We start from the raw sequence: 235,776 nt of genomic DNA, 5'->3' as shown, positions 1-235,776 counted from the left end.
TCGTCGTGCCAAAGAAGGACGGTTCTTTTCGGCCCATCCTCGATCTGAAGGAAGTCAACAAGTCTCTGCGAGTCAGCCGGTTCCGCATGGAGACACTTCGATCAGTGATTGCGGCGGTTCACCGGGGAGAATTTCTGGCCTCCCTGGATTTGACGGAAGCCTACCTGCACATTCCCATTCTGCCGGCACATCGTCGTTTTCTCCGCTTCAAGGTTCTGGGCCAGCACTTCCAATTCACTGCTCTCCCGTTCGGCTTGGCGACCGCACCTTGTACATTCACCAAGATCATGGTTGTCGTGGCAGCGGCCCTGAGGAAGGAAGGCATCCTGGTGCATCCCTATCTGGACGACTGGCTGATTCGGCGAAGTCCCTCGACCACGGGCAGGCCTCGGTGGCCAGGGTTGTCCAGGTCCTCCACTCCCTGGGCTGGGTGGTGAACTTCTCCAAAAGCTCCCTTGTATCCTTGCAGCGCCTGGACTTCCTGGGTGCCAGCTTCGACACGCTTCAGGGCAAGGTGTTCTTGCGCCCGGACAAGGCTCAATCATTGCGGGAACATGTCTGTCGTTTTTCTGCGTTGCCGGAACCCACCTCCTGGAATTATCTGCAGCTGTTAGGAGTGATGGCCTCCACCATCGATATGGTGCCCTGGGCATTTGCGCATCTATGTCCTCTGCAGGCGTCTCTTCTCTCCAGGTGGAAACCAGTGTCTCAGGATTATCAAGTTGTCCTGCCTCTCCCACCAATCGCCAGGGCCAGTCTGGACTGGTGGCTGGTTCCGGCGAATCTGGCGCGCGGAGTCTCTATCGAGGTACCCAATTGGGTGGTAGTCACCACCGATGCCAGCCTCGTGGTCTGGGGCGCCGTCTGCGATCAAAGTGCCACGCAGGGGACGTGGTCCCCGGTAGAAGCAACGTGGCCGATCAACCGCCTGGAAACCAGGGCGGTACGTCTGGCGCTTCAACATTTCCTTCCGCTGGTGCAGAACAGAGAAGTAAGGATTCTCTCGGACAACGCCACCACCGTGGCCTATATCAACCGGCAAGGGGGCACAAGGAGCAAGCATGTCTCCCTCGAGTCGACCCTCCTGATGGAATGGGCGGAGATGCATCTCGTCCGGATCGCGGCCTCACACATCGCCGGTGTGGACAACATTCAGGCAGACTTCTTGAGTCGTCAACAGCTGGATCCCGGCGAATGGTCTCTCTCTGACGAGGCGATGCGGCTATTGATCCGCCGATGGGGCGCACCGCACTTGGATCTGATGGCGATGTCCATCAACGCCAAGGCACCACGTTTCTTCAGTCGCAGAAGAGAACACGGCGCGGAAGGGGTGGATGCCCTAGCTCTTCCGTGGCCGACTCACCGGCTGCTCTACGTCTTCCCCCCGTGGCCCTTGGTAGGCAAGACTCTCCACAGGATAGAAAATCATCGGGGACCTGTGATTCTCGTCACCCCGGAGTGGCCGCGCCGGCCTTGGTTTGCGGACCTCCTACAGTTGGCAGTGGACGGTTCGCTACGACTAGGTCATCTTCCTCTTCTACTGCACCAGGGTCCGGTATATTTCGAGCAGGCCGAACTCTTCTGTCTTGCGGCATGGCTTTTGAACGGCGTCGTCTCCGGCGCAGAGCGGTAGTTTCAACTATGCTGCGGGCCCGCAAATCTTCTACGTCGGTTGCGTACGTCCGAGTTTGGAGAATTTTTGAAATCTGGTGCTCTACCCGAGGGATTCGGCCCACGGAGGCGTCGGTCCCTTCAATCCTGCAGTTTCTTCAAGATGGTCTGGATAAGGGGCTCGCATATAATTCCCTTCGAGTCCAGGTGGCGGCCCTGAATTCCCTTGTGCAAGGGAACGGTTCTCTCCTCCTTCAACCGGACATCGCACGCTTCCTCAAAGGGGTCAAGCACATATGACCACCAGTGCGGGATCCTTGTCCCTCCTGGAGTCTCAACCTTGTGCTTCGTGCCTTGTCAGGGGCACCTTTCGAACCGATACGTGGGGCGACCCTCAAGGATCTTACACTCAAGGCGGTCTTCCTCGTGGCCATCTGTTCAGCGCGTCGTATCTCGGAGCTACAGGCTTTGTCTTGCAGGGAACCTTACCTCAGATTCTCGGATTCGGGAGTTTCCCTGCGCACCGTGCCTTCGTTTCTCCCGAAGGTAGTCTCGTCTTTTCACTTGAATCAGACAGTGGAACTTCCGTCCTTTGGACCCAACGAGTCCCGGACCCTTCGTCTGTTGGATGTCAAGCGCACTTTGCTCCACTACTTGGAGGTGACTAATGACTTCAGGATCTCCGATCACCTCTTCGTTCTCTGGTCGGGTCCGAAGAAGGGGTGCCAGGCCTCGAAGACGATTGCGCGATGGCTAAAGGAAGCTATCTCAGCTTCTTACATTGGAGCAGGACGGACTCCTCCTCGCGGAGTTATAGCTCACTCGACTCGCTCGCAAGCTGCTTCTTGGGCGGAAGTTCGTTCTGTCTCCTCACAGGAGATTTGTCGGGCAGCAACGTGGAAGTCGTTGCACACTTTCTTGCGACATTATCGACTACACCTGGCATCGTCATCCACTGGACATTTTGGCGGCCAGGTTCTCCGAGCAGGGCTTTCAGGGGCCCACCCAGTTTAGGGAAGCTTTGGTACATCCCACCGTCTGGACTGATCCTGGTACGTACAGGGAAAAGAAAATTATTCCTTACCTGCTAATTTTCGTTCCTGTGGTACCATGGATCAGTCCAGACGCCCACCACTTTGGGATCTTTGCTTCTGCTCGGGTCTGCTTTCTGTCGATATCTTCTGTATTCCTCAGTTCATTCTTGTCACTGTTCACAGCTCCCTACAAGTTGGGCGCCGTGCCGCTAGTTGGCTGTTTATTACTATATTTGGTTGTTGCATGTTTTAATGTATGTTTAAGTAACTTGATCCAGACTTTTCCTGGTCTTCTTGGGCTTTGCTATACGTTATACTGAGCTCCAGCAGAGGGTGTACTGGCTTATGCTGGTGACGTCCCTCGAAGTCTGTTCTGACTCCATCTGCTGGACGGGGGACATAACCCACCGTCTGGACTGATCCATGGTACTACAGGAACGAAAATTAGCAGGTAAGGAATAATTTTCTTACATGTTACTAGACTGCTGAAAAGAAGGTTGTGATTGTTCCAAGATTTAGTTCTAACATAGTCAGCAATAAGGATGTGAATCGGGCTTCGGATGATATTTTCAAAATCGTCAGAAATCGGGGGCTCCCCCAAAACGAAAGGAAAACCCCACGATATTGATCGTGGGGGTTCTCTTATCGTTTTGGGGGAGGGCGGAAAAAAACGGGACACAAAAACAACCCCTAAACCCACCCGACCCTTTAAAACTAATACCTTAGCTTCCCCCACCCTCCAGACCCCCCCCCCCAAAAAACATTTTACAGGTACCTGGTGGTCCAGTGGGGATCCCTGGAGCGATCTCCTGCTCCCGGGCCGTCGGCTGCCACTAATCAAAATGGCGCCGATGGCCTTTGCCCTTACTATGTCACAGGGGCTACCGGTGCCATTGGTCAGCCCCTGTCACATGGTAGGAGCACAAGATGGCGCGGGCCATCCAGTGCTCCTACCATGTGACAGGGTCCGGCCAATGGCACGGATACCCTGTTACATGGTAAGGGCAAAGGGCCATCGGCGCCATTTTGATTAGTGGCAGCCGACGGCCCGAGAGTGGGAGATCACTCCAGGGACCCCCACTGGACCACCAGGTACCTGTAAAAAGTATTTTGGGGGGGTCGGGAGGGTGGGGGAAGCTAAGGTATTAGTTTTAAAGGGTCGGGGTGGGTGGGGGAAGCTAAGGTATTAGTTTTAAAGGGTCGGGGTGGGTTTTTTGTTTATCGGCTCGGGTGCAGCCGATAAACAAAACCGCGATTGGGCCCGATGAAAAAAAAACCCACATGTGAATCGGATCCGGAATCCGAACTGATTCTGGTTCCGATTCACATCTCTAGTCAGCAACTGGCTGAGGGTTAGTGCCATGCTGGGCATGCCCAATAGGGGGCCAGTCAAAGTTCTGGAAACTCTGACAAAAGTGTTCCGTGATTGGGCTCCATCCTGATGACGTCACCCATGTGTGAGGACTAACATCCTGCTGTCCTGTGAGAACACCTGTTACAGGTAAGCAACATTTGCTTTCCCTATTATAATGCAGCAGAGGTAGCCATGCTTGTTACCAAGACAACGGAACAGTAGCCATTCAGATTACAGGGATTTCCATATTTTCCATTTTTGAAAAGAATGTACAAGTTATTTTAAATCAGGAAGGCGAGAGAATTGCAACCTTCTTGACAGAAAGGCAACAAGAAAAGAACATTCAAGTAAACACTCACAGAAAGCTGTTCTACAAGTTTATTTTACAGAAATGCCAAAGCACTCCATCCATAACACTTTAGACCAAAGTTCAAATATTATCTGGCATAAATGTTATCAAAATGTGCATATCTTGTGTCAAAAAGTATAAATCAAGAGCATCATGAGGCAACTTAAATAAGACAAACACAGCCCTGGAGCAAGAGGGAAAAATGTGTAATAATCCTCATGAATGCCCTGGATGTTCAGAACAAAATGGTGCATGCCACCTATGTGAAGGGAGGATGCAGCTGTTATCCCATCAGACGAATGGAGGGAGGCTGCTCCCAGATGTAGCACTAGACTTTGGTTTGCATAGCTGCATATTGTGAAGACTTTGGTGAAACTGCACTTCAGATCACAATAACAATGGTCTCCAAAAGGCACATCACGGGCTTTGGTGCATGAGTCTCATACCTCTTTTCTCAACTCGTTTCAAGGAGATTGGTAATCTTGAGAAAGGATAATGGGATCATTGTCTTAGTTTGTCGTCTCCCCCCCCCCCCCCCCCCCCAAAAAAAAAGAGTTAATAAAAAGCAACGAAGTTGCTTGGTAAACACCTTTATTAGGCTGCTGAGAGTTTAATGAGGCAAACATTCAGAATCACAGACCTCCCTTACTCCATTGTAGGCTGACACTCCTTCAGCCTACAATGAACATCTCGTCAGTAATCTCCACCCCAAACCATTCTCAAAGCATTAAAAGATTCTTTCTTACAGTTGTACAATCACATCTCTAAAGACACCAGCTAACTTTACATCTCTGCTCAACCGTTGTTAGTTTTCTAATTCATTTTATGAATATTTTGTGGTAAGCAACAACCACCTTGATAAGCCAATTAACCCCTAGATTCATCATTCTGCTATATTTATAGCACAACGACAAGTCGGGAATAAAAGGGGCCCAGGGGGGTGATAGTGGGCAGCCACACTACACACTATTGCCACCATAGCGCCACGGGAAAAGTCGGTGTTATTTCCTGTGGTGCTGCCAGCGATAATGTGGAAAACATAATCGCTGGCAGCACTGCCGGGCTATAACCCTGCCCACACTCCTCCCCGTCCCCTAATTTGCATGGCATTGCTGTGATGCGGTCGTTATCGCAGAATAAAGAATGACCCTGTATATTTGTATCTGTTCAGAGCTCCAAATGCCTGAAGATGCTAAGAGTATGAATTCCTACAAGCCCTACAGTCCAAACTCAAGTGAAAGAAACTGTGCCAATACTAGACCAGGAGTTCTTCAAGAGGACAGCAGCCTCTGATAAACCTCTGTATGTACAAATACATCCTGGCCTTCCCCTTCTCTCTGCCAAAGTTTAACCACCACAATCAAAAGTCCTCACAAAAAAATCAACTCTACCACAACATGATCAGATGTCTAATCTGCCACTTCCGTACTCACAAAATAAGTCTTCCATAGCCCACAAGTCAGACCAAACCGTATTACCTTCACATAACACCCAACCGCAAATTCAGCTCTACCACTGCCATAATGTGAGGAGATGTCCTCACAGATAGGTCTACAGAGCCTTCCTACAAATTCAACCTCACGCCTGCATACTGCTTCCCTGGACTCACCTATCAACTGTGTAGCAGGGCCTTCTCACAGACTTACCTAATATTACCTCCAAAAACGTCCACGCTATCACTGCTGCAATTTCTTAAACATCAATCATGCAGATTTATCTGCACCATTACTACCTTCTTCCCACATACTTAACGCTACATAGAATCACATTTGCAGATATTCTGAAAAAGATTAAAAACCTGGCTATTCAAACAAGCTTATGGCTTCTGAAAGCCTGTAATTGACTGCATTTCATTGGCTTTTTCATAAATACCAAGAGCCTTTTGATATTTTTTAGAAGCTGCTTAATCTTTATTTAATGATCTACTGAGAATTTTAAAGTTTTCTTTTAATACGCAGTTTAATTGCATTTGCTTTTATTATTTTCTTGCTTTTTTTTTAACTGCTTAATTTTAAGTGCCTGTATGTATTTATGAATTTTTTTTGCGAGTCGCTTAGGGTCCTTTGACATAAGCGGCATAGTTAGCATCATCGTGGATTTGAATGGTGCACAGCTCTTCTCTAAGTTACACCTGGAGCTGGAACTTCATTCAGATTCAAAGTCCATAATCACATTTAGCACTCATGTTGCTTTCAGGTGCTATAAGCGTTTGAACTTTGGCATTTCTTCTGTGGCCGAGATCAGTTTGTGAAGTGCTTTCCTGACTTGCAAGCTTCCTAAATGTCAGTGATGATATCCTGCCACATGGCAGTAACTTAAGGAACAATCTCTTACTAAATTCACAAATGGGAATATAATTACCCCATGCTGGGATTCCTTGGATATATCTTTTCTAAATACGAAGCAGCAGCTGAACCTGGGAAAGCCAACGCCATCGGAGAGGTTGCTACATCTACCGTGCCTGTCGAGGCTTGCAAACTACTGCAATAGGTTCATCCCCAAACTTATTATAATAACTCTACCCCTTTGAGAGTTCACTTGAAAGGACCAGGACTGGATCTGCTCTTGGTACACCTGACCACGGATGCTGTCATGGCCTACTTTGACGCATCTTGTAGATGCTATAGCCCTGTCAGTCTAGGAGTTCTCCTCCTGCAGACTAATCACTCGGGCCACATTTATGCTGCTCCCTATGCAAGCAAAACCCTTTTATTCACGGAAATACTCTCAGAGGGAAGCTCTGGTTGTTGTCTGGAGCTGCTCCTACTTTCATCTAGATATGTATGGATGGCCTTGGCATTTGGATCCCATGTTAAACAATCCATCATTTCAAGCACCAGCTCGTACTAGGCACTGGATGCTGAAACTTTCAAACTTACAACTACAGGCAGCAATGCCATCAACCGGCAACAACTTACCTTATCACCACTGAAAGTGCCAAAGCAGAAGCGCATGTCAATTTCCTTCTCTGCACACTGTTCTTAAGGCCAGGATTCTCCCATGGATAAAAGCTTCTGCAGCACCAACCCAACTCTTTGTAAATCACTCAATCAGAAACACCTCCGTGTTCAGGCACAACATCCAACTCCTGAAGCATGTGAAACTCTTCCTTCTTGCTCACAATCCAAAAAGAGCTCATTACCCCAGAGGATGCCCTTGTCTGTGAGGCTCAACACTTGTTATGCCTTGCTCTCTCTGCATTCACACAATGGATTTAGACCATAAAGGTCCGCAAAGTATTGTGAAAACTAAACCTCAAGCCTGGCTCTCAGGAATAGATTGCCAAATAGAGCTCTGCCTCCAATCCTGTCGTTTGTGTCATGCTCTGATACCTGCAAACCCTGCTGCTCCACTGCACATGGTCCACAATCAGCATGGACAGTAACTCCTTCTCAAAATGGAGGACTACTCGTGTTTTTCTGAAGTTACCACTATGGGATCCTAAATATTGTCAAATCAGGTAATGGTCCCTCCCCATTTCAGAGTGTGCAGTTCTCAGAGACATCTGGCATCTGACAATCACCCTGCACTGGCCTCAGACCAATGGTGAATTTAAATGCTTCATAACATTCAAGAAAACACTGCAGATTCCCATTGCCACTGCAACTAAGTGTAACATTCAGCAAGAGTTGTACCGGTTCCTCTGCAACTCCAGGGCTGTGCCTCATAGCTCCACTGCTCTTTCTGGCCACCGCCTACAAACAAAACTGCCTTATTTTAAGAAGAGATTCCAGGACAACTCAGATGCATTTCTATGGCCACAGGACATCACAGCCAAACGCAAAATGAAATCTTAAGCACATCTTTTTAGGCTACCAAAGCTCCATCTCTCAAAGTTGGCAACAATATCCTGGTGAGGGATTTGATGCCACGAAACAAGCTGCCCACCCTGTATAACATTAATCCTTAAAGAGCAGCACGGGAGTCCCAGTGACCGCCTCACATGACGGGCACTACTGTACAAGCATGTGCGCCCCCCAGCTGACTCGTCCCCTAGTCTCGCCTCCTCCAAACAGCTTGGGCTACGTCCTTCCATTCTCCCACGGAAGCCAGCAGCGGTAGCTTCAGAGGGCGGGCAAACCTCTCCTTTGATTTCAGGACTAAGTTCGAATTTATCCAGTACGGTGTCTGCATTTGTTAGGCTTTTCTCACCTGTTCAGTTGTATAATTAAAGCTGTTTAAAGAAAAGGAGGGATGAGTCATTCCAGTAATCCTGAACAGGATTTGTTTGTGTTTAGTTTTGGGGATGGAAATCACTAAGCTGCCAGGGGTCACAGGTTTAGGGTCCACACACACAAAGGCAGAGTGAGGAAGCAAGAGAGCAACGTCACTGACCGTAAGCTCCATGTGTTAATGAACGCGTCTCTTCTTTGCATGAATACAGAAGGGAAAAGACTGGAAAGGTGTAAGCATGAAGCACACAAAATCCCCAGAGACATTCTTTCCCTTCAGCAATTAGTTTTAAAGGCCTCTCATCCCCGGTCCCACCCATCCAGCCCATTCTTTCAGTAGTCGGAAGGAGAGCAGTGGTGCACTGGGGGCCCACATTGTGTGTGTGTGTGTGTGTGAGTGAGTGTGTGTGTGAGTGAGTGTGTGTGAGAGTGTGTGTGAGAGTGTGTGTGAGAGTGTGAGAGTGTGTGTGAGTGTGTGTGTGAGTGTGAGTGTGTGTGTGTGAGTGAGTGTGTGAGAGTGTGTGTGTGTGTGAGTGTGGCAGGGAGGATCAGGAGAGTCTGTGTATGTTGTAAGGGATGTGGGTGTGTGCTTCTGCTGATCCTTCCATCTCCTTTTTCATGTATGCATTCAAGGCCAGGATACCTGTGTAATTTCTGACAGGCACCTGCCACATTCCTACATTAGGTCACTGTAACAGACACTGGAATCACAAAATACTTGCCACATTGCCCCGCTTTAGCACTAGATCTGGCTGAGCCAGGCTTGGATACACATGATGATCTGGCTTTTAAAGCACAGGCTCTGGCAGAACCTCAGGACGCCCATAAGATAAAGCTCAGCAACCGCCAGCGAGTCAGAATATCCTCCGATAACCTTTCAATACTGTAGCATTCTTGTAAGCTAGGATTGTTAAAATGCTGGTACTTAATAATCTCTGAGGGGTTTATCCTGTGACACCTGGGAATGAGGTTTAAAAGAGGCAATCAGTCCCTCACTTCTGCCTCAGGCAACTCCCACTGAGAATAAAGATAGCGGCTCACAGTCTAAGGAAACAGCAAAGCCTCTCAACCTGAGCCACTGGATTACGGAGGTGCAGCGACTAGCTCTGCCCGTCACAGGGAGGAGGGGTCCTTCACATGGGGGAAACTCATTCTGCTACCTGCAATATGCATTTTTACAGGACAGGAAAGCTCTGGACAACCCCAGCATTTCAGAAAGAGAGAATCAGCAATTACACAATCTCAAATCAGAAAACAGCTTTGGAGGTAAGGATTAAGACGCAACAGCATGACGAATGCCCCTCTCCCGGGTGTCCAGAGTCGCACACAATCGGGGGTTAAAAGTGAGACACAGGGAGACAGATGCAGTGATTTGTCCAGGGTCGAAGACTGAAAGGCAGCGTGGATTAGAAGCGACTTATCCAAAGCCATACGAAGTTGAGATCTGAACCAAGAAACTGGTTTTCCTTCTGACCCTAGCATCAGTCTTTCTGCAGGGCCGGTCCGGTGGCTCAATGACAGGGACCTGGGGTCGACTTTCAGTCCATCAGCATTCGCAGCCCCCAGGGGGAAGGGATCCACGATCACATGCACCCTGGAACGAGCCATGGTGAGCCCCTGGCTGAAGACTGTTCCTGCAACGGCTGAACCAAGGATGTGGGAAGTGGTGCCGCAGCACAGCCCAGGTCTAACTAAAAGTCCCTGCACGCTCGTGACATCTCTTACACTGGAGAAGTGCTCTCTGTTTAGCATTTCTGCATCTTGTCCTCCATCTACTTACTCCTGGAAATTACAGTCCAACTCAAAGGAATAAGGTGAGCATCAGCACCTAGAAATAGGTACAAACTCTTCAGAAGAAAGAGAAACAGGCATGAGGAAACAGAGAGGGTTACTGCTGACTTGTGGATTTGTCCATTACTACTGTTGCATGGAATCGGACCCTCCCGAAACTCAGGGTTTGGTCAATACTTGGATGACAGTCTTCCAAGTGAACACTGAGTGTGGGAAGTGCTGCTGGGAGCTCAGGACAGAGCCAGTGCTCACCCAGTGCCCCAGCCTGGGGTTACGAGGCACTCTCTCCTCCTCCTCCATCACGCTGCCTGAGACATTGGCTTCAGGCTCTGGACATTCAGGATCCCAGGCCGTTCTTCCTAAGCTTAAATCCCAATGCAAGCTCTGGAGTATGGTGACTCCCCAGGAAAACACAGGACTGGGCCAAGATGTTCCATTCTTGTGAAGGGAGATGCTTCAGCTCATGTGCTGGCTCTCCTGTGCTCCTGCTGTTGAAAAGATGCTGAAGGAGGAGGCATGGTCATCTGCACGCCCTTGGCAGCGTCTTCCTTTCAGATACTGAGGGCAGCACCTCCACCCAGCCTCCGGACCTCAACACGGATCCGCTCCTTCCTGCCGTCGGTGGCCTGAAGCATGACAAGGTGCTCTGTGTTCAGTTAGTGTACGGCTTGGCATGCACAGGCCCTAGAGGACTAGGCTTCAGGGCCTGGCCCAGCCCGACAAGAATCAGCTCCAAGGAAACACCAGGATTCTGCGTCTGAATCTGGTTTCGGATCCACTTCAATGTCTTCTTTGGAGCTGTCCGAGCACACTGCCGGGGCACGGCTGCCCCTGAAACGGGACTCCAACTGTTCAAAATAAAGCAGAATAGTCACTCTACCTTGTAAATAGTCTCAGAGCCACCAAAAGAGAGAAGGCCTACCCTGCACACTCGTGACATCTCCATTATCTCCTAACTCACCCATTTCTGTAGCAGCTGCATCAGTCTCTGCACTCACGCACCCCACAACTCCCCCCTCCCCCATGCCAGTCATTAACTCTTTATGCCCCTCCCCCACATCAGCTTTGCCTCTCTCCCCAGAGCGGTCACTTCACACGTCCACAGGCACTGGGGTAGGTGACTGCCCTTCTCGCCTCCCCCTGTCTCTGCATCAGCTTTGCCTCTCTCCCCAGGGCGGTCACTTCACACGTCCACAGGCACTGGGGTAGGTGACTGCCCTTCTCTCCTCCCCCTGTCTCTGCATCAGCTTTGCCTCCCTCCCCAGGGCGGTCACTTCACACGTCCACAGGCACTGGGGTAGGTGACTGCCCTTCTCTCCTCCCCCTGTCTCTGCATCAGCTTTGCCTCTCCTCCCCAGGGCGGTCACTTCACACGTCCACAGGCACTGGGGTAGGTGACTGCCCTTCTCTCCTCCCCCTGTCTCTGCATCAGCTTTGCCTCCCTCCCCAGGGCGGTCACTTCACACGTCCACAGGCACTGGGGTAGGTGACTGCCCTTCTCGCCTCCCCCTGTCTCTGCATCAGCTTTGCCTCTCTCCCCAGGGCGGTCACTTCACACGTCCACAGGCACTGGGGTAGGTGACTGCCCTTCTCTCCTCCCCCTGTCTCTGCGTCAGCTTTGCCTCTCTCCCCAGGGCGGTCACTTCACACGTCCACAGGCACTGGGGTAGGTGACTGCCCTTCTCTCCTCCCCCTGTCTCTGCATCAGCTTTGCCTCTCTCCCCAGGGCGGTCACTTCACACGTCCACAGGCACTGGGGTAGGTGACTGCCCTTCTCTCCTCCCCCTGTCTCTGCGTCAGCTTTGCCTCCCTCCCCAGGGCGGTCACTTCACACGTCCACAGGCACTGGGGTAGGTGACTGCCCTTCTTGCCTCCCCCTGTCTCTGCATCAGCTTTGCCTCTCTCCCCAGGGCGGTCACTTCACACGTCCACAGGCACTGGGGTAAGTGACTGCCCTTCTCGCCTCCCCCTGTCTCTGCATCAGCTTTGCCTCTCTCCCCAGGGCGGTCACTTCACACGTCCACAGGCACTGGGGTAGGTGACTGCCCTTCTCTCCTCCCCCTGTCTCTGCGTCAGCTTTGCCTCTCTCCCCAGGGCGGTCACTTCACACGTCCACAGGCACTGGGGTAAGTGACTGCCCTTCTCTCCTCCCCCTGTCTCTGCATCAGCTTTGCCTCTCTCCCCAGGGCGGTCACTTCAGACGTCCACAGGCACTGGGGTAGGTGACTGCCCTTCTCGCCTCCCCCTGTCTCTGCGTCAGCTTTGCCTCCCTCCCCAGGGCGGTCACTTCACACGTCCACAGGCACTGGGGTAGGTGACTGCCCTTCTCTCCTCCCCCTGTCTCTGCATCAGCTTTGCCTCTCTCCCCAGGGCGGTCACTTCAGACGTCCACAGGCACTGGGGTAGGTGACTGCCCTTCTCGCCTCCCCCTGTCTCTGCATCAGCTTTGCCTCCCTCCCCAGGGCGGTCACTTCACACGTCCACAGGCACTGGGGTAAGTGACTGCCCTTCTCTCCTCCCCCTGTCTCTGCATCAGCTTTGCCTCTCTCCCCAGGGCGGTCACTTCACACGTCCACAGGCACTGGGGTAAGTGACTGCCCTTCTCGCCTCCCCCTGTCTCTGCATCAGCTTTGCCTCTCTCCCCAGGGCGGTCACTTCAGACGTCCACAGGCACTGGGGTAAGTGACTGCCCTTCTCACCTCCCCCTGTCTCTGCATCAGCTTTGCCTCCCTCCCCAGGGCGGTCACTTCACACGTCCACAGGCACTGGGGTAGGTGACTGCCCTTCTCTCCTCCCCCTGTCTCTGCGTCAGCTTTGCCTCTCTCCCCAGGGCGGTCACTTCACACGTCCACAGGCACTGGGGTAGGTGACTGCCCTTCTCTCCTCCCCCTGTCTCTGCGTCAGCTTTGCCTCCCTCCCCAGGGCGGTCACTTCACACGTCCACAGGCACTGGGGTAGGTGACTGCCCTTCTTGTCTCCCCCTGTCTCTGCATCAGCTTTGCCTCTCTCCCCAGGGCGGTCACTTCACACGTCCACAGGCACTGGGGTAAGTGACTGCCCTTCTCGCCTCCCCCTGTCTCTGCATCAGCTTTGCCTCTCTCCCCAGGGCGGTCACTTCACACGTCCACAGGCACTGGGGTAGGTGACTGCCCTTCTCTCCTCCCCCTGTCTCTGCGTCAGCTTTGCCTCTCTCCCCAGGGCGGTCACTTCACACGTCCACAGGCACTGGGGTAAGTGACTGCCCTTCTCTCCTCCCCCTGTCTCTGCATCAGCTTTGCCTCTCTCCCCAGGGCGGTCACTTCAGACGTCCACAGGCACTGGGGTAGGTGACTGCCCTTCTCTCCTCCCCCTGTCTCTGCATCAGCTTTGCCTCTCTCCCCAGGGCGGTCACTTCAGACGTCCACAGGCACTGGGGTAGGTGACTGCCCTTCTTGCCTCCCCCTGTCTCTGCATCAGCTTTGCCTCCCTCCCCAGGGCGGTCACTTCACACGTCCACAGGCACTGGGGTAAGTGACTGCCCTTCTCTCCTCCCCCTGTCTCTGCATCAGCTTTGCCTCTCTCCCCAGGGCGGTCACTTCACACGTCCACAGGCACTGGGGTAAGTGACTGCCCTTCTCGCCTCCCCCTGTCTCTGCATCAGCTTTGCCTCTCTCCCCAGGGCGGTCACTTCAGACGTCCACAGGCACTGGGGTAAGTGACTGCCCTTCTCACCTCCCCCTGTCTCTGCATCAGCTTTGCCTCCCTCCCCAGGGCGGTCACTTCACACGTCCACAGGCACTGGGGTAGGTGACTGCCCTTCTCGCCTCCCCCTGTCTCTGCATCAGCTTTGCCTCTCTCCCCAGGGCGGTCACTTCACACGTCCACAGGCACTGGGGTAGGTGACTGCCCTTCTCGCCTCCCCCTGTCTCTGCATCAGCTTTGCCTCTCTCCCCAGGGCGGTCACTTCACACGTCCACAGGCACTGGGGTAGGTGACTGCCCTTCTCGCCTCCCCCTGTCTCTGCATCAGCTTTGCCTCTCTCCCCAGGGCGGTCACTTCACACGTCCACAGGCACTGGGGTAGGTGACTGCCCTTCTCGCCTCCCCCTGTCTCTGCATCAGCTTTGCCTCTCTCCCCAGGGCGGTCACTTCACACGTCCACAGGCACTGGGGTAAGTGACTGCCCTTCTCTCCTCCCCCTGTCTCTGCATCAGCTTTGCCTCTCTCCCCAGGGCGGTCACTTCACACGTCCACAGGCACTGGGGTAAGTGACTGCCCTTCTCGCCTCCCCCTGTCTCTGCATCAGCTTTGCCTCCCTCCCCAGGGCGGTCACTTCACACGTCCACAGGCACTGGGGTAAGTGACTGCCCTTCTCGCCTCCCCCTGTCTCTGCATCAGCTTTGCCTCTCTCCCCAGGGCGGTCACTTCACACGTCCACAGGCACTGGGGTAGGTGACTGCCCTTCTCGCCTCCCCCTGTCTCTGCATCAGCTTTGCCTCTCTCCCCAGGGCGGTCACTTCACACGTCCACAGGCACTGGGGTAAGTGACTGCCCTTCTCGCCTCCCCCTGTCTCTGCATCAGCTTTGCCTCTCTCCCCAGGGCGGTCACTTCACACGTCCACAGGCACTGGGGTAGGTGACTGCCCTTCTCTCCTCCCCCTGTCTCTGCATCAGCTTTGCCTCTCTCCCCAGGGCGGTCACTTCACACGTCCACAGGCACTGGGGTAGGTGACTGCCCTTCTCTCCTCCCCCTGTCTCTGCGTCAGCTTTGCCTCTCTCCCCAGGGCGGTCACTTCACACGTCCACAGGCACTGGGGTAGGTGACTGCCCTTCTCTCCTCCCCCTGTCTCTGCGTCAGCTTTGCCTCTCTCCCCAGGGCGGTCACTTCACACGTCCACAGGCACTGGGGTAAGTGACTGCCCTTCTCTCCTCCCCCTGTCTCTGCATCAGCTTTGCCTCTCTCCCCAGGGCGGTCACTTCACACGTCCACAGGCACTGGGGTAGGTGACTGCCCTTCTCGCCTCCCCCTGTCTCTGCATCAGCTTTGCCTCTCTCCCCAGGGCGGTCACTTCACACGTCCACAGGCACTGGGGTAGGTGACTGCCCTTCTCGCCTCCCCCTGTCTCTGCATCAGCTTTGCCTCTCTCCCCAGGGCGGTCACTTCACACGTCCACAGGCACTGGGGTAGGTGACTGCCCTTCTCGCCTCCCCCTGTCTCTGCGTCAGCTTTGCCTCTCTCCCCAGGGCGGTCACTTCACACGTCCACAGGCACTGGGGTAGGTGACTGCCCTTCTCGCCTCCCCCTGTCTCTGCATCAGCTTTGCCTCTCTCCCCAGGGCGGTCACTTCACACGTCCACAGGCACTGGGGTAGGTGACTGCCCTTCTCTCCTCCCCCTGTCTCTGCATCAGCTTTGCCTCTCTCCCCAGGGCGGTCACTTCACACGTCCACAGGCACTGGGGTAGGTGACTGCCATTCTCTCCTCCCCCTGTCTCTGCAGTCAGCTTTGCCTCTCTCCCCAGGGCGGTCACTTCACACGTCCACAGGCACTGGGGTAGGTGACTGCCCTTCTCGCCTCCCCCTGTCTCTGCGTCAGCTTTGCCTCTGTCCCCAGGGCGGTCACTTCACACGTCCACAGGCACTGGGGTAGGTGACTGCCCTTCTCGCCTCCCCCTGTCTCTGCGTCAGCTTTGCCTCCCTCCCCAGGGCGGTCACTTCACACGTCCACAGGCACTGGGGTAGGTGACTGCCCTTCTCGCCTCCCCCTGTCTCTGCATCAGCTTTGCCTCTCTCCCCAGGGCGGTCACTTCACACGTCCACAGGCACTGGGGTAGGTGACTGCCCTTCTCGCCTCCCCCTGTCTCTGCGTCAGCTTTGCCTCTCTCCCCAGGGCGGTCACTTCACACGTCCACAGGCACTGGGGTAGGTGACTGCCCTTCTCGCCTCCCCCTGTCTCTGCGTCAGCTTTGCCTCCCTCCCCAGGGCGGTCACTTCACACGTCCACAGGCACTGGGGTAGTGACTGCCCTTCTCTCCTCCCCCTGTCTCTGCATCAGCTTTGCCTCTCTCCCCAGGGCGGTCACTTCACACGTCCACAGGCACTGGGGTAGGTGACTGCCCTTCTCTCCTCCCCCTGTCTCTGCATCAGCTTTGCCTCTCTCCCCAGGGCGGTCACTTCACACGTCCACAGGCACTGGGGTAGGTGACTGCCCTTCTCGCCTCCCCCTGTCTCTGCATCAGCTTTGCCTCTCTCCCCAGGGCGGTCACTTCACACGTCCACAGGCACTGGGGTAGGTGACTGCCCTTCTCGCCTCCCCCTGTCTCTGCATCAGCTTTGCCTCTCTCCCCAGGGCGGTCACTTCACACGTCCACAGGCACTGGGGTAGGTGACTGCCCTTCTCGCCTCCCCCTGTCTCTGCATCAGCTTTGCCTCCTCCCCAGGGCCGTCACTTCACACGTCCACAGGCACTGGGGTAGGTGACTGCCCTTCTCGCCTCCCCCTGTCTCTGCATCAGCTTTGCCTCTCTCCCCAGGGCGGTCACTTCACACGTCCACAGGCACTGGGGTAGGTGACTGCCCTTCTCTCCTCCCCCTGTCTCTGCATCAGCTTTGCCTCTCTCCCCAGGGCGGTCACTTCACACGTCCACAGGCACTGGGGTAGGTGACTGCCCTTCTCGCCTCCCCCTGTCTCTGCATCAGCTTTGCCTCCCTCCCCAGGGCGGTCACTTCACACGTCCACAGGCACTGGGGTAGGTGACTGCCCTTCTCGCCTCCCCCTGTCTCTGCATCAGCTTTGCCTCTCTCCCCAGGGCGGTCACTTCACACGTCCACAGGCACTGGGGTAGGTGACTGCCCTTCTCGCCTCCCCCTGTCTCTGCAGTCAGCTTTGCCTCTCTCCCCAGGGCGGTCACTTCACACGTCCACAGGCACTGGGGTAGGTGACTGCCCTTCTCGCCTCCCCCTGTCTCTGCAGTCAGCTTTGCCTCTCTCCCCAGGGCGGTCACTTCACACGTCCACAGGCACTGGGGTAAGTGACTGCCCTTCTCTCCTCCCCCTGTCTCTGCATCAGCTTTGCCTCTCTCCCCAGGGCGGTCACTTCACACGTCCACAGGCACTGGGGTAGGTGACTGCCCTTCTCGCCTCCCCCTGTCTCTGCATCAGCTTTGCCTCTCTCCCCAGGGCGGTCACTTCACACGTCCACAGGCACTGGGGTAAGTGACTGCCCTTCTCTCCTCCCCCTGTCTCTGCGTCAGCTTTGCCTCTCTCCCCAGGGCGGTCACTTCACACGTCCACAGGCACTGGGGTAAGTGACTGCCCTTCTCGCCTCCCCCTGTCTCTGCAGTCAGCTTTGCCTCTCCTCCCCAGGGCGGTCACTTCACACGTCCACAGGCACTGGGGTAGGTGACTGCCCTTCTCTCCTCCCCCTGTCTCTGCATCAGCTTTGCCTCTCTCCCCAGGGCGGTCACTTCACACGTCCACAGGCACTGGGGGAAGGTGACTGCCCTTCTCGCCTCCCCCTGTCTCTGCATCAGCTTTGCCTCTCTCCCCAGGGCGGTCACTTCACACGTCCACAGGCACTGGGGTAAGTGACTGCCCTTCTCTCCTCCCCCTGTCTCTGCATCAGCTTTGCCTCTCTCCCCAGGGCGGTCACTTCACACGTCCACAGGCACTGGGGTAAGTGACTGCCCTTCTCTCCTCCCCCTGTCTCTGCATCAGCTTTGCCTCTCTCCCCAGGGCGGTCACTTCACACGTCCACAGGCACTGGGGTAAGTGACTGCCCTTCTCTCGCCTCCCCCTGTCTCTGCAGTCAGCTTTGCCTCCCTCCCCAGGGCGGTCACTTCACACGTCCACAGGCACTGGGGTAGGTGACTGCCCTTCTCTCCTCCCCCTGTCTCTGCATCAGCTTTGCCTCTCTCCCCAGGGCGGTCACTTCACACGTCCACAGGCACTGGGGTAGGTGACTGCCCTTCTCGCCTCCCCCTGTCTCTGCATCAGCTTTGCCTCCCTCCCCAGGGCGGTCACTTCACACGTCCACAGGCACTGGGGTAGGTGACTGCCCTTCTCTCCTCCCCCTGTCTCTGCATCAGCTTTGCCTCTCTCCCCAGGGCGGTCACTTCACACGTCCACAGGCACTGGGGTAGGTGACTGCCCTTCTCGCCTCCCCCTGTCTCTGCATCAGCTTTGCCTCTCTCCCCAGGGCGGTCACTTCACACGGCCCACAGGCACTGGGGTAAGTGACTGCCCTTCTCGCCTCCCCCTGTCTCTGCATCAGCTTTGCCTCTCTCCCCAGGGCGGTCACTTCACACGTCCACAGGCACTGGGGTAAGTGACTGCCCTTCTCTCGCCTCCCCCTGTCTCTGCATCAGCTTTGCCTCTCTCCCCAGGGCGGTCACTTCACACGTCCACAGGCACTGGGGTAGGTGACTGCCCTTCTCTCCTCCCCCTGTCTCTGCATCAGCTTTGCCTCTCTCCCCAGGGCGGTCACTTCACACGTCCACAGGCACTGGGGTAAGTGACTGCCCTTCTCTCCTCCCCCTGTCTCTGCATCAGCTTTGCCTCTCTCCCCAGGGCGGTCACTTCACACGTCCACAGGCACTGGGGTAGGTGACTGCCCTTCTCGCCTCCCCCTGTCTCTGCGTCAGCTTTGCCTCCCTCCCCAGGGCGGTCACTTCACACGTCCACAGGCACTGGGGTAGGTGACTGCCCTTCTCTCCTCCCCCTGTCTCTGCGTCAGCTTTGCCTCTCTCCCCAGGGCGGTCACTTCACACGTCCACAGGCACTGGGGTAAGTGACTGCCCTTCTCGCCTCCCCCTGTCTCTGCATCAGCTTTGCCTCTCTCCCCAGGGCGGTCACTTCACACGTCCACAGGCACTGGGGTAGGTGACTGCCCTTCTCGCCTCCCCCTGTCTCTGCATCAGCTTTGCCTCTCTCCCCAGGGCGGTCACTTCACACGTCCACAGGCACTGGGGTAGGTGACTGCCCTTCTCGCCTCCCCCTGTCTCTGCATCAGCTTTGCCTCTCTCCCCAGGGCGGTCACTTCACACGTCCACAGGCACTGGGGTAGGTGACTGCCCTTCTCTCCTCCCCCTGTCTCTGCGTCAGCTTTGCCTCTCTCCCCAGGGCGGTCACTTCACACGTCCACAGGCACTGGGGTAGGTGACTGCCCTTCTCTCCTCCCCCTGTCTCTGCATCAGCTTTGCCTCTCTCCCCAGGGCGGTCACTTCACACGTCCACAGGCACTGGGGTAGGTGACTGCCCTTCTCGCCTCCCCCTGTCTCTGCATCAGCTTTGCCTCTCTCCCCAGGGCGGTCACTTCACACGTCCACAGGCACTGGGGTAGGTGACTGCCCTTCTCTCCTCCCCCTGTCTCTGCATCAGCTTTGCCTCTCTCCCCAGGGCGGTCACTTCACACGTCCACAGGCACTGGGGTAGGTGACTGCCCTTCTCGCCTCCCCCTGTCTCTGCGTCAGCTTTGCCTCTCTCCCCAGGGCGGTCACTTCACACGTCCACAGGCACTGGGGTAGGTGACTGCCCTTCTCTCCTCACCTGCCTCTGCAGCTGCTGGATCCTTTCTGCTTGCTTATTCACCGTCTGCCTCAGCTGTGGACAAAGCACAGCACATGGATAATTTGTCTACTGAATTTGTTTGTTTTTTTTTTAATTTAAAATTTATTACATTTCCAGAATCATTTACAATGAAAAGAAATCAGGAAACTTTGGATTACATGTCAATTTTCAAAGAAAATTTAAATACAAGAAGTTCAAAGACATCATAAATCCAACTATTGAAGTCCACATTATCTGGGAAGCCTTCAAATAAAATATTAAAAAAAAAAATCAGCTAACATATCCCTTGATATTACTTAACTAAGCAGATTATATATCCGTATTATAGGCTGGTTGGGAAACCCTATCCACCTTTATCTGACAGAATATATATCTGTATTATCTGACAGAATATATTATCCGTATTATAGGCTGGTTGTGAAACCCTATCCACCTTTATCTGACAGAATATATTATCCGTATTATAGGCTGGTTGGGAAACCCTATCCACCTTTATCTGACAGAATATATATCTGTATTATCTGACAGAATATATTATCCGTATTATAGGCTGGTTGTGAAACCCTATCCACCTTTATCTGACAGAATATATTATCCGTATTATAGGCTGGTTGTGAAACCCTATCCACCTTTATCTGACAGAATATATATCTGTATTATCTGACAGAATATATTATCCGTATTATAGGCTGGTTGTGAAACCCTATCCACCTTTATCTGACAGAATATATATCTGTATTATCTGACAGAATATATTATCCGTATTATAGGCTGGTTGTGAAACCCTATCCACCTTTATCTGACAGAATATATATCTGTATTATCTGACAGAATATATTATCCGTATTATAGGCTGGTTGTGAAACCCTATCCACCTTTATCTGACAGAATATATATCTGTATTATCTGACAGAATATATTATCCGTATTATAGGCTGGTTGTGAAACCCTATCCACCTTTATCTGACAGAATATATTATCCGTATTATAGGCTGGTTGTGAAACCCTATCCACCTTTATCTGACAGAATATATATCTGTATTATCTGACAGAATATATTATCCGTATTATAGGCTGGTTGTGAAACCCTATCCACCTTTATCTGACAGAATATATATCTGTATTATCTGACAGAATATATATCTGTATTATCTGACAGAATATATATCCGTATTATAGGCTGGTTGTGAAACCCTATCCACCTTTATCTGACAGAATATATATCTGTATTATCTGACAGAATATATTATCCGTATTATAGGCTGGTTGTGAAACCCTATCCACCTTTATCTGACAGAATATATATCTGTATTATCTGACAGAATATATTATCCGTATTATAGGCTGGTTGTGATCCCCTATCCACCTTTATCTGACAGAATATATATCTGTATTATCTGACAGAATATATTATCCGTATTATAGGCTGGTTGTGAAACCCTATCCACCTTTATCTGACAGAATATATTATCCATATTATAGGCTGGTTGTGAAACCCTATCCGCCTTTATCTGACAGAATATATTATCCATATTATAGGCTGGTTGTGAAACCCTATCCACCTTTATCTGACAGAATATATATCTGTATTATCTGACAGAATATATTATCCGTATTATAAGCTGGTTGTGAAACCCTATCCACCTTTATCTGACAGAATATATATCTGTATTATCTGACAGAATATATTATCCGTATTATAGGCTGGTTGTGAAACCCTATCCACCTTTATCTGACAGAATATATATCTGTATTATCTGACAGAATATATATCCGTATTATAAGCTGGTTGTGAAACCCTATCCACCTTTATCTGACAGAATATATATCTGTATTATCTGACAGAATATATTATCCGTATTATAGGCTGGTTGTGAAACCCTATCCACCTTTATCTGACAGAATATATATCTGTATTATCTGACAGAATATATATCCGTATTATAGGCTGGTTGTGAAACCCTATCCACCTTTATCTGACAGAATATATATCTGTATTATCTGACAGAATATATATCCGTATTATAGGCTGGTTGTGAAACCCTATCCACCTTTATCTGACAGAATATATATCTGTATTATCTGACAGAATATATTATCCGTATTATAGGCTGGTTGTGATCCCCTATCCACCTTTATCTGACAGAAAAACTTGTAAATGCTCAGGTTCTTCTGATAGCTAATTAATAGGGATGTGAATCGTTTTTGAACGATTAAATTATCGTCAGATAATTTTAAAATCGTCCTAAATCGTCAGAGTGCACGATACAATACAAATGCCCCCGACTTATCATCATAAATCGTCCTAAATCGTTAAATAGGGCACGGGAATTATTTGGGGGAGGGCGGGAAAACCAGCACACCAAAACAACCCCTAAACCCACCCCGACCCTTTAAAACCAATTCCTTACCCTCCCCCACCCTCCCGAACCCCCCCAAAATGTTAAATTACCTGGTGGTCCAATGGGGGGGGTCCCGGCGTGATCTCCCGCTCTTGGGCCATCGGCGCCATTTTGGCTGCCACTAATTAAAATGGCGCCGATGGCCCGATAAAAAAAAAACCCACCCGACCCTTTAAATCGACCCCCCTTAGCCTTCCCGACCCTCCCGACCCCCCCAAAACCTTTTAAAATTACCTGGTGGTCCAGGGGGGCCTCGGGGAGCGATTTCCCGTTCCCAGGCATCAGCTGCGCTAAAAAAAATGGCGCGATGCCCCTTTGCCCTTATGTGACAGGGTATCCGTGCCATTGGCCGGCCCCTATCACATGGTAGGAGCACTGGATGGCCGGCGCCATCTTTAAAGATGGCGCCGGCCATCTTTACTCATCAGCCCCAGAATTGTACACAGTTTTCAAGGTGCGGTCTTCACCATGGAGCGATACAGAGGCATTATGACATTTTCTGTTTTATTCACCATTCCCTTTCTAATAATTCCCAACATTCTGTTTGCTTTTTTGACTGCCGCAGCACACTGTACTGACGATTTCAATGTGTTATCCACTATGACACCTAGATCTCTTTCTTGGGTTGTAGCACCTAATATGGAACCCAACATTGTGTAATTATAGCATGGGTTATTTTTCCCTATATGCATCACCTTGCACTTATCCACATTAAATTTCATCTGCCATTTGGATGCCCAATTTTCCAGTCTCACAAGGTCTTCCTGCAATTTATCACAATCTGCTTGTCCATTTAATCCTACTCTCTGTTTCCTCCCATTGCCTGGAGAGATGATAGAAGGGCTTCGCAATTGGAGGTGGGTGAAGGGGAGTCCACATGTATGTTGAAGTCTCCTAAAATGATGGCTGGGGCGTCCATATTGATGTGTTTAGCTATAGTTTCGATGAGAGGCGAAGGATCCGATTCTAGGATCCCTGGGGGGGCGTCTATTAGACAAATTTGTAATTGGTTAGATTTGAATAATCCAATTTCTAGTTTAGTCGTCGATTTAAAGGCTTGTTGGGAAAGTCTCAGCTCTTTTTTTGCGGCTAGTAGAATTCCTCCTCCTCTTTTTTTGAGTCTAGGTAAAGAGAAGAAGTCATAGAGTTGTATTGGTAATTGGTTGATTAGGGCAGTATCTGTGTTTTGCAGCCAAGTTTCGGTTAACTCATAGATATCTGGTTGGGTGTCTAAGAGGTAGTCGTTGAGCAAGTGAGATTTTTTTGAGAGGGACTGGGAGTTGAGAAGGGTAAGGGTGATTAATGAGAGGCCTAGGAATTGAGTTAGAGGAGAGATCATGATAGGAATCAGTGATCTCTTTGAGCGTTGAATATTGTGCGTGAGTGGTTTGTATCTGTTAAGGAATGGGAGTGAAATAATGGGGATAGGGTACGTTTGAGTCATGGTGATTTTTTGATTGGATATGGAAGATTTCTGGAGGAGATGGGTTGGTTGTAGGTTGAGCTTCGTAATTGCAGGTTGTGGGACAAGATGAGTGCAGGATGTTGGTTGACTCTCTGGCGAGCGGTTGACTCCGCGTTAGTTGGTGGAACGGTATAAAATAGCTTGAGTTTTTGAGTCGTTTAGGTAAATGGTGATTCCCTTCGGGGCTGCACGAAGGGGCGCACAAAGGGGCCGGCCCCTTTGCGCGCTCCTTCGGCGCGCGGTGCCGGCAGGAGCTGGGCTTTGAAGCCCTGTAGGGACAGCCCGATTGGCTGTCTGAAGAGGATCCCGATTGGCCGGCTCGGCGGAGGAGGGGGGAGCACAGCAGGAGGAAGTTTCGGCTGCGGACGTTCAGCGAAGGATACCTCGTGGTCGGCCTGGTGGACCCGCTTGGGGTGAGTGTTTCTTTGCTAGGCCTTAAAGTGGCTCTTATCATAATATCATCCCCTGAAGCCTCAAGAAAAGATGTTAAATAGGGACTGTTGTCTACCAATTCATCCATCTCACCTTCCTTTGCTTTCTCATCTCTCTTAACATTTGATATATAGTATATATTTGATATAAGCAAATAATTATTAATACCCAAAATTTCTTTTACATATTTTTTAAACAGTTCTTCCGCAGAAAGCAAACGGGTAAATGGAAAATTTAAAAATCTTAAGTTTTTACTACGCATATTGGGGTACATTTTATAAAAAAGCACGAGCGCGTACTTTTGTTCGCGCACCAGCGCTTTTGTTCGCGCACCGAGCACTGCCCGTGGCCTCGGAGGGAACTTTCCTTCCGCCTCCCCCCCGCCTTCCCCTACCTAACTCACCCCCCCTATCTACACCCCCCTACCTCTATTCCCAAAGTTACGCCTGCTCGAGGCAGGTGTAACTCGCACGAGTGGGCCGGCTGCCGGCGTGCCAGGTTCCGGTCCGGGGGCTGGTCCGGAGGCCGTGGCCACGCCCCCGGAACGGAACCACACCTGTGGCCACGCCCCCAGAACGCCCCGGATGACGCGCCGCCGTGACACGCCCCCGACACGCCCCTCCAGGAAAGCCTCGGGGTTTACGCACGTCCCGGGGCCGGTGCGCGCAGGGGGGTTTGGGGTAGGTTTTCGGGGGTTATGTGCGTAACACTTTGAAAATCTACCCCATTATTCACTAGCATTTCAAGGTTTTTATAGATTATCAATGTATCTTTTTTTTTTTTTTTTTTAATTTCAAAAATTCATCATTTTTGCAATACAGAAAATGGAACAACCAATTGTAATATTAAAAGAAAAACAAAGAAAATAAGACTAGATGAAACTAAATCCTATCACATTACTTTACCATCTATCATTATCGAAATATTTCCATTTACCCAAAAATCAATATCATTAATGGGACAACTCCATGGAATTTAAAGAGAGAATTACAGGAAATAAAATATTCAAAAAGAAAATGGCCTTTACTCGCTATGCAGCAAACAAAAAATTCATACATTTGTGGGAGTCGATGTGGCTGGCTTTCTCAAATCAATAAAGGACTTTAACTGTTCAGGAGAAAAAAGAATAAAGGTATCTGCTCCTTTCTTGAGCACACATTTACATGGAAACTTTAACATAAAAGAAAAACTTAAGGCAATCACTTCCTGACGTACGTCTTATTTGTGTAGCAGCGGCCAAGTCAGGGTAGATTTTTACATTAGCATTCATATATGAAACTGGAAAAGAACCAAAATATTTTCTCATAACCAGCTGTAAATCTGTTAAGGAAATAAAGGAGAGCAGAAGTGTTGCTCTCTCCAGTACATTAATATCTGAATTTTCTATTATTTCAGTGAGGTTCCCTTGCCAGTTCTGAGCAGTAGCTGTTACTGCAGACTTTGGGAGGAAATAACATTTATTAATAGATGGAAGTTCTTCCTGGGGTATTCCCAGTATTTCCCCCATAAATTTCCTTAAGGTGGTATATGGAGTCTCTCCAATCACTCTTGGAAAATTCAAAATGCGCAAATTCAATTGCCTTGACTTATTTTTCAGAGTCTCAATCCTCTTAGCAAGGGTAACTCTCTCTCTTACTGTGGCAGCTTTGAACTCCAAATTTCCAGACTCCTTCTCTTCCAAAGCATGAACTTTATCAGTAATTACATTTATCTGTTTTTGCATTTGAGAACTAATTGTAGTACTTTGTGATATTGAATGCTCCAGTCTTGTATTAAAACCATTAAAGGTATTCACTATGCCTGCCATCATTTCCCACAGAGCGACAAGAGTCGCCCTGAGGGCGTTCAGGGACAACCAACGGGGCAAATTCGGGTACTCCTCCCACAGGATTTTGCAGAGTTCCTCCCAAGGGTTCTTCCCCGGTTACCCCTGGTCCTAGCCCGGTACCTGATAATACTTTGCCATTTGGTGTCCCTGGATTGTTAGTAGCCGCAAGTCCCGCTTCTGTCTTTGGGTAATTGCCAGGTTCTTGTGGCCTGGATTGGCCACTGTTGGAAACAGGATGCTGGGCTTGATGGACCCTTGGTCTGACCCAGCATGGTAATTTCTTATGTTCTTATGTTCTCTCGGAGCTGCAGTTACTGCTGTTCCCTCTGCTGGCAATCCAGGAAGGTGTCCACCGATAAGCGGTCCATGCTGCAACACCATCTCAGCCCTCTGCGTCAGCCCTTGTCTTAGGTCTGGGCTCAAGGATAACTCCTCCAAAGACAGAGACGGAGCTCTCTCACCTTCAAGTCCAGCGGGATCCTTGTTCCTTGGAAAGTTTGTTGCCGGGCTAAGGAAGTTCGTGATTTCTTGTTGTCCCATTACTGAAGGTAAAGAAACAGAGGGGAAAACACGAATTTTCCCCTTTCTTTTCACAGGCATTATTTCAAGAAAAAAGGTAATTTTCAGGAGCTTCAAGAATCCTGGCTTCCCGAGCCTCTCAGCACGTCCTGATTATCATCAATGTATCTTTAATAAAGACAGTCCCACTAGCTTGAGGTGTAGTAATTTGAGAATTCGATATCATATTTGCAGATTCCAATTGCTCTAATCTTTTCCCTTGGTCATCCAGTTTTCCTTTAGTCTCAGCGGAAAATACTGTGGATTGGGTCATGGATTGGGTTAATCTCCTTTCCAATTTCATAACCGCCTTCCATATATCTGCCAGGGAGATGTTCTCAGGCATGGCTGTTTCAGCTTCTCTTTCCCTTACATTAACATCAGTCACTGACTCCAATACTTTGGGGTCACTATCTGGTGTTTTTGGCAGTTCAGTAACTTTGAAGGTATTTGAAACAGTTACCCCCACGTTACTAAGATTTTTACTGGATCTCTGGTCTTGGGCAAGATTAGCACTTTCCCCAGAAGAAAAGAAAGATTTTGTACAGTTCTCTAGAAGACTGACTCACCCTTCAAACAAGATGACTATCCATCGGATCTTTCATTTCTTTAATCGTTGGTGTCTATGTTGTAGGCTTCAGCTTCCTTTTTTTCCCCATCAGGTTTTTTAGAGAAAAACTTTTCTGCAAAATTTTACCCAGGGGCGCGCCCCTTTGGCGCGCGGCTTTTGCAGAGCGCTAGCGGCTGCGCGCCGCTGTGCAGCACTTGATATAGCACAGCTCGTCCGGTAGAACTGACGTCAAGGGTGGGAGTTACATTTAAAATACTCCCGGCAGAGTATCCCTCTCGCCCTCTCCTTGCCTTTCAGCGCGGCTCTCCAAGGAGGCTTCCCTGTCTACTGAGTTTTAAGTGTTTCTGTTCAGGACCCCAGAATATGGCAGCCACATTATATAAGACTCAGAGATTTTGAGAGCATCGTCTGCAGATGCGAAACATTTGCAAGATTAGCCGCAGACAGCACATGGGATAAGATTCCACTCTATGGTGTCAGTGTGTTTACTTCAGCATATTCTGAATGATTTATATCCAGGAGAGAAGACTGGCACAAAGAGCACTGCAATATCCTACCCTCTGGTTCACCTCTGCTAGCCTCAGTAGCCCACATGCTTCCATCAATCTGTGTTAAACACATGGAGATCCTATTACTTCCATCTAAATTCTCGAGCGGAGTAGTTGGATGGTCTTCCAGCCATCATGATTCTAACTAAAGTTACTTGTGCCATGTGTTCAGACAGGAAGTTTAGTTACAATCAGCCCAATGTTAGCAGGATGAGCTGAATTTCCCTCCATGCATTTCTTATGGGCAAACTGTGAACTTTGCCTCTTCTCCTGCACATCTCAAATAACTCGCAAACTCAGAAAGGTTCTTTACCTGATAGGCCAAAGGCAGAATCATGCAGCAGATCATTTAGGAAAAAATTAAAGCTTTTGGTGTCTCTGAAGAATAGGCACCAATCATTTGGTTGAGATCATCTGGCTTAATGATAAGGGACTAGACAAGCGCGAGGCGTCTGATGGTTAAGGGTGCGGTTTTAGTCACCATTTCAACACTAAAATGGTTGGGTTTATCAAGGTGAGTAGTCAGATTTTATATCTGAGGTTTGATTTTATGTTTTTAGTATGAATGTGGTTATGTTATCTGCCTATTAGTGCAGGGTACACATTTTCAAAATAAATAAATAAAATAAAGATCAATTAACCCAGTATGGCTATGGAGTCATTCCATCATTCTAGCGGCCCTTAAAATTTGAACCAAGGATGCCGTTTGTGTTATAACTAGATAAGGAGAAAAATCTTTACCTGTAACTTCCTTTCCATTAGTCCTGCTACACCAGTCCAGCCCTGACAAGTGGGTTATTTCCCCCAACCAGCAGATGGAGGCAGACACCAGAGGTATTGCTAGCAGCAGGAATCCAATCTCCTTCTGACAAAGCTTTGAGTCAGAATTCAAGTATCAACCAGTAACCTGAGAAGACGTTTCCCTGGACCCTTCAGCAAAGGAAAGGGTCTAGCAAAATCCAAAAGGAAAGTCTCCGAACTGCCCAAAACAGTCTGATAACATTTTCAGGCACATTTGAGGTAAAAGGCCTATGAGGGAGTCATTTGGGCCATTAGATGATCGAGGGGTAAAATGGGCACTTAGGGATGACAAAACCACAGCACACAGACTAAACAAATTCTTTAAGAACATAAGAACATGCCATGCTGGGTCAGACCAAGGGTCCATCAAGCCCAGCATCCTGTTTCCAACAGTAGCCAATCCAGGCCATAAGAACCTGGCAATTACCCAAAAACTAAGTCTATTCCATGTTACCATTGCTAATGGCAGTGGCTATTCTCTAAGGGGCGGATTTTAAAAAGCATTTACATGCGTAAATCTGGGTTTTACGCATGTAAATGCACTTTACTCGAGTAAGTGGGCTTTTGAAAATTGCTACAATATATGCCATTGAATCGTCCATAGGATTTATTCGCATAAGTGCACTTTACGTGAGTAAATGGCTTTTGAAAATTGCTACAATAGTAGTTACATTTATGCACGTAACTCCTTTGAAAATACCCCCTAAGTGAACTTAACAGCAGGTAATGGACTTCTCCTCCAAGAACCTTATCCAAACCTTTTTTAAACACAGCTATACTAACTGCACTGACCACATCCTCTGGCAACAAATTCCAGAGCTTTATTGTGCGTTGAGTGAAAAAGAATTTTCTCCGATTAGTTTTAAATGTGCTACTTACTAACTTCATGGAGTGCCCCCTAGTCCTTCTATTATTCGAAAGTGTAAATAACCGAGTCACATCTACCCGTTCAAGACCTCTCATGATCTTAAAGTCCTCTATCATATTCCTCCCTCAGCCGATTGAGAAGACTCCGTCAGCTTGGACCGAGACCGGAGAGGACACTTCGGTTTGGGGACATCCGCCCCCTCCGACTGTCTAGAACGTTTGCGTGCCGAAACCTCCCGGGGCAACTTAGAGCGTGACCTCCGCCCCGACTTGCAAGCCTTGAAGAACTTGCGCATCATGTCCACAAAATGGGAGGAGAACGAGGAAGAAGAACCATCAGACTCCGGATCCTCCTCATCTGAGGAAACCCCGGTTGGAGCCGGCACCATGCCCCCGCCAGGAGCAGCCGGCCTTGGGGAGAGCGGAGGAGGAGAAGACCCCTCACCCAGCGCATCCAGCGCTGCCTTTTCCTGGTCTTGGAAGGTCCCTAATAAAGCCTCCGAACCCGCACTCAGCTGGAATGGAACCGGGTCCTTTTCCCTCCAATTGGATCTCCAGGGCTCCCAACGCGATCTGGAGCCTTGCCCAGGCTCCTTACCAAGCAAATCCTGTGAGGAGCCCTCCCCCCCGGAGAGACAGGCCGTGCAAACCCCAGCGCGGGAAATCCACAGGCAGAGCAGGCCGCACCACGCGGCATATCCCCGGGCTCGATTTATTGTCTGCCCGAAAAAAGAACCGCGGCGTTCGGAGCGATTTCCCGGTCCCCCACGGGCCAAAAAAGCGGCGAAAACGGAGCGAACACCCGGCCGGAGGAAGCCCTAACTCCAGGCAAGTTTTGAAAGGAATTTAGAAAATTTACTTAAATTTTAATTTACCTGAAAAAAGTCAGGCAGGCCGAGACCCCCGGCATCACCCTAAGCCACAGCAGATGTATGGTCCCCAACCCTCTGCTCTGCAGCCTCGACTACCAGGGGGGATGGTCCCACAAGGACCTGACAACCCCCTGGGAGGCTAAATGCTGACTACTTGGCTTCAGCCGAAACCTTCTCTTTCCTTTTTCCTTTTTTTTTTTTTTAAATTTAAAGGAACCCTGACCAATATCCCTCACCAAACAAAAAAGCAGTACTAAGCTATGGAGACCAAAACTACCCCTAACTTAGCACCACCGAGAGACACCAGGCTTTGCACCTCCACCATCTGCTGGAGACAGAAGAATACTGGCAGCTCAGGGGTATAGGACAGAGTCCGCAAAGTCGTCTTCTGTCTCCATCTGCTGGTGGGGAGGCAAAACCCAGCTGTCCTGGACTGATCCGGGTACGTACAGGGAAAGGAGAATTTCAAAGCTCCACGCTTCATTGTGTCGTGATCTCTTTTCTGCAGGTTTCGGATTTGGGGGCGTCATTACGCATGGTGCCTTCCTTTCTAACAGAGGTGGTTTCAGCATTCCATCTCAGTCTGACTGTGGGGCTTTCAGCCTTTCCAGATTTGGATACTTCCACACCTCATGCGAGAGAATTTAAGCTCTTGGCTGTTGACATGCTTTCTTGGGGAGTATCTGAAAATCATTATTGATTTTCAAAGATCCGATCACCTTTTTCTTCTGTGGAGTGGTCCAAAGAAGGAGTGTAAGGCTTCTAATGCTTCCATTGCATGGTGGCTTAAGGAGGCAATGGGGTAGATTTATATATCTCAGGGTAGTCCTGTGCCTGAGGGCTTAAAGGCTCACTTGACGAGTTCTCAAGCAACCTCGTGGGCCAAATCACAACAGGTATCTCTGCAGGAGATTTACACGGCAGCTACTTGGAAGTCGCTACATATTTTTGCCAGACATGTTCTCTTGGATGTCGGAGCTCCGGCTTCCATGTGCTTTGGGTAGAGCATTCTGCGAGCAGAACTCTCCAAGTCCCACCCGGTTTAGGGGACCTTGGATACATCACAGGAGTCTGGATTGAACTGGGTATGAACAGGAAAGAAAAACCGATTCTTACCTGCTAATTTCATTCCTATAGAACCACAGATCGATCCAAAGCCCCACCTGTAGGAGGAGTTCGCTCGTACTGGTATGTAACTCATAATGCAGAGTTGTTGGGGGTTTTCAAAACGGTTTTCTTACATGGTTTTCTGAGTTTCCATTGGGTTGCAGCTTCACCTTCACCCTCTCCCCTGCTCATTGGGGGAGTTTGCATTTAAGATTTTTAGTGTTAAGGGTCATCTTGGCTTAGGTACAGGTCAATACTGAGGGACTGCAGGTGGCACACTGGGTTATGTACAGTGTCAGTGAGACTCTCTCTGTCTCCATCTGCTGGCGGGGAGGCAAAACCCAGGAGTCTGGCCTGATCTGGATATGAACAGGAAAGTGGCTTGTACCTTCTCTGGTATCGTTTGAACTGAATAGAGAGTTATAAAAAGATTCAATGCTATTGCTGCTCATTGGGAGCTACTGATCTGTGTCAAGGTTGGAGGCCAATTCCCATGGTGCACAGACTTCATTAAGCACAGTGCAGCACATCTCCACCTCATTGGAGGCTCTACGACTTTAGGACTCACCTGCTTTGCTTCCTCAGCCTCCTGGTTTAGCCTGCGGAGTTCCAAGGAGAGACGGACGTTCTCTTGCTGCAGTTGCTGCTGCTGTGATAAGCACTGCATCACCATCCCCTGCAGCCGCTGCACCTCTGCCTTCAGGGCACTGCAGACACATGCAGCAGCAGACGCTTTCCTCACACAAGCTGACTCCAGGTCAAAGCCGAGCTACATATGGGCACCAGGTAAAGAAGATAAAGTGAGATGGAGGAAAAGACGAGAGATCAAGGGAAGGAGGACTGAGAGAAAAGATAGGAGATGGAGGGAAGCTGAGGTGTTATACAGTAGTTGCATAGATTAAATCTCTCCGATCCCTTCAAATATGCCCCTTCCCCAATCAATCTTCATTTTCACTGTCCCCAGGCCCGATGCAACTGGGTGTGCATACCATACTATTGCAGTGGGCGGCACACCGGGGGGGGGGGGGGGGGCTGTAGATTCTGCTTCCTCCCTCCACCACCAGTCATGGAAGCCAGTATCTTTTCTTTTTTTAAGATTGGACTTCAGAGATTGCTTCCAGCTGAAACTTAGGAGACAGTGAACCTTCCTAGCAGCTTTTTTTTCAGTTCCTACGTTAGAAGGTGGGAGGTATAATTGTCTCAGGCCAGGGATGCAGGGAAGCACTTGAATTGCGCAGAGTTGCCCAAAAGAAAACGTGCAGTAGAAACAGAAGTCTCTGAGCAACACTGGAGGCTTGGTAAGTGAGAAAGAGAAGAAGTGCTGTGCTGGTGTGTCCTGTTGTCAAACACAGGGAATGTGTGAGAATGGGAGCCAGCCTGCCTACCAGCCTGGGTTTTGTGTGTGCGTGTACATGGCAGCCCGGCATTTGTGTGTATGTGAACAGGAGCTTGGCTTGTGTGTGTGCATGAACGGCAGCCTGGATTGTGTGTGTGTGAATGGCAGCCTGGATTGTGAGTGTGTGTGTGTGTGTGAATGACAGCCTGGACTGTGTGTGTGTGTGTGTGAATGTGAATAGCAGCCTGGATTTTGTGTGTGTGTGTGTGTGTGTGTGTGTGTAAATGGCAGCCTGGCTCATGTGTGTCTGCGAATGGCAGCCTGGATTTTCTGTTTGTGTTGCAAACGTGGAGGCGTGGTCGCTTGCTCAGAGAGATGTGAGCCCTTGGGCCATGGCACGGCTCAGGGAGGAGCCCCAAGACACATACCGTGGGAGGTGAGAGCGTTCAGGCACGGGCTGGAGTTGGAACAAGACTGGACCAGGATCAAGGCGTGGAACATCAGAAACTGGAACAAGGCAGGCTCAGCTCTCCACTGAACATGCACGCACCGGTAAGACCCAGCAACGCAATGCTGGTCTCAAGAGTAGCCCTCCGGCCACTTGGTAGCTCTCCGGCCACTCGGAAGCCCTTCCGGACCCGCTGCTTGGGAACGATGAGTGCGTGAGGCTAGATGGAGGCTGAGGGCAGGAACAAGACGAGACATGGAACTCAGGAACTTGGAAACTCAGGCGAGGATACGTGGAACTTGGAAGACTCGGACAAGGTTTCATGGAACTTGGAAGATTCAGACGAAGTTTCAAATTACTTGAAAGACTCGGACAAGGATCCAAGATACTTGGAAGACTCAGGCGAGGATTCAGGGTGCAGGAACAGTGCGCCCTACACAGCCGCCCATGGCTGGTTGTGGACCATGCCGAAAATGAAGCAGACTCCAGGTGAGAAACTGAAGACTTGGAACCAGAAACATGTCGAAGATTCAGGAGATGCCTGCACCAAGGCGTGCCCTATACAGCTGCCCGTTGCTGGTTGCAGACCATGGTGAAGCAGAGCAGGTTCTGGCTTGAGTCTTGGGCATGGATGGAAGCAGGCACAAGGTACTCCGAAGACCGGGAACAGGATTCAAGACTCAGGATTCAAGACTTGGAACTCGGATTCAGGAACAGACCTTGGCTTTAAAAACGAGAGTCTTCCGGAGACGTGCACTGCAGATGTGAAGATAGGCCTTGTGCTATGAAGCGCCCTACACAGCCTCCCATGGGCTGGTCAAGGACCACAACAAGAAAGGTGGACAAGCAGGGAATCAGGAAGCAGGACAAAGAGCCGGAGACGAGGACATCAGGACCAGGACTGGAACAAGGAATATCAGGAACTTCTGGTCATGGAATATCAGGACACCGAAGAGACAACGAAGGAGCTCCAACGAGGAACAGGACCAGGAACATCAGGACAAAGGAGACCAGGAACATCTAACGAAGCCATCAAAACACAAGAAGACCACAGAGGACCTTGACCAGAAGGAAGACCACAGACCTCTGTGAAGTCCGGATGAAGGCTCTGAGGAATGAAAGCTGAGGCATTGGGGCCACAGGGCTTTTCCCGCCGCTGGCCCTTTAAATATTGAACTGAGGCACATGTGCGCCCGCCTATGCAGGGCCCGGGGACAGGAGCTGGCAGTGGTGTCTCTGCCGCGACAGTGAAGCTGTCGGCGGCAGCACCTAGCCGCATGAAGCAAGGCCTCAAGTTGGCGGTGTTCCAGGCTGCAGGGAGCAACAGGAATGGTGGCTTTCCCGGCAGAAGCAGCAGCGGCAGTCCGGGGCATCATAGGCCGCAAAGAAGGAGGTGGCAAACCCGCCGCGAAGAACAAGGCCCCAGAGTTGTCGGCATCCCAGGCCTCAACGAAGGGAGAAGTTGGCGGCGGCGCCATGGAGGCGAGAAGGACATCCTTCAGCGTCGCGTGGCAGCTGGAGGTGAGAGGCTGCTCGCAGGATGGGCTCCGCGAGCAGCATCGTAACAGTTTGTGTGTATGACTGGGGAGCTTGGGATTTTTCCATCCTTACTTGTTTTAATTATTGGACATTTGTGAATTCTAATTTGAAATATTTTATTGCTGTTTGGAAAATTTAAAAACTTTTTAATGTGTTCTTAATTATTGAATGTTATTCTGTTCATCAGCTCTTTGGCAATATTCTTTTTATTAGTATGGTTTCTTATGATTGATTAATACTTCTTGATTTTATTGTTTGATTTATGAGGACTGGTGATGTTTCTGCTTTTCTGTTGCTGCATTGCATACAGAGTCTGGCTTGTTGCAGTTTCCAATTTGGTTTCTGTCTATATGTTTCTATTTATACTTTACTCTGTATTTGGTGAGGGTGTGTCTGTGTTCTGCATGTGTGACCGAGTTGCATATTCTGCTAGCATGTCATTTCAGTTAAGGGATTTATAGCAGCCTGATTTTTTTCTGCTTTCTTAATAGTGTAATATTTGCAGTGTTGCCTTTTCATAGATAGGGTTGTTCCTGTACTATTTGAGTATATGAAGTTTACTATATTGCTGTCATTCAGTTTATTCAAGGGCCAAACCCACACCTAACGTGTTACAACAGGCCTAATATATGGGTTCCAAATGTCTTTTTTTGCAGGGTTTTCTGGTGGCACCAGAGCAGTGCATGTTTTCTGTACAACTAAACGGTACTGGCTACAGGGCCCAGCCAATGCCATTTTTACGTACTGGTAGGTGGGACAAGAGCACCTGGGGTTCACTCCTGCACAAGTTAGGAATTTTGGACCTGCGGGCGGGGTAAGATATGTTCAGGGAGTGGGTCAATTTTGAAAGTTTGGATCACTGGAGGGAGTAGGACTTTTTAGGTGGGGAAAGGGGGACTGGACAGACTGATATTTTCTATTATGTGTTGGTTATTTGGAAAACAGCAAAAATTCTGTGTTAAAAAAACAGAACAGCGGTGCAGGGCAGGGGATGGAGTGGGGTGGGGGCAGCAAACATGCTAGCACCGGCCCTTTCCTATTTCGTCCATCCCATCAAGCATGCTTTCCCCAATGTCCTCAATGCCAGCACCCTCCTCTGTACCCCTAACTCCTCGATGCTCTTCCATATCCCAGGTCACAATTCCTCTTGTATCCTTCTCTCCTGTATGCATTACCGATGTCTCCTCGGAGGGCTTCTTACACTGCACTGCCATTTCAGGGGTGGCCTTCAGTGCCTGCAGCTGCTGGAAGGGAGAGGACTCCATGCTGGTCAGGGAGGGGCTGTCAGGCATAGGGATAAACTCTGCATTCTCCAGCTCCTGCACGAACAGAGGAAAACAGCTCAGCAGCAGTAGGAACCCAGCAATACCCCAACCACACCAGGGTACATGTGACAGTCTCAAACATTGTGAGCTTCATCCATACCGTTGCAACAAGTTCACACAGATTTCAATCTCACATGTATAAAATCATGAGGGGAACAGAACAGGTAAATGTAAAACGGTTATTTACTCTTTCAAAAAATGCAAAAACTAGGGGATGCTCCATGAAGGTAGTATGTAGCATTTTCACACAGACTATGCAAGTGTTATCAGCCTTGCTCTCAACGTCAAGTGTGGTAAACCAATATATAAAGCATAGCAGTAATGCAAGGATGAAGTAAGCACAGTGCGTATAGCAGGGGTCAGGAACCTATGGCTCGGAAGCCAGATATGGCTCTTTTGATGGCTGCATCTGGCTCGCAGACAAATCTTTAATGAAAAAGTAAAAATCTAACAAAACTCCCCACCCTCCTGATGCCCCCCAAGACCTCCAAAATTAATTTACTACAACCCCCACCCTCCTGACCCCCCCCCCCCAAGACCTGCCAAAAGTCCCTGGTGGTCCAGTGGGGGTCCGGGAGCGATCTCCTGGATTTGGGCTGTCGGCTGCCAGTAGTCAAAATGGCGCCGACGGCCCTTTGTCCTGACTATGTCACAGGGGCTACCGCCGCCATTGGTCGACCCCAGTGACATAGTGAGGGCAAAGAGCTGTCGGCGCCATTTTGACTACTGGCAGCCGACAGCCCAAGTCCAGGAGATCGCTCCCGGACCCCCGCTGGACCACCAGGGACTTTTGGCAGGTCTTGGGGGGGTCAGGAGGGTGGGGATTGTAGTAAATTAATTTTGGAGGTTTTGGGGGGCGTCAGGAGGGTGGGGATTGTAGTAAATTAATTTTGGAGGTCTTGGGGGGCGTCAGGAGGGTGGGGGTTTTTGTTAGATTTTTACTTTTGTATTAAAGATTTGTTGCGAGCCCTGGACCCCCGCTGGATCACCAGGGACTTTTGGCAGGTCTTGGGGGGGGGGGGTCAGGAGGGTGGGGGGTTGTAGTTAGTATGGCTCTCACGGAATTACATTTTAAAATATGTGGCGTTCTTGGCTCTCTCAGCCAAAAAGGTTCCCGACCCCTGGACTACTGCAACTCTCTACTCCTCAACTTACCTCTAAACACCATTCGACCTCTCCAGATCCTGCAGAATACAGCTGCAAGAATCCTTTCAGGTGCCAAAAAGCATCACCACATCACCCCAACCCTTATATCACTTCATTGGCTACCAATAAAATACAGAATTGAATACAAAGACCTTTCCATCCTACATAAAATGATATATGAAGAACAGAAAAATTGGCTAAGCCCCTACATACAACTGCATACCCCAAGCAGAAACCTTAGATCAGCAAATAAGGGGCTCCTAAAAACACCACCAACGCACTCAAATCAACTCACCTCAACCCAAAAAAGAGCAATCTCCCTTGGTAGCCCAAAACTTTGGAACTCCCTCCCTACTAAACTCAGAATTCAAGAAAACCTAAATACATTCAAAAAAGAATTAAAAACTTGGTTGTTCAAAAAAGCATAGCAAACCACCCAATGAACCAACACAACATCACCGCCCTCCAATCCAACCTCATGATTAAATGAAAATCATCACAACTATGCTTTTCAGAAATTAGAAAGAACTCATTTACTGATTTTAATCATGATTTATGTTACCTACTAAGCTTAATAACATGTTATGCTGTACACCCCTTTGTTAACCCCCATTATCCCTATGACCTTAGTTTGTAAACCGTTATGATGGCGTTATTTTAACGTTTCCGAATGACGGTATATGAAACTCTTTAAATAAATAAAAATATGGTTTCACTTTACTGCTTAGTATCATGTTTCAAATATAAAGTCTTTTAATTTGTATTTATGAATAGCTAACTTTGTAAGCCGCTCTGGGTAACCCTGTAAGGATCAGATTCCTAACCTGACGCAGCCAGCTGGGACAGGAGCTGTCGGTCATGCCGCTGATGTCATTACTGCGCAGGTTTTCTGTCGTATTGAAGTGACCCAGTCCCTGGTCTGCCTCCATAGTGCCCGGGAACCCTCCACTGGCTTCAGAGATTACTGATTCTTCATCACCTTCTTCCTCCTCTGCTCCTGGGCAACTCTGAGCGACTAAAAGAGAGAGAAAGCAGGACACTGTCTCAGTCCCTGAGGTACTGGGCAAGGAGAATCTGGAAGAAGGACAGGAGATCTTCCTAGCAGGTCAGGGCATCACCTGTATCTCAGAGGTACAGAACAGAGTCGGCCACTTAGGCTGGGGATCCCTGGGGCTTACGTCAGCTGGAGATGGTCAAACTGCAATCCTTAAAAGCCACAAACAAGTCAGCTTCTCACAATACCCCTAATGAATATGCATGAGGACGTGCATGCAAGAATACCGATTCCATATTCATTAGAGAGAGGGAAACTCAGCTGCCCCAAATCAGTTTCCCTACCTTTACCATGCCAGGGTGCACTGGGGGAGGAATTCCCTCCTGCGAGTCCCCTCAAAGTGCAGGGGAGCGCCTGCTTTCTCCTGTTTCAGGAGGTAGATTTATGTACTCAGTATAAACTGACCGGAACGGTGTATAACAAAGCTTTCAAATAAAACAGTTCATAAATCAATAAAGTAAGCAAAACAATACTATAAAATACATTAAAATATAAAAAAAATCTACACATCTTAAAAGAACCCTCCCGTGACCGGAGAAAAGCCAAATACCCTGCAACAGTTAGCAGCCCCCCCGCTGGCAACAACCAGGCCTTCAGGTTTCTTCTCAACGCCAACGACGTGGGCTCTAACCTAATATTCCGCCCAAGTCCAGCCCCATCTCTGAGAATACTCGTCTAACAGAGAAAACCACGGAGCCGAGCAGAGTCATGTGAAGCCACCCCTAAGGATAACGCCAGAGCAGCAGGGCTCGTTCACCACAGTGACCTGACACTGACTGGAAAGTGACTTTAAGTCAGAGACATATTTGTGCATAAGCCTTTACATGCATCTAGCGATCCGGTAAAATGATGGCTGCCGTCACATGAAACCCCACCCAGTGTTCAGAGGAATCAGGTTTATTTGTTTTGTGCTCTCCCCTTTCTTATCACATGTTCCCTCCCCCTATCTCTGGTTTGCACCCTTGTGGGCAGCTCCTTCACCCAGGGCCCCAGCCTTACCCCAAACAATACTCACCGGTGCTGATGGACAAGCCACTGCTGTTTGAACGGATGGTCTTTGAGTTCAGCACTTTCTCTAGGAAGCAGAGACAGGGAGCTGTTAAGAAGCACTGCCCTAGCACTAGCACTGCAGTAACAGCAAGCTAACAGGATGGGAAAGACAGGCATTCAACAGCCGCGGGGCATGAATAAGCACATCTCTGACGAGCACAGGGACCAGGTTTCCTTCTTATAAACCTAGCCTCTATATTCAGCAGCATCCTAAACTTAGCTGGACTCAGGAGCTTACTCAGCTCCTCCCAGTTATGCCCCCAGAACGCCTCTAACTTTTCCAGCCACAGTTCCTAAATCTTCACTTGGCTGGATAACCTCACAGTTACCTGGCTAATGCTTCTGATTATAAACCTCCTCACTTATAATAAACAAAACTATTAGTGCTTCGAGCAGAGAACTAGGAACCAGGGAAGCCAGGGCTGAAATCCCACTGCTGCTCCTCCACTGCCTCAGGTACAAACTTTGACTGTGAACCCTCTGGGGATAAGGAAATACTGTACCTGCAGTCCCTGAATGTAAAATAACTAAAATCATCACATTCTGCTAAGAGAAAAACTCTTAATGCCCATCTGCTATAATAAAGGCCCACTGCTGAAACAAATCAGAGCTACAGAAAGTGCTCCTTGGGAGACACCCAAGGAGCACTGCTGAAACAGATCAGAGCTACAGAAAATGATCCTTGGGAGACGCCCAAGGAGCACTGCTGAAACAGATCAGAGCTACAGAAAGTGCTCCTTGGGAGACACCCAAGGAGCACTGCTGAAACAGATCAGAGCTACAGAAAGTGCTCCTTGGGAGACACCCAAGGAGCACTGCTGAAACAGATCAGAGCTACAGAAAGTGATCCTTGGGAGACACCCAAGGATCACTGCTGAAACAAATCAGAGCTACAGAAAGTGATCCTTGGGAGACACCCAAGGAGCACTGCTGAAACAAATCAGAGCTACAGAAAGTGATCCTTGGGAGACACCCAAGGAGCACTGCTGAAACAAATCAGAGCTACAGAAAGTGATCCTTGGGAGACACCCAAGGAGCACTGCTGAAACAAATCAGAGCTACAGAAAATGATCCTTGGGAGACACCCAAGGAGCACTGCTGAAACAAATCAGAGCTACAGAAAATGATCCTTGGGAGACACCCAAGGAGCACTGCTGAAACAAATCAGAGCTACAGAAAATGATCCTTGGGAGACACCCAAGGATCACTGCTGAAACAAATCAGAGCTACAGAAAGTGATCCTTGGGAGACACCCAAGGAGCACTGCTGAAACAGATCAGAGCTACAGAAAGTGATCCTTGGGAGACACCCAAGGATCACTGCTGAAACAGATCAGAGCTACAGAAAGTGATCCTTGGGAGACACCCAAGGAGCACTGCTGAAACAGATCAGAGCTACAGAAAGTGATCCTTGGGAGACACCCAAGGAGCACTGCTGAAACAGATCAGAGCTACAGAAAATGATCCTTGGGAGACACCCAAGGAGCACTGCTGAAACAGATCAGAGCTACAGAAAATGATCCTTGGGAGACACCCAAGGAGCACTGCTGAAACAAATCAGAGCTACAGAAAGTGATCCTTGGGAGACACCCAAGGAGCACTGCTGAAACAAATCAGAGCTACAGAAAATGATCCTTGGGAGACACCCAAGGAGCACTGCTGAAACAGATCAGAGCTACAGAAAATGATCCTTGGGAGACACCCAAGGAGCACTGCTGAAACAGATCAGAGCTACAGAAAGTGATCCTTGGGAGACACCCAAGGAGCACTGCTGAAACAAATCAGAGCTACAGAAAGTGATCCTTGGGAGACACCCAAGGAGCACTGCTGAAACAAATCAGAGCTACAGAAAGTGATCCTTGGGAGACACCCAAGGAGCACTGCTGAAACAAATCAGAGCTAGAGAAAATGATCCTTGGGAGACACCCAAGGAGCACTGCTGAAACAGATCAGAGCTACAGAAAATGATCCTTGGGAGACACCCAAGGAGCACTGCTGAAACAAATCAGAGCTACAGAAAGTGCTCCTTGGGAGACACCCAAGGAGCACTGCTGAAACAGATCAGAGCTACAGAAAGTGATCCTTGGGAGACACCCAAGGAGCACTGCTGAAACAGATCAGAGCTACAGAAAATGATCCTTGGGAGACACCCAAGGAGCACTGCTGAAACAAATCAGAGCTACAGAAAGTGCTCCTTGGGAGACACCCAAGGAGCACTGCTGAAACAGATCAGAGCTACAGAAAGTGCTCCTTGGGAGACACCCAAGGATCACTGCTGAAACAGATCAGAGCTACAGAAAGTGCTCCTTGGGAGACACCCAAGGAGCACTGCTGAAACAGATCAGAGCTACAGAAAATGATCCTTGGGAGACACCCAAGGAGCACTGCTGAAACAGATCAGAGCTACAGAAAGTGCTCCTTGGGAGACACCCAAGGAGCACTGCTGAAACAGATCAGAGCTACAGAAAGTGCTCCTTGGGAGACACCCAAGGATCACTGCTGAAACAGATCAGAGCTACAGAAAGTGATCCTTGGGAGACACCCAAGGAGCACTGCTGAAACAAATCAGAGCTACAGAAAATGATCCTTGGGAGACACCCAAGGAGCACTGCTGAAACAGATCAGAGCTACAGAAAGTGCTCCTTGGGAGACACCCAAGGAGCACTGCTGAAACAGATCAGAGCTACAGAAAGTGATCCTTGGGAGACACCCAAGGATCACTGCTGAAACAGATCAGAGCTACAGAAAATGATCCTTGGGAGACACCCAAGGAGCACTGCTGAAACAGATCAGAGCTACAGAAAGTGATCCTTGGGAGACACCCAAGGATCACTGCTGAAACAGATCAGAGCTACAGAAAGTGATCCTTGGGAGACACCCAAGGAGCACTGCTGAAACAAATCAGAGCTACAGAAAGTGATCCTTGGGAGACACCCAAGGAGCACTGCTGAAACAAATCAGAGCTACAGAAAGTGCTCCTTGGGAGACACCCAAGGATCACTGCTGAAACAGATCAGAGCTACAGAAAGTGCTCCTTGGGAGACACCCAAGGAGCACTGCTGAAACAAATCAGAGCTACAGAAAGTGATCCTTGGGAGACACCCAAGGAGCACTGCTGAAACAGATCAGAGCTACAGAAAATGATCCTTGGGAGACACCCAAGGAGCACTGCTGAAACAAATCAGAGCTACAGAAAGTGCTCCTTGGGAGACACCCAAGGAGCACTGCTGAAACAAATCAGAGCTACAGAAAGTGCTCCTTGGGAGACACCCAAGGAGCACTGCTGAAACAAATCAGAGCTACAGAAAATGATCCTTGGGAGACACCCAAGGAGCACTGCTGAAACAAATCAGAGCTACAGAAAATGATCCTTGGGAGACACCCAAGGAGCACTGCTGAAACAAATCAGAGCTACAGAAAGTGATCCTTGGGAGACACCCAAGGAGCACTGCTGAAACAAATCAGAGCTACAGAAAATGATCCTTGGGAGACACCCAAGGAGCACTGCTGAAACAAATCAGAGCTACAGAAAGTGCTCCTTGGGAGACACCCAAGGATCACTGCTGAAACAAATCAGAGCTACAGAAAGTGCTCCTTGGGAGACACCCAAGGAGCACTGCTGAAACAGATCAGAGCTACAGAAAGTGATCCTTGGGAGACACCCAAGGAGCACTGCTGAAACAAATCAGAGCTACAGAAAATGATCCTTGGGAGACACCCAAGGAGCACTGCTGAAACAAATCAGAGCTACAGAAAATGATCCTTGGGAGACACCCAAGGAGCACTGCTGAAACAGATCAGAGCTACAGAAAATGATCCTTGGGAGACACCCAAGGAGCACTGCTGAAACAGATCAGAGCTACAGAAAATGATCCTTGGGAGACACCCAAGGAGCACTGCTGAAACAAATCAGAGCTACAGAAAGTGATCCTTGGGAGACACCCAAGGAGCACTGCTGAAACAGATCAGAGCTACAGAAAATGATCCTTGGGAGACACCCAAGGAGCACTGCTGAAACAGATCAGAGCTACAGAAAGTGATCCTTGGGAGACACCCAAGGAGCACTGCTGAAACAGATCAGAGCTACAGAAAGTGATCCTTGGGAGACACCCAAGGAGCACTGCTGAAACAGATCAGAGCTACAGAAAGTGATCCTTGGGAGACACCCAAGGAGCACTGCTGAAACAGATCAGAGCTACAGAAAGTGATCCTTGGGAGACACCCAAGGAGCACTGCTGAAACAGATCAGAGCTACAGAAAGTGATCCTTGGGAGACACCCAAGGAGCACTGCTGAAACAAATCAGAGCTACAGAAAATGATCCTTGGGAGACACCCAAGGAGCACTGCTGAAACAGATCAGAGCTACAGAAAGTGCTCCTTGGGAGACACCCAAGGAGCACTGCTGAAACAAATCAGAGCTACAGAAAGTGATCCTTGGGAGACACCCAAGGAGCACTGCTGAAACAAATCAGAGCTACAGAAAGTGCTCCTTGGGAGACACCCAAGGAGCACTGCTGAAACAAATCAGAGCTACAGAAAATGATCCTTGGGAGACACCCAAGGAGCACTGCTGAAACAGATCAGAGCTACAGAAAATGATCCTTGGGAGACACCCAAGGAGCACTGCTGAAACAGATCAGAGCTACAGAAAATGATCCTTGGGAGACACCCAAGGAGCACTGCTGAAACAGATCAGAGCTACAGAAAATGATCCTTGGGAGACACCCAAGGAGCACTGCTGAAACAAATCAGAGCTACAGAAAGTGATCCTTGGGAGACACCCAAGGAGCACTGCTGAAACAGATCAGAGCTACAGAAAATGATCCTTGGGAGACACCCAAGGAGCACTGCTGAAACAGATCAGAGCTACAGAAAGTGATCCTTGGGAGACACCCAAGGAGCACTGCTGAAACAGATCAGAGCTACAGAAAATGATCCTTGGGAGACACCCAAGGAGCACTGCTGAAACAGATCAGAGCTACAGAAAGTGCTCCTTGGGAGACACCCAAGGAGCACTGCTGAAACAAATCAGAGCTACAGAAAATGATCCTTGGGAGACACCCAAGGAGCACTGCTGAAACAGATCAGAGCTACAGAAAGTGCTCCTTGGGAGACACCCAAGGAGCACTGCTGAAACAAATCAGAGCTACAGAAAGTGATCCTTGGGAGACACCCAAGGAGCACTGCTGAAACAAATCAGAGCTACAGAAAGTGCTCCTTGGGAGACACCCAAGGAGCACTGCTGAAACAAATCAGAGCTACAGAAAATGATCCTTGGGAGACACCCAAGGAGCACTGCTGAAACAAATCAGAGCTACAGAAAATGATCCTTGGGAGACACCCAAGGAGCACTGCTGAAACAGATCAGAGCTACAGAAAATGATCCTTGGGAGACACCCAAGGAGCACTGCTGAAACAGATCAGAGCTACAGAAAGTGATCCTTGGGAGACACCCAAGGAGCACTGCTGAAACAGATCAGAGCTACAGAAAATGATCCTTGGGAGACACCCAAGGAGCACTGCTGAAACAGATCAGAGCTACAGAAAGTGATCCTTGGGAGACAGCCAAGGAGCACTGCTGAAACAGATCAGAGCTACAGAAAGTGATCCTTGGGAGACAGCCAAGGATCACTGCTGAAACAGATCAGAGCTACAGAAAATGATCCTTGGGAGACACCCAAGGAGCACTGCTGAAACAGATCAGAGCTACAGAAAGTGATCCTTGGGAGACACCCAAGGAGCACTGCTGAAACAGATCAGAGCTACAGAAAGTGCTCCTTGGGAGACACCCAAGGATCACTGCTGAAACAAATCAGAGCTACAGAAAGTGATCCTTGGGAGACACCCAAGGAGCACTGCTGAAACAGATCAGAGCTACAGAAAATGATCCTTGGGAGACACCCAAGGAGCACTGCTGAAACAGATCAGAGCTACAGAAAGTGCTCCTTGGGAGACACCAAGGATCACTGCTGAAACAGATCAGAGCTACAGAAAGTGCTCCTTGGGAGACACCCAAGGAGCACTGCTGAAACAGATCAGAGCTACAGAAAGTGATCCTTGGGAGACACCCAAGGATCACTGCTGAAACAGATCAGAGCTACAGAAAGTGCTCCTTGGGAGACACCCAAGGATCACTGCTGAAACAGATCAGAGCTACAGAAAGTGATCCTTGGGAGACACCCAAGGAGCACTGCTGAAACAGATCAGAGCTACAGAAAGTGATCCTTGGGAGACACCCAAGGAGCACTGCTGAAACAGATCAGAGCTACAGAAAATGATCCTTGGGAGACACCCAAGGAGCACTGCTGAAACAGATCAGAGCTACAGAAAGTGATCCTTGGGAGACAGCCAAGGAGCACTGCTGAAACAGATCAGAGCTACAGAAAATGATCCTTGGGAGACAGCCAAGGATCACTGCTGAAACAGATCAGAGCTACAGAAAATGATCCTTGGGAGACACCCAAGGAGCACTGCTGAAACAGATCAGAGCTACAGAAAGTGATCCTTGGGAGACACCCAAGGAGCACTGCTGAAACAGATCAGAGCTACAGAAAGTGCTCCTTGGGAGACACCCAAGGAGCACTGCTGAAACAAATCAGAGCTACAGAAAGTGATCCTTGGGAGACACCCAAGGAGCACTGCTGAAACAGATCAGAGCTACAGAAAATGATCCTTGGGAGACACCCAAGGAGCACTGCTGAAACAGATCAGAGCTACAGAAAGTGCTCCTTGGGAGACACCCAAGGATCACTGCTGAAACAGATCAGAGCTACAGAAAGTGCTCCTTGGGAGACACCCAAGGAGCACTGCTGAAACAGATCAGAGCTACAGAAAGTGATCCTTGGGAGACACCCAAGGATCACTGCTGAAACAGATCAGAGCTACAGAAAGTGCTCCTTGGGAGACACCCAAGGAGCACTGCTGAAACAAATCAGAGCTACAGAAAATGATCCTTGGGAGACACCCAAGGAGCACTGCTGAAACAGATCAGAGCTACAGAAAATGATCCTTGGGAGACACCCAAGGAGCACTGCTGAAACAGATCAGAGCTACAGAAAGTGCTCCTTGGGAGACACCCAAGGATCACTGCTGAAACAGATCAGAGCTACAGAAAATGATCCTTGGGAGACACCCAAGGAGCACTGCTGAAACAGATCAGAGCTACAGAAAGTGCTCCTTGGGAGACACCCAAGGATCACTGCTGAAACAGATCAGAGCTACAGAAAGTGCTCCTTGGGAGACACCCAAGGAGCACTGCTGAAACAGATCAGAGCTACAGAAAGTGCTCCTTGGGAGACACCCAAGGAGCACTGCTGAAACAGATCAGAGCTACAGAAAATGATCCTTGGGAGACACCCAAGGAGCACTGCTGAAACAGATCAGAGCTACAGAAAGTGCTCCTTGGGAGACACCCAAGGAGCACTGCTGAAACAGATCAGAGCTACAGAAAATGATCCTTGGGAGACACCCAAGGATCACTGCTGAAACAGATCAGAGCTACAGAAAGTGATCCTTGGGAGACACCCAAGGATCACTGCTGAAACAGATCAGAGCTACAGAAAGTGCTCCTTGGGAGACACCCAAGGATCACTGCTGAAACAAATCAGAGCTACAGAAAGTGATCCTTGGGAGACACCCAAGGAGCACTGCTGAAACAGATCAGAGCTACAGAAAGTGATCCTTGGGAGACACCCAAGGAGCACTGCTGAAACAGATCAGAGCTACAGAAAATGATCCTTGGGAGACACCCAAGGAGCACTGCTGAAACAGATCAGAGCTACAGAAAGTGATCCTTGGGAGACACCCAAGGATCACTGCTGAAACAGATCAGAGCTACAGAAAGTGCTCCTTGGGAGACACCCAAGGAGCACTGCTGAAACAGATCAGAGCTACAGAAAGTGATCCTTGGGAGACACCCAAGGATCACTGCTGAAACAGATCAGAGCTACAGAAAGTGCTCCTTGGGAGACACCCAAGGATCACTGCTGAAACAGATCAGAGCTACAGAAAGTGCTCCTTGGGAGACACCCAAGGATCACTGCTGAAACAGATCAGAGCTACAGAAAGTGCTCCTTGGGAGACACCCAAGGAGCACTGCTGAAACAGATCAGAGCTACAGAAAATGATCCTTGGGAGACACCCAAGGAGCACTGCTGAAACAAATCAGAGCTACAGAAAGTGCTCCTTGGGAGACACCCAAGGATCACTGCTGAAACAGATCAGAGCTACAGAAAATGATCCTTGGGAGACACCCAAGGAGCACTGCTGAAACAGATCAGAGCTACAGAAAGTGATCCTTGGGAGACACCCAAGGAGCACTGCTGAAACAGATCAGAGCTACAGAAAATGATCCTTGGGAGACACCTAAGGAGCACTGCTGAAACAGATCAGAGCTACAGAAAGTGCTCCTTGGGAGACACCCAAGGAGCACTGCTGAAACAGATCAGAGCTACAGAAAGTGCTCCTTGGGAGACGCCCAAGGAGCACTGCTGAAACAGATCAGAGCTACAGAAAGTGATCCTTGGGAGACACCCAAGGAGCACTGCTGAAACAGATCAGAGCTACAGAAAGTGCTCCTTGGGAGACGCCCAAGGAGCACTGCTGAAACAGATCAGAGCTACAGAAAGTGCTCCTTGGGAGACGCCCAAGGAGCACTGCTGAAACAGATCAGAGCTACAGAAAATGATCCTTGGGAGACACCCAAGGATCACTGCTGAAACAGATCAGAGCTACAGAAAGTGATCCTTGGGAGACACCCAAGGATCACTGCTGAAACAAATCAGAGCTACAGAAAGTGATCCTTGGGAGACACCCAAGGATCACTGCTGAAACAGATCAGAGCTACAGAAAGTGCTCCTTGGGAGACACCCAAGGATCACTGCTGAAACAAATCAGAGCTACAGAAAGTGATCCTTGGGAGACACCCAAGGATCACTGCTGAAACAGATCAGAGCTACAGAAAGTGCTCCTTGGGAGACACCCAAGGAGCACTGCTGAAACAAATCAGAGCTACAGAAAATGATCCTTGGGAGACACCCAAGGATCACTGCTGAAACAGATCAGAGCTACAGAAAGTGATCCTTGGGAGACACCCAAGGATCACTGCTGAAACAGATCAGAGCTACAGAAAGTGCTCCTTGGGAGACGCCCAAGGAGCACTGCTGAAACAGATCAGAGCTACAGAAAGTGATCCTTGGGAGACACCCAAGGAGCACTGCTGAAACAGATCAGAGCTACAGAAAATGATCCTTGGGAGACGCCCAAGGATCACTGCTGAAACAAATCAGAGCTACAGAAAGTGCTCCTTGGGAGACACCCAAGGAGCACTGCTGAAACAGATCAGAGCTACAGAAAATGATCCTTGGGAGACACCCAAGGATCACTGCTGAAACAGATCAGAGCTACAGAAAGTGCTCCTTGGGAGACGCCCAAGGAGCACTGCTGAAACAGATCAGAGCTACAGAAAGTGATCCTTGGGAGACACCCAAGGAGCACTGCTGAAACAGATCAGAGCTACAGAAAATGATCCTTGGGAGACGCCCAAGGAGCACTGCTGAAACAGATCAGAGCTACAGAAAATGATCCTTGGGAGACGCCCAAGGATCACTGCTGAAACAAATCAGAGCTACAGAAAGTGCTCCTTGGGAGACACCCAAGGAGCACTGCTGAAACAGATCAGAGCTACAGAAAGTGATCCTTGGGAGACACCCAAGGAGCACTGCTGAAACAGATCAGAGGTACAGAAAGTGCTCCTTGGGAGACACCCAAGGAGCACTGCTGAAACAGATCAGAGCTACAGAAAGTGATCCTTGGGAGACACCCAAGGAGCACTGCTGAAACAGATCAGAGCTACAGAAAATGATCCTTGGGAGACACCCAAGGAGCACTGCTGAAACAGATCAGAGCTACAGAAAGTGCTCCTTGGGAGACACCCAAGGATCACTGCTGAAACAGATCAGAGCTACAGAAAGTGATCCTTGGGAGACACCCAAGGATCACTGCTGAAACAGATCAGAGCTACAGAAAATGATCCTTGGGAGACACCCAAGGAGCACTGCTGAAACAGATCAGAGCTACAGAAAGTGCTCCTTGGGAGACACCCAAGGATCACTGCTGAAACAGATCAGAGCTACAGAAAGTGATCCTTGGGAGACACCCAAGGATCACTGCTGAAACAGATCAGAGCTACAGAAAGTGATCCTTGGGAGACACCCAAGGAGCACTGCTGAAACAGATCAGAGCTACAGAAAATGATCCTTGGGAGACACCCAAGGAGCACTGCTGAAACAGATCAGAGCTACAGAAAGTGATCCTTGGGAGACAGCCAAGGAGCACTGCTGAAACAGATCAGAGCTACAGAAAATGATCCTTGGGAGACAGCCAAGGATCACTGCTGAAACAGATCAGAGCTACAGAAAGTGATCCTTGGGAGACACCCAAGGAGCACTGCTGAAACAGATCAGAGCTACAGAAAATGATCCTTGGGTGTCTCCCAAGGAGCACTGCTGAAACAGATCAGAGCTACAGAAAGTGCTCCTTGGGAGACACCCAAGGAGCACTGCTGAAACAAATCAGAGCTACAGAAAGTGATCCTTGGGAGACACCCAAGGAGCACTGCTGAAACAGATCAGAGCTACAGAAAGTGATCCTTGGGAGACACCCAAGGAGCACTGCTGAAACAGATCAGAGCTACAGAAAGTGATCCTTGGGAGACACCCAAGGAGCACTGCTGAAACAAATCAGAGCTACAGAAAGTGATCCTTGGGAGACACCCAAGGAGCACTGCTGAAACAGATCAGAGCTACAGAAAATGATCCTTGGGTGTCTCCCAAGGAGCACTGCATGCAGTGCTCCTTGGGAGACACCCAAGGATCACTGCTGAAACAGATCAGAGCTACAGAAAGTGATCCTTGGGAGACACCCAAGGAGCACTGCTGAAACAGATCAGAGCTACAGAAAATGATCCTTGGGAGACACCCAAGGATCACTGCTGAAACAGATCAGAGCTACAGAAAGTGATCCTTGGGAGACACCCAAGGAGCACTGCTGAAACAGATCAGAGCTACAGAAAATGATCCTTGGGTGTCTCCCAAGGAGCACTGCATGCAGTGCTCCTTGGGAGACACCCAAGGATCACTGCTGAAACAGATCAGAGCTACAGAAAGTGATCCTTGGGAGACACCCAAGGAGCACTGCTGAAACAGATCAGAGCTACAGAAAGTGCTCCTTGGGAGACACCCAAGGAGCACTGCTGAAACAGATCAGAGCTACAGAAAGTGCTCCTTGGGAGACACCCAAGGATCACTGCTGAAACAGATCAGAGCTACAGAAAATGATCCTTGGGAGACACCCAAGGAGCACTGCTGAAACAGATCAGAGCTACAGAAAGTGCTCCTTGGGAGACACCCAAGGAGCACTGCTGAAACAGATCAGAGCTACAGAAAGTGCTCCTTGGGAGACACCCAAGGAGCACTGCTGAAACAGATCAGAGCTACAGAAAATGATCCTTGGGAGACACCCAAGGAGCACTGCTGAAACAGATCAGAGCTACAGAAAGTGCTCCTTGGGAGACACCCAAGGAGCACTGCTGAAACAGATCAGAGCTACAGAAAGTGCTCCTTGGGAGACACCCAAGGAGCACTGCTGAAACAGATCAGAGCTACAGAAAATGATCCTTGGGAGACACCCAAGGAGCACTGCTGAAACAGATCAGAGCTACAGAAAATGATCCTTGGGAGACACCCAAGGAGCACTGCTGAAACAGATCAGAGCTACAGAAAGTGATCCTTGGGAGACACCCAAGGAGCACTGCTGAAACAGATCAGAGCTACAGAAAATGATCCTTGGGTGTCTCCCAAGGAGCACTGCATGCAGTGCTCCTTGGGAGACACCCAAGGATCACTGCTGAAACAGATCAGAGCTACAGAAAGTGATCCTTGGGAGACACCCAAGGAGCACTGCTGAAACAGATCAGAGCTACAGAAAGTGCTCCTTGGGAGACACCCAAGGAGCACTGCTGAAACAGATCAGAGCTACAGAAAGTGCTCCTTGGGAGACACCCAAGGATCACTGCTGAAACAGATCAGAGCTACAGAAAATGATCCTTGGGAGACACCCAAGGAGCACTGCTGAAACAGATCAGAGCTACAGAAAGTGCTCCTTGGGAGACACCCAAGGAGCACTGCTGAAACAGATCAGAGCTACAGAAAGTGCTCCTTGGGAGACACCCAAGGAGCACTGCTGAAACAGATCAGAGCTACAGAAAATGCTCCTTGGGAGACACCCAAGGAGCACTGCTGAAACAGATCAGAGCTACAGAAAGTGCTCCTTGGGAGACACCCAAGGAGCACTGCTGAAACAGATCAGAGCTACAGAAAGTGCTCCTTGGGAGACACCCAAGGAGCACTGCTGAAACAGATCAGAGCTACAGAAAATGATCCTTGGGAGACACCCAAGGAGCACTGCTGAAACAGATCAGAGCTACAGAAAATGATCCTTGGGAGACACCCAAGGAGCACTGCTGAAACAGATCAGAGCTACAGAAAGTGCTCCTTGGGAGACACCCAAGGAGCACTGCTGAAACAGATCAGAGCTACAGAAAGTGCTCCTTGGGAGACACCCAAGGAGCACTGCTGAAACAGATCAGAGCTACAGAAAATGATCCTTGGGAGACACCCAAGGAGCACTGCTGAAACAGATCAGAGCTACAGAAAATGATCCTTGGGAGACACCCAAGGAGCACTGCTGAAACAGATCAGAGCTACAGAAAGTGCTCCTTGGGAGACACCCAAGGAGCACTGCATGCTGCATGCAAGCAGCGGTGCCAGGAAACCAAAGCCTCACACCATTTGGAAGCAGCAAAATAGGAAAGGGATGAAATGAATTTCCTATGCCAGACTCCGCCGGTGACCTTTTCAATGCTTCCTTAGAGTCTGGAGTAGTCCCAGAGGACTGGAGAAGGGTGGATGTGGTTCCTATTCATAAAAGCAGAAGTAAGGAGGAGGCTGGGAACTGCAGGCCAGTTAGTCTGAGCTCTGTGGTGAGCAAACTAATGGAATCGCTGCTAAATCAGAGGGGAGTGCAGCTTCTGAGATCCAATGGATTGCAAGATCCCAGGCAGCCTGGTTTTACCAGAGGGAAATCTTGTCACACGAATCTGATCCATTTCTTCCATCAGGTGATGAGAGTTGGATTCAGGGAGAGCGCTAGACGTCCTGCACTTGGATTTCAGCGAGGCCTTTGACACGGTTCTAGAGACTTATAAATAAATTGTGCGCCCTTGGTATGGATCCTAGAGTGAGTGACTGGGTTAGAAACTGGCGGAGTGGGAGGGGACAAAGGGTGGTGGTAAATGGAGGTTTCTCTGAGGACGGGGGCATTACTAGCGCTGTGCCTCAGGGTTCGGACCTTGGACCGGTTCTTTTCAACATTTTTGTGAGTGACATTGTGGAAGGACTGTCAGGAAAGGTTTGGCTTTGTGCCGATGACAAAAAAATGTGCAACAGGGCAGTAGAAAACATGAGGATGGGTCTAGTGAAGCTCGAGGAATGGTCTAGGATCTTGCAGCTAAAATTTAATACTAAAAAATGCAGAGAAAGGCATTTAGGAGGCAAAACGCAAGGGAGCGGTACAATATACAGGGAGTGAAATTCTTCTAAGCACTAAAGAAGAGCGGAATCTGGGGGTGATTGTATCTGATGATCTTAAGGTGGCAAAACAGGTGGATAAAGGGATGGCAAAAGCATAGGGAGAGGAATGGTCAGCAGGAAAAGGGAGGCCATACTGTCCCTGTAGAGGTCCCTGGTGAGACCGCACCTTCATAAGGATATAAACAGGATGGAGTCGCTCCAGAGGGAGGCTACTAAAATGGTCAGTGGTCCTCATTCTAAAGGATATAAACAGGATGGAGTCGCTCCAGAGAGAGGCTACTAAAATGGTCAGTGGTCCTCATTCTAAAGGATATAAACAGGATGGAGCCGGTCCAGAGGGAGGCTACTAAAATGGGCAGTGGTCCTCATTCTAAAGGATATAAACAGGATGGAGTCAGGCCAGAGGGAGGCTACTAAAATGGTCAGAGGTCCTCATTCTAAAGGATATAAACAGGATGGAGTCGCTCCAGAGGGAGGCTACTAAAATGGGCAGTGGTCCTTGTTCTAAAGGATATAAACAGGATGGAGTCGCTCCAGAGAGAGGCTACTAAAATGGTCAGTGGTCCTCATTCTAAAGGATATAAACAGGATGGAGCCGGTCCAGAGGGAGGCTACTAAAATGGGCAGTGGTCCTCATTCTAAAGGATATAAACAGGATGGAGTCAGGCCAGAGGGAGGCTACTAAAATGGTCAGAGGTCCTCATTCTAAAGGATATAAACAGGATGGAGTCGCTCCAGAGGGAGGCTACTAAAATGGGCAGTGGTCCTTGTTCTAAAGGATATAAACAGGATGGAGTCGCTCCAGAGGGAGGCTGCTAAAATGGGCAGTGGTCTTCATTATAAAGCACATGGGGATAGGTGAGAGAAGGGAGATATGATAGAGACATTCAAATACATCCAAGGTTTCCTTGCACAGCAGCTGAGCCTCTCTCAATGGAAAGGAGGCTCCGGAACGAGGGCTCATGGGATGAGGGTGAAAGGGGGTAGACTCGGGCGTAATCTTAGGAAACATTTCTTTACAGAGAGGGTGGATGCATGGAACGGCCTCCTCGTATCTGAACTATAAAAAATATGGGATAAATACAGGGGATCTCTGAGGGAGTAATGGGAATTATAAAGCTAAATCAGTTGGAGAGATGGGCAGACTAGACAGGCCATATGGTCTTTTCTGCCATCACTTTTCTATGTCTCTATGGCAGTGGGCACTATTAAATGATTTGACAGGGGAGCTCACATCATATTGTGATTACAGAAACAAACTAGTAGCCGGGTCTGCCTGGCAGGCTGCAAGCTCTGTAATTAGCTGAAGTCTTAGCGGAATTGCAGGTGCTCACAGAGCCAGGCTATGCAGGGGCCCTAAGAGATCCCAGGACAAGGCAATGGCCATGCTAGTATTGCTGGCTATTTGGGATTTTTACGGAGCTCTGTGCTTAGGCACAGAAAAGGTGGGTTCTGGAAGCAATTAAGTGGGGATCTTGCATGCTCTTTGACTCAAGATGATGGAGTACAAAGGAAGACGACAAAAACTCGACTTGGATAAGGAGGAATCTTGCAGATGGTCACTTCCTGTGGCTAGCAGGTGGCACAAATCTTTCTTTAAAAGCATTTGTTACCCTTTCATTCAATGTTCGAGGTGGGATACAATAAGACATGCATAATAAAAATAACAACAATAAACAACTAACAAAACATACTAAAATGATATTACAAACATCTGCAAGGTAGAATAAAGCTGGTGCAAAAAAGACTATTGAAAGGCTTCTTTACATAAATGAGTCTTTAGTTCTTCTTTAAATGTCTTTCTATCCTGTGTAAGGCGCAATGAAAGGGGGCCTGAAGACTGAAAAGGAGCGTTCGCGTGTGGAACATCCATAAGAGCCTAAGCTTTCACGTGGGAGCGTGAATTCATGGAGACTACAAATTACATAAAAGGCTGTGAATGGATATGACAATTTTGTATTTAATTGTAAATCTCTTAAGACCGGGGTAATGTGGTGACGAATCGGGATATGAATAATTAGAAGTACAGCTGCATTCTGAGTAATTTGTACAGCACGGACAGAATTTTGTGGGAAAGCAGCGTAAAGGGAACTGCAGTAATCAAGGGAGGGAAAAAGAAGGGCTTGAATAACAATACGGAAATTCTTTGGCAGGAAATTAGGCTTCAAGTGTCGTAACATCCGTAACGTGTATTTCTAATGTGAGGTAGCATGGAAAGAGTGGGGTCGAGAATGAAGCCAAAATTACTAGCCTCTCCAAAACGGGCTCGCGGTGGAAAGGACCCTTCCTGTCTTTAGGCAACTTATTGCCTTTCGACTCTCCCAACTGCTTCACGAGCTTCTCCACATCCTCCCTGAAGAGAAGCTTCCCCCTGAAAGAGAGGCTCGACAGCTGGGCCTTAGACCACACATCCGCCGAGCAATCTCTCAGCCACAAGAGCCTGCGGGCCACCATCCTGGCAGAAGTCCGGACCACGTCGCACGGAGCATCAGTCGCGTAGGCCACTCCCGCCTCTGAACGGGCTGCCTGCACTGCCTCAGATGCCGTTCCTGCACACTTGTCATGCACCTTCTGCACCCAGGACAACTTCCACAGACCTTTGCTCAAAGGGCAAAGCTGAGACTTCAAAAAGCCGCTTGAGCAGAATCTCCAGCTTCCTATCCTGGAGATCTTTGAGAGCTGACGCTCCCATCACCAGGATGGTCGTCTTCTTTGTAACCGCTGAAACGGCTGCATCCACCTTGGGAATTCTCCATAACTCCAAGGTCTGTTCCGGCAAGGGATATAATTTCCCGATAGCTCTTGTGACCTTCAGTCCTTAAACAGGAGATTCCAGTTCCCTATCCACCAATTTCATCACCTGCTTCGGTAATGGAAAAGTGGTAGGGGGTCCCTGCAATCCCTCCAGGAGCGGATTTACTCCTTCCTTGTACAAGTCTTCCTGGACATCTTTGATGCTGAGCTCCTCCAGTACCTGGGGAATCAATGGGCTCAGTCCCTCTCTCCAGAGCAGCCGGATCACATGCAGGTCATCTCCTTCTGCAACCAGAATCGCCTCCAGGTCCTGAGCGTCCGGATCCTGCACGGGATCTCCCAAGACCCTCAATGGATCTCTCCCAGGGCACTAATAGGGACCTTGTCCGGTGCCCCCAGACCCCCTTGGAGTTGCTCAGGATCATCCAGGCTATCCAAAGAATCACCCTCCTCTGGGGCTCACCTGAGACTCAGCATCCGCAGGATCCCTCCTGACTCCACAGGCCCTCTAGGCCTCTTGGCTGTCCAGGACTTCCTAGGCAAAGGCCTCTTTGCCCCTAACTCCTTCCGGGCTAAATAAGCCTTATGAAGGAGAAGCACAAAACCCGTGGAAAAGGTCTCTAGGTCCAAGGAGGAAGAGTCCTGATCAACTCCCTCCGGAGCCCCACCTCGTCCCCTGCCACCAGCAGGGTCCTTTCCCACAGGAAAAAGCATGGGAGGGGAATCATGGGGCTCAGAAATGGCAGCCTGCACTTCTGCATGTGCTCCCAAAATGGCCGCCGGCTCCTCTGACCCCTGCAGAGCCTCAGGAGCCTACCCAGCCACCTGCACTTTTTCACCACTCCCCGGGGGTCCTATCGAGGTCCCTATTGAGATCCCGGCCCTCCCCCGAAGCACAATCGCGGCAAAACAAGGCTGCATCGAGGTGAGAATGCTTCAGCCTGCAGCTGTGGCAAAGTCTGCTGCGCTGCACGGGAGCCAGCATGTCGGGGTGGTCGGGCCTGCACACACGGTCAGGCCTATAAATAAATGTAGCAGCAGCGATTGCATGACCGCTGTCCAGGTGCTGAAATACAGCTGTACTCATCCTCTATAAAGGCAGACAATTCGGCCCGCTCCCTCCTGCCTGCCTCCCGGCACAGAAAAAAACAAAACTTACCTGCTCCTCAGGCCTGCACACAAACGCTGCTGCAGCCTTCTGGTACCTGTTTCTTCTTTTCTTTTTTTAAGAAACAGGGACTAAAGGAAAAAACAGGAGGGAAAGTCTACTCCCCTGCTTCTGGAGACTACCTGGTGAGGAACCAGGCACAGCGAGGGAGCGAAGGGCCCAGAGGGGGAGAGGGAACCACGGCCGAGTCCTGACAGAGTTTGCCATCCCCCCACTCGCCTTACTCTACCCGAGGGATGGCCCACGAAGGAACCTAACACCTCGGGGAGCCGAAACTCATTACTCTTTTTTTTTAAAGACCTCTAAATTGCAGGAGTGCAACTCTACCATCTGCTATTGGTTATGTAGCAGTGCCACAAAGTTTTGTTCTCTGGCTCCATCTGCTGGTAGGGATGCATAAACCCACTCATCTGGACTGATCCGGGGTACGAACAGGAATGATATTTTCAAGAGGTTTTGAAGATTCCTCAGGATAAATCTCCATCAATTAATACAATTCCTTTCTTCTTTTTCACCTCGCTTTCTTGGCCAGGGCAATGGAGGTTTATCATATCTGACTGAATTCCTGGAGATCATTGAGCGGGTCACTCGCCGATGCTGACATTCGTTCTGTGATGTCCTGTTATTTTCGGAATCTGGACTCATTATTTCATGGTCAAAGAATGAGAATCTTTCCAGATATTGGCAGGGTTACCCAAGAGAGAAGGATGGGGCTCCTGGCTTTAAGGAAAGAAAGCTTGGAAGTAGGGGAAACCTTTACTTTTCGTTAGCCTTGCAGATGGTTTGTTAAATATTGCTCTGATTCTCTCCTGAATTCCAGAAAGGTTTTGTCATCATCTCCTGTCCCTTCAATCCTGTGTGCATATTAGCAGGCATGTTCACCTCTAGCTATTGTTTTTCTTCTTTGTAATTTTCCTTTTCTCTCCCTACTATTCTCTCTGCCTCTTTTGTTTGTTTTTCTTTAAAATGTATTTATTTATTTTATTTAAAAATGTTTCTATACCGCTTTTACAAGACAAGTTGATCAAAACGGTTTATAGGATATAAAAGTACATAATAAGGTGAACATTAAAACATAACAAATAAGGATAAAATAAAGCAACATGGACAAAACAATAAGTCAAAAACAGTAAAAAGTAGCCTAAAGTGAGGGAGAGGCTCGATGGTAATTTCGGTACAGAGGAGTGTCTGCCGTAGAGAAAAGTTTAGGACACCTGGGCATTATTAAAGGCAATCAAGAAGAGGAAGGTTTTAAGATTCTTTTTAAATTCTTTGTAATTGGTGATCTGTCTTAAATTGTCTGGGATGGAATTCCAGATTAGTGGGCCGGCTACCGAAAAATCACGTCTTCTGGTGATATGAATGAATGGGGACTCTCTAACAGTAATTTTTGTTTTTCCTTTTGCCTTTTCTTAGATATTTGAAAAATGGATCTCAGTTTTTCCCAGTGTTTTTAGGTCCTCACTGTTTAAGTTTTGTACTTTGTTCATTGAAATGTGATAAATAAGTTAAAAAAAAGATCAAATCGGACAGTAAAGATTAAGGGCTGCATTAAAATTTGGCAGGGCATTCCCACTGATGCCCTTAAAAGCTAACAAAATCGTTTTGATCATCACCCTCCAAATAACTGGTAACCAATGATGCTTAACAAGTGTAGGGGGTAATAGGCTGCTAGAGAGAAACCCCTGAGTTTTGAATACACTGTAATGCCCTCATCGTATAACAGGGCAGTCCCAGATAGAAGGTAATCCATAGATGACATCACTAATGAATGAACAAGTCTTCAGATTTTGTTCATTAAGAAAAGGCTGAAATCTTCAAAGCAGCTGAAGCAGGAATTCTTGACCACTTGTTTTATATGTGGTTGCAATGTAAGCTATGCATCCATCAAAATGCCCAAATTTTGGGCTTGTCTCAAAATAGGAATGGAAACACCATCCACGGTTAACTTTCTGGGAAAATTGTCAACAGGGTTTCTGGCCAAGTACAAAATTTTAGTTTTGTTCACATTTAGGGTCAGTTTGTTTTTGAATAACAAGGCCTTCGGTCTAGCAATGCAATTGGCTATATTATTCAAGGCCTTGGCCAATGATCCTCTAATCGGGATGAAAAATTGGATGTCATCAGCGAAAACTCAGTACCCCACATCTAGGTCAGCTGAAATCTTACATATCTGTGTAATGTGTACATTAAAAACTGATGCCAAAAGCGCAGACCCCTGCAGTACCCCTATCTTAATATTGAACAGAGCAGACTTGCTCCCATCAATAACTATTCGCTGGGTCCTTTCTTGCAGGAAAGACTCAAACCATTTATAAATGATGCCACCTATCCCAATATCACTCAGTCTTTGCAAAAAATGCCATGAATGTCAATGTCAAAGGCAGCGATTAAATCCAACAAAACTAGCAGAAATTCAGTCCTATTGTCCAATCCTCTTCTGTAGATAACAAAAATGGACAACAGTCTATTTCCAAGAGCTGAGGGGCAGCTGCTCTATGCAGGAGGCCAAGCTGCTGCACTAGTGAGAAAGCAAAGGGTGACTCCTCTCTGCAGAAATGTATGGACTGGAAGTAAGAATCTTTCAAGGTCACTTACACTAGACGATGGATGACACAATGGATAAAAGTAGTGATTGTGAAACAATGATTAGGCCTTACAAAAATCATAGATTTTTATTTTGCAAAACTCCAAGTCCAACATTGCCATCTTCTGCACCAGCATAGGGGGTTGTTCAGTTTTTAGACCAATCCAAGACCCAAGGAAACCAGTATACTGTCAGGCCGATGCTTTATCTGTGCAGGGATAACGGACACTCATGATTGCGTGCCTGCTTTCCTAACGTGCACCAATGCACCTCTCCGGGGCACCCAATGTAATATCTAAATGGGCTGCCGCGGTAAAAAGGAGGCGCTGGGGGAAATTGTGAGCCCCTAGCACCTTCTCGGCAGCGAGTGCCCAGGAGAGGTGGCTGTCAGCGGGTTAGGAGCATCCGTTTTCCTAACCTGTCTGCTGGTACACTGTTTTTTTTCCTTTTTTTTAGGGAGATTCTTTTTTGGTTCCTCCGACTTAATATCGCCACGATATTAAGTCAGAGAATCTACAGAAAACCAGTATTTTCTGCTTCTCTGTAATCTTTTTGGGCTCCACCCTATGTCTTAGCTATCAGTAGCATGAGAAAATCAGCACTGCTGACAGCCTAGAGCCTTACAAAACAGAAAGCTTTAAGTCCTACAGATGATTTCATGGGGCCATTCCAGACTTTGATTTGAATTTTAGAACTGCAGAATATCACTAAACTCAGATGGCCGCAGAATGCTACTATGACTATTTCTGACTCACCCACAATGAGGATGGTGTGCCAGCCATGGCAGGACAGGTCTGGCACATGATGTAAAGAACCAAAGATGGGTCGAGGCCATGAGGTGCAGATATCTGAGCTGTGAGGTCTTTCTGACGGAGTCATCGCAAGACGCCCATTGCCACCATTTCCCCAGGCAAAGATGTGATTATCTGGGATGAGAAAAGGTTGGATGAGACATTGGGTGGCATACAAGAATTTCTCCTCTCTACTTTTCAACAGTCTTTGACAGTTCTCTCCTCTGCAGCCTGTACTTCCGAACCTGCCGATTCACCTGGTCTTACTCCTGCTCTTTCTCCTTGCTTTGATCTCCCCCAGTTTGCTTTCTTCCATTCCAACTATTATCTCTTCCATTTGTCAGACACAGCACCACTACCAGGCAAGATGGGATCTCTCTCATATCCCTTTCTCCCTCCCTCGTGGAATTAGTGGTTCTGAACCTCTTCCTCTCTAAAGATGGATCCCACCTCCCAGCTTGTTTCTCATCCCTACTTGATTACTCATACCCCAGCCATTTCTAATCATGAAGGAAAGACAGGAGGAGAAGTCCATTAACGGCTATCAAGTTTACTTAGGGAATAGCCACTGCTATTAATTGCATCAGTAGCATGGGATCTTCTTAGTTTTTGGGTACTTGCCAGGTTCTTATGGCCTGGTTTGGCCTCTGTTGGAAACAGGATGCTGGGCTTGATGGACCCTTGCTCTGACCCAGTATGGCATGTTCTTATGTTCATCTCGTTCTCATGTTACTTTCTCTCCCCAAACCCACTTCCTTTATATTCCATTATTCCCCCTCTTCACCCTTCCCGCCCAGATATTACTAATGGTTATCTATCTACCAAACCCTACTCAATCCTGATATTCTCCTGTTCTCTCTCGGATCTGTCCATTCCCACTCTTACTCTTGGAGATTTTAACTCTACTCCTGCACATTCTCTTCTCTCCCTCTTCTCATCCTGTTCCTTATCGACCCTTCTGCCTTCTTCCACCATTCAGATTGCTGGACATCACCTTGACCTTCTGTTCTTCAGACATTTATCCCATGTCCTCTCTCTGACCACACTACTTATATTTTCATCTCAATCCCTCACTCTCCTGATCCCATTCTCCATGTTTTTCTATTAGTCTCTATGCTTTCTCCTTACACTGCACTTTCCCAGTCCTTTAATAATACTACCTTAGCTGCTCTCTCCTTTAATTCTGTCATTCAGTTTTCTTCCGACAGCAAAGTTACTTATCTGTAATGCCTGATCTTTAAAGACAGAAGCTCACCAGTCACATAGATGGTTGATGTCATCTGATGACACAGCCACACACAACACTTTTTTCAGATTTTTCTAGCAAAGACTGGAAGAACTCTCTGGGTATGTGTAGCAGTTCCTACACTCCCAGTGTTATGCAGCGTGCCTCTTTTTTATAATGAGTTCATCTCTAGAAAGGGAGGAGAGAAGGAATGCATGACTGGTGAACTGCTGTCTTCGGAAAACACTCATTACAAGCAGGCAAATTTGTTTTCTCCAAAAATAAGCAGTTCCTCTTTGTTACACAAATGGGACTCCCATCCCAAGGGTGATCCTGAAAGAAAAATGGAAAAACCCAGCATCATCTCAATCTGCCAGGCCGTCATAGTGGCTCCATGACAGTGCTATGCATGTTCGATTCCCAGATTGGGCCTTCTGCACCTCAACATCTGGTGGCCAGACAGAGTCAATGATCCAAGATTCCAGGAGCAGCCAATGAGCAGACTCGAAAGAGTGGGAAGGGGGGTCTGCCAAACTAGGGAGAAAAATTGCTGGCTCATGGAAAAAAGAAAAAGAGGAGCTTCCCTTGCAGACAGGGCAAAACAAATACTTTTTGTAGGAAGCCAATCTGAAATAATCAAATAGGGTCTAGTGGGGATGGAGTTGGGCTTTAACCTTTAAAGAAATCCTGGAGAGTAAAGTGCTGTCATGTTGGGAGTCTGCTTGTAAGCAATGTGATGATCTCAGATTGGCCACTGAGGCTGCCACAGCCCCACAAACCCTTCCAGGGTCAAATTAGCTTACTCAGAAGGGAAGAATATGCAGTCTTCTATCCAATAAGACTCTTTGAAGCAACAACTCCAGGTTTGTTGGATGGGGGGGGGGGGGGGAGAGAGAAAAGAAAATTAGGTCTTACCTTCGATAATTTTCGTTCCTGTAGAACCAAGGATCAGTCCAGACTCCTGGGTTTTGCCTCCACACCAGCAGGTGGAGACAGAGCAAGATTTGACAGGCTCTGCCATATATACCAGGGTGCCACCCACAGCCTGTCAGTATTACGTAATGTCAAAGCAGAATAATTCCCAGATGTAAACTAACTATATACATGAAGCTCAACCGGGGGACTCTAGGGTCACTCCTCCCAACAAGAATCTGACCCAAGCAAACGGAAGAAGACAGAGTTAAGGATCCTTCCAGGTCCCATAAATTTGAGCAGATTTAGTAACAGCGGACTCTCCGAACTCAGTGCAGCAGTGGGAGGGATTCTGGACTGATCCTTGGTACTACAGGAACGAAAATTATTGAAGGTAAGACCTAATTTTCTTTTCTCTGTATGTACCGGATCAGTCCAGACTCCTGGGATGTACCAGAGCTCAACTACCTGCTCCGAAATTGCCCTCCCTGGAGTCCTGTACATCCAGACGATAATGACATGCGAACATGTGCAACGATTTCCAAGTCGCTGCCCTACAGATCTCTAGCGGGGAGATCTGCTGACACTCTGCCCAGGAAGCCGCCTGGAAGCGAATGGAGTGCGCCTTCAGTCCCAGAGATAAGGATCAGCCACCCAAAAGATACGTAGAATTTATGGTTTCCTTCAACCACCGCGAAATGGTGGTCTTAGATGCCATATTACCCTTTTTGGGACTGTTCCAAAGGATGAAAAGGTGATCCGATACCCAAAAACCATTAGTAACTTCCAGATAACGTAAGAGGACCCTTCACACATCCAGCTTTTTCAAATCCTTGGAAAGATTATCCGATCTGTCGAGATGAGAAAACGCTGGAAGCTCCACCGACTGATTCAGATGAAAAGAAGAAACTACTTTGGGTAGGAAAGAAGGGACCCTCCAGAGACTATCTCCGGACTCAGAGATCCGCAAGAAGGGTTCCCTGCAGGACAATGCCTGGAGTTTGGAAACCCGCCTAGCCGAGGTGATTGCCACCAAGAATACGACTTTCAACGTAAGATCCTTCAGAGTCGCTCTCTTCAGTGGTTCAAACGGGGGTGCACACAAGGCTTTGAGCACCACATTTAAGTTCCAGGAAGGACAGGATGCAAGTAGTGGTGGACGTAAATGCTTTGCCCCCTTCAGGAATCGAACAATATCAGGATGAGATGCCAAAGTCCCCCCTTTTACTGAACCACGTAAGCAACTGAGGGCAGCCACCTGTACTCGTAACGAACTTCAAGATAGGCCCTTGGCCAAACCATCCTGAAGAAAGGCCAAAATATCTGAAACGGCTGCCCGAGTAGCCCGAATCGCCCGAGAAACGCACCATGACTCGAATACCTTCCAAACACGAACATAAGACCATGAAGTCGAGGCCTTGAATGACCGCAGAAGAGTGGACACCACCGCGTCCGAATGACCTTTACCTCTTAAATGGCGCCTCTCAAAAGCCATGCCGCTAGACAAAAGCGATCTACCTGATCGAAACAGACAGGTCCCTGATGAAGAAGATTTGGTAGTGCCGGAAGACGGAGTGGTTCTTCTAATGCCAGGTTGACGAGATCTGCAAACCACGGATGCCGAGGCCACAAGTATGACCTCCGCCGGGTGACTCTCTATGTGACGAAGGACTTTGCTTATTAGAGGCCAGGGGGAAAGACATACATACGGATTGACGTCGGCCAGGGCAGCGCCAAGGCGTCCACCCCCTCTGCCCCCGGTTCCCTGTGCTGGGCGAAGAAGCGTGGAACCTTGGCATTCTGAAAGGTCGCCATCAGATCCATGGCTGGCTGTCTCCATCTGTCGCAGATGAGCTGGAAGGCTCTGTCTGCCAGCTCCCATTCTCCGGGATCGAGTTGATGACGGCTCAGAAAATCTGCGTGAATGTTGTCTACCCCTGCGATGTGAGATGTGGCGATGCTGAGAAGGTGTCACTCCGCCCAGTGTATTAGGAGCCGAGCTTCTAGTGCCACCGAGCGACTCCGGGTCCCCGCCTGACGATTGATGTGGGCCACCGTCGTCGCATTGTCGGACAGAACCCTGACCGACTTTCCCCGGAACAGGGGTAGGAATGCCCAAGTGCCAGGCGCACCGCTCTGGTCTCCAAGCGACTGATCAACCAGCAAGACTTGGTCGTAGACCAACGACCCTGTACTGACTGCCGCAAACATACTGCTCCCCAGCCGGAGAGGCTCGCATCTGTAATGACCACTGTCCAATCCGGAGCCACAATCGAAACCCCCTTGAGAAGATTGTCCGAGTGCAACCACCATACCAGACTGGAACGTGTCATGGCCGTTAGAGGTAATGGAAGATGGAACTGCTCGCACACCGGACTCCAGCGGGAAAGCATCGCCGATTGTAAAGGACGCATGTGCGCGAAAGCCCACGGAACCAGTTCCAGTGTTGATGCCATGGAACCAATCAACTGCAGATAGTCCCAAACCGTTGGTGTCTGCATCTGCAGCAGGGCCGTGACCTGCCTTTGCAATTTGTGACTGCGGTCGACTGAGAGGAAGACCTTGCCTTGCGTCGAATAAAGCTCCCAAAAATTCCAGTGACTGAGAGGGATTTATTTATTTATGTGTTTTTATATACCGGGATACGTTGGGAACATCATCTCGGTTCACAGATAACTAAAACTGCAACAGGATTGAGGTGACTCTTGGCTGTATTGACCACCCAGCCGAGGGAGTGCAACAGTTGTAGAACTCGCAGAATTGCTGACCGACAAAGTTCCTCGGATTTTGCTCGGATCAACCAATCGTCCAGATATGGATGGACTAACAGCCCCTCTCGGCGCAACTGCGCTGCCACCACCACCATTATCTTGGTGAAAGTTCTGGAGGCTGTCGCGAGCCCGAACGGTAACGCTTGAAATTGGTAATGTTTCCCCAACACATAGAACCTGAGGTATTTCTGATGATCCTTCCGGATCCCAATATGCAGGTATGCCTCTGTGAGATCCAGAGAGGCCAGGAACTCTCCCGGTCACACTGAAGCAATCACGGACCTCAGGGTCTCCATGCAAATGGGCCGGAAGGAGCCTTCTTTCTTTGGAACGACGAAATATATGGAGTAGTGTCCTCTTCATTGTTCCAAGGCGGGAACTGGAACAATAGCCCCGAGATCTACCAACCGGACCAAAGTCTGATGAACCGCTGACCACTTGTCTGCGGGCCCGCACGGGGATGGAAAAAATCTCGGATTGGGAAGGCGAGCAAAATCTAAAGCGTAGCCGTGTTTTATCACAGAGAGTACCCACTGGTCTGTCGTGATTGTGATCTATGCCTCGTAAAAGAGGAACAGCCTGCCCCCTTCCTTCGGCACTAAGGGATGGACCAGCAGGACATCACTGTGCCGACTTACCGCCAGGGGCTGAAGAGGTAGAAGTCGGCCTACCAAAATGTCTTCCTCGAAATGATTGAGGCTGTTGTCTACCCCCTCCCGACCGAAAGGAGGATGAAGGGGTACTAGGACGAGGGGTTCGAGACTTACGATTACCCCAAAATCTAGAACTGGACGAAAAAGACCCCTTGGAACGCGACCTGTCCTCCAGCAGATGGTAACCTTTATTCTCGCCGAGCAACTGTATCATATCATCCAGTTCTTTACCGAAAATCAGATTGCCCTTAAAGGGCAAGGAACCCAGGCGAGACCTGGAGGCTCCGTCCGCTGACCAGTTCCTTAGCCACAAGAGACGTCTGGCCGAGACGGCGGACACCATAGAGCGTGCCGAAGTTCTAAGAAGGTTGTACAGAGCGTCCACACTGTAAACTGCGACCGCCTCGAGACGACCGGCCTGTCTGGCTTCTTCCTCTGACAGGCCCTCGTTGGCGAGTAGCTGCTGCACCCAACTCAGGCCGGCTCATAAAGCAAAGTTAATACAGATCGCTGCTCGGGTCCTCAGAGCAGAAACTTCAAAAATCTTCTTCAACTGGATTTCCAACTTGCGATCCTGGAGGTCCTTCAACGCCGTGGTACCCGTGACCAGAATGGTCGTCCTCTTTGTCACCGCTGAGATTGCGGCATCCACCTTCGGCACACGTAGGACTTCCAGAGCCTCCTCTGGCAAGGGATAAAGTTTATCCATGGCCTTCGTGACCTCCAGGCCGAGGTCTGGGGTATCTCATTCCCAAAAGAGAAGATTCATCGCCGAGAAGTGAAAAGGGAAAGTTGTAGGGGGACCACTCAGGCCCAACAACACTGGATCCATTGAGCCAAGCCGAGACTCCTCTGGGGGTGTGGTGATCCCTGACTCCCCCAAAATGGCAGGAATAAGCGGGGCCAGCTCCTCCCGTCAGAAGAGGCGTATGACCCTCGGGTCATCCCCCTCAGAAGTCTGGCTTTGCCTCGCCGTCCCCTGTGCCGGGGTGCCATCTCCCTCTACCCCCCTCGGGGGTGGGGAGGGGTCCTCATGCTCGTCAGGGTCCACCGAGTCTTTGGAGGACTCCGTGTCCTCCCTGGGGGGGAAGGACCCGCAATGGGCGCTTGGATTTGGAGGCTCCCTCCTTTTCCTCTGGACGCGGCCGAGACACGCCTGCCGTAAGTGTGACCCCTTGGGGCTCCAAATGGGGCGAACACCTATTGTAGGCTTTGCTGGCTTTAAAGGCCCTGTGCATCGCGACAATAAATCCCGAGGAAAAAGAGGAGCAGGAGTCCTCTGTATCCGTGTTGTCTGTATCCGGCCCTTCCCTCCCCCTGCTGCCGCTGCAGGGGAAGCTGAATGCGAAACCGGCCGCTGAGGCGAAAGGGGGGGGCAGGGAATTCCTGGCCCCCCCCCCGGTGGGCGGCGTGTCAATTTGGGCCGCGGCAAAATGGCGAGATTTCCCGCGTTTCGCGAGAATGGCTTGGTAGGGAACGAGGAGCGCTCCCCGATCGCGACCGCGAACGTCCGCCGAACGACCCCCCCCCCCCCGACATCCCCTCGCCTCCGGGGATGCAGGCTGAGCACAGCCCATCCTGCGAGAGGCGCGTGCTTCCAGAGCCGCAGGCCGTGCCTCGTGGCATACCAGCTCCGACTGAAACTGAAAGAAAAAACTGCGAAAGAAAAACAAGCCGACAACGCGGGAGGGTCTGGGGGGGGGGGGGAAGAAATCGCCGCCACGGTGAGGCCGGAGAATCGCCGAAACAAACTCTGTTTATTTATTTAGTGCCTCAAGAGCTGTCCCTCGACGAGTTCTGAATCGGTCCGGCTGGGGTGAGTGAGCTGGGCTCCCCGGTATCACCCCGGCTGGGCTTGAAGAAAGCAGGGTCCTCGACCCCTAGCCCCAGCAACCTGCTCGACTAGGGGGGATGGTCCCCTCAGGACCTGGCAACCCCCTGGGAGACACGGACCGTTCTTCCTCCTAACTATGCCAAGAGTCCTTTTTTTTTTTTTCTAAAACTGAATTGGGGGAAGGAAACATACAATAACAATAGACACTGACTGACTAGCCTCCTTAAATCCCCCTGTCTTTTTTTTTTTTTCAGGCTGTGGGCTCTGCACCCGGACCAGCTGCTGGAGACAGAAATACTGGCAGGCTGTGGGTGGCACCCTGGTATATATGGCAGAGCCTGTCAAATCTTGCTCTGTCTCCACCTGCTGGTGCGGAGGCAAAACCCAGGAGTCTGGACTGATCCGGTACGTACAGGGAAAAAGAAAATAAAAGCTAGGTGGGCTTCTGAAGGTCTTTAGCTCAATCCAGATAAGAGTGCAGCTGCTCTCTTCCAATCTAAAGTGCAGAAGGGTTTGTTTCTCTTTGTTGGCATGTTGAAAGTTCTCCCACCAAGAAAAGATGCTGCTCCCTAGGGAGCTCTCACGAGACTATAACTGGTGACTCAGTTTGCCTGCCCAGCTCCACGACACAGGAAGAGAGATCCTCCTCCTCCCTGATTTTGTATGTACAACCTTCAGAGCTCAACTCCAGGTGCTTCATGAGCAGCTTTTTCACGTGGAGAAAGCAAGAACTCGAGTTGGTTAGATTGAAATAGGAAAGCTACCAAGGCAATGAGTCAGAACGTATCCAATATTCCTGCAGCATCTGAGTGGCTTAATTCTACTGAGCCTTTAAGGTCCCACTGGGCATGTCTCAGAAGGAAATGTGCCATGATATCACATGGACTGTCGAAACCATAAGGCCCAGCATCCTCAGCATTGTCCAGGCTGATGTCTACTGATTCCACCTCACTTCCTCCACTCAAGACACTAAGACTGTGATTCCGTAGGCTGGAGTCATGTCTGAAAAATGCCTGGAAATTCCAACTATCAGGCTGGTTTTGGATTTGGGGTAATTGATGATGAATCCTAGCAATTCCAAAACCTAGAGGACACGATGAATAATCTTTTAAATCCATAAACAACACTGCGCATGGATTTGTTTGTCTCTGCATGACAAGTACTCTTGACTAATTATCCAAACAGACCCCCCCTCAGTCTGTACAAATGACAACAGACAAATATTTTATAAATATCTATCAAGCTGATACTAGGCAAAAAAGGCAATATGTGATATTGGAGGTGATGCATTCTGCAACTAATCTAACACTTCCTGTGGCTTGGTTGCATCTCTATATAGATGTATACACATCCTTCAGATCCAGAGAATATTGCCAGTCTCCTTCATTTAGAAGGGGTAACAAAGTGATCAGAGTAAGCATCTTGAACTTCTCATTGATAATATTAATTATCAATACTTATTGCTTGCTAAGTGAGATACAACACATAAAAATACAAGTAATATGCAAGGCACAGGGCCGGTGCTGATTTTTTTGCTGCCCTGTGTGAAAAATTACTGTACCCGCCCCCACATCATTCAGACTCTGGCCCACGCCCATCAAAAAAAGCCCAGCTTCCTCCAGCAATCTATATTTTTAAAAACTGACACTCCACTCCCCTTCGGGAACCCATGGTCAAGGGAAGGGTATTAGGTACCCTAAGCAAACCTTACAGCCTTGCGCGCCCGCACACACACACACACACAATTCAATTATGCATTTAAAACAGATTTTACATGAAAAAGATAATTCAGAAGTACAGTCTTCTAAGGTAAACTATCCCTTCTAATATGCATATTATATTTACATGCACTGCTGTGGTGCCAACCAGAAAATCCTGCAAAAAAGACACTTGGAGCTCCTATGGAATTAGACTTTTTGTAATGCGTGCTGTGTGTGGGCTTGGCCCTCAGAAAGCCATGAACAAACAGAATTACCATTACAATATAGTAATCCTCCCACACCTAAACAACCCTAACTGCCAGCACTCAAACAGTAACATCTTATCTATGAAAAAGTAACACTGCACATATTACACCAAGCCCTAGAACACCAATACACTTCCTATTAGGAAAAGGGAACAAATCAGACTGCTATAGATCACTACAGATAAATTATATGGAGCAGAATATCTCACCTCAGTCACACACGGAGAACACAGACAGACCCTGACCAAATACAGAATAAAGAGACCAGAAAGTATAAATAGAAACGTGCTAAGAAGAACTGAACTGGAACCCACAATGAGCCAGCCTCTATATACAGAGCAACAATGGAAAAACAGAAATGTTACCATTCTTCATAAAACATTAAAAAATAAAATCAAGAAATATAAAACATCAATCATAATAGTAAAATCATAAGTCATAAAAAGAATAAACATTTCAAACCAGTTACATGGAGCCCAAGAGCTGTAGAAACTCCCAGGACATGGGCGCTGGTAACACAGTAAAGCGCTGCATCTGCTCCCGGAGGGACTGGGCCTTGTCCGGGTGTAGGAAGACCTTGCCCTGAAGCGTATCGAAACGTGCTCCCAAGAAGTCCAAGTACTCCGAAGGGGTGAGGGAGCTCTTGGTGAAGTTCACCACCCAGCCCAGGGACCGGAGGAGTCGGACGACCCTGGTGACCGCCGACTGTCCCTGCGCAAAGGACTTCGCCCGAATAAGCCAGTCGTCCAGGTAGGGGTGAACTAGGATCCCCTCGTGTCTCAGGGCTGCCGCCACTACCACCATGATCTTTGTGAATGTCCGCGGGGCAGTCGCCAACCCAAAGGGGAGAGCCTGGAACTGAAAGTGCTGATTCAGAATTTTGAAGCGAAGGAACCTCTGATGGGCCTTGAGGATGGGGATATGGCGATAGGCCTCTGTCAGATCGAGAGAGGCGAAGAATTCCCCCTGATGTACTGCAGCAATCACGGAGTGCAGCGTCTCCATGCGGAAATGGAGGGCCCTTAGGGACTTGTTGACCTCCTTGAGATCCAGGATTGGGCGAAAGGACCCGTCCTTTTTGGGTACGACGAAGTAAATTGAATAATGGCCCAAGCCCACCTCTCTGAAGGGGACGGGAGAGATGGCCCTGAGGCTCTGAAGTCTGTCAGGGTCTGTCATACCGCCAGTCTCTTGTGGCTCGAACCGCAGGGTGAGAAGAAAAACCTGTCCCTTGGGAGGCAGGCAAACTCCAATGCGTAACTGTTCCTTAAGATGTCTAGGACCCACTGGTCCGAGGTGATGTGGACCCACTCCTCGTAAAAGCGAGAGATTCGTCCTGCGATCCGTGGGGTTGAGGAGTGGGTGAGCTCGGCATCATTGAGTGGATTTGGACGAGGTCCCCTGACTCGTCCCATCCTGAGTGGGCCTGCGACCACGAAAGGAACGGGGCCAGGACTGGGATCTGGAAGAAGGCGTCCGGGGCCCAGCCTATCTGTAACCACGGTAGCGACGCTGCGCCCAGGACCGAGTTCTGGAGGGAGTAAACGACCTGAAGTTCCGCTGGCGATCCTCGGGCAACCGGTGGACCACGTTCTCCCCCAGAGACTTGATGATCTGGTCGACATCCTCACCGAAAAGGAACTTGCCCCTGAAAGGGAGAGATCCCAGGCTGGACTTAGAAGAAGAATCTGCCGACCAGTTGCGAAGCCATAGGAGACGCCTCGCCGACACCACCGAGACCATGGATTTCGCCAGGACGCGGAACAAATCATACAAAGCGTCCGCTCCGTATGCTATGGCGGACTCTAGGCGGTCAGCCATGTCGCTTCCTCAGGTGGCAAGACTTGCGAGGTGAGTAGCTGTTGGACCCAGCAGAGACTCGCCCTCTGCGTGAGGGAGCTACAGATGGCAGCGCGTATCCCCAGGGCCGAGACCTCAAAGACTCTCTTGAGGTAAACTTCCAGTTTTCTATCCTGGAGGTCCCGCAGAACTGTGCCACCAGTAACCGGAATAGTTGTCCTCTTGGTAACCGCCAAGTCCACTTTTGGGACCTTGAGCAACTCCAGGAAGTCCTCTGGGAGGGGATAAAGCTTCTCCATGGCTCTTTCGACCTTAAGAGAGGACTCGGGAGTATCCCATTCCCTGGCCAATAGTTGAAGAAAGGTGGGATGGGTGGGAAAGGCCCGGGACAGGGGGTGCAAGTCGGCTAGGACAGGGTCCCCCTTCTTCGCGGCTGAAGCAACGACTGGAGCAGAGGGTCCCAGTGGGTCGGGTGGGGGATCAAGGTCCAACTTCTGAAGTATCTGAGGGATGAGATCCTTGAGCTCCTCTCTTCTAAAGATGCGGAGGACCCGCAGGTCAGCTCCATCTAGCTGTGCCTCTGAGACAGTATCATCCGGATGAGCCGGGGGATCCCCCCCCCGGATCTGGGAAAGAGCCCACCCCTCCCACCAAGGGTGGTGTAAAGTGGACCCTGGGAGCCCCATGGGAGGTCCCTGGTGCCCCCCCCCCCCCGCTGTGTCCTGGGTCCCCTGCGGGGCATCCGCTAACCGGGGGGAGTCTTGGCGGGAGGTGGTTCCGGAATGGGCGCCCTTGGAGCCTCCAGGCGCTGCAGGTAGGCATTGTGCATGAGCACAATGAACTCTGGGGAGAAAAGTGGGGGACCCGGGGGGGGCGATCGAGGAGTCATCCGGGGGTCCCTGGGCACCGAAGGGAGTAACCGGCATCAGGATCAGTGGAGGACTATCGCAGGGATCCTGTTCTTCCTCCCCTGATGGCTGCAGAACACGATCTGGAGGATTCAAAATGGTCGCTGTTCCTGCTGAAAGCGGCGAAGGGGCCGGCCCACGCTGCCCGAGTCGCGCTGAAGCGTGGGAAGAAATGCTGTCTAGCGGCCTGGAGGTGCCCTCCCCATCAGGGAGGCACCTAGAACAAATGCCCTCTCTCGAAAGCCTCGACCCCGGCTTGCCACAGGCCGAGCAGCGGGACGACCGCAGCATGCTTGCAGACGGCCGGGGGAGGGAGGGGGGCCGACCGAGGGGAGAATCGCCGCGGGGGAGCAGGAAAGCACACCTCCGCTACCCCCGAGTGCCCCGGATAGGCAGCAGAGGAATCTCACCTCCCTGCTGCAGCGGCCCCAGGGAATGAGCGTCTCGGGGCCGCGGGGCGATGGGCGGCAAAGTGGGGAGAGGCTGGCACCAGCAGCTTCCACCACCCCAAACACAGCTCCTAAGCTGAAAGGGAAAGATTTCACAAACAAAATCAAGAGGCCCACTTACCCCAAAGAGGAGGAAGGGGGGGGAGTAGGAGGGGAGAAGTGACTGGAGCAGCCCTGCCTGCAAGCCACACAAACTTTCCAACCTTTCCAAATATTTATTCATTTGATTACCTATGTACCATTTTATAGTCTTATTTTTGTCACTTGCTATTCTAATGTATCAATAGGCTGAAATGTAAATATTGTGCTGTTCAATTTCTCCCCTTCCATCCCAAGTTTATTTTCCTTGTTTTTTGTAACTTTCCCTCTCCCTTTTTCTGATTCACTGTATTTAAAGTTCAAGGTTCTTATTGAAAATATTGTTTTTTACGTTACGTTATGCTTTACACTCCTTGTTATTTGTAAACCGGGTTGATGTGATGCCTATCATGAAACTCGGTATAACAAAAACAATAAATAAATAATAAATAATAAATAAATAAACCTCCCTTTACCTTTTTTTTTAATAAACTAACTTCATCCAACCTTAACAGAAAACACTTAGAGAGAGAAACAATTAAAGGAACTCGTCTTCATGCAGGGGAAGCTCCAGGTTCCCCAACTCCTATCTGCTGGAGTCAGAAAGATACAGAGCTCTTACAGAGGTGCACTGGTTAATATGACAGCACCCTCCCAAGCCTTGTCTGACTCCATCTGCTGGACGGGGGACATAACCCACCATCTGGACTGATCCTGGTACGTACAGGGAATGAACTTTTCCTGTTTGCTCAGCTTCCCCTTAGCACAGCCAGAGCTCCAGCCTCTCATCTCAGCAATCCACTGGTTCAAGGCCAGCCAGGGCTTTTTAGCTCCCCCAAGGATAACTCCTTGATTATTCTAGGTGGACAAAGAATAATGGACACTGCAGCACAGGAACCTCAGCTCTGGAAATCTGTTCCATCAGGGCTACACAGACTCACATGATCCATGTATGATTGGCTGATCTGTTTTCAGAAACTAAGTTATCCTCAGATGCCCAAGCACACTACTTCTCTCCTTTCAGGTCTAAAGTTAAAACGGCCTAGCCAAACACGTAACATTTCCAACTTGGTTTATCTCCTGTCTCCCATGTAACTCTGTGCTTTCTCTATATACTGTGAAAGTACTACTGGAAGGCAGCCTGAAATAATTCCCTTTGCTCTTGACATACACAGGCACCCCTGTTCTGTACAGAGCTCCAGCTTCATATGCATGTCATGCATCAGTTCCCAGGCACAATCTTCCACCTTGATCCTCCTCTGCTTCATATCACACAATGTGCAAGGCTGAAATGGCATCAGCTGGTGAATGCGAGGCTGGGAGGTGGTACCTAGGGACTGGTCATGGGGAATGCAAGAGGAAGGCTGAGAGAGAGGGAGGGCATGAGAGAGAGTCTGGGAGCACACGTTCCTTGGCCAGCGAGAGAAACAATGGTTGCACAGAGTCTGCCCTCACCATCAGTCGCTATCATGAACTCATCCCGCAGGATACACGAGAGGGTGGGAGGTGGTACCTAGGGACTGGTCATGGGGAATGCAAGAGGAAGGCTGAGAGAGAGGGAGGGCATGAGAGAGAGTCTGGGAGCACACGTTCCTTGGCCAGCGAGAGAAACAATGGTTGCACAGAGTCTGCCCTCACCATCAGTCGCTATCATGAACTCATCCCGCAGGATACACGAGAGGGTGGGAGGTGGTACCTAGGGACTGGTCATGGGGAATGCAAGAGGAAGGCTGAGAGAGAGGGAGGGCATGAGAGAGAGTCTGGGAGCACACGTTCCTTGGCCAGCGAGAGAAACAATGGTTGCACAGAGTCTGCCCTCACCATCAGTCGCTGCTATCGTGAACTCATCCCGCAGGATACACGAGAGGCTGGGAGGTGGTACCTAGGGACTGGTCATGGGGAATGCAAGAGGAAGGCTGAGAGAGAGGGAGGGCATGAGAGAGAGTCTGGGAGCACACGTTCCTTGGCCAGCGAGAGAAACAATGGTTGCACAGAGTCTGCCCTCACCATCAGTCGCTGCTATCGTGAACTCATCCCCGCAGGATACACGAGAGGGTGGGAGGTGGTACCTAGGGACTGGTCATGGGGAATGCAAGAGGAAGGCTGAGAGAGAGGGAGGGCATGAGAGAGAGTCTGGGAGCACACGTTCCTTGGCCAGCGAGAGAAACAATGGTTGCACAGAGTCTGCCCTCACCATCAGTCGCTGCTATCGTGAACTCATCCCCGCAGGATACACGAGAGGGTGGGAGGTGGTACCTAGGGACTGGTCATGGGGAATGCAAGAGGAAGGCTGAGAGAGAGGGAGGGCATGAGAGAGAGTCTGGGAGCACACGTTCCTTGGCCAGCGAGAGAAACAATGGTTGCACAGAGTCTGCCCTCACCATCAGTCGCTGCTATCGTGAACTCATCCCCGCAGGATACACGAGTGACTTGCTTCCCACCAAGTGGACCCCCGAGCAGGTTAATTCCAAGCCGCTTCTTGTAATCGCCAATTCCCAGTTGCCCGCACTTGTTGGAGCCAAAAGTAAGCAAACGGCCACGCTCTGAAAGCAGAAGAAGCAGAGGAGAGAAAAGCAGAGAATGAGAGAGGACAGTGTCTGCTATCACCTTGAAAGGGAGGGAAATCAAGCACCTTCCAGCCAGCTTACAACAACTTGGGCAACAGTAGGAAAGCAGCCAAATGCTTTCCCACTGCAGAAAGGCAAAGTGCGAACACATTCTTAAACCACTAAGATGGACCGAAAGCATAAACTGAAAATGTGAAACTTGATTCAGCTCCATTTTTCCAGAATAATAATTGTCATAAAAAGGGATAAAGGTGATCTGCAGCATGGCCACAAAGACATTCATCACAATTCAAAAGATATTTGGGGCTAGCAAGAGAAGCCACTAGAAACCAGCCCACAAGTGGTTATTCACCCCCCACACGGGTCATTTATTTACCTCCTGGACCCCTCAGATCAGGCTGGAGCGCTGCTGAAGCCATGCCACTCCCATTTCCTCTCATGCCTAAAACAACTCAAGCCAAATTACTCTATGGTGCCTTGAAAAACCTCCCTGGCTGCAGCTTATCTCAGGAGACTGTAGCACTCACCTTTCTCATGACCTTCATGCCTACAATTCCTTCCGTAGTTTGATCAGTTCACCCGCAGTAATCACAGCTGTCTGCAGAGTGCTGCTGTTCAGAGGCTGCCAGTCTAAGCAGCTAGAAAAATCTGTTGCCTGAGGTCTGAGTCTGAAGAGGAGGAGGAGCAAGAGAGCGGACTGGCTCTGAAAGTCTCCCATTGACTATTTTCTTGCTAGAATTTAACTCTAATGGGAAAGAGGAAGGGAAGACCCAGGTCTTTCCTTCTAACACCAAGTAAGTCCCTGTTCTGAAGGATGGGAGTCATCGTCATCTAAATCCTCGGAGGTGCAGCCACTGTAAACTGCTGCAAAATCAAGTGATCCGTGGGCTCCCCAGGCTGACGCTGTATCTTTCAGCCCCGAAGTATGAAGGGCCCCACAGAATCCAGCTACAGCTGCGGGCAGAGCCCCACAGGGCATCTCTGAAGTTTTCTTCCATCCCAATGAGGAATACAATTGAGGCAGGAGCACTGGCTTATCCGGAGATGGAGAAGGAGAAGTTTCTAATTGTCTTTGAAGAAGGCAAAAACTGTTCTTTGGAGTCAATATGGATGGCTAGAGAAGGTCTGGGTAAGACGCTGACTGAACAAATGCTATCTTTGACTTTCATCCTAGGAATCCTTTATATCAGCTCAAGAAAATTGAGGAGCTGAAATCTAAAGTTGGACAATTACAAGAAGAAAAGTTTTCTCTTCTTAAACATAATAAATATTTAGGTAATAAGTTGGAGAGTTCTATGAATGTTATTTAATATAAAAATGTCAGAATAATTATTTTTCCAACATCAACAAAGATTTTAGGAAATAAATGTTTAAGTAATATTTGTTTGATATTTTAAAGTTAGGTTAGAAGTTAGACTATTTTTTCTGCCTTTGGCAAAAAAAAAAAAGCCACTCCTGGAAAACCTGTGGACCCTTTATCAGATGTGACTAATACGGATCTTTCAGCTGTTTTGCATAATTTTTTTCTGTCTCTTCTGTTACCTCGGCAACCTTAATAGCTTTTTGCTCAAACTGGATCATGACGGGATTTTGGTCTCTTTTTTTAAAGACAGATAGGAGTCACTTTAGAATTGTAAAGTGAAGATTTTTCCTAATGTGGTCAAAGACACACAAAAGCATAGAAGGAGATTTTGTTATTTCATCCTAAAGTTCTGCATATAGGGGAACTGGTTGTTTTTTTTTTTTATTTCCATGCAAGTGTGTTGTAAAATATCAAATAATAAGTACATCTTTACAATCCCTCTCAGTGATAATATGTTCCCAGCCCTTTGGCTCCTCACCAGGGGAATCATCAGATTTAACGCTCTCATAGGTAGCTGCCTTCTTTCTAATCCTTCACTGAATTTAAGACTATACAATTTCAGGCCTATCCTGCTGGATAAGATATCTTATGTATTTCTCATCCCTTAATCGGGAGGACTTTTCTATGAAGAACAGAAATGGTAATTGGGATTTTTCATTATTGTAACTTTTAGAATATGTTTCTTTTGCAAGTGTATACTTATAATTATTGGATTTAAAAGTCAAAAAGAATTTTTAAAAATGCATTGCCTCCATAACATGCTTGTCCCCCTCCACAGACCTTGAAGCTATCCCTGGGAGCTTTCCAAGGTTGACTCAGCTTTGCCAGGTTTTCACCTCAGCTTGCACCATGTCCAAAGCTTAACAGGAGAGAAGAGACCTCACTCCTCCCCCATCCTTCCTGGGTCTCTCAGGTGTACGGAGTGTGTGTGAAGCTGAACAGGAAGGAAAGAAAGAGGCAGTGCTGTCCTCCTCTTCTCACTCAATCTCGGAAGTTTAGGCCTTGCTCCTGTACCTTTTTTATTATCAATGCACTTCTCCCTCCTCATGCGGACACTCTGTAGTGCCAGCAGTGCTTGTAGGAAAGAGAGGTCTTCCTTCCTGCAGACCTCCTGTGCTGCTGTTCCACCATGGCTCTCATTTGGTGTTTGGAGAAGAACAGAAGGGAGAGAGAGGCACTCATGAGAAAGAGATGTATCAGGAAGAAGGGTAGAGGATCAGAGGGCATAGGAAAGGGAAGAGAGGAGGACAGAGAAAAAGGAAGGAAAAATAATTACCAGCATGGTTAAAAGGTGAGGTGAAAGAGGCTATTTTAGCAAAAAACATCCTTCAAAAATTGGAAGAAGGATCCATCTGAAGAAAATAGGATAAAACATAAGCATTATCAAGTGACATGTAAAACATTGATAAGGCTGGCGAAGAGAGAATTTGAAATGAAGGTGGCCATAGAGGCAAAAACCCATAATAAAAACTTTAAAAAATATATCCAAAGCAAGAAACCTATGAGGGAGTTGGTTGGACCGTTAGATAAGGCCATTGCGGAAAGACTAAATGAATTCTTTGCTTCTGTGTTTACTAATGAGGTTGATGGGGAGATACCAGTTCCGGAGGTGGTTTTCAGGGGTGATGAGTCAGATGAACTGAACGAAATCACTGAGAACCTGGAAGATGTAGTAGGCCAGACTGACAAACTAAAGAGCAACAAATCACCTGCACCGGATGGTATGCATCCTAGGGTACTGAAGGAACTCAAAAATGAAATTTCAGATCTATTAGTTAAAATTTGTAACCTATCATTAAAATCATCCATTGTACCTGAAGACTGGAGGGTGGCCAATGTAACCCCAATATTTGAAAAGGGTTCCGGGGCGATCTGGGTAACTATAAACCAGTGAGCCTGACTTCACTGCCGGGAAAAATAGTGGAAACTATTCTAAAGATCAAAATCAAACAGCAAATAGAAAGACATGATTTAATGTAACACAGTCCACATGGCTTTACCCAAGGGAAGTCTTGCCTCACAAAATTGCTTCATTTTTTTGAAGGGGTTAATAAACATGTGGATAAAGGTGAACCGGTAGATGTAGTGTATTTGGATTTTCAGAAGGCGTTTGACAGTCCCTCATGAGAGGCTTCTAAGAAAAACTAACAAGTCATGGCATAGGAGGTAATGACCTTTCATGGATTACAAACTGGTTAAAAGACAGGAAACAGACAATAGGATTAAATGGTCAGTTTTCACAGTGGAAAAGGGTAAACAGTGGAGTTCCTCAGGGATCTGAATTTGGACCAGTGCTTTTCAATATAATTATAAATGATCTAGAAAGGAATATGACGAGTGAGGTAATCAAATCTGCAGATGATACAAAATTATTCAGAGTAGTTAAATCACAAGCAGATTGTAATAAATTGCAGGAGGACTTTGCAAGGCTGGAAGATTGGGCATCCAAATAGCAAATTAAATTTAATGTGGACAAGTGCAAAGTGAAGCATATAGGGAAAAATTACCCTTGTTGTAGTTACACGATGTTAGGTTCCATATTAGGAGCCACCGCCCAGGAAAAAGATTTAAGCTTCATAGTGGTTAATACATTGAAATCGTCGGCTCAGTGAGCTGCAGCAGTCAAAAAAGCAAAGAGAATGTTAGGAATTATTAGGAAGGGAAGGGTGAATAAAACGGAAAATGTCATAATGCCTCTGTATCGCTCCATGGTGAGACCGCACCTTGAGTACTTTGTACAATTCTGGTTGCCGCATCTCATAAGAACATAGAACATAAGAAATTGCCATGCTGGGTCAGACCATGGTTCCAGCAAGCCCAGCATCCTGTTTCTAGCAGAGGCCAAACCAGGCCACAAGAACCTGGCAAGTACCCAAACACCAAGAAGATCCCATGCTACTGATGCAATTAATAACAGTGGCTATTCCCTAAGTAAACTTGATTAATAGCAGTTAATTGACTTCCCTTCCAAGAACTTATCCAAGCTTTTTTTTTAATCCAGATAGACTAACTGCACTAACCACATAATCTGGCAACAAATTCCAGAGCTTAATTGTGCATTGAGTGAAAAAGTATTTTCTCCGATTAGTCTTAAATGTGCTACTTGCTAACTTCATGGAATGCCCCCTAGTCCTTCTATTATCCGAAAGTGTAAATAAAAGATTCACATCTACTTGTTCAAGACCTCTCATGATCTTAAACACCTCTATCATATCCCCCCTCAGCCGTCTCTTCTCCAAGCTGAACAGCCCTAACCTCTTTAGTCTTTCCTCGTAGGGAAGTTGTTCCATTCCCCTTATCATTTTGGTAGCCCTTCTCTGTACCTTCTCCATCGCAATTATATCTTTTTTGAGATGCGGCGACCAGAATTGTACACAGTATTCAAGGTGCAGTCTCACCATGGAGCGATACAGAGGCATTAAGACATTCTCCGTTTTATTAGCTATTCCCTTCCTAATAATGTTGAAGGAGCGCTAGGGAGCGGTCCAGATTCCGGGGAGATTGGTGGGCCCTTGGACCACAGCGTGACTGCAGAGGAGCTCTGTGGAAGTGCCGAGGCAGGCAAGACTTGTCCAAGCATGGGCGTACAGGCTGACCACCAGAGCCCTGACCTCTGCCGAACCTGCACGCACCGGGAAAGACCCAGCAACACAATGCTGGTCTCTGGAGTAGCCCTCCGGCCACTTGATAGCCCTTTTGGACCTGCCGCTTGGGAACGGCAGATGCGACAGGACATATAGAGGTTGAGGACAGGCGATGGTACTGGAACTTGGAATAAGGCAAAAATTCAGAGACTTGGACAAGACTAGAAGACTTGAACAAGACGAGGATACTTGGAACTTGGACGAGATGAGAACATTTGGAACTTGGGACTCGGACAAGATGAGGATTCTTGGAACTTGGACGAGATGAGAACATTTGGAACTTGGGACTCGGACAAGATGAGGATTCTTGGAACTTGGACGAGATGAGAACATTTGGAACTTGGGACTCGGACAAGATGAGGATTCTTGGAACTTGGAACTAGACAAGGACAAACGCTCAGAATACTGGGAGGCTTAGACAGGCATTGCCCTTCAGGGTGCCTTACACAGCCGACATTGGCTGGTCACGGACCATCCTGTCCCACTGCGCACCCTACACAACCTGAAGAGGCTGGTCACGGACCACGTGGAGAGCAGGACATGTGCCAGACTGAGGCTCAGGATGAAGGAGGGATCCTGGCAGTGCTCGAAAAAGGATCCAACCGGAAGAGGATTCCAGCCACCGGAAACGGACACCGGATCGATACAGATTTACTCCCAGGAAGGTCGGCTGGAGGCGAGGTCCGGGGCAAGGCAAAACTGAATCTGGAGCTAGGAACTAGCGGTTACATCAGGATCAGGACTCGGAACCCGGAACTCAGATACATCAGGATCAGGACTTGGAACTCGGATACATCAGGATCTGGACTGGAACATAGGACAACAGGAACATCAGGACACCGGTACCTCTGGACACCAGGATATCAGGGCATTTGGACATCTGGACATCAGGGACCTCAGGAGATGAAGACATCAGGGACGTCTGGAACACAAAGCATGGAACATCAGGTACTTCTGGACTGGGGACATCAGGACTAGGAATATCTGAAGACTGGAGCGTCTGAAGACAGGAACATCAGACGAAAACACAGGATCTGATGAGAGACGAGCACATGGAACGAAGATGAAGACGAAGGATCAGGAACCACAGAGGAAGACAAGGGAATTCCCACGAAGAAAGAGAGTGCCTTGAAAAAGCAAGGAAGGATCACGGAGGTCTCCTGGAACGAAGAGCTCGAACAGCAGAGAATCCAGGAGCAAGCAGCACCTTGCAAAGGTGAAGATGTACTGAAGGAAGGCCCTTTTTATAGGGCTGAAGTGGAGATGCCTCAGGAATGTCATCAGGAGGGGCCAGGAAGGACTGCCCACCGCTGGCCCTTTAAATCAGCTGAAGAGGCGTGGCCACGCACCTACGAAGGGGCAGGACTTCTGACAGCAGCGGCGGTGGAGTCTATGCCACAAAGAGGATCGCTCAGGAGCAGCACTAAGCTGCGAAACATGGCCCTGGCGTTGACGGCTCCTAGCTGCGAAGACAGGCAAGGATGGCAGCAGCTCCCTGCTGCGGAAAGGTCCCACGACGGCGGTTCTGTCCGCCGCAAGAGTGGTAGCCAGGCCGAGAAGGAGGCAGTGAAGATGGCAGTGGCCTCCAGGTCACAGGAAGAGCAGCAGCAGTGTCGGCGGCGGCAACGGTAATGGCGGCAGCCTCCAGGCTGCGGATGAGATGGAACTTTGTCAGCCACTGGGCTGCGCAAGGTGAGAGGCTGCTTGTGGGCCTAGCCCACAAGCAGCATCATAACAAATAATTCCTAACATTCTGTTTGCTTTCTTGACTTCTGCAGCACACTGAGCCGACAATTTCAAAGTATTATCCACTATGGTGCCTAGATCTTTTTCCTGGGTGGTAGCTCCTAATATGGAACCTAACATCGTGTAACTGCAGCAAGGGTTATTTTTCCCTATATGCAACACCTTGCACTTGTCCACATTAAATTTCATCTGCCATTTAGATGCCCAGTATCCAGTCTCACAAGGTCCTCCTGTAATGTATCACAATCTGCTTGTGATTTAACTACTCAATAATTTTGTATCATCCGCAAATTTGATAACCTCACTCGTCGTATTCCTTTCCAGATCATTTATAAATATATTGAAAAGCACCGGTCCAAGTACAGATCCCTGAGGCACTTCACTGCTTACCCTTTTCCACTGAGAAAATTGACCATTTAATCCTACTCTCTCTTTCCTGTCTTTTAAGCAGTTTGTAAGCCACGAAAGGACATCGCCTCCTATCTCATGACTTTTTAGTTTTCTTAGAAGTCTCTCATGAGGGACTTTGTCAAACGTCTTCTGAAAATCCAAATACACTACATCTACCGGTTCACCTTCATCCACATGTTTATTAACTCCTTCAAAAAAATGAAGCAGATTTGTTAGGCAAGACTTCCCATGGATAAATCCATGTTGACTATGTTACATTAAACTATGTCTTTCTATATGTTCAGTGATTTTGATTAGAATATTTTTCACTATTTTTCCAGGCACTGAAGTCAGGCTCACTGGTCTATAGTTACCCGGATCACCCCTGGAGCCCTTTTTAAATATTGGTGTTACATTGGTCACTCTCCAGTCCTCAGGTACAATGGATGATTTTATTGATGGTTACAAATTTTTATTAATAGGTCTGAAATTTCATTTTTTAGTTCCTTCAGTACCCTAGGATGCATACCATCCGGTCCAGGTGATTTGCTACTCTTTGTCAATCTGGCCTACTACATCTTCCAAAAAAGATATAGTTGCCCTGGAGAAGGTACAGAGAAGGGCGACCAAAATGATAAAGTGGATAGAACAGCTCCCCTATGAGGAAAGTCTAAAGAGGTTAGGACTGTTCAGCTTGGAGAATAGATGACTGAGGTGGGATATGATAGAGGTCTTTAAGATCATGAGAGGTCTTGAACAAGTAGATGTGAATCGGTTATATACTATTTCGGATAATAGAAGGACTAGGGGGCACTCTATGAAATTAGTAAGTAGCACATTTAAAACTAATCGGAGACAATTCTTTTTCACTCAACGCACAATTAAACTCTGGAATTTGTTGCCAGAGGATGTGGTTAGTGCAGTTAGTGTAGCTGGGTTCAAAAAAGGTTTGGATAAGTTCTTGGAGGAGAAGTCCATTAACTGCTATTAATCAAGTTGACTTAGGGAATAGCCACTGCTATTAATTGCATCAGTAACATGGGATCTACTAAGTCAATTTGATTAATAGCAGTTTATGGATGTCTCCTCCAGGAACTGGTCCATACCTCACGAACCTAAAACCCTCTTCCCTGCACCATCATCTCATTTTTTGTTAACTACTTTGGTTTCTTATTGAAAAGAGGTATATCAAAAAGCTAACAGGAAATGATGGGGAGAAGGAGAAAAGAGCACAGAGGAGAGGATCATAGGGAAGAGAAATGGAGGCACAAAGAGTGTAACAGGATTTAAAGATAGGAATACAGAGGAGCAAAGGAAGAAAACAAGTGTGGTTCTTGCACAGAGCATGGAGGAAAAGCAACACAAATAAGGACTACAGTCACATGAAATGTAAGGCATTACCACAATACCAAATAAAAGAGCTCGTCATTCGAACTGGACCAAAAAACCTGATGTTATAAGAGATTTGAAAAATTCAGCTAGTATTCTATGAAGGAAGTGACCCATGTGACTTTTAAACTTAAGAACATAAGAAGTGCCAGGCTGGGTCAAACTAAGATCCATCAAACCCAGCATCCTGTCTGCGACAGTGGCATCTATAGACCAGTGAGCCTGACTTCAGTGTCGGGAAAATTAGTGGAAACTATTCTCAAGATCAAAATCGTAGAGCGTATAGAAAGACATGATTTAATGGGACACAGTCAACATGGATTTACCCAAGGGAAGTCTTGCCTCACAAATCTGCTTCATTTTTTTCAAGGAGTTAATAAACATGTGGATAAAGGTGAACCAGTAGATGTAGTGTACTTGGATTTTCAGAAGGCGTTTGACAAAGTCTCTCATGAGAGGCTTCTAGGAAAAGTAAAAAGTCATGGGATAGGAGGCAATGACCTTTCATGGATTACAAACTGGCTAAAAGACAGGAAACAGAGAGTAGGATTAAATGGACAATTTTCTCAGTGGAAAAGGGTAAACAGTGGAGAGTCTCAGGGATCTGTACTATGACTGGTGCTTTTTAATATATTTATAAATGATCTGGAAAGGAATACGACGAGTGAGGTGATCAAATTTGCTGATGATACAAATTTATTTGAGTAGTTAAATCACAAGCGGATTGTGATACATTACAGGAGGACCTTGCAAGACTGGAAGATTGGGCATCCAAATGGTAGATGAAATTTAATGTGGACAAGTGCAAGGTGATGCATATAGGGAAAAATAACCCTTGCTGTAGTTACACAATGTTAGGTTCCATATTAGGAGCTACCACCCAGGAAAGAGATCTAGGCGTCATAGTGGATAACACATTGAAATCGTCGGTGCAGTGAGCTGCAGCAGTCAAAAATGCAAACAGAATGTTAGGAATTATTAGGAAGGGAATGGAAAATAAAACGGAGGATTCATAATGCCTCTGTATCGCTCCATGGTGAGACCGCACCTTGAATACTGTGTACAATTCTGGTCACCGCATCTCAAAGAAGATATAGTTGCGATGGAGAAGGTACAGAGAAGGGCTACCAAAATGATAAGGGGAATGGAACAGCTCCCCTATGAGGAAAGACTAAAGAGGTTAGGACTTTTCAGCTTAGAGAAGAGACGGCTGAGGAGGGATATGATAGAGGTCTTTAAGATCATGAGAGGTCTTGAATGAGTAGATGTGAATCGGTTATTTACACTTTCGGATAACAGAAGGACTAGGGAACACTCCATGAAGTTAGCAAGTAGCACATTTAAGACTAATTGGAGAAAATTCTTTTTCACTCAACGCACAATAAAGCTCTGGAATTTGTTGCCAGAGGATGTGGTTAGTGCAGTTAGTATAGCTGTGTTTAAAAGAGGATTGGATAAGTTCTTGGAGGAGAAGTCCATTAACGGCTATTAATCAAGTTTACTTAGGGAATAGCCACTGCTATTAATTGCATCAGTAGCATGGGATCTTCTTAGTGTTTGGGTAATTGCCAGGTTCTTGTGGCCTGGATTGGCCTCTGTTGGAAACAGGATGCTGGGCTTGATGGCAATTTATGTTCTTATGTTCTTATACACCCAATTAAAAGTCTGTCATGGGGGTCTTTGGCAAATGCCATCTGAAAATCCAAATATACTAGATAGAAGTGGAGGAGTAACCTCGAGGTTAGAGCAGTCGCTACAAACCAGGGAAGCCAGGGTTCAAATCCCGTTACCGCCTCACCCTCCATTGGCTCAGGTGGAGACTTAGGGCCTGATTCCCTGAGTCTTTTCTCCCATTCTGTCTATGGGAAAAATGCTTAGTGAATGAGGCTCTTAGATCGTCAGCCCTCTGGGGTCAGGGCAATAGCTGCAGTACCTAAATGGAATACATTTTGAAATGTCTGAAAGGCAGAATATAAATCTACATAAATAAAGATATCTACTGGCTTGCCATTATCTGCATGTTCATTTACACCTTCAAAACATTCTGGTAAATTAGTAAGGCAAGACTTCCCTTTGCAAAGTGCATGTTGACTATTCCCCATTAAACTATCTGCATCTATATGGTGAGTCATTTTGGTTTTGGTTTTGTCTGGCACAGACGTCAGACTCACTGGTCTGTAGTTTCCTGGATCACCCCTGTAAAGGCTGGCGTTACATGTGGCCAGGGAGAGACTGACGCCACTGTACTCTCACCCAGGGCTGGTGTTAGACATGCTGGGGTCCAGGGGGGGACCTCAATCCCAGGTCCCCTAGCTGCTACATCTTCCTGTGCCCAGGCCTTCCTGGGCCCCACCTCCATCTCCAGTTTTTGAGTATGTCCTCCAACCCCTCTCACCATCAGGTCTTCTCTCACTGCTGCCACTCCCAGTTCATCTCCCTTTCGTTCCATGGCATCTCCCATCCCAGTTCCTCTCCTTTCCAGTCCATTCATCAGCTTTGAGTACTGACTATAGTCCCTTCCCACGCCCCCCATGTGTTTTATTTATTTTATTGATTGATTTTCTTTTATATGCCGACATTCATTGGGGTATATCACATCGGTTTACATGTTAACGCAGAGAATAGTAAGACTAAAGTGTCTTATTATTTTAACATTGTAATGGAGGCAGATCAGCAATTAATATAGTTACATTTTAACAGAGAGGAACATTGTAACGGGAGTAACTCAACAAGTAATACAATTACGTTTTGGAATTATTGCATTGTATAAATATGTACATAGGAAACAGAGTGGAGCTTATTGTGCTGCGTGGGCATACATTATGTCTAAATAGCATTGGGTGACATTTACATTTTATCATGAGGTTGGGAGGGGTAGGGGGTTTAGCATGTGGGCTGGTAGACTTTTTGGAAGAACCAGGTTTTTAGATTCTTTTGGTTTCCAGTCTGAGTTGGGCAGGGAGTGTGTTCCATAATGAAGGGCCGGCTATTGATATGGCGCGTTCTCTGGTTGTGGTGAGGTGGGCTTGTTTTGCGGAGGGTAATGTTTAGCAGGCCAGTGTTCTTGGATCTGAGGTTTCTTTGGGTGTCATGGAGGTGGAGGGCGTCTTTTAGCCATTCTGTATTTGTATTGTAGATGGATTTGTGTTGTAGGGTTAGGGCTTTGTATTGTATTCTGTGGGTTATTGGGAGCCAGGGAAGGTCTTTGAGGATGGGTGTGATGTGGGAGGATCGACTGCTGTTTGTTAGGGATCTGGCTGCTGCATTTTGGAGTAGTTGAGGGAGGATGGTCCCTTCTGATTCCTTTCCTTCCTACCCCACCTCACCTTGGCACTTTCAAGGGTCCTCTCCCTCACTCCTACCCTTCCTTCCATCTTGACGCCTTCTGGGTTCTCATCCCCTCTCCGACCCCCACACCCTTACCCTGAACCCTTCTGGGATCCTCTCCCCTTCTTTATATATGCCCTGTTCTCTTCCTGGACCCTCTCCCCTCCCTCCTAGCTCCCCAACCTGGCCCCTTCCTAGGTTCTAACCCTTCTCCCTTAGCTCCCCTCCCCAAGGCCTCTTACCGGATCTTCCCCTGCCTTTCCTACAACCCTACATGGCCTCTTCTTGGGTTCTCTCACTTCCTCCTATTCTCAATGGCCCCTTCCCAGGTCCTCTCCCTATAGACCCCCTTCCCAGGTCCTCTCCTCCCTCCAAGGCCCTTTTCCCAGGTCCCTCCTCTCTCTCCCCCAAATAGTGGTCCTTTCCCTCAACTTCTCCAGCTCTCACCTCACGTCCTTTGGTTGTTCTCAGGCCCAGCAGCAGAAGTGGCAGCTCTATCAAAGAATATCAGCACAGGGTCTGCAAACCAGTGGGCACCCTTAAGCCAAATGGTGGTCCCACCCTTGCATGGGTTTCCCTATTAATAGGGAGCTAGTATGGGCGGAGGGGTTTGGGGGAATACACCGACTCATAGACCCCCACACTCATTTTCATTCCTACTGCTGCCAACTGCTGGAAGGCGACACTAAAAACCTGGCAGCATAGACGAGGTAGAGATAAGAGGGAAGAAAACAGAGAGGCTGACAGAGAGGAGGGCAGGCTGGGGTGAAAGGAATGAAGACAGAGTGAAGAGGCAGACAGCCAGCAGACGGAAACAGTCACAAAGATGAAGGAAAGAGGAAAAAGACAACACAAGAGAAGATGAAGAAATATATAGGAACATGGTAAGTCTGAAAGGAGAAGGAAAACAGATAAAGAACAGAGATAGAGAAGACAAAGAGAAAAGGCCAAACCGAGACAGAGGATAAAAATAAAAAAAGAATCAAAAAAGATCAGAAACCGACTATATTAATTTTGGAAAAATTACAGTCAGGAGAATCTAGTGACTTTTATCTTAACTGGTTTGAATCTCCTTTTGGAGAGCAGAGGCAGGTATTAAGCTTTCTTCCGAGATGCAGAGAGACCACATTTTTACAGAGCCTCACGTAAGATAGCGGACACAGGAAATACAACAAAATGAAGAGTCTGCAGCTTTTTAACAGAGAGACTGCTAGAGAAAGTTGGGGGACTATATAAGATTGCATTTGCAGATTAGGTAAACACTATCACTGAAGTACTGTATTTCCTTCAACTCTGGGATGCAGCTGAGTGAGGAAGCCGCAGAGGGTGACTCACCATCAATAGCTGCTGTGTGGGTCTTCCCTGGGGAGATGCTGCGGATCTTGTAGAAGGAGAGCTGTTTGGCCAGAGTCAGGGTCGTGGTATACGGGACCTCATGGAAAGCCTTTGGTTAAAGAACAGCAACAGTCAGCTCCAGCGCCCAGCACCGTGCCCTGAATCCACACAGCAGGCAGGCAGGCAGCAGACCTCACCTCATGGTTGATGATTCCACTCGTGCACTGGTTCAGACCCAGCTTGTTGTATTCATTCAGCCCACACGCAAGCACTTTGCCTGACTGTGTCAGTAGAAAGGTCCCATCACCGCTGCACTGAACTGACACAATGTTCAGCGTCTTTGGGACTTCAACCTGCAGACAGGACACACTTGGATCTGAGTAAGAATGGCTGCTGTATCTTACTAGAGCACACAATGCTGAAGAGTAACACGATAATGATCATTTATAAAGCACCACATAGGGGAGGTAATCTTGTAACACCGCGCATTAAGTTGCACCAGTTTTCCAAATGGATTTATACACAAGTCCATTTTGAAGATTATCTCACCAAATCTGCCTGCGTAAGTTACACCTGTGAAAATTTACATGCAGACTTTTTAAACTCCAAAGGTGTGTGCAAGCCAATACCTACCCCCCAAACTAAAATGATAAAGGGGATGGAACAGCTTCCCTATGAGGAAAGGCTGAAGAGGTTAGGGCTGTTCAGCTTGGAGAAGAGACGGCTGAGGGGGGATATGATAGAGGTCCTTAAGATCATTTATTTATTTTATTTATTTTAAGTTTTTTTATACCGATTTTCCTGCATAAAATGCATATCAAACCAGTTTACAATGAAACAGAATGAGCAGGAAGTAAAATTCCTTAGTCTAATACATTTAAACGTCAATAATGAAATAATTTTAAACAAAGCAAAAAGCTAAATAACATTAATAAAAGTTAAATTATTAACATAAACATATATATAATTATATTATATCATGAGAGGTCTTGAATGAGTAGATGTGAATCGGTTATTTACACTTTCGAACAATAGAAGGACTAGGGGGCATTCCATGAAGTTAGCAAGTAGCACATTTAAGACTAATCAGAGAAAATTCTTTTTCACTCAATGCACAATAAAGCTCTGGAATTTGTTGCCAGAGGATGTGGTTAGTGTAATTAGTGTAGCTGGGTTTAAAAAAGGTTTGGATAAGTTCTTGCAGGAGAAGTCCATTAACTGCTAGTAATCAAGTTGACTTAGGGAATGGCCTCTGCATGGAATCCTCTTAGTGTTTGGGTACTTGTCAGGTTCTTGTAGCCTGGTTTGGCCTCTGTTGGAAACAGGATGCTGGGCTTAATGGACCCTTAATCTGACCCAGCACGATAATTTTTATGTTTTGTTCTCACAGGCTCCCCGAACCAAAGACTACAAAAGGAAGGAAATTAAAGGAAAATTGGTTCTTACCTGCTAATTTTCGTTCCTGTAGTACCATGGATCAGTCCAGACAGCTGCGTTTTGCCTCCCATCCAGCAGATGGAGACAGAGAAATTTTAACTGAGTCTGCCACTTATCCTGAGGTGCCACCTGCAGTCTGCCAGTATTGAACTGTACCCAAGCCAGATACAAAAACCTTTAACAACCAATTGAACTATCTTACATAAAACAAACATTGCCTGCACCAAACCCTGTATAGGAGTAACAAGAACCTGAGCCATTCTTCACAGGAAAACAACAAGTGATCAAGCAGGTTCTGCAGAGAAAACAGACAACTGAGCGGACTCTCCAATACCCCCTTCCCGAACTGGGCAGGACTCTGGACTGATCTGTGGTACTACAGGAACGAAAATTAGCAGGTAAGAACCAATTTTCCTTTCCCTGTACGTACTCGGGTAAGCCAGACAGCTGGGATGTACCAAAGCTTCCCTACAGTGGGTGGAATTAAGAGAGTCCTGCTCAGAGTACACTTTCGCCAAAACTGCCAGGCTCTGGAACCTGGACATCCAAATGGTAATGCCTAGGAAAAGTGTGTAAAGACTTCCAAGTAGCCACTCTAAGATTTCTTGCGGCGATGCTTGCTGGCATTTGGCCCAAGAGGCCGCTTGCGAACAAGTAGAATGTGCCCGAAGACTGGATGGCACCAGACGACCCTGAGTAATGTATGCCAAGATAATGGCCTCCTTCAACCAGCATGCAATAGTAATCCTGGAGGCTTTCTGCCCCTGTCTAGGGCCACTCCACAGAACAAAAGGATGATCAGATAAGCGGAAACTGTTCGTCACCTCTAAGTAACGCAAGAGAGCCCTCTTCACGTCCAACTTCCGCAACTCTTTGCACTGAGGAGTGGAAGAGACCAAGTCCGGAAAGGATGGCAGTTCCACCGACTGATTTAAATGAAAAGACAATACCACCTTAGGCAGAAAGGAGGGGACCGTTCTCAAGGACACTCCCGAGTTCGTAATTTGCAGAAAGGGCTCCCTACAGGATAAGGCCTGAAGTTCCGACACCCGTCTGGCAGAAGATATCGCCACCAGGAAGATCACCTTCAAAGTAACATCTTTCAAGGTTGCCCGCTTCAAAGGCTCAAACGGAGATGTACACATAGCTTTCAGGATGACATTAAGGCTCCAGGAAGGACAAGGATTCCAAACCGGAGGCCGCAAATGTTTCGCTCCCCGGAGAAAACGTACTACATCTGGATGTGCCGACAAGGCAACTCCTCGCATTTTGCCATGAAAACAGACTAGGGCTGCCACCTGAACTCTCAGGGAATTAAAGGATAAATCCTTATCGAGGCCGTCCTGCAAAAAGGACAAGACATCCCCCACAGAGCCCTGAAGAGGATCCACTTTGTGCTCAAGGCAACAAGACTTAAAAATCACCCACACTCTAACATATGCCAACAAAATGGAGGTCTTCCTGGACTGGAGCAGGGTAGTTATCACACCATCCGAATAACCCTTATTCCTCAAACGTTTCCTCTCAAAAGCTAAGCCGCTAGACAAAAGTGATCTGCCTGATTGAAACAAATGGGGCCTTGATGCAAGAGATTCGGCAGATGCCCCAACCTCAGGGACCGTCCACTGCTAGGTTGATCAGATCCGCGAACCACGGATGTCTCGGCCACTCCGGAGCCACGAGAACCACCTCACCCGGGTGGAGTTCTATGCGGCGCACAACCTTGCCTATGAATGGCCATGGCGGGAAGACATACAGGAGAACATGTACTGGCCAGGGCAGAACTAGAGCATCTACCCCTTCTGCACCTGTCTCCCTCTCTCTGCTGAAGAACCAAGGAGCCTTGGAATTGCAAAACTTTGCCATCAGATCCACGTGAGGAATGGACCACTTGAGTCAAAGGAGGCGAAACGCTTTGTCCGACAACTCCTACTCCCCGGGATCCAACTGATGACGGCTCAAAAAATCCGCCTGCGAATTGTCGACACCTCGATGTGGGATGCTTCCAATCTCTCCAGATGTAGCTCAGCCCAGGTGATCAACTCCTGGGCTTTCTGGGCTACTGCCTGGCTCTTGGTCCTGCCTTGACGACTGATGTAAGCCACCACAGTTGCATTGTCCGATAACACCCTCACTGGCCTTCCCCTGACCAGGGGTAGGAGGGCCTGGAGAGCCAGACGCACCACTCTGGTCTCCAACCGGTTGATCGACCATGAGGCTTCCTCCGGAGACCACCGGCCCTGCACCGATCTCTCCTGACAGACCGCTCCCCAACCGGAGAGGCTGACATCGTGGTAACAATTGTCCAAGATGGGATATCCAGGTCTACTCCCCTCCGCAATTTGTCCGGCTGAAGCCACCACTTCAGGCTTGCCGATCCAGGAGGGGGAGAGGCAAATGAAAATGCTCGGACATCAGAAACCAACGGGATAGCAAGGCAGACTGTAGAGGCCTCAAATGAGCAAACGCCCATGGCACCAATTCCAAGGTGGAAGCCACAGATCCAAGCACTTGCAAGTAGTCCTATGTTCGGGACAATGTCTTGTTCAACTGCGATCAAACCTGAGCTTGCAATTTGACAATCCTTTCCTCAGTGAGGAAGACCTTCCCCATGCTTGTGTCGAACAGTGCCTCCAGAACTCCAACGTCTGGGAAGGAATTAAGTGACTTTTGGCCAGGTTGACTATCCAACCCAACTCCTTCAGGCACTGGAGGACTTGATCCACTGCTACTTGACACGAAGATTCCGACTTTGCTCGAATCAGCCAGTTGTCCAAGTACTGGTGGACCAGGACCCCTTCCTTGCGGAGAGCCACTGCCACCACAACCATGATCTTGGTAAAGGGTGTGGGAGCCATTGCCAATCCAATAGGCAGGACGCAAAACTGGTAATGCTCTCCCAGAACCATGAACTTCAAATATTTCTGGTGATCTCGCCACATCCCGATGCGTAGATATGCCTCTGTCAGGTCCAAAGAGGCGAGAAACTCCCCTCTGTTTACCGATGCAATGATGGACCACAGAGTCTCCACACGGAAGCAGGGGATTCTCAAAGTCTTGTTTACCTTCTTTGAATCCAGAATGGGGCGGAAGTTACCTTCCTTTTTCGGTACCATGAAATAGATGAAGTAGCGACCCAGCCTTCGCTCTTCCGGAGGCACCAGCACGATGGCTCCCATCTCTCGGAGGCGGAGGACCATGTCTCTAATCGCCACCCTCTTCTGCTTGTAAGAGGATGGGGAAACCAGAAAACGATCTCTTAGAGGCCGAGCAAATTCTAAAGTGTAGCCTTTTTCTATGACACTTAAGACCCACTGACCCAACATGACCTTGAACCACTCCTCGTAGAAAAGATCCAACCAACCCCCTATCACTGGCACTGAGGAGTGAGCCGGCCTCACCTCATTGAGGGGATTTAACTCCACCCTGCCCCTGGGAGGGGCATCTCGCCCAGGCCTGCGTTCACGAAAGGACCAGTTCCACGACTACTGCCTGCCGGTGCCTTGACATGAAGAGGACTCTGAAGATTTAGAAGACCTGAATCATTGATTTCCACGAAAGTGAGAGCGATAGAGAAAAGCATTTCTAGCCTTCGGTTTGTCCTCTGGCAGCTTATGCACCTTATTCTCCCCGAGGGACTTGATCATTTCTTCTAAGTCCTTCCCGAAGAGCAACTTCCCTTTAAAAGGCAACAAACCAAGTTGTGCCTTGGAAGAAATATCTGCTGCCCAATTCCTCAACCAGAGGAGACTCCGAGCTGACACTGCCGCCATCATGGATCTCGAAGAAGTACGGATAAGGTCATAGAGCGCATCTGCACTATAGGCCACAACAGTTTCCAGTGGCTCAGCCTGCACAGACTCCGTGGGTGACAAGGTCCTGTCCATCTGTAATTGCTGAACCCAGCACAGACCTGCTCTCAACATAAAACTGCTACAAATAGCAGCCAGGGCTCCCAGCGCCGACACCTTAAAAATCTTTTTGAGGTGACCTTCCAGCTTCTGATCCTGAAGATCCTTGAGTGCCGTGGCGCCGGTGACTGGAATGGTCGTTTTCTTAGTGACCACCAATCCTCAGAAGATCCAGCGTTTCCTCCGGTAGCGGACACAACTTGTCCATGGCTCGCGTGACCTTGAGCCCCATGTCCGGAGTATCCCACTCCCGGAAAAGCTAGGCAGTCACGGACTGATGGAATGGAAAAGCCCTGGTAAGACCCCGAAGTCCCACCATAAACGGATCCACTGCTCCCAACTCCGAGCTCTCAGGAGGCGCGTCAATACCCAGCTCCTCCAAGACCATGGGTATTAACGGGCTTAGTTCTTCCTGTGGAACAGCCGGACCACCTTGGGATCATCACCATCGACGGTAGATGCCTGTGAAGAATCGTGGTCCGGGCCCTGAGGATTCAACCCAGAGTCAGCCCCCTGAGGGTCCTACCTCTGTGGATCATCCTGAAGAGGGGTCCGCCACTGATGGGAGTGGGGAAGACCTCAGCAGTTTGTTTGGCCTTTGGGTCCCTGAGCTGGGGCCCCAGCCTGCTTAGCAGCCTTGCCCCGGTACCACTTGGCTGACCTGCCTGCCTTAAACACCTTCTGTAACAGCCGTACAAAACCTGAGGCGAAAGAGGAGGAAGAGGAGGAGTCAGAAACGTCTTTGGGTTCCCCTTCGCCTGGTTCAGCAGCTTCCTGAGTGGCATGGCCCCCACCAGAGGCCTCAGCTTGCAGTGATAATGGAGGCGGGAAAACACACCCCCCCCCCCCACGCAGACCTGAATGTCGACAAAATGGCCTCCGTTCCCGCGCTTAGTGGGAAGGGATTTGCTGGAGGCTGCTGCGACGCTTCCTCACCTTCTCTTCCGTAGCAGCGCTTGACGAGCCCTCCCCCCTGGGGAGGCAATGAGCACACAACCTATCCTGTGCATCGCCGCAAGCCCTGCATGCAGTCCCATGCGGCATAACGGCAGCAGAAGGGCAATCGGCAGCCAGGCAGACGAATGAGGCCCCGGGAAGGCAAGAAACTCACACCGAGGGAAGGGGGAGATTGGAGAACCGCCGCAGCAACCAGGAAGCTCGAGCTGTGTCTGAAAGCGCCGGACAGCATTAGAAGAAAAAAACTAACTTTTTTTTAACTTTTAAAACAGAACAATAAAACTTCCCTGAGAAGGTAGCAGGCTCAAGTGAATCCCAACAGGGTGAGTGAAACAGGACCCTCAGTGTCACCATGAATGGTGGGTAGGCTCCAGGAACTGACGAGGAATCCCTGACCACCAGCTCTCCTGCCTCACATACCAGGGGGGGTGGTCCCACCAGGACCTAACTACCCCCTGGGAGGCTGTTTGAAGAAAACTTCATCCTCTTTTTCCTGTTTGTTTGTTTTTTTTGCTGTACTTTTCTATCTTCTGGTTTTTGGGTTTTTTTTGTCTCAGACTGCAGGATTTTGCATCTCCACCATCTGCTGGAGACAGAGAAAGACTGGCAGACTGCAGGTGGCACCTCGGGTTAAGTGGCAGAGTCAGTCAAAATTTCTCTCTCTCCATCTGCTGGATAGGAGGCAAAACCCAGCTGCCTGGACTGATCCGGGAACGTACAGGGAAACTTCCCTATAGTGCCTCTGATGGGGGAAAGAGGGAAACAGACTCCTCTGACTTTCAGATTCCCTCCCAAGACAAATGACCAAGCCAGCTAGTGGCTACTGATCCCCCCTGCTCTATCAGGAGACTGTCTGACCAGAGGAACGAACTCCCAAACTTCCAGGCTGCAGGTCCTGTACCTCAACCATCTGCTGGGGACAGAGCTTATTGAAGAGCTGCAGGTGACACCAGCAAATTAGCTCTTCTCTTCTCCCTGCTGGCGGGGGAGCAAAACCCAACCGTCTGGACTGGTGTGGTGGGATGAAGGGAAATTGATGTTACACTGGCCACCCTCCAAGTTTGCAGGCACCGTGGCTGCTTTTATTGAATGCAGTAGCAGGTCTGCAAATTTAGATTTAAGGTGCATGAAAAAGAAGCTTTTCCATTTTACTTGTATCAGCAAAGCGTTTGAGTTCCTGGAAGACAGTACCCAATGTGCCCTTTCCTGTCCTCTCTCTGGCTCTGAACTTGGCTGACATCACTCTGAAGATGCTTCCTGTTTTTTTTTTCGTGCTTTTCCTGAGGAGTCCAGCTTGCTTGTGCAGTTTTTGTTTGCTTTCCTCCCCTGATTCACTTGTGACATTTCTGGAGCTCCTCCGTGGGCCTGTACTGCCAGCTCTAGCACTGATTACAGTCAGAGGCGTGCGGGGCTTTGGGGGCTTTTTAAGATAAGCATGCGATGAGTGAGACAATGTACATTTTTAGAAGTTGAAGGATGGCGGGGCTCTTAAGTTAGAGGGAGTTACAGGGGAGGGGGAATTGGCATAAGAACATAAGAAATTGCCATACTGGGTCAGACCAAGGGTCCATCAAGCCCAGCATCCTGTTTCCAACAGTGGCCAATCCAGGCCATAAGAACCTGACAAGTACCCAAACACTAAGTCTATTCCATGTTACCATTGCTAATGGCAGTGGCTATTCTCTAAGTGAACTTAATAGCAGGTAATGGACTTCTCCTCCAAGAACTTATCCAATCCTTTTTTAAACACAGCTACACTAACTGCACTAACCACATCCTCTGGCAACAAATTCCAGAGTTTAATTGTGCGTTGAGTGAAAAAGAACTTTCTCCGATTAGTTTTAAATGTGCCACATGCTAACTTCATGGAGTGCCCCCTAGTCTTTCTATTATCCGAATGAGTAAATAACCGATTCACATCTACTCGTTCTAGACCTCTCATGATTTTAAACACCTCTATCATATCCCCCCTCAGTCGTCTCTTCTCCAAGCTGAAAAGTCCTAACCTCTTTAGTCTTTCCTCATAGGGGAGCTGTTCCATCCCCTTTATCATTTTGGTTGCCCTTCTCTGTACCTTCTCCATCGCAATTATATCTTTTTTGAGCTGCTGTGACCAGAATGGTACACAGTATTCAAGGTGCGGTCTCACCATGGAGCGATACAGAGGCATTATGACATTTTCCGTTTTATTAACCATTCCCTTCCTAATAATTCCCAACATTCTGTTTGCTTTTTTGACTGCCGCAGCACACTGAGCCGACGATTTCAATGTGTTATCCACTATGACACCTAGATCTCTTTCTTGGGTTGTAGCACCTAATATGGAACCCAACATTGTGTAATTATAGCGTGGGTTATTTTTCCCTATATGCATCACCTTGCACTTATCCACATTAAATTGCATCTGCCATTTGGAAGCCAAATTTTCCAGTCTCACAAGGTCTTCCTGCAATTTATCACAATCTGCTTGTGATTTAACTACTCTGAACAATTTTGTGTCATCTGCAAATTTGATTATCTCACTCGTCGTATTTCTATCCAGATCATTTATAAATATATTGAACAGTAAGGGTCCCAATACAGATCCCTGAGGCACTCCACTGTCCACTCCCTTCCACTGAGAAAATTGCCCATTTAATCCTACTCTCTGTTTCCTGTCTTTTAGCCAGTTTGCAATCCACGAAAGGACATCGCCTCCTATCCCATGACTTTTTAGTTTTCCTAGAAGCCTCTCATGAGGGACTTTATCAAACGCCTTCTGACTGTCCATGTACTGTCGTGGTTTATGTGATTGTGGTACGATCACACCATTATCGAGATATTAAAGTCATCTTGAAAAGTTTAATAAAAAGATTTAATCATAAAATAAGCATCCAATAACTAGCACTGCCAGAGCTGGTAGCTGCTATCCTTCTCTGCAAAAGAGCAGCAGATACCAGAGGAGGACCTCGGGCAGTGACATTTCTTCCTGCGGCTGCTTCCCGAGAGGCAGCATAAATTATTATCAGCCCCTGGAGACCTGTCTGTCTGCCACCCTCACAACCTAGTTTCAGAGATGGGAGAGGACACTGTACCTGCTGCGGTGTAAAGCAGTCATCTTCAGAGTCCAAACCGAGGCGGCCTGAGGAGAGAGACTTGCATGAGTAAGATCTCATTCAGTTACAGCACCCACCATCAGCTGCGGGAGGGGACAGGACTTACCATACTCCCCACAGCCCCAGGAGTACACGCTCTTGGCACGTGTCAAGACCACCACATGGTTCTCTCCACACGAGACCTGCTCCACGGGGTTACTGAGGAAGAAGTCCAGCTGCAAAGGCGAGAGAACTTCGGAGCCACAGCTCTGGTCGACTCCAAGGCAGCCATAGTAATCGGAACCAAAGGCATACAGCTGTCCTTCATCTACCAGAAGAGAAGTGAAGGAAAGTTCAAAATCCTCAATGCAAATCTGAGCTACACTGTTGGTGTATATGTGCACTTCAAACTGCACCAGTCAATTAAACAGAAAGAGTCTGAAAAAATGGAGAAAAAAGCAAAATTATTTACTCGACGATAGGAATAACTCCAAAAATAATAACCCCAAATAAAATATAAATCCTCCTACCACACCAAAACTACGAATTACAGAAAAAAACATTCCCCCACCCAAGGCAAACCTGACAACATAAGAACAGTAAACCCAACAAGCGACTGCATTCAGCCCATTGAGAGAATTCACCTGGTACAATGCTCATGAAAGCCAGAAAGGATTTCCAAATTCTAGAACATCTGGATGCCAAATCCAGAAACCAAGGGAAGAGAGGAAGCTTAGACAAAGACTAGCAAATGAGAATCAGAAGGGGTTTAATGTGGGACCCAACAATATCACTGCCACATCCACTGGAAGCTGCACCTTAGCTATTTCATAGATCCCTCTGCTCCGTCAGAATAAATGAACCTCCTTCCCCAATTTCCTTCCCATTAAAGTTTGACCAGCGGGCAATGCCATCTGGAGTATCAGTTCTGCTGGAATGCATGAGAAAGACAGATAACGCACCACATCCCCTCACTTAAGCTATAGCCATGATCACTTCCCCACCCCTCTTATTTTGTTCAAAGGATCCATACCCTTAGCTAATAACAACTTATAAATACTAGAAATCAAACTGACTTCCCGACACATTAACTTTTTCAAACAGAGTTAGCTCTCGGGGTCCTTATGATTCCACCTCTTCAGCTGCAGGTACTGAGACAGGAATGTCATGAAATGGAGAAATTACTTACCTGATAATTTCGTTTTTCTTAGTGTAGACAGATGGACTCAGGACCAGTGGGTATTGTGCTCTTCTGCTAGCAGATGAGAGACGGAGTCAGATTTCAAAGCTGACCTCACCCTAGATTCACCCCTGCAGTAACCTCAGCTCCTCAGTATCCTCCTCGAAAAGCCATTGTGGATATATCTTTGCTTAAACAACTTGATTAAACTTGATTAAAACTGATTAACTGATTCAACTGATTTCAAAAACTGGAGACCGCTAGTGCACTCAACCAAGTTAACCCCGACATGAGACTAACTGTGGGTGTCTTGAACTAAGGGTAGGCAATGGCTTACCCGTATTTGTTTAATCTAGAGGTTCACTTTCCAAGGTCCTCCTTTTCTGGGGCAGCCGTGGGCGGGCTGCTGAGTCCATCTGTCTACACTAAGGAAAACGAAATTATCAGGTAAGTAATTTCTCCATTTCCTAGCGTGTAGCAGATGGACTCAGGATCAATGGGATGTACAAAAGCTACTCCCAGACAGGGTGGGAGGCTGCCCGTGGCCTACTTAGTACTGCCCTTGCGAAGGCTGTGTCTTCTTGGGCCTGGACATCCAGGCGGTAGAACCTGGAGAAGGTGTGTAGGGAGGACCATGTCACCGCTCTACAGTTTGGTCCCCGGATACAGCCTGGGTCCTAGTAAAATGAACCTTAACCTGTAGGGGTAAGGGCTTTCCTGTCTCTATGTAAGCTGCCTTGATTACTTCCTTGATTCAGCGAGCTATGGTCGCTCGTGAGGCCGCTTCGGCTTGATTCTTCCCGCTGTGGAGGACAAACAGGCGGTCTGTTTTGCGCACCTGTTCCGATTGTTCCAGGGATCGTATCAGGAGTCTGCCGACGTTTAGATGGCGAAGAAGGCGGGGGAGTCTTCCAAGTCCTTATGTTCCTTTGGATATGGTAGGGAGATGGCTTGGTTCAAATGAAACTCGGAGACCATTTTGGGTAGAAAGGAGGGGATGGTGCAAAGCTGTATCGTTCCAGGAGTGAACCTAAGGAACGGTTCCCGACAGGATAGTGTCTGCAGCTCGGAGATGCGCTGGGTAGAACATATTGCCAGCAGGAATACCGTCTTCAATGTTAAGAGGCACAGTGACAGACTGCACATGGTCTGAAGGAAGCCCCCGCTAGAAAGTCTAATACCAAATTGAGGTTCCATAGGGGCACCGGCCACTTCAGAGGGGTGGTCAAAGTTGCTTCACCCCTTTAAGGAAACGGGTCAAGTCCGGATGCACTGATAGACAGATTCTGCTCAATTTGGCTCTGAAGCAGGAGAGAGCTGTTACTTGAACCTTGAGGGAGATGAGAGACAATCCTTTCTTCATACCATCCTGTAGAAATTCTAGAATCATGGGAATCTTGGCTGTCCGCGGGGATACCCCGCAGTCCACACACCAGGCTTCGAATATTCTCCAGATCTGTATGTATGTCAGAGATGTTGAGAACTTCCGTGCGTGGAGCAGGGTGTCAATCACGGCCTTCGAATACCCACGCTTCTTCAGGCGAGTCCTCTCAAGGGCCAGACCGTAAGAGAGAATCGAGCTGGATCTTTGTAAAGAATTGGGCCCTGCTGGAGAAGGTCCCTGTATGGAGGTAGGCACAGAGGGCTCCCCGCAAGGAGTCTCTGCATGTCTGTGTACCATGGGCGTCTTGGCCAATCTGGGGCCACTAGTAGAACTAGTCCCCTGTGGTGTTCTACCTTGCGGATGACCTTGCCCAGTAGTGGCCAAGGGGGGGAAGGTGTACAGTAAGTCCTCCTCTGGCCAGTTCTGGACGAGGGCGTCGATCCCTTGGGAGTGTGGCTCTCGTCTTCGGCTGAAGAATCTGGGGACTCGGGCATTGAGAGAGGTGGCTAGAAGGTCCATGGTTGGCAGACCCAACGATTTACTATCAGTTGGAATGCTGTGTTCAACAGTGCCCATTCCCCCAGGTCCAGGCTTTCTCTGCTGAGGAAGTCCGCTGAGACGTATTTCCCTACGATGTGAGAGGCTGAGATCCCTTGTAGATTTACCTCCACCCATGCCATGAGAGGGTCTATTTCCAGAGACACCTATTGGCTTCTGGTTCCTCCCTGGTAGTTGATGTAAGCAACCGTTGTAGCATTGTCCGACATTACTCGGATCGCTTGTCCTTGGGCCCTGTGGTTAAATCACAGGCACGCTAGTCTGACTGCTCGGGCTTCCAGGCGGTTTATGTTGCATCCCGCCTCTTCTTTGTTCCATTGTCCCTGGGTCATCAGTTCCTGACAGTGGACTCCCCACCCTCGTAGGCTTGTGTCTGTGGTGAGCACAATCCACTTCGGTGGGAATAGGCTTACTCCCCTGCTCAGGTGGTCTTCCTGTAACCACCATTGAAGCTGAGAATATACCTCTGCTGGTAGTTGGAGGCGAATTGATTAGTCATGGGACAGTGGGTTCCAGCGTGACAGTAAGGAGTACTGGAGAGGTCGCATGTGAGCCCTTGACCATGGAAATACCTCCAGGGTTGATGCCATAAGCCCAAGGACTTGAAGATAGTCCCATACCTTGGGGCATGTACTGGTCATTAACCGTCGTAATTGTTTCATCAGTTTCCTCCTTCTTAAGGGAGGGAGGAAGACCTTGTTCTATTTGATGTCAAAGCAGGCCCCCAGGTATTCTAGATACTGAGAGGGCTGTAGACTGCTCTTGACCGTGTTCACGACCCAACCAGGTTCCTGCAGTAGGTTCTTGATAAAGCTGGTTACTGTCGCTCTCTTCTGAAGACTTTGCCCTGATCAGCCAGTTGTCCAAGTAAGGGTGTACCAAGATCCCTTCCTTCCTCAGTGTTGCTGCCACGACCACCATAATTTTGGAGAATGTTCTGGGGGCGGTTGCTAGTCCGAAGGGTAGCACTCGGAACTGGTAATGGTGTCCCAGTACCACAAAGCGTAGAAAACGCTGGTGATCTTGATGGACTGGAATGTGAAGGTAGGCTTCGGAGAGGACTAGGGAGGTTAGGAACTCTCCTGGTTGTACTGCCATTATTACGGAGCGGAGAGTCTTCATGTGGAAGTGTAGTATCTACAGATGACAGCTGACGTTCTTGAGATCCAAGATGGGTCGGAATGATCCTTCTTTCTTGGGGACGATAAAATGGAATAACTCCCCGTATTTTGTTGGGGCGTAGGAACCGGAGTTATAGCCTTCAGACTGAGTAGTCTTATTAAAGTGGCTTCCACTGCCAGTCTCTTGGTGTGGGAGTGGCAGGGTGACATCACACATTTGTCCCAAAGGATGCTGCAGAACTCCAGAGAGTAACCTTCTCGAATGATGGTTAGTACCCATTTGTCCGATGTGGTCTCAACCCATCATTGGTAGAAGAGGGAAAGTCGACCCCCTATTTCCTCTTCCTGTGGATGGGTCGGCCCATTCTCATTGGGGAGCACGGTTGGAGCCTGTCCCCGGGCCTCTTCCTCTCTTGGTTTGTTGGTTCCGAAAGGGCTGGGACCTTCCTGAGGGGCAAGGTGCCTGGAACTGCGAGTTCCTGTAGAGACGAAAGCATTGAGAGCCTCTGCATCTAGTTCTTCTGGGGAAGGGGCGATGGGATCTTTTACGCCTGTCCTCCGGAAACCGAGGCACTGGAGATTCACCCCACTTGCTGGCTAGCTTCTCCAATTCGATTCCGAATAAGAGAGATCCTTTAAAGAGCATTCTTGTGGGATTCGCTTTAGAGGTCGCGTCAACAGACCAATTCCACAACCATAACTATCTTCTGGCCGCCACTACAGAGGCTACTCCTCTGGCTGAGGTATGCACCAGATCTGAGCTTGCGTCCATCAGGAAGGCTGTTGCGGGTTCAATCGTCTCACCGGTATGCGTTCCGGAGTTATTTGCCTCTCTCGAGAGATGCAAGCAGGAATGTGCCACCAGTGCGCAGCAGGAGGCAATCTGCAGTGTCATTGCTGTTCCAACAAAGGCCTGCTTAAGAATGGATTCTAATCGTCTATCCTTCAATGCAAACCCTCCCTCAACGGGAATGGTTGTTCGCATTGAGAGTCGTAAATCCGTGGATAAAGGTAAGGGGGGGGTTTAGATAGGGCCGGGGGGGGTGTGTTAGGTAGAGGAAGGGAGGGAAAGGTGAGGGGAGGGCGAAAGAGAGTTCCCTCTGAGGCCGCTCCGATTTCGGAGCGGCCTCGGAGGGAATGGAGACAGGCTGCGCGGCTCGGCGCACGCCGGCTGGCCAAAATCGGCAGCCTTGTGCGCACCAATCCAGGATTTTAGAAGATACGCGTCTGCTGCGCAAACAAAAGTACACGAACGCGCTTTTTTAAAAAATCTACCCCTTTCTTCTTCTTTGCTGTAATTTCCTAACATTGTGCTGATGTGTGGGGTAGTGTCCGCATCTGCTAGGAGATGGAGAGAAAATGAGGAGCTGAGGTCACTGCAGGGGTATATCTAGGGTGACGTCAGCTTTGAAATCTGACTCCATCTCCCATCTGCTAGCAGAAGAGCACATTACCCACAGGTCCTGAGCCCATCTGGCTACACGCTAGGAAACTAGATTTTCTTCTTAATAGTCTATAGAGGTTCAAAACCATTGCTACTAATGATCTGCCCTTTCCTATTCAGACCCAAGACACTGCAGGAAGAAAAGTTAACTGTGGAGAAGTGATTGCGGCAATCAGAATTATTCCAAAGCAGAGATAATGGAGAAGAAACTGATGTTAAATTCTTGTTTACCAAAATCCTGAAGCAAACATCCATCACAGCGGAGATGACAGGTTGAGCTACTTGCAAAGGTTTCCTAGTTTTTTCAGAGCTCACAAAGGAATAGCAAAGTTCTCAGCTCTTACTAGTGCTGTTTTCATTGAAATCCAATCAGGATATTTGTTCATTCAAAAAATAACACTTTTCAATAATATTGCCCAGCAGTACAGCTAAAATTAAATAATGCACCCCCCCCCTTGCCTTTCTGGGTAGACAAAGCTGCAAATCCCACCTTAGGCTTTTTCTCCTGCCAAATAAAGCAAATTTGCTTGCCGTAAATGGAGTTTTCCGTAGATGGCAGGATGAATTAGCCATGACATGAGGGTGGAATCATCCGATGGTGCCAGACTTCTCTCTCTAGCAGAGTCAGGAGTTCCTGTACGGGCACTGCCTCATGTGCCCCTCATTCAATTGTAGAACTAAGCTTTAGCTCGGTAGTCAACTCTCCAGGGAGGTGGGTATTCAGCATGACTAATTCATCCTGTCTACAGAGAACCCCATTTATGCAAAGCAAAGTTGCTTTCTACATTGACAAGCAGGGCTGTATCAGCCATGACATGTGGGGATCCCACGCTGAAGGTGGTTGAATAAGTAACTCAGACCCCCCTGCTTATCCAAAGTTACTGTCATTTTGGAGAGACTGTCTGGAAAGTAAGGAGACATCAAAGTTACTGTCATTTTGGAGAGACTGTCTGGAAAGTAAGGAGACATCAAGGTGTAAATTGAGAACCAAGTTGTAGCTTAGCAGGTGTTTTCAATGAAGTTAGTTCTTAGATCAGCCATCGAAGTAATAATGGCTCTCACTTGATGAGCCTTGACAGAATCTGTGATCTGAAGACCAGCCAATGCTTAATCATGCGCGATTCAGTCTGCTAGCCAGCTGGACAAAGTATACTTGGCAACAGCCATGCCCAGTCTTTTGGAATCATAGGAATTGAATAATGAGGCCGAGCTCTCCTCAGGTAATAGGCTACTGAATGGAGGGCCTTCTCTCTGACATGACATATTCAAAATTGATGGCTAGTGTGCATTAGTAGGGATTTAAAAATGGCAGGACCTTGTTGAACGAGCCCGAACTGAAGTTCCCCGATGCAGTCCTAACAAAAGTGGAGCCGTGTCAGAATGATTTGTTTTGTGGACATCTAATGGCAGCGTTTATGCTGCAAAGATAAGTTTTTCCATTCTCTCTCCTCAGAGGTTAAATTATTTCATGAATGATAATAGAGTAATAAGCATGGAGTTTGTTTTAAGAAGAAATATATAAGAAATCATACAAAGCACATTATGTTTAAACTGTATTAGCTATTTCACAGGTAGAATACAAAGGCATATAAGAACATAAGAACATAAGAAATTGCCATACTGGGTCAGACCAAGGATCCATCAAGCCCAGCATCCTGTTTCCAACAGTGGCCAATCCACGCTACAAGTACCTAGCAATTACCCAAACACTAAGAAGATCCCATAGTACTGATGCCAGTAATAGCAGTGGCTATTCCCTAAGTAAACTTGATTAATAGCCATTAATGGACTTCTCCTCCAAGAACTTATCCAAACCTTTTTTGAACCCAGCTACACTAACTGCACTAACCACATCCTCTGGCAACAAATTCCAGAGCTTTATTGTGCGTTGAGTGAAAAAGAATTTTCTCCGATTAGTCTTAAATGTGCTACTTGCTAACTTCATGGAATGCCCCCTAGTCCTTCTATTATCCAAAAGTGTAAATAACCGAGTCACATCTACTCGCTCAAGACCTCTCATGATCTTAAAGACCTCTATCATATCTCCCCTCAGCCGTCTCTTCTCCAAGCTGAACAGCCCTAACCTCTTCAGCCTTTCCTCATAGGGGCATGCAGGTGGTTCCTTCCCATACACAGCACACAAGAAAACAAGAAAAGAAAGATGTAACAAAAGTCAACTAAAACTTTTGTGTAAATCCCCCATCAATCCCACCCCCTACCCTTACAAAGTAAACTATTCATAAACAGATTCCAGTAGTTTTCAGGCTAAAGATAAACAAAATCAATAGACACCAATAATCAAAAATCATTGAGAAGCAGGCTTTGTGCCCTGTGGGACAGAATAGTAACGTAGGGCAGTCGGATGTCCAAAGCCTGCTTCTTTCGGAGTGGAGACGCTCGTTTACTAGACAGCAAATGAGGAACACTATTTCTCCACTGTAGGTACGTTGGAGGGTGGACTTGTCTCCAACTGCGCAATAAGGAATTCTTCGCTATCCACTATTTTTGAGAAGATGATACGCTGGGCGAGATTTGAAGACCCCAAACAAAGCTGCATTATCAGTGAAACAAACACATCGCAAGAACACTTTCGACAAAATGAAATACAGTTTTCCAAACCTCTTGAATTTTCACACAAAACCAAAACTGATGTCCCAATGTGCTTCCCACCACTCCACACTTAAGACATAAATCAGTTTATGCAACTCATGCCCCACTGCCTGCTGGCTGCTGCCTTTGTTTCGTGTCTGCAGCCCACTTTTTCTTTCATCTGTCATGGGCACATCCGGTTTTTGTCGATGTCCCCGGTGCCCGAGGACCATGTCCATTACAGATCCTCACGAGATATGTGTCCTCTGCCTGGGGAGATTAAATGACGTCTGGGGTTGTCGCTTGTGGACCCAAATGACTCAGAAGGGATGTTACCTCTACGTCCAGGCAACAGAAACTGGAGAAGGTGTGCACTGAGGACCACATCGCCGCTCGGCAGATATCATAAGAACATGCCACACTGGGTCAGACCAAGGGTCTATCAAGCCCAGCATCCTGTTTCCAACAGTGGCCAATCCAGGCCACAAGAACCTGGCAAGTACCCAAAAACTAAGTCTATTCCATGTTACCATTGCTAATGGCAGTGGCTATTCTCTAAGTGAACTTAATAGCAGGTAATGGACTTCTCCTCCAAGAACTTATCCAATCCTTTTTTAAACACAGCTATACTAACTGCACTAACCACATCCTCTGGCAACAAATTCCAGAGTTTAATTGTGCGTTGAGTAAAAAAGAACTTTCTCCGATTAGTTTTAAATGTGCCCCATGCTAACTTCATGGAGTGCCCCCTAGTCTGTCTATTATCCGAAAGAGTAAATAACCGATTCACATCTACCTGTTCAAGACCTCTCGTGATTTTAAACACCTCTATCATATCCCCCCTCAGTCGTCTCTTCTCCAAGCTGAAAAGTCCTAACCTCTTTAGTCTTTCCTCATAGGGGAGCTGTTCCATTCCCCTTATCATTTTGGTAGCCCTTCTCTGTACCTTCTCCATCGCAATTATATCTTTTTTGAGATGCGGCGACCAGAATTGTACACAGTATTCAAGGTGTGGTCTCACCATGGAGTGATACAGAGGCATTATGACATTTTCCGTTTTATTCACCATTCCCTTTCTAATAATTCCCAACATTCTGTTTGCTTTTTTGACTGCCGCAGCACACTGAGCCGACGATTTCAATGTGTTATCCACTATGATGCCTAGATCTCTTTCTTGGGTTGTAGCACCTAATATGGAACCCAACATTGTGTAATTATAGCATGGGTTATTTTTCCCTATATGCATCACCTTGCACTTATCACATTAAATTTCATCTGCCATTTCGATGCCCAATTTTCCAGTCTCACAAGGTCTTCCTGCAATTTATCACAATCTGCTTGTGATTTAACTACTCTGAACAATTTTGTATCATCTGCAAATTTGATTACCTCACTCGTCGTATTTCTTTCCAGATCATTTATAAATATATTGAAAAGTAAGGGTCCCAATACAGATCCCTGAGGCACTCCACTGCCCACTCCCTTCCATTGAGAAAAATGTCCATTTAATCCTACTCTCTGTTTCCTGTCTTTTAGCCAGTTTGCAATCCACGAAAGGACATCGCTACCTATCCCATGACTTTTTACTTTTCCTAGAAGCCTCTCATGAGGAACTTTATCAAACGCCTTCTGAAAATGCAATTACACTACATCTACCGGTTCACCTTTATCCACATGTTTATTAACTCCTTCAAAAAAGTGAAGCAGATTTGTGAGGCAAGACTTGCCCTGGGTAAAGCCATGCTGACTTTGTTCCATTAAACCATGTCTTTCTATATGTTCTGTGATTTTGATGCTTAGAACACTTTCCACTATTTTTCCTGGCACTGAAGTCAGGCTAACCAGTCTGTAGTTTCCCGGATCGCCCCTGGAGCCCTTTTTAAATATTGGGGTTACATTAGCTATCCTCCAGTTTTCAGGTACAATGGATGATTTTAATGATAGGTTACAAATTTTTACTAATAGATCTGAAATTTCATTTTTGAGTTCCTTCAGTCTAACTTCTGCCCATGAGACCACCTGAGCCCTAGTGGAATGAGCTTTAACCTGAGAAGGTAATGGCTTGCCTGCCTCCACGTAGGCTCCAGTGACCACCTCCTTAATCCAGCGAGCTATGGTAGCCCACGAAGCTGGTTCACCCTGCTTCCTTCCATCGTGAAGGACAAACAGGCAGTCCGTCTTTCAGACCGGTTCTGAAATTTTCAGATATCGCACCAATGGTCTACTGACATTCAAATGACAGACAAGGCAGTATTCCTCTGCATCCCTGTGCTTATCTAAGGATGGCAACGAAATGGACTCATTCACACGAAACTCTGAGACTACCTTGGGCAAGAAGGATAGAATGGTATGAAACTGTAACGTTCCTGGAGTCATCCAGAGGAAGGGTTCCCGATATGACAATGCCTACAGTTCAGAGATGCGACGTGCCAAGCATATAGCGACCAAGAACACCATTTTCAACGTTAATAAATGCAAAGAAAGACTGCGCAGAGGCCAAAAGGAAAGCTCTGCCAAAACTTTCAATACTAGATTAAGATTCCACAAGGGAACCAGCCACCGTAGGGGTGGCCGAAGGTACTTCACCCCTTTCAGAAAATAGGCCATGTCCAGATCAGCTGACAGGGAGGTTCTGTTTACCTCACCCCTTGAAACAGGAGAGAGCCACTACCTGCACCTTCAAGGAGTTAAGGGCCAAACCTTTATTCAAGCCGCCCTGCAAAAATTCCAGACTAAGTGGGATTTTGACCGCCCGAGGGTGGACACCACGTTCCTCGCACCAGGCCTCAAATATTTTCCAGACTCGCACACACGCTAGCGCAGAGTATGGTGGCAATTACTGCCGCAGAATATCTTTGTTTCATCAGGCAAGCCTTGTCAAGGGCTAGACCGTAAAACAGAATCGAGCTGGATCCTCGTGAAGGACTGGTCCCTACTGTAGCAGGTCCTTTTGCAGTGGGAGATACAGGGGGTCTCCACCAGGAGTCTTAGCATGTCCACCTACCATGGACCCCTGGGCCAATCCAGTGCTACTATTATAATAATCCCCTGCGGTGCTCGATTCTGCGAATGACCCTGCCCAGCAGGGGCCATGGAGGGAAAGCATATAGCAACTCTTCTGCCGGCAAGGTCTGAACCAGAGCGTCGATCCCCAAGGACCACAGATCTCTTCTGCGACTGAAGAATCGGGGAACTTTCTCATTGTGAGATGCAGCCAGCAGGTTGATGGATGGGAGACCCCAGCAATCTACCATTAGCTGAAAGGCTTTGGCTAACAATGCCCACTCTTCCTGGATCCAGACTCTCCCTGCTTGGAAAGTCTGCTCTGACATTGTCTTTTCCTGCAATGTGGGAAGCTGAGATCATCTGTAGATGTATTTCCACCCATTCCATAATGAGATCTATCTCCTGTGACACCTGCTGGCTCTTGGTTCCACCCTGGTGGTTGATGTAGGCTTTTCCTGCAATGTGGGAAGCTGAGATCATCTGTAGATGTATTTCCACCCATTCCATAATGAGATCTATCTCCTGTGACACCTGCTGGCTCTTGGTTCCACCCTGGTGGTTGATGTAGGCTACCGTCGTTGCGTTGTCCAACATTACGTGGACCGCTTGATCCTGGAATCTGTGGATGAATTGTAGACACGCCAATCTGACTGCCCGGGCTTCCAGGCGGTTGATGTGCCAGACAGCCTCTTCTTCGGTCCAACGTCCCTGGGCCGACAGTTCCTGACAGTGAGCTCCCCCAGCCCTGGAGACTCATGTTTGTTGTGAAAACAGGGGCACACCCCTGCTCAGATGAGCATACTACAGCCACCACTGGAGCCAAGAGCATATGTCCATCGGCAGGTAGAATCGAATCGTTTCGAGACTGCGGGTTCCAACGTGACAGCAGTGAGCGTCAAAGTGGTGGCATGTGTGCCTTAGCCCATGGCACCACCTCCAGGACTGCTGCCATCAAACCGAGAACTTGGAAATAGCTCTACACCGTCGGGCGTATCATGCTCATCAACTGATGCACCTGGTACATCAACTTCTGTATCCATGTGGATGGAAGAAACACTTTGCCCTGCCTGGTGTCAAACTGGAATCCCAGATACTCCAAGGCTGGGAAGGCTTGATGCTGCTCTTGGTGAGGTTTACTAACCAGCTGAGTTCCTGTAACAGAGAGATCACCCTGTTGGCTCTCCTCCATGAACTTGGCCCAGATCAGCCAATCGTCCAGGTACGGGTGCACCAGGATCCCTTCTTTTCTTAATGCTGTTGCCACAACCACCATGATCTTGGAGAAGGTTCTGGGGGTGGTGGCTAAGCCAAAGAGTAACATCTGAAACTGATAATGGCGACCCAGCACCGCAACACATAGGAAACGTTGGTGTTCCTTCTGGATTGAAATATATAGGTAGACCTCGGTCAGATCCAGGGAGGTTAGGAACTTTCCCGGTTGTATGGCCATTATCACAGAGCATAAGGTTTCCACGCGAAAATGAGTTACTTGCAGGTGATGATTGATGGGGAAAGGAAACTTCCTTCTTGGGTGCGACAAAATTAATGGAATAACGCCCCGTATTTTCCTGGGGCATAGATACTGGGACTACTGCCCTTATCCTGAGGAGTCTTAGAAGTGTGATCTCCACTGCCTGCTTCTTGTGATGGGAGTGGCAAGGAGATATCATGAATACTGTTGAGAATCTGCTTGGGAGTTAGCAATCTGTTATTGTGAGGAGTTAACAGTCTGCTTGGAGTTAGCAATCTGTTATTCTGTTATTGATCTGATGCCTGATGGGAGGAGCAATCAGATAGTTGAGGGTGGATCCTTGGACCAGTGGCAGATGACCACACCCCTGGGGAATGATCCCGAGAGGGACCACCGGTCAGGCTCAGAGTTAGGAGACAAACACACACTAGTTCTTTATTAGACAGTATACTGAACCACCAGAGATGGCAGTAGTGAGCTGGCAAGCCCGGCTGGGCTGCATTCCCTCAGATACTGGAACAGCGATCCCTGGAGGCTGAGCTGAAGAGAGACTGAGATATAGTGAGTAGGCAGGTTATGCAGATGTAACACGCACACAATATCCCAATGAAGCCCAGGAGCTGGAAAGAATAGGCCTCGAGGAGCGAGTATCTGGTTCCAGGGAAAGCTCAGAGAGAACAATGGTAACTCACTGATGTAGCTGAGATAGTTGGTAGTGAAGACTTCCAGGCACAAGAGAATACGAAGTAAGTCTTGGATGTGGGCCCTCGAGGAGCAAGTACCAGTTCCAGACTGTCACTTGAAAAAACAAGAGAGAGTGAGGCCCCTGAGGAGCGGGTACCTCTGGTAAATCTGAGGAGGCAGAGTAGCTTAGACAGACAAGGCGAGTCCGTTGTCAATCCGTGTCCTTGCTAACTCAATGTGTTAGCAAATTCCAAGACCTTAAATATCCGTCGCAGGTGACGTGATCTTCGGGGGACGCCCCCGAGGTTCGCGCCAATGCTGGTACTTCAATCGGGGCCGCACCATGCGCGTGCCCCTAACCCTCCAGGAAACATGGCGGTTGCAGCGTCGAGCCGGTCCGGGAACGCCCAAGGACAAGTGGCAGGAGAACGCCACGGTAGCCAGTCTTCCCGTGGACGGAGAGGGAGGTGCCAGAGAGGTAAGGAAGGCAGAGAGAGGTCTTTGGGCACCGACGGACACAACAAATACGTCCCGAGGAGTAATGTGGAATTCCAGTGCCTATCCTTCTCGAATGACTTCCAGTACCCATTTGTCCGAAGTAATCTCAACCCACTGTTGGTAAAAGAGGGACAGGCAACCCCTTATCTCCTCGTCCCGAAGGTGGATCGGCAAAATCTCATTGTGGGTTTCGGGATGAGATTGAAACCGAACCTGCCCTTCTCCTGGGCTGTCAATTACGAAAGGACTGGGACCTCCCAAGGGGTTGAGACCTCTGAAATGTCAAGTTTCTCTACTAGGGGCAAAAATGCTGGGAAATCTGGAAGGACCCCTCCAGGCGAGGGGCGCTGTGGCTGCTTCCTCTTATATTCCAGTAACCAGGGAACTGGAGACTTGCCCCATTTACTGGCCAGCTTTTCCAATTCGCTCCCAAATAGGAGTGATCCTTTAAAAGTCTTCTTTGTAAGATTAGCTTTGGAGATTGATCCAGCTGACCAGTTCCGCAGCCATAGCTGTCGTCTGGCCACCACCAGTGAGGACACTCCTCTGGCCAAAGTACATACTAAATCAAAGCATGTGTCTGCTAAACAGGCAGCAGCAGGTTCCATAACCACTCTGGAATTTACTCTTGAGAGAAGTAGACACGAACGAGCCACCAGAGCGCAATAAGAAGCGATCTGTAAGGTCATTGCTACAGCATCAAAGGCTTGTTTAAGGATAGACTCAATCTGGCTATCATGCGCATCTTTTAAGGCTGCTCCTCCTTCCACTGCGATAGTTGTTCATTTAGAGACGGCACAGACCAGTGCATCCACTTTAGGTAAACACAAACGTTCCCTTACCGCTGGATCCAGAGGATATAGAGCTTCCAACGCTCGGCCCCCTTTAAAATTTGCTTCTGGGGAATCCCATTATAGATCAATCAATTCCTGGATGGCATTCATCACAGGAAAGTAGCAGGAGGCCTTCTGCAGGAAAACCAGAATGGAATTCGTCTTTGGTTCCTTCATAGACTCCACCCTAGGAACTCGCAGCATCTTCAGGGTCTGGGAGACTAGGGCCAACACTTCGTCTCTATGGAAAAACGGTAACATGGTACAATACGGTTCTAACCCAGGGGGAATTCCCCATCTTCCAAGGAATCTGTATCCTCCTCTTCATCTGTGCCGTCTAGGTCCCTGCCAGGGATACCCTTGGTAAGGTGAGACATACCTCGAGACCTGCTGGTAGGAACAGGAGAAGGAGGGGCCACTGGCTGAGGTTTCATCCAGACTGGGGCAAGAGAAGCAGTAGACTGTGCCTGCATGAAGGCTTGCAGTCCCTGGACAAACTCCATCCAGGAAAAGACTGCCGGGTCCATGCCTAGTCCAGGAGGTACTGGGGTGGGGCCAGCTGAATTTCCCTCTTCCACGGATGAACCCATCAAGGGGATGCTAAGGTCCGGCGTACTTCCAGTTAGGCAGTGGTCAACAAATCCTCCAAAGTCCAAGGAGGCCAATTCCCCTTGGGCTTCCTTGCAGAGCTGACATAAGTTGGAGTCCAGGTCAGACTGAGAGGCTCTAATATAGCAAGCGTTGCAGAGAGTAATGTGCTTAGCTTTCTTAGTTGGCGGTGCCATTGGCTGTGGTAATTGTGTGTCCTATCGGCGCGCGCTTATAAATTTATGCGTACAGATTTTCAGCGCCTAGAGAGGATGCGGCGAGTGCGCCCAGCTTTTCATGTGTTCTGTGCTTAGTAGATTGTGCGCAAATGTATGCGCGTAACAATATGCGTGGTGCGCATGTGTAGAGCCGACACACTGCGTATACCAACGTTCTATGGAGGGCAACGCGACACGTATAAAGACACGCAAGATGGCGCTGCTGAGGCCTACCACACGGTGTGCTGACCAAACCTAAAGTGGGGCCTAGCTCCGTGCAAGTTACCCCCATGCAGAAATGTTACACCTAAAGTTAACACAGGTTATCCCATTTCTTCGTTTCTATCCTCTAAAGATCCTCTGTTAATCCCACGCCCTTCTGAATTCAATTACTGTTCTTGTCTTCACCACCTTTTCGAGGGAAAGCATTCCATGCACCCACCAGCTTTTCTGGACATTGTTCTGAATCTACCCCCTTGAAGCTTCATATCATGATCCCTGGTTCTACAGCTTCCTTTCCATTGGAAAAGGTTTAATTCTTGTGCAGGATTTGAACACATATTCCCTGGCCCTTCAATAAATTTAGGGCTAATTTAAGATGAAGGGGGGCAAAGTAGAAATACCCATATTCATGCACAGATTACTACATCGATAAAGGAGAAGACTGTAAGAGAGAACACAGATTTCCTCAATCTGTACCAAATCACTTCAAATGATAGAAAATAATAGTGGCCTGTAACAAATGTTTGGGCATAAGAATTCACTTATAAAACAGAATAAAAACTAATACAGTACAAAATAAAATCAGAAAAACAATCTGTACAGGCCTTAAAATAAAATGTAAAGCAAAACATGTGCATGGACAGGTTTCAGCAAACAAATGCTTGCATCAAGGAGAATTACATACAAATGAAAAATAAAAACAAATGGAACCAATCGCTCTCATTCTACAGTGAATACCCTCCATACTCTCTCACCTGTCACACAGAGCACGTCCCCACCAGTCACAAAGAAACTGTCCCTGCTTGGAGGGGGGCAGGTGAGGACAGGTGCTCTCCCCACCCATCACACAGAGCACATGGCCCTGCTGAGGGAGGGGTACACTCTCATCCATCCGAGAGGTAGAGCTTTCTCCACCCATCACGCAGACTGCATGTCCCCATCCCACCCATCATGCAGCTGCACGTGTCCCCATCAGGACTGTCTTACCTGTTACACAAATAGTGAAGTCGTGCCCGCAGGACACTTGGCGGATGGCTTTGCCCTGCAGCTTCTCCACATGCTTTGGCTGGCGGTATGATGCTCGGTCCCCATGGCCCAGCTGTCCGTTCAGTTTACTGCCTCCCTGCATATTCTTTGGGACAGCAAACAGAGCTCACATCAAGGTTGAACCTTTTCATTATCTGCTCCCTGCCTATACAAAGCCTATTGCTAACACTAGGAGAGCTTACAAAACGTGATAGAATGAGGAAATTAGTTAGAAAACAAATAAAATAAGCGGCTGCGAGGATTAAAAGTTTGCATGATGAGTGGACATTCTTTAAAAATATAATTTTGGAAGCCCAAATAAAATATATTCCTTGCATAAAACAAATTTGAAGAAAGACCAAACGACTGCCAGTGTAGTTTAATGGTGAGGTAAAGGAGACAGTCAAAACTAAAAGGGCATTGTTCAAAAATGTAAATCAGACAAATTAGGAATGTAGATAGCTGAGTGGCTGTGGACGTGAGGACCGCAAGGTAACATGCCTGCCAGATGCAAGGTTGGCAAACCTCAAGCATCACCTAGATAACATTTTAGACAGTGCTGGGGAGGAGCCGCTGTCATGGTACATGTGGGCACCAACGACATAGGAAAATGTAGGAGGGAGATTCTGGAAGCCAAATTTAGGCTCTTAGGTAGAAAGATTAAATCCAGAACCTCCAGGGTGGCATTCTCTGAAATGCTCCCTGTTCCACAGGCAGGACCCCAGAGGCAGGCAGAGCTCCAGAGTCTCAATGTATGGATGAGACGATGGTGCAAGGAAGAGGGATTCAGTTTTGTTAGGTACTGGGCAAACATTTGGGGAAGGGGGAGTCTTTTCCGAAGGGATGGCTCCACCTTAATCAGGGTGGAACCAAGCTGCTGGCGCTAACCTTTAATAAGGAGATAGAGCAGCTTTTAAACTAGAACAAAGGGGAAAGCCGACAGTCGCTCAGCAGCGCATGATTCGATGGGAGGCATCTTCAAAAGATACTAATGATGCATTAGAATTAGGGCATCCCGACAGTGAGGTTCCAATAATAAGAAAAGTAGTCCAAGTGCCTATAAGTAAAGAATCTCCTGAGCTAAAAGATTCCAAATTATCCCTGACAACTGAAAAGCAGAATGTTAATACAAACAAAAAAACGAACTTTGAAATGTTTGTATGCTAATGCCAGAAGTCTAAGAAGTAAGATGGGAGAGTTAGAATGTATAGCAGTGAATGATGACATAGACTTAATTGGCATCTCAGAGACATGGTGGAAGGAGGATAATCAATGGGACAGTGCTATCAGAGTACAAATTATATCGCAATGATAGAGAGGAGCATCTTGGTGACGGGGTAGTGCTTTATTTCTGGAATGTGATAGAATCCAACAGAATAAAGATCTTGCAAGAGACTAAATGCACAACTGAATCTTCATGGGTAGAAATGCCTTGTGAGTTGGGGAAGAGTATAGTGATAGGAGTGTACTACCATCCACTAGGCCAAAATGACAAGTCGAACAGTGAAAAGCTAAGAGAAATTAGGGAAGCTAACCAAATTGGTAGTGAAGTAATAATGGGAGATTTCAATTACCCCAGTACTGATTGGGTAAATGTAACATCAGGTCATGCTAGAGAGATAAACTTCCTGGATGGAATAAATTATAGTTTTATGGAGCAATTGGTTCAGGAACTGATGAGAGAGGGAGCATTTTTAGATTTAATTCTTAGTGAAGTGTAGAACTTGGTGAGAGAGGTAACGGTGGTGGGGCCTCTTGGCAATAGTGATCATAACATTATCACATTTGAATTAATGATTGGAAGGGGGACAGTAAGTAAATCCACAGCTCTAGCACTAAACTTTCAAAAGGAAGACTTTGAGAAAATGAGAAAAATAGAAAACAATTCAAAGATGCAGCTACAAAGATTAAGAGTGTACAACAGGCATGGACATTGTTTAAAAATACCATCTTAGAAGCACAGACCAGATATATTCCACACATTAAGAAAGGTGGAAGGAAGACCAAAAGATTTCCAGCATGCTTAAAAGGTGAGGTAAAAGAGGCTATTTTATCCTAAGATCTTCCTTCAAAAATTGGAAGAAGGATCCATCTAAAGAAAACAGGAAAAGGCATAAGCATTGGCAAGCTAAATGGAAAAATTAATAAGAGAAGCTAAGAGAGAATTTGAAAAGAATTTGGCCGCAGAGGCAAAATCTCAATCAAAACTTTTAAAAATATATCCGAAGCAGGAAGCCTGCAAGGGAGTTGTTTGGACCATTAGATGACCGAGGGGTTAAAGGGGCACTTAGAGAAGATAAGGCCATCACAGAAAGACTAAATGAATTATTTGCTTCCTTGTTTACTAATGAGGATGTTGGGAGATACAGATTCCAGAGAAGATTTTCAAGGGTGATGATTCAGATGAACTGAACTAAATCCCGGTGAACCTGGAAGATGTAGTAGGCCACAGTGACAAACTAAAGAGTAGCAAATCACCTGGACCAGATGATATACACCCCAGGGTTCTAAAAGAAATCAAAAATGAAATTTCAGACCTATTACAAGTAATGTGTACCTATCAGTAAAATCATCTATTGTACCTGAAGGCTGGAAGGTGACCAGTGTAACCCTGATATTTAAAAAGGGCTCCAGAAGTGACCCAGAAAACTATGGACAGGTGAGTCTGAGTTAAGTGCCAGAAAAAATCATGGAAACTATTATAAAGAATAAAATCACAGAACATATAGATAGACATGGTTTAATGGGGCATAGCCAGTATGGATTTATGGAGGGGAAGCCTTACCTCACAAATTTGCTACATTTTTTTCAAGGGGTTAATAACATATGGATAAAAGTGAACCAGTAGATGTGGTGTATTTAGATTTTCAGAAGGCGTTTGACAAAGTCCCTCATGAGAGGCTTCTAAGGAAACTAAAAAGTCATGGGATAGGAGGCAGTGTCCATTCGTGGATTACAAACTGGTTGAAAGACAGGAAACAGAGAGTAGGATTAAATGGTTAATTTTCTCAGTGGAAAAGGGTAAACAGTGGAGTGCCTCAGGGATCTGTACTTGGACCGGTGCTTTTCAATATATTTATAAATGATCTGGAAAGGAATACGATGAGTGAGGTAATCAAATTTGCAGATGATACAAAATTATTCAGATTAGTTAAGTCACAAGCGGATTGTGATAAATTGCAGGAGGACCTTGCAAGACTGGAAGATTGGGCATCCAAATGGCAGATGAAATTTAATGTGGATAAGTGCAAGGTGATGCATATAGGGAAAAATAATCCATGCTTTAGTTACACGATGTTAGGTTTCCTATTAAGAGCTACCACTCAGGAAAAAGATCTAGGTGTCATAGTGGATAATACATTGAAATTGTCAGAAAAACAAACAGAATGTTAGGAATTATTAGGAAGGGAATGGTGAATAAAATGGAAAATGTCATAATGCCTCAGTATCGCTCCATGGTGAGACCACACCTTGAGTACTTTGTACAATTCTGGTCACCGCATCTCAAAAAAGATATAGTTGCACTGGAGAAAGTGCAGAGAAGGGTGACCAAAATGATAAAGGGGATGGAACAGCTCCCCTATGAGGAAAGGCTGAAGAGGTTAGGGCTGTTCAGCTTGGAGAAGAGACGACTGAGGGGGGATATGATAGAGGTGTTTAAAATCATGATAGGTCTTGAATGAATAGATGTGAATCGGTTATTTACTCTTTCAAATAATAGTAGGACTAGGGGGCATTGCATGAAGTTAGCAAGTAGCACATTTAAAACTAATCGGAGAAAATTCTTTTTCACTCAACGCACAATTAAGCTCTGGAATTTGTTGCCAGAGGATGTGGTTAGTGCAGTTAGTATAGCTGTGTTTAAAAAAGGATTGGATAAATTCTTGGAGAAGTCCATTAACTCCTATTAATCAAGTTTACTTAGGGAATAGCCACTGTTATTAATTTATTTTATTTTTATTTATTTAAAAACTCTTCTATACCGTCGTTAAGTTAATTCACCATCACAACGGTTTACAGAAAGGCACAATAAAAAATAATATAATTGGTATAGATTACAAATTAAACATGTGCCAACATAGAACAGTAACATATTTTAATAATAGAGACTATGGGCCTCATTTTCTAAAGTATCACAGGCCTGCGATACTTTACAAAATTGCGCTAATGGGGGGCGGGGGGGTCGAAGCGGGGGGCGGCCTGCCCTAGCCGGCATCGATCGCACCGCCGTGGTGCGATCGCTGCCAGTTTCGCCCCTAATAGCGCCACCATAGAAGGTGTAGTTATTGGGCGCGGCCCTTACCTTTTCGCCATCTGTGGCATCTTCGCGGACTTGGCCCTGGTGATGCCCCGACTCCTCCTCTTCCGGGGCCGACTCCGCCCTGATTTAGGTAGCACAGGCGTGCGCTACCTTCGCAAGATATCGCAGGCTTGTGCTGTTAGCGCAAGCCTGCGATAGCCTTGGAAAATAAGGCCCTTTGTGTCGAATGAAGGTTAAATGTTGGTTAGGAAACTGTAAAGCGGTTAGGAAACTGTAGCATGGGATCTTCTTAGTGTTTGGGTAATTGCCAGGTTCTTGTGGCCTGGATTGGCCACTGTTGGAAACAGGATGCTGGGCTTGATGGACTCTTGGTCTGACCCAGTATGGCAATTTCTTATGTTCTTATGATACTTGCTAGGTATTTGTGCCTTGGATTGGCCACTGTCGGAAACAGGATACTGGGCTTGATGGACCCTTGGTCTGACCCAGTATGGCATATCTTATGTAAGAGCGGAGACACCTGTTGGAAGGAGTCACCTTTCTGATTACAATCCTTATGGACCTCAAAAATGTATTTTATTTTGAAGCTGCAAAATGTTTGAACCCCCAGCAAGCCTGGTGGGCCATGTTCTTCACTCGTTTTCAGTTCAGGTTGTTAAGGACGATGCGTTGTCCCGACATTTTTCATGTGAAGAGACTTCTAAACCTTGCAGTAAAGGCCCTATTATACCATCCTCCAGGATCATCACAAATGTGGTCAACAGCAAACTAATGGAGAAAATTAACCTGCAATCTTTGTTCTAGGAACCTCTTGTAGGGTCCATATTGGGCATACATTTGTTCCAGACACTTGCCGCCCATATGTTTTGAAATGAGGGTACGATTCCAAGTTCATAGTAAATCCAGGGATTAAGAAAACATTTGAATTGATTTCCACGATTTTTTGGTAGTCTTCTCTGCATAACGACTGTAGAACTTATGTTTTGGTCTGTCCAGTGTGTGCTAGATCTAAGGTCCCAAGTGCTAAACCATCAGGTGAACTGCACCCACTCCTAATTCCTTCTGTACCGTGGGTTCACCACTCTGCAAATTTCATCACAGACGTCTCAATTACCATGAAATGAACTGCCACATTGGTGGTAGTAGACCACTTTACCAAATGGTACACTTCAAGCTGTCTTTGGCCCCTCAAATGGCCATCATCTTTATTAGGGAAGTGGTCCATTTACATGGAATCCTATCCTCTATTGAATCGGATTGAGATTCCCAATTTATTGCCAGATTCTGGACAGCCTTTTGTAAAGGCCTGGGTATCAATTTGAAATTTTCGTCAGAATATCATTCCCAGACAAGTGGCCTTACCGAGAGGACCAGTTCCTTAGATGTTTCATCTCTACTCATTAGAATGAATTGTCCAGGTGGCTCCCTTGGACTTAGTTTGCTCACAACAATCATGTTAGAGAATCTACAGGGGTCTCTCTATTCTTCACAGTTTACAGTCGGCACCCTGTTTGTTTATCTCCGGCTACTGAAATTCCTGCAGCCGATGACTTGGTGCGACGTTTACAGAAAACTTAGATATAGGTGTGCAATAATCTAGAGAAAACCATGATCCAGCAGAAGAAATTCACTGACCAGCATCGTAGACATGAACCCCAGCTTCAGGTCGACAAAAAGGTCTGGATATCTAAAAAAGAATTTATATCTGAAGCTCACTTGTGATAAGCTTGGTCCTAACTACATAGAGCCATATGCCAACTTCCCAACACCATTAAGATATCATCTTCATTTCAGATCTTGGTTATTTAAACGAGCCAGATCTTGGTTATTTAAACGAGCCAATCCAGAATAGATCTTCTCCCATTCTGTCATCCCATGCGCCCCTACATGATGATTATACATTCCTTATGTTAAGGATCTCGTTGTTTTGTTAATCTATACTTCCACGCTGCACTCTGTTATCCCCCTCCCAGTTCCTATTCCCTGTTAACATGTATTTTCCAAGCCTAATTGTTCGAATGTAAACCGGTATGATGTCCCTTACTAATACCGGCATAAAAAAGTCTATAAATAAATAAATAAATAAATAAATAAAAGCTGGCCACACTAGATTCTTTCAATAGGCAAGGAATGCCTCCAGATTAGGTTCTGGTTGATGGCCAATCTGAATTTGAGGTTGAAGAGATTCTGTATTCTAGAGTGTACCATAATAAAGTACAGTACTTAGTCCACTGAAAGGGGTTGATGCATCGGAACTTCATGCACTGCGTCTCTTGAAGAAATTTCTTGCAAAGTAACACAAGGGGCCATCTGGAGGCTTGAAGGGAAAGAGTACTATAAGGATCTTTTGCTGGATTCTCCTATGAGCTGTTTTGGACTATCTAGACAGTACTTCTACTTAGTGCCCCTTGTTTCTCCCTGGTGGCCATTTTGTTTTCTGTACAGACCTGTATTTATACTGAGGCAGGTTCATCTGTCAGTTGCAGAGCTTGGTCCTACCTTCTGGTCCTTGTACTCTGACTCCATTCCCACATCTGGAAGACTACTTTGTCTTCAGATTCTAACATTCAGTACTCCTGATTATTCTCCCTGTTGGGTTCCTATTCCTCACACAGCTCCAGGCCTCTCATCCCAGGGTCTAACCCTGCTTCTCATGCCTTGCAAGTCACCAGTACCAGAGGGCACATCCTGAAGGAAAGATGGCTGGCCTAGGCAGTAGTCCCTCTATTGTCAGTGGCCTGGATTTGACTTCCCTGGCACTAGGCCACTCATTTCTGGGGCAAAACAAAGATGACCACCGTCACACTCCAGGGGTGATTTGGGAAATTATAGTCCAGCACCAAGCTTAATGTTGGTGCTGGACAAAAGAATAGATGCCATCTTAAAAATCACTGGCCCTATAGCAAGACAAAGCTTAATGAAGAAGAATCAACATGACTTTAACAAGGGAAAGTCTTGTCTTACCAATCTTTTAGAATGTTTTGAAGGTGTAAATGAACATGAAGATAAAGGTGAGTGGTTGATATAGTGTAAATCCATAGAAGACTTAACTAATTATAGAGTATGCTTAGCGCATTATAAAAAATTAATAGAGACAGCTAAAAGAGAATACTATGGGAAAAAGATCCACAGATTTTCTAATAATCACAAAGCTCTATTCAATACTGTAGATTAAGTTAACTTCTGATCGGAATCAGCCAACCTCAAATCTTGATGAATCTCGATGTAACAAAATCGCTTGTTTTTTTAAAGACAAAATTGAGAAGTTGTTAACCAATTTTGATAGCACTAAACAACAAACGATTACCCTAAATTCTAAGGATAATCAAAAATGGTCTGATTTTGATGAAATTTCCACACTGGAAACTGAACAATTGTTAAAATCATTAAACACAGCTAGTCACCTGCTTGATACTATTCGAGTCACGGAATTGAAATTGATTTCTGAGACTGGTATCCCAGCCATCACTGACATTATTAACATGTTTACCAAAGCCTACCAACTCACCCAATGATTCTAAATCACCATTCCCCTCCCATTGACACTATGCAAAAATATTTTTTGAACCAATGTAAGAAAAATAACAACAATTAACCGAAACATGTATAATCTATCCTACAAACTAAGTTCATAAAACATTAATAACTCTGTAAAATTATAATTCTTTGTTAACTATTTGAACGAACCTTTTTGAAAAACTCTGTTAAATTTCAAAACTTTGTAAACCGTTGTGATGGCAAAACCGAACGACAGTATATAAAACTCAACAAATAAATAAATAAATAAATGTCTTTAATGGAGGATGAGCTTCCAAATAACCTTATGGGGCAGTAGTTTGGCCCATTCTCAAGAAGAATAATCAGGATCCTACAATTTTGAACAATTATCGTCCCATCTCAAATCTTTCTTTTTTAGTAAAATTGACTGTAAAGGTAGTTTTTAAACAGCTTACATTTTATCTAGATTCTAATGATATTTTATATCCCTCCCAATTTGGTTTTAGACGGCATTTTAGCACAGAGATTGGAATAACAGGGACGGTTATTCTTATCAAATCTTTTTTTCAAAGTGCAAGTGAATAACATCTGTTCTAACAAAATTGATCTTACTACTGGAGTTCCGCAGGGTTCCTCACTTTCCGCATCCCTATTTAACATTTACAAGTTGCCGTTATGTCATCTGCTGTCGAGTCTTGGGTTGACCTATTTTTTATACGCAGATGACATTCAGATTTTGTTGCCAATAGAGGATTCAGTCGATAATGCTTACACGCTCATGTCAATATATTTAAAGGCCATCAAACAAGTACTAATGCAAATGAGACTGGTGTTGAACATTGAAAAAACTGAGATAATCTTTCTTGAAAGGAGAATTTCCCTTAAAAGCTCTAATCAAATAGTTTTGCAAGATGAAACTACTCTGAAACTAGCTGAAAATATTAGAGACTTGGGCGTGATCATTGACCCGGAATTCAATTTCAAGAAACACATTGCCATTAAAGTAAGAGACGGGTATGCAAAGTTGCTTGTGTTAAGAAGGCTGAAACCCTTATTGGATCAGAATGACTTCTGCACTTTTATTTGGTAGTCTGGACTACTGTAATTCACTCTTATTAAGTTTACCCACTTCCACCACTTGCCCATTGCAAGTTTTGCAGAATGTGGCTGCAAGAATTTTAACAGGTGTAAAGAAAACTGAACATATCACCCCTATATTAAGTAACCTACACTGGCTTCCAATTGAATACCGGGTGAAATTTAAATCAATCGGTATTTTGCATAAGTTGATTTATAGTGAACAGGTGGATTGGCTGAATGTGCCCCAAAGAAATGTGTGCTCTGCGAACAAAGGTTTACTGACTTTACCACCAGTGCAATCAGCCCACTTGAATCAGGTGAGAGATAGAGCTCTGTCTTTGGCAGGGCCCAAAATTTGGAATTTGTTACCTTCAGCAATTAGGCTAGAGTCCAACTATAAGCAGTTTAAGAGAGACCTTAAAACTTGGCTTTTTAGTGAGGCTTTCTCAAGTCAATCCTAAATGATCCTTGTTTTAATTTTCTGTCCCTGGCAGTTTGATGACGGTGTCCTTGTTTGAAAGTAGGGTGATGAACGTGTTAAATGTGTTGACTTGTTTTAACCATTACTTTTTGCTGAGGAGTTGTCAATAGTTTTAAGATCATATATGTTTTATATCTGATCTTAACTAATTGCTTTTAGATTAATTATATTGTACTCAGTAATTTTTATTTTTTATTATGAAATATTTTTAGGATTACTTAAGATGTATTTTTTAAGCTCAACTATGATATATTTTAGATTTATAATTGATGTATTTTAGGTAGTTATGATGTATTTTAGGTTTATCAATGATGTATTTGATAAAGCAGGATGTTTGATGTTTGTTGTGAACTGTTATGATGGGTCCTTAGTAACGGTATATAAAAACTAATAAATCTAAATCTAAAAATCTAAATTTGGATTTTCAGAAAGCATTTGACAAAGTCCCCAATGAGAGACCCCTCAGAAAATTACAAGGTCATGGGGTAGGAGGCAATATTATATTGTGGATTGGTAATTGGTTTAAAGGCCAGAAACAGAGAGTCGGATTAAATTAACAATTTTCCAAATGGAGACAGTGGGGTACCACAGAGATCAGTACTGGGACCTGTGCTATTTAACATATTTAAATATTTAACATCTTTTCTATACCGTCGTTAAATTATATACCATCACACCAGTTTACAAATAGGCACATATAGTAATGTTAAAATTGTATTGGGTAATACTATCTATCAAAGTGCCAGTAGAATTCCTGTTACATAGATTCAACAATAAAGAATATTTGATGAGTGTCATGAATCTTGTCCACTTATATGTGAAAGGTTTTACCTGTATATTTTATCTAAAATTAGCGGTGAGAAGTAAAATAACAAAATATGCACATATTTTAACTGCGTGCTGTGAGCTGATGTTCTGCTGCCTGCTTTATTTATTTTCCTATCCTCCATTCTCTTTGTAGAACGCTTGTTTGAAAAGCCAGGTTTTTAAACTTTTTTTAGAAAGTTTGAAATTTTTCTGCAATCTAATTTCAAGGGGCATGGTGTTCCATAATATTGGTCCTGCTAAGGATAGTGCCCGCTCTCTAACCTGGGTCAGTCTCACTGTCCTAACTAAAGGGATAGTTAGGAGGGCTTTGTTGACTGTGGGCTTTGTTGCTGTGTTCAGCCACTCCGCTTTTTCTTCATTAATTAGCTTGTGTATTGTGCATAGTGTTTTGTAATGTACCCTTTGTTCTCTGGGTAGCCAGTATAATGTGCTAGCGTTTCAGTGATGTGGTCGCTTTTCCTTTTGCCAGTAAGTATTCTTGCGGCAGAGTTTTGTAAAATTTGGAGTGGTCTTATCATTGTGTATAGTAATCCCAAATACAGTGTGTTGCAGTAGTCCGTACTAGCAAATATTATTGCTTGTAAAACTGTTTGAAAGTTTGTTGGTATTAATAATGGTTTTAGCCTCCTGAGGACCATACGTTTGGCGTAACCTTCTTTTACTTTCAGTGATACATGTTGTTTAAGGCTGAGTTCTGTGTCAATTATTACACCGAGGTTCCATACTTTCTCGGCTAGTTCTACTTTTTGATTATTTTTTAGCATAATTGGAGTTTGGATAATCTCAATGTTTTTTCGTACTAAATGTAGGAATTCAGTTTTTTCAATATTAATGACTAGCTCCATTTGGTTTAGTAGTTGTTTGATTATGTCTAAGTACATGTTAGCTAGGTTTAAAGTTTTTTCAATTGAGTCATCAATGGGTAGAATTAGTTGTATGTCATCAGTGTACATGTAATGTATGATTCCCAGGCCTGCCAGTAGGTGGCACAAAGGAAGTAGGTAAATGTTAAAGAATGTTGCGGACAGAGCTGATTCCTGTGGCACTCCTGTTTGTAGATTAATTTTCTCTGACATCACGTTTTTAATCTGTACTTGAAAAAATCTGTTATTTAGGTAAGATTTAAACCATGCAATGGTGTTGTTTTGTAGTCCTATTTCTACTAATCTCTGTAATAGCATCTCATGATTTACTGTGTCAAAAGGTGATGACAGGTACTGTGTCAAAAGCACGAGAATGTAGTGTTTTCCACTATCAAATCCTCTCAGAATATTGTCTGTCAGTGAGAGTAGTAGTGTTTCTGTGCTGTAATGCTTGCGAAATCCATGTTGTGAAGGATACAGTATGTTGTTATCCAAATGTTCTGCTAACTGTTTTTGTACAGTTTTTTCCATTAGTTTTGCAATTAAAGATAGATTTGATTCTGGTCTGTAGATGATCAGTATAAGAGGGTCACTGTTTTTTTTCTTTATAATTGGTTTGATAGTCGCTCCTTTAAGTATATTTGGCATTGAACCTTCTTCTAAGGATAAGTTTATGATCTTCATTAGTATTGGGGAAGCTATGTTAGCTAATTTTTTTATGTCCGTGGTAGGCAAGGTGTCAATTATATGTGGGGCAGGATCTAATTTTTTTTAGCATAGATTCCACTTCAAGATTTGATATTTCGTCAAATATAGACCATTGTGTAACGTCTCTTTTTTTCATTTTAATTTCTTGTTTTGTTGCGTTTGGGATTTTAGTTCTTAGTTTTGTAAGTTTGTCACTGCAAAATTGTGCTATTTCATTACACCTATTCTCTGGTAGGTTCTTGGGAGACTCTGTTTTATCGTTGGTGAGATCGTTAACTATGTTGAATAGTGCTCTTGGATTGTTTGCAAATTTTTCTATTTTTGTGCTGAAGTATTGTTTTTTTTGCATCCAGAATTACTTGTTTAAAGTAAGCTAAATGTTTTCTGTATTTAGTCAAGTTTTCTGTTGTTTTATATTTTTTCCATACTTTTTCTTTTTTTCTCATATTTCGTTTGATTTCTTTTATCTTTTCGTTATGCCAGGGATTTAATTGTTTATGTTCTTTAATGCGAATATATTTTGCGGGGTTTTTTTCATCTGCTATTTTATTGGTCGTTTCCAACCATGCTGTTAATGCTGAATCGCAATTCTTACAGTCAATATCCGTCAATTTTTCTTCTAATTTGTTTTTTAGTATTTCTGTGTTATAAGGGGGGTGATACTTAAATTCTGTTGGTTCTTTTTTTTTAATTTTCTTGTGGTTTTAGATATTTAATAGTTGATTGTATGAGAAAATGATCTGACCATGGAATTTGATTATAGTTTGTGTTTAATTGTTCTAAGAAGCTGTGATTGATAAATGTCAGATTGAGTGAGTGCCTTGCTTTGTGCGTGGGTTTATCTGTAATTAGTTTGAATCCTAATGCAGTCATTATGTCAAATAGTGTCTGGCATGTATTTGATAATGGGTCCATGTGAAGATTAAAATCCCCGAGCATGATGGTAGGTTTTGATGTATTTAGGTGCAGTGTAAGGAATTCGATTAGTGGGGAAATGTTTAGTTCAAGGAGGCTTGGCGGACAGTAAATAAGGCATATTTGTATATTGTCAGTTTCAAAGATTGCAATTTCGTGATTCCTTGGGGGTGTGGTTGGTAAAATGTTGCACTTACATTTTTTTCCAATGACTAGTAGTAGACCTCCCCCTCGTTTATTTGCTCTGGGGATTGAAAATACATCGTAATTTCTATGTGCTATTTGGTTTTTTAGAACTGTGTCTGATTTTTTTAACCAAGATTCCGTGATTGCAATGAAGCTTGGTTTAGTGTCATACAGTAGGTTTGTGATTACTGGGAATTTTTTTGTAATGGATTTTGCGTTCACCAGTAGGAATGTTATCATTAATACTTGGTTCATTTTTACATTGTTTGTATTCTTGGATCTTTTTATTTGAATAAGGTTATTTATGTTTGTGTTCTTTGTTTCGTCTGTAAAGTGTCGCTCTCTTGAATTCCTTATGAATTTATTCATAAATGATCTGGAAAAGGGAACAATGAGAGAGGTGATCAAATTTGAGGATAACACAAAATTATTCAAAAGTTGTTAAAACAGCAGTAGATTGTGAGGAACTGCAGAAGGACCTTGTGAGAACAGTAGACTGTGCAACTGAATGGCAGATGAAATTTAATGTGGAAAAGTGATGCATATAGGAAAAAAAATCCAACTACAGCTGCATGATGCTGGGTTCTATACTGGGAGTCATTACCTAAGAAAAGGACCTTGGAGTCCTTGTGGACAATACGTTGAAATCCTCGGCTCAGTGCATGGCAGTGATGAAAAAAGCAAACAGAATGTTAGGAATGATCTGAAAAGGAAGGGAGAATAAAACAGAGAATATCAAATCGCCTCTGTACTGAGCCACGGTGCGAGTGCACCTCGAGTATCCTGTGCAGTTCTGGTAGCCCCATGTCAAGAAAGACACAGCAAAACTAGAAAAGGTGCGAGGAAGGACGACAGAAATGATGAAGGGGATGGAACATCTCTCCTATGATGAGAGGCTACGCTGGCGAGGGCTCTTCAGCTTGCAAAAAGGAGAAAACAGAGAGGTCATGATAGAAATTATGAAATCATGAATGGGGTGGAAGGGATAAATAAAGGAGGGTTGTTTACTGTTTCTATTATACTAAAACAAGGAGACACTCCGTGAAAGTAAGAACCTGCAGATTTAACACAGATCGGAGAAAGTGCTTTATCACTCGGCGCACTAACAAGCGGGGGAATCTGCTGCCAGAGGACGTGAGCAAGGCGACAGCACAGCGCGGTTTAAAGAGGTTTGGCCAAGCTTCTGGAGGAAGAGTCCATCAGACATGATTATCCAGGTAGAGTAAGGAAAGCTCTTGCTATCTCTGGGCGTGGGTAAGAGGAACTGAATCTACTTTATGGGATCTGCCAGGAACCTGAGACCTGGACCGGCCACTGTCAGACACAGGATGCTGGGCTCGAGGGCCCTTGATCTGAGCCAGCATGGCAATTCTTCTGTTCTTATGATATTCCTCAATGGCACACAGGAATAGTACCCTGCGGCTGACCATAGGAGCCAATTCGGAGGAATAATCTATAACACACACTACCCCAATCCTGCCCTTCCCACAAACAGAGTTGCCTCTTACACTCACCACCCAGGTGTAAAGTTCCTTCTCCACTGTCACCACTGCGAAGTGGGTGCTTCCGGCACAGACCTGCTGAGCCCTGCAGCCCCCCTTAAACACATCCAGCTTCTGAGGGGTGGACTTTCCACCCCCCCAGACGTAGACCTCACTGCTGCGGGAAGTAACCACGGCTATGGGAGCTTCATTCACAGCGCTCGGCCTGCCAGGCACAAGTGAGGGAAACAGAGAAGCACACAGGAAACATTAAGGCACCCAATAACAATATAAACCCAGTCTTTCCTCAGTCTCCCTTCCCTACCCAGTGGAAAGCAAGACAAACATTCCCCCTCAAAAAACAGGCATGGGCTACAAACAACCACTCCCCACCCCTCCAAAAACAGATGTGGGCAGAGACTACCACCCTTACTCACCACACACCCACCCAAAGCCTGGCATAGGCAGAAGACGGGCTTCCCTCATTAAACCAGAAGTGGGATGAGATGACCTCCGCCCCTTCCTCCCAGAACCAGGCATGGGCAGATGACAACCTCACCCTCTCCCCCGAACATTATGTGTGGTCCAAGAACAACTTCTTCCACCCTTCCAAAACCAAGCATGGGCCAAGAACCATCCCCACCTCTGCCCAAACCAGACATGGGCAAATGACAACCTCACCCTCTCCCCCGAACATCATGTGTGGTCCAAGAACAAACTTCTTCCACCCTTCCAAAACCAAGCATGGGCCAAGAACCATCCCCACCTCTGCCCAAACCAGGCATGGGCAGACGACAACCTCACCCTCTCCCCGAACATCATGTGTGGTCCAAGAACAAACTTCTTCCACCCTTCCAAAACCAAGCATGGGCCAAGAACCATCCCCACCTCTGCCCAAACCAGGCATGGGCAGACGACAACCTCACCCTCTCCCCCGAACATCATGTGTGATCCAAGAACAAACTTCTTCCACCCTTCCAAAACCAAGCATGGGCCAAGAACCATCCCCACCTCTGCCCAAACCAGACATGGGCAGACGACAACCTCACCCTCTCCCCCGAACATCATGTGTGATCCAAGAACAAACTTCTTCCACCCTTCCAAAACCAAGCATGGGCCAAGAACCATCCCCACCTCTGCCCAAACCAGACATGGGCAGATGACAACCTCACCCTCTCCCCCGAACATCATGTGTGGTCCAAGAACAAACTTCTTCCACCCTTCCAAAACCAAGCATGGGCCAAGAACCATCCCCACCTCTGCCCAAACCAGACATGGGCAGATGACAACCTCACCCTCTCCCCCAAACATCATGTGTGGTCCAAGAACAAACTTCTTCCACCCTTCCAAAACCAAGCATGGGCCAAGAACCATCCCCACCTCTGCCCAAACCAGACATGGGCAGACGACAACCTCACCCTCTCCCCCAAACATCATGTGTGGTCCAAGAACAAACTTCTTCCACCCTTCCAAAACCAAGCATGGGCCAAGAACCATCCCCACCTCTGCCCAAACCAGACATGGGCAGATGACAACCTCACCCTCTCCCCCAAACATCATGTGTGGTCCAAGAACAAACTTCTTCCACCCTTCCAAAACCAAGCATGGGCCAAGAACCATCCCCACCTCTGCCCAAACCAGACATGGGCAGACGACAACCTCACCCTCTCCCCCGAACATCATGTGTGGTCCAAGAACAAACTTCTTCCACCCTTCCAAAACCAAGCATGGGCCAAGTACAATCTCCTTTCCTCCCTCTTCTCCCAAACCAGCAAGGGCCAAGACATCCTTTCCCTTCTCCAAACCAAGTATGGACCCAGGCAACCTCTTTCCCCTCCCCGTATCCTTCACCCTCAAACCAGGTCTGAGCCAAGACATCTTCCCTTCTCCAATTCAGGCACTGGTTGAGAAATGCTCTTCCACCATCCCCACTTAACCCGCTCCCAAGCCAGACATCGGTCAAGATATGCTCCTATATCCCCCAAATATAAGAGTCAAGGCCCATCTCTCTCCCCTTCTTGTTCTGAGCACGTGTAACAATAACTTACCGCGGTCTTTTGGAAGGCGCATTTAGTAACATCACTTTTTCCTCCATGTCCCTTAAAAATATCAAGCAAAAGTTCTTAAATATGATTCAACCAGAAATGCTGTCAAGATTCTACCCATAGCTGTATGAGATGTCTTGACAATACATCAGCAGAGAGATGTCCCTCCTGATGCAGCACGTGTCGGGGACATAGCTGTCTTTATAAATTACCTTTGTTTACTTCAATAAATTGGTGACTGGTTGAAACACTGTTTATGCATTATTTTAGCTGACTCTAAAAATCAGTTATACTTCTCTGCGACCTCACCTTTGTTGATTATTAAATATGAATGACAGCTAATTTTCTATATAGTCAGTATGTCTGCAATTCAGACTATTGCTCTTTCAATTGCAAATAGGAAATAGCCGTATGGCTCACATAGCCCCTTCCTTGGCTGAATCGGACCCTGAATATGGCTCGAGAAAGCATGAGAAAGACTGCAGAACACTACCTTCTGTGCCTACTGATAAGGGGTCGCTCCAGAATCTCCTCTGCAGTGGGCCTCTCATCTGGATCCTGCAACAAATGAGCACTAGGGTCAACAAAGGCCAGACAGAAAAGTCATTCCTCTATTACAGATGCTCAGTGCTGGATTCAGGGTTCTCAACAGCCAGCCATTACACATGGGTGATGTCATCCAACGGTGCCGAACGGACCCCGCTCTCAGAGCTCAGTCAAGACTGAGTCACTGCCTCATGAGCCCCTCAGTCTCTTCCAGAGTTTAAAGCTTTAGCGAGGCACTTGGCTCTCGAAAGAGGTGGGCAGAATGCAAACATGACTAGTTGATACTGCTGTCTACAAAGAACCCTGTTTACAGGTAGGCAAACTTGTTTTCTTCATCAACAAGCAGGCATGAATTAGCCATTACATGTGGGGAAACACTTGCTTAAGAGAATCCTGCCCCAGCAGGTGGAAAGTGGACTGTCTCCTCAGGATATGCTGTCCAAACATCACTGAAGTATGAAGGTATGCACAGATGACCAAGTAGCAGCTCTGCATATGCCAGAGAGGAGCCACTGAAGTCAGCGTGGCTCTTCACATGGTCTGTATTCTTCATGCCAGCAGCATATGACAGTGCACTATACAGTCTGCTAGCCAACTGAACAGAGTTTGGTAGGCAACTATTGGGATCAAAGGACACAAACAATTAAGGAGCTTGATGGTGAGGCTGAGCCTCTTTAGGTAATATGCTGGGACTCCCTTACAGTTCAAGAAGTAAAGAGCATGTTCTCCTCTGTGCACGGTCTTGGAAAAAAACGCAGAAAACACAATAGCTTGATCAATGTGGAATGTAGATGTCACTTTCAGAAGGAAATTGGGGTGCATTTGTATAACAACCTTACTGTGAAAAAAATGAAAGTATGATGAATATGAAACCAGAGTCTGCAGCTCACTTACTTTTCATGCCACAAGAAACAACCCTTTCCAGATGAAAAGCAAAATTCAACTTGGGAGGTTCAAAATGAGATTCATGAGTTGAGCTAGGACTGTATTAAGGTCCCATATTACTGGAGGTTCACTGAATGTCAAAATCTTTTCCTGAACTCGGATACCAAAAGAAGAAGAGCGATCAGAACTCCTCCCACCTGCTAGTGATGTGCCACAATCATTGTACCCTCTAAGCTGAGCATGTGAGTGATTGCTCGTACATTGCAGAACATCGCTCACAGCTTTTACATGGTTGCTCACATAAATTTTTCTTTGTGCTATATACAGAAATCCAACGCTAATATTGGCACTCAATACTTGTTGGTTTAAAAAAATTGGTGCTCACACGTAAAAAAAATTTGGACACACCTAGTCACTCCTTGGAGGGAACATCAGCCACAATGGCACTGAGATGAACTTTGACCAAAGAGATGCTGAGGCCTGAGGAACAATGGAGGAATAGATACTGAGAAAAGTCCCTTCAGCCACAGGAGAAGGGATCCAGGCTTCTGGCCCCACACCCTCTTCAACAAAAAACTATAGGAGGCAGCTGAGAAAAAGTAAAAAAAAAAAATCAGCATTCAAAAAGTACAAAGGAACTAAAAAATAGGAATACAGAGAAGAATATCTGGTATAAGCTGAAAGGTACGAGGAAAGAAATCAGGATTGTAAAAGCTCAAGTGGAAGAAAAGATTGCCAAAGAGGTAAAATATGGCGAAAGAACATTTTTCAGATATATCAGAGAAAGAAGGAAAACCAGAGGTAGTACTGTAAGATTGAAGGAAGACTAGGAACAAGAAATAGCCAAAACATTAAACAAATACTAAGACAGACATTGGAGAAGGACTGTTGTTGGCTAGTAAGAGTACAGATGAGAGTGGGGTTGATACAGAGAAGAGTGTTTGGGTGGAACTAAAAAAACTGAAAATGGTCAAGGCCAAGGGCAAATGAGATACATCCCAGAATATTTAGCAAGCTCCGAGAAGTGCTGACAGGGCCACTGAAGGACTTGTTCAATACATCCTTGCAGGCAACAGTAGTGCCATAGTACTGGAGAAGGGCAGTGGTAGTCCAGCTTCACAAAAATTGTAGCAGGGAGGAGGCTAAAAACTACAAGTCAGTTAGCCTTACCTCAGTGATAGGAAAATTAATGGAGAAACTGCTAAAGGAAAGGATAACAAACTATCTATAATCCAATGAGTTACAAGATCTAAGACAACATGGTTTTCCCAGAGGAAAGTACTGTCAAATGAATCCGATCGCTTCAATTGAATGGGTGACTACAAATTTGGATCAAGGAAGAGCACTTGATATGGTTTGCTTGGATATGGTCCCACACAGGAGGCTCATGAATAAGATGAGAAGCCTGGGAGAGAGTCCCAAGATGATGGAATGGATTACGACTGACAGATGTCAAACAGCGGTGATAAATGGAACCTATTCTGAAAAACAGAGTACCTCAAGGATTGCTTCCGTGACCAGTTCGGTTTAATATCCTTGTGGAAGGAAAAGAAGATAAAATTTGTCTTTATGCCAATGATACTGAAATCTGCCAAAGAATGGACACACCTGAAGGAGTAGAGAGAATAAGAAGTAACTTAGGAAAGTTCAAGAAGTGGTCAAAGGTTTGGCAACTGGGATTCAATGCCAAGGAGCACAGAATTATGCATTTGGGGTCATTTGGGGTACGACAATGCAAAGGAGTTGTATGTGATGGGGGTGAAAGACTGGGAGAGAGACCTCGGGGTGATAGTGTCCTGTGATCTGAAGGTAGTGAAGCAATGTGACAAGGTGCTGGCTAAGGCCAAAGGGATGTTGTATTGCATCAAGACGCACAACCAGCAGGAAAAAGGAGGTGAGGCCTCACCTGGATAGGGTTCATCTCAAAAAGGATAAGGATAAAATGGAAGTGGTCCAGAGAAGGGCAACCAAAAGAGTGTGGGGTCTGTACAAAAAAACATATGAGATGAAACTGAAGGGCCTTAATATGATTGCCCTGGAGGTGAGAAGGGCTAGGGGATATATGATACAGACTGAAAGGAATTAATGATGCACAAAAATCACATCTTTTTCAATGGAAAGGAAGTTGTAAAACTAACAGTCACAATATCAAATTCCAAGTGGAAAGACTCAGGAACAATGTCAAGAAATATTTCTTCATGGATACGGAGGTGGATGCATGGAATCCCAGAAGACATAGTGAAGACAAGAATGGTAATGGAATGCAAAACGCAGAGGATCCCTGATGGCTAAAGAATGTAAATGAAGAAATGGGATAACTTTTCTATTTCACCTAAAGTTTACATCTCTGCTTGGAGGTAGCCTGCATGGAGCGACAGTTACTATTACTCCCAGTTGGAGGTAACCTGCCCAGAGCAGCAGTTACTACTACCCTAAAAAGCTTGCTGGGCAGATGACTAGATGGACCATTTTAGTCTTTATCTGCTGTCATTTACTATGTTTCTATGATCATCAGATCACAGTGTGTGTGAGGGGGGGCTTAGCCAAAATCAATACATCCTCCACCTCCTTTGGAAGGCGAAAAGAAGAAACCACCATATGTTTAACAGACATGCCATGAAGGTCTGCGATGGCAAGGTCAGATGGCAGAATCTGCTATCCTCCTGAGCAACAAATGCCGGAAATATCCCCAATGGAATTGGAGACTGAATTAACAGATATGGATACTACACTTGTCGAGGTCAGCTGGTACCATAAGGATTACCCCTTGCCTTTTTTCCTGAAGGACCGAAGGACAGTTTTGATGATTATAAGAATCAATGGGTATACAGAATAGATGGACAATCCAATTTAGCAGAAAAGCATTGGGAGCTGACCTGTAATTTGCTTAGAACCTCTTTCTGTAACAATTGCAGACAAATTTTAATAAACTCAAATCTGTAGTTGCTTGGATGCATGCGGCAGAACTTCTTGATCTTCCTGTTGACTTTTGAAACGAACAAGTCAATCATAAGCTTTCCCTAGTGACTAGGAATGTATCTTTGATGGATACTAACGAAACAGGAGAGTTAAGGCATTCCAATAGAGAGGTTCCATTAAAAGCAAACATAGTCCATGTGCCTATATGTAAAAAATCACTGAAGCTAATGATTTCTGAAATATCCCTAACAACTGAAAAGCAGGTTGTTAATACAAACAAAAACCACACTTTGAAATGTCTGTATGCCAATGCCAGAAGTCTAAGAAGTAAGATGGGAGAGTTAGACTGTACAGCAGCAAATGATGAGATTGACATAATTGGCATCACAGAAACTTGGTGAAAGGAGGATAACCAATAGAACAGTGCTATATCAGGGTACAAATTATATCACAATGACAGAGAGGATCAACTTGGGGGGGGGGGGGGTGTGGCACTTTATGTCCGGGAGGGTATAGAGTCCAACAGGATAAAGATCATACAAGAGAGTAAATGCTCAGTAGAATCTATATGGGTAGAAATCCCATGTGTGTTGGGTAAGAGTATAGTGATAGGAGTATACTACGGTCCACCTGGACAAAATGGTCAGACAGATGATGAAATGCTAAGAGAAATCAGGGAAGCAAACCAATTTGGCAGTGCAATAATAATGGGACAATTCAATTACCCCAATATTGACTGGGTAAATGTAACATCAGGACATGCTAGAGATATAAAGTTCCTGGATGTAATAAATGATTGCTTCATGGAGCAATTGGTTCAGGAACCAACAAGAGAGGGAGCTATTTTAGATTTAATTCTTAGTGGAACGCAGGATTTAGTGAGAAATGTAACGATGGTGGCCATTTGTCAATAGTGATCATAACATGATCAAATTTAAACTAATAACTGAAAGGGGGGCAATAAGTAAATCTGCAGCTCTAACACTAAACTTTCAAAAGGGAAACTTTGATAAAATGAGGAAAATAGAAAAAAGCTAAAAGGTGCAGCTGCAAAGGTTAAAAGTGTTCAACAGGTGTGGACATTGTTTAAAAATACAATCCTAGAGGCGCAGTCCATATGTATTCCACGCATTAGGACTTAAGGAGGCAATTACATTTTTCACTAGCTCCGATAACTGATCTTCCACTGATTGAGGAACCCTCTGAGCTGGAGCTGGAGAGACATCTTCTTCAGAAACCCAGATCGACTGATCCTTGCTTGGGACTGCTGGTAAAGGAAAAGAGGAACCCTGTGTCACAGCAGTATCCACTGCCACTGAGGCTCTCTGCACCAACTGAATCAATTTCCATTGACGAGCACCCCACTTCACAGACAGCACAGGTTGTTATCGTTGAACTCTTGGATGTATGCGCTGCCGTGCTCCACTCTAACACCACGGACAGCACAGTGATATGCCATGCCAAATGTATTAATTGTACCTTAGAATGCAAGCTCCGTGCCAAGGATACAGATGGCAACCTGGTCAGCCTTAGTTAGGTTCAAATAAAAGAAATAACTCGGTGCCATGGGAATTCTCTGTGCCACAAACACAGATGGCACCTGTGTCAATGAGGCTAAGCCCTGCCTCTGCATCAAGGAGGCCCCCACCCTGATGGCACTGATCTCTTCTTTGGGGGGATAGCCCCAGAGGAGGTCCACTGTGCCATTTTGGTGCTCTATTTGGCAACTCCACCAGCACCAGACTTCTGAACCAGAATCAACCCCTGACCTGAGGAGAATCCGTAGGCCAATGCCATGGGGTAGGGAGCCTTCCCTTACTTGCAGGATTGAGAGAGAAACACTTCCCACCTTGATTTATTGTACCAGGAATCTGATGAATCCCAAGCCCTGCACTGAGGCTTGGGATTCATATCTGCCAGCAATTTGCTTAGGGACTTCATCTTCCAGGTGTGGTACTGCTGCAGCCTGGGGAACATTTGACTACAGCTGTAGCAGTTTCAGGAATCACGGTTCAGGCCCAAATAGTGATAGAAGATGGAGGGCGTGTCTGTAATGGGCATCCAGCATCCACAGATGCAGGACTTAAAATTGCTTACTGTGAATATTTTGGCCTTGGGCTTCTCCATGCTCTTCACCATCTACTTCTGTTTAAGGGGCTGCCAAGGCAGCAGCAGAAACATTTTAAAACAACAAGGCAGAGAGGAGCACTAGGCCCCCAAAAAACAGAAAAATTCTAAGAGAGAATAGCACATATCCAAGCAGTAGCTCAGACAAAGAGAGACTGAGGGGATCATGAGGCAGCGTGTGCATGCGCAATTCCCGCACATGCTCAGTAAAGTCTTACTGAGCTCTGAGAACTGATCTATGTCAGCACCATCAGGCACTGTCACCCACAGATGATGGCTAATTCATGCTGCTGTCAACGGAGAACTAATCTCTCTGTTCACACAGAGAAGATTAAGAACAGTGCATCACCCTCCTTGGTTCAGATGACTCTTGTCCATGATAAAATTGCTATTTATTGCAGAACTGAAAATTTAGACAACACTGTGAGACATCTGAATTTGCATGTTTTGAATGTTCCTAAGTTTCCACTGTTTGCTCCAGTGGATCTTTTTAAGACTTATCCATGTAGGATTTTAAAAATGCCTCAAGAAGCAATGCCCCCTTATTGGCAAGGCTTTTTCCTTCTTTCTGGCAGGAGGAGAGAGGCTGCAGGGTGTGATCTCTCTGGATTATAAAAAATAGAAAATGTGGTCTTACCTGCTAATTTTCGTTCCTGGATTTTTCTCCCCTAAAAGCAGATGGAGACAGAGAAGCAAAGCTTTACTGAAACTGTGTTACTTAAGCCAGTGTGCCAGTATGCAGGGTACCATAAACCACCACCACAGTAAGCTCCTAAAGAGAATCCCTTAGACACAAAAGGAGACTGAAAACTCCAAAACACAAATCAACTTCTTACTATCTACACACAGACTACAGCATCTTTTCAGAGAGGGCAGGGCTCTGGACTGCTCTATGAGATTCCAGGAACAAAAATCCCCCAGAGCAGTCCAGACTCATGCGTTGTACCCAAGCTCCCCTGAACTGCGTGTAGCACACTCTTCCGGTGCCTGAACATCTAGCCAGTAAGGTTTGGTAAAAGTCTGTAGCAAAGACCAGATCTCCTGCAGAAAAATCAACTGACATTCAGCCCAGGACATCGCTTGCACACTAACAGAATGGGCTGATAGATCCACTGGCATCCTTTCGCCAACTTGCAAAGATTGCTTTGGAAGCCTGGTTTCATTATTTGCTCCCTCAAACAGAACGAACACGTGATCTGATCTTCGAAAACCGTTGGTGAACTTCAAATAGCATAACAGGATGCAACACACATCCAATAAGTTAAGCTCCTTCACATGCAGAGAGGAAGAGTCCAAATCTCGAAAAGCTGGAAGCTCTACCATCTGACTTAGGTGAAAAGAAGATATCATCTTTGGTAATAAAGAAGGCACCATACATAAAAATACCCAGTTGTCTGAAATCTGAAGAAAGGAGTCCCTATAAGACAAAACCTAAAGTTCTCAAATCCACCTAGCCGAACAAATCAGAGATGCCTTCCTCAATGTTGCACCGGAGGTGGACCCTTGGACCGAGGTGGGGTTGACGCTACCCTCACCGTCGGCAGGCAGAGAGGGCTGATGGATGGAGGCCAGCTGACGCTTCACCAATACCAGCCCTCATTCCCCGCGGGTTGAGCCTTTGAGTGCCGGGGCCGGCTGGACTTAGGTGGCCTCTGTCAGTGGTCGTCGATGGTTGGATTGAGGTCAGCCCAGAGGCAGCAACTAGTGTAGTTATCAGTCTGTACTGGATGAGGCGGAGTCCAGGAGACCCGGGCGCCAACAGGAACACAGTCTGGCAGAGGGCGCCTGAGCAAGAGCAGGCCGAAGCCTGAACGAACCACGTCCAGGACAAAGGCTGAAGAGGCATCTTGAAGCAAGCTGGGATCGGGGCTGGTGGCAGTCTAGAAGCAGTGGCAAGTAAGGCTAAGGTCTAAACAAAAAGAGAGTCAAAAGGATGGTCAGATGAAGCAGAGGTCCAGGGCTGGAGAGAGGCAACGGCGTAGTCAGGCAATGCAGAGGTCTGGGGCTGGAGAGAGGCAATGGAGTACTCAGGTAATACAGAGGTCCGGGGATGGAGAGAGGCAACGGAGTACTCAGGTAATACAGAGGTCCGGGGCTGGAGAGAGGCAACAGAGTAGTCAGACAATGCAGAGGTCAAACCAGGTTAGCAATCCAAAGGAGAGACGAAGGAACAGGAACTCAGGATCAGGAACCAGGAACAGGAGAAGCAATGAGCACTCGACTAGCGAGGGGACCTGTTGCAAAGGCAATTTGAGAGAGCGAAGCCCGGGCTATATATCGGAGCTCAGCCGACGTCATCATCCAGGGCTGCGGCCAGGTTCCTGCCGCGGGCCCTATTAAAGGATCAGCTGTGTGCGCGCGTGCCTAGGGAGGGGCTCGGCGCTGGTCGGGACGGCGTCTCTCTGCGGGCCACGCGGAGAGGCCCGACGCGGAGCATCAGGAGCTGTAGCAGAGCCGGAGGCCCCAGGGTCGGCCCACAGCCGCCAGAGACGAGGGACCAGGTGCCGGATCACTTTGAAAGAGGTGAGGGGGACGAGCCGCGGGTCTGCTGTGGCTGGAGCACGTAACACTCAATGGCTCAAACGGAGGACCATAGGGAACTCAGAAGACCAAATTAAGGTACCACAAGGGAAACGCTAACCTCAACAGAGGCCATAAATGCTTCAGTCCTTTAAGGAATTGAACTACAACTGGATGCGAAGCTAGAGACAACCCTTGCACTTTACATCTAAAACAGCCCAAGTCTGCCAGCTGGCTCATAGAGAATTGAACGCAACCCCTTTCTTCAATCCATCCTGCAAAAAGGCAAGAATATATAATATCATGGCACGAGGACAGAATTTTGCAGTATGGAACACTTTGCCAAAGGTAACACTTTGCAATATGTAACAATTTGCAGTTTATAATAACGTGCAATATGTAATAACTTTTTTGGTAACTTTGTGCAATGTTTAAAACGTACAGTATGTAAAAACTTTGTATGTAAAAACGTTGCAGTATGTAATAATTTGATGCCCAAGTAATAACTAATAGATGAAACTAACCTACACTACATGTTAAGATTATGTGATGATGATGTTACAATCTGATGCATGTTTCTGTAAACCATTATGATGGCAAAACCGAATGACGGTACACAAAACACATTAAATAAATAAACAGATAAATAAATAAATATGAGAAACTGATACATGTAGAGCAGTAATTCCCTCCCTGAAGCACCATGTCTCAAATACTTTCCAAACACCGACAAAAGCAAATGAAGTGGAAGGTCACCTAGCCTGTAGCCTCCGAATAGCCTTTCAATTGCAAGAGACTCCTTTCAAAGCCAAGTTGTGAGACAAAAGCGAGCCGCTTGCTCCAAGAAAATAGGCCTTTGCTGAAGCAGCCTGGGAAGATGCCAGATTTATCAAATTGGCAAACCATGGCCAACATGGCCACTCTAGGGCTAGGAGGATCACCTTCTGTGGATAAGCCCCAATCAGTCTTACAACCCTTCCTATCAGGGGCCACAGAGAAAAAACGTACAAAAGGATTCTGGGTGGCCACAGGAGAACAAGAGCATCAAGGCCTCTTGCTCCAACCTCCCGCCTGCAACAAATAGAGGCGTGCTTTGGCATTCTACTTCAACGCCATCAAGTCCAGCTGGGGAATGCCCTACCTGGAGCAAATGAGAGCCATCGCCTTGACATTAGTTCCCACTCTCTGGGGTCTAGCATATGAGAAAATCTGCCTGAACATTGTCCAGCCCGGCTACATGTGAAGCCACCAGAGCTACCAGGTGCAGCTCTGCCCAACAAAAAAGCTCCTGGGCCTCTCGGGTCACCATTGGACTCCTCGTCCCTCCTTGGTAGTTGACATAAGCCACTGTTGTCACCTTGCTGATAGGACTTTCACCGTAGGAGCGCGCAATAGTAGAGAAATAAAAAAACAATGCCTTGTGAACCATTCTCGTCTCCAAACAATTGATAGACCACGAACCTTCTTCCGCTGACCCTGTGCTGTCTGCTCCTGACAGATGGCCCCCATCCTGTCAAGCTGGCATCGGTGATCACTACCACCCAATCCAGAATCTCTAACTTCACGCCCAACTCCAAACTGACCCAAGAAAGTCACCAGAAGAGACTGGACCTGGATTCCCCCTGCAGTGGTAGTTTGAGTGGAAAATTCTCCAACTGAGGATTCCAGTAAGTCAGCAGTACCCTTTAGAGAGGCTGCATGTGTGTGAATGCCCAGGAAACTAAATCTAGTGTAGATGCCATAGAACTCAGGACCTGCAAATAATCCCAGATTTTGGGTATCAGAAGCTGCAAAAACCTCTGGACTTGAGTTTCCAATTTCAACATCCTTTCCTCTGTGAGAAACACCTTGCCTAGAATGGTATTGAAGCATGCCCCCAGGTATACCAGCGACTGGGTTGGAACAGAGTTACTCTTTGAAAGATTCACTACCCAGCCCAGAGCCTGTAACCTCTGCAGGACTCTTTGAAGCGAGCACTGACAGAGCTTCTTTGACTTTGCCCAATTGAGCCAATTGTCCAGATTCGGATGTTCCAGGATGCCCTCTTTCCAAAAATCAGCAGCCACCACTACCATCACCTTGGTGAATGTATGAGGTGCTGTTGCTAGACCAAACAGTAGTGCACAGAATTGAAAATCCTCTCCCAACACCGCGAAGCACAGGAATTTCTGATTTTCCGCCCAGGTGGGGATGTGTAGATATGCCTCTGTGAGATCGCAAGAAGCCAGGAACGCCCCTTTACGGACTGCCACAATAACTGAGCACAGGGTCTCCATCCAAAAATGTGGGACCCGAAGGGCCACATTCACCTTCCTTAAATCTAGAATGGGTCGATAGGAACCTTCTATCTTCAAAACCACGAAATAGATGGAATACCTTCCTTAACCCTGCTCTCCTGGGGATAAGAGAACTATCGCTTCCAGGTGTTGCAGCCGATCTAGCGTGGACCAAATGGCTTCTCACTTGCTGCTGGAGGCACAAGGGCAGACCATAAAGGCTTCGCATAACAGCCAAGCAAATTTAAGCCATAGCCTTTTTTATGACCATTAGGACCACTGGTCCATTGTTATCTTGGTCCACTCTTCGTTAAAAAGGGCCAACTCCTCCTCCCAGCCACATTTCACTATGTGGTTTTACCTCCTTACTCCTCCTTAATTGGAGGTTTCCCGAATTGGCTTATGTGATCCTCAAAAGGCCTGTTTCTTGCCAGACCCTTGCCTCTGTAAGGAGAGGACCCCTTCCTGTGAGATACTCCCTTGCCTCCCTGTACTTTTGTCTGTCTGGGAAGCTCTTCTTGTTACCTTTTGGCTTACCCTCAGGCAGTTTATGCCCCTTTGATTCACCCAAGTGCTTTATCAGCTCTTCCAGGTCTTCACCAAAAAAAATTTGCCTTTGAAGGGAAGGGAGCCAAGCTGCGACTTGGACCAGACTTCTGTCAACCAATTTCACAACCACAGGAGTCTTCTGGCTGACACCATTGATATCATATTCCGGGCTGACATGCACAGCAAGTCATACAAGGTAGCCACAATATAGGCTACTCCAGCCTCCAAATGCTTTGTCTGCTTGGATGATAGAGGACTCTACCCTCTTCATCTGAAGTTGCTAGACCCAGCACAAACAGGCTTGTGCCATGAAGCAACTGCATTCAGCAGCCCATGTGCCCAACGCCAAGACTTCAAACATCTTAAGATGTATTTCCATTTTCCATTCCTGAGCATCCTTCAGAGCAAACAAATCTGCCACCGGAATGGGTGTGTTCTTGGTCACAATTGAAACAGATGCATCCATCTTAGGCAGCTTCAAGAGCTCCAACACAACCTCCAGCAGTAGACAAAGCTTTGCCTTCACTCTTCCAACCTTTAAACCAGTCTCAGAAGTATCCCACTACCTAACGACCAGATTCTTAACAGTGCAATGGAAGGGAAAGGCATTCTCTGAGCTCCAAAGTCCTTCCAAAGTCATGGGATCCAGCCCCTCATGATCTGAATCTTCCTGAAACTCCTTAATCCCAAGCTCTTTCAAAATTTGGGAAATCAGGGGAAATAACTCCTCCTTCCAGAAGAGTTGGACCTTCCTTTTTTATTTATTTTTGAAATCTCCACACTGCAGGTTTTTCACCTCTACCATCTATCTCCTGGAGACAGAGAAATACTGAGGGACTGCAGTTGGCACACTGGCTTAAGTAACACAGTTTCAGTAAAGCTTTGCTTCTCTATCTCCATCTGCTGATAGGGGAGAAAAACTCCTGTGTCTGGACTGATCTGGGGGAGAAGGGAACTGTTGATGGTTGTAGCAAGAGGTGGTGATACGTGATTAATTTATCCAGCTGAGACCCACCTGCTGAAGGCAGGCCCGGACCATATCAATCATGTCTGGGGAATAGGTGCTGGAGTCCAAATCCATGGCCCAGTTTCCCTGCACAATTTTCACACACAGGTTCAAGGGATTCTGCAGCAGTAAGAGAGAAAGCGTAAGAAAGAGGAGCAGTATACATACAATGTGCTGACTGGAAAGGGAAAGGCTGTTTTGCTGTGTGTGTATACTGAGCAGTATTTCACCAGTACTGCTCAGTTCCCAGCCTCCAGTAATGCAACAGCCAGCTGCTAAGGTAGGACATGGGGTTTTTCCCAACAAATACAAGTATTTTGGCCTTGCTATGTTACACTAAGCCAAGGAGCCAAACAAGTTACATAAACTGAGTCCCTGTCCCACAGATTTTAAGATCAGAATAGATACCTGAGGCAATGGAAGATAAAGTGACCTTGTCAAGGTCACAAGTAGCAGCAGCAGAAGGAGGCCTTGAACTCAGCTTTCCCACCTCTAGCCAATTATTAAAATTATGAGACCACTCTTTGCATCTAACATTGAAAAAAACACTTTCTGGGATAGGGGATGGGTACCTCCCAACTTTAACATGCTACAAGGCATGATCAGACATTGACATGTTGACAAACAGATGGCAAGAAACCAATCTGTCATATCATGGCACTGCCGCACCTCCCAAAGTGATCCCAGTATATCCATGCTCCGTAGCCTTGGGGGTCACATTCTGTCTTATTCTGTCTCTTATTAGTGTCCTGCAGTTTGCTGAACATTCATCAGTCAATGCTGTTTCTATGAGAAGCATCGCAAAGGACAGCATACAGGAATCCATTAGCTTAATTAACAAACTTCCAGACACATCTTGATATATTGCCTGTGCATACTATACCCTATGAGTGCCAGGAGGTGGCTCTCTTTGGCACAATGTACTAGCATGAAAATGGGAGAAATTGAGTTCATCCCAACAAAGCCTGGTTTGCGATCAAGGTTCATTCCTGCCATGGTGTGCCAATTTGGAGACACTACCCCGGGAGAGATTTGATTATTTCATGCAGTGTGCGATGTTGTGTGTCATCTAGATAACATGGAGCAAAGGGGTGAGGGAATGGGGGATAAAGTAACTTGTTCTACGCTTCCTATGCACATTGACCATGAGAGGTTGCTTATAAAAATCAGGAAAACAACAACTGGCAAATTTGAGTACTTCTAACATGCTGTGCTGTACACACAGGGCATGCACCTCTCTCCTCAAAACAAAAGTTATACAGGGGAAGAGAAGCACGTTATGGGGTCTAGGGGGCATGTAAACTGGAGACCTATTGCTGTGTCCTTGAAATACAGAAGTGGCAAAATAAACTCCTCTACAAGAATAGCCAAACGCTGAGTGCCAAGACAGAACTCCTGATCTCTCCCCCAAACCCATTTCCTCTCTTCTTTCTCTCTATTTCTGTGGATAACAGTTATCCTCCCACTCCCCTCAGCCCACGACTTTGGGGTCATCTTCAGCTCCTCGCTCTCCTTCTTTACATATATCAATCACACTGCAAAAATGGAGAAATTACTTACCTGATAATTTCGTTTTCCTTAGTGTAGACAGATGCTCCCCTGCCAGCAAATGGAGACAAAGTCAGGTTTCAAAGTTGACGACACCCTGGATACACCCCTGCAGTGACCTCAGCCATTCAGTATTCTCTTCAAAAGCCACTATGGACATACTATTGAAAAACTTGATTAAAATTTTGATTAAAACCGAATAACCTTAACTGTACTCAACCAGTCATAAACACTGAACCCTAGTAAGAATATAGATGCCCTGATCTAGGGCCTGGATGATGGCTTACTCTAATCTCTTGGAATCGATATCCACTCCATGGGTGAATCCTTGGCACCATTCTTGGGCAGCCGGGAGCGGGATGCTGAGTCCATCTGTCTACACTAAGGAAAACAAAATTATCAGGTAAGTAGTAATTTTTCCATTTCCTAGTGTGTAGCCAGATGGACTCAGGACCAATGCGATGTACAAAAGCTACTCCCGACTGGGGCGGGAGGCAGCCTGTGGACCGGTTAGTACCACCCTTGCAAAGGCTGCGTCCTCTCAGGCCTGTACATCCAGGTGATAGAATCTGGATAAGGTGTGCAAGGAGGACCACGTCGCTGCTCGGCAGATATCGACGGGAGACAGCAGCCTAACTTCCACCCATGAGACCGCCTGAGCTCTAGTGAAATGAGCTTTAACCAGAGAAGATAATGGCTTTCCTGCCTAAACATAGGCTCCCCGTGACCATCTCCTTAATCCAGCGAGCTAAGGTAGCCTGCAAAGGACAAACAGGTGGTCTGTCTTTTGGACCGGTTCTGAAACTTCCAGATCAAAAGTCTACTGACATTCAAATGATGGAGGAGGCGATATCCTTCCGCGTCCTTGCGCTTATCTAGAGATGGCAACAAAATGGACTGATTCAAATGAATGGGCAAGAAGCATGAAACAGTACAAAGCTGTAATGCTCCTGGAGTCATCCGGAGGAACTGTTCCCAACACAACAATGCCTGCACTTCAGAGATGCGATGTGCCGAGCATATAGCCACCAGGAACACCATTTTCAAGGTTAATAAATGCAAAGAAAGACTGTGCAGCAGGCAAAAGGAAGGTCCTGACAAAAATTCCAATAGCAGATTAAGATTTCACAAGGGAACCGGCCACTGTAGGGGTAGCCGGAGGTGCTTCACCCCTTTCAGTAAACGGGCCACGCCCGGATGAGCCAACAAATGGGTTCCATTCACCTCGCCCCTGAAACAGGAGAGCTACTACCTAGGCCTTCAAGGAGTTAAGGGTCAAACCTTTACTCAAGCCGTCCTGCAAAAATTCCAGAATTAGAGGGATTTTGACCGCCCAAGGGAGAACACTGCATTCCTCGCATCAGGCTTCAAATACTCTCCAGACCCGTACAGACACTAGGGATGAAGAGAACTTCCGAGTGCAGAGTAAGGTGGCAATTACTGCTGCAGAATATCATTGCTTCATCAGGCAAGCCCTCTCAAGGGCCAGACCGTAAAGCAGAATGGAGTCGGATCCTCGCGAAGGACAGGTCCCTGCTGCAGCAGGTCCCTGTGAGGTGGGAGGCACAGGGGGGTCTCCACCAGGAGTCTGAGCATGTCTGCATACCATGGACATTTGGGCCAATCTGGAGCAACTAGTAGGACTAATACCCTGGGGCCATGGAGAGAAGGTATATAGCAACTCTTCTTCCAGCCAGGTCTGAATGAGAGCATCGATCCCCAGGGACCACTAATCTCTACTGCGACTGAAGAATTGGGGAACCTTTGCATTGTGGGATGCGGCCAGCAAGTTGATGGACAGGAGACCCTAATGATCTACTTTCAGCTGAAAGGCTTTGGCCAACAACGCCCACTCTCCTGGATCCAGACTCTCCCTGCTTAGAAAGTCTGCTCTGACATTGTCTTTTTCTGCGATGTGGGGGGCTGAGATCATCTGTAGATAGATTTCCTTATGGAATGGGCAGAAATACATCTCCTGTGACACCTGATGGCTCTTGATTCCACCCTGGCGGTTAATGTAGGCTACCGTCGTTGCGTTGGCCGACATTACGCGGACCGCTTGACCCTGGAGTCTGTGGCTGAATTGTAGACATGCCAATCTGACTGCCTGGGCTTCCAGGCAGTTGATGTTCCAGGGAGCCTCTTCCTCAGTCCAACATCCCTGGGCCATCAGTTCCTGACAGTGAGTTCTCCAGCCCCGGAGGAGGACAGAGGTACACCCCTGCTCAGATGAGCTTCCTGCAGCCACCACTGGAGCCGAGAGCATTCTCCCATCGGTAAGTAGAGGCGAATCAAATAGTCTTGAGACTGTGGGTTCCAACTTGACCGTAGTGAGTGTTGAAGCTGTCGCATGTGTATCCTTGCCCACAGCACTACTTCCAGGATTGCCACCTTCAAACCGAGAATGGAGAAATTACTTACCTGATAATTTCGTTTTCCTTAGTGTAGACAGATGGACTCAGGACCAATGGCTATTGTGCTCTCCCGATAGCAGATGGGAGATGGAGTTAGATTTCAAAGCTGACGTCACCCTACATATACCCATGCAGTAAGCTTAGCTCTTCAGTATTCTCGTCGAAAAGCCAGTGTGGATATATGTTGCTTAATATTTGATTAAACTTGATTAACCTTGAACTGGTCCAACAGATTTTATATATATATATATATATATATTTTTTTTTTTTTTTTTTTTTAACTGGAGACCGCCAGTGCATTCAAACAATAAACGCTGACACCAGCAACTGTGGGTGTCTTGAACTAGGGGTAGGCCTTGGCTTACCCATATTTGCTTAGTCTCAAGATTAGTTATCCGAGGTTCTCGCTTTCCGGAGCAGCTGTGGGTGGGATGCTGAGTCCATCTGTCTACACTAAGGAAAACAAAATTATCAGGTAGGTAATTTCTCCATTTCCTAGCATGTAGCCAGATGGACTCAGGACCAATGGGATGTACAAAAGCTACTCCCGCACAGAGTGGGAAGCTGCCTATGGCCCACTTAGTACTGCCCTCGCGAAGCCTGTATCCTTCCTGGCCTGAACATCCAGATGGTAGAACCTGGAGAAGGTGTATAAGGAGGACCATGTCGCCGCCCGACAGATCTCGGCTGGCGACAGCAGCTTGGTTTCAGCCCAGGAGACTGCCTGGGTCCTTGTACAATGAGCCTTGACTTGTAAAGGTAATGGCTTTCCTGCCTCTATGCAGGCAGCCTTGATTACTTCTTTGATCCAGCGGGCTATGGTCGCCCGCGATGCCACTTCCCCTTGCTTCTTCCCACTGTGAAGAACGAACAGGTGATCTGTTTTGCGCAATGGTTCCGATCTTTTCAAGTATTGGACTAGGATTCTGCCAACATTAGGTGCTGAAGGAGGCGTGAGTCTTCTGAGTCCTTGTGCTCATCTGGAGATGGTAAAGATATGGTTTGGTTCATGTGGAACTGGGAAACCACTTTCGGTAGGATGGATGGTACAGTAAGCAGCTGTATGGTGCCCGGGGTGAACCTGAGGAACGGTTCCCGGCAGGATAGTGCTTGAAATTCGAAGATACGCCGCACTGAACATATTGCGACCAAAAATGCTGTCATTAAGGTCAGTAGACGTAGTGACAGACTGCATGTTGGTCTGAAGGACTCCCCTGCTAGGAAGTCTACTACTAGGTTGAGGTTCCATAGAGGCACTGGCCACTTTGGGGGTGGTCGGAGTTGCTTAATCCCTTTCAGGAAGCGAGACACATCTGGATGAGTTGATAGTCTGGTACCATCCACATCGGATCTGAAGCAGGCCAGTGCTGCGACTTGGACCTTGAGGGAGTTAAAAGACAACTCCTTCTTCATGCCATCCTGCAGGAATTCCAGGATCGTGGAAATCTTGGCTGTCCGCGGGAGGAGACTGCGGTTTTCACACCAGGCTTCGAATACTCTCCAGATTCGTATGTAAGACAGAGATGTGGAGAACTTGTGTGCCCGGAGCAGGGTGTCAATCATGGCCTTCGAGTAGCCGTGCTTCTTCAGGCTAGTCCTCTCAAAGGCCATACCATAACAGACAATTGGTCCTTGCAGAAGATGGTCCCTGTGTGGAGGTAGAAGCAGAGGGTCTCCCGCAAGTAGTCTTCGCATGTCCGCGTACCATGGCCGCCTTGGGCATTCCGGGGCGACTAGTAGAACTAGCTCCCTGTGGTGCTCTATCTTGTGGATGATCCTGCCCAGTAGTGGCCAGTTCTCAATAAGAGTGTCGATTCCCTGGGATTGTGGTTCTTGTCTGCAACTGAAGAACCTGGGAACTTGGGCATTGAGACGGGTTGCCAGTAGATCCATGACTGGGAGTCCCCAGTGATTTACTATTAGCTGGAAGGCAGTGTCTGCCAGCGACCATTCCCCCGGGTCTAGGCTCTCCCTGCTGAGGTAGTCCGCTAAGACGTTGTCTTTTCCCGAGATGTGGGAGGCCGAAATCCCTTGCAGGTTTAATTCCGCCCACGCCATGAAGGGGTCTATTTCCAGAGACACCTGCTGGCTCTTGGTTCCTCCCTGGCGGTTGATGTAGGCCACGGTTGTTGCGTTGCCGACATGACTCTGACTGACTCGCCCCGGAGTCTGTGGCTGAATCGTAGGCAGACTAGTCTGACAGCTCGAGCTTCCAGGCAGTTTATGTTCCATCCCGCCTTTTCCTTGTTCCATTGTTCCTGGGCCGTCAGCTCCTGACAGTGGACTCCCCACCCTTGAAGGCTCGCATCAGTGGTGAGCAAGATCCAGTTTGGTGAGGATAGGTTTATTCCTCTGCTTAGGTGGTCTTCCTGTGGCACCTAAGGAGCTGGTCTCGAACTTCTGCTGGTAGCTGGAGGTGAATTGAGTAGTTCTGGGACGTTAGATTCCATCGTGACAGAAGGGAACGCATATGGGCCCTTGTCCACGGAACGACTTCCAGAGTTGATGTCATGAGGCCGAGGACTTGAAGGTAGTCCCATACCTTGGGACGAGCGCTGGTCAACAGTTTTCGCAATTGATCAATCAGTTTTCTTCTCCTTGGAGGGGGGAGGAAGATGTTGTTCAGTTTGGTGTCAAACCGGACTCCCAGGTACTCTAGTGACTGGGAGGGCTGTAGGCAGTGCTTGGCTGTGTTCTCAACCCACCCAAGCTCCTGCAGTAGCTTCTTTACTCTGGTGGTCGCCTGTCGGCTCTCCTCTGGAAACTTTGCCCTGATCAGCCAATCGTCCAAGTAAGGACTCCTTCTTTCCTCAGTGTTGCCACCACTACAACCATAATTTTGGTGAAGGTTCTGGGAACGGTAGCTAGCCTGAAGGGTAGTACCCGGAACTGGTAATGACGACCCAGTATCGCAAAATGTAGGAAGCGATGGTGGTTCCGATGGACCGAGATATGAAGTTAGGCTTGGATAGGTCCAGAGAGGTTAAGAATTCTCCCGGTTGTACTGCCATTATAACAGAGGGTAGGGTTTCCATGCGGAAGTGTGGTACCCTCAGGTAACGGTTGATGGTCTTGAGGTCCAAGATGGGCCGGAATGCTCCTTCTTTCTTGGGACGATAAAATAGATGGAATAGTGGCCAGTATTTTGTTGGGTCGTGGGCACCGGGGCTATTGCCTTCAGGCTGAGTAATCTTGTTAGTGTGGTTGCCACTGCCAGTCTCTTGGAGTGGGAGTGGCAGGGTGATCTCATAAATTTGTCTCGAGGGATGCTGTGGAATTCCAGAGAGTACTTCTCGAATGATAGTTAGGACCCACTTGTCCGATGTGATCTCAACCCATCTTTGGTAGAAAAGGGCAAGTCTGCCCCCAATGTCTTCTTCTTGTGGATGGGTCTGCATCTTCTCATTGTGGAGTATGGCCAGAGCCTGCCCCTGAACCTGCTCCCCTCCTGGTGTGTCTGTTGCGAAAGGACTGAGACCTTCCTGAGGAGTGAGATGCTTGGAACTGTGTGTTCTTGTAAGGTCTAAAATGCTGCGATCCTCTGCCCTTGGATCTTCTGGGGGAGGAACGCCAAATTCTTTTGTTCCTATCTTCCGGTAGCCGGGGTACTGAAGATTCGCCCCATTTGTTGGCTAACTTCTCCAATTTGCTTCTGAATAAGAGAGATCCTTTAAAGGGCATTCTCATGAGATTCGCTTTGGATTCACACCAGCCGACCAATTCCGAAGCCACAGATGTCTTCTGGCTGTCACTGCCGAGGCGACATTCCTGGCTGAGGTGCGCACGAGATCTGAGGAAGCATCAGTTAGGAACAAGGCTGCAGGTTCCATCGATTCTCCAGATGTAGTAGCATCTCTAGAGAGGAGCAAACAGGAACGTGCTACCAATGCATAGCAGGAAGCAATCTGCAATGTCAATGCTGATACGTCAAAGGAATGCTTACGGTTGGATTCCAGTCGCCTGTCCTGGGTATCCTTCAGTGCTGCTCCTCCCTCAATGGGAATCGTTGTGCTCTTTGAGACTGCACAGAGCATAGCATCCATTTTGGGAAACGTAGGAGTTCCTTGGCCGTGGGTTCCAAAGGATATAGGGCTTCTATGGCCCGCCCCCTTTGAAGCTGGCCTCTGGGGCATTCCATTCCAGGTCAATCAGTTCCTGGATGGCCTCCAACATAGGAAAGTAGCATGAGGCCTTACGGAGGGAAACCAAGATGGTGTTCTTCTTTGGTTCCGCTGGAATTCCAGTGCCTGGAATTCCCAGCGTCTTCAGAGTCTGGGACACAAGGGCTGGTAATTCGTCCTTGTGGAAGAATCGGAGCATGGTTCAGTATGGCTCCATCCCTGGTGGGATTTCTCCCTCTTCCAAGGAGTCAGTGTCGTCATCAGAGGTGTCTGGATCCCTATTAAGGAGGCTCTTGGTTAGGAGAGGCATATCCTGGGAGGTGCCGGGAAGGTCCTGTGCCTCTAGCAGGGGTAGAGTCTGGTGCAACGCAGGGACTGGTTGTGCCTGGACAAAGGTTTGCAGCCCTTTAAAAAATTCCACCCAGGAGAAGGTCCCTGGGTCCATGTTGATCCCAGGAGGGGTTGTAGTAGAAGCCTCAGAGGTACCTTCCTACGGGGGCGCCGAGTTGGAGATACATAGGTCCGGGGTATACTCATCGGTGGTTCTGGATCCCTCTCCTGTCTGAAGGGGGCTGCTTTGGTTCCCCTTGGGTCTCTTCGCACTGCTGGCATAGGAAGGAATCCAATTCAGGTTGCGCGGCTCTTAAGTGGCAGGCTGGGCAGAGGGCGTGTCCCTTCGCCTTCTTGGATGGTGGTGCCAATGTTTGTGCACGTGGAGAGCTTCAAACTCGGCTGTGCGTGTAGGTATGCACATGGATGCGCTTAGTTGTGCACACTGGGCGCAAAGAGGTTATGCACACGGGCTACAGACTTTCTGCATCCGACTCCGATGTGCGCACCATTGTGCGCATGGCACAGTTGTGCACGCCACTTTGCACACGGCACAGTTGTGTGCGCTGCTGTGCGCACGGCAAAGTTGCGCTCGTCGTTGTGCATACGGCTCAGAAGTGCACACAGCTCTGCGTGTGCCGCTATGGACGCACCCAAGTTAGGCTTGAACCGCGCGTACCGCCAGTCAGGGGGGGGGGGGAGAATGGCGCCGACAACCCCGACAGCAAGATGGTGCCCTCCCCCCGGAGGGACTCCACGTGTGGACCCTTGCCCTGAATCGGGCTTAGCCCAGCCCGGGTTGTTCAACCAATCAGTGCCCTTTAAACCTCGTCGGGAGGACGAATGGTATGTCTATTCGAGCCTTGGAGATCAGAGACTTAAATGTGAAGGTTTCTACCTTACCTAGTCTCGGCGCTTACCAGTCGTGTGCCAGGCAGTCTCCAGCTGCGGGGGAGAGGGAAACACCTTTACCGCCGCGCTCGAATCTGCACCTGCTGCCTTTCAGCCACGCTGGGAACCGGCTCCCAGACCAAGGCTCACCTCTGAGGGATATTGAAAAACACCTCAGGACCTCTCGACTGTGGGAGGGACCCTTAGGTTTCACCGCAGGTGAAGTGGGGCTCTCTTCTTAAAGGTAAATTTTCTTTCTTCTTTCTTGTTGTAAATGTTACACTATTCTCGTGTGGATAGTGTCCGCATCTGCTAAGGAGATGGAGAAATACTGAAGAGCTAAGCTTGCTGCACGGGTATATGTAGGGTGATGTCAGCTTTGAAATCTGACTCCGTCTCCCATCTGCTATCAGGAGAGCACAATACCCACTGGTCCTGAGTCCATCTGGCTACACGCTAGGAAACTTGGAGATAGCTCCATACTGTTGGGTGTTTTGTGCCCATCAACTGACGCACTTGGGAAATCAACTTCCTTATTTGCGTGGTCCTGATTGGTGTCGAACCGGACTCCCAGAAATCCTAAGGACTGGGAAGGCTTGAGACTGCTTTTGTCCAGGTTTACGACCCAGCTGAATTCCTGAAGCAAGGAATTCACTCAGTTGGTCACCCGGAGACTCTCTTCCACAGACTTGGCCCGGATCAACCAGTCGTTCAAGTACGGGTGCCCCAGGATTCCCTCTTTTCTCAATGCTATTGCTACAACCACCATAATCTTGGAAAATGTTCTGGGGGCGGTGGCTAGGTCAAAGGGCAGTGCTCTGAACTGATAACTGCGACCTAGCACCGCAAAGTGTAGGAAACGGTGGTCTTAACGGATTGGAATACGTAGGTAGGCCTTGGATAGGTCCAGGGAGATTAAGAACCCTCCCAATTGTACGGCCATTATTAGGGAGTGTAGGGTTTCCATGAGGAAATGATTCACTTGTAGATGTCAGTTAACACTCTTGAGGTCCAGGAAGCAGCAAAAGGAACCTTCCATCTTGAGTACAATGAAACAAATGGAATAATGCCCTGTATTTTCCTGGGGTGCAAGTACTGGGATTGTAGCTGTAGGGCGATATCTCCTGTTTATCAATGATGCACAGGTTATGAATTTTAATTGCCATACATAGGATAAATTCTGACAGGCCCAGAATCTGCTACAGTAAAAGACGGACTTTTACCCAGGTAAACTTTAATCTACCTTGCATCAGTGGAAACTAAAGGCCTTGTTCCAAGCAATATTAGAGACCTTGTCTCAAGCAGTATTGGGGCCATTATCAGATGTTCCTATTTGCTGTTCCTGTGCAAATAAAGAAACCATACAGAGGAGACAATCCGACTTAAGATCCTAAGCAGAATGTCAGGGGCAGGCAAGCAGACACCCACCTTTCGAAAGAAGAGCAGCCTGAAACAATGCTGACACTTAGACACAGCTTGGGATGACTACGTGACAGTGTCTTCCTCAAAGAAATTGTGTGTGGGGGGGGAAGGGACCTGCCAACATGGCAGGCCCCCCCCCTCCCCCCGAAGTAAAGAAAAGACCTGCAATCCGGAAATAGACCCTCTACCCTCAAGGGTGTGCATGAGCTCATGCATATTTATCAGCAGAGAAATCTAAGACAGGGGCTTAGGAAGCGAAAGGAGGGTTCGAGTCTGGAAGGGAGGAGGTTCAGTTCTGAAAAGAAAAGGGGAGTTCGGTTCCAGAAAAGAAAAGAACTTTCTGGCAGAGCGGCCCGGAAGCCAAAAAGGGAGCAGTGAGGCCAGGCACGGACACCCAGAGGAAGTGGAGTCCCAAATACTGAATGCAAAACCCTGGGAGAAAACCCTGAGAGCGAGAACCTGTGCTGAGGTGTCCCTGGCAGCAAAAGGAGGGTCTGAAGCCGGCCAGATCTCCCTGCCATCACGAAGGGTGAGCATCAACCCCGCCAGCTCTGCCAGCCAGTCCAGGAAGTGAGCCTCTCCCCTGCCACGCTCTCCAGCCACAACCTGCTTCTGAGGAGAACAGAGGAATTGCCTGAATGTTGGAATCAGGGGTAAGTAAGTTAGCCAATTTAAATGTAGAATTTCTCCTTCCACAAAATACCTCTCCCTACGGCAATTGCTGTATGTCCACCATCTGCTGGAGATGGAGAAATACTGAAGGGCTGAGGTCATTGCAGGGGTGTATGTAGGGTAACGTCAGCTTTGAAATCTGACTTCGTTTCATCTGCTGGCAGGGGAGCATAACCCATTGGTTCTGAGTCCATCTGGCTACATGAATGCCATCAAAATCCATCCCTTCTTTTCTGAACACACTACCAGAACCCTTATCCACTCTCTCATCTCCTCCCGCTTAGACTATTGCAACCTGCTCCTCACAGGTCTCCCAGTGATCCATCCCTCGTCACTATAATCCATCCTAAATTCAGCTGCACGACTTATCTTTCGCCAAAGTTGCTATGCTCAGATAACCCCTCCTCTGAAGTCACTGCACTGGCTCCCTATCTGCTCCTGCATACAGTTCAAGCTTCTCTTACTCACCTACAAATGCCTTCATTCTGCAGCACCTCATTACCTCTCATCTCTTATCTCTCTCTACACCCCTCCTCGTGCATGCCGCTCGTCGGATAAGTCACTTCCATCTGTGCCCTTCTCCTCTACTGCCAATTCCCGAACCCATACTTTCTACCTAGCTGCGCTGTGTACTGGTGTGTCCTGCTCCCTCTCTTGCCTTATTAAAATCCCATCTAAAAACCCACCTTTTTGAAGCTGCTTTTAAATCTTATGCCTAATTATCCACCTGTAGCCTCAGTAACTAATTTTAACCATTGTCTTACTATATGAAACTCCCCAAGCCTCTTGACCTGTAGGTTTGTCTCAATTAGATTGTATGTTCCACTGAGAAGGGACTGTTGCGTAGGTGTTTTTGTACAGTGCTGTGTACATTGAGTAGCACTATAGAATGGATAAGTAGTAGTACTTTGCTGCTCAACAATTAAATAATCACTGATCTGAGATCTCTCTCTCTCTTTTCTTACCGTGGCATCAAAAGTGCGAGTCAGAGTAAGCAGCTCGAAGAGGACACAGCCCACTGCCCAGATGTCCGATTTGAAGCTGTATTTCACACCCTGGCAAAGCTCTGGAGACATGTAATAGAGGGTCCCAACACACTGAAAAACACCATGTCAGAAGAGTTACACCTGCAAACATCATTGCCAGCACCCAGGAAACGGGCAAGACACATACAGGTGCCATCAGCAATCGACAGGAAGAAGCAGCTGAAAATCCAGCTTGCCATCCTGGCCTGCTTCCAAGCCACCTCAATCACAAACCACTCCAGGTCGGACTCACCGTCTCTGCCATAGAGTATTCAGAGTTCAACTGCTTTGCCAACCCATAGTCTCCCAATTTAATCAGATTCGCCTTGGTGAGAAATATATTTAGGGTCTTGATATCTCTGTGAAGTGAAAAAGAGGAAGAGAGAAGAAGAGAGGAGCAGAAAGAAGAATATGCAGAGATCAGCAGGAAGAGAAGACATGGGGATAGAGTCAGTAATCAACAAACTGATGTCATTACACTTTAATTGCACCCGACAGAGCTCAAATCAGAAAGCGAGAGGTGAGGCGCAATGGAGCAGGATGCACAGAGAGAAAGAAGGGATAAAGGAAAAGGAGAGAGGAAGGGAGCGATGGGGAAGAAGCAGGGCCAGAGCAGGGGGATTACACATCCAGAGATCATGACGACCCCACCATCACCCTCCCAGAACAATCCTTCAATATTAAACTTTGCTCATCAATATCTATGTATAGAATGTGCCACAGTGCATATTCTACTTCTTCTCAGGTCTTAAAGCTAGAGGTATCCGCTCTGTTAGAAATCTATTTTGATTCACAAAACCTTGATAGTTCAATTTGTTATGGAAATGGACAGAGATCTGGTTTTGAAACTCTTCTTTAGAAACAGATTATCCCCCTTTCTAGGGAAGAAAATTCATGTTTTTCTTGATCTGTCAAAATATGCACAAATGCAGCATAAATTGTTTCTTCAGCTGAAGTTCCAGGCAATTGCTCTGGGAGGATCTTTTTTTCTTAAATTTCCTTGTAAGTGTACAGTAGTATATCAAGAAGCAAATTTATTTTCACTGATTCAAAACGGTGAATAAGGCTACTCTGTTATAAATATGAATGTGAAGATGTATACCGATATATATCAAGTACTTTGTTCTTGCCAAATGTTAACAGGCATAATATTAAACAGTGGGACTTTGAACAAATACGTGTAACGGCTATGGATTTATTTTTTTGGGTTTAATCTTTTTTTATTGTCAATACACAATTACAGGAAAGTAAACAGTACACAAAGCAATACTATATAACAGTAAATGAGCAAGTACAGTAACCTCAGCGTATAACGACAAAAACAAAGCAACATTAAAGCAACATCATAGCATCATCATAACATCATCATGTTCCCTCCCACCCCCCTTACCGACACAACTGGATATAATCGTGGTTTATGCGAAATAGAGGAAACTTCCAATTATTGAAAAACTTGGTAGTTAGAATAGCATAAAATTAAATTAAATTAAGCAAAACCGCTTGGGACCATTGAGACAATAATCTGAAGAACAATAATGTAGTAATCAGGTAAACATGTAACCAGGAAATCAAGTAAGCAATTAAACAAGTAGGTAAATAATAGTATGGGTGTATATGTAAGCCATCACGTACAGGCTAGCGATGTGGCCTAGATTACCAGCAGAGCATAATTGGATCAGCAGCAGAATATATGCTAGGCCTACAGCAAGAAACTTGAATTCAATTAGGATGGTCGTGGGCATACTAAATGCCTGAGTCATTGTTGAATTTGTGCATCCAAACAAGACTTATAAGGTGCTCATGTGCTCTGAAATGCCGCCAGGCGATCCTGATGGATAGCAGTTAACCTACCTAATTGATAGTAAGAGTGAACGCGATGTTGAATATCAGCCATGATTGGTGTATTCGTTTGTTTCCACTGTGATGCTATCTCTGCTCCGGCTACAATAAAAACTTGCAAAATCAGCCTTTGCTTGTCTCTTTGATATTCTTGTGGAGGAAGACCCAGAAGCGTATGCCAAGGTTTTGCGTCTATAGGCATATGAAGTAAGTGGGTGAGCCACTGAAAAACCATTTGCCAAAAATTTTGAATTTTAGGGCAGGTCCACCAAATATGATAACAGGAACCCAGGTCTCCACAGCCCCTCCAACATTGATCCGATATGGTTGGGAAAAATTTATGAAGTGAGACCGGTGTATAGTGCCATCGATATAGTAATTTATAGCAGTTTTCTTGCAACCCAGTGGAGTCAGAACATCTATGTGCCAAGGAATACACAATATCCCAGTCATGATCTTCCAAGGTCGCCTGGAAGTCTGATTCCCAGAGTAACCTGTACTTATTCAAACCATCCTTTTTACCATTAAATATAGCATATATTTTGGATATAACACCCTTAATGGAAGAAGCATGTTTACAAAAGGTTTCAAATAATGTGTTAGGTGTCCGTACCGACTTCACCCTAGTCCCCTTATGAATAAAATGATAAACCCTGGCATACAGTAAAAAGTCTATATCACCACTCGGATATAAGTCACTAAGTTGTACCCTAGTTAAAACAGTTCCCTGCTGTATTACATGTCCCAAATGCTGAATTTTCTCAGTGGAAAAGGGTAAACAGTGGAGTGCCTCAGGGATCTGTACTTGGACCGGTGCTTTTCAATATATATATCAATGATCTGGAAAGGAATACGATGAGTGACGTTATCAAATTTGCAGATGATACAAAATTATTCAGAGTAGTTAAATCACAAGCAGACTGTGATACATTACAGGAGGACCTTGCAAGACTGGAAGATTGGGCATCCAAATGGCAGATGAAATTTAATGTGGACAAGTGCAAGGTGTTGCATATAGGGAAAAATAACCCTAGCTGTAGTTACACGATGTTAGGTTCCATATTAGGAGCTACCACCCAAGAAAGAGATCTAGGCGTCATAGTAGATAATACATTGAAATCGTCAGCTCAGTGTGCTGCAGCAGTCAAAAAAGCAAATAAAATGTTAGGAATTATTAGGAAGGGAATGGTTAATAAAACGGAAAATGTCATAATGCCTCTATATCGCTCCATGGTGAGACCACACCTTGAATACTGTGTACAATTCTGGTCGCCGTATCTCAAAAAAGATATAGTTGCAATGGAGAAGGTACAGAGAAGGGCAACCAAAATGATAAAGGGGATGGAACAGCTCCCCTATGAGGAAAGGCTGAAGAGGTTAGGGCTATTCAGCTTGGAGAAGAGACGGCTGAGGGGGGATATCATAGAGGTCTTTAAGATCATGAGAGGTCTTGAACGAGTAGATGTGACTCGGTTATTTACACTTTCGAATAATAGAAGGACTAGGGGGCATTCCATGAAGTTAGCAAGTAGCACATTTAAGACTAATCGGAGAAAATTCTTTTTCACTCAACGCACAATAAATCTCTGGAATTTGTTGCCAGAGGATGTGGTTAGTGCAGTTAGTGTAGCTGGGTTCAAAAAAGGTTTGGATAAGTTCTTGGAAGAGAAGTCCATTAACTGCTATTAATCAAGTTTACTTAGGGAATAGTCACTGCTATTAATTGCATCAGTCACTAACCAACCTCTTTCCCTTCTCAATAGTACTCCAACATAAACATATAAGGGAATAATTGCTTGGTGGTAATCTTGTACGGAGGTGATTCTGTGAGGGTAACCGATTTGCAGTTATCCTCTCATGGACCTCCGTCTATTATTCTTTTATTAAATTTACCAACATCTTTTTTTATTTCTTGGAATTTTCAATTTTTTCTAAAAGTCCCTTCTCCCCTGCTGCTTTTCCGCCCCACTGGTGTTTTATTTCATACTTATCGGGACGTCACCTCTGTAATGTCACATGGGTACGGAGCTGCTTGTCCGACACGGGCCATGTTTCGGCACGGGGTGCCTGCTTCAGGGACTATGGGAGAATGAGCTGTGTCCAAAACTGGGTTCACAGCGTATGAAAAAGTTATCTTAAATAACGAAAGCCTTTATTACACATTTAATGGCAATACTTAGCCTAAGACCCACCTTGCCTTTAAAAACTTACTGTCGTGCTGCTTTTCTTTGTCGTACGTGGGACGCCTGTAGTGCTTGTCTGGGCGTCGGCTCAGTCCTAACTGTTCATATAGACCTGCCTAGGGAGCCTACCTCCCACTCTTTGTCAGACCGAGGCTATCTCAGATGTGGGTAATTGAACTAATGCTTTGAATTTTCGCGGTAGCGGACCTGACGGAGGACTGCTTAAATTCGTCTAAGTGTTTCTGCCCTATAGAGCGGACCTGGTGGAAAGCCAATGCTTACCACGTCCGTTGGGTCATTTTTTCTTTTTCACAATGGGCGGCATCAATTGAGCCAGGGGCGTTTCCCAGGCGGGGCTGACCACTCTTAATTTTTACTTTTGTGAAGGGCGGGTTTGATACAATAGAGGGCGTTTTACAGGCGGGACTGACGACCGCGCCTGTTTGTAAATTAAAAACTTCTTGTTTCTTTGTGAAAGGGCGGGTTTGATGCCATCTCACGGGCGGGGTTGACTGCCGCGTCTGTATATAGATCGGGAACTTTTGTTCCTCTTGATATTGTGCCTCTTTGAAACGATTGTCCTATAAATCATAAAACTATAACGCTGTTTCTACAACCTTTGAATAACTCTACTATTAAATGCTTTGTTGTTTCGCAGTTTATTTACTCTGGGGCTTGTAGCGTTGCTCTAGGATCCTTGCAATTCTTAATGTTGCCTTGCCGGCATGAGCAAACCTCCTAGTGAGATGTTGGTGATGGAACGTGTATTCTCACCTCGTCTAGTGCGATGTCACAATTTTTTGAAAAAACATCTTCAAACATGGGACAAATCCTTGCCGTGGCTGTGAACCATGCTGACCCATAAGTTAGCTGCTAGCTGTTGAATGAAATATTTAATCTCTTTGAAATAATTAAGTGCATCCATAGAGATTTTTAATGCTTTTGTGGCTATAAAAAGCCTGTAGTCATCTGCCATAGTGCCGGTGTCTCTATGGTTGCTGCTGCACAGGTCAGCGTGTGGCTGACCTGTTAAGTAACTTGTGCCCCCTATAGACGAATTTAAGCAGTCCTCCGTCAGGTCCGCTACCGCGAAAATTCAAAGCATTAGTTCAATTACCCACATCTGAGATAGCCTCGGTCTGACCAAGAGTGGGAGGTAGACTCCCTAGGCAGGTCTATATGAACAGTTAGGACTGAGCCGACGCCCAGACAAGCACTACAGGCGTCCCACGTACGACAAAGAAAAGCAGCACGACAGTAAGTTTTTAAAGGCAAGGTGGGTCTTAGGCTAAGTATTGCCATTAAATGTGTAATAAAGGCTTTCGTTATTTAAGATAACTTTTTCATACGCTGTGAACCCAGTTTTGGACACAGCTCATTCTCCCATAGTCCCTGAAGCAGGCACCCCATGCCGAAACATGGCCCGTGTCGGACAAGCAGCTCCGTACCCATGTGACATTACAGAGGTGACGTCCCGATAAGTATGAAATAAAACACCAGTGGGGCGGAAAAGCAGCAGGGGAGAAGGGACTTTTAGAAAAAATTGAAAAATTGAAAATTCCAAGAAATAAAAAAAGATGTTGGTAAATTTAATAAAAGAATAATAGACGGAGGTCCATGAGAGGATAACTGCAAATCGGTTACCCTCACAGAATCACCTCCGTACAAGATTACCACCAAGCAATTATTCCCTTATATGTTTATGTTGGAGTATTAATTGCATCAGTAGCATGGGATCTTCTAGGTGTTTGGGTAATTGCCAGGTTCTTGTGGCCTGGTTTGGCCTCTGTTGGAAACAGGATGCTGGGCTTGATGGACCCTTGGTCTGACCCAGCATGGCAATTTCTTATGTTCTTATGTTCTTAATTCCAGCTGCAAGCCACGCTTGGTGGCAGTGGAGCAGTCAGACACCAGTATTACAGAATTAGTAAATAAATGAGACATCAAGGAATGGTTCTCAGGCCCCACCAATACAGACTTCCACCTGTGCCAACCCTGAAGAGTAGTGCGCAGCGCATATGGAAAGTGTTTGAGAGCACCCCATGTTAAACGGGGCTGCCATGGCATAGCTGAGATTGGGAACGTACCTAATAAATCTTGTTCTAGTCGTATCCATTGAGGAATATCATGTGTGCGGTGACAATAATACCACGTTAAGTTAGGTAGTTGTAGACCTCCCCTAATATTAGGCTGGAATAAAATGGCCCTTGCAACTCGGGGTGGCCTTTTGCACCAAATGGATCCACAGATAATTTGCTGCCATTTTTTGAGAATAGAGGTGGGAATGCTAATGGGGATGGTAGTGAAAAAGTATAGAAATCAAGGAAGAACATTCATTTTAATTATTGCCAGTCTCCCCAGCCATGAATAAGTATGCCTCATCCATTTTCTCAAATTTTCTTGAATGGAAGCCAGTAGTGGTCTGCAATTTAAGTCAAATAATTGGTTCGTGTGGGGCCCTAGCCGAACCCCCAAATACTTAAGAGATGAGGTGGCCCACCTAAATGGGAAGAGTTGTCGGATTTCCTTTACCTCCTTGGGTGGTAAAGTTAGATTAAGTAGCTCTGACTTGTCAAAATTTACCTTCATACCAGAAACCAAAGAGAATCTTCTCAGTTCCTCCATTACCCCTTGCAAGAATAACTTTGGTTCCGTGAGGGTAAGCATGACATCGTCGGCAAAAAGGGAAATCTTGGATTGGGTCAATCCTCCGGGTATACCTCTTATTGTTGTTATTACGTGTGTTTCAGTGGATCCTTGGGTGCTGTGGAAATGACCACGCCCACGGGGAGGAGCCCCATGAGGAGTCACAGCACTGAGCTAGACTCTTATACACAAAACACTGGAATTGAACTCTTTTATTATACAGCTTGAAGTAGCCACCAGGTGGCAGTGGTGAGTTGTAGTCTCAGGGACCTCGGCAGAGGGAGCCCTTCTCTCCTAGATCACGTCAGGAGGTTCCGCAGCAAGGAGTTACTGTGGATGAGACAGATGAGATATTAGAGTACTCACTTGGTGTTAGCTGTTATGGATGCGATTCCACCAGATAGTTGTCGTAGGTACAGGCACTGAGGCAGGGAGAGCAGGCCCTCGAGAAGCGAGTACCTGTTCCCTGAATGGCACCTGAAAGTAGAACAGAGGGCCCCCGTGGAGCGGGTACCCAAGTTAGTAGAAAAACCCTGAAGGGCAGAAGGAAAGCTTCCTGCAGACAGCAGAGAAGCGGTAGAGTAGCGCAGACAGGAACAGTTTGAGCCTTTGCCAACTCAATGAGCTAGCAATCTTGAGAAGTAGATATACCCGGGTTGGCGTGAAGTCAGATGAGGGAACGCCTTTGAGGTTTGCGCCGCTGGGCGTACTTAGACATGGGTTGCGCGCGTGCACCCTAGCAGGTACCTGGGAGGAGCAATGGCGTACGGCTGCACCATAGCCGTTCTGGGGACGCCATAGAAGTCAGCTTGACGACGCTGCAGTAGCCATCTTGCCCAGGTAAGCGGGAGGAGCCAAGATAGGGGTGCAACAAGCAGGGTGAACCCGAAGACCGACGGACACAACAGTACCCCCTTCAAAGGGCGCCCACGCAACGACCTACCAGGTCTAGGTTTCTGCGGATGTAGATGATGGAAATCCTGTAGCATCCTCTTATCCAAGATATTGGTCACTGGAGTCCAAGTGTTGTCTTCTGGGCCATAACAATCCCATGACAGGAGGTATTCCCATACTCTGCCTGTTTTCTTACATCGCGAACTATGACAACTTTGTATTTGATGTCTTCTTCTGCATCTACTGGAGTAGAGTCGGGTATCTTGTTGGAAAATTCACTGAGTATTACTGGTTTCGATAGTGAGACATGGAATGCATTGTGGATCTTTAAAGTAGCTAGTAGCTTCAGACTGTAGGTGAGGTTGCCCAGTCGTCTGAGAATGGGAAATGGTCCAACGAAGCGAGGAGCGAATCGAGCTGAAGGAAGTTTGAGTCTTAAATGTTTTGTTGAAAGCCAGACCTTGTCACCAGGTTTGAAGACTGGAGCCTTGCGATGTCATGTCGACACTACTTGAATGGAAGCTCCAGGTTTCATCGCCATAAAGTTGCATTCTCCTACACCAGTTCTTCGGTATTTGTAGTTGATACGGCTATGTATCTGGTTTTTGTTTCTTGCCTATATGGGAAAATTTGATTTGTTTCTTTTGCTGAATGTTTACCTGGTTTTTGGCTGTGGGTGCCAAATGGCAAGGCGGGATGGCGCTTCCCAATATTCAGGTTTATTACTAGGCCACCCACCTTGCCTTCTTAAAATTTTGGTTTGGTCATCTAAACGCATCCTGATTGCATTTGGAGTGTTGGCAAATTGATGAAGCTGATCTGGCAAATTGATGAAGCTGATCTCTCTCCCTCCTCCCCGTTGTGACAGAGAGCGACCAGAAATAATCCCATACTGGTTCATACGCTTCAAGTGTGGCACCAGTTGTTCTATTACTTGATTTTTGGACAAAGAGATTCTCTCTCCTTTAGCTGGCCACACTTTTTCTATGGCGTTTTGGGAGTGGAGAACAGCCCTTCTTTGGGATGAGGTTTTTCATACTTTTGAGTCCTTAGAGAGAAGTTTGACTTGCCTGTAAATACCCATGCTAATTACCTACAATTAAGGCAAGCGCTGGCGAATATTATGGATCGCTCAACTCCCCCATGCCCTCTTGAGAGTTGGGAGAATTGTTTCAGTGATCTTGACTTCTTCACTAAAGGGATTACGGCCCTCTATTGGGGAATTCTGTTCAGTAAATTTGGGACTGAGATTTCATTGGATTTGATTGACAAGTGGAATGCAGACTTGGGCACTGCTTTAGATTCTTCTAACTGGAAAGGCATCTGGTAATCTTCTCCCTGTAGTTCCTTATGTCAGAGACGGATTGAGGTAATGGTCCAGTTACTGCGGGAAATACTCGGAAATATTGTTTAAAAAAGAGCAGAGATGGATTTATAATTTGGAGACTGTGGCTCCTAAAGGACTTAATCTGGAACTTGAATGGAGTCACTTCATCTGAATGGCGGAACCGGATTATTGATCTCTTGTATGTGTCATGCTTTGATTGGTTGTTTAAGCTGTTCCTTTGATTGGCGCAGCCTTTGGAGCCAAAACATGTGAGTGTTTAAATCCCTTCTGCATTAGAGTTCCTGAGCGCTCCCTATGAACTGACATTATCTGGAACACCAGTAGGTTTAAAAATGGTATGTTTGGTTTAAGCTACGGCTGCCCCTTTGTTCGTTATATTAATATTTTGTTGTTACAGATTGGTGGCATTAAATTTGTCCCTCCCAACGCAGCCGGACTGGCGAAACACGGGGTCCGTGTTGGGGGACTTGCTTAAAGAGTGTGTATATGCAATTGGAGTTGCCAATATAATAAAATATTACTTGACCAACATAAGACTTTCTGCACTTGTCGTGCTTCAATCGGTTACTGCACAGGACATATCACACAGCAGTATTTTACTCTTAAGTTTTCTCCAGGTGCTGACTTTATGTACTGGAGAGGTTGCTGTGAGACCGGCACATGTATACATGTGTGGTGGTACTGTCAAGGGATAAGGGAATTCTGGATTTGTGTTACTCAAGAGAATGTTGATATTCTGAGCTTTCCAATACAGACAGCACCTTTGACAGGCTTGCTGGGCCAATGGGATAAATCTCTGATCCCTCGTAAGTACTGATGTCTTGTCGGTCACTTGCTGTTAGCGGCCCCGTTCACCATTGCCACTTTTTGGAAATGCAACCCGTGCATAGCACACTGGAGAACACAGGGACGCGATATTGCCAATGATGAAAGGCTGTGATAAGCCCTTAAAAACAAAATTTAAGCATAGAGCTATTACCAATATTATGCAATTGTAACGTCTTAATAGTTAATTTATATTCGATCTAGATGCATAGCATGTGTCTGTGTAAGTCTGTTTGCACTTAATACCCTAGTCATGGTCATTATAGGTGTGGATGGTTTTCATGATATTGTACAAACTATTCCTGTACACCAAAACATTTGTAAAGTTTAAAAAAAATTAATTTAATGATCTTAAGGGGAATAGCCACATTTCAAAAAATTATTAAACATATTGTGGGCCTGGATTAAAAATTCATTCCGTGTCAAGCAGAGACGACACAGGTAGAATTGTTGTATGGGGATACTGTCTGAAGGGAGCACAGGCAGCAGCTCACATAAGATAAGAGCATGTTTTTAGCTGTAGGCTTTCTAAAAATGGTGGTAGAGAAAGACCCATTATATTTGTGAATGGAAATATCCAAAAATGAAATCCGAGAGGAGTGGGCTACCAATGAAAATGAAGATGGGTGTTGCATGAATTTAACTGGTCAATGAATACGTAAAACTGGATCAGTTCCTTTTCAGACCAGGAACACGTCATCCATATAACGTAGCCATGTTACACCAAGTGGCCAAAAGTGAGATGTGTAAAGAAAATTAGCCTTGAAGCAGGACACAGAGAGGCCCCCATTGCTGTGCTTTAATGTGTTGAAAATAAGGATATTATAGTAATCTTGGTTTATTTACTCACATGACCTCCACATTGGTTTATGTTTACAGCACTTTAGTAACCTGTGTTTATGTATTTACTTTTTGCTTGACAGCCTTACTCACATGGCCCCTTGCTTTGGCATGCTTTTACGTTCACTTACGATTGAGTTGTGTACTACCAGAAGTTCCGCTTGATGTACCATTCAAGTGTGTACTGTCAAGTATCTGATTCTTGGCAGGTTCTCTGCTGTTTTAAGCATTATTTTGTTTGCACTGGTTGTGTCTTACTTGTGCCTTCGGTGTCCTTATGTTTCAAATTTATTTTATTCTTTAACAGTGATTGAGGTCCTTCCCGACAAGGTTAATCAAAATACGGTCCTTTGTATGTGTTATCTTGTGATACATCCTTGTCACTCAATAAAATCAGTTATAAGTTTGGACATTGATGGTTTGGTCCTCCACCTACTTTTTAAGCTTCTCGTAAATACTCACCATATTAAAAAAATTCAAATTCTGTTGTCACCTCAGTAAAACCAACTCTTTCAACTACTGAGAATTTCATAAACACAAGACCCTGCAAAAAAAGTCTCTTAGAACCTAATGTATGTTGCAAACCTGTCATAACAAAACAGCAGTAACTGCCAGCACTCAAACAGCAACAACCCTCCCTATGAAAATATGCAAATATTATAAGGTCCTAAAATGTCAATATTACTACTATTAAACATTTATATTGTGCTACAAGATGGTTGCTGTACAGATACACATAAAAGAGAGAGTTCCTGATTCAAGAATCTTACAGTCTAGTCAAGAAAGCAAGACAGGGGCAAGATGGCATCCAAGTAGCAAGACGTGTGTTTTGAAGCTCATTTTTCCATTTTTTTCCCACTTTCTACTATACCTCATACTTAAAGGAAGGCAAAAACTGAGTTATCCCCAGCTGCTCCCCAACTTGACCCTTCCCAGCAAACAATTGTCAGCAAACATTGGTTCCTTTGCTTGTGACTGGTTCCTTGGTGGGGGATGCCGTTGACAAGTGTTTCCCCCTGCGGACAATGATACCATGCTGAGCCCCAGCGTGCTGATCAATCCACCTCCACCACTCACGAACCATCAATGGGAATTTCCTTGCCATGGTGTGGATCGTTACAGTACCCTGGATCTGTGGTTCTGGTGAGGCTTCTCCTACTATTATCGCAAGACCGCCAGAGGATGCAAATGGACCTGTGGTAACTGCAGAAGAGTTTGTAGCTCCAGAGTTTGCGGCGAGACCCTGGGTACAGGCCTCGACACCGTTGTAGAGTGCTGAGGAGGCTGGAAGTTTCATCACCTCCCAACAGTCAAGGTTTGGGAAAATCTATTTTCTATCTCAGTTAGAATAAACCTTCGCTAGTAATGTTGGACTTGGTTTGGTCTGCCTTGATGATTTTGGAAAAATCTAATTTCCTTGTTGGTTGGTTCTACTGTGGCTATTCACAACCATATTCAAGTTCTGAAATATTACTTATTTCATAAGGGGAAAAGATAACAGATCTGGGGAACCAGATTATTGCATGTCAAAATGTTCAGACAAATTGAATTGAGTCTGAGATGATTCAGTCTAAGAAATTAGAGAATACTGAAAATTCTCTCCATTATTTAAACCTAACAGTCCAGAATTTCCCAGTGTATAATTTAATTTCTCCTATGGATCTTCTCAAAAAAGAAGCGTTGCTTACCTGTAACAGATGTTCTCTGATGACAGCAGGATGATAGTCCTCACACCTGGGTGACATCATCAGATGGAGCCCAGCCTGGACATTTGATCTCAAACATTGTAAAACCTTCAAACATGCCCTCTGAGCATGTTTGAATCTGTAGTTATCTCCTTGCCCCAAGATAAAGCTTATACCTGAAGAAACCAACTCCCAGCGGAGGCGGGTGGGTTTTGTGGGGACTAACATCCTACTGTCCTCAGAGAATACCCGTTACAGGTAAGCAACTCTGCTTTCTTCGAGGACAAGCAGGATGGCAGTCCTCACCCATGGGTGATTCCCAAGCTCGAGGCTGCCCGAGTAGGACAAAACAGGAAATCATACAGTGCTGAAAGCACAACTTCTCTCCCTTTTGCCTGAGGTAGTCGACCCACCAAGGAGTCTAGGCGAGAAAGGAATTTGGTATTACAAAGAGAAAACCATAGAAAAGACTGAGACACAAAACCCCAATGCATAGCAGAGGCGCCTAAGGCAGGAGAGTGATGCGAATGCCAGCAAGAAACATTATAAGCAGGGTTTTGTATCAGTAAACCCTGACGACAGTAGGTCCACAACTTCCTGGATACAGGAAAAATTCTAGAGATGCAAACAAGAGAAGAACTCTTGGATGAAGACTGCATTTAGTTTCCTTTGGTGTTACAAGACATCCGAAAAAACAACTGGACTCTGAAAGTTCCCCAGAAAGAAATTACAGTCCACTGGCAACTGAAGGACAGAATGCATCTGGAGAACTGTACCCTTTGTTTGGCTAATAGGCACAATGGACAGGAAATCCCAAGTAAAGCTTGGAAGAATAATCAGCAACAATGGCAGGGTCGGTGACAGACCCTAATTGCTAAAGTAGCAGACATAGCTGACCACACAGGACAGCATCAAGAGTTTCCAGGGATGAAAGGCAATCCCTGAATGAGATTGCTAGACCAAACCCTCTCGAGCAGGAGATAAGTTAGGCCTGAAGCTCACCCATACTGTACCCTGTCAAGGCCTGGGCTATCCATTCTATCTAAAGGATAGTTCAGGTGAGCAGGAAGGCACTTTGGAGCACCCAGTGAAGTGAGAAAAGCTAAAGGCAGTTCTAGCCAGAACTTGGTGAAAAAATTGGTATTCACTAAGATATACCACAAATGTCCTAGCTTTTATTCCTTTCCCCTCAACATTCCAACTGGAAGTTGGAAGGAGTGAACACAAGGAGGCAGACCACTGGACTGCAGGGGTAAAAACAAGTCAACCCAAAGCAAATAACCCAGCCTGCTTAGAACAGCTGAAACTGAGAGTGAATCCCCCAGGGAAGAAATCCAGAAACACTCCACCAAGAAAGAGGAACTGGGGTGCCACAAGTGCAAACTCCTGTGGAACAGGATTTCTTCATTAGCCTGGAGACCCTAAGGGATCTTGGAACAGAATGCCCACCACCCTGCCTTAGGTATTAATATCTCAGCCATGATTACATATACTTCCCCCAAATGGAACAATCATTACATGAACCCGGACTCTTCTGTCTGCAGACAAGGTAATCCCTAAACTGGGGAAGTATATTTTGCAAGCTACCACAACCAAAGAGTAACGCCTCTGTTGCATGGTCCGTCTCCTAACTCACTCAGCTATGGATATAGTGAGAGGATGAAAGGCATAATTGTGGTAGGGTCTTGTAGGCGAGAATAACTGGCATTAGTGGTCCTCCATGAAAAACACCCATTGAGCTCAGCAGGTATTAAAGATGACTCCTGGACGGGAGAAACCCCTAATCTTCCCCAGGGAGCTACCCGGAAGAAGAAACTCCTAGTACAAGGGGGAGACGGAATCTGGAATGGCTTCCTCAAAAAATAGACCTACTGTGCCTTAGGATGACCTAAAAAGAGCGATACCACCCAACCAGAAGGAATGACAGCCCTTCTCCTGGAAATGGAGAATGAGAGCCACCCACTGTAGGGGTGGACAACTCAGCATCCAGAGGAAACTATAAGGGTCACCCTGGAAACCCAGTTTTATCGCCCCTTCCTGAAGTGCCAGGAAAGCAATGGGAATCGGGCTTCCCGATCCCAAAAACCTTCCAACTCTCCAGGTGAGTTAGGTTATAGTCACTGATCGCTGAGGTTCAGAAGCAAACAAATCTGCCACTTGCAGCTACCCTCAGATGGGATAGGCCGGCACGGAAATCAACTGAGGGACCCCAGCAAAAATGGTCCAATGACTGCCTCTGCTGTCTCCCGGTCTTGGCCTACAAGGAGATGCACTGATTCAAAAGAATTGAGGCGCCAGTTTGGCGATAAACCTGCAAAGGACATAGCTCCAGCGGCTTCCCCACAAAGGGGATTTCTAACACGGAAGGAGTCAAAGGACATAGTCCTCTTCTGAGGAAGGGGAAGACTCCAAACACTACCCTCCTGATATCCACTCCCATACGGGTTCGCCCAGAAGCGGTCTAAGGTCAGCCCTGTGGCTGCTGCATATAACCCATTGTGCTTGCCATGAGAGAAACACACACAGAGCCCCCCATACAGTAGAGGGCAACTGGAAGAATAGTGCCCTCCGCTGTAAAAGTACGCTGACCAGTACTCATACAGGGGTATCCCATCCTATGGATGGAGACACACCTACGAACCCACTTGCCTTGCTTGTGGGTAAATTCCTGAGGCGCTTGATGGAGTACGACCCCTGCCATACCCGATCACGCATGCTGCGCTCCACTGTTGCACTATCTCCCAATGGAGTGAATAGGAACAGTGTGATTACAGCTTCCCCAGTACCACTGGGGCTCTGGTTATGGCTCCAAGAGGCTGAACACAAACTTGAAATGGCATCAGGAATGGAATACTGCAATTCACTCATGGACAGCAGAAGTGAAGGCCATGGCAACCAATGGTGCCCGTGGTGCTCTGAGGTATCCGAAGATATCAGACTGCCTCAGTGATGGTACCCATGGGGCCCATAGCACTCTCGTGCTCACCAACAATGAATCGAAACAATGGCACCAAATGATGCTGCACCCAGGGCTTCAACGGCGTTTGACCATGACTTGACCCTGTTCCATGGTATATTGTGCCATCTCTGGCACCCCAGGCGCCCACGGACATCAACAACTTGGCAGTACCAAAAGACCCAAGTGCCCAAAGGGTTGATGGACCAGTAGTACCAAGGATGCCAGGGCACCTGCAGGCAGAGGCTCTGCGGCCCCAACATGGGCTTGCTATGCCTCATTTGTGCCCAAAGGAACCGATGACTGCTGGCGCTATCAACTGTTCCCCTCAGCTCACCTATACGTCCAAGATTGTCAATACTATGAGCTCGTTGGAGTCCCAGTACTGCCCATGGCTGATGAAAGCCTTGATAGCAACGATAGTGCTCATTAACATTGATGGTGCACAAAGCCAGGCAGGGCCTCTAATGCCCCCCTATCCCAGTGGGTCAGGGCCCCCAACAGCATCGGCATCCATGGTGCCCGATAACCCCAGGCAAGTGATGGGAAAGCACAATGCTCCTTAGTGCCCCGTCTGAACACTGCAAAGAAGCCTCGAGGGCACTGGACCACTGCACTCAGATGCCTTGGCGCTCCAGAGTGCCTTGGGTCAATGGCAACCTGACGCTCAACAGCACTAAGGCTGTCCAAGGCTCGAAACTCTAACTGCCAACGGGCTTCAGTGGCTCTTTGAGGGCTGTCAGGAGCTCCAGCAGTCAATGGCCTCAAGGGCGGCCAGGGCACTCAATGGCGATCCCAGTGCCTCGATAGTGCTTGACATCATCAAGAGCAGCAACAAATGGCACTGGTGGCCCACACCTCTATGGCAGAGGGCAGTCACACACACACCTCGATGGGATTGAGGGCGCTGACAGCACTCGATGACAGTCCTGGTCCCCGACACAGTCCAGACCACAACACTACAGGTCAGTGCCGCTACTCCACCGCATCAAGGCCCAAGGCGCTCAATGACGCTAAGTTTGTAGCCGTTCCTCGAGTGCATCGAGACTCTACAGTGCCTGCCGACACCTATAGCACAGAAGGCCCAGCCAGTGTGCTCGAAGCTTGCATGGCACTTGATGGTGCCTACGTGGCCCTTATGGCAATGGGAGTGCCCCGGCACCTCGACAGCATCAAGGGTGACCATGGCACTCAATAGCAGACTTGGCCCCCAACACAGTCCTGACATCGAAGCATTAGACTATTGATGCACTGGCACAGGCAACTGTTACTGGGCACAGCCCTGAAGGTGCAGTAGCAATACCACTTGCCCAGGCTCCTGCTCACCCTCTCTCACAAGGAGACTGCACCACTATCAAAGGCAAGAAGGAGGGGAAGCTGTCTTCCAGGATTCCTGCCCGTGGAGACTAGTTCCTTTGAATGTGGGGATGATGAGCTCCCCCCCTCACAGGAACAGTGTGGTCCTTGATCTCTTCACTGTCCGAACCTCTATTGATGCTGATCAATCAGTGAAATGATATGAAACTCCTGCCCAGGTAGAACTCAGGCGAGTCCCCAGGCTCAGCGACCTACACGGATCACCCATGGACTGCATTCTGTCAGTCCTGCCAGCACCTGACAAAGGTACAAAAACAGACAGCGCAAGGAGAGGACACAGATACTAAACTGCAGGTGCTGTATTTATTTTAAAAGGGATAGTATTAGACTCTGGCAGGCTGCAGCGACACTAGGACCCACCATGCTGCTGGCAGAAAAGGAAAGAATAAGAAAGAGAAAAGAAATAAGATAAGGTAAAGGAAAGGAAACAGCTGCAGCTCTAGAAAAAAAAGTCACTTGCAAAAACTGTGAGGAGAGAGCAAAGCTGAACACCATGACCACATTGCTCCACAGAAAAAAAGAGAGACTGAAGGACTCTGCCTAAGGAGCAGGGTGATGTCAGCAGCTGCACATGCTCAGTAGGGCATGCTTGAAAGTTCTAGAATCTTTGGGATAAATGTTCCTGGCCAGGCTCCATCTGATGATGTCACCCATGTGAGAGGACCTCCATCCTGCTTGTCCTAAGAGAAATAACATAGAAATGACGGCAGAAGAAGACCAAACGGCCCATCCAGTCTGCCCAGCAAGCTACGCACTTTATCCTTTTTTTTTTTTAAATTATCTTCCCCCCCCCCTTTTTTTTTTCTCCCCCTCCCCCGTCACTATTGGCTTCCAGCACCCTCCGGCCCCAATTCCCTTCCACCCCTCCACCAATGCAGAGAGCAGTGCCGTATCCGCATCCCAATGAACATCCAGCTCAATCAGGGGTAGCAACTGCCGCAATAAACGGCCACACCCCTGCCCCATACTCTTACCCACCTCTGTTTTGTTTGTTTGTTTTTTGTTTTTTTTGTTTTTGTTTTTTTGGAGATGGCAGCCCTCCAACCTTCCACTCCGTGAAGGTGGAACACAAACCACTGGCATCCCGCTCCGTGAATGCCTCTGTGGCATCCTTTACTTATCCGTTCCACCCCACTCATGATGCTATAAACTTTTCTCATGTCCCCTTTCAGCATCTCTTCTCCAAGCTGAAGAGCCCTCACCTGCACAGCCTCTCATCATAGGGGAAATGCCCATTCCCTTTATCATTTTTGTCACCCTCCTCTGTAGCTTTTCTAGTTCCACAATACTCCATATGCAGTGGCACCATAGATTGATGCAGAAGTCATATGAAATTCTCTGTTGGATGTTTTTTCAATGCTGTTTCACCCTCCTCTGTAGCTTTTCTAGTTCCACAATACTCCATATGCAGTGGCACCACAGATTGATGCAGAAGTCATATGAAATTCTCTGTTGGATGTTTTTTCAATGCTGTTTCACCCTCCTCTGTAGCTTTTCTAGTTCCACAATACTCCATATGCAGTGGCACCATAGATTGATGCAGAAGTCATATGAAATTCTCTGTTGGATGTTTTTTCAATGCTGTTTCACCCTCCTCTGTAGCTTTTCTAGTTCCACAATACTCCATATGCAGTGGCACCATAGATTGATGCAGAAGTCATATGAAATTCTCTGTTGGATGTTTTTTCAATGCTGTTTCACCCTCCTCTGTAGCTTTTCTAGTTCCACAATACTCCATATGCAGTGGCACCATAGATTGATGCAGAAGTCATATGAAATTCTCTGTTGGATGTTTTTTCAATGCTGTTTCACCCTCCTCAGTTCTTTGCATTTAATTCTATTTTACCTACCTGAATGTAATCCACTTTGATGCACACTTTGAAGTGCCAAAAAGCAGAAAACAAAAATCTAAATAAATAAATATTTTGTAATCGCTTCTTTTGACCTTGTCCCTCCCTTTTCTTTAATAGAAACTGTTTATCAAAGTCTCAATTCATGTTCACATTTTGCTTTATAATTTTTGTTATAACTAGTCTCAATGCTTTCCTTTGCAAGTCTATTCTTGTATTAACATTGAAAAGTTAATAAATAACGAATTTTAAAAAAGAGACAGACAGACAAGACAGGATAAATAAGCATTTGGGGGGGAAGTTTATTAATTGGTGCCGTTTAGTTGAAGACAGGGACAATTTTGTATGGTTAACAGGCCCTCTATGAACAGAAAACCCTGCAAAAAAAAAATATCCCACACCGTGCCTATGTAGCACACATCCCACTAAGAAACAGATCAAAGCATGTGGGAGGGAAGTTTATTAATAGGTGCAGTTTAATTGGCAGAAGAGGAGGACTGGAAGGCTCATCTGCATACTGCTCCCAGCATCCCTTGGGAGAGGACTCGAGGTCACAGCAAGCAATCCAAGCTTCAAACGCCACAGCCCCAGCTTCCAGAGGCCCTGCAGCCTTTGCAGTAGAAAAGGACCGGAAGGCTCATCTGCATGCTGTTCCCAGCATCCTCTGGGAGCAGACACTAGAGGTCACAGCAAGCAATCCAAGCTTCAAACGCCACAGCCCCAGCTTCCAGAGGCCCTGCACCGTTTAGTATAGAAGAGGAGTGGAAGCACACGCCTAATGGCATGCAAATCTCAAACCTCTCAATCCTTTGAGGGAAGATCAACTTAATGATGGTTGAAGAGGATTGGTAAGTATAGAGTTGGGAAATTTTAAGACTTAAAAAGTTTGGGTAGAGATGAATTAGTGGGATATATTCTTTAGAGTTTGGGTGAGTCTAAGATAATAAGCAAGCCAGAGGGAGTTAATGCTAGTATCTGTCTTTTCCTCTCACTCACCTGTAGCTCAACCCTTGAATTTTAGGCAACAGACACTGTCTCATTAAAAATGAATCAGGCTCTTATGTAAATTATACTATTGCACCAGCCCTTATTGAGAGTTTAATAATCCCCTTGTAGGACACTAGCAGATAAAATTTATGTGTATTCACTAATTAAAGTACTCTAATTCCAATTCCCTTAGTAACCTAAACTTCACTAGGAACTCAACAAAATTAAAATGAAGACAGCTCCTGGATCTCCGAGAACAAGTACGATCGCTGGAGGTAGGAGTGGCAGACGTGGAGGAGTTGAGGCAGACAGAGAGGTACATTGATGAAACCTTCAGGACAAACTAGTCAAGTCCCAAATGCAGTCTGGCAGCCCTGGTGCCAGAAAGGTCTCTAGGTTCGAGAGCACCATGCTGCTGTAGCAGGAAGTGATCCTGTGGAAAGGACTTGCTCTCCAGCTGAGATGTTGTCCTCTCGCACTGAGGACAAGTCACCCAGGGGAATTGCCCAAGAAAGAAGGGTTAGGCGGGCCATCATAGTTGGTGTTTCGATTATTAGAAATATAGATAGCTGGGTAGCTAGTGGACATGAGGACCACCTCGTAACTTGCCTGCCTGGTGTGAAGGTGGTAGACCTCCCACATCACCTAGATAGGATTAGAGACAGTGCTGGGGAAGAGCCGGCTGGCATGGTACATGTGAGCACTGACTTAGGTAAACGGGGGAGGAAGGTTCTAGAAGCCAAATTTGGGATTTTAGGTAGAAAGCTGAAATCCAGAACCTCCAGGGTAGCATTCTCTGAAATGCTCCCTGTTCCACGTGCAGGTCCGCAGCGGCAGGCAGAGCCGAGGAGTATCATTACATGGATGAGACGATGGTGCAGGGAAAAGGGATTCAGTTTTTTTAAGGAACAGGGGAACCTTTTGGGAAAGGGGGAGACTTTTCCAAAAGGACAAGATCCACCTTTACCAGAGTGGAACCAGGCTGCTGGCACTAACTTTAAAAAGGAGATAGAACAACTTTTAAACTAGAACAAGGGGGAAAGCAGACAATCATTCAGCAGTGCATGGTTCGGAGAAATGTATCCTTGAAGGATACTAATGAAACTGCACAGTTAGGGCATCCCAATAGAGAGGTTCCAATAAAAGCAAACGTAATCCATCTGCCTATAAGTCAAGAATCGCCTGAGCTAAAGAATTCCTAATTATCCCTATCAACTGAAAAGCAGGTTGTTAATACAAAAAAAATGCATTTTGAAAATGTCTGTATGCCAATGCCAGAAGTCTAAAAAGTAAGATGGGAGAGTTAGAGTGCATAGCAGCAAATGATGAGATTGACATAATTGGCATCTCAGAGACCTGGTGGAAGGAGGATAACCAATGGGACAGTGCTATATCAGGGCACAAATTTATTTTATTTATTTATTTCGCAATTTATATCGCAATTTATTTTATTTATGTAATTATATCGCAATGATAGGGAGGATCAGCTTGGTGGGAGTTTGGCACTTTATCCTATTGGACTCTGTACCCTCCTGGGCACAAAGATCATACAAGAGAATAAATGCTCAGTAGAATCTATATGGGTAGAAATCCCATGTGTCAGGTCAATACAGTAAAGTGGGGCCGCGGTTACCCCGCTCCTAACCCGCTTTCTACTCACTTTCCGGCCGCGTTAGCCCTTCCTGCGATACACAATCCCCTTTAACCGATTCTTACCACCTCTTTAAATCCCCGGGTAACCCCTTCCGCACACGGCATGTACATTACATGTAAACGATCGAATTAGCTATTCCCTCCCATACAGTAACGCGCGCCCCGACTATCGCTATTTTACCCTGCCGTTTTTCCGCGCATTTAACCTGTTAACTTACCGCCTACCCTTACCCCTGTGTTAGAGGCAGGGGTAAAATTGTCCATTTAATCCTACTCTCTGTTTCCTGTCTTTTAACCAGTTTGCAATCCACGAAAGGACATCGCCACCTATCCCATGACTTTTTACTTTTCCTAGAAGCCTCTCATGAGGGACTTTGTCAAACGCCTTCTGAAAATCCAAATACACTACATCTACCGGTTCACCTTTATCCACATGTTTATTAACTCCTTCAAAAAAAAATGAAGCAGATTTGTTAGGCAGGACTTATTTTATTTATTATTTATTTATTTGCAGTTTTTGTATGCCAACATTTGTTTAGTAACCTCACATCGGTTCACAATTAACAGAAACATTGCAGCTATGCCAACTAGAACGAACATGTGCAACAGTGCCTTGGGAAAATCCATGTTGACTGTGTCCCATTAAATCATGTCTTTCTATATGCTCTACGATTTTGATCTTTAGAACAGTTTTCACTATTTTTCCTGGCACTGAAGTCAGGCTCACTGGTCTATAGTTTCCCGGATCATAAGAACATAAGAAAATGCCATACAGGGTCAGACCAAGGGTCCATCAAGCCCAGCATCCTGTTTCCAACAGTGGCCAATCCAGGCCATAAGAACCTGGCAAGTACCCAAAAGCTAAGTCTATTCCATGTTACCATTGCTAATGGCAGTGGCTATTCTCTAAGGGATCGCCCATGGAGCCCTTTTTAAATATTGGGGTTACATTGGCCACCCTCCAGTCTTCAGGTACAATAGATGATTTTAATGATAGGTCACAAATTTTAACAAATAGATCAGAAATTTCTTGAAATTTTTTGAGTTCCTTCAGTACCCTAGGATGCATACCATCCGGTCCAGGTGATTTGCTACTCTTTAGTTTGTCAATCTGGCCTATTACATCTTCCAGGTTCACAGTGATTTGTTTCAATTCATCTGACTCATCACCCTTGAAAACCATCTCCGGAACTGGTATCTCCCCAACATCCTCATTAGTAAACAGAGAACCAAAGAATTAATTTAGTCTTTCTGCAATGGCCTTATCTTACCTGAGTTCATTGTAAACCGGCATGATGTGCTGCACGAATGTCGGTAAATAAAAGTTAATAAATAAATAAATAAATAAATCTTCCCCTAAGAGCCCCTTTAACCCCTCGGTCCAACCGACTCCCTCACAGGTTTCTTACTTTGGATATATTTTAAAATGTTTTTATTATGAGTTTTTGCCTCTACGGCAATGTTTAATGTTAGTTTCAACTGCGATAGTTTTTGTTGTATTGCCTCTATGTACATTGTCAGAGTTGATATAGTTTTCTCAAATGATGTGTCGAAAGGATGTAGAATTGTATGGCATCTGCATATAGGAAGAAGTTGATTCCTAGTAGGGATGTGCATTCGTTTTGAACAAATGCACAATCCACAACGTGTAGGTCCCTATTCGTTGCATTCGTGGGTCCATGAAACGTATCGTGATCCCCCATGAATGCAAATTATCCTATGTTTCCATTCTTTTGGTTCGCGCCGAGGTGTTTGAGAAATAGAAGGCCATGTGATAAAGTAGGGGCGGATTGGCCTATCAGGGGAGCGGGCTTCCCCCAGTGGGCCAGACTAGTGGATCACATGGCCTCCTCTGCTCCAGGCCATTGAGGGCGCCGGGCCAAAGAAATGAAGAGACCAGGCTGGCGGGGCTGAAGAAAAGAAGATGGCCGCTGCCAGCCACCGCCGGAGAAATGAAGACCGGCGCAGTCAGCCGCCAACGGAGAGCAGGTTGGTGGGGCTGAAGAAAACAAGATCGGCGCAGCCCAAGACTAGGTGGAAGAAAAGAAGATGGCCGCCGTCAGCCACTGCAGAAATGAAGACCGGCGCAGTCCGAGACTAGGCCGAAGAAATGAAGATGGCCGCTGCCAGAAACTGGTCCTGAGGGGGGGTGTGTGTGAGAGAGACAGAAGAGACTGGTTGTGATCCCTAAGGAAGAGGACCATGAGGACAGCTTCAGCAGCTACTGCTGCTTCTGGTGTGGCCTGCAAGGGAAAGGAGTAGGAGAACTGCTGGAGAGGATAAGTAAAAGTGGCTTTTTAAGTTCATTTTTCTTAATTGACTACCATTTTAATTATTGGGTAATATGCGATGTGTCTGCTGTTTGAAATATTTTATTAGTATTTGGTAAAGCTTTCAAAATTTGCATGAGTCTAATTATTGGGTATTCTATTCATCAGCTGTTTTGAAATTATTTTATTTGTATGATTTTACAATTATGATTAATGATTTATATATCTTGATTTTATTGATTTGTTTCACGAGGAATGGAGAAATTTTTGTTTTTCCATTGTTACACTGTATAGAGTCTGGCGTGATGCGTTTTACAGTTCAGTTTTTGTCTGCACATTTCTATTTATACTTTATGTGGCTTTATTCTGTATTTGGTGAGGGTTTGTGTTCTGCATGCAAAGACTGAGAGGAAGCATTCTTTTAGCATGTGGTTTCTCTGTAGGGATCTGTAGTAGCTTGGCCTGTTCTGTTTTCCTGATAGGAGGGTATTGATATTTTAGATTCTGGTGTAATATTTGTGGTATTCTTATACAAAGAATAACAACCCTACCTATGAGTGTTGGCAGATAGTACTGTGTTGATACGGGAGGACCATGCCAAAATATATCACAATAGGTATGATGCCATATGAATTCCAAGATGCAAAGTTTTCTTGTTGGCATCACAACAGTGCATGAAATTATCACAATAACATATATATTAATTTTACCTCAGAATGTGGTTATTTCAAACTCCAAGTGCTAAAAAATCTGAAACCACTCCTCCACTTCAGTGACTTCCGTCTAGTAGTCCAGTCTATAATTCTGTCTAAGTTAGACTACTGCAACTCTCTACTGCTAGGTCTTCCGGTCTTATCTACAAAACCCCTACAGATGGTGCAGAACGCTGCGGCGAGGTTACTCACCAACACAAATAAAAGAGCCCACATCACACCAATTCTTCACAGCCTGCACTGGCTTCCTATTAAAGCCAGAATTTCCTTCAAGACATTATCAATGATCCACAAGGATATCATGGGCATCGCCCACCTAAATCTAAACTCGCAACTCCGCCCTCACACATCACAAAGACCTATCAGATACAATTACAAAGGTTCCTTATATGCTCCCCCGATCAAAACTTCACTAACAAAACAAGCACTCTCCACAGCCGGGCCCACCCTCTGGAACTCATTACCGTCGGATCTACGCCAAGAGACTTGTCATCTAACTTTTAAGAAAAACCTAAAAACGTGGCTCTTCCGGCAAGCCTTTCCAGAATCGCAGGAACACTCCGACACCGGTCAAAGAGCAAAATAGTCCACTATAAGTTCCACGATCGCCCATTTCCCCTCAAAGCCCGATTCGCCTCTTCTGGACAGCCCACTTGTTTTGAAAGACTCCTTTACTAATGCATTAATTCTTTTGCTCATGCATTACTCATGTTTATGCCCATCAACACTGTTTTCTGTTACCTGTATATCCCAATTTAGCCTACCCTCTTTTCTTAGCTACTCCCTACATTTATTCTCGTTCCTTTGAAGAATTATTGTAGTCTATTTAATATTTAATTTATGTTCTTATGTTCAGAAACTCTGTTTAATGTAACGCCTTAACCGCGACAGTTTTGTTATATGGAAACCGACCTGATTTGATATTTGTATCGAGAATGTCGGTATATAAAAATACTAAATAAATAAATAAAATAAATAATGTCACTTTTCATGTAAAATGTGTTAAATGTATAATTTAAAATTGTGTATGGGGAGGTAGGGGTAGGGAGCCAGGCTGTAAGGTTTGCCTAGGGTGCCTAATACCCTTGCACCGGCCCTGTGCACAGCAGCAACGCTCCAACCCACCCCACCCCACCCAGGCATAGTTCATGTTTCAGGTCCTAGCACGCGTGTTAGACTCCTTGGTCTGTGTTTCAAGACGGGTCAGGTGGACAGTACGCCCCTGATGACAGTCACGCTGCTTGCTGAGCCTCGTCTTGTCGTGCCTCCTTGTCTTTCTCCTATCAACACCACAGCAACCTGACTACCTCAGTTCTGCCAGCCTGTCTAGCCCCTATCAAAACCACAGGGACCCTGACTACCTCCGCTCTGCCAGCCTGTCTTGCCCCTATCAACTTTCTGCCACTCTGCCTTGCTGCCATCCCCAAGATGACTCACAACTCCTTGTGGTGTTCTTGCCACTCTCATGGTTCCTCAGTGTGTTGGTGCTAGTCTTTCTGCTTGCTGTGTTCCCCCTTCATTGTGCTGTAGGATGTTGATGCCACTTGTCTTGCCACTTTGCCTGTCATGCTGCCTTCGAGGATTCATGCATGTTATCGGTGCTCTCTTTTGAAGCTGTGGTGTGTTTTTGACACTCTCGTTGCTGCTTTGCACCTCTATTAAAGCACTCTTCTTGCCACTCCTGGTACCCCTTTGCCCCTTTAAAGTGCTTTAGGCTATTCATGCCACTTTGGTGCCACTTTGCCACAGTCTAAGTACCTTGGAGCTCTTTTCTTGTTCTGATGATTGCTCCCCAGAAGTTTCATCAGAATTGATAAGAAAACCCCAATTCTGCAGCCAAAAATAGGCTGCAAATACTTCCCCATTGACTTTAATGGGAAAATGAATCAAACGAATTGGGATTTTTCCCACGAAAATGAATGCAACGAATTTGGGTCCTGGCGAAACGAATAAGAATCAAAACAAATTTTTTCCTTCTGCACATCCCTAATTCCGAGATCCACTAGTAATGTACAGGCAGCAAATATTTGTTGAATAGTGTAGACAAGAGTGCTGAACTCTGGAGGACACTTGTATCAATTGGGAAAGTGTCAAATATGAGATTGTCCAGTTTTACTTGGAATAACCTATCTGCTAGGAAGGAAGAGAACCATTCGATCACATTTCCGTCTATTCCAATTTTTCTCAACAGCTAGCATAGCAGGATATGGTCTACAGTGTCGAAAGCAGTTGTTAGATCAATTAATACCAGGATATAGGATTCATCTTTGTCAAACCCCTGTAATTCAGGTTCGAATAATGAAATGAGTAGGGTTTCTGTTGAACGATCTTTTCTGAATCCAAATTGGTTTGGGCATAGAACGTTATTGTCTTCTAGGTAGCTTTCAAATTTTGATAAAACTGCTTTTTCTAGGACTTTAGCAATGAAAAGCAGGTTGGAAATTGGTCGGTACTTGTCCCAATCATCAATTCTGCCAGTTTTATATTTCAGGATTAGTTTGATCACAGCTTGTTTTGCTCTGTCAGGGACCAATCCTTCTGATAGCAAGTAGTTGATCATGGTTGTGATTGTTGGAGTGATTACACTATGTACTGTTTTCAGGGAACTTGCAAGGATTGGATCCAATGGGTGGATAGCAGGTTTAATTTTTTTGTAATGATTTGATTAATTTCAAGTTTAGATACTGTGTCAAATGTGTTCCATTTTTCTTTCCCGTATTTTTCTTCAGGTTCTTTGTTGGTAAGCAGGTGGAGAATTGTGTTTTTAACCTATTGATTTTATCTAACAAAGAAGTGGTTTATTCATTGCTTGAGTTCTTTGAGAAGTCATGGTTATTCAAGATGGAGGAGGATGGGTCTTTGATTAAGTTTTTAACTGTTTCAAAGAGTAATTTGGGCTAACTATTACACCATGAATCTGTTTAGCATAGCAATCTTAATTTGCTTTATTGATTTGTTCACGGTATTTTGTTAATAGTGATTTGTATTTTCCTAGGGATTCTGTAGATTGGCTTTTCCGCCATTGCTTTTCAGATTTTCTCAGTGTTTGTTTCTGTTTTAGCTCTTCACTCTACCAAGGCTTCTTATGTTTAGAGGTATTGAATTCTTTTTAGAACTTTTTTCTGGATTGGGCAAAGGTTATCTGCTATTTCATTTATGATTTTATCCCAGGAGTCAAAAGCTGAGGATGCATTATCATGCTTAAAATCAGTTATTTTATTTTTAATGGTTTCTTCAAATATTTTTGGTTCTTTTTTCTATATGTGAATGATTAATATATATTATTTGCTGTGTGTTGATAAGGGTTATTTCTGCCTTTATTAGTTGGTGATTGGACAAGGGTAGAATGTTATGAGATGAACTGATTATGAAGTTATTGTGATTGGCGAATATTAGGTCCAGGATGTGTCCTGCTTTATGCGTTGGGTTGGTTACAAATTGTGACCAACCCATTGCTTCCATAGTATCTAGAAATATTTCACATGCTGTAGTTTTAGGTATGTTGTCTACATGTATGTTAAAGTCCCCTACTATAAGAGTGGATTCAGGTGATAGAAAAGCTTTGGTGAAGACTTCGATTAGGGGTGAACAGTCTTTTTGGATTGTTCCAGGTGGGCAGTAGACCGTACCTATGTTTAGTTGTGTTGATTTTAATATTGCCACCTCGTAGGGAGGGTTAATCTCTATTTTGTAGGGTTCAAGTTTAAAGTTTGTTTGTTTTTTACTGATTATTAATAGACCTCCATCTTTACGTTTGTGTCTGGGGAAGTGAAAAGATCTCATAGTTGGGGGTGATCAATTTGATTTAAGAGAACATAATCATTGTCTTTCAGCCATTTTTCAGTAATGTAGAAGATAGGTTTTAGTTCTTCTAGCAGATCAATGGGCTCAGGCAGTCTCATGGGCGGAAGCTAGACTGCTGTGTCCTGTTGACATCTGCCGAGCGACGACATGGTCCTCCTTGTACACCTTCTCCAGGTTCTATCGCCTGGACCTTTAGGTATCACCGCAGGAAAGCAGGGCTCAATCTTTTCTCCAGTTTCTTCTTTAAAAAGGTACAACTCCCATAGGGAAAGCATGTCCGCATCTACTGGAGACGGAAAAATACTGAAGGGCTGAGGTCACTGCAGGGGTGTATCGAGGGTGACATCAGCTTTGAAACCTGACTCCATCTCCATCTGCTGGCAGGGGAGCATAAACCCACTGGTCCTGAGTCCATCTGGCTACACGCTAGGAAAGTATCAGTTGCACTATCACCCCTTTTTCATGGATTCTGAGGGGGATCTCTCTGCTTTTAAATAATTCTGCAGATGGGGTCTTTCACTTCACATCCAGCAGATTAAAATATCCCACTAGTATACCTCTTTTCCATTGCACTCTTATGGTTATCTTTCACAATCTCTATCCATCCCATTCCCCCCAAATGAATATTTATAAAACCAGTCCTCAGGACACACCCAGCCAGCTGAGTTTGTGGGATATCCGCAATGAAAATGTTTGATAGATATTTACATAGAATGAAGGCCATGCTGGAAATCCCTCATATATATTCATCGTGTATATCCTTAAAACTCAACTGGTAGGATGTGTCCCAAGGACTGAGTGGAGAACCCCTGCCTTAAAATCATTACACCAGATATTCTCCCTGCTATAATTTCCAACTCACCTATGTAGGATACCAGCTTTGTGAATACAGCTGACAGCCGAAGCAATCTGGAAGAGGTACCACACCACCATCTGCAAAAAAGAAGTGAGAGTGAGTGAGAGTGTGGCCTAGAGGAAACTAAGCTTACACAGATCAGGCAGGATGCTCACAAGCTGAATGTGGAGAAAAGACAGAACTGGTAAGGGCTCCATCAAGCAGAAGCCTTCACAGGAGACTAAAAAGGAGTTTACTTTAGAAAGAGACAAACCAATCTATGTTCTGCACAATCAAATGCACCTTCTCATTAGAGAAAAGAAGAATCAGGAACAGAGAGCTACAGGGCATCCATAGCTGGCTACAGGTGGGGGTTGGAAAATTGGTTCTTACCTGCTAATTTTCATTCCTGTAATACAGCAGATCATTCCAGACCAGTGGGCTGTGTATCCCTACCAGCAGATGGAGTCACAAAACAAAAACTATGGACACTGCTACATAAGCGAGAGCGCCACCTGCAGTCCCTCAGTATCGGCCTGTACCCAAGCCCTTGAAACTAAACTTCAACCAAGGGCTACCTGACCCCAAAGGTTGGATTCCTCCCAACTAACTAGAGGTCTAGGTCGCCCGAAACCAACAAAACATACACCGGTAAGCCACCGGCCCTATTGTTTAACAGAAATCTAATCATTCCTTCAGAATACTAAAAGCTCCACAGTCTTTCGGAGTCAGAATGGGGGTGGGCCTCTGGAATGATCTGCTGAATTACAGGAATGAAAATTAGCAGGTAAGAAGCAACTTTCCTTTCCTGTACATACTCAGATCATTCCAGACCAGTGGAATGTACCCAAGCCACCTTATTCTGGGCAGGCCTCCGAAAGACCCGCACGCAGAACACTCTCACCGAAGGACGCCTCCTCCTGCGCCCTACATCCAAACAATAAAACCTGGTGAAAGTGTGATGGGAAGACCAGACAGCCGCCCTACAAATCTCCTGTGGAGAAAGAAGTTGACACTCCGCCCAGGAGGCCACCTGTGCCTTTGTGGAGTGGGCTCTCAACCCCACAGGAGCCTGCTTTCCTTTAGAAATGTACGCAGAAGCAATAACTTCCCAAATCCATCTAGAAATGGTAGCTTTCGATGCTTTGTCTCCCTTCTTGGCCCCGGCAAAAAAGACAGAGATGGTCTGACTGTCGAAAAGCATTAGAAACCTCCAGAAAGCAGAGAAGGACGCGCCGCACATCCAAATTTCGCTCCCTCTCCTGGGAGGAATCACAGGACCAGTCCTGAAAAGCTGGAAGTTCCACCGTCTGATTGACATGGAAAGAAGAGACCACTTTGGGCAAGAAGGAAGGAACTGTTCTTAAGGATACCCTGTCCTGGTAAATTCTCAGGAAAGGGTCTTTACAGGATAAGGCTTGCAACTCCGCAATCCTCCGTGCCAAACAGATAGCCACCAGGAACACCATCTTCAGAGTCAAATCCTTCAATGAAGCCCTCTTCTACGGTTCAAACTGTGCTTTGCATAGAGCGCGGAGTACCAAATTTAAGCTCCATTCCAGGCATACTTTGCGCACTGGCGGACGCAAATACTTCGCTCCTCTAAGAAACTTGATATCATCCAGATGTGTCGTCAGCTTTTGACCCTGAGCAACATCTCGGATGGCTCCCAAAGCAGCTATCTGAACTTGAAGCGAGTTAAAGGCTAAGCCCTTAGCTAATCCCTGCTGCAGGAAATCCAAAATCTGGGACACCCCCACAGCCACGGGGCTCAGGTTCCTCTGCAAGCACCAACCTTCAAACACTTGCCAAATCCTGGCATACGCCATCGACGTATGCCAGAAGAAGAGTGGAAATTACAGACTCGGAATACCCTTTCAGACGTAACTTCCACCTCTCAAAAGCCAAGCCACGAGACAGAAGTGATCGACCCGATCCGAGAATATAGGCCCCTGACGCAGAAGGCACAGAAGATGAGCCAGACGAAGAGGGCCATCCTCCGCCAGTCATACCAGATCAGGGATGCCTGGGCCACTCCGGAACCAAGAGCACCACGGACCCGTGATGCGGCTCTATCCACATGAGAACACGGCTTTTGAGAGGCCACAGGGGGAAGATATAGATAAGAAATCCCTTGGGCCATGGACACACCAGAGCATCGAGCCCCACTGATCCATGTTCCCTCAGACTGAAAAACCAAACCGTTTTCATGTTGGCTCGAGTCGCCATCAGGTCCAACGGCGGAAAACCCCATCTGGCGCAAATGTGATTCCACATCTTGGAGGACAACTCCCACTCTCTGGGGTCCAAGCACTGTCAGCTAAGGAAGTCTTGCTTGCACGTTTTCCACTCCCGCAACATGCAATGCACCAATGCCCCCGAGATGAATCTCTGCCCAGGCGAACAAATGTCGCGCTTCCAACGCCACCGCAGGGCTCCTGGTTCCCCCTGCCTGTTGATATACGCCACTGTGGTCACGTTGTCTGACAAGACGCACATCATCCGACCCCTGACTAAGGGTAGGAACACTTGAAGGGCCCGGCAAACTGTCCAGGTTTCGAGTCTGTTGATGGACCAAGATTTGACATTTGCCACAGACCTTGAGCAGTCTTGTCGTGACACACCGCTCCCCATCCGGTGAGGTTGGCACCGTCAAGATGGCTACCCAAGCCGGGGGGGGGGGGGGTGTCCAACTCCTCCCCTTTCTCCAGGTTGCGACGTAACAGCCACCAAGAAAGTCTGTGCTGGGTTCCCAAACTGCTCCGAAACAGGACTCCACCTGAACAACAGAGCACGCTGTAAAGGTCTCAAGTGTGCAAAAGCCCAAGGCATCAGCTCTAATGTGGACGTCATGGAGCCCAAGACTTTGAGATAATCCCAGGCTATGGCACCATCAAGTGAAGAAGGCCTTTCACCTGAGTCTATAACTTCTGCACTCTGCCTGTCGCCGGGAAGACCTTGCCCTTTTGTGTGTCGAACCGCGCTCCTAGGTACACCAGGCATTGAGTGGGCACCAATGGGCTCTTCTGCAGATTGATGACCCAACCAAGAGACCGAGGGTGGTCATCACTCTCTGGAGAGATCTCTCGCAGTCCTCCTGAGACTTCGTCCGGATGAGCCAATCGTCCAAATATGGCTGCACCAAGATCCCTTCTTTGCGCAGAGCTGCTGCTGCTACTACTACCATCACCTTGGTGAACGTGCGAGGAGCCGTGGCCAGCCCAAAGGGAAGAGCCCAAAACTGAAAATGCCGACCCAGAACCTTAAACCTCAGGAATCTTTGATGGTCCTGCCAGATTGGAATGTGCAGATAAGCCTCCATTAGATCTAAGGATACGAGGAACTCCCCTTTGCACACCGCCACAAGCACTGTTCGGAGCATTTCCATGTGGAACTTGGGAACTCGTAGGTACCGGTTCACCTTCTGCAAGTCGAGGATAGGACGAAAGGACCCTTTCTTCTTTGGAACCATGAAGTGCACAGAGTACCGACCCTGGCCCTGCTCCACAGGAGGGACTGGATAAATGGCGTTGAGATCGAGTAACCTCTGGAGAGTCGTCCACATGGCCTCTCGCCTGCCGCAAGAAATCACACAAGATTCTACAAAGGCGTCCTGAACTGGAAAGAAGAAATCTAGAGTGTAACCGTGCTGGACTACCTCCAAGACCCACCTGTCTGAGGTAATCTTCTCCCACTCCTCGTAGAAGCTGGATAACCTGCCTCCTACAGATTCTATGTGGGAGTGGGGGCCCTTGGCCTCATTGGAGAGGCTCACCGCCTCCTGAGCTCTGACCTGTACCAACTCTGGGAATCCGACGACCTCCATGAAAGGACTGCAGACGACCAGAGCTTTGTTCCTCCAGGGGAAGGAACAGGTTTACCAGAACGAAAACGCCGAGGATCCCTAAAACAAGCTCGAGAAGGAAAAATCTTCTTATTCTGTTTCCTATCATCTGGCAACCTATTGCCCTTAGTCTCCCCCAATAGCTTCACCAACTGGTCCAAATCCTCCCCAAACAGGAGTTTTTCCTTGAAGGGGAGATTACAGATCTGTGCTTTAGAGGACAAGTCCACCGATCAGTTCTGTAACCATAAAAGCCTGCGAGCCACCACAGAGGAAACCATACTACACGCAGAGGTGCAAACCAAATCAGAGAGAGCATCCGCCACTTGCGCCTCAGGGCGGGCCGCTTGCAAAGGCAAAAGGTTGCCCGCTGCTCCTGCCTCCGCAACCTTCTGGTCCCAACACAGACGGGCACGCTGCATCGTGCTGGCACACACCGCCACACTCAGGTCGAGAGCAGAGACCTCAAACGCTTCGGCTGAATTTCCAGTGTGCGCTCCTGCATGTCTCTCAAAGCAGCTGCCCCAGCCACTGGGACTGTTGTCTTCTTGGTGACTGCCGAAACAGCAGCATCCACCCTCGGCACTTTCAGAAGGTCCAAGGTCTCCAGAGAGAGGGGGTAAATTTTTGCCATCGCTCGGCCCAGTTTCAAGCCAGAATCAGGAGATACCCACTCCATTGTTACCAACTTCCTGATCTTCTTGGGCAGAGGAAAGGCAGTTGTCGGTCCTCGCAGACCATCATGCACGGGATTGATTCCCTCACTAATTTGACTCTTCCTCAAAGACCTTAACCGCCAACTCTTCTAAAACTTGGGGAATCAATGGGCGCAGCTCCTCCAGCCGGACAACTCGAGGGTCATCCCCCTCCAGGATTGGGACTCCATCCAAGGTCAGGTTATCCGTGTCAGGATCTCCCAGGTCTGGGGAGGGATCAGATCCCGGGTCCGTCCCCTGCGGGTCTGGGGGGCCACCTTGCAGTGCCCCGATAGTGACCCCGCTGGAGGCTGGGTCACTCCTCACTTGATGGAGACCCAGGGGCCGCAGGGTATCCTTAGGATCCTGCGAAAAACGTTTGGATCCCCCGCTGGACGGGTCTGCCGGCAGCTCCGCTGTTCTTTTAATTCCAGATCTTTGATTGGCCAAAAGGGCCTGATGAAGAAGAATTCAGGAGAGAAGTCACAGGCTGCTCCCCCACCCCCTGAGGGGGCTCGGGCTGAACAGCGTCGTCCGGAGGCACGCAAATCAGCTCCATAGGGGAAAAGGGGGAGGGGGAGGGGAATTCACCCCCCCCCCCCCCCCCCGGCACCACAAGGTCAGAAGCCTCGACTTCCGAGGCAGAGGCAGGAGGCTCGGTCAAACAGAGGCCTAGCCTATGTGAGCAGCCCCCTCCCGAGGTGCCCTCCTCTCCCAACCTGCAGTTAACACAGTGAGAGCGCGAATCCAATCTGCCCCCTGCCACACCACACGCGTGGCAGGCGGCCGTCTTGGATTTTGGCACCATGTGAAAAACCGTGGGAAACAGATGAAAAGGAGCCGCACTTGGCCACCTACCAGTGGGACCAAAGCACTGGGGCCCACAGCTGCCTGCCCCGAAAGAGTCTCTCACACGCGGGACGTGGGAAAGAACCAGAGCGCGCCCCCAAAAGAGTTGAGGGAGCCCCCTCCCTTCAGCAAGCAATCGCGTCTGCTGTCACACCCGCCCGGAGCCCCAGGCTGCCGACCCTCACGCCCAATACACCAACCGGTTTCCTATTCGGGCCGCAGTGTACACTTGTCCTGGCCGGGCCCAGACTAAGACAAGAGGCCTACCTGAGGAACTTCTTAGGTTCTGATGAAATCACTTTTCTTTTTTTAAATAAAAAAAAACTGTAGCCAACCTCAGCAGGACCAGAGGAAACCGGGAACAGCTTCAGAGGCCGAGGGAACCAGGAGCCTCTGGTTATCAGGCCCTCCAGCAGGGTGCAGGCAAAACACGGTCAGGGGTATCTAACCCCGGGCTCCACTGGAGGGATGGCCTGCAACGGTGCCTAACACATCAGGGAGCAAAATCTCAGCTCAGCTCATCTAAAACTAACTACACTTTTTTTCTTTACTAAACCCCAGACTGCAGGTTTGCATCTGTACCATCTGCTGGAGTCAGAGAGATACTGAGGGACTGCAGGGAGCTCTCTCTCTTATGTAGCAGTGTCCAAAGATTTTGTTCTCTGACTCCATCTGCTGGTAGGGAAACAAACCCACTGATCTGGAATGATCTGAGAATGTACAGGAACTTCCTCATCAGTTATCTTAGGTAGACAACGCCCTGTCTCAGGCTGTCCAGAAACTGTGGATGGTGGTGGGAAGGAGGACCCTGGTCTCAGGAAGGGCAACGGATATGTAAAGCAGGGAAGGCAACTCATGCAAGATAACAGGTAGAGGTTTAAGGGACTTGGTCTTAGACTGCGAACATGTTATAAATAAGATTTACCTCTTCCTCAAATAAAATGTCTTTCTGACGCACAATCTTATCAAAAAGATTTCCTCCTGCAAAGCAAGAGAGAGAAAAAGATTCAGAGGTTGGATACTAGGCATCCTCAATATCATAAAAACCCTGTTGATCAAACGGTATCCATTCTGTGTGAGAGGGAAGTTTGCAGTGCGGCCTCCTGTGCTGTAGTAGGAGAGTGTATATGAGGCAGAAAGAGCAAGAAAGAGAGAGAGGTTAGCAATACATGTACACTCAAAAGCAGTTCCATTGTTTTATTCAATGTAATTAAATGCAATATTTTAATACCTCAAGTAACATGAAGTCACTTATTAGGTATTTGTAAATTAATACAAATCAAAGTTATGTATTTTGTGCTAATTGGATGTTTTGTCAAAATTGACCAAAAGTTAGATTAGAGGTGAGCTTGTATAGAGCGACGTTAAAGATTTTATAATATTTTAGCTGCTATAATAAGCTTCTGATTTGTACTTCAGTTATTATTCAACATGTGCCCATAAAGGAAAATTAGTTCTTACCTGATAATTTTCGTTCCTGTAGTACCACGGATCAGTCCAGACACCTGGGTTGTGACTCCGCACCAGCAGATGGAGACAGAGCAAAACTTGACGGGCTCCCTACATATAGTAAGGTGCCACCCACAGCCCCTCAGTCGAACGAACTGTCAAAGCAAACCAGTGCCCGACTAACTAACTAGAACCATTTTAAACCAATTCAAACACCCCCTGGCTGAAAACCGAAAACATCAGACCAGAGGCAAGCGGCTTTATGCCAAGAACTGGAACAATTGCAGTACAAATAACCAAACGAGCGGACTCTCTCTCTCTCTTCATCGTACCGAACAGACGGGCGGGAGCCTGGACTGATCCGTGGTACTACAGGAACGAAAATTATCAGGTAAGAACTAATTTTCCTTTCCCTGTACGTACCCGGATCAGTCCAGACACCTGGGATGTACCAGAGCCAACTACCGAGGGTGGGAAGCAGAGAGTCCCGCTCGGAGGACACTCGCTCCAAACCCCGGCGCTTCAGACGCCTGGACATCAAGCCTGTAATGCCTAGTGAAAGTATGCAAGGACTTCCACGTCGCAGCTCTACAGATCTCCTGCGTGGACACCTGAGAAACCTCGGCCCAGGACGTGGCTTGAGCCCGAGTGGAATGAGCACGAAGCCCCCTAGGTGCCACCTTGCCGTGCAGAAGATATGCGGAGCTAATGGCCTCTTTGAGCCAATGCGCAATAGTGGCCCGCGACGCAGCAGACCCCCGGCGAGGCCCGGACCAGAGGACGAACAGATGGTCGGAAACCCGGAAAGGATTCGTAACCTCCAGATACCGAAGCAGGACCCTGCGAACATCGAGCTTCCTTAACTCTTTCATCCCCTTGTCCATCTGATCCCCGACCTCAAAACCTGGAAGGTCCACGGACTGATTTAAGTGAAACGAGGACACCACCTTAGGCAAAAAGGACGGCACAGTCCGCAGGGAAACCCCGCCCTGCGAGAATCGCAAGAACGGTTCCCGACAGGACAAGGCCTGCAACTCCGAGACCCGACGAGCAGACGTAATGGCTACTAGAATCACGGTCTTCAAAGTAAGATCTTTCAGCGTCGCCCGCTTCAGAGGCTCAAACGGTGCTGCCCCAAGCGCCGAGAGCACGCAATTCAAATTCCAAGACGGACAAGGATTCCGTACCGGAGGGCGTAAATGCTTAGCCCCGCGAAGAAAACGCACCACATCCGGATGACACGCCAAGGACACTCCGCGAACCTTGCCGCGCAGACAACCAAGCGCAGCTATCTGGACCTTCAAGGTACTCCAGGCCAGCCCCTTCGAGAGGCCCTCTTGAAGAAAAGCGAGGACCCCCGGCACCGGTGGGCGTACAGGATCCACCTCATGAGTACTACACCAGTCCTCAAAAACCGTCCACACCCTCATATAGGCTAAGGACGTAGACTGTTTTCGAGCCCTCAACAAGGTAGCAATCACAGCCTCAGAGTACCCCTTAGTCCTTAAGCGCGCCCTTTCAAAAGTCATGCCGCGAGACAAAAGTGATCCGCATCCTCCAAACAGACGGGTCCTTGTCGCAGAAGAGACGCGGCCCCGTGAAACCGAAGCGGAGGCTCCGCCGCCAGCTGAATGAGGTCCGCGAACCACGGGCGCCTTGGCCACTCCGGCGCCACCAGGATCACGTCCGCCGGATGTAACTCGATTCGGCGAAGAACCTTGCCTATCAGCGGCCACGGGGGAAACACATATATCAACACGTCCGTGGGCCAGGGAAGTACTAGAGCATCGACTCCCTCTGCGCCCCGTTCCCTCCGACGGCTGAAGAACCGTGGGGCCTTTGCGTTGTGAGCGGTGGCCATCAGGTCCAGGCGTGGCGTTCCCCACCTGGCACAGATGAGGCGATACGCCATGTCTGGTAGCTCCCACTCGCCTGGATCCAGCCGATGCCGGCTGAGGAAATCCGCCTGCACGTTGTCCACACCTGTGATGTGAGACGCCGCCAAGCCGCTGAGGTGTTGCTCCGCCCAGATCATGAGCTGCCGTGCCTCCTCCGCCACTTGCTGGCTCCTCGTGCCCCCTTGACGATTGATATACGCCACCGTGGTTGCGTTGTCCGAGAGCACCCGAACCGCCTGGCCCCGTATCCACGGAAGAAACGCTTGCAGGGCCAACGACACCGCCCTTGTCTCCAAGCGGTTGATGGACCACCTTGACTGCTGGCTCGACCACTGCCCCTGGACCGAGCGGCCTCCGCAGACCGCCCCCCAGCCGAGTAGACTGGCATCCGTCGTCACTACCGTCCAGGTGGGCATGACCAGAGACACCCCGCAGGACAGATGATCTCGGGAGAGCCACCAGTGCAGGCTGGCCCTGGCACAGGGCGTGAGAGGCAACGGGAGATGAAACTCCTCCGAAACCGGCTTCCAGCGGGAAAGTAACGCTGATTGTAACGGTCGCAGGTGAGCGAATGCCCAAGGAACCAGAGCGAGGGTCGACGCCATGGAACCCAAGACCCTCAGGTAATCGCAGACCAGCGGGCACCGCATGGACAAAATGTGGCGCACCTGTCGCTGGAGCTTGACCACTCTCTCCTGAGTCAGCGACACCATGGCCCTCTCGGTGTCGAACAGGGCCCCCAGATACTCCAACCGCTGCGTAGGCTGCAGATGATTCTTGGACAAGTTGACCACCCAACCGAGCGATCGCAAGAGTTGTAGGACCCTGGCAATCGCCTGCCGACACTCGGCCTCCGATTTTGCCCGGATGAGCCAATCGTCCAAGTAAGGATGCACCAGCAGCCCTTCCCTCCGGAGCTGAGCAGCCACCACCACCATCACCTTGGTGAAAGTGCGTGGAGCCGTGGCGAGGCCGAAGGGAAGAGCCCTGAACTGGTAATGGCCGCCCAGGATGCAGAATCTCAGGTACCGGTGATAAGCCGGCTGAATCTCGATGTGAAGGTACGCCTCCGTAAGGTCCAGCGAAGCGAGGAACTCGCCCGGACGAACCGCGGCAATCACCGAGCGGATCGTCTCCATCTTGAACCGCGGCACCCGCAGGCACCGGTTGACGCCCTTTAGATCGAGAATGGGCCGAAAAGCTCCATCCTTCTTTGGGACCACGAAGTAAATGGAGTACCTTCCCTTGCCCTGCTGATCCTGCGGCACGGGAGTAATTGCGCCCAGGTCCACTAGACGCCGAAGGGTGGTCCGGACAGCGGCGCGCTTGACGAGGGCCTTGCAGGGTGAGACGAGGAACTTGTCCACCGGGAGCCGAACAAAATCTAACGCGTAACCGTCTCTTATCACAGCGAGGACCCACTGGTCGGAAGTTATTCTGGTCCATGCCTCGTAAAACAAGGTGAGCCTCGCGCCCACATAAGGTACGAGGGCTGGGGGCAACGAGGAATGGACCCGTCTCGTTTCATTGGGACGACTTGGCCCCCGAGCCGGACGAGGGTCCACCGGTTCTGTTGAATTTCTTCCCTCGAAAGGACTGGGACCAGGAGGACGATCTAGCCGAGCCGGACCGATAGGACTGGCCCGACCCCGACGCCCTCTGCGGCCGCTGACGGCGGTTGGACCGGAACCTGTTCCTTCCAGAAAAGGACGACCGCTGCCTGGGCCTATCCTCCGGCAACTTAAAAGCCTTGTTCTCGCTCAGGAACTGCATCAGATCGTCCAGCTGCTTGCCAAACAGGAGCTTACCCTTAAATGGTAAGGACCCCAGGTGGGCCTTGGACGCTCCATCAGCAGCCCAGTTGCGAAGCCAAAGGAGACGACGTGCCGAGACCGCCGACACCATCGCTCTGGCCGATGTTCTGATTAAATCGTGCATCGCATCGGCGGTGTAGGCAATCACCGCCTCCAAGTTATCCGCCTGAGTAGCCTCCCCCGAGGAGAGGTCGGCGTTCGCTTGCAGTACCTGGGCCCACCGGAGCCCCGCTCGCAGTGCAAAGGTACTACAAATGGCTGCCCGCACTCCCAGTGCGGACACTTCGAAGATCTTCTTCAATTGCACCTCCAGCTTCCTATCCTGGATATCACGGAGGGCAGTAGCCCCCGTAACCGGGATGGTGGATCTCTTTGTAACTGCTGACACCGCCGCGTCCACCCGCGGGAGACGCAGCAGTTCCAGCGCGTCCTCTGGGAGGGGATAAAGCTTGTCCATAGCCTTACTCACCTTCAGCCCCAGTTCCAGGGTATCCCATTCCCGAAACAATATATCAGAGGCCGAAAAGTGAAAAGGGAAGGCCAGTGCAGGGCCCGCCAGGCCCAACAGCACCGGATCCATCTTGACCCCCTGCCTGGACTCCACTGGAGGAGGATCCACGCCGATCTCGTCCAGAATGGCTGGGATAAGTGGAGAAAGTTCCTCCCGACGAAACAGGCGGACGACCTTGGGGTCATCCCCCTCTGCCGCCTGCGGCCCCTTGCCGGCTCCCGGCTGGGCCTGCCCCTCGTCTTCGTGGCCCTCCTGGCCCTCAGGGGCTCCCAACAGCGCCTCCTCGTCCGAGGAGGCGGTGGACGCTGACTCCGACTCCTGCAGGTCGCCACGCGGCTGCCTCTTCTCCCGTGGCACCCCCCGGGCGTCCCGGGTCCGAGCAGCTCTCTTCCGGGGCTGGGAGTGTGCTTCCCTGCCCCCTGAAGCCTTCCCAGCCTTTATTCTTGACTTTTTATATTTCGCCAGTTTCTGCATCAAAAGGGAAAAATCCTCCGAAAACGAGCCCTCCGATCCGGAGGAGTCCTCCCCCGCACAAGGGCTCCCCGAGCCACGGGTCCCTGGGGGCTCTCCCCCCGAAACCCTGGGCTGTGGCGACAGCGCGGGAGGCTGGGCGCCATCTTGGAGTGCCCTCCTCGTGGCTTCCCTTACTGTAGACAAAATGGCGTCCGTTCCCGCGCTAAGCGGGAACGGATCAAAGGTCACGGCCTCCGAAGCTCCGGCGCGCGATGGCGAACGGGCCCCCCGCGATCGACCCCCCCGGGTGACCTCCGACGAACCCTCGCCACCTGCAACGCATCCGGAGCAGACCCCGTCCCTGGAGAGCCGCACGCGCGGCAAGTCGTCCCCCTCGGCATGCTGGACCACCTCGGCGACCAGGCTCCCCAACCAGCGCCCCCCCTCCGCGAACGATCGACCCGACCGGCGAAGGGACGGCGAAGAGGGAGAGAGAGCCGGCGGCCCAAAATTAAACACGCTGGGTTTTTTTTTTTTACTTAGCCGCTAGCCGTGGTCCTGCAGTCTTCAGCTCCAGCGGGGGTGAGTGAACCGGGCTCCCCGGTGTCACCCCTGACGCTGCTGCCAGCACAGGCCGGGTCCTCGACCCTCAGCAGCGGCCTCGACCTGGAGGGGATGGTCCTCTCAGGACCTTCCAACCCTCCTGGGAGGCTCCCCCGACGGGAGACTTCTGTCTTCTTCTTCATGTCTTCTTTCTTCCTTTTTTTTTTTTTTTTTTTTTAAACACACACTGCCCTAACAACTTAGGCTTAAATACAAATAGATCCCTGACTACCCCGAGCCACAAAAACAACCAAGGATCCCCGAGACTGTGGGTGGACCTGCCCCATCTGCTGGAGACAGAGAAAGACTGAGGGGCTGTGGGTGGCACCTTACTATATGTAGGGAGCCCGTCAAGTTTTGCTCTGTCTCCATCTGCTGGTGCGGAGTCACAACCCAGGTGTCTGGACTGATCCGGGTACGTACAGGGAACTCATGTATATTTATTTGTCGGTATCATAGAACTTGTAAGTAACAAAATTTTAGAAATATACATTCAATACCTAATATGAGCCCATAATTTAGGCATATTAACCTGTGTGTATCATGGAATTTGTATATCATAACACTTTATACATTTATTTCCAGACTACCGTATATTTGAAGTCTAATATAAGAATACCTAATTTTTATTTTAAAAAGAGAACATCAGCATACAGGTAAAAAACATCTTTGCAATTTGATGTATGGTATTTATGTTTCTTTTAATTCTGTGGTAACCTTAGATTTTTAACCATTTGAGTATGTATGTTTATTCATTTATATGTTATATTTGTCATTTTAGCCCCTGAGGCAGCCCCAAGTGGGACGAAACTCGGCCCGAGTCGGGCGTCTAAACGAATTCTTGTCTCCACTCAAATAAAGAAATATTTGGACTATTTCTGGTGTCTAACCCATATTTTTGCCTTCTTCTAAAGAGGACAGTGATCCTGATAGGGAAAGCATGCCCACATCTGCTAGGAGACGGAGAGATACCGAGGGCTGAGGTCACTACAGGAGTGTATCTAAGGTGATGTCAGTTTTGAAATCTGGCTGTCTCCATCTGCTAGCAGGGGAGCACATAACCCATTGGTCCTGAGTCCATCTGGCTACACGTGGAAAATCGATTCTTACCTGTTAATTTTTGTTCCTATAGTACCACAGATCAGTCCAGACTCCTGGGTTTTGCATTCCTGCCAGCAGATGGAGACAGAGAGAGTCTCACTGACACTGTACATAACCCAGTGTGCCACCTGCAGTCCCCTCAGTATTGACCTGTACCCAAGCCAAGATGATAGCAACAACCATAAATTTCTAAGAAAACTCACTCCCCTCCAACAAGTCGGAAGTAGGTTAAGTTGCCCAAAAAGACAACGGAAAATGCGACCAGCATTGAAAACCTCCAACAACTCCGCACTATATGCAAAGCAACAGTACGAGCAGTGACTCTCCCCCCCAGTAAATGGGCGGGTCTCTGGACTGATCTGTGGTACTTTAGGAACAAAAATTAGCAAGTAAGAACAGATTTTCCTTTCCCTGTATGTACCCAAATCATATCAGACTCCTGGATGTACGTACCTAAGCTGCCCTTAACTCAGGTCGGATGTGGAGAGTTCCGCTCCTAGAACACTTTCACTAAAGCACATGGAAGCCGGAGCCTTGACATCCAAATGACAACGCCTAGCAAAAGTGGGCAATGACTTCCCAGTAGCCACCCAGCAAGTTTCATGCAGAGACACCTGATGTGACTCAGCCCAGGAAGTCACCCGAGAACGTGTCAAGTGCGCCCCTAAACCCCCTGGCAGCGGGCACCCTTTAGAAATGTAAGTCGACTCGATTCCTTCCTTCAGCCTCCACATAATCGTAGCCTTAGACGAGTTATTTCCCTTCTCTGGACCATTCCACAGTACAAAGAGGTGATAAGATCTACAAAGAGGAGATGCAATCTATGGAAATCATAAGTGACCTTTAGATATCTCAATAATGCATGCCTCCAATCTAAGAGCCTAAACTCCCCCGCATGAGGCGTAGAGGAATCCAAATCCATAAAAGCTGAAAGCTCTACTGTCTAACTAAGATGGAATGCAGAGACTATCTCAGGCAGAAAAGATACACCCGAATCAGACATCTGTAGGAAAAGATCTCAACATGACAGTGCCTGGAGCTCCGAAGTTCTACTGGCTGAACAAATAGCAACCAAGGAAACCACTTTAAGCCAAGTCTTTAAGCGTAGCTCTCTTTAGTGGTTCAGACCGAGCCTCACACAATCTTCCAAAGGAAAATTAGTTCTTACCTGTTAATTTTCGTTCCTGTAGTACCATGGATCAGTCCAGACCATGGGTTGAGCCTGCTGTCCAGCAGATGGAGACAGACCAAAACTGAAAGGGTAACCCATATCAGGACAGAGCCTACCCTACAGCCCTTCAGTATAACCATTGTCAAAGCAGAAAGTCTGAAGATAAACAGTAAGGAATCAAGTAAGTAACAAGAGAACTCTAGCAAACAACAAGAGAACTCAAAAATTTGAACAAGTGCAAACATTGAATGGACTCTGTAGATAAACGCTCTTGCATAAATGTCCATGATCATCAAAAAGATACTTCCGGTGCCTCTTATTATAAACATAGAAGAAAAATCAGTCTGAAACCTGCAAAGAGAGGAAAGAAGCTTCGAGCGGGCGGCAGAAAGTACAGGGAAGGGTGTCTGGACTGATCCGTGGTACTACAGGAACGAAAATTAACAGGTAAGAACTAATTTTCCTTTCCCTGTACATACCCGGATCAGTCCAGACCATGGGATGTACCAAAACCTCCCTAAACAGGGTGGGACCGAGACAGTCCCGCTCAAAGTATCTGCTGACCAAAGGAACCAAATACTGGCGCCTGAACATCAAGGCGGTAATGCCGAGCAAAAGTATGCAGAGGTTTCCACATAGCTGCCCTGCATATCTCCTGCACAGAGACCGATTGACTCTCCGCCCAAGAAGCAGCTTGAGCACACAAGGAATGAGCCTTCAGACCTTCCGGGACCTCCCGGCCCTGACAGATATAGGCCGACGCGATCGCCTCCTTCAACCAGCGAGAGATCGTAGTCTTAGAGGCCTGTTTGCCCTGGTTGGGCCCACTCCATAAGACAAAAAGATAATCCGAGACTCGGAAATCATTGGTTACCTGAAGATAATGCATGAGGACGCGTTTCACATCCAGACGGCATAGATCATCCCCCACCGTACCTGCAATATCCGCGGGAGAGAACGCAGGGAGCTCCACCACCTGATTGACATGAAAAAAAGAAACAACCTTTGGCAAACAAACAGACAGGACAGTCTTAAGGGAGGGGAGGGGAGGGGAGGGGAGGGGAGGGGAGGGGAGGGGAGGGGGAGGGGAGGACCCCCCCCCCCCGAGTCCGAGAAACGCAGGAAGGGCTCCCTGCATGACAACGCTTGAATCTCCGACACCCATCTGGCGGAGCAAATAGAGACTAAAAACACCGCCTTTAGTGTGAGATCCTTGAAAGCAGAGCGGCAGAGAGACTCGAAGGGAGCTAAGCAGAGAGCCAGGAGGACCAAATTAAGGCTCCATGAAGGACAAGTGGAATGCAGCAGCGGCCTCAAATGTTTAACTCCCTTGAGAAAACGGACAATATCTGGATGAGACGCAACCATGTAACCTTCAAGATTTCCCAAGAGAGAGCAGAAAGCAGAAACCTGTATCCAGAGTGAACCGAAGGATAAACCCTTAGAAAGACCTCTCTGGAGAAAAGAAAGAACTAGTGAAACCGGGGCCGAATGAGCAGAGATACCCAATTCTGCGCAGACAAGTTCGAAAACCTTCCAAACCCGGACATAGGCGAGGGAAGTAGAAGTCTTGCAGGCACACAGAATAGTGGAGATGACGTCCTCCCTATATCCATTCTTTCTCAGTCTCCGCCATTCAAAAGCCAGGCCGCTAGACAGAATTTACTGATTGTGTGTGATTGTACCCATTCTGCCGTAGCAGGTACTGAAGATGACCGAGACGAAGAAGGCCGTTTGTGGATCTCGACAGGTTTACGAGATCCACAAACCATGGTCTGCGAGGCCATTCGGGAGCTACGAGAATGACCGGACCTCTGTGGAGCTCAATCCTCCACCAGGGGCCAAGGAGGGAACACGTACAGAAGGACGTCGCGTGGCCAGGGAAGGACTAGTGCATCTACCCCTTCCGAGCAATGCTTTCTCCAGCAGCTGAAGAACCTGGGAGCTTTGGCATTGTCCAAGGTTGCCAATAGGTCCAGGTGTGGAAAATCGGCTTGAACATTCTCCTTGCCCGCAATGTGAGAAGCTGCCAGGCATTGCAGATGGCGCTCCACCCATGCGAAGAGCTGACTGGCCTCGAGGGCCACCAGGCGACTCCGGGTGCCCCCCTGGCGATTGATATACGCCACCATGGTAGAGTTGTCCGAGAGTATCCGAACCGCTCTTCGGCGAAGTAGCGGGAGAAACACTTGAAGAGTCAGACGGACCGCCCAAGCCTCCAGGCGATTGATGTGCCAGCGGGATTGGGCTGGAAACCAGTATCCCTGCGTGGCCTGTGACTGGCAGACTGTTCCCCATCTGGAGAGGCTGGCATCCATCGTGACCACAATCCACTGTGGAGTCTGAAGGGATATTCCTCTCAGGAAGTGCTTGAGCGAGAACCACCATTGTATGTCACTGATGGTAGAGACGGAGAGCGGGAGCGGCGTCTGAAACTGTTCTGACACCGGTTTCCAGCGGGGTAGGAAAGCTTTCCGTAAAGGACGCATATGCCCAGGGGACCAAGTCGATAGTGGAAGCCATGGTCCCCAGGACCTGTAGGTTGTCCCACGCCGTGGGAAGAGGCATGGAAAGGAAGTTGTGGACTTGATCCATCAGCTTGAACACACGAGAGTCCGGCAGGAATACCTTACCGACTCGAGTATCAAACCGAGCCCCTAGGAATTCTAAGACCTGGGAAGGCCGGAGATTGCTCTTAGAAAAATTGACTATCCATCCCAGGGACGAGAGAAGAGCAAGAACACGGTCCACTGTGAGCTTGCATAGGACCTCTGACTTGGCTCGCACTAGCCAATCGTCCAGGTAAGGGTGGACTGGGACTCCTTCCCGCTGGAGGGCAGCCGCCACCACCACCATAACCTTGGTAAACGTGCGTGGTGCTGTGGTGAGACCGAAGGGCAGAGCCTGGAACTGTAAGTGTTGTCCCAAGATGTGGAATCGGAGATACCTCTGATGTGCGGCATGGATTGGTATGTGCAGGTAAGCCTCCGTCAAGTCAAGAGAGGCCAGAAATTCTCCGGGATGAACAGCCGCTATAACTGCCCTCAGGGTTTCCATCCAAAAGTGGGGCACTTTGAGGGCACGTTTGACTCTCTTGAGGTCCAAGATGGGGCGGAAGGAGTCGTCCTTTTTTGGAACCACAAAGTAAATAGAATACTGGCCGGTGCCCTGTTCCTCCGCAGGAACCGGGACTATAGCCCCCAGCCCCTGGAGTCTGGTGAGAGTTTGACATACAGCGGCCCGCTTCCGAAGCCCGCATGGGGAGACCATGTACAGATCCGGCAGGTCTCGAGCAAATTCTAAAGCGTAGCCTCTCTCGATTATCTCAAGGACCCACTGGTCCGACGTGATTTTGACCCATTCTTCCAAGAACTAGGATAGACAACTGCCTAAGTTTGGAACGGAGGAATGGGCCGGCCGAATCTCATTGGGAGGCGGGCTTGGTCGCGGGGCACTGTGGATTACCATCTCGGAAGGCAAAACGGCCTTGAAAGGACTGAGACCAGGACTGAGTTCTGGAGGGATTTCTCCTAGAGAAGGCGCCCCGTGCCCTGGGATTATATCTCCGCTGACCCCTGAATCGGGTGCGTGTAGGGAAGAAGGCTCTCGCCTGTTTCGAGTGATCCTCAGGTAGTTTGTAAACCTTGTTCTCACCCAAGGATTTAATAAGCTGCTCCGGGTCCTCACCAAAAAGCAACTTATCTTTAAAGGGGAGCGTGCCCAGCTGCACCTTGGAAGATGAGTCAGCCGCCCAATTACGGAGCCAGCGAAGCCGTCTGGCAGAGACCGCGGAAGCCATCGCTTTTGCTTGGACCCGGAACAATTCGTAAAGGGCATCCGCCCCATACGCTATAGCTCCCTCCAACCTTTCAGCCTGCTCTGTCTCTGCAGACGGGAGGTCCTGGGTGCTGAGCAATTGTTGAACCCACCTAAGCCTTGCCCGCTGCCCACCTAAGCCTTGCCCGCTGCATGAGACTGCTGCAGATCGACGCCTGAACACCCAAGGCCAAGACTTCGAAGATGCGCTTGAGATGAAATTCTAGTTTGCGGTCTTGAACATCCCTCAGGGCTGTAGCACCCATCACCGGGATGATGGTGTGCTTAGTGACTGCAGACACAGAAGAATCCACCTTGGGAATTTTCAGCATGTCTAAAACACTCCTCCAGGAGAGGACAGAACTTTTCCATGGCCCTCTCACTCCCGGAGGAGCATCAGCCTATGCATTGGATGAAAGGGAAGGAGCATGGAAGAGCCCTGAGCCCCGCCAGGACCAGGTCTGCGCAAGCCGGTATCGCGGCCGAGAACTCATCTGCTGCGGGGCACTTGATCCCCAGCTTCTGAGTGATAAAAGGATGAGTGGCTCCAGTTCCTCCCTCTGGAACACAGACTGAGAACATGGGGGTCATCACCCCCCTGGGGGGGGGGGGGGGGGGGGGCAGTTTCAACAAAATCTGGGTCCTGATCTTGGTCCGGGATAATCAAGGGAGTGGGGGAATCCAGGGGAGGGGGGACCCCCGGGACCACCCACATCTGAACGGACTCCTGAGCATCCGGCACCGCGGGCACGGGCGGTGCGGCAATCCGAGGAATCTTTGGGGGAGGGGGACCGGGGGGAGGGGGATCCGCCTCCTCCTGTAAATTGGCTAGATAGGATTTGTGCATTAAAAGCACAAACTCTGGAGAAAAACGAGGCCTAGAATCTCCGGGGGGGGGGGGGGGGGGGGTAATTCTGAGGAACGGCTCCCGGCAGGACAGTGCTTGTAGCTCGGAGATACGAAAGGCTGAACAGACTGCCACCAGGAAAGCTGTCTTCAATGTTAATAGTCGGAAAGATAGGCCGCGAAGAGATCTGAAGGAGGGTCCTGCTAAGAAGTCTAGGACCAGATTGAGGTTCCATAGGGGCACTGGCCACTTTAGGGGTGGTCGGATCTGCTTGACTCCTTTCAGGAAGTGGGAGACATCTGGGTGAGAGGCCAGGCTACCGTCCTCACTCTTGGTTCCGTAGCATGACAATGCGGCCACCTGTACCTTGATGGAGTTGAGAGACAATCCTTTCTGTAGGCCGTTCTGCAGGAATTCCAAAATCACAGTAATTTTGACTGAGCTGGGATGATGTCGTGGTCCTCACACCAGGCTTCGAATACTCTCCAAATCCTTATGTATGTTAGGGAAGTGGAGAACTTGCGTGCTCTGAGCAGGGTGTCAATTACTGCGCCCGAGTATCCGCTCTTCCTCAGGCGAGTCCTCTCAATGGCCGTAAGAGAGAATCGAGCTGGATCCTCGTGGAGAATCGGCCCTTGTTGGAGCAGATCCCTGTGTGGCGGTAGCGGAAGAGGGCTCCCTGTCAGTAGTCTTCGCATGTCTGCGTACTAGGGATGTGCAGCCAGAAAGTATTTCGCTGCATTTGGGATACGTATTCGTCAGGTGACACATTCGTTGCATTCGTACAATGGCACCCCAATACGTTGATATGTGCATTCGTTTTCCTGTTCCCATTAAAGTCAATGGGGGAAGTATTTGCAGCCTATTTTTGGCTGCAGAATTGGGGTTTTATTATCAATTTTGATGAAACTTCTGGGGAGCAATCAGAACAACAAAACAGCTCCAAGGTACTTGGACAGTGGCAAAGTGGCATGAATAGCCTAAAGTACTTTAGTGGCAAGAAGAGTGCTTTAATAGAGGCATAAAGCAGTAGCGAGAGTATCAAAAACACACCACAGTTTCAAAAGAGAGCACCGATAAGAGATGCATGAACCCTCGAAGGCAGCACGATAGGCAAAGAGGCAAGACAAGTGGCATCGACATCCTACAGCACAATGAAGGAGGAACATACTTAGCAAGCAGAAAGACTAGCAACAACACACTGAGCGACCATGATAGTGGCCAGAACACCATAAGGAGTTGAGTGAGTCATCTGGTGTATGGCAGCAAGGCACAGAGGCAGACGGTAAATACAGGCTGGCTACACCCGGGGAGAGTTCTCTTTCCTTTGTGCAGGAAAGGGCTCCCTAGAATGTGTTCGCCCCTAGAGTGGGGTGTTTCCATTGGCATCTAGTGAGCTCTCGCTGGTCTTTTAAAATCTGGTAGAGTTAGCAGATATACAAAAGAGAATTTTCAAGGCAGAGGAGGTTACCATGTAAACAGCAGTTCAACATGGGTCAGAGGGTAGATACAGGCTGACTACACCCGGGGAGAGTTCCCTTTCCTTTGAGCCTTCAAAGCGTGGCAACCTGGAGCAGGGTCTCACTGTGAGCATGGTCTCACTGTGTTGTGTTTGCCACAGTCTAAGTACCTTGGAGATCTTTTCTTGTTCTGAACATGGGTCAACAGGTGGTAAGAGATAGGCTGCAAAAATGGGGAGAGTTCCCATTCCTTTGAGCAGGAAAGGGCTCCCTGGAATGGGTTGGCCCATAGAGTGTATAATGGTACAAATTGTTAGGATTTAAGCATTTGCAAACAGATCATGACTTCATAAGCAAGACGGAGGAAGTTCTCTTCTCTGCCCTGAAACTAAAGAAAACTGTTTTATTTAAGGATCCATACTGTGAAGGATTACTAGTTTGAATTGCTAGAGACAGGTTTCCCTTTGCAACGAAGGTTCAGCCATTAGGACTGGACATAAGGCCTGGACGAACAGGCACAGCAGTCGAGAACAGAGTCAATCCCACCTAGAGACATAACGCCTGAACGGACAGGCACAGCAATCGAGATCAAACACTTGTAGGAACATAAGGCCTGGACAAACAGGCAAAGCAGTTGAGGACAGAGGTCAAGCCCACATAGGAACATAAGGCCTGGACTGACAGGCACAGAAATCAGGGTCAAACACTTGTATGGAACATAAGGCCTGGACAAACAGGCACAGCAATCGAGGTCAAACCCTTGTAGGGACATAAGGCCTGGACTGACAGGTACAGCAATCGAGGTCAAACCCTTGTAGTGACATAAGGCCTGGACAAACAGACAAAGCAATCGAGGACAGAGGTCAAGCCCACGTAGGGATATAAGGCCTGGATGAACAGTCACAGCAATACAGGATGGAGTCAATCCCACCTAGGGACATAAGGCCTGGATGGCAGGCACAGCAGTCAAGGATAGAGTCAATCCCACGTAGGGACATAAGGCCTGGAAGAACAGGCAAAGCAATCGAGGTCAAGCCCACGTAGGGACATAAGGCCTGGACAAACAGGCAAAGCAATCGAGGTCAAACACTTGTAGGAACATAAGGCCTGGACGGACAGGCACAGCAGTCGAGGACAGAGGTCAAACCCTTGTAGGGACATAAGGCCTGGACGGACAGGCACAGCAGTCGAGGACAGAGTCAATCCCACGTAGGGACATAAGGCCTGGACAAACAGGCAAAGCAATCAAGGTCAAGCCCACGTAGGGACATAAGGCCTGGACGAACAGGCAAAGCAATCGAGGTCAAACACTTGTAGGAACATAAGTCCTGGACGAACAGGCAAAACAGTCGAGGTCAGAGGTCAAACCCTTGTAGGGACATAAGGCCTGGACGAACAGGCAAAACAGTCGAGGTCAGAGGTCAAACCCTTGTAGGGACATAAGGCCTGGACAAACAGGCAAAGTAGGCGAGGACAGAGGTCAATCCCACGTAGGGACATAAGTAGTTGCCAGCCCTCCAGCATCTGTCTGATGCATGCTAGAATATTGGCTGCGGTATGGGCCTGGTCCATCAGGTGGGTGTGCAGTAAAGCCCACCTCCACTCTGATACTTGTTCAGTAATAGAGCTGCTGGCTGCCCCTGCCTCAGCCAGGTCCCACCAGTGTGCTGTCAGGGAGAGGTAATAGTGTGCAGCATTCATGGCGGTCTAGATATTGCAGGTGAAATGCACTCTCCCCTCTGCCTTAGCTAGCAGTGCTTGCATGCAATTGCGACACTGCTTGTACAGGCTGGGGATGACCTTTCTGCTAAATGTGGTTCTGGAGGGGACTTTGTAATTTGGAACTACAACCTTCAGAAAACGCTTGGAACCCACATTCTCCACTAACTGCAAGGGCTGGTCATCAAGGGCAATCATTTCTCCAATGCTCCTGATTACAACTTTTGAGGCTGCCTGCCTCCTACCCCGGGATAGCATTATTGCACTCCACCCCATTTCCTCCATGGTGGGTTGTCGCTTCTGCCATGTCAGGGGGTTGCTGGCCTGCCACCTGACTGCTAGAAGGGGATGAGGGTGTGGGCTGAATCTGCTGCTTTTCAACCACTTTACGCTGCTTGGAAGGGGTCCCCTGACTGGTACTGCCACCATCCCCAGATGGCAGTAACCTTGTTGGGTGTTGCCTCTTCATATGCTGCGTCATGCCAAAATCAGATAGATGTCCCATTTGCTTGCCTCTGCTAATATCCCTGCCACAGTAATTACACCGAGCAAAACGCGGGTCATCCGTCACTTTAAAGTGGCTCCAGATCGCAGCTGTCTTTCGTGATCCTCCCTTCTCTAAAGCCTTGGGGGTGGATGTTGGCACTGGAGCTGAGGTAGTAGGTGCACCCTAAGAAGCAAGGCCAGGGGCCTCAGTCACCCTCTGTGCCTGCGCTGACTGCTCTTCCTCCTCCTCATCCGTTTCATCTCTCCCCTGCTGCACTGAAGTGGAGGCTAAGACAGGACTAACTGATCCTCCTAAAGCTTCGTCAGCTATTACTTCTTCCATGTCAGATGAGAATCCCACACAAGATGATTCTTCATCTGAATCAGAAGCAAACAGTGACTGCGCTACACTGTCAACGCTAAGTGATAGTCGAGACTTCTGTCCCCCTGCTGCTTCTGGGTGTCGACATTTTGTCTGGCCTGACTCAGCCTCCCCTTCCCTCACCTCAAAAACTATAGGGCTAGAAACAGGTGGTAGCAATGGCGCTGCATCATGGTCAGATTTCATTTTTTTCTGGATGGAACTGCCTGCCCCTCCAAAGAGTTTAGATTGCGACAGGTGCCTTTTTAACTTTAATTGGGGAGTGGCACTAGTGTCTTTTGAAGTGCCTCCTCTGCCAGTCCCAATCACTCGACTACATCTAGCTTTCCCTGACATTATGGATTTAATGTCACTGCCTAGTGCCTACCGGCTGCCCACTGTCACGGTACCTTGCTATGTACTAATGTAACGTGTGTGGTGTGCACACACACGCAGCTTGCTTGTAAGCACAAAAGAGGCAGACTGGGGATTTCACAGCACAGACCGTCCCAATAATAAAGTTCAGTCTGTTGAACTACCCACTGCCCACTGAAGCCCAGTGCACAGAGAGACTGAGTGAGTTGAATTAAACAAACTCAGTTTAAAAAAGCTGGAATTGTTGGCACAGCAGGAAAATGGATTAAATATATTTCCCAATGCAAATTCTACCAAAATTGAATATATCTCTCCCAGTCACCCACCAAAATCGTGCTTGCTTGCAGCCTAGCCCAGAAGGTGAATGAAAAAAAATAGCACTGCTAGCAGCTTCTCTCCCTGGCACAGAGAGACCGTCTCAGATCACCTAAATAATAAACTGCTTCAAAGAAACAGGGCTAGCTTGCACAAACACTGCAGCCAAATTAAGAATAAAAAGCTTTTTTTCCTCTTTCCTAACTAGCCAAAATTGCTCTCAGTGCAGCCTCTTTCCACAAAGCCCACCTCCCCACACCACCCCTGCAAAAAAAGTGCGTGGCACACCTCGTGCTGAAGTATATATAGTGCTGGGTCATCAGTAAAATCATCACAGAGCACTGAATGACAGCGCTGATATGCTGCATTCTGGTATCCGTGCCAACCTGTCTGACCCTTTCCTGTGAGAGGGCAGACAGATCCCTGCACCCCCCGACCGGCCTACAGAAATAAGTGCTTCAGAATATCCCCTCTATCTCAGTTGTCTCCTCTCAGAAGTGGAGCCGCGTAGCCGTCTTATTACCTCCAGAACCCGGTCCGAGGTTATCTTGTCCTCGTGAAACCGGGACAACCTGCCCCCTACCGCTTCCACTGAAGAGTGGGTGCTCTTGGCTTCACTTTCCTCCTCCGGTCCCTTGAGCAGCATCGTCCCTGGAGGATCTTCGGGGACCTCAAAAGACAGCTGATGCCCCGATGACTGTCTTGACACCAAAGCTGAGGCCCCTCTACAGGAACAAAACCTCCTGGAGTCCCGAAGACGGGGATCGGGGCTGAAAACTCTTCCGGCAGCTTTGGACTCTAAGGACTTCATCAGCTCATCAAGATCTTCCCCAAAGAGAAGCTTACCCTTAAAAGGGAGACTAAACAGTTGGGTCTTGGACCACAGCCACAACAGCCATCGTGCTGCCACCGCCGAGACTGCACTAAATCATACAGCGCATCTGCCACACAGGCCACACCACCCTCCAAACGCACCGTCTGGACAGAATTAAGGGCCCCAGTAGAAGCTGCATCGTGTGCCTTCTGAACCAGCATAAGCAGGCCCGCTACATCAAACTGGCACACACTGCAGCTTGAAATCTCAGGCCAGACACTTTGAACATCCGCTTCAATTGGATTTCCAACTTGCGGTCCTGAACATCCTTCAGGGCAGCTGATCCCATCACTGGATTGTGGTCTTTTTGGTCACCGCCGAAACCACCACATCCACCCTTGGAGTCTTCAGCTGATCCAAATGGACCTCCAACAAGGGATAAAAGCTTTGCCATAGCCCTGCCAACCTTCAAGACTGACTCCGGGGAGTCCCACTCCCGACTGATCAGATTCTGGATCTTCTTAGGCATGGGGAAAGTGCTAGGAGGACCCCGAAGACCATCCAAAACTGGATTCATGCCCTCACTGTCAGACTCCTGAGTCAACTTAATCCCCAATTCTTCCAACACCTGAGGAATGAAAGGGTGCAATTCCTCTTTCTTGAACAGACGGACCTCACGAGTATCATCTCCTTATGTCATGAGTCCTTCATCCTGATCCAGATCATCCTTACTGGCATCAGGGTCTTGATCCTGTCCCCCCACAGGATCCCTGTCCAAGCCAACCCCTGAGGAGACACTGGATCCTCTTGCATGTCGTCCGAATCATCCAAGTCCCGGGGTCGACTGACTCCTGCCGTAATCCCAGGTGATTGAGGGGAATCAGCAGAACCACCTGCTGTCCTTGGCCACTGACCCGAAATCTCCGGACACCTGCCCCCTTCCCAGCCAGGAAGGCTCTGTGCATAAGCAAAACAAACTCCGGCAAAAACCCCTCTGGGCCCATCCATGAGGAGGTCGTCCTCAGAGTCCGCTCTCCCATCCTGGTCCCCTTCCGTCTCCTGCACCACAGGGGAGGAGAATTCGCGGACTCCCATCCGGACATACCCTGGCCACACTCCCCTGAGGGCACCGCTGCACCGGAGACCTCTCCCCTTGAGCCACAGCCATGACCTTCAAAGACCGAGAGGCCGTCCTGGAGCCTCCCACGGAGGAACCCTCCTCCCCCAGGGCACATTAAGGTGCGCTGACCAAAGCCCGCAGGCCCTGCAAGCCGCAATGCGCAGTACCGCAGCCACGCGGGAGTGAAACTACCAGTCCAACTAGGCCGCACCATGTGGCCGCCTCCAGCGCCACAGCACTGCACTGCCACAAGCTGCGCGCGAAAAACTCACAACAGGCCACACGATGCACTCGCTCAAGCGGCATGCGGGAAAGCACACCAGCCCACACCGTGTCGGCCAAACAAAAGAGCCTCCGACTTCAAATTTCCCAACCAGAGAAACGTGCAGCTCAACTTCCTTGCACTCCCCTCCTGTCCTGGCAGTAGCTCACGCTTGTCTGCAACCCCGGCTAAGACCGCCGAACCCTTGACTGCCTCTTCCAATCTACTTTGTAATTTCTTTTTTTTTTAATTTTAAACAATTCCAAAGTAAGAGGTGGGGTATTTCCCTGGCTATCTAGGACTCTGGTACCAGCAGGCAGGGCAGGCAGGGGCATCCAACCCCCCTGTTGCCCAGCTCAACCCGAGGGATGGCCCCCTAAGGAACCTAGCACCTCGGGGAGCAAACTGCTGCTCCTTAAGTCTCCAAAAGAAGTCTCAGTCAGAACTGCAGGTTTGCACCTCTACCATCTGCTGGAGACAGAAATACTGAGGGTGGCACTCTCGGTTATGTAGCAGTGCCTCAAGGTTTTCTCCTCTGCCTCCATCTGCTGGTAGGGAGGCATAAACCCACTTGTCTGGACTGATCTGGGTATGTTCAGGAAAGAGATGATCTGACCATCGGAAGCCATTAGTGATCTTAAGATATCACAACAGAGTCCAACGAACATCCAGAAAGTGCAGATCCCTTGCCTGTTGTCCCTTCCCAACCAAACTCAGGAAAGCCAGATGCTCTACCATCTGGTTGAGGAAGAAAGACGAAACAACCTTTGCCAAAAACGAGGATGCCATCCGCAAAAACACACCATAGTCTGAAATGCGCAGAAATTGCTTTCTACGGGACAAAGCCTGCAGACCTCAAATCTCCCCTGGAGGCCTCCCTGACAGGACCCTGAGATCGGGTAGTTCTCCTGTCAGCTGCCAGCACTAAGGAGGGTCCCTCCCCTACCGTGGCACAATCAGTACAAAACGCATCCTAGTTAAGGCCCAACAAGTTTTGGCGTGCTCCGAAGTCGGCGTCACTAGGGAGCTCGCGCAGCACGGTCCGCTTTTCCTGCCGTGTCAACCTTCCAACGGCCGCAGCGCGAGTCACCTCAGTGACTGACCCTAAAACCACGCAGCACCAATGACCAGTTCTTCTATCCCTTTATCCCCCGAGCAGCAGCCTGCAACGCCCTAGGACTTACACTGCAAACTCAATTCTTTCCTCTCTTTTTAAGACACAGTCAGACACAAAAACAAACAGAATTAAAATGTACTTCCCTGCTGCTGGCTGAAGGATCAGGGAGGAAGACCTCAGGGGAAGGAGGGAACCAGGACCCCTGGCTTTCCTACCCCTTGATGCTGTGGGCTAAAGCCAAACAGGGATTGTCACCCCCCCCCCAGCTCGCCCTCCTCGACCTGAGGGATGGCCCACGAAGGAACCTAACACCTCAGGAAGCGTCTCTAACTTCCCTTCTTCTGTCCCATCTTTCTTTCTTTTTTTCTGAACTGCAGGTTTGCACCTCTACCATCTGCTGGAGAGAGAGAAATACTGAGGGACTGCAGGTGGCACTCTCGGTTATGTAGCAGTGCCTGAAAAATGTATATTCTCTGCCTCCATCTGTTGGTAGGGATGCAAAACCCACTTGTCTGGACTGACTGGGGTATGAACAGGAAATATCTAGATACTTCAGTCTCATGAAATATGGAGTTTGGTGCAGACCCTACATTATTTTGGTAGACTGTGTCTGGACTGCCTCTACCCTATCTCTGTCCTTTCAGAGGTATGGCCTGCAGACAACAGTCTGGGCAAAGTCTCACCAACGGCTTGTACAGGGGTATTATCACCTCCCTTCTTCTACTGGTTATGCCTCTCCCTATGCATGCTAGCATGCCCCGGCTCTGGCGACTGCCTTATCACACTGTTTTGTTACTCTGAAATCATAAAACACAATCACCCCATGGTCAGTGCACATAAGCTTCTCACCACCTTCATGTTCTATTCCTTCATATTTCTCAAGCAAAAAAATGAGAGCGGGGGATCTCCCTGAGGATATCTTAGTTCAGAAGGACACTATTCACTGACCAAATACACACAGATCAGCTCTCACCGTTGCAGTATTCCAGCTCAATGAGCAGTGTGGTGTTATCCATGAAGTGGTTGTAATAAGCAATGATGTTATCATGCTGCAGCAGAGCCAGAATCACAATTTCATTCAGGGCATCACGTCGATCCTTCTCAGACAGCCGAGTAAGACAGACCTCCTTCCACACCACCAGAGAGTCATCCTGCAAAGCCCAACACAAGGCAGACTAAGTGCAAACAGAAGAAAAACTCACACACCAAAGGATCGCCATGCTCTCAGCCTATGGAAAGATACTTACATTACGCCCCTCTCAGTGGCCGATTTAATAAGCTGCGCTAAGGCTGCTGCAGGTTTTCGTGTGCACTTGCGCGCGGCTGTGCAAATTTTTCCGGTGCTAGTCTCAGGCATGTATGTAATAACGTGGGCAGCGTGGGAAAAACGTGCGCATAAACCCACTTAAAAATTCATGACTGGCTTTGTGCGCGTGCATGCAAACAGCATGAAAGAGAGGGCATTAACCATTCACAGGCTATGCAGGGAGCCACCCATCGGTTAGGGCAGATTTTTGTACGCGGGTTTCTTAGCGCCTGGGTCAGGGCAGGAGGTAAGTTAAAGCGCGCGTCTGGATGACGGTGTCCACCATTGCTGGCATTAGTGTGGCTGTGTCCCCGTGCAGCTCGGGGGTAATCAGGGATTACCTTCACCTTTTCCGGATGCTACGGTACATTTTGTGGGTCGGCTGAAGAAATCTCTGCTGCATTTCCCGCACTTACCACCATCCGCCGGTACAGCTGCCATGCGATCAGAGACGGCACATGAAGGGGTTAGAAACTGCTCTGCACACCGTCAGTCCCACTCCCGGACCACTAACATCTTCACTGTTTCATGACAGGGGAAGGCTTTCGCCCCGAGAATCATTCGTGGGTCACCACATTAATGCGAGTTTCAGCGCGGGTTTCTGCGCGGTCTATTACATTGGGCCTTGACTGTGCATTTTCCTTCTGCATGGATTTTCTGCACGCATGTCATTTGCACAGCCATCATTTACTACATCCTGCGGAGGCACCTGCTTTTGCCACATGTACTAAAAAAATACATGCAGACAACTAGTGCCAATTTCACCGCAGGTATTATTACACCAGCCTCTCGGTAAGCTCAAATCAAAGATGCCAAAGCCCAAGCAAGAGTCCTCAGCACCAAGCACTCCCCTATCACAGCAACCACATCACCTCCTCCCACTCAAACCTGCAGCAGCATTACCCTCACACCCCAGCACCCACATCATCCCCCCTTCCCAAAATCTGCAGCACTGCCCCCACCCCTCATCACCTACAGCCCAGGGATCACCCCAGCACCCACATCATGCCCCCCTCTTCTCAAAATCTGCAGCACCGCCCCCACCCCTCATCACCTGCAGCCCAGGGACCCTCATCACCCCCCCCCCCTTCCCAAAATCTGCAGCACCTCCCAACCACCCCAACACCCACAGCCCAGGGTGGAGGCCGCTGCCCCTGACCTCGGTGCGCCGGTACAGCGTCGCCTCCCCATAGGCCCCGTGGCCCAGGACGCGGATGGGGATGTAATGCAGCTCCTCCTGCTCGGCGCTGTACGAGGCCCGGGAGCGGCCGACCTCACTGTCCCCGGAGCCGCCGAAGTCCGAGCTCAGAGAGGCGAGGTGCCGCTCGTACTCCCCGAGGGACATCTCCGGGACGCTCCTTCTCCTCCTCCGGCAGCGGAAAACGGCCCAGCACCGACCGACCGACCTCGGCGGCTCCGGCCTCCCTGACCCCGCCCGCCCCGGAAGTACTCAGAGCACAGCGCCGGTCATAGAGAGCGCGCGGGAGAGACAGAGCGGCGCAGCGCCGGCCATAGAGAGCGCGCGGGAGAGACAGAGCGGCGCAGCGCCGGCCATAGAGAGCGCGCGGGAGAGACAGAGCGGCGCAACGCCGGCCATGGAGAGTGCGCGGGAGAGACAGAGCGGCGCAACGCCGGCCATGGAGAGTGCGCGGGAGAGACAGAACGGCGCAGCGCCAGCCATAGAGAACGCGCGGGAGAGACAGAGCGGCGCAGCGCCGGACATAGAGAACGCGCGGGACAGACAGAGCGGCGCAGCCTGCTGGCAGGATCCTACGGACTTTACTGCCTGTAGCTGTTCTTTCTCCAAAGCTTTATTTACAGTTTTTCCTGCTTTTGCTTTTATGGGAAGTCTTGGGATTCATCTCTTAGCTTTGAGAAATGTCCATCTCTGACCTGTTTGTATTTGCCTCAGCACAGGAGGAAATGCATTTGTTTTCGTTGCTCCAGTCTTGCATTGCCTACAGAGTGGGCCTTCTTGGGATGTACAGTTTAGTTTTTGTCTACATCTTTCTGGTTCTTAGTCTGTCCTGTATTTTCCCTGTATTTGGGGAGGCTCTGTCACTGTAGCAGTACAGGTTCTGTTTTCCAGGTGGCTTCTATAAATCGGAGGTGTAGTGATGGTAGGGCATGTTGAAATATTTGCATTGAGACCACAATAAAGCCTGAAAAAAGTGGGCACCAAACGGTAGCCACAGAAAAAAGACACACTCCAAAAACAATAACTGGACTGCCAAAGAAGATATTCAAATAATACAGGTGTCAGTAAGCCAGGGTTACAGCAGGTCCTCTTTATGCAGAACAGAGAGGAAACCTGGATCTTTCGATCATCCTCCCTAAGAACTTATGCATTTCAAAACATAGCCTTTTTTATAGCTTTTAATTAATCAAATTGCTGGTAAAAAATAGATTAAAGCAAAGTCATAAAGCATACAATTCTGGCAAATCTAGGAATCAACTTCTTCCTTTATTTTTTTATCGAGTTTTATATATCGTTCGGTTTCGCCATCACAACGGTTTACAAAGTATCAATTCACAGTAATTAAACATTATCAACAATAAACATTTGTTAAAGTGGCTTTATAGATAGACTATTGAAAGTTCTTTCTTGGTGTCATTCTGGTATAGTCTGGTGTCTTTTCGTGAAATCGTTTTCGTGTAGATGCAGATGACATTCAATTCTACATCCCTCTCAACAGAACATTTGAAAAAACTTTGTCATCCCTGTCAACATACATGAAGGAAATAGAACAAAATCTTTCTCAACTGAAACTAACTCTAAACACCCAAAAAACTGAAATTGTGTGGTTAAGGATAGATACAGTTGTTATGATAGGATAGATACAGTTGTTATGATAACGTGTGTTTTGTGGATCCTTGGGTGCTGTGGCGATGACCATGCCCAGGGGGAGGAGCCCTATGAGGAGCCACAGCACTGGGCTAGACTCGTACACACAAAACACAGGATAGTTCTTTATTAGACAGCTTGAAGATATCCACCAGAGGTGGCAGTAGTGAGGCAGTCTAGTTGTAGTCTCAGGGACCTCGGCAGAGGGAGCCCTTCGCTCCTAGATGTCGTCAGGAGGTTCCGCAGCAGGTCTCCCAGCGAGGAGATACCGTGGATGAGATAGACAGAGTTAGAGTACTTACTAAGGTGTTTGCTGTTGATATGCGATTCCACCAGGTCTGTTGTAGAAGGTACAGGCACCGAGGCAGGGAGAGCAGGCCCTCGAGGAGCGAGTACCTGTTCCCTGTCAGGCACCTGAAATAAAGCAGAGGGCCCCCGAGGAGCGGGTACCCAGGTTAGCAGTTACCCCGAAGGGCAGAGAGAGAGCTTCCTGCGGCAGCTCGGAAGCAGCAGAGTAGCGTGGACAGGAACGGCTTCGAGTCCTTGCTAACTCAACGAGCTTAACAAATCTGTGAAGGTAATATATCCGGATGGCGTGACGTCAGCATAAGGGAACACCCTCGAAATTCGCACCAAGGGTGGTACAAAGACGTGGGTTGCGTTCGCTCGCACCGTAGTAGGTAAGTGGGAGAAGAGACGACTGAGGGGGGATATGATAGAGGTGTTTAAAATCATGAGAGGTCTAGAACGGGTAGATGTGAATCGGTTATTTACTCTTTCAGATAGTAGAAAGACTAGGGGGCACTCCATGAAGTTAGCATGGGGCACATTTAAAACTAATCGGAGAAAGTTCTTTTTTACTCAACGCACAATTAAACTCTGGAATTTGTTGCCAGAGAATGTGGTTAGTGCAGTTAGTATAGCTGTGTTTAAAAAAGGATTGGATAAGTTCTTGGAGGAGAAGTCCATTACCTGCTATTAAGTTCACTTAGAGAATAGCCACTGCCATTAGCAATGGTTACATGGAATAGACTTAGTTTTTGGGTACTTGCCAGGTTCTTATGGCCTGGATTGGCCACTGTTGGAAACAGGATGCTGGGCTTGATGGACCCTTGGTCTGACCCAGTATGGCATTTTCTTATGTTCTTATGAACAATGGTGGGAGGCTGCACCATAGCCGTTCTGGGGACGCCAGAGAGGTCGGCTTGTAGACGCAGCGGTAGCCATCTTTCCCGGGTAAGCGGGAGGAGCCGTGAATAAGGTGAGGCAAACGGGGCGAAGCCGTCGAGACCAACGGACACAACAGTACCCCCCCCCCTTCAAAGGGCCACGCTGTCTCCTACCAGGTCTTGGTTTTTGAGGATGCAAGTGATGGAAGTCCTGTAGCATCTCTTTATCCAGGCTATTAGACATTGGTGTCCAAGAGTTTTTTTCAGGGCCATACCCCTCCCATGACAGGAGGTATTCCCATACTCTGTCTCGTCTTCTCACATCGAGAACTGCGTCTACTTTGTATTCGATGTCTTCTTCTGCATCTATAGGTGTAGCTTCTGGTATCTTGTTGGAGAACTCACTAAGGATCAATGGCTTCAATAGTGAGATGTGGAATGCATTGTGGATCTTTAAAGTAGATGGTAGCTTCAGACTATAAGTGAGATTGCCCAGTCATCGGAGAATGGGAAATGGTCCAACGAAGCGAGGAGCGAAACAAGCTGAAGGAAGTTTAAGTCTTAAGTGCTTCGTGGAAAGGCAGACTTTTTCACCAGGCTTGAAGTCTGGAGCCTTGCATTGATGAGCATCGTATCCTTTCTTTGCTCGAAGTCCTGCTTTAGTAAGCATCTCTTTTGTCTGAGTCCAAAGTTGTTTGATATCTTTGGCAGTAGATTGAGCTGCCGGGGACGACACTGATAATGGAAGTGGCAGTAATAGTCGTCCGTAAACCACTTCAAAAGGTGTTGATCCAGTGGATGTTGCTGGATGAGAATTAATAGCAAATTCTGCCCAGGGCAACAGTTCACTCCAATCATTCTTGTGAGTGTTCACGTAGGCACGAATGAACTGCTTGAGAGTCCTGTTCATCCTCTCAGTTTGTCCGTTGGATTGTGGATGGTATGCGGAGGTGAAGTCAAGAGAAATATCGAGCTTCTTACATAGTGCCTTCCAGAAGTTAGCTGTGAATTGGGCTCCTCGATCGGAGACTATGTGCTTAGGCAAGGCATGCAGGCGGAAGATGTGCGTAATGAATAGCTTGGCAAACTCCATGGCGGTGGGTAAGCCTGGGAGAGCCACAAAATGAGCCATCTTCGAGAACCAATCTACAGTTACCCAAATGGTGTTGTTTCCTCCAAAGGATCGGGGTTCAGATCCTGGATCGGGGTTCAGATCGACCAGCAACTGAACCTAAAAACACACATCAAATCAATCCTCAAGGAAGGCTTCTACAAACTGAATGTGATGAAAAAGTTAAAACCATTACTTCATGCCAGTGACTTCTGCACTGTCATTCAAGCTACCCTATCAACAAAAATGGACTACTGTAACTTCCTTTTCCTAGGCCTCCCCTACTCTTCTCTAAAACCTCTCCAAATGCTGCAAAATGCAGTAGCGAGAACCTTTTCCAACGCCCGCAAATATGACCACATCACTCCTATCCTTAAAGACTTGCACTGGCTCCCGATCCCCTCCCGCATCCTATATAGAACCCTCACCCTGATCCATAAAACCATATACACGCACAACTCTAACTGGCTAGATGAGCCATTCCGCCCCATATGCTCCAACCGACCCACCAGAGCCTCCAATAATGGGACCCTTCATGTGCCTTCCCTAAAGAAGGCACACCTTACCTCCACGAGAGACCGAGCCCTCTCCATCACTGGGCCCTCACACTGGAACTTCTTACCCACCAACCTCCGGCTTGAAACATGCACCTCCAAATTCAGAGCTAACCTAAAGACTTGGCTCTTCAAACAGGCTTACCCTCAATAACCCCTGCCTCCAGCTCTCCCCTGTCCCACATGCGCTCCAAGCCAGTTTTTAACTTAATCCTTGTACATAGTTCTTATACATACATATATATTTTTGCTTCACAATTTTGTGATTTAAGGGCTCCTATTGTTAAGGGCTCGTATTGGTCTTGATCTCTCTCTTTTCCTTGCTAGTTCTTTGTTCCTATGTAATCCCTCCCATCTTCCTGTTCATTGTATTTTCCATACTTTTAGTTCTGCTGTAAACCGATATGATGTCCCCACTAATATCGGTATAGAAAAGTTAACAAATAAATAAATAAATGATGGTAAATCTACCACAAAGTCTGTGGCAATATGTGTCCATGGTTCTTCTGGCACTGGCAAGGGTTGAAGTAGACCCCATGGACGACCCGGCGGTGTCTTCTGTTTAGCGCAGTTTGCGCAGGACGCGACGTAGGAGAATGTGTCTTCCTTCATGGTGGGCCACCAGTAATAGGTTTGAAGCTTAGACAGGGTTCTACGTTGACCAGGATGTCCTGAAAGTTTAGCGTCGTGGGCCCAAGCCAATAACTTCTTTCTGAGGTTCTTGGGTCCTTTAGTCTTTCCTGCAGGTACTGAGTGGGTAGCTGCCAATATGACCTTCTCTTGGTCAATGATGTGTTGCGGTTCTTCAGGTATGTCCTCGGAGAGGAATGAGCGAGATAGAGCATCAGCTCTGATATTCTTATCTCCAGGGCGGTATTTGAGCACAAAGTTGAATCTGTTGAAAAACAGAGACCATCTCGCTTGTCTATGATTCAGGCGCTGTGCGTGGTGGAGGTACTCCAGATTCTTATGGCCTGGAAGACCGTTACTTGATGTTGCACTCCTTCGAGCCAAGGGCGCCATTCTTCGAATGCCATCTTTATAGCCACAACCTCCTTATCTCCTATTCAGTAATTTTTCTCTGCAGGAGAGAGGCAGCGGGAGAAGAATGAGCATGGTTGTGGAACTTTTGAATCACCAGCCTGGCCCTACGCCAATGTCTGAGGTATCGACCTCCACGATGAAAGGCTTGGAGGGGTCTGGGTGTCGAAGACACAGCTTGCTGGAAAAGGCCTTTTAGTTTCTGGATTGCAGCTATAGCCTCCGGAGACCAATTAGCAACATTGGCACCTTTCTTCGTCATAGCTGTAAGCAGCACTGTAAGTGAAGAGTAATTCTTGATGAAGGTCCTGTAATAGTTGGTGAATCCTAAGAAGCGTCTGAGAGCTTTTAACCCAGTGGGTTGCGCCCATTTCTTGATACTCTCCAGCTTCTGTGGGTCCATTTGGAAGCCTTGATTGGAAACGATGTAGCCTAAGAAAGGCACTGACTCCTTGTGAAATTCACATTTGGATAACTTGACGTAGAGATGGTTCTCCCAGAGTCTCTGTAGTACTCTCTTAACATCCTCCTGATGAGTGGTCATGTCTTGTGAGAATATCAGTATGTCGTCCAAGTAAACAATACACTTATAGAGGAGATCCCGGAAAATGTCATTCATTAAATTTTGAAAGACAGCTGGGGCGTTGCACAGGCCGAAAGGCATCACTAGAGATTCAAAGTGGCGGTCCCGAGTGATGAAGGCCATCTTCCACTCATCGCCATCTCGAATGCGAAGTAAATTGTAGGCTCCTTTCAGATCCAGTTTGGAAAATATTTGAGCTCCTTGTCGTCTGTCGAATAGCTCTGAAATCAGAGAGAGGGGGTAACTATCCTTGTTGCCAATTTCACTAGTTCAGCCAAGGTTTCAGGCATCTCACGAGCGGCCAGTTCGTCTTTCAGACGAGAGTTCAGTGCTTCAAAGAAGAGGGTCTTCAGGTATCTCGGGTCCCAGGATAATTCAGATGCCAGTGTCTTGAATTTAAAAGCGAAGTCAGCTAGTGGTTTGATCCCTTGCTTCAGGTGAACCAAAGAAGATCCTGCAATGGTATACCGGGCAGGATCATCGAAAACTGACTTAAACAGTTCGAGAAATCCTTCAAGGTCATGAAGGATTGGATCCTCGCGCTCCCACAGCGAAGAGGCCCAAGACAATGCTCGTCCGTCTAGATACGACAGGATGTAGGTAGTCTTGGCATAGGCTGTGGGAAAATGGCCAGGCTGTAATGCAAAGTGCATGCAGCACTGGTTAATGAAGTCTCTGCATCTCCATACTGCTCCCGAGAAGCGGATGGGAGCTGCTAGAGGCACAGTAGTCTTGACCATCACCGCATACGGTTCAGCTTCTTTACCTGAGGTGGAAGGCGAGTTCATCAGTGTGTGCAGTAGATTATTTATTTATTTAGAAGCTTTTATATACCGATGAACGTTAGCTGCACTAACTAAGAAAACTGCTCAATTTACATAATGTGGCATCATAATAGAACTAATTACAAGTAGAATATCAAATAAGTTAGAGGGGTAGAGGAATCATGGGGGAGAGGTGAGCTTGCTTGAAAAGGCAAGTTTTCAGGTTCTGTTTAAATTTTTTTGGGCAGGGTTCCTGACGAAGGAAGGGTGGGAGCTTGTTCCATAGGACAGGTCCCACTAAGGATAGTGCCTGAGCTTTAGTGGATCCAAGTTTAGAGTGTTTAGGTGAGGGGATGAGTAGTGTTGCTCTGTGTTGTCTTGTAGGTCTGTTTGTGTTGCAAAAAGTAAGGTGTTCAGTGAACCAGTGCATGTTTTGGTTGTGGAGTGCTTTGTGGATGAGAGTGAGAGTTTTGTAAGTTATTCTTTCAGTGACAGGTAACCAATGAAGGTGTTTTAGCACAGGGGTGATGTGGTCACTTTTGTGTGTGTTAGTGAGGATCTGCGCTGCAGCATTTTGGAGTAATTGTAGTGGTTGCAACATACTTTTGGGTAAGCCTAAGAGCAATGCATTGCAGTAGTCAATTTTGGATAAAATGAATGCTTGTAAGATGGTGCAAAAGTCACTGAGGTGTAGTAGGGGTTTGAGTTTTTTGAGGGAGTGAAGATTAAATGCATCGGTCAGTCCTTCCAGCGCAGTCTGCTGTTCGGAGATCCGCTGAGCCAGGCCTGGAATGGCCTGCAACGCAGTGAGCTGAGCCGGATCCATGGAGTTAGCAATCTGTTATGATAACGTGTGTGTTGTGGATCCTTGGGTGCTGTGAAGATGACCACGCCCATGGGGAGGAGCCCTATGAGGAGCCACAGCACTGGGCTAGACTTGTACACACAAAACACAGGATAGTTCTTTATTAGACAGCTTGAAGATATCCACCAGAGGTGGCAGTAGTGAGGCAGTCTGTAGTTGCAGTCTCAGGGTCCTCGGCAGAGGGAGCCCTTTTCTCCTAGATGACGTCAGGAGGTTCCCGCAGCAGGTCTCCCAGCAAGAAGATACTGTGGATGAGATAGACTGAGAGTTAGAGTACTCACTAGGTGTTTGCTGTTGATATGCGATTCCACCAGGTTTGAAGAAGTTGGTAGCGGCACCGAGGCAGGGAGAGCAGGCCCTCGAGGAGCGAGTACCTGTTCCCTGTAAGGCACCTGAAATAAAGCAGAGGGCCCCCGAGGAGCGGATGCCCAGGTTAGCAGTTACCCCGAAGGGCACAGAGAGAGCTTCCTGCAGCAGCACGGAAGCGGCAGAGTAGCGTAGACAAGAACAGATTTGAGTCCTTGCTAACTCAACGAGCTAGCAAATCTGTGAAGGTAATATATCCGGATGGCGTGACGTCAGCATGAGGGAACACCCTCGAGGTTCGCGCCAAGAGTGGTACAAAGACCTGGGTTGCACGCACGCACCCTAGTAGGTACCTGGGAGGAGCAATGGTGGGAGGCTGCACCATAGCCGTTCTGGGGACGCCAGAGAGGTCGGCTTGTAGACCCAGCGGTAACCATCTTTCCCAGGTAAGCGGGATGAGCCATGAATAAGGTGAGGCAAACGGGGCGAAGCCCTCGAGTACCGACGGACGCAATAACAATGATAAACTGCCAACACTAGACCTAGGAATTATTAATATTACTCCCTAGGTACAAGACCTAGGAATACAAATCGATGAGAACTTCACCTTGAAAAAACATATAAGCAAATTAATAAAAACAGGATACACCAAGCTGTGAATATTACACCGGCTGAAACCTCTACTAACAATACAAGATTTCCGCACTGTCTTACAAACACTAATATTTTCAAACTGATTACTGCAATTCCCTATTACTGGCCTGCCTTCAAGCTTAATAAAATCACTACAGTTATTCCAAAATGCCTCTGCTAGACTCTTACTAGGAACAAGGAAATATGACCACATCATCCTCTCGTTGATGGCACTGCACTGGCTTCCTGTACAATCCAGAATTCATTACAAAGTATTAACCCTAATTTTCAGTTTCATCAACAATACTGATCCTTGCTTATTAGGAGTGACACTTCAACACTAAGCACCACAGAGAACCCTACGATCACAAAACAAAGGACTAACAATGCCTTCTACTCAGAACACACATCTAACTCAAATAAGGGACCGAATGTTTTCCATAGCTGGCTCCAAGTTGTGGAATTCCCTGCCAGAGTCATTACGCCAGATAACAAAAAAAAAAAAAAGAATTTCAAACATGAACTGAAAACACAGCTCTTTAGAAAAGCTTGTGATTTAACATAAAATACCAATGTACTGAAAACCTCAACGCCAATACAAGAGACAATGGTAGTGAAGTGAGCCATAAGTAATGATTGAAGTAACGTGTATAGGTTGCTGAACTAGAATTTGCATTTGCTGTAATCCCGACTTTGAAAATATACGAATATGAAGTCTATAAATCTACTGTCATGTTGACCAAGAATATGTACGAACATGAATAAGAACATATATCTGCTGTGGTCTTGACCCAGATTATGAATGCTAGCACAGAATGTGATTGTTAACCAAGAACATGAACGATGAGTTTGTAAACCGTTGTGATCTTATTCTGGAATGACGGTATTTAAAATGCCTAAATAAATAGATTCCAGTATAACAAAGCAAAGAGTGACCAAACATAGCCCTGACATCTGCTGATGTTTTGGAAATGATCCCTGCTTCAGGGGGTACTTATCTCTTGTGTAGCGATGCTCAAAACAGATCAGATCTTCCAAGTTGAAAAACAAGAGCCTCTGAACGTGACCAGAACAGCGGCTATTTAAAACATCTTCAAAAGCGGTAACTGACATCGCTCCAAAACTGGAACTAAAAAGTCAAAAAAGACAGTGAGGTCAAATGATGAAATAAACAGATACAATCAAAAGGTATCAGAGAAAAACCAGTCAATATCTGAAATGAGAGAAAAGAACAAATTACAGGAAAACAGATAAATTAGTCTCAGAATTAAGACCATCCAGATCTAAGGTTTTGAAGTGATGGATCCAGCGTTGTTCAGTCTAAAGAAGACATCATGAAAAATCACCGCCACGCCAAGACTTATAAGGCACATCAAGGACACAAAAGAGCAGTGATTCAAAAACATGTCCCTGAGCAATATAATGGGGGGAAAGGCAGATAAAAGTTCATGCTTCAGACAGCTGCAATGTTCCATCATGTTCATAAAAATGGAACGAGTTGTTTTGCTCATACAGTACTTATAACAGGGACAACGGATGACAGATTACTCCTTTTGTTTGGCTTGTGGTCTCAGAACATAAACAAATTTGCAGATCAATATGTGAAAAATTAGTATTGCAGTCTGCCTAGATACCTGGCAGACTGAACATGGGCCACAAGGGCTATGGCCAGGGGTGCCCGACTCGGATGTAGGATGGAGTTGAGAGAAATTTGAATGTACCAGGGTGTCATAAAGATTAGTCTCACGCATAAAAGTGAAATGGGGGACATTGCAGAAAGCAGGGTGCAATTGCAAGATGTGCCAGTGGCAACGTATAGATGTACAAATGTCCCAGGCAAAGGGGGAGAGATGTAATATACAAATGAGACATTCAGCATCCTCTGAAGAGGAGGACGGTAGAAAAAGCCATGGTTGGTTGGTGAAACGTGCTCATAAATATGCTTTTCTTAAACCATGAACGTGGGTAAACTCGCGCCCAAAATCTGGTAGTCAAAATTTAAAATCTGCGAAACCAGAACAAATGCGCCATAGCCAGAATAATTGACTGATGGGTAAATTTGTCCTTAAGTTACAGGAGTGTGCACTGTCAACACTAAGATAGCTACTGCAGCACGTTAGTTTTCGGTTTGAGGCATGTTCCTGGTTGGTTTAATTAATTTGTTCCTGGATGGATGATAATGTATTTAGTGTTGTTGAATCTAGGATTTAGTACAACTTGCTTTGCTCTTTCTATGTTTGTGCACTCTGAGATTGGATTCTCAGGTGACCTCTGCCCTGGATTGTCGTTTCTTGCCCTTGTTGGCTGGCAGGGTGTGTAAGTTCTGGGTTTCTCCTGTAGATAGGGTCCCTGCTCTCTGATTGAGTCACGGATTGTCTTCTCCTTGGCACAGTCTGTTTGCTGAACCTCTGTTGGTCTCAGTTCACGGCACCAAGTCTGGGCTTTCTGCTCTTCGGAGGGGGTTGTCGATTGAGCTTCATGCAGGTTCTCAGTGGTTTCGTGCTCCACTTTAGGACATTCCATATCTTCTTTTCCACTTCTATCTCTGTCTCTTGCTCATTCTGTTTGCTTTGAGTTACTTGAATCATCATTTGTAGTTTTTGCAGACTTTCTTATGTGGCATTCAGATTTTTTCACAGTGCTTTATATTCTTCTTGTTCATCTTTCAGAGCGCTTCTTTGGAGCTCTTGAAAGGTTTTTCCAATTTTTCTGTTAAGTCTGTGGTTTTTTATTTTAAGTCAAATCTGTTTTATTAGAGTAATGAGTAAGTAATACTACACAACATATAATTGTACCTTTTACATATCATGCCAACACAGATAGGAACAGAGAAATGAAATTTTCACATTTTTATAAACGCCTCACTACCAAGCCTATAAGCTCCTCCCACCCAACCCATCCCTAACCAAAAGAATACATTACGTACTTAGCATGCTGGACACTTCCTCATCATTTGATACGATCCTCCTTGATTGTCTTAAAGAGATTGAGATTGCAAAAGCAGTCGTAAAATGATTTCATTCATAACTTGAAGGCAGGAAGCAGCGGGCTGTGTTTGGTGAATTTCCTCTGATTGGTACCCCATGCAGACGGGAGCACTATTTAACATCTATCTAGTACCGATCTGCAAACTGTCAGCTGGCCTTTGTGAGGGCTTCCATCCATATGCGGACATACAGTTCCATATCCCCTGAGACAACTACAATGATTACACTTTGCTTAACTTATTTATTTATTTATTTGAAAATTTTATATACCGACATTAGTATGCAACATCATGCCGGTTTACATTAGAACTGAAAGATGGATAAGATGCTGGCTCTCCCACAATAAATTAGCTTTAAATCTAGCTAAAATCTGAAATTATGGTGATTCAGAACAGGTAAACCACTATGATACCTTCTATCATTAAGATTGAAAATGAAGAGATTAAAATCCTTCCTCATTCTAGACAAAACTGTCTATGGGTCCTCAGGACAAATTTGTGTTTAGGGCTGGTTTCTAAAAATTGTGTTTATTACACTGCAGCAAACTGCTGTTATATCCTGACTTTTGTGCAATAGTTCAGGCCTTAATTTTACCCACTCTTGACTACTATAAAATAATCTATCTTGGCAAACCATCCACTACCATCAAGGCACTTCAACTACTGCAGAACAAACGTCAAACCTTTTCAGTTGGAAAGCAAACAGTAGAACCAGGAGTCACGAAATGAAACTCCACGGGGGAATGACTCAGAACCAACCTCAGGAAATATTTTTTTTCATAGAGAGGGAGGTGGCTGCCTGGAATTTCCTGTCGGAAGAGGTGGTGAAGATTAAAACAGTAAATGGATTAAAAAAAGATATGGGATAAACACTGCGGATCCCTAAAGGCTGGAGGTGGAAGGAAGAAAAGGGGACATAGGGCTAACCTGCAAGGAATGGCAGTTACTATGCCTAACAGAAGGCATGGGAGTAACCTATATGAAGCGGCAGTTATTACCCTTAACAGAAAGATAAGAACATAAGGAATTGCCATGCAGGGTCAGACCAAGGGTCCATCAAGCCCAGCATCCTGTTTCCAACAGAGGCCAAACCAGGCCACAAGAACCTGGCAATTACCCAAAACTAAGAAGAACCCATGCTACTGATGCAATTAATAGCAGTGGCTATTCCCTAAGTAAACTTGATTAATAGAAGTTAATGGACTTCTCCTCCAAGAACTTATCCAATCCTTTTTTAAACACAGCTATACTAACTGCACTAACCACATCCTCTGGCAACAAATTCCAGAGCTTTATTGTGCATTGAGTGAAAAAGAATTTTCTCCGATTAGTCTTAAATGTGCTACTCGCTAACTTAATGGAGTGCCCCCTAGTCCTTCTATTATTTGAAAGTGTAAATAACCGAGTCACATCTACTCGTTCAAGACCTTTCATGATCTTAAAGACCTCTATCATATCCCCCCTCAGCCGTCTCTTCTCCAAGCTGAACAGCCCTAACCTCTTCAGCCTTTCCTCATAGGGGAGCTGTTCCATCCCCTTTATCATTTTGGTCGCCCTTCTCTGTACCTTCTCCATCATAACTAAATCCTTTTTGAGATGCAGCGACCAGAATTGTACACAGTATTCAAGGTGTGGTCTCACCATGGAGCGATATAGAGGCATTGACATTTTCCGTTTTATTAACCATTCCCTTCCTAATAATTCCTAACATTCTGTTTGCTTTTTTGACTGCTGCAGCACACTGAACCGACGATTTTAAAGTATTATCCACTATGATGCCTAGATCTTTTTCCTGGGTGGTAGCTCCTAATATGGAACCTAACATCGTGTAACTACAGCAAGGATTATTTTTCCCTATTTGCAACACCTTGCACTTGTCCAAATTAAATTTCATCTGCCATTTGGATGCCCAATCTTCCAGTCTTGCAAGGTCCTCCTGTAATGTATCACAGTCTGTTTGTGATTTAACTACTCTGAATAATTTTGTATCGTCTGCAAATTTAATAACCTCACTCGTATTACTTTCCAAATAATTTATATATATATCAAAAAGCACCGGTCCAAGTACAGATCCCTGAGGCACTCCACTGTTTACCCTTTTCCACTGAGAAAATTGTCCATTTAATCCTACTCTCTGTTTCCTGTCTTTTAACCAGTTTGTAATCCACGAAAGGACATCACCTCCTATCCCATGACTTTTTAGTTTTCATAGAAGCCTCTCATGAGGGACTTTGTCAAACGCCTTCTGAAAATCCAAATACACTATATCTACCAGTTCACCTTTATCCACATGTTTATTAACCCCTTCAAAAAAATGAAGCAGGTTTGTTAGGCAAGACTTCCCTTGGGTAAATCCATGTTGACTGTGTCCCATTAAATCATGTCTTTCTATATGCTTTACAATTTTGATCTTGAGAATAGTTTCCACTATTTTTCCCGGCACTGAAGTCAGGCTCACTGGTCTATAGTTACCCAGATCGCCCCTGGAGCCTTTTTTAAATATTGGGGTTACACTGGCCACCCTCCGGTCTTCAGGTACAATGGATGAATTTAATGAAAGGTTACAAATTGAAACGAATATATCAGAAATTTCATTTTTGAGTTCCTTCAGTACCCTAGGATGCATACCATCCGGTCCAGATGAATTGTTACTCTTTAGTTTGTCAATCTGGCCTACTACATCTTCCAGGTTCACAGTGATTTCATTCAGTTCATCTGACTCATCACTCCTGAAAACCATCTCCGGAACTGGTGTCTCCCCAACATCCTCATTAGTAAACACGGAAGCAAAGAATTTATTTAGTCTTTCTGCAATGGCCTTATCTTCCCCAAGAGCCCCTTTAACCCATTGGTCATCTAATGGTCCAACCGACTCCCTCACAGGTTTCTTGCTTCGGATATATTTTAAAAAGATTTTATTATGAGTTTTTGCCTCTATGGGCAACTTCATTTCAAATTCTCTCTTTGCCTGTCTTATCAATGTTTTACACTTAACTTGACAATGCTTATGTTTTATCCTATTTTCTTCAGATGGATCCTTCTTCTAGTTTTTGAAGGATTTTTTTGGCTAAAATAGCCTCTTTCACCTCACCTTTTACCATGACAGTAATCATTTTGCCTTCTTTCCACCTTTCTTTATGTGTGGAATACATATGGACTGCGCCTCTAAGATTGTATTTTTAAACAATGTCCAAGCCTGTTGAACACTTTTAACCTTTGCAGCTGCACCTTTCAGATTTTTCCTATTTTCCTCATTTTATCAAAGTTTCCCTTTTGAAAGTTTAGTGTTAGAGCTGCAGATTTACTTATTGTCCCCCTTCCAGTTATTAGTTTAAATTTGATCATGTTATGATCACTGTTGCCAAGTGGCCCCAGCACCGTTACCTCTCTCACCAAATCCTGTGTTCCACTCAGAATTAAATCTAAAATAGCTCCCTCTCTTGTTGGTTCCTGAACCAATTGCTCCATTAAGCAGTCATTTATTACATCCAGGAACTTTATCTCTCTAGCACATCCTGATGTTACATTTACCCAGTCAATATTGGGGTAAATGTAACATCAGTAAATGTATCAATGTATGATAGCTCTTTTTATCTTCCATTAGCTGGTGACCCTACACCGGACCTCTTACAACAAATTAAAGAAGTGGTTCAGAATGCTATAGATATGAGGATACTTACACCTCGGGAAGCTAAGTTTCTGGTGACTGACTTCCCTAAAATCCCGGTTTTTTACACCTTACCTAAGGTGCATAAAACCTTGGAAAATCCTCCTGGCCGGCCCATTGTGGCAGGAATCGGGTCAGCTCTTGAGCCTTTGTCTCAGTTTGTTGACTTATTTCTGAAACCCTGGGTTCCAAAAATTCAGTCATATATCCGTGATTCGTCTCACCTTATCACAATTTTGCATAATACACCTGTCCCAGCAAGTTCTTTTTTCTTTGTTACTTTAGACATTGTCTCCCTGTACACGAACATCCCACAGGTTACCAACATCATCCGAAGACATTGGCAGTCTCTCTCCCTGAACCGTCTTTTTCAGGGCTCTCTTCGATTTACATATTGTAGGGGCCGTAATCTTCATGATAGACTTGTGCATGCGGATTTAAATTCGGAATTGCGGGTCCCTCCGTCCGTGGCCGTGCATCAGCCCTGCGGTCACTGCACTATGTGTCAACACACAGGGTCTTATACATCTTTTACACACCCTATCACACATCAAAATTTTCCCCTCCGGGCATCTTCAGACTGTACCTCGAAAGGAGTGATATATGTGATCACTTGCCCCTGTGCCCTGGTATATGTGGGTAAGACCTCCAGAATGGCCAAAACTCGCATAATTGAGCATTGCTCAAATATTCGCAATACCCGTGAGAATGAACCCTTAGTCACACACTGGGTCCAACAGGCACATTCCATCTCTGATCTGTCCTTCTGTATCGTTGAGGTGGTCCCCCGCTCCCCTCGGGGTGGCAACTACAATGAGCAGTTAGGACGTATTGAACAGAGATGGATCTTTCAACTTGATACAGTTGCCCCTAAAGGTCTTAACCGGGAACTAGAGTGGCATTTATTTACCTAAAATTTTGTTGGGTCACCTAGATTATCTGCTGCTTGCATTGCTAGTTGCGCCTCAGGAACGGGGGCAACTTTGATTAGTCCCGTATGACCATGTGACCTGTCAACCTGAGTTTCGCACCAACTCTGTGAGGTTTAAATGCCTGTCTGCATCTAAGATGGACGCGCTCCCTGCCAATTTTGAAATCCTTTTGCATTCAGGTATGTGTGTTACTATTTGCACTGGATGATTTATGTCAGCATTTTGCAATTATATGTCCTAACCAGTATATGTTTATTTACAGTGTATTTGTGAAAACCATTGCTCCCTCCCGCTGCAGCCCTCGGCGAAACACGGGACCGTGTCGGGGGATGCATTCTAGTTTGTTGCTATTATAAGTCTGTGGAGTTGGCGCCTGAAAATGAATAAAAGTTTATCTGCTCTGTAGAGCTTTTGAAGAATCTTCATGGTTTGGACTAAATTCCTTCTCTGCACTTTTTGTTGGGATATTTGTGAAGTGCAGTAATCTGCTCTATTGTACTTTGGGTCGGTAATTGAAATCTCCCATTATTATTGCACTGCCAAATTGGTTTGCTTCCCTGATTTCTCTTTGACCATTTTGTCCAGGTGGATGGTAGTATACTCCTATCACTGTACTCTTACCCAACACACATGGGATTTCTACCCATATAGATTCTACTGAGCAATTAGTCTCTTGTATGATCTTTATCCTGTTGGACTCTATACCCTCCCGGACATAAAGTGCCACACTCCCACCAAGTTGATCCTCCCTGTTATGGCCACCGGCCGCGGCAAACCGCAACCAGGGCCGACCGTCATGGCCGCCAGCCGCGGCGGACCGCGGTCGGGACCAGTAACTCACCCGTGACTTCGGGGGAACCCGGAGGCTCCTGCTGGAGCAGGGAGCTCCCTCAGACATTCTTCTCACGGCCTCGGCCGCTGCCCAGGCCAGCCGCAGAGCCCAGCGGGGCTGAGATGACTCCTCCTACTTCCTGGCTGCTTAGGGCCGCGCGCGCGGCTGAAGAATATATTTAAAGGGGCCACGAAAGGAAATGTCGTGGCTCCCTTCTGAAGCTGCTTCCTCTTTTCGGGTATTTAAGGCAAGGTCTGCCTCTCAGACCTTGCCTTGGTATTGAGGCTCAGTTCCTGGTTTCCTGTTTGGTGTTCTGGATCCGCTTCTCGTCCCGCTTCTGCTCTTCTCCCCGTTGGATTGATTCTTTGGCTCCTGACCTTTGGACTGGTGTTGGTGACTTCTCTGGCTTCGACATGGACTGGCTCTGGACCCTTTTTCCTCTTGTTCCTGGATTGGCTTCGGACCATTCTCCCGTCTGCTCCTGGACTGGCTCTCGACCTCTCTCCGGACTTCGACCCTTGGATTGGACTGGGACCATTCTTCAAACCTACTCCCCGACCTCTTACGACCTGCAGGAGGCGCCTGCATCCAGACCATCTTTATTCTTCAGGGAGTCTCCTAAGTCCCAGCGGCCGTGCCCCTACGGGCTCCCTTCCTGGGGGGGGTCACGAGCTTCCAGGGTGAAGTCTTCAGCTCTACCTCTCCAACAAGCCTTGCCATCCGACGGTAGATACCGACAAGGGTTAATTCCCCTCTCGGCAGCGCTGACTCTACTTCGGAACAGGGGTCCACTCTCCAAATCGTAACATTTACTCTTTCGGATAGTAGAAAGACTAGGGGGCAGTCCATGAAGTTGGCATGGGGCACATTTAAAACTAATTGGAGAAAGTTCTTTTTTACTCAATGCACAATTAAACTCTGGAATTTGTTGCCAGAGGATGTGGTTAGTGCAGTTAGTATAGCTGTGTTTAAAAAAGGATTGGATAAGTTCTTGGAGGAGAAGTCCATTACCTGCTATTAAGTTCACTTAGAGAATAGCCACTGCCATTAGCAATGGTAACATGGAATAGACTTAGTTTTCGGGTACTTGCCAGGTTCTTATGGCCTGGATTGGCCACTGTTGGAAACAGGATGCTGGGCTTGATGGACCCTTGGTCTGACCCAGTATGGCATGTTCTTATGGGTGTCACTGTAAGGAATGGCATGGGAGCGCTGTCTGTGGGACAGTCACTGTAGGGATTGGTGTGAGTGCACTGGCTGTGTGGGTGTCACTGTAAGGAATGGCATGGGAGCGCTGCCTGTGGGACGTCACTGTAGGGATTGGTGCGAGTGCACTGGCTGTGTGGGTGTCACTGTAAGGAATGGCATGGGAGAGCTGCCTGTGGGACAGTCACTGTAGGGAATGGTGCGAGTGCACTGGCTGTGTGTGGGTGTCACTGTAAGGAATGGCATGGGAGAGCTGCCTGTGGGACAGTCACTGTAGGGAATAGTGCGAGTGCACTGGCTGTGTGTGGGTGTCACTGTAAGGAATGGTATGGGAGAGCTGCCTGTGGGACAGTCACTGTAGGGAATGATGCGAGTGCACTGGCTGTGTGGGTGTCACTGTAAGGAATGGCATGGGAGAGCTGCCGGTGGGACAGTCACTGTAGGGATTGGTGTGAGTGCACTGGCTGTGTGTGGGTGTCACTGTAAGGAATGGCATGGGAGCGCTGCCTGTGGGACAGTCACTGTAGGGAATGGTGCGAGTGCACTGGCTGTGTGTGGGTGTCACTGTAAGGAATGGCATGGGAGAGCTGCCTGTGGGACAGTCACTGTAGGGAATGGTGCGAGTGCACTGGCTGTGTGTGGGTGTCACTGTAAGGAATGGTATGGGAGAGCTGCCTGTGGAACAGGCAGCGCTCCCTTACCATTGGTGCGAGTACACTGGCTGTGTGTGGGTGTCACTGTAAGGAATGGCATGGGAGAGCTGCCTGTGGGACAGTCACTGTAGGGAATGATGCGAGTGCACTGGCTGTGTGGGTGTCACTGTAAGGAATGGCATGGGAGAGCTGCCGGTGGGACAGTCACTGTAGGGATTGGTGCGAGTGCACTGGCTGTGTGGGTGTCACTGTAAGGAATGGCATGGGAGAGCTGCCGGTGGGACAGTCACTGTAGGGATTGGTGTGAGTGCACTGGCTGTGTGTGGGTGTCACTGTAAGGAATGGCATGGGAGCGCTGCCGGTGGGACAGTCACTGTAGGGAATGGTGCGAGTGCACTGGCTGTGTGTGGGTGTCACTGTAAGGAATGGTATGAGAGCGCTGCCTGTGGGACAGTCACTGTAGGGAATGGTGTGAGTGCACTGGCTGTGTGTGGGTGTCACTGTAAGGAATGGTATGGGAGCGCTGCCTGTGGGACGTCACTGTAGGGATTGGTGCGAGTGCACTGGCTGTGTGTGGGTGTCACTGTAAGGAATGGTATGGGAGCGCTGCCTGTGGGACGCCACTGTAGGGAATGGTGCGAGTGCACTGGCTGTGTGTGGGTGTCACTGTAAGGAATGGTATGGGAGCGCTGCCTGTGGGAGTCACTGTAGGGAATGGTGCGAGTGCACTGGCTGTGTGTGGTGGTCACTGTAAGGAATGGTATAGGAGCGCTGCCTGTATTCCTATTGCTTGTATTGCTGTTACCATGTTAATAAAAAATTTAAACAAAAAAAATACAGAATATGGGATCACAAATTAGAAATATTAAAAAAAAAAGTGATTGTGTTAATTCTGCTATCCACTCCAGCTTCACTCCCCTTCCTGTTCCCCGCCGATAAGAGGGGAGGTGGAACAAGTTGAGAGGAACGGACAATAAAATCATGAGTAAACATGAGCTTACATTGATACCTAGAACGGTTTAACCACAAACCTTTCTAAATGTTATTTAAGATGTAATCCTCTGAGACGCGATACTGCCCTGACGCAGCATTTCCCACGTGACGTACGTCGGCGTTTCAAGCGTCTTCCGGCACAACCTGGATTAACCACCATGCCAAGCTAAGTGATTTCTGTACTACAAGCAGCTTTTATAGAGCTTTAAACACTGGCCCGCATTCCAGCACTACAGACTCACATTGTTACCCTCATAAGAACTGCAGAGTGATATAGAGCGATTAAGAACACAACTCTTCAAGTGCTGCTGAAAGTGTTTTTGAATTGCCTCACCAGCAGCATTATGAACTATATCACTTTGATTTAGAAGGCAATCTTGTCTTAAAATTTTTCTGAGTCAACTGGGCAATGCAATGGAGACTGCAATTGGTTTTCAAAACATGTTTTATTAAGGGATTGTATTTCCAACCCTTTTCCACAAATCAGGAGAAGTCCTGTTGATATGCTTGCTGTTCACCAGCTCTGAGGTCTTTTCCTCCAATTGTCAAAATTTCTTGTAAAAGCTTTGCTAGCGTGATCTAGATTGCAGTCACAGATCATTCCAATATACACCAACTATTTTTTTCTCTTGTTCATATCTGGTACATGATTTTTCGGCTTTTATAGATAAGTGAATGAGAGGAAGGGTGGATGATGGGTGATCTAACATAAGAAACATAAGAAAATGCCATACTGGGTCAGACCAAGGGTCCATCAAGCCCAGCATCCTGTTTCCAACAGCGGCCAATCCAGGCCATAAGAACCTGGCAAGTACCCAAAAACTAAGTCTATTCCATGTTACTGTTGCTAATGGCAGTGGCTATTCTCTAAGTGAACTTAATAGCAGGTAATGGACTTCTCCTCCAAGAACTTATCCAATCCTTTTTTAAACACAGCTATACTAACTGCACTAACCTCATCCTCTGGCAACAAATTCCAGAGTTTAATTGTGCGTTGAGTAAAAAAGAACTTTCTCCGATTAGTTTTAAATGTGCCCCATGCTAACTTCATGGAGTGCCCCCTAGTCTTTCTACTATCCGAAAGAGTAAATAACCGATTCACATCTACCCGTTCTAGACCTCTCATGATTTTAAACACCTCTATCATATCCCCCCTCAGTCGTCTCTTCTCCAAGCTGAAAAGTCCTAACCTCTTTAGTCTTTCCTCATAGGGGAGTTGTTCCATTCCCCTTATCATT

The 235,776-nt window shown here is 47.6% G+C and overlaps 1 protein-coding gene across 3 annotated transcripts; it reads right to left on the bottom strand.

Moving 5' to 3' along the window:
- Positions 1–4,363: 4,363 nt before the first annotated feature.
- NEK9 (NIMA related kinase 9) lies at positions 4,364–214,849 on the bottom strand. Of its 3 annotated transcripts, XM_029598406.1 has the most exons (24): positions 214,558–214,849; positions 213,066–213,243; positions 191,326–191,381; positions 185,040–185,110; positions 156,561–156,666; positions 156,248–156,379; positions 143,894–144,004; positions 131,550–131,614; positions 131,060–131,110; positions 129,045–129,237; positions 114,672–114,816; positions 98,016–98,216; positions 97,889–97,935; positions 88,707–88,862; positions 88,510–88,618; positions 77,693–77,797; positions 75,130–75,291; positions 60,117–60,287; positions 39,169–39,228; positions 37,924–38,114; positions 35,804–35,947; positions 31,874–32,074; positions 19,834–19,887; positions 4,364–11,159 (listed from the first exon to the last, which is right to left on the bottom strand). In XM_029598406.1, the coding sequence occupies exons 1-24, from the start codon at positions 214,741–214,743 to the stop codon at positions 11,004–11,006; spliced, it is 3,051 nt and encodes a 1,016-aa protein (XP_029454266.1). In that variant the 5' UTR covers positions 214,744–214,849; the 3' UTR covers positions 4,364–11,003. The 3 variants fall into 3 exon arrangements, with proteins under 3 accessions (XP_029454266.1, XP_029454267.1, XP_029454268.1); XM_029598407.1 differs by lacking the exon at positions 77,693–77,797; XM_029598408.1 differs by lacking the exon at positions 143,894–144,004.
- Between the last annotated feature and the right edge of the window lie 20,927 nt (positions 214,850–235,776).

This window comes from Rhinatrema bivittatum, chromosome 4 (genome assembly GCF_901001135.1).
Source record: "Rhinatrema bivittatum chromosome 4, aRhiBiv1.1, whole genome shotgun sequence".
Classification (NCBI taxonomy): Eukaryota; Metazoa; Chordata; class Amphibia; order Gymnophiona; family Rhinatrematidae; genus Rhinatrema; species Rhinatrema bivittatum.
The sequence above is the reverse complement of the archived record's forward strand: the minus strand, read 5'-3'. Positions and strand labels throughout refer to the sequence as shown.

Coding starts and splice junctions, on each gene's coding strand:
- NEK9 (XM_029598406.1), bottom strand. CDS start 214,743: ATGTCCCTCGGGGAGTACGAGCGGCACCTCGCCTCTCTGAGCTCGGAC. Junction 88,863..97,888: donor ACTGCTTTACACCGCAGCAG/GTACAGTGTCCT, acceptor TCCTGTCTGCAG/GTTGAAGTCCCAAAGACGCT. Junction 88,619..88,706: donor GTGGAATCATCAACCATGAG/GTGAGGTCTGCT, acceptor CTTTAACCAAAG/GCTTTCCATGAGGTCCCGTA.